This window comes from Lagenorhynchus albirostris, chromosome 1 (assembly GCF_949774975.1).
Source record: "Lagenorhynchus albirostris chromosome 1, mLagAlb1.1, whole genome shotgun sequence".
Lineage (NCBI taxonomy): Eukaryota > Metazoa > Chordata > Mammalia > Artiodactyla > Delphinidae > Lagenorhynchus > Lagenorhynchus albirostris.
In genome coordinates, this window is record NC_083095.1 from 123,572,050 (window position 1) to 123,816,382 (window position 244,333).

At 44.6% G+C, this 244,333-nt stretch overlaps 5 protein-coding genes and 2 non-coding genes across 21 annotated transcripts; 3 read left to right on the forward strand and 4 right to left on the reverse strand.

Moving 5' to 3' along the window:
* Positions 1-233: 233 nt before the first annotated feature.
* IGDCC3 (immunoglobulin superfamily DCC subclass member 3) lies at positions 234-41,241 on the reverse strand. The gene is made up of 14 exons (XM_060132224.1): positions 41,151-41,241; positions 38,603-38,908; positions 7,553-7,697; positions 7,059-7,189; positions 6,475-6,612; positions 5,013-5,171; positions 3,583-3,748; positions 3,069-3,316; positions 2,702-2,866; positions 1,939-2,130; positions 1,681-1,785; positions 1,091-1,229; positions 711-930; positions 234-434 (listed from the first exon to the last, which is right to left on the reverse strand). The coding sequence occupies exons 1-14, from the start codon at positions 41,239-41,241 to the stop codon at positions 234-236; spliced, it is 2,406 nt and encodes an 801-aa protein (XP_059988207.1).
* Positions 41,242-44,009: 2,768 nt separating this feature from the next.
* On the reverse strand, positions 44,010-82,346 carry IGDCC4 (immunoglobulin superfamily DCC subclass member 4). Of its 7 annotated transcripts, none has more exons than XR_009541065.1 (21): positions 82,261-82,346; positions 72,761-73,102; positions 71,920-72,061; positions 65,276-65,412; positions 63,787-63,927; positions 60,391-60,546; positions 59,242-59,655; positions 58,566-58,730; positions 57,881-58,018; positions 56,846-57,019; positions 55,676-55,915; positions 55,443-55,544; positions 53,754-53,937; positions 52,958-53,085; positions 51,000-51,170; positions 50,607-50,744; positions 49,733-49,838; positions 49,008-49,236; positions 48,097-48,258; positions 46,816-47,551; positions 44,010-45,727 (listed from the first exon to the last, which is right to left on the reverse strand). XR_009541065.1 is itself a non-coding variant. In XM_060152090.1 (21 exons), exons 1-21 carry the CDS (start codon positions 82,328-82,330, stop codon positions 45,716-45,718), a joined length of 3,405 nt encoding a protein of 1,134 aa, XP_060008073.1. In that variant the 5' UTR covers positions 82,331-82,346; the 3' UTR covers positions 44,010-45,715. The 7 variants fall into 7 exon arrangements, 6 of the variants coding, with proteins under 6 accessions (XP_060008073.1, XP_060008063.1, XP_060008054.1 ...); XM_060152090.1 differs by having other exon boundaries at positions 47,498-47,551; XM_060152080.1 differs by having other exon boundaries at positions 44,010-47,052; positions 47,498-47,551.
* Positions 82,347-99,158: 16,812 nt separating this feature from the next.
* On the reverse strand, positions 99,159-156,354 carry DPP8 (dipeptidyl peptidase 8). Of its 7 annotated transcripts, none has more exons than XM_060152122.1 (21): positions 156,205-156,354; positions 154,346-154,482; positions 151,822-152,091; positions 147,068-147,180; positions 134,565-134,738; positions 133,577-133,745; positions 129,909-130,019; positions 129,124-129,252; positions 128,507-128,568; positions 126,422-126,522; positions 125,580-125,757; positions 124,531-124,690; positions 120,927-121,006; positions 117,548-117,625; positions 116,846-116,981; positions 115,600-115,745; positions 109,585-109,731; positions 108,223-108,375; positions 106,810-106,952; positions 105,567-105,678; positions 99,159-103,332 (listed from the first exon to the last, which is right to left on the reverse strand). In XM_060152122.1, exons 2-21 carry the CDS (start codon positions 154,380-154,382, stop codon positions 103,210-103,212), a joined length of 2,622 nt encoding a protein of 873 aa, XP_060008105.1. In that variant the 5' UTR covers positions 154,383-154,482; positions 156,205-156,354; the 3' UTR covers positions 99,159-103,209. The 7 variants fall into 7 exon arrangements, with proteins under 7 accessions (XP_060008105.1, XP_060008098.1, XP_060008114.1 ...); XM_060152115.1 differs by having other exon boundaries at positions 117,473-117,625; XM_060152131.1 differs by lacking the exon at positions 99,159-103,332 and having other exon boundaries at positions 108,239-108,375; positions 117,473-117,625.
* Positions 127,829-127,901, forward strand: TRNAV-CAC (transfer RNA valine (anticodon CAC)). Its single transcript has one exon. It is a non-coding gene; the product is annotated as a tRNA-Val (tRNA).
* TRNAR-CCU (transfer RNA arginine (anticodon CCU)) lies at positions 145,623-145,695 on the forward strand. Its single transcript has one exon. It is a non-coding gene; the product is annotated as a tRNA-Arg (tRNA).
* Positions 156,355-163,809: 7,455 nt separating the features above from the next.
* Positions 163,810-196,400, forward strand: HACD3 (3-hydroxyacyl-CoA dehydratase 3). Its single transcript, XM_060152207.1, has 11 exons — positions 163,810-164,041; positions 174,465-174,507; positions 176,381-176,454; positions 177,389-177,553; positions 179,174-179,225; positions 181,817-181,927; positions 187,312-187,439; positions 189,114-189,226; positions 190,430-190,536; positions 191,098-191,229; positions 194,715-196,400. The coding sequence occupies exons 1-11, from the start codon at positions 163,955-163,957 to the stop codon at positions 194,789-194,791; spliced, it is 1,089 nt and encodes a 362-aa protein (XP_060008190.1). The 5' UTR covers positions 163,810-163,954; the 3' UTR covers positions 194,792-196,400.
* Positions 192,036-232,341, reverse strand: INTS14 (integrator complex subunit 14). Of its 3 annotated transcripts, XR_009541074.1 has the most exons (13): positions 231,992-232,327; positions 227,469-227,752; positions 224,562-224,669; positions 221,226-221,381; positions 219,892-220,010; positions 219,315-219,457; positions 215,208-215,300; positions 213,147-213,291; positions 211,681-211,814; positions 202,016-202,134; positions 199,783-199,848; positions 197,640-198,012; positions 192,036-192,304 (listed from the first exon to the last, which is right to left on the reverse strand). XR_009541074.1 is itself a non-coding variant. In XM_060152190.1 (12 exons), exons 2-12 carry the CDS (start codon positions 227,688-227,690, stop codon positions 197,761-197,763), a joined length of 1,557 nt encoding a protein of 518 aa, XP_060008173.1. In that variant the 5' UTR covers positions 227,691-227,752; positions 232,289-232,341; the 3' UTR covers positions 197,191-197,760. The 3 variants fall into 3 exon arrangements, 2 of the variants coding, with proteins under 2 accessions (XP_060008173.1, XP_060008163.1); XM_060152190.1 differs by lacking the exon at positions 192,036-192,304 and having other exon boundaries at positions 197,191-198,012; positions 232,289-232,341; XM_060152180.1 differs by lacking the exon at positions 192,036-192,304 and having other exon boundaries at positions 197,191-198,012.
* Positions 232,342-244,333: the final 11,992 nt, after the last annotated feature.

The window sequence follows — 244,333 nt, forward strand, 5'->3', positions numbered from 1 at the left end:
GGGTACCAGGCAGAGGTTGGGGGGGCCTTGGCCCAAGGGAGGGGCTCCTACAGGAACCCCTCCGGGTCCTTGCAGGGTGTCCCTTGCCAAGGCTACTGTAAGTCTTGACAATCAGAGGAGCAGTCAGGACAGAAATGCTGGGAAGCCCCCATCCGAATCCCACATGACAGGAGAAATCTTGCCTTTGACCTGAGAATGGGGGGTTGCTCCCTCCAGAGCCTCCCGGACACTGGCTACTGTCCCGAGCGAGCTGGCAGGGCGGCTGGTCCTTCACTCAGGAGGCCGGGGCCCGTGTCCTGGGGTGGCAGGGCAGCGAGGGGGCCTACACAGGGGGGCTTGGCCTCAGACGTCATCTCCTCCAGGAGCCCGAACCCCTGAAGCGGCAGCATGGAGAACTGGGTCTCCTCACACAGGGCAGGGGCCTCGGGGTCCTGCTGGGGAAAGGGCCAGTCACACAGGCGTCAACAGGAGGGCCACAGGCTCGTGAGCCCCCAGCCAGGGGGTCAGGCTCTGGAGCCAATCCCACTCGGGGGTTCAGTCTCCAGGCTTCCCTGCCTGACCCGGGGGCACAGAGAGAAGCACCAGCTGCCAGTCTTGTGCCTGGAGAAGCCCTGCAGCTTGGCGGAGGCCGGTGACCAAGGCTTGTGACCAAGGTGAGGAGGGTGGAGCCTGAAGGAGGGGGTTGGCTCGGGGGAAGGCGGGGCACTCACCGTGGGTCTGGGGTTAGGTCTGGGGTCGGGCTGCCCCACGGCCCCCGCTCGGGGAAATAGCTGCTCCAGTTCCTTCATGTCCACATGTTTCCCATCTCGGCCCAGCTGGCCCCGCTCTCCCCGTCCCGCCCCATTCAGTGCCAGGATGCCAGGGTCCCTCTGGCTCCGGGGGCCCTGAGGAGGGGAGAGCTGGTTTTCTACATCCTTACACAAGAGGACCCTAGGGGGTGAGCCAAGAGTTAGGGGGAGGGATGTGGGAGGAGCAAGAACAAAAGGATGGAGACAATGGGCCCCAAACCCTGCCTCCCCTGCGGTTTTCCCGGCTCCAGGCCTGTCTACCCCATGCTGGCCCAGCCCCCTCTCCCTGGCCCAGGACCCACCTGCCCCTTTGGCCGAATAAGAGGAAGAGGACACAGAAGATGATGCAGGTGACCCCGATGTGGATGCCAATGACGATGCCTGTGGTAGACGTCTGGTTGGTGGCCTCCTCCTTCCGGCAGTCACATGGTGGGCTCAGGGCTGGGGGTGGAAGCAGCGGCAGGTTGGGGGCTGTGGCTCCCAGACACCCAGCCCTTGAGGGTTACTTCTCCCTCGGCTGCTCGACCTATGAGTTGTCCTTGTTAATGGGACCCCAGCCCAACCTTTAGGGTTTTTTTACCAGTTACTGAGCACTAACTTTGTGCCAAATACTGGGAATAACACTTTACATGGACCATTTCACCCTCCAGACAGTTCTATAAAGTGGGTATTACTATCCCTGTTTTATGAAGGAGAAAACTGGGGCTCAGAGAGGTTAAGTAACTTGCCCAAGGTCACATAGCCAAACATCAAACTCAGGTCTAAGCCTATGTTCTCCAGGGCTGCATGTACTGTTCTACCCTCCTGCCTTCCCTGGATGCCTGCTCCCCTCCTCCCTCAGCCTCTCTTCCTGAAGGCCAGTCTTTAGCCAGACCCCATCCCCAGCCCTCACCTGTCCTCTCAGATGCTCCCCTCAAAGACACGAAGCGGACTGTGGCATTGCCATCCCCATGCTGGTTGTAAGCGAGCAGCTTCACCTCATACACTGCAGTGGGGTCTGGGGGGAAAGCCAGGATGCTGAGGGACCTCCCCCGGCCCCACCAGGCGGCTGTCCGCAGGGTGAACTGGAGAAGACCTCTGTGAACCACCTCCTGGCACCAGGCACCACACCCCCGCCCAGCTCCCCAAGCCCCAGCCGTGTCCGCCTCACCGAGCTGGCTGAGGTTGTAAGAGGAGACAGTTCCAGGCAGCAGGATGGGGCCGGTGAAGGAGGCCTTGCTTGCTGGGCGGTAAAACAGCTTGAAGCCGCCCTCGTGCTGGGCCAGCCGGGGCCAGGGCTCCCACAGCAGCTGCAGGGTGGAGCTGCCCAGGACTCGCACTGACAGTGGGGGTGGGGCAGGGGCTGTGGGCGGAAAAGGAGGCCGAGATGTGAGGACTTGGTGGTTGAAGCTCTACCCTTCCACCTGCTACCAATGACCCAGACACCGCCCCCCCACCCAGAGCCTGACCGCTCTCTGACCTCTAACCCAGGGCCTCTGCTTGCTTAAATAGCACCTTTACGTGAATTAGAAAACAACACCCCTGGGACTTCCCTGGTGGTCCATTGGCTAAGAATCCGCCTGCCAATGCAGGGGACACGGGTTCGATCCCTGGTCCGGGAAGATCCCACGTGCCGCAGAGCAACTAAGCCCGTGTGCCACAACTACTGAGACTGCATGCCACAACTACTGAAGCCTGCGCACAGCAATGAAGACACAGTACAACCAAAAAGAAAAAATCAGAAATAAAGTGTTGTCAGGTTTTTTAAAAAAAAGAAAAAAGAAAAGGACACCCCTTCCTACAAGTAGACCCAGCCCCGACTCAGCCTCAGGGCGAAGCACTCTGTGCAGTGCACAACCTGAACAACGGTGCACAGGGGTTCTGTCCTAATACCCTGAGTGTCTGTGGTTTTGTGCTCCACACCCAGACCTCACCTTCACCTAGAGTGCTGGCCAGGGTGGGGGCAGAGGCTGAGCTGGCCCCCCGGGGTGTGTAAGCTTTGATGTAGAAGCTGTAGGCAGTGGAGGGCTCCAGGTCGCTCACCAGGTGCTGAAAGGTGCTCTTGCTGACTGCTTCCTGATACTCCAGCTCTGGTGGGTCTGGGGAGGCCAAGGGTAGGGCAGGGGATTAAAGGGGCATGAGGGAATCCTACCCACACTGGTGAAATGAGGGCAGCCAGGGTGCAGCCGGGAGAAAGAGGGAAGGTGTTGCGTCAGCACGTGTGGGATCGAGGGGGATGAGAAACAGTGAGTAAGAGGGAGGGGATGCAGAGGCAGCCTTGCCCTCCTGGGCCCCACCCACCAGCAGCCTTCCTGATATGCAGGACATAGCCGATGATCTCCTTGGTGTTGACCAGGGGCTCGGTCCAGGACACGCGGACCTCAGTGGACGACACAGAGACCGCCTGCACGTTGACGGGGGGCCCGGGCAGGCCCTCGGCCCACAGCACAGTCAGCCTGGCGCTGGCCTGAGAGGAGCCAGCGCTGTTCTCGGCCATACACTGGTAGATGGCCTCATCTTCAGGGCCGATTCCAGAAATGGTCAGGGTGCTGCAGGGGGAGGGAGAGCCTCAGATCCCCTGCTCCTTCCAGAGTATCCCTTGGAGGTTGGCCAAATCTCCCCATTTGAAAGATGGAGAAACTGAGCCCCTCCAGAAGACAATAGGCTTGTCTGAGATCTCTCAGCAAGTTAGGGGCAGACCTGGGACGACTCAAACCCAAGTCTCCAGACCCCCAGTTTAGTGTTCTTCCCTGGTAGGAGGTGCACAGCCTCCTACCATCTGGGCCTCACGCCGGCACACCCACCACACACGTGCCTGTTGTTATTCTTGAGCCTGACGTGGCCTCCTGGCCCCAGCACCTGTCCATTCTTCAACCACGTCACATGAGGGGGCGGCTCACCCTGGGCCTGGCAGGTGAACATGGCTGTGGTCCCAGCCGGCCTGGAGATGGACTGGGGGTGCTGGACAAACTCTGCTGGGGCTGGGGTTGGGGCGGGGGCGGGCACAAAGAAGCATAAGGGTCACGAGGGGTCAGGTGTACAGGGAGGGGACAGCTGTGAGTGAAGGGCTGAGGAAGGGGAAGAGGGTAGGGCCAGAGGTCTGCAGGGAACAAGTGGGTAGGGGACATACACACCCACCCCGCCCCGGGGAGAATCCTCCAGGTGGGGCCCACCCTCCTCCCCCAGCCTAGCCTCTGGGAGATGGTGGCAGCCCTCACGTCCCTCCACCCCAGAGAGGCAGACCCAAGAGAGGACTCCATTTTAATGACTGTTTAAAAGACTGACATTTGTATCCGAAAGCAATCAAGCTGAGCTCCCTGTTCAGGAAATTGTTAAATAAATAAATGTGCTAATAGGTTTGGCTGCACCTCTAAGGCTGAAGGCCGGTAATGACGGGGAGACGGATGAGCCCTCAGGACCGGCCCCCCTCACCCCTACATTCAATTCCACTCTCCTCCAATCCCAAGCCTCAAACTTCCATTAACACCAGAGAAATGAAATGCTCCATCACTTCCATTTGGACAGATTAACAGCACACGGAATGCTAAACAAATGGGCATTTAAGTTCCTAACTCCCCTCTCTCCCACCTCTCTGGGAGGGAACAACCACAGAAAACCCCTGAGAATGGGACTCCAAGCCGGTTCACGGAGACAGTTTAGCCCCAGGGCAGGAGGATGGACAGAATGAGCTGGTCAGCTACAGAGGCCCCACATACCATGGGAGTGGAGGCCGGCTGTGTGTGTGTGTGTGTGTGTGTGTGTGTGTGTGTGTGTGTGTGTGTGTGTGTGTGTGTGTGTGTGTGTGTGTGTGTGTGTGTGTGTGTGTGTGTGTGTGTCAGGAGCTGGGGTGTGATAGTGTGAAATGACAAACACACTGAGAGTGTGCAGGCAGGTGTGAGCGTGGAAGTGCCACACGTGTGAATGAGAACAGCACGTGGAGGGAGGGACACATGGGGGTGACACAGGTGGGGGAGACCAGCTGAGATGACAAAGTGGAAATGACTGGGGGGGGTGGCGATGGCACCTGGAGGGGCAGATGACCAAGAATGTCCTCGCATTCCCAACATACACATTCCTGGGGGAGGGGGAGAGACACAGAGCTGCTGCCTTTGGCCTGGGCTGGGGCCCTGGAGAGGGAGCAGGGGCAAGGTTAGGGCAAGGATAGGAAAGTGGGTGAGTACACGGCACTGGGCTTGGGCCAGGGATGTCGATGAGGCAGGGAATGTGGGGCGGGGAGGTCCGTACCTTGCACCACCAGCCGGCCCTGTGCCGTCCTCCTCACCCGGGTGCCGGGCCTGTTGGCTGCACAGACGTAGACGCCCGAGTGCTGGACGGTCACGTCTGAGATGATGAGGTTCCCCGTGCCCAGCACCTGTATGCCCTCCACCCCAATGGGGCGACCATCTGAAGGGGAAGGGGAGGGTCAGGGAGGTAGGTGTGCAGGAATGTCCAAACTTGGAATCGGCCACCATCAATCTTCCAGGGAGCCCCTGTCTTTGACTCTTCCCTCTGAGCAACATGGCATTGTGGAGGCGGCCAGAGCAGCACAGAAAACTCTCACCCAGCAGGAGAGAACTGGCTCCTGATCCTAACACTGTCACTGCCTCACTGGTGACCTTCAAGTCCCCTCCCCTCAGTTTCTCAAACAGGAAAGTAAGGGGTTTGGGTTACATGGACATTTCCCAGCTTGATTTGTCTCTCCTGAAAAAAGTTCCTTGGTCAGATATCCATTCCTCTCCTTGACTGTCACAATGCGCGTTAATATAAAGGCTCTGAGAAGTCCTGTAGCAAAGGGATCTGGCTTACTGTTTCCCAAACTTGTTAGACCACCAAGCCATTCTTTCCCCTTGCAGATTTCACTTTGGGAAATGTTGCACCAGATGGTCCTTGCAGGGCCTATGGGCTCCTCCTAATGGTGAGGCCACTCTTTCCAGCCTCTCCCAGTCCCCGGGCCCTCCCCCCACCCAGGATCAGATTAGCACAGTCAGAATGCGAGGAGACAGCTCCCCATTCAGTCCCTGAAGTGGTGAAATCTACTCCATTATCCTGCCTGCTGCCCCCTCCTTCCCGGATCACTCAGCTGCTACAATGTGGCACAGTCTCCTTGTGAATGCGACCCCACCCCATCCCCTCCAGACTCTCCTTCCCCCAGTGACCTTTCCACTCAGACAATGTGGGCCCATCTGCACCCTTTCATTTCTCTCCTTCAGCTGCCTAGGGATTTAGGCTGGGGATTTAGGGGGCCAGGTTAGAGACTGGGGGGTCCAGAGAGAGGATGTGACAACTGGCTGAGATTTTGAGGGGTTTGGGATCGCATCACTGGGGAGGATGGCCAGGGTGTAGATGGCAGAGATGAGTCCGACCGGAAAGAGACTAGGGGTGCTGAGAGCTGCAGAGGGGTTCTGGAGGGCCTGATGGAGATGCCTAGAGTGAGGGGAGCATGGGGGAGGGGAGCTGGCGCAGGACTGCCAGGACTGGACGAGGTAACCTGGGGAGCTAAGCCATCTGCACAGAGGGAGGGAGAATGCAGTGGGCAGGCGGACCTCCCTGGTCCTGCCAAGGAGAGGGGAACCCACCCCCTCCCCAGGCCTCGAAGAGAACGGACCCCCACGGAGAACAAACAGGATTCCAAGTTCCCCCTGGAGCTGGATGAAGAGACTGGCCCTCCCAGGGGTGGGAGAGGCAGGGGCTGCAGGATGGGGCTCACCCAGGCGGCTCCAGGACACAATGGGGCGCGGGTTGCCCGTGGCGACACACTCGAGCACGGCGGTCTGGTGCACAGTCAGGGTGAGGTTCTCAGGCCCCACGAGGATCGTAGGCTCCTTGTAGGCCCCAGAGCCCGAGCCTGGGAGGAAGATGCCATATTTCTTCACTTTAGCTGGGACCCTTCCCACCTCCTCACCACACCCACCCACCCCCAATACACGGCCTAGGACATGGTGGGTGGGAGACAAGCTCCAGCCCAGAAGCTGGGTCCCATGCGTAGAGAGGAGAAGCCAGCAGCCCCAGGACGTTGCTCACACTCATCTCTGTGGTCAGGCCCCGCAGGGCCTCCAGCGGTGGGAGAGCCACCCTCACCCAACCACCCATAAGCAGAGAGTGGGCTTCCTCAAGGAGAACTGAGCCAGGGAGGGACCTCGAACGCCTCCTGAACCCTCACCCTGAAGAGCACAGAACTTCGTGCTCACAAGGTGCCCTGTATGCACTTGGCTGTCCAGGCTCTGGGGCTCAGTTGAAGAGAGACTGATTGGAGGGTGGGGAGAAGAACGAGACAGGGCCAAGGACCCTCACCTGACACAGTGAGGCTGGCCCCATGGCTGACCCGGACACTGGCGACATTGGAGGCCACACAGTGGAAGACGCCGCTGTCCTCAGCCTGAAGGCCTGTGATCTGCAGGACCCCCTTGGGCAGCAGTGTGTACCTGTGGCGGGAGGGCACGGTCAGCCGTAAGCAAGCACAAGCACCACTGGCCACAGGGTGACTCAGCATCACGGACACAGCCCAGGACCCGGCCACTACCCCAATGTCACTTTTGTCATCACAGACACACTACGGGACTCTCACAGGTGGATGCACCTGCGATTCCAGCCTCGACAACCATCACACACAGATCTTCGCGTGCATTCAAGTGTTGAATCTGGGCCCACAAACCACACAGATACTCAGCCTCAACAAAGTTGCAGAAACACCACCCTGGAGGCCGCAGGCAGGCCTACTTCAAGGCCCAGACACTGGACTGGCCTGCCTCTTGGTCATCCCTCCACCTTCCCCACCCGGGGCTCACCTCTCATTGTCTGTATCAATGGGGACTCTGTTCTTCTCCCAGGTGATCAGGGGTTTGGGAAGCCCATGGATTTGGCACTGGAAGCGGGCCACACCGCCCTCCTCACCCACGGTGGCCTGAGGGTGCACGTGGAAGTCGGACATGGCTGGAGAAAGAAAAGGAAATGTATATGGGGAAGGCACACTGCTGAGGTGCAGAGGGGATGGGAGAGGGCATGGGGGCCTCGGGTCTGTGTCCTGGAGCCCTGGAGCTCACCCGGCTCAGGGCACAGGGTGTCTTCCCCCAAGCTGAGCTGGCAGGTGCAGGGCACAGCTTGCTGGGGGTACATCGGCACTTACCCTGCCTCCTACCTGTGGGAAACATCTCCCCCTAAGGGATGGTATAGGCCAGGCTGGGACACTTTGAGAAAGGTCTGGACAAATTCTTGGATAAACCTCTAACATGGAAATCTTGGGCTGTGGACCCACGAAGCCTAGTCAGAGAAAAGCCTTGCTCCCACGGCCTGCTCCCCACTTTTACAGCGGCTTTCGGATTTATTTTTATAAACTCCCTGTAAGGTATGCAAGTGCTAAGTATTATGCTGTACGTTTTACAGAATAGGAAACAGAGAGGGGAAGCGATTAGTCCAGTGTCACCCAGCAGGGACACTGGTCGTTAGAGCCTGGTTACCAGCACCCAGTGGCTTTCTTTGCCCTTCATCATCACCCCCTTATCCCCAGTTCTTCTGCAGCTTCTCAATGCACCCCAAGAAGGTGGTGTACCATCCAAGGTGACAAGCCTCTTAGAAGACAGTCAGACCTACCAATCTACATTTCAATGTGTCATAAATATTCAGGGGCTGCCTTCCCACCTTTTGGGGATCTGAACTGCTTGAGCTCTGATCATGGGAGGGGCCGTGGTGCACGCCCCCCACCCCCTTTTAGGCCGGTGAAGTGTTCCTGCCCACCCTCACTCCCATCCATCCTTACTCCCCAACCTGTAAAGCCCAGGGAAGGGGCCCCTCCCACATGGGTTCCCAGCTTCAGCACCAGGGCTGTGATTTCATTAAAATCCACTTTGCTTCAAGTGCGGGAAGGAGGCTCACCATCTGTCCAGGCAGGCAGCCCCTCCCCTCCAACACTCCATCAACTGGGACAGTTGTCCCCTCCCAGAAGAAGCCCTCCCTCTCCCCACAGCAGCAGGGACGCTGGAGCTTGTCCTGGTCCCTGCTCCTGACTCCCTGGTGCGGGTGGGCACACCCCGTCTCAGGCCCCCTCAATCTACCAGTCTGTTCAGGACTCCAGGGCAGCTCAGAAAGGCCGAGCCTTTGTGCCCTTCTTCCCAGAGTCTCTGGGGGCTGACTCTTTTGTGGCACATTCTCCATCTCATTTGCATGTGGTTCATTAAATATAAACATGCATAAAAATCCCCAGCCCAGCCTCCTCCTCCTTCAGGGCCTCCTGGGAGTATGGCTGATGGGTGTGAGCGCGTCCTTGCACGTGTGTGCAGAGCTGTGCTCGCTGGGAGGACATGGTTGCCTCTGTGTATGTGGTGTGAGTGTCCAAGCTGGATGTGAATGGGGGAGGGGTTGTATCCCTCAGCTCCTGTGGCTGGTGTGTGATTCTGGTTCTGTGTAGGTAATCAATCACACATGTCCCTGTGTAGGTATAGTCCTTACAAAGGGCACCTTGGGGCCCTAGGGGCGGGAGATGGGGGCAAGCGCCCCAGCTGGTGTCCCCATCAGGCTCAGTGAGATGATCCCCAGGGAGCACTGTGAGGTCAGCCTGCCCAGGCTCAGGCCAAAGGCTGTGTTTGGCCAAGGGCCTGCAGGTCAGCCCAGAGGTTTGGGGCAGGGGGCTGAGGCACTGGTAGGGCCCCTCTACTGCTTCCAGGCCTCAACCTCTAGGAGCGCAGGGCTGGAGGCAGGGCTAGCGAGCGGAGAGGGCACCCCGGCTCCTGGGTCAGCTGTCTATGCCCCACCCACCCAGCCCTGCCCTTCAGGAGCTGGGGAGCTGCCTGCCCCCTCCTCACTCCAGCTGGAGAGGAGCCTGCAGCCCCCCAGGGACTTGGGGCGGGGACTAATGGCTCTGCTGACTACAGATGCCTCCTCATTAAGGAACCCGAATCCTTTTGTGTTTCTAGCCCCCATTCTGGGCTCCCTGGAGGCGCCTAGAGCTAGGAGCTGGCCTGAGGAGAGATGCACGGGAAAGGGCTGCTTCTCATCAGGGCGCACTGGATGGAGAAAGTTTGGCCTCTAGCTTCTTTCTCCCCCTAAAACTAAACAATGAAGAAGCATGGGTTGAATGTGATGCTGCAGAGGAATGCTCGAGCAGGAAGGGGTGGTAGTTAAGGAGCCAGTCTGATCATCTTCACACTGTACAACAGAGTCCGAGGGGTCCCCAGGGGCCCCTGGGATGCACCTGGGGCCCCTCCCCACCCAGGGCTTCACATCTCCCCTCCATCAGAGCAGCACCTTGCAAAACCTCTCTATCAGCTTTACTTAACTGCAGTTCTGCCAAACATTTCATTTGAAAGGTAGCTTTGCTTTTAAAAGTGCTTGAAAACCACACATGTAAAGCCAACACATTCATTTTATGAAAGGGAAACTGAGACCCAGGCCCAGTTGGTGGCTCTGCTGGCCCCAAATCAGAAGTTCCATGCCCCAAGCCCTCTGCTGGGGTGTCCCCAGCAAATTTTTCACTCTCCAAGGACAGGTGACCCCAGGGCAGACTGCAGGCTGGGCCAGCCTCTTCTCACTGGCTGTGAGTTGGCACTGTTACAAGTTGCAGGGACGACAGTGAGCCCCCGAGAAGGTTTTTCTGTCCCATCCCTCGGAGCCCAGCTGGTTAGGCAGTGTGGTCCGGGGGAGGGGGTGCAATAGGAGGGTGTGGTCCTCTTTATCTGAGGCTCCTTCTTCCCTCCCCTTCTTCCCACCCCTACTCAACCCTTGGGTCAGCCCTGTATATCCCTTCAGTGTCCTGGGGGATTGCAGTGAGACCGTGGGCAGGCAGTGTCAGGGTATAAAAGGGAAGAACAAACCTGACTCCATGTTGGATCTGTTTCTTTTTCTTTAACCTTTGTATTCTATTGCTTTTGCTACAAGTTAGTTGCTAAAGGGATGTTGCCTAGAGCTTAAAGTATACATGATGGCCCATCTCTGGGAACCCTGCCTCCCATAATAGGAGCGCTGGTCCTTTCCTCCACAGATGAAGGGGTGAACAGGTACTCTGCAGGGCCTCCCACGTCAGACTCCTGCCGCCTTCCTGTACAGGCCTTTGTCCACACTCAGTTGAGCTCACTCCGAGTTTGTCCACTCACTCTGAGTTCACTGCTGACTTCTTTAGGAAGTCAGGGGAGAAAATTTCTCAGGGCCACTTAGATCTCCGATCTCTCAGAGGGGAAACACGTTTGGTTTACGTGTCTGTTTTGCACTGGCTTGTACGAGCAGGCCATGGAGCCAGCTGTCCCTCATCGTGTCTCTCTGGGAGAGGGTCCCTGGGCAACCATGAGGACGTGGGGCTGAGGACTGGACCTCAGAAAACGCTGACCTCTGAGCAAGTCATTCTGGAGGCCACTGTGTGGTTGACAGTGGTGGGCACAGTGGCTGGAGGCACTATTTGTCAATAGTTTTTTATTATTATTATTTAAAATTTTTATTTTATTTATTTATTTTTGGCTGCGTTGGGTCTTCGTTGCTGCACACAGGCTTTCTCTAGTTGCGGCGAGCGGGGGCTACTCTTTGTCGCAGTGTGCGGGCTTCTCGTTGCGGTGGCTTCTCTTGTTGCAGAGCACAGGCTCTAGGTGTGCGGGCTTCAGCGGTTGTAGCACGCGGGCTCAGTAGTCGTGGCTCACGGGCTCTAGAGCGCAGGCTCAGTAGTTGTGGTGCACGGGCTTAGTTGCTCTGCAGCATGTGGGATCTTCCCGGACCAGGGTTCGAACCTGTGTCCCCTGCATTGGCAGGCGGGTTCTTAGCCACTGTGGAGGCACTATTTGTGGCCAGTGTGGGTAGCACTGTGTATGGGGCTGGTGGACATGAAGGTGGTGCTGTGGCTTGCGGCTAACGATGCTTTACCTTCCTGCTCACACCTGTTGGTCGGGTAGGAGCTGTTTCGGGTTCCTCACTTCAAGCTGGGTTATGGGAGGGGGTCGTGTTGGGAGGCCCCTCCTGTGTGAGGACCAGAGAGAGTGACAGGGAGGACAGAGGCCTGCTTGGGGGTCATTATGGAGAAAGGAAGAAGAAAGCACCTTTGTCCTCAAACAGTCTGAGAAGGAATCTCCCAGCCGCTCCCTGTCCTTGCCAGGGGTACAGCTAGGCCGTGGGGAAAGAGGGTTCACAGAGACAGCCCAGCAACCCACCGGGCTGGAAGGGAGCAGAAACCAGCAGGAAATGGCTCCTGGACACCCCTATAAATCACCCGAGGGGAGGGGAGTCTCCTGAGAGCCAGATCTAGAGCGGCTCAGGGAGGGGAGGGGAACTTTCCTCCTGGTCCACGACCTCTGGCGAGGTCAGGCCTGGATCTGATTAGACAGGCTCCAAGGGGACGCTGGGGGGGCAGGAAGGGTCGGGGCAGAGTGCTGGGAAGGAAGCCGGCAGCATACCCCAAGCCCAGCCTCCAACCCTTTGGCTACAGCCAGACTCCTATCTGGTGTGTGAGGACAAAGAGATCAGTGGGCTTGCTGGGATGGAGAGTTCAAAACACAGCCTTTGCAGAAGCCAGCGGCACTGGAGGTCTGAGGCACCGACTGCCCCCACTCATACCGCCATTCAAGAGGAATAACCACGACCTGCAGACTCTTCCAAAGGCCATCCAAAGTCCCCTTCCTTGTATCCATCCCTGCCAAGGACCAGGGACACCCCGAACGCCCGGTTCTTCCTCACGCAGCTCAGATGATTGTAATGTTTTTCCTTATACCAGAGGCACAGCTGAATCCCATATGCTTCCACCCAATGCCCCAACTTCCCCCTTGAGAATCTCATTTTTTAATAAAGTAAGTAGCCAGCTATTAAGCACTTGAAATGTGACCAGTCCAGATTGAGTTGGGCTGTAAGTGTAAAATACACACTGGATTTCGACGATTTAGTACAAAATAAAAAGACACTAAGCATTAGGGAAATGCAAATCAAAACCATAATGAGAGGCCACATCACACCCATTGGGATGGCTACTACCAGAGCAATAACAAAAAACAACAGAAAACAGCAAGTGTTGACAAGCATGTGGAGAAATTGGAACCCTTGTGCACTGTCGGTGGGAATGTAAACTGGTGCAGCCACTATGGAGAACAGTATGGAGGTTCCTCAAAAACTTAAAAATAAAACCACCATACAATCCAGCAGTTCCACTTCTGGGTATATACCCACAAGAATGAAGGGTCTCGAAGAGATATTTGTACAGCCACATTCATAGCAGCCTTATTCACAATAGCTAAAAGGTGAAAGCAGTCCAAGTGTCCATCAACAGGTGAATGGAGAAATAAAATGTGTTTATACATACAATGGAATATTACTCAGCCTTAATAAAGGAAGGAAGTTCTGACACATGCTACAATGTGGATGAACTTTATGGACATTATGCTAAGTGAAATAAGTCAGTCACAGAAAGACAAATACTGTATGATTCCACTTATATGAGGCACCTAGAGTAGGCAGATGCATAGAGACAGAAAATAGAATGGTGGTTGCCACAGGCTGGTGGGGAGAGAGGAATAGGGAGTTACCGTTTAACGGGAATAGAGTTTCACTTTTGGGAGATGAAAAGAATTCTGGAGATGGACGGTGGTGACGGTTTGCACAATAATATGAAGGTACTTAATGCCACTGAACTGCGCACTTAAAAATGGTTAAGACAAAAAAAAGTGGTTAAGACAGTAAACTTTATGTTATGTGTATTTTACCACAATTAAAAAGTTGGAGGGACTTCCCGGGTGGTCCAGTGGTTAAGAATCCACCTTCCAATGCAGGGGACACAGGTTCAATCCCTGGTCAGGGAACAAAGATCCCACATGCCGCGGGGCAACTGAGCCGGTGCGCTGCAACTACTGAGCCCATGCACCACAACTAGAGAGCCCGCAGGTTGCAAACTACAGAGCCCATGCACTCTGGAGCCCACATGCCACAACTAGAGAGAAGTCTGCGCACCGCAAGGAAGAGCCTGTGAGCCGCAATGAAAGATCCTGGTGCCGCAACTAAGACCCGATGCAGCCAAAAATAAATGAATGAATGAATAAATATTTTTTAAAAGTTGGAAAAATAATAATTTTGATAATAGTTAATAATTTAAAATATTGCTAACAAGCTGAAATGATAATATTTTGGATTTTAAAGACAGTTCAAAAAATGTAAAAAGTATTAATAATTTTAAAATAATGATTATATGTTGGGATAATATTTTGTATATATTAAGTAAAATAAAGTTTATTATTAAAATTAACTTCACTTGTTTCTTTTTTTTACTTTTTTTGTAAATGTGACTATTAGAAAACTTAAAGTTACCTACGTGGTTTGCGTTATACTCCCGTTGGACAGTCCTGCTCTAGAAGACACAACCAATTGTGTTCTTCACACAACAGATCTTCAAATACTTGAGGTCTGGGTTGTTCCCTGAGAAACATCTTCTGAGGGGAAACACCCTTAATTCCTTCAGCCACTTGTGATGTGAAATGATGTTCAGATGCCTTAAGCCTGAAGACCCTGGGGATGGTATGAACCCAAAGGGCCTTACACCAGCAGGGGACCTGGAGCAGATTTCAGCCATCATCTGTAGTGAGCATCCTTGTGTTGTCCAATATGACAGCCACTAGCTACATGTGGCCACTTAAATTAAAATTAAATTAAAAATTCAGTTCCTCTGGCTCCCTAGCTACCTTTCAAGTGTTCAACAGCCACAAGTGGCTACAGGCTACCTTATGGGACAGCACCAATAAAATACTTCCATCATCACAGAAAATCCTTTTGGACAGCACTGGTCCACACCCAAGGCAAGGCCTCAGACCCACAGCTGCTTTCTGTCTTGCTCCCTCTCTCTTGCCGCCCTGCCAGAAAGCCCCCTTTCTTCTCCATCTTCATCACTAGCCCAGCTTTGCCCCTACCAGATCCCGCCTCTCCTGGCCACATGGACTCAGAGACTGCTGACAAGGCCCGCATTTGATCGCATCCTAAGGCTGTCCCACTGCATGGCAGAGAAGGCCTCACACAGCACGATTTCTACTTCTGGTGGGGAAATAAATACTTGCTGAGAGCATTTTGAAGGAGCAATGCAGTGAAGAGGTTAATGGTACAGGCTCTGGAATCAGACAGAACTGGGTACAAGACTCACCTCCGCCACTCTTAGCTCTGTGACCTTGGACAAGTTAGTCTCTCAGAACCTCTATTTTCTCACTTATGAAATTGGGATGACAATAGCTCATGTTGCTAGAGCCGCTGCACTGGCGGGAATCAATGAGATTTATTTGTAAAGTGCTTGGCACAGTCCTTGAAAAATAGCAAATACTTGCCAGTGATTGTTGAGGGAAAATAGTAGAATCTTGAGTTAAAAGGTGCTGAGAGGTTATGGAAGAGCACGGTAGGATTGGGGTTGGGTGGCCATCTACTCCAAGAGGGTAGCCGTATTCCCATGGAGAGGCAAAAGCTCAGAAAGCTAGTGGCAGAGCCCTCTGGAGAACTGAGTAAAGACAGAATTTGCAAGGCCTGAATGGTGAGAGGGTCAGTGCAGGGGGAAGGGGGCAGCCTGGTATAAACCAGAGCTTGGCTTGTATTTCACTTCTGCCTGGGGGCTTCACAGAGGCCCCAGTAGGTGAGCTGTCACTTGGAAGAAGCCATTGGGTAATTGAGGCCTTGATTTCTCTAGTAAAATGTTTATGAAGCCCATAAACTCATGCCTTTATTGGCCAGGCTCATTCCGGGGGATGGATGTGGCTCTCCAAGGTGTAGTTAAAGCACCTGCTGAACTCAGGCACCCGATGGCTACTCTGGCCTCCACCCAGACCCACCAGGCAGAGTGACTCCTGGAGGGCGAGGAGGCCAGCCAAGTCCACATGCTCTTTAAACTCCGCAGAGCACTTGTAAATGTCCTCTCTAAATGCGCATGGGAAGGAGAGAGGTGACGGCAGAGAACCCTGAGTCCTGGGGAGGCTGGCAACTTGCCACAGTCCCGGTGGGATATTGGTTTTGTCATCAGGGTTCTCTGGGCCAGGCTTAGCCTCTCCAACACTCTGTCCCAGTCTCTCCAATATCTGGGTCCCCACCTTGCCCATGACTTTGGCTCCGTTAGGGAAGATCCCCTACACTGATTGGCGGATGACATTTGGAGTTGAGGAAAGTATGAACTTAGAAGACCTGTATTTACTTCACTGGCTCTCCAAAGGGAAGTCTGAGAGTTGAATTAAGGTTCTGAATCCAAAGAGTAGGTGTTTTTTGCGGGGGGCGGGAGGGAGGCACTGTGTGGGGTTTGGGTGTTGGATGGGTGTGGGTGGACGGTGTCTGGAGCTTACAAACATCCCCAGAAGACTGCGATGGCTCAGAGGCCCTGTTCAGCTTTGCTGGGGGTGATTGATTCATCTGGGCCTTTGCCTGGTGACCCTGCTCTGAGAAGCCTCTGGAACCTTTTGTCTCCCTCTTCAAGCCCCTTACCCCCTGCCTTGGGCCTCTGAACCCCAGCCCCTCCCTCCCACCCTCCCACACCACCACCAGCTCACCACTCCCCGCCCAACCCCAATTCTAACACAAAAGGCAACTTTGTCTTTCAAGTCAGCAGCCATAAATCCACGTCTCTCCCCTCCCTCCTGGCAGCCACCTCTGACAAATGGGGTGGGGGGAGGTGGGGGACAGTGGGGGGCCAGACTCAGCTTGGGAAAGTCCTTGCACCCAGCTGTTGGCCCACTGTAGGCTGGTGAGCATCGAACCTTTATGGTCTGATCTTCGATTCCAACGGATGGTAAGACCCAAGGCACAGCTGCAGGAGGGGCAATCTGGGGCTCTCCGCAGCCTCTGGGCTGGGCTTTTACAACCCAAGGAGAATAAAACCTCTCAAAGCCCTACTTTTAATTATTCAGCCCACAATTCAGAGGCTCCGGTTCTTCCTCCGATCAAGTCTTGTGCTCCCCTTCCCTCCCCTGCCTCCAGCCCACCGTGGAGGGAGTGAAGTGTGCCTGGGGGAGAGTGTGCTGTGGGACACAGGTGGTATGCCTGCCCGATGCGGCATACTGGATGTGCCACTGGGTGGGTGTGCCCCGCTGCTGTCAGTGTGGACCCTACACATTCAGGGGAGGGGAAAGGGGGAGGAGTATCACCCACCCCGTGTGACCACACTACCTCCCCCACTGCTAGGTTTTCAAAAGCAGTCCCAACTTCAAATACTTCGCCCTAATTTTCATCCCACGTATCAGGCAATGAGTCACAGGATGTGTCCTGGTTTGGGAAATACAGTCCTCTGTCCTATTTACACAGCACACCCACTGAATTAACTCTAAGCATTCATTCAACAGATACTTACTGATGTGTCTGAGAGAATGTTCTGGCACTCCTGAAGTAAATTCCCTTCATCCCACAGGCCCTGTCCTTAGGTTTTCTACCCAAGCTCCTAGAAATATCAGAAAGGTGAAAGCACCAGAGCCAGGGTCTTAGGTACTATCATAGTAATGTGGTCCTGAAAAACAGAAACCTGCAGAAGCCATGATGGGCAAAGGTAAGATATTATATCAGTATAACCCTGAGAGGTAGGGATTACTAGCTTTTCTGAGGTGCAGAGAGGTTAAGTAACTTGCCCAAGGTCACACAGCCATTTAATGATGATCACACGTTAACATTTAATGATGTTAAAGCAAGCATTTGAACTTAGAGTGGGTCTAACTCTAAATCCAGTGCTCGTTCCCTGCATCACAGCTGTGAGACACGCACACACATACTCAAATGCTGCTCAAACATGACTAACCATACCTGCAAACACTGGCACAGAAAATCACAGAGGCGCACAACATCCCAGACCCTTAAAAGTACCATGCCTACGCGCATTCAGAGACACCCGTGACACAGCAGGCTTCACTTTAACTGAACTCCCCCAGGGTTTGAGGTAGGTTTCATAGCGTGTGACTAATGCAGATAAGCACCATGATAAGATGGTGTTATTAGCCCACTAGTGGTCACTGAGCCCACACATGTTTCCTAAATTCTATTAACACAGGTAAATAAACAACCCAGATGCTAGTCTCCAGGTAGCTCTTCCATGAGCATTTCCAGATCAGCAAACCGGGAAACCAAGCTGCAAGGATGGGGCCTGCAGGGTTACTCCTGTCACCTGTTGGGCCCTTATAAAATAGAGTAGTTTATTTTCCTGGTTTTGCAGGGGGAGGACAAAGCATTGTGAGATGCTAGCAGCTTCCATGGGGTGAGTGGGGGTAGGGGGCGGGGAGATGGAAGGTGGATGTGCTAAAGGGAAGGGTAGCTGTGACTGACTCAGTCCTTTTAATAACTGGATCTTGATAAAGCCAAAGCCCCTCTCTGGGCCTCTGTTTCCTCCTCTGTAAAATGGGGGAGTTGAGTTGGACAAGTTATAAAGTCTCATCCGGTTGTAGCCTTTGAGACACATGTGCTTCCAGGCACCAGCCAAGGGTGCAGGGTCAGGGAGTCGACTTGGGAATCTCTCTCTGCCTTAGACTTGAAAATGTCCAGGCCCAGCAGAGCCCCTCTCCATAGACTGCATGTCTCCGCCCGTGTCAAGGTCACCAATCTTCCTTATGTAAACCTGCCCGGGCCCACAACATCCTTAACTTCCGTCATTCTGGTCAGGATACCGGATCTCCCTCACCTCCCGGAAGGGCGTCTGGTTAGGGGGCCCAGGCTGGAGCTATTAAGTAAATTGCTTTCACATGACCATGAGGACCACTCAACAAAAACAGATACTTCCCCCAAATTTCCAGAGCCATATATTAGGATTTGTAGGGACTAATATAGCAGGCATTAGGTAATGGAGAGGTGACCTGGGATCATGCCTGGCTCTGTCACAGATTCTCTATGTGACTCTTCAATTCCATCCTTGGATTTCTCATCTGTAAAACAGAGGAGTGGAGGAGGACAGACAAGAGAATCTCGAAGGTCCATACCATTAAGAGTCTAGGATAACACTAGGTAAAATGGTCGCTCTCCACCCATGAAAGGACCCTCTCCTATTCTCAAACCTTGATCTGATGCTGTATTCACCTCTCATGGCTCTACAGGACCTCTGGCAGCTCAGCACTGAACCCCAATAGTTTAAGGCCTGCAGATCCTCCACCCCAACAGCACTCCAGAAGAAGCCTTATCAGTTCGGGGGAAGAGGGAGGCCTACATTCCATGGGAGGATCATGAACCTTCTTGGTTGGTTAGGGCTACCAACTCTTGGAAGTAGACTTATTTGGGAAACTCCACTGCTGTCTTCTAGTTGTCGGAGGTCTCCTAAAGCCCTAGGAATCGCCGTAGAGGGTTTCAAAAGCCTTCCCTGAGATTTTTTGATGATGGCCCTTCTAACCGGTGTGAAGTGATACCTCACTGTAGTTTGGTTTTTTTTTTGCGGTACGTGGGCCTCTCACTGTTGCGGCCTCTCCCGTTGCGGAGCACAGGCTCTGGATGCGCAGGCTCAGCGGCCATGGCTCACGGGCCCAGCCGCTCCGCGGCATGTGGGATCCTCCCGGACCGGGGCACGAACCCGTGTCCCCTGCATCGGCAGGCGGACTCTCAACCACTGCGCCACCAGGGAAGCCCCTCACTGTAGTTTTGATTTGCATTTCTCTGATAATTAGTGATGCTGAACATCTTTTCATGGGCCTCTTGGCCATCTGTATGTCTTCTTTGGTGAAATGTCTATTTGGGTCTTCTACACATTTTTTGATTGGGTTGTTTGTTTTTTTTGATATTGAGCTGTTTGTGTGTTTTGGAGATTAATCTTTTGTCCGTTGCTTCGTTTGCAAATATTTTCTCCCATTCTGAGGGTTCTCTTTTTGTCTTGTTTATGGTTTCCTTCGCTGTGCAAAAGCTTTTAAGTTTAATTACGTCCCATTTGCTTATTTTTGTTTTTATTTTCATTACTCTAGGCGGTGGGTCATAAAAGATCTTGCTGTGATTTATGACTTAGCCATAAAAAGGAACAAAATTGGGTCATTTGTAGAGATGTGGATGGACCTAGATTCTGTCATACAGAGTGAAGTCAGAAAGAGAAAAACAAATATTGCATATTAACACATGTATGTGGAATCTAGAAAAATAGTACAGATGGACTTACTTCCAGGGCAGGAATAGAGATACAGATGTAGAGAACAGACTTGTGGACACACACAGCGGGGGAAGGAGAGGGTGGGATGAATTGGGAGATTAGGTTTGACATAAATACACTATCATGTGTATAATAGACAGCTATTGGGAACCTGCTGTAGAGCTCAGGGAGCTCAGCTCGGTGCTCTGTGATGACCTAGATGGGTGGGATGGAGTTGTGGTGGGGAGGGAGGTCCAAGAGGGAGGGGATATAGGTATACGTATAGCTGATTCACTTCATTGTACAGCAGAAACTCACACAACGTTGTAAAGCCATTATACTCCAATTAAAAAAAGAGCTTTCCCTTAAATTCAAAGGAATCACCACACCCGCCCCTAACCTCTCCCTTTTCCTGTGCCTCTTATTAACAACCTCATCACGCACCAACTACCCAAGCTAAAACAAACCAAGGTGTCACTGCCTTATCCGTCTCCCTCTCCCCCACAGCTAACTGGTCACCAAATCCTGGTCTAACCTCCCTTTTCCCTCCCATTGCCTTGGCTCAGGCTCTCATCACTCTCAACTGTTTCTGTAATAGCTTCCCCTCTCCAGCCTTCCCACTTCCAGTGCTCTCTCCCTCCTCTTCTTCCTCCATCCTGAAGCCATAATTATCTTCCTGAATATCCAATATGATCATTAAACATGTTTGGTGGTTCTCCATTGCCTTGAATCAAGGTACTCTCCTTGGGATGGCATTCAAGGTCTCCATTATTAGGTCCTGATTCATATTTCCAGCTCCAAATGCAGCTAATTCTCTCTTCATGTGATTTGTACTTTGACTGTGTGAGACAAGTTTGCCTTCCCGAGACATATCATAGATGGTCATGCTTATATTCCTTTACTCCTGCTGTGCCCTTTGCCTGGAACTCTTTTGCCAGTTTCTCTACTAGCACCCCACCTTCCACATCCCCCAAAGGAGGCAGAATTAATTCCTGCCTCCAATGTGTTGCCTTGTGCCTCTCTCCTAGCTCTTATCAGACTTTATTAGAATCAGTTGCTCACACATCAATCGCCTACTAGTAGCCTACGATGAGTCCCTTACCGGCGCACAACAATCTAATTTACCTTTCTACCTCCAGCACCTAGAACAAATACTAGGTAGATAATAAGTCCTCATTAACTGTGTCCTGAATGGTGGCTTTAAGGATCATATGGTCTTGGGGATCATTCCCCGTTATCTTCTCTTCCACCCAAGTCCCCACCCTACCGCAATTCATTGCCCTATGGTGGGCAAGTTACTTCCTCTCCTTGAGTCTCAACTTCTTCAATGAAATGAAGGACTTGGACCAAGCACCCGCTACCCACTTCTCAAACTTGACTGTGTATCAGAATAACCTAGGGTGCTGGGTAACAATGCAGATTTCCGGACTCCACTCCCTTGGTCTGGCGTGGTGCCCTGGAACCTATATTTCTGTGAAAGCGCAGGAGGCTGCCTCATAATGCACAGCCAGAATTGGGAACTCCTGGCCTGGCAGGTTCTCGAGAACCCTGATCTCGCCTCGGGCTCCAGCATCCGACGAGGGCAGATTCTCAGCCCAGCACCCGCCTGCACACCCCCCACACCCCCCGCGAGCAACGGGGCCGGCTAGTCCAGGCAGTGTGACTCCGATGCCAGCAGGCGCAGAGCGGGCGGCGGGGCGGGTGGAGGAGCATGTGGGAGCCCGGCCCCCGCGGGGCCCCAGTGCAGGCATTCGGCTGCCGGGCGGGGTCAGGGCCCTGAGAGCCGCTCGCTCGGCGGCAGGAGTAAGTGGGACCATCTGCTCCACTCCGCAAAGGTCATCGCTTTGTGTCAAGCTCCCATCCCCCCCTCGCTCCTCCCCCACCTTCCCCTCTTTGCCCTTTGACTCCCGGGACTCCAAAGAAAAAAGCACTTGAGGTCCTGATGAAAGTGGGAGTGTGATGGGGAGCGACGACGGCCGCCGGAGCTCGGGGCCCGCGCAGAGCCGGGCCTGCTCCGAAGGAGAGCGCGGCGGGCGGCTGCGGGACGAGGAGGACCGGCCGCGTCCCGTCCGCGGGGCCCGGGCCCGAGCCGGCGGCGCGGCTCCCGAGGGAGGCGGCGCCGGTTCCCACAGCCGGCCGGGCCGCCGGGCCCCTTTGAAGTGGCCGCAGCTGCACACCCCGACCCGCGGCTAATCCCCGCCGACGCGGGCGTCCTCGCCCCCCCGCATAGCAATAGTGTCCGCGCTGAATGGCGCTGGCTAATTACCTCGCTCGCACCGCCGCGGGTGAATGAGAGAATCCGGCATTGTGCGCGGCGAATGGAGAAAATAAGACAGCCATTGTCCTCGCAAGCCAAACGAGGGTTTGATGTCGCTGGGGCGAGCGAGGCACCATTTCCCGCCACCCCCTCCCCCCGGCGGGGGCAAATTCCCCGGCTGGGCCCGGGTCCGGGAGGACCGGGCTGGCCCAGGGAAACTGAGGAAGCAGGTCCGGTCTCCCCGGGAAAGAATCCCTCCGCCTCCCGTGGAAGCCCAGCGGGCGGACACATGACAGCCCGGGGCTCCCCTCTCCACCAGCAGATTCTTAGCGGCACCTACTGCGGTCGCCCGGTTCTGTGCCCGACTTAGAAAAAAAAAAAAAAAAAAACAGCAAAAAAACAGGCACGGCCCTGCCTTCGACAGCCTAATTAGATTTCGTTGGGAACACATGGAACAATCGGAGGAGTCGGGGATTTGTATCCCTCAGTGCTCAACTGTGTGCCACCAGCCGAAAGGGCTGGAGAAGTTCAGAGAATGGCTGGGAGAGATGTGAGGAGAGGAACAAGACCCTGAAAAGAAGGGGCAGGAAGATGGGGAGCTGTGGGGAGCCTGGACTGAGGAAAGGACTGGCACCTTGGATAATTTGGACCTCCCCTTTCCAACCATTTCGAGGGAAACGGTTGGAAAGGGGAGGTCCAAATTATCCAAGGTCTGCAGAGCCAGGTTTCAGAATTCGGAGGTAATGCCGGAAGCACGGAGGCCACTGTTTTGATTCAAGAAAGGTCCCGATGAGAATGGTGGATGGAAAGGTAAGATTGGAGTTCCAACCACTTGCCTATGGAAGCCGACTCATTATCAGGAACCAGACTAGCCTCAGGCATTTCCTTTTTTTCCTGTATAAGGATGTGAGGGGCTCAGCTTAGAAATCAGCACTAAAGGAAATCACGATGCACATGGACAAGCTGATGATCACACTGTTTATGCATTCAACAGTTTCTGTGCCTTATCAGGCTGCCTTCTCTTCACGGTCACCACCAAGTAAGGTTGCTTTTTGGTGGGGCGGGAAGAGGAGATTACATCCTTCAAGATCAGGAGATGTCTTATCTTTCTGTCCCTCAGAGTACTCAGCTCAGAGGCAGGTAGGTATAGGACAGATGCTCTTGGAGATGTGCTGATTTGAGAACTGACCTGCTTTAATATCCTTCAGTTCCAGTATCCTTTTCCTGGAAGCACGTACTTCCTAATCCCTTCTGATGGGCTCTTAGACTATTTCTGCCTAAAGGAGGAATGTCATACATAAGATCCAATGTTCTATCAGGCTTCTCAAGTGATAAAAAGGTCTGTTGCTCAGATCAACAGTAGGCTGTTGGGCTGACCCAGTAGCCCTTAGCTAGCACCGCTTACAATGCATATTACAGTAGAGCTCTTTCTGAGGCAGCAATCTTTTCTAACGTTCTAATGTCCATGTTACCACGACTAGATTATAAGCCCTTTGTGGGCAGCCCATAACTAGAGTCTGAAACAGGACCATCCATCCATCCATCCATTTATCAGAGAATAAAATTAAAGAATGGATAACACATAACACTTGTTCAGGGACTAAACAGCAGCCAGAATGGTTCCTTGTTTTGACTGATCAACCACATTTCACATTACCTAGCACTGGTTGTAACAGTGATACATGAAAAGCATGCTTTTTAAAAGGAGAGAAAAATCTAAGTATAGGTCATTGTTTTTCTAACCCAACTCTGAATCAGGGTTTAATTTAACCCTGGTCATAACCTCCAATATGATCATAATGTTTTTCTTTATAATTCTCCTAAATCTGCATCTTAGAGTCATATTTCTTCTGCCTAAGGCTCTAGAATCTTAAGCCCACTTGGCGTCCCAGCACCTGCTGCTGCTGAACTACTCCCCTGCTTAGGCCCTTCTGCCTATTTAGTTGATCTGCCTAGTTAGTTGGTTTAAAGAACTCCAAAACAAAACAAAAAGATAAAGCGGAGCTGCTGTGGATGTGGTAGATGTAGGAAGCCTGGAACCCCACCAATCTGACTTTTTCTCTTTCCCCCATCTCCAGCCCCTGAGCCCCCTCCACAGACCCAAGGACCCTTAGGAATGATGCTTAAAGTCCCCTCATCTAGAGAAAAGAAAGGGCTTATCCAAGGAAGCAACAGCTAGTTGGTAGTAATCAGAGATCATTCTAATGCTACACAGGCAACTAGCTTCATTTTACAAGACTAAAATGACCATTCAAACAGAAACTACAAGTATAATTGTTATTATGTATTACTATACGTGTGTCTTTACGGTTTGTCCAGATTTCAACAAGAGTGCCTGAATGTCTAATCCCCAGAAGATTATACTTTGGAAATGATCCTCTATTCATAAAACATGAGGAGCCTCCAGGCCCAAATTAGAGATTCAATACTTTTAACTAAAAAAGTGCTTTTTTTAAAGGAAGCCTGTTTCTCCTCGCATCTCTTCTTTCCCCAAACCCAAGACCATAAGTAACTTTAAAAATAATGCTCCATGGGTGACTGTTTTGATAAGAAGATAATGAGTATAATAATGAGAGTGTGTTTTTTCTCCTCTTATCCATTCCCACAGCAACATGCATTCACAGGATGCTTTGATTTATCATGGTTATGACTTTTCAAGATAACAGGAAGGTAGGCATGTATATGCAGGTATAGTCCTTCCAGAGAGGATGCACATGAAGCTCGAGGGAAGAGGGACACTTCCCAGCATGGAACTGGCCTGTTAGCTATTCCGGGAGTGAGGCCAATGTTCTGGCATCCTGGGACTCTCTATAGCTTGCCTGGAAGGCTGTTCCACCCTGAGGTGACTGAGTACCAGCAGCCACCTCTCCTGGGGTGGCACACCGGGATCTGAACTCACCAGGCCAACCCCTTCCCATTCAGCACTCAGTCATGGCACCTGCAGCTCAGTCCAGTCCCAATCCTCCCCCAAGTGGTCAGCAGTGCGACCCTGGAAGGGAACAGAATAGGGAGATAGGGGTGCCTTTTTTTTTTTTTTTTTTTTTTGCGGTACGTGGGCCTCTCACTGTTGTGGCCTCTCCCGTTGCGGAGCACAGGCTCCGGACGCGCAGGCTCAGCAGCCATGGCTCATGGGCCCAGCTGCTCCGCGGCATGTGGGATCCTCCCGGACCGGGGCACGAACCCGCGTCCCCTGCATCGGCAGGCGGACTCTCAACCACTGCGCCACCAGGGAAGCCCAGGGGTGCCTTTTAAGACTAGAAGAAGCTGGATTAGGAGACTCAAGATACAGTTAGATGCAGACATGGCTGCTCTCAGCTCCTGACAGTAGGGACTCGGAAACCTTCGGAGACTGGTTTAGGTGAAACCACCCAGTAGGCCCTTGAGTAATATCTGACTCAGTTTTACCTGCCCTCCCCCAAGTCCAGGCTGTTGAGCTCCAGAGGATGGGTGTTCCTACCCTCCTTTTCATATGCCCACAGCTCCCCATTCTCACCCTCCCCAGGCACCAACTCCAGGCCAAGCCATGTGTTTAGCGCTGAGGATGCACAGAGGAGCTATAGCCCCTCCTGCCAAGGACTGTGCAAACCAGTGGAACAAGCTATATACTCACTGTCCCAGAACAGACCAGTGTCTTCTGGTTCTCCCCACCCCAAAAAAGCAAAGCTGGGCATACAGCTCAATGAATCCTTCTTGAATTGATGTAATAAAAGCTATATAGCTTTATTTCAGGAAAGCCTTGATCCCATCAACCTTACGCTTACCAGCCTTGCTTGTAATAATCTTGATTTTGTCACAGATGGGAAAATGATTTGAGAAGCAAAATCAGAAACACAGGAGAGCAGGAATAACAAACAGGCTCAATCCTGAGGCTCATTCTATGTAATATCATTATTGGTCTTCTGATATAGTGGAATCAAGAATATTCTAACCCAGTCTTCAAGTGGGACTAATTTAGACAGGGTTTTCTCTAAGGTACCAGAGGTCTGGAATACAATTTTAAGAGACCTCAAAACAATTAGGGTGGGCTTCCCTGGTGGCGCAGTGGTTGAGAGTCTGCCTGCCAATGCAGGGGACACGGGTTCGAGCCCTGGTCTGGGAAGATCCCACGTGCCACGGAGCAACTAGGCCCGTGAGCCACAACTACTGAGCCTGCGCGTCTGGAGCTTGTGCTCCGCAACAAAAGAGGCCGCGACAGTGAGAGGCCCGCGCACCGCGATGAAAAGTGGCCCCCACTTGCCGCAACTAGAGAAAGCCCTTGCACAGAAACGAAGACCCAACACAGCCAAAAATAAAATAAATAAATAAATAAAAAGATGCCTCTCTTTAAAAAAAAAAAACAATTAGGGTGAGGGGAATTACTGCAGAAAGAAGGTGATATTCCATATAAGCTGGGATATAAAAGGCAAAACAAAGATAACCCACGAGGGGGTGGGGGGCGAGGTGAGGAAGAAACAAGCCAGATGTGAAGATGGCAGAAGAAGATCCAAGAATTGTTTATCACAAGCCAAATACTGGGTTTCAGTTTTCTAAGATCCTGGCTCTGAAGTTAGAGCCCAAATCCCATTTGGCCCATCAGCACATTGGAAAGAGCATCTGACCGCTTTCAGTCCCAGTTCTGTACACCCAGGACTTGGGTCAAGGCCCTCTCTCTGGATCTCAGCTTCCACAGCAGTGATGTAAGAAACATGGGCAAGAGGCTGGGAGAGAGGGGGTGTAGGGTCAGGGTGAATCAGCAAAACCTGGAAAGCTCCCCTCTCCCCATTCCTGCCTGCCCCTCGGTGAGTGCACTCCCAAGCACTGTGAGGGCCACAGGCACCCTTCTCTGTTCAGTCTGCCATTCTATGAAGGCTCTGGGACCTGCTCTGTTTCCTTTCCCTAGTAGAGCTTGCCTGTTCAAAGGTTTGCCCACAAACTTTTGTCCATCTCCCGCCCCATGTCAGAAATCCCTGGCCTATACCCCAAGCCAATTGGGAGGAAGGGGTCTGGGAACCCGAGACCTCCACTCTCCGGTTCCATTTTGCTCCCCAAGACCAGCTGGAGGCCACCGGTTAGTGGGAGCCAGTTCCCGAGTTACCAGGTGAAGCCTAGGGAAATAGGGACCCCGAGGCACCATGCTGGAGCTCCGGCGAGGACACACGCGCATTCGCAGGCCACAGATACTCATACGCACTTGCACACGCATACACGTTCTCACAGCCACAGACACACGGGGCTTGGTGACCTGACAGCTCAGAGACAGCGCAGCGCGGTAAGGTTAATAGAATGCGCATCCATTCTGCCGCGTGTTGGCCAGCAGAGCCAGCCGGGCCTCCTGGAGAAGCAGCCTCGCTTGGTGCTGGAGGTGGGGGGCATCCCTCTTCCCCGACGCAAGAGAGAGGGGTCGTTTTTCGGAGCGCGGCTACCACCCCCCCACCCCCCCACCCCCGGTCCACTCTCTTCCCACCGTGCTCTCCCCAGGGCGGAGAGCCAGTCCCTGCGAAGGATGGGCGAGCACGCCGCCACACCCCGCCTGGGCTGTGAGGACCCTGCCGGCCACTTCGGACACATGCGCTGCGGGGAGCCAGGCAGGCGGCGACCGGGCTGGGGGAGCAACACAGGGTGAGGATGACAAGAGAGCTTTGCTGCAGAACGTTGATCCCGATATTTCAAAAAGGAGGAGGCCAAGCCCAGCGCAGGAGAGAGGGGAGTGGGAGAGGGAGATGGAGGAGAGAGCTAGAGCCAGCCTGGGGACAGGTAGAGAGGAGAGCCGGGGAGGAGGGAACTGGGTTCAAGACAAAACAAGTCAGTGTCTCAGCATTTTAGACGTGGGAAGGGACTTTAGGAACCTTGCAATCTGGTCCTCTCCACACTACCTTCCACCTATGGGGAAACTGAGGTCCAGGAAGGTGAACTTTGGATTTTGTGGGTTCCAAGTCACACAGGGATGAGTTGAATATTTACATATTAAAAGCAGCTTCTTGTTGAAGTGGGAGCCAAGGAGGGCACGGAAGTAATGATGGTGTCCATGTCAAGTCCAGGCTCCTCCCATGACCCTCAGTCAATAATGGTGAGGCCAGAAGAGATGTCCCCTCCAAACCAGTCTAAGTCAGGAACCTCCCGTAAAGTCCGGTCTCCAAGACTCAGCCCTCCCCCTAGCTTCGCTGCCCTGCTGACACCAATGCCCTCTGAAGCCTGAATAAAGGGTGCCTCCACTGGTGGATGGGGGGCATAACCCTACATTCTACAAATGCCCGGACCCTCCTCATCCTCTCGCCTTTGAAAGACGGGCAGGGCAGTGCTCCCTCCCATTTCCCACCAAGACAAACTGAGGCCCAACAGCTTTAAGGGAAGGAGGAAACTTGAACCCAGAGCCGGTCGTCAGTGCAAGTCTATCTGCATCTCACACTGGCTCCAGCTCCCTGAGGGTGTCTGTAGTCCCACCACAGTCCCACAGCAAGAGCAAGCGGGGTTCTATTACAGGCAGGGTTTGGGGATGAATTCTAGGTTGTCCTTGATTTCTCCCCACACAAGTGCCGTCTTTGCAGACACCATTCCAGATGGGAAAGGGCTAGGTGGGGAGGATGACACGGAGGCAGGTCCATGGTAGGCAGGGCCACAGGCCAAGGCGTATGCCCCATGGAATTATCAGCACCCAAACCAAGAGCCTTCAGGTAGGGATGGGGGCAGGAACCAGGACCTAGCCCAGAAGTCAGGCTGCCGAGAGTGAGGGTGAAGAAACGCTGAGCACCCAGGGCTGCTGCTGGATCCCAAGCGGGTCTGGTCTGCTGCTCCCTCCCCCACCCCCATTCCTGGTTCTCACCCAGAGACCCAAAGTCTGCCCTGTTCTAGGGACCCCAGCCGCAACTGCCCATTCCCCTTGCCAGTAAGGCCCTGTGCCCTCCCAGCAGACACAGCCTGCCCTCCCCGCGGTGCTGCTGGGTTTACCATGAAGCCCGCCATCCAATACATTGTTCAGTGGGGCCAGGGGAGCCAGGGCCTCACACAGACCCCTCACCCAGGTCGGGGTTGTGGCAGAATCTCCCAGGCACCACAGCAGGCAGGGACTGTGGTCGGGGCGGGGACCACAGAACTCCACGAGGTCTTAGGCCAGCTTGCCCAGGCAAGGGGACAGCACAAGGACAGTCAGCAGCCTGGCTCCTGCATCCTCCAGGCTGATTAGTATCTTCCCTACTACCCAGCCCCCACCTCCAGAACCCCCGGGGAGAAGGATCCTTCCCCGAGCCACACCAGTTCCTCTCCTGTGATTTGTTCTGAATTTTCAAACAAAGAGTAATTATGACAGATGTGGAGCAATCAGCGTCATTATGTGGGAAACAAGAAAGGGAAAGGGAGCTGAGGGGGGCCTCGGGGGGGTGGTGGGGAACGTGTCTTTCCTGTGTCTTTCCTCCTGGAAAGATGTAACTCCCACCTCTATCTCAAGCTCCCCAGTACCCTCCCAGCTTCCTCTCCTGCTGGGAACCCGTACCCAGCCACTCTGTCCAGCCTCACAGGTAGGACAAGACTTCTCTCCGCAGAGCATTCCAGCCTAACTGCTCTCCAGACTCTCCGCAGGCCTCCCGCAGCAGCTGGGGCTGGGGGCATGTAGCCCCGTCTGGCACAGCTGGAAGTGGCTCCCACTTTGGCCAGGGTTCTGAGCTGTTCTCTGTTCCCAACGCTCTGACACACCCACCCTGCATGTGCCCAGGTACCTGGCTCTATTTCTGAGGCAAAAATACTGATTATGTTCTCAAGGGACTCACCCCCCACTAAGGACACTCAGGCCATTGAATCTGGGGTCAGGTGGACCGGGTTTCAAATGCAGCTTCTCTAACTTACTGTGTACCCTTGGGCAAGTTAACTCACCATTCTGGGCTTCTGTTTACTCATTTGTAAAATGACTAGTAATAGGACTAGTAAAATAGGACTAGTAACACTACCAATGGAAATGCCGTGGGAATTAAGTAAATTAACACACAGAGAGGGCTGAGGACGGTGCAGCCGCATATAACTAGGACCACTCCCACTACTACTGGTTAGTTCATCACCAGCACCAGCACTTAGGTAGCCCTCAAACCACTCAGCTAAGCCTACGGGGTGCTGTGGAAACTCAGGCGCTCTCTGAAATATTCCAGAAGCCCATACCCGAGATCTGCTGGCTAACGCTCACATACAGAACTACAACCACAGACGGAGCCTGGGGTAGGGCAGGACACACACAGAAAATCGAAATATAGGTGCCAGTCTGCCCTGGAGGGGATATAAAGAGATCTCCCCCTTCCCCAGCCAGAGAGCAGTGAGGCACTGGGCAAGGCAAGAGACACAAGGGATTCTCTAACCTGCCCAGGCTGGAGGACCAATCACATCCTTAGGCAGGTTACCCCCTTGGGGCCTCAGTTTTCAAGTCTGTAAAATGAGAAGGTGGGACCAGCTGAGCTCCAACGTGTCCCCCGTAGTCTGGATGCCTGTGATTCTACTTAGAGGCTGGGAGGACCTCCAAGGTCCTAGACGAACCAGGAATTTTAGGATTCTTTTGCTGTAGCCTGCAACTCAGTGAAAGGGCTAGAACTTGGTTCTCTCTCCTCCTCCTCTCCATTTAGGTGGTCTGGTCTCCATCTGCCCACCCCAAGTCCCTGGGGCCTCTTGCTAGTCCCCCTCTCACATTCCAATGGCCTTGGGGGCAGCAGCCAGACCAGAAAGTCCAGTTCCTGCCCATTATCACTGCTCGCATCTGCACTGCAACCCAACACCAGCATTCCAGAGAGCAGCCCGGGGGCTGCCCCCACCCACCCACTGTGGTCAGTGTCCGGGCTCAGAGACAGGCCCCGAGCAGGGGCCAGTGTTCTCAGATTCCTCTCCGGGAAGGTGTGCCCCCAGGGAGACTCCGACTTGCTGGGGAGGCCCCAGACCCCTTCCTTCGGGGTCTTCTTTGAACCTCACCCTCTCAGACTCTCCTCTTCCTATCTCTTTGCTCTATGCTGAAGCCTGAGCTCACCTACGTTTGCTCCTGAAACACAGGTATCTCCCTCCAAGCGCAGCAGAGGATGGTGGACACAGGAATTGGAATTGCTACAACTGGAGAAAGAGGCAGGAGGAAGCACAGAACAATAAAGAGAGCCGGAGAGAGGAAGACGGTAGGGCCGGAGAAACGAGGACTGAGGAGTGATAAAGACAGAGACCCTAAACATGGCCTCACAGGAAGGCAGAGGTGGGGCAGAGTGTGGGAGTGTCAAAGACTGAGGAGCCCCGAGACTAAGATGCAGAGAAGAGATGGAGAGTGTGAGCTGGAGCCCTCTGCCTGAATCAGGTGGCGCTGGCCTGGATTAAGCCCATACTCCCACCCCCTCCATCTCCCTGTGGTCTGGGGTCTGGCCTGCAGTTCCTCCTTGCTCGCCCCTCTTCAGGCCCTTGCTGGGCCCCTGCCTTTCCACTTTCCCTGGGTCACAATGTCATCTGTCCAGTCACCCCTCTTTAGGAAGCCCCCGGGACTGCTCCCATCCATAGAGGTCACTCTCTTTTCTGCTCCTCCCTTGCATTTGAAGGCAGTCACAAAGGGTTAGCCTTTCTTGGAACAGGGTGAACAAAGTTGGGGGCAGGGGAAGCGAGCTCAGAAATCAAAGAACGGTCCTTTGGTGGGGAGGTGGGGGGTTTGGGGCAGGGGAGGGAGGATGGAGGATGGAGCAGCCCTGGCCAGCAGGCTCGGATTGCAGCCAGATTGCTGGCATTCGTCTAATGAGTAAGAAAACTATGGCCTAGACTCCCCAGAGGTACTATGGCCGGGCCCACATGCCCGTCATGTAAGCCCCACGCTCCACCAGTGACCTAAGGCTTTTCCTCCCTCCTCCCTCACTTCAGCTGCAGGACTTAATAGAATTATCTACCACTCCCTCTTGCCCTGCACCAGTTCTGTCCACTCTAGATCTCTAGCCTGGTCACACTGCTCAAGGGAGGAGGGATTCCCGCAGGAGACTCCTTTGAGGAGAGCTGGACCCCAATCGTAAGCCCCGTGCACCTCCTTCAGCACACACCTGTATGCTCAGGTGCCCACAGAGGCCCACGTGGCAATATACACACGCACTACTGGTCTCTACATTTCTTGTTGCAACAAGGCTACGGCCAGAGATCTTAGGGAGGCATAGGTTAGTTACACAGGCTGACATTTTTGGAATCACTTGGTCCAGTTTAAACAAAGACAGCAGTGAGCTGTTTGGTTTTCCATCCTGGGTGCCCTTCTGTTCTACTTTTATTGAAGGCTGTGTTGAACAACCTTCAAGCTGCTGTGAAAAGTCTCTCTTACACACACACACACACACACACACACACACACACACACACACACACACACACACACACACACACACACACACACACACACACACACACACACACACACACACACACACGGCTGCAGGGACTTTGGAGAGGAGAGGGAAAGGCAATACAAGAAGGCCAGAAGTGAAAAAGTCCTTTCTCCCTGGGGGTGGGGAGGGAATAGGGGGCTAAGGGGGGCTGGGGGCCTGTTTCATTTGCAGGCTGCAAATGCCTCTCCTATTCACCGGCCCACATTCCCAGCCAAGGCGCCCGGCCACGGACAATGCCGGAACAGGAACAGAGAAGATTTGCACATTGTGTTCAAGGGGCCAGCTGGCTGCCTGCGACAGTGGAGCCAAGGTGTGGGAACCAGAAGATTTCGACTTCCACACTCAAGTCCTGCTGGTGGGGTGAGGGGCGGCCCTCCCCCCACAGTTGGGGCCAGTGGGCCTGGGGACACAGCCTTCATCCAGCCAGGGAATAAAGTCCAAGGCAGGAGATCCCGAGGCCCAGGCATGAGGGCTACCAAGCAATTTGGTCTCTGATTCGCACCCCATCTGGTGAGGAAGAGAGAGTCTCAGCTCCTCTAGATAAACACACAGCAGCCGCCACCCCACGATTTTGCTCCGAGTGTGTTATATTCCCCTGCCGATCCTCCCCGTTCACAAGCTTCTGTGCCTATGAGCTATGCTATCAATTACGAGGTAGGGAGAAACAAGAGAGAAAGCAAAAGAGAAGCTGAGAGAGACAGAGCTTTGCACCCAGAAGGCCACATGTTCATTTAGTTTTTACCAAGCTCCACAGGCAGGGGATGTGAGAAATACAAAAGGAAGAGAAGCCCCTTAGGAGCTTAAAATCTAGTTGAGGAGACAGATGGACTATCTAGCCACAAAACAGTTGCTTAACAATGCAAGCAGCCCTCACTGAGAGGAGGGCTGAGCCTGAATGCCGCAGCCCACAAGTACTCCCCGCCTTAGGAGCGGGAAGAAGAAATTACTCTAAACTAAGTGGTCTTTGGGGAGGGATCGGGTAAGGGACAGAATAGACTGGGAAAAGGCTCAGGGAAGGCAGGCATGTCCCAAGGACTGACTGGATGGAAAGGAAGCCTTAATACAGTAGAGCAGAGATGAACCTTGGTCCAACTGCTCAATATTACGATGAGAAAAGCAAAGTCCAGAGAGGGTGAGTGGCTTGCCCAGAGCCACAGAGGACTCCTTGTGTCCAGGCAAGGCCCTTTCCATCACACCTCACAGCTTCTCAGGAACACCAAATGGGGTTGGTCTATGGAGTACTGACTGGCAGGGAGAAGGCCCCGACCCTCACCCATTTGCACCTACCTCTGCGCCACAGCATACTTATGGGTGACCCGCCTGGCGTGAGAGAAGGCCTTGTCATGGCCACTCGCTCATCACACCGGCAGCACCTCAGCTGCAGCGCCTGCTTCCTGCTCTAATGGGTAGGCAGACGCGTGCAAGGGGCAGAGGGGAGACTTCCTCAGGGTTACTTTGGCTGAGCTGCCCCTCAAGGGGGAAAGAAAAGCTTGGGTGACAAAGGCCTCCAGGTGACAAAGGCTTCCAGGGTTACCAGCCATTGTGCCAGGAACCGCTTCCCTGCACATCCCACTGTCTACACTGAGGCCCTCCGGGGTCCCCTCACACAAGCTGTACCACCCGGCAGCTCCAGCCCAAAGTTTTCCCAACCCCCCACCCAGACCTGGTTCCACAGACCTATGCCCAGACCCTGCCCCCAGATCCACACAAGCATGGGTCTTGCTGCTGAAAGAGATTCCAGAGTAGTTGGTTCAGCTGTCCTCCCTCAGACAGGCTGAGAATGATTCAGCCTTTAGGAGTGGGTGACTGAGGGCCTGAGACGTAGGTGACTTACTGGGCTGGAGACAGCAGGGGACTAGAATTGGACTTCCACTCCTCTCACCATACTCCGCTGCCACTTTCTAGGAGTCGGGCTCACCAGTGCCTTCCTGGAACCATCACATCTAAAGGAGCTTAGAACTTCACATTTCTCACCTCTGTTACCTCCCCAGAATAATGATAGTATCTAAGGAACACTTTCTACGTACCCTGCACTGTGCTAAGTTCTTTACGCATATTCTCATAGGTCATCCTCATAGCATTCCTCCTTGCTAAGTATTATTTCCTCCAATTTAAGGATGAGGAAACTGAGACTCAGAGAGTCCAGTTACCCAAGTCCCTCCAGCTGCGGGTGTGTTTGCCTCCACAGCCCACCCTCATAACCATTGTTGGGTACCCCAATCAGGATGGCCCCAGGCTGCGGGGAAGGCATTCCTGGCTCTTTGAGAGCCCTGCCTGCACTGGAACAGGCTGGTCCTCATCCTAAATTAGCGCTCAATACCTAGCACTAACAGTAATACTTAATGAGCATTTCCTAGAGGCCAAGTCCCGTGTCAGGTGCTTTCCATCCATCACCTCATTTAATCCTCCGACGGCCCTGATAGGCTGATGGGATTATGCTCATTCTTTTCAGATGAGAGCACAAAGACTCAAGAGAATTAAAAGTAACTCTTGCTAAGGACACATCATCAGTGAGTGGCAGAGCTGGGGCTCAGACCCACCTAGGTGCGGCCCTGAAGCCCACATTCTACGAACTTCACTGTGCTGCCCACAGACCCACCCACCCCCACCAGTGATTCTGACATGGGAGGGGGCTCTCCTCCGCACCTGTGGGCCAGCACCATTGGCATCGCCTGGGATCTCGTTAGACCTGCAGAACCCCAGGCCTTGGCCTAGACCTACTGATTCACAATCTGAATTTTATCAAGATCCCCAGGTAACTCACAGGCATAGTCTGGGACGTCCTGATCTAGATCATCTAGCTCCAGTTTCCCAAGGGGCCTGAGACCAAGAACTGAGGCCAGGAAGTGAGAGGCAGGAAATGCGGGCATCTGCCTGAGGAGAGTTGGGGGTGGGTCTCCCTCCCAATCATCCCCCCTCCTCGTAGCTAGCCCATCCCTCTTTGGAGTCATCCAGGCACACAGACCTCAACAGGTGTGAGTCAATGCATGTTCCCACTGGATCGGGTGACCCACATGCCCTTCCTGGAGCCCCTCCAGAGGGATGGCAGAGGGTCTCACAGGCCAGCCAAGCTTCAGACGATGCTCAGAGGCTTGGGAGAATCCCCAGGCCCTCCCACAAAGGGGTTAAAACAGAACAGGTTGTACTCTGGCTCCAATAATTCTACTCCTTGAGAGATTTCCCTAGAGTACTCCCTAACTGAATCTCAGCGCGGGAGAAAGCTTGGGGGCTGGGAGCGGATTCAGGCAGTCTGCTATTGCTGGCAACACGAGTGGAATCACCTTTAAATGAAGAAAAAGGTATTGCCTCCATTACCGAGTGCCTCCTCTGTGCCAGGCAAAGCATGGGGTGTGTTAGTCCTTACAACCATCCTACAAAGCAGGATTATATGCACATTTCACATAATGGTGAGGAAACTGGGCCACGGAGAGATTAACTTGTCCAGGGTCTCATCCTTAACAAGTGTCTCAATTTTCAGCCCCCAAACTATAAACACATGGAACGGCAAGGCAGAGAAACCAGACGTGCTGGAAGCACGAGTGTTCCTAGGACCCTGAGCCACTCTGTCCTAAAAAGGAGATACTTGGAACTAAAGCCCCCAAGGAATCAGCCTGTAGTCTAGCCCATCCTGGGTAGGCCATCTTTCCATGACAGCATCCGAGCCCACTGGGATGGGAGAGGGGGCATTCCCAGCCATCGGCCTCTGGCCCAGAGCTTGGATGCCCCAGCAGACCTGCCCACACTCACCTGGACCCCTAGCTGCCTCACTGGGGTAGTCCACTGGGTGGACTGTGTGTCTGTGAGAGGTGCTTAGCATACCCCCGCCCTATCAGCCCCTGTAGAGCAGGCAGGAGAATCAGGGGCTCTGGAGGGCACCTCACACCTTTTCAGAAGGCACCCTCCCATGTCACACAACATCTGCCCTGCCTGCGGGCATGCGGGCAGGGAGTTATTACCAAAGGAGAAAACCCAGGCAGCTAATCAGCTTTGGAGGTTCCTAGGGACATCAGCCTATGAAGTAAGAAAAGGGGATCCAGCCACCCGGTTGCTTGGTATCCAAGCATTCCCCATGGGGCCACGAGCCTTGTGGGGGAGAGAGGCCGCATCAGACTGCCCGTGTTTAGAGGCAAACCCCCAGCTGTCCCCAGGACCCCAAAGGATTAACCAAGCTGACCTCGCCCACTGGCCCTTCCCCCAGTCAGAGCCCACAGCTCACTTTTCTTATACTGTTAGGAGTTTAAGGAAGCCAAACATCTTGAAGGTATTACCATTTACAGAAAAGCACATTTACAATTAGCTATATATAAACACCTGGGGATTCATCTCCCAGAATTCTAGGCTGGTGATGCAGGGGCCATCTAACTTTCAGTGTGGACACAAGCCAGGGAGCAGCTCCCTGAGAAGTCTCCTCTCTCCCGCCCGAAAATCTTCCTCGGGTCCCTACACTCCGTCCACGCTTCTCTTCCTCACACCCAGCCATCTGCTCAGAAGCTGCACCAGCCTTCCCCTACACCGCCAGGAGGACCGGGGGATGAGGGGTCGCTGAGCCAGAAGTGATTCAGTCTCAAGGTCCAGGGCTGCCTCCCAGAGAGCTCCATATGGGGGCTTGGATGAGCCTTCCTTAGAACAAAGGGGCATCTTAAACCCAACTAGAGGGCTCCTGCCTCAGAATGATTCATCACTCACCAGCCGTTCAGAGCAACTGTGCAAATGCCCTCAGAGCCAGGAAGAAACTTGTCAGCGATCAGGTGGGGAAGAGGCAGCGTGCCACAGGAGCTAAGTGGGACTGTGCAGGGTTCAGAATACCTAGACTGCAGTCCTGGCTCCTCTGCTCACCAGAATGTCACAGATCCCCCTAAATCTCAGTTTTTCCATCTGTAAAAGAGGGATGATAACTGCCTATCTTCCAGTGTCATCACGATGACTAAATGAGATCATTCATGTAAAGCACTTAGGCAGGGAGCCCAGTATGCAGCACCTGCTTTATAAGTATTAGCTAAAATGATTACCAACCAAAGTTAAAGCAACCCCTTTAAGGGACACCCCCCCCACACACACACACAGAAGCATAGAGATATGGGATGGAGAACATTTTCCACTTGGCAAAACTTTTGCCCTTCCTCAAGAGCGGTGGTTCTCAACCATGACCGCCCACCCTCACAGCCTGCCACCTTCCCAAGATACATAAATAATTTTGGTTTATGTAAAGATTCATTGTTTTGTAACAATGAGTGTATACAGATTAAACAACAACAACAGACTTTTGGCAGGAAAGGGCAGTAAAGCACAGCCATCATTTCATCACCACAATTACTGGTGGCCCAACAGCACAAGCAAAGCACAAGTCTAGAGCTGAAACACCTCTTCTCTCCCAATCTAAAAAGCACACCAAATATCAAGTCACCACAATGTACACTTTAAAAATCTCATAATTTTATTGTCAATTACACCTCAATAAAGCTGAAATTTTTTAAAAAGTACACCAGCATGAAGGTGAGTGGGAGTAATGTCATCATTGTGTTAACCCTGAAATTATTCTATCATATTTTTTGTAAAGCAAATTGTTGACAAGCTTCAAAATGTCATCACCGGTACAGTGAGGTTTTATTCTACCCAAAAGGTTTGAAAGTCAGCACGTAATGAAAAATTGCATGTAACCAAAATTACCCTTCAAAAATCTCTTAAAGGGCTTCCCTGGTGGCACAGTGGTTGAGAGTCCGCCTGCCGGTGCAGGGGACGCGGGTTCGTGCCCGGAAGATCCCACATGCCGCGGAGCGGCTGGGCCCGTGAGCCATGGCCGCTGAGCCTGCGCGTGCGGAGCCTGTACTCCGCAATGGGGAGAGGCCACAGCAGTGAGAGGCCCGCGTGCCGCAAAGGAAAAAAAAAAAAAACATCTCTTAAATTACCTCCAAAGTATGACAACTGTTTATATTTAAACACAAAAATCATACTCAATAGACTGGGATGCTCACAATATACAGGCATATGGAAACTAAGACACACTGACCCAAGAACTGGATAAAGCTTGCTGTCTCTCTCTCCCTCTTCCCACAACAGTGTCTGGCTACATTCTTGTCAAATTGCATTCCAATCAGTTAAATGAATATAAGATATAATTCCACCACTGCAAATTACTGCTATGCCCCTCTCAACTGACCCATGCTGAGAAATTCGGGTTCCAGAAGCTGCATAAGATGGAACTGCTCCCTCTATCCCCCCAGGGCCTGGAAAAAAAAAAGTAAGGGCACCCACTTACTTGCAGCCTGGATTCGAGCCTTCCGGCTGACCACCAGCCCAAAGCGGTTCTGAGCCACACACTCATAGTCCCCCTCGTCTGAAGGGCTGCCTCCTCCATCCAGCAGGAAGTGGCGGATCATCAACGACCCATTGGCCAGCACGGTGGAGTGGGTACTCTCGGGCAGCTCCACCCCATTCTTCCTCCAGGTGATTCGCACTGGAGGGGTCCCCTCCACCTTGCAGCCCAGCACTACAGGCTGCCCAGGGACTGCAACATCATCGCTTGGCTCCACAGCAAACGCCAGTTCGGCGGAGTGGCCGAGACCTGCATCAGGCGGGGGAGATGAGAGGAAAAGGAGAGGTTAGTGTGGAATGAGCAGACACAGGTGTTCCAAGTTCTCTGGATCTGTGTCCCCATCATTCTGTGATGTTAACAGGAATCTCTATTAATATATAGACCTTTGTGCATCTCATGCAGTATAGTTACTTAATCAACAGACCATCTCAGAGAAATGGATATTGTTTCTACCATCTTTTTTTTATTTGTATCTTTTACAGAAAAGGAAACTGAAACCCAGAGATGTTAAGCAACTTGTTGGAGGCCTCAGAGTTAACAGCTGCAAATCTGGGCTCTAAAAGCAACACTGATTCCAATGCAGCCGCTGCCACTTCTGTGGTCACCCTGGTTAAGCACTGAAGCCTCACAGACTTTCAGGGTGTGACCTCAGGTAAAGTATTCAGCCTCTCCGGGCTTCTCGGTCCTCGTCTGTTTAAATCAGGAACAACAATATGGCTTGCGTTGTAGGGTTGTTAAATATGACTACCAGACTCAAAGGCACTGCACTATGAAAAGTTAAAATTTCTAAACAAATATAAAGTGAGATAGTAATAAATCACTGCTTCATTTTGCTGGCAAAACCATCTGAGGCCTGGTCCGATGCCTGGCAGGGAGAAAGGTGTGTGGGCCCAGTACCAGGTACAGGCTAGGCGATGGTCCAGCTCCACTGCCCCACCCCTAGGATGCTCTGGGTTTTGGTTGCTTTTCTTGTTTTGCCTTTGTCATAGGAGGATGAGGGATACCAAACATCTACTCAGATTTCCCAAAATTTAGAAGGAGGGAGGTTCCTAGAACCTTTACTCCCAGCAACCTCTTCCCTCCTGCAGAAGAGGAAAGAACTGGAAGAGGAGGTGAAAGAAGAGAAGGGAGGAGGGTGGTCAGGGAATCAGAAGAAGCCAGAGAGGAAGGACAAGAGCTCCAATCCTAGGCATGATGCCGAGTCTCCGACTTCTCAAGCGAGCAACTTACCAGGCCAGTTACAACTTCACTCCAGGAGGAATGAACCCACCTGGGCTGAAAAGGCATCCACAGACCCCTCCTCACATTTCCAGGGAACTAGCGATCCGGGAGCTGGCCCGTCCCTAACAGACCAGCGCCCTCCCTGGCTGGGGGGAGATGGGGCGGCGGGTGGGGAGAAAGAAGGAGGAAGGCTGGGGTTAGGGGCGTTTCCCCCACCCTCAGGGATAGGTAATTCGTATTTTAAGACATTTGAGGGTCACGCCCCTTCAAATCTCTACCCATCTTTACCAGGAACTGCGTTTCAGCAGCCTCAGTTCCCCACCCCAAGCCCAGTACAGCAACTGGGGGATAAAGTTTCTCCTAGAGGCGGCCGCGATACTCCGCTTCTCCGAGCTAAGAGGGGAGAGGATACTGCCCAGAGGAGTGTCTGTTGAGAACTTGGGGTGGGAGGGGAAGGGACTAGATTTGCGCCCCTCTCCCGTGAGATGGGCCCGTTACAGCCACTGAGGGAACAGGATGGTGGTGACAGAGCTCCGGGCGGCAAAGCCGGCAAACCCCGAGCTCTGCGTGTGCACCCTCCGGGGCAGGGCGGGCACGTGAGCATCCCCACCGTTCGCTAGCCCTGGGTCGGCTTCTCTCCCCTCTTCCTCAGCTCGCGGGGTGTCTCTCGGGTTTCTCCCTCCCCACGCGCGGCCCGCCGGTAATCTTCCTCCTCCTCCTCGTCCTCTCCCTCGCACTCCGCGTCCCAGTCCCGGCTCCAAATCCACGACGTGCTCTCCGCCCAGCGCAGCCCGCTCGGTCCCGGCCTCCGCCCCCGGGGTCTGCCGTCTGCTGCCTCGGCCGCCTCGGGCCACTCTGTGCCCACCCCTGGGCTCCAAGCACCCCAGCGCGCCCCCTCGGACGGGCCTCAGCCCTGTGGTCTCCCATGGCTCGTTTCCCCCTCTCCCCAACTCCAGCCTGCCCGCCGAGCTCCTGCTTTGCCGCGCTCCTTGCTCCTCAGTCCGGGCTCAGGCACTGCCCTGAGTCCTGGAGACGCAGCGGACGGAATGCCGGTCTCTCTTCGGGGGGCTCCATCCTCAGCATTCCCCTGCCGCCCCCGGCAACCCGGCCTCAGCGCCCCGTCCCGTTCGCCTCCCCTTCTCGGGCAAGTCCCTCCGACCCGCAGGTCCGCGCCGCTCTCCCCGGGTCCGCCCCTCGCGCCCGCTTACTCCCTTCTCGCCCTTCCCGGGGCTCGGTCCTCAGCCGCCGGCTCGCGGGCGCCCTAGCTCACCGTCGCTCGGCGCGGGCAGCAGCAGCAACAGCAGCAGAGGCAGCAGGAGCCGGGGCCGGCAGCGCGGGGGCGCGGCGCGCGGAGCAGCCATGGGGCTCGCGGTCCGCTCGGCTCGGCTACGCGCGGCTCTGGGGCCTCTCGCGGCTCACAGCGTCCCGCGGGGCCGGCGCCGGGGCCGAGGCCGGGGCTCCGGCCGGGGCCGAGGCCGGGCGGCTGGGGGCTGGGGCCGCATGCCTGCCTAGGAGCGCCGGGGGCGCAGGGGGAGCGCGGCCGCTTGCGCCATCTTGCACCCACCCCGGCGATCTGTCAGCCTCGCCCGGGGTGCGCGCTCCGCACTCGCACCGCCCGCGCCCGCCCCTCCCTCTTCCCGCCGCCTGCCGCCCCCCCTTCCCTCCCCTCCCGGTCCCCTCCCCCAGCCCCCTCTCCCCGGAGGCCCGGTCTGGGGAACAAAAGAGCCGGCGAGCGCTTTAAGCGGCCGGACATTCCCGGCTGCGCGGCGGACGCGCCCCCTGCGCTTTGAACTGGGGCCGGAGCGGCGGGCGCCGTCCTGAGCTGCAGCCCCGTACCCCTCCCCCGCGGACCAGCCCCAGACTTGGGGGCGACTGGGGAAGTGGAGACCCAGCGGACCGCCGAATGGGTCTGGGCTGCGGAGAAACCCGCAAAGCTGCGGGATTCCCTCTGACCCACTCTTTCTGCTGCGCCCTCCTGCACCGTGTCCAAGTCTATATTGTCGAGATAATTCCCTAAAAGCTGCACAAAGTTGTCAAAGATTCGGTTTTCCTTTGGTTTCCGGTCCTTCCAGCCAAAGGCTAGGACGTTTAGCTGCAAGACTGGCCTCTTCAGACTGAAGAGTTCTGCCGCTTGGGTGGACAGAGGTAGGAGAAGTGGGAAGGCAGCTTCATCCCGGGCCCTGGGAGAGCGGAACCAACAGGACAATGAGAACACTTAAGTGACCCGGTTCCGATGTTCTGCCCGCTGTTTAGACCCGCAAACCCAGGCAGTCACTCTTGGAACTCATCTGAGAGATAATCATATCTCCCCTGCTCACTCATAGGGAAATTTAAAGGACACAGGTCATGACAAATAGCCTGGTAACTGGGAAAGCATATTGAAAGTTAAAATTCCCAGTAACATTTCTATGCCACAAAGAAGACTCAAGGTTTCATGTCAGAGAACATAAAAGGAGACAGCATCAGTCTCGGGTAAGAAGTGTTATGGAAGATAGGCATGCCTCTTAGGAGATACATCCCCATGCGGGCCCTCAGAGATCTTCAGTCTCGGCCACTCACTATTAAATGATCTTCTGTTGAGTCCAGCATGATGTGCTAGTCCATCAAAATTACTGAGCATCTACTAAGTTCAAGGAGAAGGAGGCTTAAAGAGAGTAGTCTCTGCCTCACTCAGCTATTGGCATTGGACTGGTCTGGGAGAGGAGTAATTACATCTCTCTTTCGATACCAACTCCGGAATCTTGGAGCAGGAATGTTAACCATATATAAAACTAACTTTGGTGCAGATGAGTAAAGAAAAGGCCTCCAGAAATCAGATAAGTTTACTAGTGATGGGGTTTGTGCAGCCCAGGGACTCCTTACTCTGTAGTAGCAACTGGAAGGTAAGCTTGAGAGGCAGGACTTGAGACACACGAGCAAGCAGTAGGAGGCAATGGAGAAATTCAGGGTCGGGCACACTCCGAAGCTCCAAACCAATCTCATTATGAGGAAGGGCAGGAATGATGAGCTTCCATTGGCCATAGGAAAGGGAGGGGAGGGGAGGGGAGGGGGGGCCCTCCCGTGGGCCCAAAGTCCTGGAACTCCCTCCTGCAGGGCTTGAATTCTCAACAACCCCTTCTTGGCTTGTCCTAGACTCAGGAGAGGTCAAATTAGTGTCCTGGGATGCTGTCATTTTAAATTCATTTTGACAAGTGTTTAATTCTTCTTTATCACAACGCTTGCTCTGAGAGTGATATGCAAATAATGGCTATTCTCCTGCATGCAAAATGTGCAGTATCTCTCCCTATGATCTGTCAATTAACTTGGGGCTGGCTCACTAGCCACTTTGGGGGTGGTCCTGGGCAGGGCAGCCTCTGGCTCTTGGTTCCCTGCAGTAGAAAAGCAACCACACTCCAGGCACTGTAAAGATCTTAACAGAGCAGCTGCCAGCTGTGATCCTGAGATGTGTGTGGGGTGTAAGTGTGGAGTTTGGTGTGTGACTATTGTGCTTAGGTTTGAGTTAATGGACACAAGGGTGTTTGTGAAGGTGACAGTGCATGTAGGATGGGTCTCTGAGCTTGTAGGCACAGTGCCCACATGTGTGAACATGCAGCCATGGGCAATTCTGGAGACCAGAGTTAACAAAGAAGAGTTGTTGAGCCCAAATCTCCGGAGTTGGTGGTTCACTCCTCCCTTGCACCCAGGAAAGTTAAAAAATGTGTGTCCAGATGGAAAGAGATCCCCGAAGAGCCTAAAAGAGTGTCATCAAAGAAAGCATCTTTCCTAGGTTTAGGTGCTTTTCTGAAGTGCCTGTTGAGGTAGGGAGATGGTTCAGTTCATTTTTGGTTTTGTTTTTTTGGTGGGGAGGGTTCCTATCCTAGGATTCTGAGTAACCCGTTCTCTTTTAAAATTTTATTTTATTGAAGTATACTTGATGTACAATATTATATGTTACAGGTGTACAATACAGGGATTCATAATTTTTAAAGGTTATACTCCATTTATAGTTATAAAATAACTATATTCCCTGTGTTGCACCATATAGCCTTGTAGCTTATTTTATACCTAGCAGTTTGTACCTGTTAACCCCCTACCCCTATCTTGCCCCTTCCGCTTCCTCTCCCCACTGGTAACTTCTAGTTTACTCTCTATGTCTAATGGGTCTGTTTCTGTTTTGTTATATTCATTTGTTTACTTTTTAGATTCCACATATGTGATATCATACGGTATTTGTCTTTCCCTGACTTATTTCACTTAGCATGATATCCTCCAAGTCCATCCATGTTGCTGCAAATGGCAGAATTTCATTCTCTTTTATGGCTGAGCAGTATTCCATTGTATATATTTACCGCATCTTCTTTATCCATTCCTCTGTTGATGAAACACGTTGCTTCCGTATCTTGGCAATTGTAAATAATGCTGCTATGAACAGTAGGGTGCATGTATCTTTTCAACTTAGCGTTTTTGTTTTTGTTTGGATATATACCCAGGAGTGGGATTGCTGGGTCATATGGTAGTTCTATTTTTAGTTTCGTGAGAAACCTCCATACTGATTTCCACAGTGGCTGTACCAATTTACATTCCCATCAGCAATGTACAAGGGTTACCTTTTTTTCAGAGGTAGATCCGTTCTTTCTTATAACCACCTGCTCTTTCCCTCAAAAACCAACATTTCCCATCCTGGTAGGAAATACATTCTCTCGTGCAGAAAGGCTGAGGAAATTCTAGTCATCTGGTTCCAAAAGAGAACATTTTTGGAAAATAGTTTATTAACTCATTATAGGGACAGATACATGATCAATGCCTTGGCTTAACACTAAAGAATATCATACTTGTAAGGAGAGAAAAAAACACTGGAAAAATCATTAAATAATACAGCAAAACTACAGACAAATAAATGAGCAGGTACCGATTACACTTGTCATGCATCAAGAAAAGGTTTTTAAATGAGACTCAAAAACCGTAAGGCATCAATGGTAGATGACAAAGGGATTAATACCCTGTAAAAGGCCAATGGACTCTTTTCTAATAAAAATGCTGTTGCAAAGACACAAGCCTAACACTTCCAAATTACCCAGAGCCCAAATCATATATAATGCTAGTGAGTAATGGCCACTTTCTTATCAACTGTGAGTTATAGGCAGATACCAGATTTATTACTTATTTGCTTTTGAGAAACAATTTTCCACCCAACCTAATGGGTTATAAATTGTCTCATTTGCAGCTATTTAATTTAAACCAGAACCTTACTGCCTGTTAAACAAGAACATGAAAAATGACTATGTGGTGTAATGCTAAGAGCCTACTGTTAAAACAGCCATTTAATTCAGGGCAGTTTTTTTTTTTTTTTCCTTTAGAAAATAAAAAAATCAAACCAGCAAAATAAAATGAGGCTTTTGACCTTCAGAGCAGTGATGAAACATATACAGTAGTGTTAGCCACAGCAACGCTGAATGCTACAGAAATAGTACAAGTGACAATTCTGTCCTAATGAGATACAAAACCAACATTAATAATCTTTAGTGTTATCATAGGCTGCCTGAAGGAGGGGGAGGAGGAGGAAATGTAGGTGCGGATGTCAAACGTGAGTGACACCCGAGTGTAATAAACACAGATGCTGAAAGGGTCTGAGAAAGCTGCAACTCCGCTGAGAGACATTTCGCCATTTAAAAAAAAAAAGGAAAGATAGACTGGTTATTTCTAATTTGGCCCAGAAGCCAGAGTTAACCCTTGATGTGCTGCTCAGTTAGAAAAGATGAATGCAGGGAGAAAAGACCACATACTTGATGCTCCTATGAGAGGCTGAGGTGCAAAATCAAATAAATGACCTTGTTTTCTCTCCACAGGAAACAGAAGTCAAGCTTGTCCCTGTGTGGTAGGTCAACAGAAAATGACTTCAGGATTGAATTTAAAGAAAAGACAAAATGAAAAGAGCCCATCACCCTTGTCCTGTGTGAAGCCCTCCCTTCCAGCACTGCAAGAGGATGAGATTCCTTCCACCTCCATGCCGTCAGCTCATGTTCAAGGTGCACAGAGTGGGAAGCGGTGGGGCCATGGAACTCCATCCCCTTCTACCCTTCTAGTTTCAACTGGGAAGGAAGGTCCCCAAACCCCTCTGTCCAGCAAATCTGCCTGCCTGCCTAGAAGGGAGGGAGTAATTTTACCCCAAGCTTCTGGGTCGTGTTCCCCTTTCCTTGTCTCAAAAACCCCCTTGTATGACTTGCATTTATCCCCTCCAAGGAGAACCCTCCAATCTCAATCACAGGCAGAAAGATGCAAGGGAAGCTGAAAGGTCTTTTCCAAACTGCACTGGGGGTAGGCAGTTTGCCTGGGGAGGGGGCCTATGGAGGCACAGATGGGAAGGGGGTGGGAGGATGATGGCTGAAGTGGATGGCAGACACAGGAGTCACGCTCTGGCCTTGAACAGACATGAGGTAGTCATGTTGTTAGGGGAGGATGCAGAGATTGAACCCAGGCAGGAGAACCACATGACACAGTGTGGGAGAGGTGGGAGAGACAGCAGAGACAGATGGAAAGAGGAGACAGAGAAAGCGCAGAGAGGAAAGGAAAGGGTATCAGGGAGGAAAAGAAGGGCGCTAGGATTGGGAGAGCAGGGCGACTGGGAGACAGGCACTAGAGGAGTGAGCGGGGAGGAAGGAGGGGAGAGCAAGAGAAAGCAGATTTTCAAAACCAGGCACTTCCCCAATTACAACACTAGATGCAGAGCTGCTCTGAGGGGAGCCAGAGTCACCCTCTCAATTTGGGCACCGGGGACATGGCAGAGGTGATGCAGCTAAAGCGTTAGGCATTCAGAGCCTGCTTGCACTCAGCCCAGCCAGACAGGAAGTGGGCTGGGGCTGTCTCTGTCAGACAGGGCACTGGAGACACTCTCAGAGTGTGTAATAAAATGCTGGGTGACAGAGGTGGGGGCCCACAGGGCTGGGCACTGTCCTGACCTGGAGGACGGAGTAGGCCGTAGTGACCACTGCCCGGGCCAAGGTTTCCCAGCTCACCAACCAGCACACGCACACGCGCTTCACACGTGTACAGCACGTATAGCTGTGCTTCACGCGTCTCTCGCCTACCACACGTGTCACAGAGCATGGGTGGGGAAGAGTGAACAACCCACTTCTTCCTCTCCCCTGAGCCAGAGCACCCTAGGAGGCTCCAAAGGGCTTGATGATGGTCAGTACCTGCAGGCAGACACGTGTACATGTGTGGCCACCCGTGTCATGTCCCATGATCCGTACCAGCCTGCCCCCAACTGTGCCCTCGAGGGAGCTACGCAGAGGAGGAGACTGGGGCTCTGGGCAGGCCTGGGCTGGCTGCTGGAGGGCAGGGGGCCTTTGGCTGGCAGCTGTTCCCCGGGGCCTCCTGCAGAGCCTCACTGGGCTGGAGATCCGGGTAGGGGCAAGAAGCACTGGCTGCCTCTGGCAGGCAGGTAAGTCTGTCTGGCCCAGGGCTTGCCTGCTCACACCCTCCCAGCTCCCTGTCCAGCCAGTCTGCCCCTTGCCTGAGATTCATAACACCCAAAGTGAGGTCAGCAGCCTCTGAAGGCAGCGGATCCTCGGGTTCCAGGTCTTGGAGGTGGAGGTCAGGGTTCCCTTTGGATGCACTAAAGTCAGAGTGGACAATGACCTCGGCCTCCACCTGGTTCCTGCAGGCTGGGGGCGGCTTCTTCCTCCCATTGCCCTGGTCAGAGAAGAGAACACAAAACCATCACTGAGAGTGACCATCAGAAGGACGGTCATCATTCTTGGGATGCAGAGAGACTGACCCCCAGCCCAGAGCCCGTTATACATTACATGGGAGCTGGTAAAGGAAGAACGGTGACTGTCCTAAAAGAGATGATGATCAGATCCCTGGGAAGGCAGGGAAATACTACGCATTTGCCCTTGCTGAGGAGTTCCAGAAGTACTAGATTCAGTCAGGGCCTCAGTGAACAGGGGGAAGGGCTGAGTGCACTCAGGCCGGGTGCACCGTCAGATCCATGTAATTCTGCTGTGACCCGCTTATGTCTAGGTAGAGGAAGGCTTGTCCCCAACCCAGAGAAATACAGCTTCTCCCAAACTGGCCTGCCCTCCATCCACTCACCTTTAGAGCTCCAGGGATCTGCTGGCTAGACTTTTAGCCCCAGGGAAGTTACCACCAGGGCTCTCCAGAGGATTCACTACTTGCTCTGCACAAACGCGGGGACCCTCCTCTCCTTCCCTCCCCCCTCCTCCCGGGACGCTGACCTTTATGGCGTCATACACCAGAGCCTGCAGCAACAGCGTCTGCCCGGTTCCAGCAGGGGGCAGCAGGGCCCGGGTCAGAGAGGGCATGGGGCCTGCCTGGGGCAGCTCACAGCCTGCCCAGGAACCTGCCCAGCTCAGCCCACCGTGCTGAGCCCAGGAGATCTGCACAGGAAGAAAAGTGGGAGCACTGAGAGCTTGACTGTGAAGTATGAGAGGGAAGTGTATGGAGCTCCCTTCACAGACTCTCTTGGCCCCCTTGCTACCTCCCTCCCCAAGGCTGTAGGGAGAAGCACAGAATGGGCTGAGAGTCTGGGGGTGAATTTGAGGATAGAAAGATCCTCCTGCAGAAAAGCCCAGAGGTTTCTGAGCCAGGCAGGGTCTCCTTCACCACAGAGGCAGGGAAAAGATGGGGAAAGACTCAGGGGTTTGAGCTGGCTGGTCAGGGAATGCAGGATGAGCCACCACTGCTAGGATGGAGGGGACCTGCCCTGTGTGGGCCCACCTTATCCGGATCCCGGTCCCACTTGACCACCTCCAAACTGACCAGCCTCTTTTTCCCATACTGGGGAGAGCCGGGTCTTAGAGGTCTCCCCAGCTCCCAGGATGAGGAGGGATCTTGGTGTTCTGGCCATCCCGAGTCAACCGCAGACAGCCCATCGGGGGCCCTCCCCTCCTTCCTGAGAACCAGGCTGACCTATTCTGCCGGGGATGGAGGCCCATCTGCTTCCCTGCCCTCCCAACCCTTTCAAGGAGGAGGGAGAGTATGCTTTTTCTTCTGCAGCTGGCCCAGGAAGGGGAGGGGGGAGGAGGGAAGGGGCTCTCTCACGGGGTCACACATTGCGCTCTCGCGCCCCCTGGTGTCCTATTTGGGCATGAGCCACAGTGTGGGGCTCGGACCTACCCAGGCTCACCTTTCTCTTGGAGTGACCCCGGCAGTCAGGACCGCCACCACCCATAAGGCTGTGCACTTCAGCCCTGTCCTCGATGTCTGAGGGCGGTGGGGACCAATCCTGGGGACGGGGGTGCACAAGGGACTCCAGTTCATGGGCAGCCGGGGGGCTGGGGGGGGCAAGGCGGGCTCGGGAGTAGAGCGTGGGGTTCCCAGCAGTGGCCGTGGAGGACAGGCCCGGGAGGGCTTCCCTGGAAGGGAAGATGGGGGACAGCACAGTAGTCAAAGAGAGGGGTGGGGGTGAGACTGGTATCTAGTCCAGCCTGTATCCCTGGGCAGGTTCCTACCCATCTCTGAGACTTAATTTCCTGGTCTGTGCAATGAATAAGAAATTCTGGGATTGTTCAAAACAGCTGGGACACTACACTGGGGTCCCTCCTCCCTTGGCTCCAGGCATCTGGAGATTTGGGGTCCCTCTCTGCAAGATGCTGGCAGCTACCAAGGAAGCGGCAGAGAGGCAGCTCTACCTACGCCTGCCCTTGCTGAGGGGATATGCTGGGGGGCTTCCCTAAACCCACCCCCTACTCTCATGAGGTCATCACCCCCAACCCCTTCATCCCAGAGTCAACTTTAATGGGGCTCCTGGGAGTGCCCAGAGCAAGTCATGGCCACTTTCCCTGCTCCCTCATCTCTGCAGCCCTTCTGGAAACCTCTCCTCTGTGCGGTCAGACTGGGTCCTTCACCCACCGGTGGGGGCCACGGCGCAGGCCAGCGCACATGCAGGCCAGGAGGCAGAGGAGGCCCAGGCAGACACCCACGATGATGCCCGTGACGGAGTGCACGTCCAAAGAGTCTGGCGGGGGAGAGATGGAGACGGAACGGATGGAGGACGGGAGAGAACCCAGGGTTCATAGACCTGGACTTGCGGCTTCCTCCAGAGACCCCTGGCCTGAGCCTCAACCTTTGGACATGTGAAATCTTCTCATGCAAGGACAGGAGGGCCCCATGGACTCACAAAGACCACCACTACTCCCTCTCACTGGACATACGGAAGTTGTGGCTCCTCCCCATCAGCCTGGCCTTTCAGTGAAACACACCTCTTGCCTTCCTAACAGGGCTGGTTTTGCAGGTGTGCAACACCTGCAGGGGCACGTGGCCCATGCTTAGAAGGGCTCTGGGCTTGGTTTAATGCTCTGCTGTCACCATCTGGAAGTTCTTCCCCCTTTTTAAATAAGGGACCCCACATTTTCCTTTCACACCAGGCCCTGCTGATTACGTAGCCAGTCCCATTGCCCAAGACCTCCACCCCATAAATCTCATCACCTTTCTCCAAAGCCAGTTCTCCAAAGCAATCTCCTAAAGAAACCAAGCCAGTCTCTCGCAAATCTGACCTCTCAACTGAATCACCACTGAACCACACCCATCTTCCCTCCAAATTTGTCCTCTCCACACCAGGTGAAGAGGGCACTTGTCCAAAACAATGAAAGTGTAGTCATGCCCAGAGGCAGGACCTTGGAAGAGATGGCTTGAGGGTTAGAAGTCAACTGTGTGTGTGTGGGGGGGGGGGCTCTGGAGAGCTTGGGCTGCCCCAGGATGGACCCCACCCCTTCCTGCCTCTTACCTGAAAGCTTTTCCTGGAGAGTAATCACATCCTGCAGGCCAGAGAAGGGCCCAGGCCCCACCTCCGTGCGCGCCCCCATCTTGAAGAAGTACCTAGTGTCGCTCTCGAGGCCGTGGACCTCAGCACTGAAGATGTTTCCTGGCGGGGAGGGGGGGGGCGTGGGGAAGGCAGGGAGAGCAGGGTTGGTGAATTGGGTCGGGGTGGGCTGCAGGGATGGGCTGGGAAGTGGCCCTGAGAGAATCTGCTTCTCCCGCTCAGGCGGTAGCTTCTGGCTGCTCCTCCTAGAACAAACCTCAGCGGCAAGCTCACTACTAACCAGCCACTGGGGAGGCTGGAAAGTGGGGAGAGGGTGGGGAAACTCTTGCTCGGATGCCGTGGGGCGCGAGCCCTCACCCTCGGTGGTGAGCAGGGTCCACTGGTGCTCAGGCTGGGTACGGTTGCTGCTGTAGAGAATCAGATACTCCACGATCTCGCCGTTGGGCTCCGAGGGGGGGCACCAGTGCAGGCGAACAGTGGATGGCGTCAGGGGCCTCAGGCGCAGGTCAGATGGGGGCGTGGAGGGCCCTGGGGGTCAGGAGGGGAGACGGGGAGAGGCAGGGTCACTGACAGCCCCAGCTCTGGGGGCAGCTGGGAGCCAGGGCACAAGGACATAGCCTCCCTGCTTCCTCCTTCACTGGAACAAACCACAAACCACAAAGCAGAATGAGGTCTGGTCTCTCACTGGGGACTTTCTGGAATACAGTCGAGGAGGGGGCTTCACCACCATTCCTCCCCTCTCAGAAACTCTTTTCTACTCCTTGGAGCAGAGCTCCTCAAACTTCCACACCCAAATACTTCCAAGGGTTGAAGACACTGTCTTCAACCCTTGGTATTCTAGGGACCTGGGGGCAGAGCTCAGAAGTTTTTGGAAGGCTTACCTTTTCTTTTAAATTCATCTATTCCGTGGTAACATTTAATATAAAAATAGTGTTTGAAATACTTTAAAGTTCCTAACTCCCCTAACTCCCCTAACTTCCCTTGCCACCCAAAATCTTCAAGTAAAGTTGGTTGATGCCCTGGGTAGCCTCTATGCCTGCCCCTGGCACAAGTCCTCAGGGTCTGGGGAACCACAGTGGGAGAAGCGGCACCTTGGAAGGCTTTGTGTTTTTTTTTCAGAGAAGAAGTTGATCCTGGGGGGTGGGAGTGAATGAGGAAGGGGGAGAAGGAGGGACACAAGGTGGCTGGTGTGTTGGGAAGGGACAGAGATTTGGGGGCTCAGGTTTTCGAGGCCCAACAGAGGGTGGGATGGGGACCCAGGGCTCTAAGGCATAACAGAGCCACAGCACCACGGGCTGCCAGAACCCTCCTTGATCCTAGGTGACTTTCTGCTTCTCAGGCTCCAGTCTCCCCACCTGCGAAAGGAGAAAACATTCCCCCCTCTATAGCCTGGTCAGTTGTGCTGAGGATCCAGTATCATACAGTCTCCTTGGAGAAAACACCAGTGTCTCCCTAAACTCCACACGCAGTTTAAGACCATAAGAACTGAAGTCATGCATGGGTGAGAAACAACTTGCAAGCAGTTTTTAAAAAAGTGAATCCATTAGGGTAGAGGGCCTCCCCACCCTACCCTACACGTGTCTTCCTATTTCAGGTCAGGGACAGAGGTCTGTCAATAGAAAGGTGAGCAGTCTTAGGACTGGAAGCACCAAAGAGCCTCTGCTGTGAGAACAAAAATCCACTTGTCGGGCTTCCCTGGTGGCACAGTGGTTGAGAGTCCACCTGCCGATGCAGGGGACACGGGTTCGTGCCCCCGTCCGGGAAGATCCCACATGCCGCGGAGCGGCTAGGCCCGTGAGCCATGGCCGCTAGGCCTGCGCGTCCGGAGCCTGTGCTCCGCAACGCGAGAGGCCGCAGCAGTGAGAGGCCCGCGTACCGAAAAAAAAAAAAAAAAAATCCACTTGTCTTCAGATGCATTTCCAGAGGGTTCCAGAGTCACAGACTTGCAAAGCGAATGGTCCCATCCTCTCTTTTGACAGATGAGGACCCACAGGCCCTTCGTGGGGAAGGGGACTGCCTAAGTCTCAGTGTGTGTCAGGGGGATGACGGGGACCCAAAGGCAGAACCCAGGACGCCTGCCTCCAGACCTGGCCCCCCTCACAGCTCGCTGAGGTCTTCCCACAGCCTCTTAAAAGAAACCACTCCTCTAAATCTTACGTTATGATGTCTGTGAGTAAACGGTTAAGACCAGCACAGGACTGCCTACAGAGATGCAGAGCAAATGACGGACACTCATGGGGTTCTGAGGGGCGCTTCACAAGAGGGATGCTGGGGCAAGAAGGAGTTCCCTGAAAGACGGACTGGTGGCCACTCACGGTCAGGCAGGGTGGAGCGCTCCACTACGGAGCCGAAAGGCCCGTCCATGTCCACGCCGTGGGACTGTACCGCAAACTCGTATTTGGTGAATGGCTTCAGCCCGCCAATGAGGATGTCTTCTCCAGAGCTGCCAAGGCAAGAAACGTGACCAGGGCTCTCAGGCACACCCTCCTAGCAGGGCAGGGCCCTCCAAATCTACTCCCCTACCCCAGCCCCACGGGGGCCACTAACACCATGCAGAGGACCTGCAGAGGGGTCTGGATGTATCAGGCTCCATGTCCAATCCCCAAGCCAGGCCCCTCTTCCAGGAAACATTCCTGGATTAATCCACATCATTCTCTACCCAAGGGACCACCTCTGATGCTTCTTTTCCTTGATTTAATTTTACTTCAGCTGCCACTGTATATATCTATTTCTTTTTATGCTTTGTTTCCTCTGCCAAACAAACAGCTCCCCAGGTCAGGGTCTCTGTCTCCCCATTTAACTGGGGACCTCTCAGGACAGCAGCTGGGCTGTCTCTTCCCCGTCACGTGAAGTTGAAGAAATAGGTCTGTCCTGCGTGACATTTCCTAGGGTTGAGTACAAGGCTCTCCTGTGAGGGGATGGGACTGGATGGACGCCCCTTTTCCATCTGGTACCATCTGGTCATCAGACCCTCAATGTGCCCCCAGTTTAACACATGAGTCATGAAATGTCCCTGAACCCCCAGGTCCCCTCTCCTCATCACCACCTGCTGCCTTCTTCCCCACCGTCTGCTCTTCCTCCCCCTTCGCAGCATCAGCCCCCTCTTCCCACCTGGTGTAATAGGTGACCAGGGAGGCATTCCTGAGCCCCCAGGGGCTGAAGCGCACCGTGTAGTTGACAATCTTGACTGTGGTGAAGTCTGGTTTTTTCCACCGAAGCCAAATGGATGTGGAGCTGTTTGATTCCGCATGGACATGGGCGGGGGGCAGGGGTGGCCCTCTCTGGATGGGCAGGTCTGGAGGGTGAAAATTAGAGTGTGGGAATGGAGGGAGGATACTCATCCCTCAATATGTATAGTGGTTTGCAGTTCCCAGGGCACTTTCTTTTACCCAGTCTCTTTTGATCCTGTGAGTTGGGTGGCACCATTCTCACTTCACAGATGAGGAAACTGAGGCTCCCCAGAATTTAAGTGATTTTTGCCAAGAGCATACAGATAGCAGACTGCGGAACACTAATATGTAGGAATGTAATAGAGACAGCAAATCATGGCAATTAAGAGCACAGACTCTGGAGCCAGGCTGCCCTGATTCAAATTCCAACTCTGCCACTTAGTAGCTGTGTGACTATGGAGAAGTTAATTAACCTCTCTGTGTCTCCATTCCCCATTCTGTCAGTGGGGCAGATAATAGTACCAACACCTCATAGGGTTGTTATGAGGATTAAATTAGTTAATGTTTGTAAAGGACGTAGAAAAGTTTCATGGAATGAATGTCTGTGTCCCCCCAAAGTTCATATGTTGAAATTTGAACATATGGTGGGTCCTGTCTTAGGGATTAGTGCCTGTCTTCGTCTGTTCAGGCTACTATAACAAACAACCGTAGACTGGGTGACTTATAAACAACAGAAATTTATTTCTCACAGTTCTGGAGTCTGAGATCAGGGTGCCAGCATGGTCAAGTTCTGGCGAAGGCCCTCTTCTGGGTTATAGACAATTGACTTCTCACTGTATCTTCAGAGCAGAAAAGGGAAGCAAGCTCTCTTGTGACTCTTATAAGGGTGCTAATCCCATTCATGAAGGCTCCACCCTCATGACATCATCTAATCCTAATTACCTCCTGTTATATCACATTGGAGTGGAGGGTTTCAGCATATGAATTCTGGGGTGACACACATTTTCAGTCTATAACAGTGCCCTTATAAAAGAGACCCCAGGGAACTCTCCAACCCTCTTTCTGCCATGTGAGGACACAGCGAGAAGACGGCCTATGGTCTACGAAGCAGGAAGCAGGTCTTCACCAGACACTGGCTCTTCTGGGGTCTCGATCTTGGACTTCCCGGCCTCCAGAACTGGTTGTTCAAGCCACCCAGTCTATAATGTTTTGTTGCAGCGGCCCCAGCTAAGATCCTGAGCCTCAGTTTCCTGGTGGGCCACAAAGGGATACCCTCCCTCCCTAGAGCAGAGGAATAATCTGATAGACGGTGCAATGTAGGTGGATGTATTTTAAAAAGTGTTTAAAGGTCAAACTTGGAGTCAGAAGTCACTGATGAACCATGGGGTTTTTCTCTGTCCAAACCTTCCGTATTAGCACTGTTCATGGATAATGAAAACACGGTGAGCAGACCTACAAGACAGTGCACAAGCTGGAGCTTCTCTCTGTAGCCTAGAAGAGCCTAGTAGAATGGGTGTGTGGGTAGCTGAAGCTTCCAGACAACCTGACCACCAGAGCTGGCCCAGAGGAAAGGGAAAGGAGGCCATCCTGTTGACTGAGACCTCCTCCCCCGCTTCCCCAGCCCCCTCACCTGGGGTGGGAGCCTTTTCCGTCTTGCCCTTCCACACTGCCGCATAGCCATCCTCGTGTTTGTTGAATGCCACGAGCTTCACCTCGTACAGCTGGCCAGGGACTGGGGAAGGTCATGGGGGTCACTCACTGGCTAGAGGAACCTCTGGGGTCATCTCCAGCCACTGACCCCGCTTGTCCAGTCTCCCACTGGAGCTATGTCCATCTCATCCCTCCCCACCGGGCCCTCCTCACCTAGCTGGGTCAGCTCATACTGCTTCACTTTCTTCTTGAGCCGGACAGGACCCACATCCCAAGCCTGGTCTCCACGGCCCCCTGGAGGGCCCTCGCCATCTGCCTCCTCCTCCTCTGTCCCCACCTCTCGCCAGTACAGTTTGTAGCCAGAGATCTGAGCAGGGTGAGGGGGTGGCTGCCATGATACGACCAGGGACTCCATCCTTGCCCGTACCTTCAGCTCTGCAGGGGCAAAAGGGACTGCGGGCAGAGGCGCAGGAAGGGAGGGGGGAAGAGACAGGAGGAAGCAAAAAGCAGGAAGACAGCATTGAGTGACAGCCTTGCCAGCCTTCTCCCAGTGCATCACCGTTCAGCCACCGGCCTAAGGGCCAGGCCCAGGCTCGGTCTAGAGCACACCTCACTCTTCCACAAGTGCTGGGAATGCAAGGATGTCTCCCGGGCATTTGCAAAGAGGTCAGCAAGGAGCACCTCTGGGGCAGGGCTGACAGCACCTCGCTTGGAGCAGGGCTCTAGAATTCTTCTGAAGGAATGAATGCATGAGTACCGGCAGGTAGGGGATCCCAGGGATTGCTAAAGCCGGGAAGGAGGGATGGAGCCATTGGAAGTGGGGAGCCCTACTTGGAAGCCTAAGAGTGGGGCAGCTCACTATGTGTCTGATGCTGTTCTCACAACCCTATAAAATAACGAAAGCACTATTATCCGTGTTTTACAGATAAGAAAACTGAGGCTCGTAAAAGTAACTTGCCCAAGGTCACACGGATAGTATGTGCGCCAGGTCTTGAGTGCATTTAACCACTCTACTGTTGGGCCTCTCAGCCAAACCCGCGATCATCATCATGGAAGCAGCTACTATTTAACAAGTTCTAATTATGTACTAAACATTTTGTTTACATTAATTAATCCTCGTGCCACACCTGGCAGTAAATGAAGTCTTAGAGTTGTGAATGGTCTGTCCAAAGTCACACAGCAGATGGAAAGGAAACAGGAGCTCAGGGGTGTCTGCAAAAGCTAGCCCTTCGCCTCTTCGCCCATCCTCCCTTGCCCATCGAGCAGGGGGAGCCATGGAACGTCTCTGATGGAGGAGGCGGCTGGGTCTGGGTTCCAAGGGCAAACATACACATACATACATAGGCACACGCATCACCCCAACTGTCCCCTCTGACCCCGTACCGTGGCTCTGGTTATGCACACTGGGCGTCCTGTGCTGCATCCACTGGGAGGGGGCCCCGTAGCCGGTCCCTGTGCCGGCCGAAATCCGCACTCGATACACTTTGTTGGGCTGAAGCGAGTTCAGTGTAAACTGTGTCTCATTCCCTGGCACCTCGATGGAGAAAATCTGATCTGCTGGGACAGAAGAGACTGGCTCTGGGTGGCCACCTAAGGACCAGGACTCCTAAACTCCCCTACACTGACTTTTCCACCTCAGGTCCTGGTTCCTCAGGGCCCATCGGAGCCTAAAACCCTCAGTGCCCGGACGGACTCCATGCTCCAGGGCTGACTCCTGGGCCTCCAACTCTGGCTGACACAGCCATCAGCCTCGGCTCAGAGCGGGAAGGATCATGGCACATACTCCCCGCCGCCCCAGGAGCTGTCAGTAACCAATCCCCCCCACACACACACCAGGGTGCTGGCATGAGGCACTGGCTGTGAAGGCCATCAAGCACCACCTACCTTCCGGAGCCCTGCCAACCACCCAAGCCCCCTTCCCCACCCTTCCCTCCCTCCCCACCCTCATCCTGGCCCCCAGCCACTTGCCTTCTCCAATCTCTCCATCCCTTTCACACCTCCTCCCCTAGATTCCTGACATCTGTCCTAACACACACACCCCCATGCCTCATTTCTCTCAATCCCACAAGCACACCCTCCACCTCCCTATCCCTCATCTGATTTTTGAGCTGGAAGGGACCCCAGGGATTACCTAGGTTACCTGCCTCATTTCACAAAGACACTGAGGCCGGGACTCAACAGGATTACACACTGCAGCCGTAGAGGAGGTGGGGCTAGACCCCAGGCCTCCCCCTGTCTTGAGCTAGCCCTCTTCGCCTTCCCTTTCTCTCCTGCCCTCCCAACCCCCAGCCCACCTTCCCCCTTTCCAGGTTCACCTTGCCCTACTCCACAGCTCTGCTCAGGCCCCCAGCCACTCTGATCAACCCCTCACACCAATGATTCCCAGCCAGGTGGAGCCCGTGTCCTGCCCCCACTCACCTTCCTTTCCCAAACCGTACTCTATCTTGTACTTCACCACCTGCCCATTGCTCAGGCTGGGGGGCAGGGGCAGCCATACCACCCTGACGTCCGAGGGGTTGGGGCTGGACAGGGAGAGCTGGGGCGCTGCACTGGGGACTGAGACAGAAGAACATCTACGTGAGCTCTGCTCCACCGACGTGGAAGGTGAGGCCCAGGAGTGGTCAGAGACTTGCCCAGGTCACACAGCAAGTCAGAAGTAGGCCCAGGACCAGGATCTGAGGGAGGAAAGGGAGCCTCTCAGGGGAGCCCCAAGCTGGAGATGAGGGGACATCCTTCCCACCCTGAAGCCAGAATAAGGTTGGGGGCACAATCGTCTACATCCGATGGATCGTCACTGGCTCCTGTCTGACTGGATGGTACGTGGGTGTCGGGGAGAAGGGCCATCTGATACAGGCAATCATGAGACCTGGGCTCAAGTCCCAGCTGTACTACTGACCTTGGGCAAGTCACTAATTTTCTGGGCCTCAGTTTTCCCAACTGTAAATTAAGGAGAAGAACCCTCGCCCACTCCCTTACAGGGCACAAAATACGGCATAACGCAGGTAAAAGTGCCTTGGCGAACACTAGTAAAGTGAAGCTGAGCTACCATCCCCAGGGAATTCTCTGGGCCCCAAGGTGCCCACTGCAGGTGCAGAGGTCCTACCATCATCCAGTGTGTGGACCAGTGCTGGGGTGGAGGTGCGGCTGGCCCCCAGCTGCGAGTAGGCCACCACGTAGAACTCATAGTCTGTGTTGGGTTCCAGGTCCCGAACCTGTAGCTCAGTGGTGTCATTGTTCACTGCAAACTGGTATTCCACATTGTCCATGCCTGAGTGGGTTAGGGTTAGAGGACAGTCTGTCACAGGGCAACCCCTGAGGGCTCGCCAGCTGGAAGCTGTCTAGGGATCCTTTATATTGTCCCAGTCCCTAGAATAGCCTCTTTACAGCTAAATCATTCCAGATAATCTCAGTGGGAGAGTATAAACTCCCCTGACTTCTAGTCCCACTGTATTAATTCCTCCACTGGTCAGGAAGTCCCTTCTAGCCTCTAACTGAAGTGACTCCTGCTGCAATTAACAAGCTGGCTCCAGGAATGCCAAGCCACTTTCCCTGGGAGGAGAAGCATCCTCTCCCTCCTCTCTTATAACAAACTGTGGCTGAGGGAGAAATGTACTAACCCATTTCTACACAGGTCTCTCCTGTGGGTTCCCACCCCATCCCGTTCTATCCTATCCCCAAAGGCAACCCTTCAATCATCCAGCCTGTGCCGCGCCCCTCCCCGCCCCCCAGAGCCCCCGAGTAGGTCTTTGCTGGGGCCTCTTAGCCCCGGGGAGACTTACCCCGTGCCTTCTGGTAGTGGAGGGAGAAGCCGATGATCTGCTCGCTGTGCAGCTCGGGCCGCTCCCAGGCCACCAGAACGGCGGAGCTGCTCAGCGGCGTGGCGGTGACCCGCGTGGGAGCGCTGGGCAGCCCCTCGCGCACCACTACTGCCAGAGGCGCGGCGGCGCACGCCGTGCCCGCGCCATTCTCGGCCACGCACTGGTAGTAGCCGGCGTCCTGCAGGCCGATCTGCGTGATGACCAGGCTGCCGCCGCCGCCCTGCACCTTGACGCGCCCGTTGGGCCGCAGCGGCTCTCCGTCGTGCAGCCAGCGCAGCGTGGGCCGCGGCTCCCCGGACGCGCGGCACACGAAGCGCGCGGTGCTCGCCCGCGTCCGTGACAGCGCCTCCGGCGCCTGCGAGATGACAGGGGCGGCTGGGGGAGGGGAGGGGGACGCTGACCGCGCGCTCCGGCCACCAGGGGCACTGGCTCCCGCCCCCAATACCCGACGGACACCCCGACGGACTCCCGCATCCTCTCCACTCATTCTAACAGCTTCCTGACTCACCCGTCCCCCCAAAATACCCTCGGCAGTGCAGCTCTAGCTCTCTTCCGCCTTTTACCCCAGCCCCACACTGACCATTCTCTTTCTCTCTCCGAGTTGTCCCCAGGCCTCCTCGGCCTCCCCTAAATACCCTGGTTCCTCCTGGATCTAACCCTGCTCCCGCACTTACCATTTCCTTCTCCCCTACCTCCCAGTATCCCTTACCTATCAGATTTACCCCTCAGCCAGCCCTGAGCAACCCTGCCCCTAGTTTTCTCCTCCCAGACCACTCCATCTCCCCCGAGTAACCTCAGTCCCACCCCTCCCCACATTACCTGGGTCCCACCCAGACCACCCCTCCCCTCTGCCCCCACTCCATCCTCCAATCTCTTTCCACCACTTCCTCTCCTCTAATTACCTAGTCTGTCCCCTCCAATGCCCCACCCCCCGCCTTATCCCTTTTTCATCCTCCAGCACCGCCCCTCAGTCCCTCTGACACACCCACTCGCCCCTTTACCCCCCTCCCCTCTCCTCCCGGCCCCGCCCTAGCTAACCCGCCCCAGTCCGGTCTCCCTCACACCTACTCCGCGGTCTTTCGCCCTCCCTCACCCTCCTCCCCTCCTCACCCAGCACGCGGAGCTCTGCGGCTGCGGTTGCGAAGTCGCGCGTGCGGGGCTTGTTAGCTCGGCAGACGTAGACGCCGGAGTGCCGGGGCTGCGCGCTGGTGATTAGTAAGTTGGTGCGGCCCAGGACGATGACATCGGTGGAGATGGGCTTCCCATCTGCGGGAGGAGGGAGAGCGCTGGAGGGGGGAGCTGAGGGCTGCCCCTCCATCCACTCTCCGGATCTCGGGAGACCCTCTACACCCGGGTTAAGAGAACACAACAGTCGCTGGCTGGGATCTCAGTTCCTCCACTTGCTAGACCGATGACTTCCTCTGAGCCCTTAGTGCCTCTGTCTGTAAAATGGGGAGATGGTCCCTCGCTGGAAGGGCTGCTCTGAGAGCGTAACGAATAAAGTCTGTGGGCCTGGCCGGCACAATGCAGGCACATAAGAAGTGCTCAGTACACCGGTCAGTTATTACCATTACCATTATTATTAAATTCATTTCTCTCAAGAAGGACACTCCTCCCATATGGTCTTAGCCCAGTGCTATGATGAACATACGGCTGGAAAGGTCTGGACCAGAACCAAAGATCTGAATCTGTGCAGACTTTTATCTTGATGTGAAGTGAAAACCATTTTAAAAGCCCTTCCCTTATGGACCTGAACAGAAAATCCAGGGAAGAAATGCAAATGGCCAATAAACAAAAAAGTGTTCAACTTCACAAAATCAAAGACATGCACATCAAAACACAGATGTTCATTTTCACCCATCAAATTGGGAAAGTTTTTAAAAATAGTATGAGAAAGGGTAAATGCTGATAGGGCTAACAGGGGCTCCACCTTGACCTTGAAACCAGGATTCCACTTGTGGGCACTCTGTGGTGGGGAGCTGTGAACGGGGCTGATCACTGCAGTGTTAACTGTAATAGTGGACAACTGGGAAGGACTTAAAAATTCAATAGCAGGAACTAGCAACTTAAATTATGGTGACATTCAAATGATGGACTATCATAGTTATTAAAATTATTTTCGAAAAAGTTTTAAAGATGGGGAGATGTTTATGATATACTGTTGAATGAAAATAGGACTTGGAATTGTAAGTAAGCACGCTTTCAATTTTGGGGAAAAATGTACATGTGCATAGAAAAAAATCTGGAAGAAAATATGCTCATATGTTAACAATTTTAATCTCCGAGTGGTGGGATGTTTTCTGTTTCTCCTTTTCCCTAGTTTTCTACAATGAATACGTACAACTTTTGCCATCAGAAGAAAACAAAACAAAACAAAAAAGCAATGCCCCTCTGACTTAGTTGAGTAAGTTCCTAGACTTAGTTGAGTAAGTTCCTAGAAAAGGAACAGTGCCCAGGGGCAGGAATGAAGTCCATTTCCAGCTTCTCTCTTCCCAGTCTCTGTCCAGGAGTGCTATTAGCAGAGTTTCTCCAAGTGAGATCCCAGAGCCACAGGTGTCAGGACCCTCTGGGACAGCAATGCTCAAATCCTTACTGTGTACACAAATCACAGAATCTCAGGAGACCTTGTTAAGATGCAGAGGCCTAGGGCACCCCAGATTCTGCATTTCTAACTATGGCCAGGAGGTAGGTCCAAAGACCACACTTTCTGTAGAAGGACCTCAGACACTTGTTAAGCATTAAAAATCCTGGGTCATGACTCTCCAGGCATACATGGAGGGAGTCCGCAGTTTTAAGATGCTCCCTGGGATTGGGACTGACATATAGTACACACTACTATATATAAAATAGACAACTAATAAGGACCTATTGTATAGCACAGGGAACTCTACCTAATACTCTGTAATGACTTATATGGGAAAAGAACCTAAAAAAGAGTGGCTATATGTCTATGTATAACTGATTTACTTTGCTGTACACTTGAAACTAACACAACATTGCAAATCAACTATACTCCAATAAAAATTTTTTAAAAAATTAAAAACTAAAAAAAAAAAAGAAGCTCCCTGGGTCATCTTGATGCCTGGTCAGGATTTGAGAAACACTGATAATAGAACTTCTGGGTGACACAACAGGCTTACTGCAATAATAGTACGAGGGTCCTGCTGGCCCCAGGATCCCCCTAACTAGGCAAGTGTCACAAGTCCAAGGAGGCCGGACAGGTCAGGGAGGCACAGATACCAGCACTGTTCTTTCTCATCAGCTCGGTGGGGGTATGTAGTCATTTGGGTTATTATTTTTCTTTAAACTCTATGTATTCATCACGACATAGTCTTGAATGTGAGATACAAACTTACAAAAAGAAGGCAGTGTGGAGTCGTATACTGAACCAGGGGAAAAAGGGTAAAAAGAGCTGGGTTTGGGACTTTCTGGTGGTCCAGTGGGTAAGATTCTGAGCTCCCAATGCAGAGGGCCCGGGTTCGATCCCTGATCGGGGAACTAGATCCCACATGCCACAACTAAAAGATTCCGTATGCCGCAACAAAGATGCCGTGTGCCGCAACTAAGACCGGGCGCAGCCAAATAAATAAATTAAAAAAAAAAAAAAAGAGCTGGGTTTAAGACTTACTTCTGCCATCAACTTGGCACAAGTCACTTATCTCAAATGGAAACAAAAATAATCCTTGCTTTTCTTCCATACAGGGCTGTAAGGGGTGGTGTACCAGAAAGAGAACAGGCTCTAAAGTTTGGGTCCTGGCTTTCTACCTTCCTCTCTGAGCCTCAGGTTCCTCATCTGCCCTCTGGGAATAATAGCCCTGGCCCCTACCCTCCTCCAAGGGCTCCAGCAGGAGAGTAGGTTGCATGCTCAGTAGACTGCAAGGTGACGTTTGGCCGGCACCCTCATTACCCTGATAGCATCGATAGCATCTCCTGTAACGCATTCCCACCTGGCACTCATCACTTGCTGCCTGATACTGTCAAGCGTCTTGTCACGGATGTGTGCTTATCTCCCTTAAACAGACTGTGAGTTCAGAGGGCAGGCCCCCCCCTTTTTTATTCACTGTGCCCAGCATGAAGCCAGGCACACGAAGGCGGCAGCACACTGGGTGGACCAGGAGGTGCTGTGTAGTTAAACAGACCAGCAGAGGGTCCAAGTTCCACCTGACTCGCTGGCCCCTTTCCAGCTCTCACACATTCACTGTTGTGAGGACTGGAAACATAGCGTGGAAAACCGAGCCCAGTGCCCCACCCGCCAAGTAAGGTCTCACGAGTGATTTTGTGAGTGGCAGACTTAGTGCGCTTCGTAAAGGAAACTTGCTACACGGATTGATGATTAATTTTGTCCAGGCTCCCTACCCACACTCAGCCCTGGGACAGGAGTTAGTTCCTACCATACCAAAGGTCGGTGACCATTGCATGGTCACCCTTATAGCTCCTTGACTTGGGGATGTGTGAGATGCCACACCCTTCCTCTCCCATGCCCTCAGGTCCCCTCTCTCCACTTACCCTGTCGGACCCAGGACACGAAAGGGGTGGGGTCAGCAGAGGCCACACACTCCATCACCACACTCTGGCCAGACACCACGGTGGTGTTCTCCGGGGCTGCCACAATGACCACGTCCTGCCCCCCGATGGATGCCAGGGACCCTGAAGAGAGGGCAGGCCAGCAGGCAGCTTTACCATCAGGCATCTTCACATGCAGCACCTCACCTGATGCTTACAGTCACCTGGTGAGGCAGGTGGGGCAGGGAGCAGCCAGGGTTCCATCTGACAGATGGGAAAGCAGCTGCATAGTTCAGCAGAGCTGGGACTGGAACTCAGAGCTCTTTCTCTGGGAGCCAGGAGAGGAATAACCCGACCTCCGACACACCACCCCCATTCTCCCCTGTCAGATTGAAGCCACCCTCCGGGCAGAGAACCAGCAGAGTCAAGAGTAGACTTGGAAACAACTATACCCCAGTTTAAAACAAAAGAAAAAAAAAAAAGTAGACTTGGAGTCTGGACTTGGAGTCAACAGTTATAGTTTCTAGTTCTGGCAAGTCCGTTCTCCAGAGGGCCTCGATTCCCACGTGGGAAAGGCAGGGGATGGGTTCGAGTTTCTGCCAGCTTGGCAGCCCCCTGAGCACTAATTCTCTGCCAAGTTCTCAAGTGTGACCCTGGGTCCCTGGGTCAACATGGTGAATACCCGGTTTGTCCAGCAGGTGGAGGCAGAGACCCCGGGCACGGGAGGGAGCGCGAACCAGACTCAGCGCGTCAGCTAAGCCCTAGGAAGCAGGGTAGGAGTGGAGGTGTAGGGGATGAGGAGGGGGATGGGAAGAGAAGAAGGAGGGGCGCGGGTTGAGGGAAGATGCCATGGCAAAGGGAGGCAAGGGAGAGGCCCTTGTGGGAGGCCCGGAGTGAGATCTACTGAGCACCTGCTAGGCAGCAGGCACTTCCCAATCTTATCTCAGCGATTCTCACCACCTCCCTGAACTGGACATTTGATAAGGAACCCAGGGTCACGCAGATGGTGAGCAGAGAAGGCAGGATTCAAACCAGGTCGTTCTGACCCCAAAGCCTGTGTCCTTCCTACTGCATCACCCTGGGACGGGAGATTTTCAGAGAAATGGAGAGAACACGAGCCCCAGACCATCAGGAGCTAGATGCACAGCAAGCAGCAGCAGGGTGAATCCCCTTCAGGGCACACAGAGGGCCGGGGACCAGGGCTTCAGGGCACGGACACTCCTCCACGGACGCCTCACCTCCCCACCCCTGAACGCTCCACCCAACTCAAGAGAACACAGAGCCTCGCAGGAAGAGAGCCCTAAACTGGGAGTCTTGGGTTCCTGCCCCAGTTCTATCTCTGACTTGTTGGGGGGCACTGCCTTCTCTGGGCTTTATCGCCTTGCCAGTTACTTATTTGAAGGCAGGCCTTGGACTACTTGAGGCCCCGCCCAGCTCCAAAATGGCCGACTCCAGAAACCCCCAGCTTTCCGCACCCAGGCAGCCCCCTTACCTCTGTGGGCCACGCGGAGGAGGGCCTCCTGGCTGAAGCGCTGGTTTGCTGAGTTGGTGGCCACGCAACGGTAGGAGCCTGCATCACCTTTCTGAACGTCCAGTATCTGGAGGACCCCATTGGGAAGGGTGATGAGCCTTTGGAAGAGAGAGGGCACCTGTGAGGTGCGCAGGAGCTCCTCAGGGAGGGTAGCACGCCCAGTCCTGGACCCACCTTTCCCTCTGGCCTGAAATACCTAGAGCAGTTCACTTGCAAGGTTCACTCATAATAAAAGAAATGCAAATTAAAACTACAAGATACCATTTTCACCTATCAGATTAGCAAAGGTCAAAAGTGTTTTTTTAAATTAATTAATTTATTGGCTGCGATGGGTCTTCGTTGCTGTGCCTGGGCTTTTTCTAGTTGCGGTGAGCGGGGGCTACTCTTCATTGCGGTGCACAGGCTTCTCATAGCAGTGGCTTCTCTTGTTGCGGAGCACAGGCTCCAGGCATGTGGGCTTCAGTAGTTGTAGCACGCAGGCTCAGTAGTTGTGGTTCGCGGGCTCTAGAGCACAGGTTTAGTAGTTTTGGCGCACGGGTTCAGTTACTCCGCAGCATGTGGGATCTTCCCGGACCAGGGCTCGAACCCGTGTCCCTTGCATTGGCAGGCGGATTCTTAACCACTGCACCACCAGGGAAGTCCCAAAGGTCAAAAGGTTTTGTTTTTGTTTTCTTAATTTTCTTTTTGTTTTTTCTTCTTTTTTGGGGAGGGGGCCACAAAGCTTGTCCAATCAAAAGGTTTAATAACACCCTTTGTGGATGAGGGAATGGGGGAAGGCAGTCCTGCCTTGTTGGTGGTCATGCCAAATCAGTACACCCTCTTTCAAGGGCAAGCTGGTGATATCTTACGATCAAACCTGCATGTGCCTTTTGAACCAGCAATATCACTTCAAGGACTTTATCCTACAGATATTCTCGTACATGTACACAAAAACGTATGTCTAACGATATTCACTCCAGCCCTGTCTGTAATAGCAAAAGACTGGCAACAGTCCAAATGTCCATCTGTAGGGTGGGAACTAGCTAAATCAGTCTGGGTACATTCACACAATGGAATGCTAGGCAGCTGTTAAAAGGAGACAGTTCAATGTGTACTGCTATAAGACCATCTCCAAAATATGTATGGTACAGAACAGTGTGTGTGTGACGCGTACACTTATATGCTTTTGCACTGAATGTCCCTGGTAATAGTGGCTATCTCTGGGGAGGGGACCTGGGATCCTGGGACCTGTCAGTGGGAGATTTAATTTTCATTAAATAACCTTCTGTATAGTTTGATTTGTTTACCCCCTGCCTGTATTACCTCCTGTCTCCCTGATAAAATCCCTTCTATTCACACTATCTCATCTGAAACTCGAAACAAGCCCAAGGGGTAGAGGGGATCACAGCCTTCCTTTTAATGGTGACAAAACTAAGTCTTGGAGGGAGTAGGGTATTTTCCCAGGGTCTCACAGCTCAAGCAGAGTTAAAACTGGAACCTAGGGCTTCTGGTACCAAATCCCACGTTCTTCTCACTTGCTCGTCTCAGCAGCCACTAGATGGCCGAGAATGCCAGTGGAAGGGACGTGGTCTCCAGCAAGTCCCAGTCAACACGTACACTACTGAGGAGGGGCAGGATGGATGAGAGTGGTGTTCTCTGCCCTTTTGGTGAGGGTTGGAAAGCAGTTTGGGCTAGAAGGGCCCAGAGACCTTGCTTGAGAGACAGTGCAATCCCAGGCAGGGAAGTGCCCATGGGAGCCAGGGTGGTGGGAAGCAGAATGGGTTCTGGCCCAAGCAGGGAGGCAGTGGGTCTTCCTGAATCCTCTAGCTGTGATCCCTGCAGGGTCAGCTCGAGGGTGAGAATTCTAATTTCTCACTAGAGCAAGTGGCCTGTGGATGTAGGCTGGGCCAAGGTCAGGGAGGGAATAGGGCAGCTGTGCACTTGGTGAAGACCCCTTGGCTCACGGGGAAAGCAGGGTATGAGAAAAATCTAAACACAGGAGAAAAGAACTAGCTCAAGGGTGTTGGGAGAGAATTCTGACCATGAGCCTAGAAATCTGCTGTGGCCCAAAGACTTAGAGAAAAAACATAAACCTGCATCACTCCTTCCCTCAGCCCACAGGCAAACCCATCTCTGCCCCAGAGTCTTACCCTCAGTTCCAAGAACTGCCCACATCAGTGCTGGGAGAGGGGACCAGAAGGGGCAGGGTGGTTGGAGAGAAAATCCTGGGCCAGGACCCAGCCTGCTGCCATGGAAAATTTGATGGGAAATGACAAGTGGGGAAGGACAAGCAGGACCCATCTCAGAAACAAGGCCCCCATCCCCATCCACGGCTCCTCCACCTAATATTCTCTGCCTCTAAGACCCTTCCTCCTTCCTCAGTCTCCATAGCTGTTGTCAGCAGGATTCACGCCAGGAGCTGCCCACACTTCGTAACCCCAAAGTTTCTCACTCTTTCCAGGGAAATTGTGCTCCAGGTATCCAAGAGCTAATACCTCCTTTGACATTGCCTTAATTACGTGTGTTGAATGAATGAATGCGGGTGTGGTGCTGTTGCTAGAGCCAACACAAGTGAAATGGAACCACTTTCATTTAAAATTTCTTCTGCTTTGTTAAAATGTGTCTCTCCTTGGAAGAATGTCCAAGACATATTGGTTAGTGGGGGGAAAGAATTCACAAATCAGTGTTTATGAAGCAATTCTATTTTTGGAAAATAGATAAATGATATGCTAGGATGTGCGTGGAAAAAGTCAAGGGTGGTAAAGCTCACGTCATTCGTGGAGGTTTTCTCTGGGAGTGGGGTTACTGTGGGGCTCTTTTTTGTTGCGTTTTTAAATTTCTTGGTTACAGTGAACATTTATTAGTTTGGAAATATAAAACTTAAAAAAATTTAAATGGAAAAAAGCATGTGTCCTTGTACACTTTGTTTTGTAACTCCTGGCTCTAATATAAAAGCAGCTGTGGCATAGAGGAGAGAACTGAATCCAACATATGTGATTTTTAGCAAGTGACATCACATGTCCAGGCCTCAGGTTTCTCATCTGAAAAATGGGTTTCATAATTCCTGCCTACTTCACAACCCCGACCCTGTTAATGTGTCATAAGCTCTCATTAGATAATGGTAACAGCTATCTGTGCTCTATTTGTAGGTGACTTTTTTCCCTTTAAGTTAGTATGTTTTATCATTTTAAAATGAATTCAAATAAAACAAAATAGCTACTTATAGAATGAAAAGCAACCTCTAGCTAAAAGGAAGGGACCATTCTCTTTCCAAGCCTGAGCCTCAGCCTGCTGCCCGTACCCGCAAAAGGCCACTTGGACCCAGAGATTCAAGAACAGAGGAGAAATGACAGCTGCTCTGAATTTCCTGAGGGCCAAGGAGCCTCCACCCTGAGCCGTTCAGAGATCCACCCAGGGAAAAGGGACACTAGCCGAGGGTCACATGAGGCTGACAGACACGATGGACCCTAGGAGATGGGTAGGGCAGAGGACTGGACTAGGGAGACTGCAGTAATTAAATCCATTAGTGCCATGGTTTTAAAGTGTGAGTGAATGGTGATAACAAAATGATTTCAAGTGGATCTAGACACAGGTTTTTATTCCAGTGGTTATATATTCATTTTTATGGCTACCTTCTATTTAAGGTCAGTGCTGCTGGTTTTCCATTTTACTGCAGTGAGATACTGTTCCTTTTTAGTATGTGTTAAAGTTACAAAAGAGAGAGCTGATTTGAAGAAATGTATTAAGTAAGTGTTGTATAAATGGTTGAGGGATGGCCAAAAATATGACAGGAGTTTGTGACTGCCTGCGATCTGGGAAACTTTGCTCTCATTGATTACTGGTTCCCGTGGAAGAAAAATTACCCCTATCATTAGAAATTAGAATAAGTACCAGGGAATTGCCTCAGGGTCTAGTGTTTACCATCAGTTCCCAAAATATGAACATAGACCCTGACAGAGTGTGCTTATTAACTGCACATGTGCACAGCCTACACCAAGGCATATGGTCTCCTTCAAATCACTGGGTTGAGTTTATGAATAGCATATTTCTATGTGAACTCTATCTGGGTATGTGTAAAAATACATACCTTGGGCATAATCAAGTTGCTGTTTTAGATATTTCTTTATTCCCCCCCACACACAATGTGCTGGGACATGTGAGCCTGGCTTATTTATAGATGAGGATCACTTTTCAGAGGACTTGGGGGCAAACACTCCCAGAGGCCAGGAACTGGCAGCTCCAGCCTCCTGGGAGAGGCCTGAACTAGATGTTGGGAGATGAGGGAACTCCTCTGTTTGCTGAGAAACTTTGGGGAAGTAACTTCTCTGCTCTGAGCACAGCTGGACCACTCCAACTCTAAGCCAGCCTGCAACAGGAGTTTCTTCAGACCCTGTGGCTTCCCCACTCCAACCACCAAATCATCCACCCCAGGGCTCCGCTGTCAGATACTCTCAGCACTAGCTGTGTGACCTGGGGCAAGTGACTTCTGTCTCTGATCCTCAGTTCCCTCATTTAAGAATTCAGATAACAGTATCTGCCACAGCCATACAGATAGACCTGGAAGGGGGTTCCTTATGTGTTAAGTGAAAAAAACAGAAGTTGCAATATAATCCCATTTTTGTTTTCTAAAAAAAGGTGATTGAACAAAAAACCCAGTATGTACAATATGATCCAAAATTTGAAAGAGAATATTTATAAACATACAGGGGAAAGGTCCAGAGGATAGACATCAAAACTAACAGAGGCTTTCTATGGGTGATAAGAGGACGAGCCATTTTTGTTTCTTCTTTTTTGTTTATATGAATTTGAAAAATGTATCTAATAGGAATATAAACTAAAAGTAAATAGAGGAAAATATGAAAAATAAGGAACACTTACCTTGAAGGATCATGGGAAGGATTAAGTGAGAAAACACAGCTCTAATGAAGTGAAGCCTCTTGTGACTTTTAACGCGGGGAGAGTATTCTGCTCTCTCCCACCCTCTCTGGGGACTGTCCCAGGAGTAGACTCTCAACTGGTTCTCATCCAACAACTCTCTCACAGCGGTGAGAGGCTCCACATTTAAAAGGCATAGCACTTGGGACTTCCCTGGTGGTCCAGTGATTAAGACTCTGTGCTCCCAATGCAGGGGGCACGGGTTCGATCCCTTAGGTCAGGGAACTAAGGTCCCACAAGCCCTGCGGCAGGGCCAGAAAAAAAAAAAAAAAAAAAGAGGCATAGAACTTAAAATGTCAGCGCTAGGAAGGCTGGGTTAGCATTCCCAAGGTCTCCTCCCTGGAATGCTCATTCCTAGGATGTTAACAGTGTTCCTGCAAGAGGGGCTCTGGGCAAATGAGTCTAGGAAGCATTTGGTTAAACAAGTTAAACAGGTTTCTCAGTACAGGGTTTCTCAGGGCCTTGTCAACTCCAAGAGGGAGATTTATAGGCAGTTTCCTCATCTTATTTGACTGTGGAGTACTTTTTTTTTTTCAAGAATAATCTTTAGGGACTAACGTTCTAATAAAGAACACACTTTGGAAACCGTGATCTAATCCAACCCACTGGACCAGTGGGGCTGACTGATCACCAAAGTCAACAGGATCACTTATATCTTGACCTCTCTCACCCTTCTTCCTCACTTACAACTGTTGCAGAGATGTGGCCTGGGGCTTTTCTATCTAGAAGTTTCTCTTACACTCTCACCCCTACCTAGACACGGGCAAAAGTCAGAGGAGATGGGACAACTCAATACACTGAAGACAGGTTAGTTCCAGGGCAGGGAGATCTGGAAACCAGTGTTTCTGAGCCTAAGGAATCCCACCTCTGCTGGGAGAGGAGAGCGTGAGTGGTAACTACAGCTAGAGAGATGCAGGGAGAGGACGGCAGCGTGGCTGGGAAAGGCCTTTGGAGCCACATTTCCAAAGGTGTAAGACTCCATGTGGTGGCAGCCGAGCCATGAGTCCAGTTCCAAGAACACAGATGCAAATGAGCCTCGTGCTTTCTGGACATGCTGTGTGTACATCTGGGCCTTCCCAGGAGGCCGCAGTAGGGATCAGGCCCTGGGTCTAGCCTCTGCTTCTCTTCTGCCCTAGAAACCCTTCCCTAGGATTGCTCCATTGCCTTTATGGGGAGAGAGGAGGGTGAAACAGGAAGGACCTCCACAACCTGGTTATCAGATGCTGTACCCCACTGAGTGGAACTGAGAGAAGAAGAGAAGTTATGTATCCAAGGTAGAAACTCCAGAGGAACCTGCAAAGGGAAACCCTCTGGGCCCGGAACAAACAACAAACGTTCTGCCAATGGCTCACCGTGTGGCCTTGGTTAAAGCACAGCTCTTCTCTGGCCCTTGGTCTCCTTCTCAATAAGGCAAGTGGTTGGACTACATATGCTCTGAAGGACTCGATAACTGCTCTCTACCCAAGCCCCACAGCTTGGTGGGTGGCTTTCCTCCCAGGGAGCAAAAACTTCTGGCACAACTTCTCTTTGGGACCAGAAATGGGCTGAGTGTCAGGTGGTGGTTGGCTCCTAAGTCAGTTTGGACAAACGGAGCCACCCTGACTCTAAGAAGCCCAGTTCCTGAGCACATCCCAGAGCACTCCTTGGCTGCCCCCTGGGACCCACTCTCCTCTTGCCCACAGGACACTCACCGAGGCTCCTCAGGCACCGTCACCTGGTCCTTCTCCCAAGTAATGACAGGTGCTGGCAGCCCTTCGATGTGGCACTGAAACCGAGCGGTCCCGTTCTCCTCCACCGTCTGAGACTGCGGGTGCAGGGAGAAACCTGCAAGTGCTGGGGATGAGGACAGTGAGAAAACGCAGGGACAGGAGAGGAACACAAGAAAGGAGGCCACAGCGAGCAGACAGGAAACACACACACACACACGGACACAGAGAGACACAGGTTGACAGAAACACATGCAAAAAGAATTCAGACCGACGGAGACACAGTTGGAAAGAGGCAGTCGGAGAATAAGAAGTGGTGATGACTGGTCAGATGCTGCAGGCAGAATGAATTCCAAAGTCCCCCTGCCTTACATCACCATATGGCTGGACTACAGTAAGATGTGCATTTCTTCTGGCCCCAAATTGTTTCATGGTGATCTGTGCCTCCTGAGAACCCCCGAAGAGTGAGTGAGCTGGACAACACAGCTCGGCTCTACACACTCCACCTGCTGTGGGGGTGGGGAGCACCTTTGTGCCCCTGACGTGCTTATAAACCTCTCTGGCAGCCTTCCTGGAGGAGAGCACAAGTCTAGACTCTCAAACTCACAGGGAAGGAAAAGGAGGAGGAACAGAAGAGCAGGGAAGAAGTGAGACTATTGAACAGTGAGGCAGACAATACCAGGAAGGGACCCACTGAGCAGCAAAGGAGGCAGGGAAAGGGGGCGTGGCTCAGAGTCAAACCTTTGTGCAAGTATCTAACTGCAGACCCCACTTCCCACACCCCACGTCTTATAGGCCTCAGCTCAGTCCAAGATGTAGCACTTACTGGCAAGCTTGACCACCGCAGCCTGGCTGGCCACCACTCCAACGGGGCTGCGGGCCAGGCAGGAATAGCTGCCCTCAATGACCTCTGAAGCCCCAGGGTCACTGCCGTCGGGAGCTGGCAGCTGGGACAGCCACAGGGAGCCATTGGGTAGCAGGCGAAGGTGGCTGTGCTCGGGCAGGATGCCTCCATCCTTGCTCCACGTGACGCTGAGGGCGTGTCCTGCAGTAGCCGCCCCCAGACCGCAGTCCAGCACCGTGGCTTGCTCCGGGCCCAGGATCACTTGCAGCGGCCCTGCTCCACAGCTCAGCGACACGGTCGTCTTCCAGGGCAACGGCTGCTCCCCTGCGTAGAGGAGGGGTCACCAGGGTCATCAGTGTGTGTCCTCCTACATCCCACAGCCTCCGGAGCCCGAGTCACCCACCCCGGGTCGAGGAGGGCAAAACCTCAGAGAAAGAGGTCTCACGGAGAGACCTGTGTCTGGATCCTGGCTCTGCCTCTGACTAACTGTGATCTTGGGCCAACGGCTGCACTTCGTTCCCAATCCTTACCCCGCTGCTCAGCTTCCTCATCCACAAAATAACACAGTTCTTAGCAAAAAAGTAGAAGCAACCCAAATGCCCGATCACCTGATGAATAGATAAATATATTTACTCAGCCATCAAAAGAAATGAAGTACTGATACTTGCTACAACATGAATAAACCTTGAAAACTTTCCTCAAAGTGAAAGAAGTCAGTTACGAAAGGCCACATATTGTATGATCTCATTTCTGTGAAATGTCCAGAGTAGGCAAATCCATAGAGACAGAACGTAGATTAATGGTTGCCAGGGACTGGGGAGAGGGAAGAGTGAGGAGAGATGGCGAAGGGATCGAAGGTTTCTTTTTTAGGTGATGAAAACGTTCTAGAATTAGATAGTGGTGATGGTTGCACAACCTTGTGAATATACTTCAAACCACTGATTTGTACACTTTAAACGGTGAATTTTGTGGTATGTGAATTGCGTCTCAATTTAAAAAGACATAGTCATTCCTTCCTCAGAGGGCTGTTGTGAGCGCTCAATGAGATGCTGTGTGGTAAAGGAGTACAGCACAGTGGCTGGCCTGGCACAGACCTGGGGCTCAGTAATGTCATTCCCTCTCCTGGAATCCCACAGATCGTCCTGACCACTATTACCCAAACCACTTCTGCCGCAGTGACTGGGAGGGGTAAGCTCTCCTTCCTGCAGCTGATTCCCCCAAAGCCACGCAGCAAGCCAGTGCAGAACCCAGTCCCTGACCTTCTCCAGATGCCCCAGAAGAGCCTGCAGCTCCAACACTGCCCTGGCCGCAAAGAGAAGAGCAGGAGAACAATGGAGGAAGGGAATGCCATCCCAGGGTCAAGGCAAAAACACACAAATGACAAGTTTATCATTTTAACCAACATCTCAGCAAGGCCCAGTAACCGTTATTCATAGAGAAATAGTTGGTTCTCTTCCAGTTTTATCTTCCAGACGGTTGACCTGCTGCCTTCCTGTCCCATAAAAGCTTAATGGCCCGAGGTGCCCTCTTATCCTCTGGCCTGACACCTTGCTTAAAGGCACAGTGGTGTGTCTGAGAGTGAGCTAGGGACAGAGGTGAGGACACTCATTACAAGGCAGGCCAGGGCTGACAGAGCCCTGTCAGGGGCATGCAGAAAGCACAACGGCTAAGGACTCCGGCGACCCTCAGTTCTAGCCCCGGCTCTGTCACAGTCTAGCTGTGTGGCCTTGGGCCAGTCACTTCCACCTCTGGGCTCTAGTTTACTCCAATGTAGTGGGTGATGTCGAAGATTCTATGATGGTAGGATTATTCAGTGAGCTGGACTCACCTACTCCTGAACAGATACAGAACATCATCTAGACACACACAAAACTGTAGACACGACCTGCCATACCTAAACACGTGCTCCCCCCGTCTCTGCCACACTCATCAACACCTGGACACACATATATGCCAACACTTAAACCCCTGAAGAGGATCAAGACTGAGGGGAGAAGAGAGGTCCTAACTGGCTGAGATAAGGAGGCCAGGGCAGAAGCCAGGCCTCTGACACCACAGTGGGAAGGACAGACAGACAGGGTCTGAACAGGCCTCTGCCTTTCTTAAAGGCTCCACTGGCACCTCCAGCTACACAGCTGGGCTCAGCATTACTAGTGGGTGCAGCGAGGAGAAGGCAGCCCTTGCCCTCACTCAGTTTCCAGTCTAACTGGGGAAACCAAACTGGCATTCGCATCACTGAGGGCCATGTGCTGGGGTGGAAAGAGCATCTGACCTTGGGGCAGAAGGTCAAGGTTCCAGTCTTGCTGCTCCACCTACCATCCACTTTACCTCTCTGGGGCCCAGTTTCCACATCTGTAAAAATGAAGGCGATACTATGGAGCCTGTGAGGATTAAACTAGATGATGTGGGTCAGGGCTCCAGCCCAGAGCCTAACGGGGCATCAGTCAAAGAATGGGAGCTCATTCTTTAAAGGCATTTCGTAAACTGGAAAGGGATGTACAAATGCAAATCGCTATTCTTAACATCCAGTCCCTTCTCTATCTGAGGCCCTAGATTCTGATGCAAACACGGTGGGGGGAAGGCCAGCCCGGGCTCTCAGCCCAGTGGCTTCCAGTTGCCCCATTCCAGCCGCTGAGCAGTCGGTTTGAGTTTCAGGGGAGAAAAACCCCACATGACACGAATCCCTGAGCCCTCCGGCAGCCTCCCTACCCCCCAAAGCACGTCCGGGGCTTGGAAAATCCCCCGCTGCGCTGAACAAACAATGTGAACAGTTGGGGCCCGAGCAGCTGCTGGGTCTGTCAGCAGCCTGGGCTCCTGCGGGCAGGACGGCGGCCAGAGGGGCCGGGGCTTGCTGGGGAGCCCAGAGGAGGCTCCGATTCCCTTCCTGAATATTCATGGATCAGCAGATGTCTGGCTGCCCCACCTCGGAGGAGCCCAGCACCCAACAAGGCAATGGGGAATGGGAAACCAACAGGGATGTAGATGTGGGGAGAACCCGGGATCCCTGGGGGGGTGCAGGGCTGTGCCAGGAGCCCAAGCCGGCCCACGTTGATGGAAACGTATGCAGAGCCTGAGATTGCTCATTTTATAGATGGGGAAACCGAGGCCCCAAAGGGGAGGTTCTCACCCCTCTGGGAGACAGTCTGGGGACATCCTGGGCGTGAACCCAGCATTGAGGAGACAGTTGCTCCCAAATAAGAGGGTTCTCTCTGCCCCAGCACCCAACCCAACTTCTGTGCCCAGGACGTGCATCCTTAGGGGCTCACCTCAGGTGCCACATCCCTCCGTGAAGCTGCCCCTGCCTTCCCCAGAGAAGGGTTTTCCTGGGTCTCACATCATGTAGCCACTTGGAGGTCCCTTAGCCATTCTTCCTCTTGCCTTCTTGCCTAAGGCGGACCATGGGATGTGGCGGGACAAGCCTTGGCCTGGGGTCAGAGTTCTGGGTCCATCATGCGTTGTATGACATTGGGTCCGCTTTCCTCCTTTCAGCCTCGGTTTCTCCAGTCTTAAAATGAAGAGTTGCCACATGTCTCATTTTCACCAAAATTCTCCCAGCGGCAGAGGAGAACGTACTCAGGAGGCTTGCTGACTACCTGAAATGTTTTTATTTTGAAACCTCTGGCACATTTTGCATCCTATTCCATTACACAGCAGTGTTTGTTTTAATGTAAATGTGGTTCCCACACCACCAAATCTTTTTGGAAAAGTGATGCTCTGGGGAGTGGCCCTTGTTTGTCCAGTGGTTTCGTGGCTGTCCCTTTCCTGCCACCACCCCCCCCATCCCCTGTCATGGCAGACCACCAAGCCCCTCCCAGGAGCACTTCTCAGTGCTCCCTCTAAGGACTGGGTGGACATAGCGGACACTTGCTGTTGGCCAGCGTTCTGCCTCGAGGGGAACTCCCTCTCCCACAATCCCTTCTCCTCAGTCTCCTCGGTGGGACCCTGCCAGAGACGTGGAGTTTCTATGCTTAGGAGCCCCAGGGCCATCTCTCAATCTCCTCCTTCTGACATTATTTTACCCATTTACAGGATAAATTAGATTTTATGAGGCCAATTAGAACCCAGACAGAGAGGAGGTTCGCTGCTGAGCCCCAGGGCCAGCTCAGTGCTCTTTCGTGGGACTAGTGCGGGCCTGGCATAAGCCAGGGTTCCATTCTTCAGTGAACTCTCAGGAACTGAGAGTTCCTGGGACTGGGGGATGGGGTGGGGAACAAAGCCGAGATGCCTCCTTCATTAAGCCAACAACTTGCCACAAACATCAATGCCTTGTCATTTTTTAATCTCAGGGCCCACCAGATTTACAACTTGTTTTCGGTCCACACGGGCAATTCTCCACGACGCCATCACCACTCTCCTCTCCTAGGAGACACAAGCCAGTTTCTTCCACAAACCTCCTTCCCCGCCCCCCACCTTGGCCACCTCCCATACCACACACTAAGCCCCTCCCACAACAGCTGGAAGGAGAACTTGGGACGGTTGCCTGGGACACAGGGAAGGCAGCATTCCCTTCGTCTGTGATCCTCAGGAGACAGGCTCAGCCTCAGCAGACTTGACAGCAAAGCCACTCAGCTTGACCTGCCTACCTCCTGTTCCTTGTCACCCTGGGTCCCCACCAGACTAAACCACTTCCCGTTCTCTGAAAGCACACTGCTGTTCCATGCGTTGCCTATGCTGCTCCCTCTTCCTTCAGTAGCTGTGCCATCCTGGGGTCTGATTTAGACGCCTCTCCTTTTTTCTGCCCCATAGGACCCTGGGCACCTGGGTCATTGCAATTAGCACTCTAGATTTTTGACTTGCCTTTCTGCCAGCGAGGCAACAAGCCCAAGATTATTGTCCTAGTCAGCACTCTAATTCCCTAGGACCTAAAACACTGTCTGGCACATAGTAGGTGCTCAATAAACAGTTCTTGAAAAGATGAGTGGACATGCGGAGACACACTCAAAAAGATAAGACACAGAGCCCCTCATGCTTTGCGAAGCCTCAATTTCCTTATCTGGAAAAATTATAGGAACTCCCTTCAGGGCTGGGGATGATGTGGATAGTATACGTGGAAACTGCCTAGCACACTATGTGGCACCTATGAGACACGTAACAAAATGCTTAAAAAGCACCAAGACGGGGAATTCCCTGGTGGTCTGGTGGTTAGGACTCCGCGTTTTCACTGCCTTGGGCCCAAGTTCCATCCCTGGTCAGGGAACTAAGGACTAAGATCCCGCAAGCCGCCTGGCGTGGCCAAAAAATAAATTAAAAAAAAAAAAAGAAGCAGCACCGAGACAGAACAGCAAACTCACATTGAAAGAAACTCTTCTACTTAAACATTACCAGGACTGGGGAGCTCACGACCTCACCTCTTCTGCTATACGGATGGTCTGATTAAAAGTACCTTCCTTAAACGCAAGAGGGAGGAGATATGGGGATATATGTGTATGTATAGCTGATTCACTTTGTTATAAAGCAGAAACTAACACACCATTGTAAAGCAATTATACTCCAATAAAGAGGTATAAAAAAAAATACCTTCCTTGTGTGCCCAACCTTGTCTCTCTATGCTCCATTCATTTGCCAGAGCTCCAAACTAAGTGACAAGGTAATGAGCCCCTATGGAACCATCTGGAAGTCTTGGCTCTGCACCAGCTTCCATGCTCAGGTCTGCATCCCAAGGACAAGGACGTCAGGCCTAGGTCATCCTCTCTCTGGTTTTCTTCTCTCCCCTCAGGTGCCGTCACCCACCTCTGACCAGGCTGGGGCTGGGGTCCTCCCCCATCAGAACCACTCTTTCTCTTCCTTCCCCCCAACCCGGGGAGCTGGGAGCCCCCAGGCCTGCTTGGCAATGACATCTGTTCTGCATCTGGAATTCTGTGTCAAGTCTGGTTTCTGTACCTCAGAAACAGCGGAGGCAGAACAGGATGCAGTGGGTGGGGATGGGTGGAGCAAAGTGGATTCCAGAGCCCAGACCCAAACACACCACCTGAGGGGGGCCAAGCCCAAAGTTGTTGATAACTTCTCAGGTGAGGGGGAGGGGGTAAAGAGAGACTGAACTTGCGTTCATGTGTACCAAATCCCGGGAAAGTACAGCTGCTCCAAGAGCCAGGAGACTGGTTCCAGTCCCAGTTCAGTCCCCATCCATGTAACTCTGGGAAGTCACTCAGTTTTCTCATCTGTAAAATGGGTTCATGCTAAAATTATTTCTAAGTTCCCCTCAGTGCTGACATTCAATGACGCTAATTGTGGGATTACTCAACTTGAAACAATGTACCTTTAGGAGAAAAGAAAGGAAATGCTGATTTACACATAATGTATGATTACTTGGGCCATGAAAATACATACACGATCAATGAAGGTTTAGATAACTTCTGGATTACTTAGATTCACTATTAAGAGAAACTATTGGGTTGGCCAAAAAATTTGTTCAGGTTTTCCGTAACATTTTTCTTATGGAAAAACCCGAACGAACTTTTTGGCCAAGACAATATATTTGACCTGGTTCCTAACCTCCAAGATGAGGTCAGAGAGGGCCCCAACACCCCAACTAACTGAAGTTGGTCTCTGAGCTTCTGGGCTGAGAAAGGGATGGAGGGGGGAGTTTCCCTGGTGAGGAGAAAGCAGCTCTATTGTTCTTAGAGCCCTCCTGCTACTGACCTCTGGCATCACCACCCCCCAAATTCTGACTGGGTGGAAGGGAGAACCCCACTTCTTGCATGTGGTGAAAACAGAGCATTTGGCATCCCACCACCACCCCCAGACAGGAGTCCCATTCGCATACATCTCCCCAGTTCCCAAGCCCTGGCCCAAGAGCAGTGTTTGGGGGAGACGGGCAGTCACTATCTTAACTCCAACACCAGCCCTTCATTTTGCCATGTCGAGGCTGCTGAAGTGTCTATTATGTTTTACTTCTCTCTCCCTCACTCCCTACAAACTCAATCTATCCTCACATCCTGCCGATTCTACTTCCTAAATATTCTAGAGTCCACTGTAGCCATCCCAACTGCCACTACTCTAGTTGCCAGCAACATCCTCTCTTCTGGACTACTACCACAGCCTCCCAAGAAGCTGCAGCTTCCTGCCTCCATCCTGTCCAATCATTCTCCACATCGGCTGGAGTGAGCTGATGCAAAGCTGATCTTAAAACCCTCCAAGGGCTCATGCAGGCTCTCAGGCCAGAAACCTTGGTGGGGCTTACAAGCCCCTTCATGAGTTGGGTCCAGCCTCCATCTTCAGCCTTCTCTTTTGACACTCTGTGGCCCCTGTCCCATTCCTCTCTAACCTGCCCCACCCTCCTGCCTTGTGCTCTAAACTCCAGCCAGATTTAGCTTCATTCAGTGGTCTAAACGAAGTCACCCCTGAGCGTTTGCACATGCTGTTCTCTCTGAAAAACTCACCCCATCATCACTCTCCTGCAGGGCCAACTGACCCTCTGCACTGAGCTCTATTATTTACCGCTTCCTGGAGGAAGCCTTTCCTGACCTTTCTAGACTACCTGTCAGTCTCCTCCTTATTTACTATATTTCAGGCACCAGTCACGTGCTAGCCGAAAAGGGTACTCAGTAAATATTTGTTGAATGAATGAATAAATGGCCTCCGTCCAGATCGGGGAGGCTAGTCAGAACTCTGTAGGAGTGTCCCCAAGCCTGACGAGCTTTGCACACTCAAAGGATTTAGGACTGAGGGCGAGCAGAGTAGTTGCTTCAGCCATGCACACTGCTGCCAAGGGAGTCCCAGCTCGGGCCCTGCCCCTGCCTTGTGCACTCGGGAACCCCAGAGAGGAAACTGAGCCCCTCGTAGGGAGGCCCTACCGATACTCCATAATGCCCGAGTGAGTGCAGTTCCCAGTCCTGATTCCGCTTTGCTAGATGACCCCGAGCCCGGTCCGGAGCTCTCAGAAGAGCAGAAGAGGGTGGGCCCAACTATTCGTTAATCCCCTGGCCTCCAGGAGGACAGACGCCTCTCTGGCACTTCCCCTCCCCCTCCACCTGACAACCCCGGGCCCCCCACTTCCCTAGCCTAGCCGCCGGGACCCCGCCCCCGGGCGGCCTCCTGCCGGGTCCGCAGTCAGGTCTGAAAAGGGGCGTGTCTTTGTAGGCAGAGAGGGGGTCCGAGTAGTTCCCGAGACTTTCCCACCCGCTGTTTGGGCTTCCTGGAGATGGGCCGGGGCGGGCCAGGCGGAGGCTCCTTCCCCCCTCCGCCGTCCCTGCCTCCTTCCCACGTGGCCTGGCTGAGTCTCTCTAGAAAGCCACAGCAGCTGGAGAGAAATCCCCCTCCCCACCCCCACCATCAAGTCCCTCCCCGACTGGCTCCGGACACATCCTCAGCTCCCCCCTCGGCTGGGAAGGCGAGAACTAGGCGAACAAAGCGGGCAGCCCATCCCCCTCCCCAGCCCTACCAACCACCTAGCCCACGGGCCGCCCCGAAACGCACACAGGACCGAAAGGGAGAGAACTGGGGGTGGAAGAAGGCTCCCTAGGCAGAGACGCTTGGGACTCCGTCACCCCATCCCCAGCCCTCTCTCCAGCGAGGGCAACTCTGACTCTTACCCACCCTCACCTCGCACTGAGGTGGGGGGTTGGAGGAGGCCTTGCTGACCCTGTCCACGCTTCTCAGATCTGCCCCTGGGGGTGGGGCAGGAGTGACACGCGTCCCATCCTGAGAGCGGGTGTCGGACATGTCCACGAAAGCAACTGGTTTCCTGCGCCCTCCCCCAGCCCACTCCCGGCCTCGGGTTCGGAGGGGGCAACACTCCCGCGCTCCCCACCCCCTCCGCCCAGCCCCACCCAGCTTCAGGGACCACACCCACCGGACAAAGTTGAGTATTTTATCACCACTATTCCCAGTCAATCCGCAATCTCATGCTTCTGTCCCCCCACCAAGGGCATGGACACTCTCCGAAAGCCAAGGCCAAATATTAGCTCAGCCCCATAAACACAATTACACACGCTCTCGACACACAAATGGAGGTGCAGACACCCCCCCACACACAACCCCCTTTACACTCCCAATCCGGAGACACGCGCGGTAAAGGCAGAGCCCGCCCCGCACAAACCACTGGCACTTCAGCTACGGCCCGCGATGCCACGCCGCGACCGGCCACGCGCTGCGGACACGTACGCCCCGCAGAAGCCCCCTCCCCACTCTCTGCACGCGGTCGCGCGCGCTCGCGCGCGCGCGCGCACACACACACACACACACACACACACACACACACACACACACTCACACACTCATTCCGGACTCCGCAGACCAAGGACACACACCCCCTGCGGACAAGTACGCGCCGCAAACGTTCCCGGCCGCGGCTCGCAGACCCCAGAGCGCACGCATCGCGGGCACAAGGACGCGCAGCCCACCCCCCACCTCCCCCGCCTCCCCCGGCCCCAGCGCTCGCTCGGGACTCGGGACGCGCCGGCCCCACAGCCGGCGCAGCCCCGGGTGCCGACGCACAGTCACCCCGGAGCCGCTCCCGCCACTGTCTCAGCGCCTGCCCTTACCGCGCGCGGCCAGCAGGCAGAAGGTCAGCGCGAGGAGCCTGCCGCCGCAGCCAGCGTCCCCCCGCGCCATGGGGCCGGGCCCGGGCTGCTGCTGCTGCTGCCGCTGCCGCTGCCGCCGCCGCCGCCGCCGCCGCCGCCGCCGCCGCCGTCGCCGCCGCCGCCTCCCCGCGCCTCAGCCGCCGCTGCCGGGGGAGGGCGTGCCGGGCTTCAGTGGCCCGGGGAGGCGCGGCGCCGCGGGCGGGGGCGCGGCCTCGGGGGCCCCGGCCCGAGCGGGGGCCGGCGCGGGGGCCCGGGCTGCCGCCGGCTCGCCCGCCCCTCCATCGCCATCTTGGGCGAGCAGCCCGGACGGGGGCGCCCAGCGGGCGCGGCCGGTCGGGCCCCGCAGGGGACTCCGGCCCGCGCGCTGTGACCTGCGCCGCGCAGGGTCTCAGCTCTGCTGGGGTCTGCGCCCCTCTGCCTCGCCCTCTCCGGATCGCCATGGGCCCCCCCATTTGGCAGCTTGTTTCTGGGTCTGTCTCTTCGTCTCTCTGTCTCGTGGTCTCTTTCTGCCTCGGTTTCTCTATTTCTTTTCTCTGCCGCTGCCTCAGGGTCTCCAACATCTCGGTTCCAGGCTCACTGGAGGCAGATTCAAGGCCTGGGTTTCTGTCCGATGACCCCATCTTGCCACTTGAGCCAGTCCATTCCAGCCCAGGTCCTGGCCTGAATCCTCATTAGCTTCTCCACCTGCAGACCCGCTGAGGACATGGAGGTTCCCTCCTCATCCCCATTTACCTCGCCGTTCCAAGCTGATGGCTTCTCTGGACCTGCTTCTTTTGCTCTTGGAATAACCAACCGCAGCAGGGCATTTACTCTACCCCAAGCACTGCCACACTCAGACTTCTCTGCAACCCTGGGAGAGACAAGGAAGGTTTGATTACTCCCATCTTTACATGCAGGGAAACTGAGGCTGGAGGAGGTGAAGTGACTTGTTTAAGGACCCAAGGCTAGGGAGCAGCAGATGCAGGACCTGAACCCTGATTTTCTGACTCCAGAAGGTCATTTCCCACTCATTTTTCAACTGTGCTTTCTCTGTCCTAACCAGACTGGTTGTCTCAGTATCCCACAAACAGTTCTTTTTCTAAAGCCAGGGGTTCAATGATCAGGCAAAGTGTAGGGAGAAGAGTACAGATTGAATAACCTATTTAATGTCCTTTCCAAGACCAAGACGCCATGGTTCTTCATCCCCTCTATCTCCAGTGTTCCCATGGCTTAGAGCCATTTTGTCTCTGTACCCAGAAGGTACTTTACCCATCTGTTGCTAGCTAACCCTCAATAATGACCAGCACTTTGCGGGTCTAAAGGGATCTGGTATTTATTCATTCATTGCCAGGCCCATCAGCAGCATTTGACTTAGCCCATCACTCCTACTTGTTTCTCTTAGTGGTCTCATCTGGTCATCAAGGTTTTAAATTACATCTTTATGCTGAAGATGCCTACGTTTATATCTCAGCCTGGATCATCTCCCCTGAACTCCAGACTTGTGTATCCATCTACCTGCTCAACATTTCCATTGGCTAATAGGCATCTCAAATTTAACCTGTCCAGGGAATTCCCTGGTGGTCCAGAGGTTAGGACTCCGTGCTTTCACTGCCAGGGAACTAAGATCCCTGCAAGCCGCTCAGCTTGGCCAAAAAATTTAAAAAAACAAAAACAAATTTAACAGGTCCCAAACTGAGCTCTGATCCTCCCTATTAAACCTGCTTCTCTACAGTCTCCCCCATCTCAGATCGTAGCAGCTCCATCCTCCCTGATGCTCAGGTCAGAATCATTGGAGCCATTCTTAACTCTTCACTTTCACATCCTTCACACTTCACCTTCCTGTTACCACCTTGATCCAAGCACCATCACCTCTCACCTGGATTGTCATAATAGGCCCCTCACTTGTTTATATCATTCTCCCACTTCAGTCTTTTCTCAATATAGCATCGAGTGATCCTGTTAAAATGGGAATGAGATCATGCCACTTCTCTGCTAAAAACCCACCAGTGCCTCTTAGCTCTGAGCAAAAGCTAACGTCCTTCTTATGACCGGAAAGCCTATGTGATCTGGAGGGCTGTTTTACCTCTCTGACCTCACCTTCTACGCCATCCCCTTTGCTCACTGCCTCTCCAGCCACACCAGCCTCCTTGCTGTAACTTGATAGCAGTCAGTCCCCTCCCTCCAGCCTCTAGACCTTTGCCCAGCTAGTGCAGGTCTGGAGCTCTGTCCTCCACCCCTCATATCCTCACAACTCCCCCCATCCCCCACCGCCATATCTCGACTTTTTTTGGTGGTTTTTTTTGGGTGTTCATTGCTGCGCAGGGGCTTTCACTAGTTGCGGTGAGTGGTGGCTACTCTTCATTGCGGTGCAAGGGCTTCTCATTGCAGAGCACGGGCTCTAGGCATGCGGGCTTCAGTAGTTGTGGCTCGCGGGCTCAGTAGTTGTGACACACGGGCTTAGTTGCTCTGCAGCATGTGGGATCTTCCCGGACCAGGGCTCGAACCCAGGTCCCCTGGGTTCTTAACCACTGCACCACCAGGGAAGTCTCTTAACAGTCTTTAGTCCCGTCTTCCTAACATGCTCTACATTTTACTTATTTTATTTGTAGTCTGCCCTCCCAACCAGAAAGTGGGCTTTGTAAGGACAGGGATTTTTTTTTTTTTTGCGGGCCTCTCACTGCTGTGGCCTCTCCCGTTGTGGAGCACAGGCTTCGGACGTGCAGGCTCAGCGGCCATGGCTCACGGGCCCAGCCGCTCCGCGGCATGTGGGATCTTCCCAGACTGGGGCACGAACCCGTGTCCCCTGCATCGGCAGGCGGACTCTCAACCACTGCGCCACCAGGGAAGCCCAAGGACAGGGATTTTTGTGTGCTGGGTTCACTGCTGAATTCTAAGCATCTTGACCAGTATCTGACACTGTGTAGGTGCCAGGGGGCCAGGATAAAAGATACAAGTCACTGCTCACAGGGACAGTTGTATCCTAAGTGGCATGCGATGGCAGGGAGAATGGGAGCAAGAGAAGGAAGGACTAACCGTGTGTGGTAGGGGACTGTTGAGGGAAAAGTCTTTACAGAATTGTTGATTGTTTTAGATGTTTGACCTAGGTCTTGACAATTTAAGGAGGGAAGGACTGATGGTGGGGGAAGAAACACCCTCTGCAGAGGCTGTGTGTGTGGCATGAGGGCACAGGAAATGGCAGAGCCAATAATTAACTGCATTGATATTCACAGGTCACCTGTTATGGGTCAGGCCCTGGGCACTGGGAGCAGGGCGGTGAACAAGATGGTTCTTTTTATATATATATATATATATATATATATTTTTTTTTTTTTTTTTTTTTTTTTTTTTTTTTTTGCGGTACGCGGGCCTCTCACTGTTGTGGCCTCTCCCGTTGCGGAGCGCAGGCTCAGCGGCCATGGCTTACGGGCCCAGCCGCTCCACGGCATATGGGATCTTCCCAGACCGGGGCATGAACAACAAGATGGCAGACCGGGGCATGAACAACAAGATGGTTCTTGCCTGCATGGTGCTTAGTCTGAGAAGTGAGCCTACTTAGCCTGTAGATAAGTAGACAGGCAACTATAATACTGTGTGATACAGGCTGGGACGGGGTGCAGGGAGGAAGGGCACCCAGGCCAAACTTGGGGAAGGCAGAGAAAGCTTCTGGAGGAAACAAATACCTGAACCAGTATAAGCAGAATGTAGGAGGTGTGAACTGGGCAGGAGGGCAGGGGTGGGAGATGAAGCCAAACAGGGAGACCGGGGCTGGGTGAGCAGTCCTTGCATGTTGCCTAGAAAGCAGTTGATCAATCGAATGGATAAATGAACAAACAATCTGTCACCACATAAAGAGTGTCACTAATTCCATAAGCCACACACACAAATCCAATTAATTTCTTTGCATTCATATCTTAGCACACAGGCTATGGGTGGGGAGCAGGTGTGAGGTATGACAGGCTCAGGCCAGCCAAACCCAGTGTAAGGAATAAGAGCCATGGTTCTCGTCCTTCCTCTGTTACACACTTGCTCTGGGACCTTGGACAACTTCCTTCCTCTCCCTGAGCCTCAGCTGCATCACTGAGAAAAATAAGAGGGCTGGGGGATGATGCACATTTCCAACCAGGAGTTCCAAAGAGTTCACACCATTAAAAGTGGATATGGCACTGGTCTTAATTTCTTTCTTTTTAAATCAATCACTAGGGCTTCCCTGGTGGCACAATGGTTAAGAATCCATCTGCCAATGCAGGGGACATGGGTTCGAACCCTGGTCTGGGAAGATCCCACATGCCGTGAAGCAACTAAGCCCGTGTGCCGCAACTACTGAAGCCCACGCACCTAGAGCCCGTGCTCCACAACAAGAGAAGCCACCACAATGAGAAGCCCAAGCACCGCAATGAAGAGTAGCCCCCACTCTCCACAACTAGAGAAAGCCCACGCGCAGCAACGAAGACCCAACGCAGCCAAAAACAAATAAAATAAACAAATTTATTAAAAATAAATAAATAAAGTATTCTATTATTTTCCCCTTTCAAATGGTACCATGGAACACCTCCAGGTGCATGTGTGGTGCGGGGAGGTTCATGGGTGGAGGGCCGATGGACACTGTCACGGTTTCTACCATTAAACAGCTTAGATTTTTTTCAGTCTTAGTTATTTATAGGTCGTTTAATTAATAGCCACGTTGGACCACAAGATCTATGACAGGAAGCATGAGGAGTACTGATGGCTAAACTACAAAACTCTAATGCTGAGGAAAGAATGATAATTTTGTAAATTTACCTGTGGTTGATCATCATCAGAAAAGAATGTTATAGTCTTCTAATCAAAAGCCATTAGTGAGGGACCTCCCTGGTGGAACAGTGGATAGGGTTCCGCGCTCCCCATGCAGGGGGCCCGGGTTTCGATCCCTGGTCAGGGAACTAGATCCCACATGCCTGCTGCAGCTAAGAGTTCACATGCCGCAACTAAAGAGCCCGCCTGCCGCAACTAAGACCTGGTGCATCCAAATAAATATTAAAAACAACAACAACAACAAAGTCATTAGTGACTTATATGTCAAAAGCCAGTGTTTAAAAAAATAAAGTCTAATGATAATTCAATCTAATCTGGCTTTTTATTTACCAGAAAGTCAGACCGATTGTATCTGTAATATGTGATTTGTTGACAAGTACCTCCCGATAGGTGGTCCCCAACCTTTTTGGCACCACGGACCGGTTTCACAGAAGAAAATTTGTCCATGGACGAATCTGAGCGATGGGAAGCGATGGGGAGCAGCAATTGAAGCTTCTCTGGCTTGCCAGCTGCTCACCTCCCGCTGTGCAGCCCGGTTCCTAACAGTCCACGGCCCGGGGGTTTGGGACCCTGCAATAGATCCTAAAATCTTATATTTCACATTTCAGAAATAAAACTCAAAATTTTTAGGTTTTTTTTTCACCTTAGCACAAAATACAATCATAAAATGAAAGCAATTTTTGTCTATTTTTTATCCTACAACATAGGATGAAATTTCAACTTGCATTTGGTCCCCATTTAGTTTTGTTTGCTGACTAAAATCAGCACCCATCACTTCTTAAATAGGGTAGAGTGTTTTTTAACTCAGTTTAATTAAATGTTAAAATTGTCCTCAATTAACAATATACTGTTATAATTATTTTCTTAAAATAACTTCTTTGAGATAGTCTAATAGAGAGGTAACATCTTGGGAACAGGTCAACATAGGGGTCTAGAAACTGGGAAAAGGCTAGAAGACTGCTGTTTTTATTAGTTTGACGAGGTGGATGGGACGTTATCAAATAAAGAGAACAGAGGGAAGAGCCAGACAGAGCAGAGGGGAGACAATTTGCTCTTTTAACATCTTGAGTGTGACATGTCTGCCTGGCCTGGCAACCAAGTGAAAAATGTCAAAACCCTAGAAATGCCATTTTGATCTGAACAGAGAGATCAGAACTAGAGAAATTATTTAGTGAGTTGGTACTTCTATCAGAGCATCTAACACACTTTATTATAATATACTTCATTAAATTGTCTGGCTCTACTGTCCTACAGTAAGTTCCTTGTGGCAGGAACCATGTGTATCTTGCTTACTCTTGTTTTCCTGGGATCCAGCACAGCGCACAGCATATAGTAAGAGCCCGGTGAATGTTTTTTAAATGAATGTTTTTTTTAAAAAAGTTACTCTTTTATCATATACCATGCAAAAATGGTGAGTGTTTTAAATCACTAAGGGAGTTCTCAAATAGCATATTACTGTGAAAGGGGTTTGAGCATCAAATAGTGTTTGCAAGCGTTTGTCTGAGTAATCTCTAAGACCTCAGTAGACTCTATGACCCTAAATCAAGAATTTATGAACCACTCGCTCTGTAGGATGATCTGTGGGGATCTGTGGCATTCACATCATTCTTGAATAGATATCAGAATCTACCACTGTAGTGATTTTAAAGTACAGCCGCCCCTCATCCCTCGGTATCTGTGGGGTATCAGTTCCAGGACCCCCCGGGATACCAAAATCTGTGGATGCTCAAGTCTCATATAAAATGGCATAGTATTTGCAAATAAAGTACATAAACCTCCCCATACACTTTAAAATATTTCTAGATTACTTATAATACCTAATACAATGTAAATGCTATATAAATTGTTTTGTTTTGGTTTTTTTGGCCGCGCAGCTTGCAGGATCTTAGTTCCCTGACCAGGAATTGAACCTGCACCCTTGGCAGTGAAAGCACAAGAGTCCTAACCACTGGACCACCAGGGATTACCCTAAAAATAGTTTTAAGTAAAATGTAAATGCTATGTAAATAGTTGCTAATGCATGCCAAATTGAAGTTTTGCTTTTTGGAACTTTCTGTATTTTTTTTTTTTTTTTAATTTTCATCCGTGGTTGGTTGAATCTGCAGATATGGAGCCCACAGATACGGAGGGTGCACAGGTTCTTTGACATTCCTCCCTTCAAGTAGAGTCTATTTCCCCTCCCTTTGGACAGAGGCTGGCGTAAGTAACTCATTTCTAAAGGATTGAATGTCATGGAGGTGGGACTGCATGGCTTCTGAGGTATGTCGTAAAAGAAGCCGCACCTCCCACCTGGCTTTCTCTGGGAGACACATGCCTCTGGATCCCTGAGCCACCACGTAAGAAGTCTGGCCACTTTAACGCTGCCATGCTGGAGAGAAGGGACCATGTGGGGAGACCCCGTGGAGAGAGAGGTGGTGGAGGAGCCCCAGCTGTTCCAGCCCAGGAGCCAAATGTGTGAGGAAACCTTCCCAGTGCACAGCCCCAGCCCCTGTCTGACTGCAAGCACGTAGGAGACCCTGACACCAGTTAACCCCCAGCACTGTGAGCAACAGTAATAATAACGCATGGCTTTGTTGTTGTTTTACACCACTAAGTTTGGGGGTGTTTGTTTTTTATTACTAGATAACCAGAACAGCTGCTAGAGTCTTTACTGGGTTGGGTTCACTATTGGAACCACTTGCTGCCTCTTTCATTCACCACCCCTCTTTTTTTTTTTAATGAATGTATTTGTTATGTTTCTCTAGCTTTTATTTATTGCCTTTTCCTGGTCATTCATCCCCCTTTGAGGAAGATACAAAAGGTAGATATGTTTAGAATATTTTCACCCTTCATACTCAAAACCATCTCCCACACTATACCGCTGCTCAAATCCTCTGAGCCAGGGGGATGGGTCTTTTCTCACCCTGAGATGACTTTTCACCCCTTTCTTAACAACAAATGCTAATGGTTTTGTGGAATTATGGGATATTTAAATTTTCTTCTTTGTGCTTTTTTTTTTTTTTCCCAAACTGTCTACATTGAGGGAATTCCCTGGCGGTCCAGTGGTTAGGACTCCATGCTTTCACTGCTAAGGGTGAAGGTTCAATCCCTGGTGAGGGAACAAAGATCCCGCAAGCCATGTAGCATGGCCAAAAAAAAAAAAAAAAGACAAAACAAAACAACAAAAACAAACAAAAAAACCCCCAAAACCCTTCCTCATACCAAAACAGAATGGTAATGGAAGAGAGACTCTGGAAGGGTATATAAAGGAAAGAATATAAAGTACAAAAAAAAATTGTCTACATCGAACATATATTATTATTATTTTTTTTTTTTCGGTACGCGGGCCTCTCACCGTTGTGGCCTCTCCCGTTGCGGAGCACAGGCTCCGGACGCGCAGGCTCAGCGGCCATGGCTCACGGGCCCAGCCGCTCCGCGGCACGTGGGATCTTCCCGGACCGGGGCACGAACCCGTGTCCCCTGCATCGGCAGGCAGACTCTCAACCACTGCGCCACCAGGGAAGCCCGAACACATATTATTTTTGTAAACAGAAATAGTAAATGTAACTTAGGAAAAAAATACATAAAAACTTCAGTTAAGGATGATGAAAAAGTTCTGGAAATAAACAGTGGTGATGGTTGCACAACAATGTGAATGCACTGAACTGTACACCTAAAAATGGCTGAAATGGTAAATTTTATGTTATGTATATTTTACCACAATAGAAAAATATATACAATCGTTCAAACTCTACTTGAGTCTCAGCTCCTTCAAGGTTGCCTTCCAGTCCTCATCAATCCGGTTGTACCACTCAATAGGCACTGGATTATTTCTGCCTTGTACAGTGGTTTCTTCATTTACATGATTCATTTGTCTCAGTCGTGTGTCTCAAATGACACTGGAAGCTCCTTGAGGGCAGAAACTGGAATTACACAGAGAGTCATGCCTACAGTACATTTATAAACCAATTGCCTGGAAATCAGAACATATTTCCCTAAAGAATCAACACTACAGGGACTTTTCTCGTGGTCCAGTGGTTAAGACTCCACACTTCCACTGCAGGGTGGGGTGCGTGTTCGATCCCTGGTTGGGGAACTATTAAACTCATTAAATATCTGGAATGTATATTGGCAATGAAAATGTACTTAATAAAAGCACTGGAAGGGCTTCCCTGGTGGCGCAGTGGTTGAGAGTCCACCTGCCGATGCAGGGGACGCGGGTTCGTGCCCCGGTCCGGGAGGATCCCACGTGCCACGGAGCGGCTGGGCCCGTAAGCCATGGCCGCTGGGCCTGCGCATCTGGAGCCTGTGCTCTGCAACGGAAGAGGCCATATCAGTGAGAGGCCTGCGTACTGCAAAAAAAAAAAAAAGCATTGGAGATACTAATAATTAGACAAAACAGAAAAATCAGTGGAAAGGTTGAGTTTGGGACTGAGGTAAATACATATATTTTTTTAAAAAGATAATTAACTAGATAAAACAGAAAGTTCTGCATGAATGAAAATGATTCAAAACTTATTACATGACTCATCTCTGAATACATTTACGTAGTTATAATGATGTAAACATTATTGTTTACATTGTAACATTGTAACACTGAATTGTAACACTAAATGTAACACATTGTAACACATGTAACACATGTAAATGTAACACATTGTAACACTAAATTGTTACATTGTAACACTGAATATTAATCTAAGTTACAATAGAACTACTCTTGAAAAGATGGGGGGGTGGGGAGTGTGTGTGTTTGGTGGAAATGGGAGGGAAAACAGCTAAATTCTAGTCTTTCACAGTAGGGTACCACTAGATAATGAATAAAAACTGAAAAAAATCATAGAGTAATATTACAAACATGTTATTTAGAGATTTGTTTTAGAACTTGACTCCTTAAGCTATGTGCCTCTGTAACCATGATAAAATTAAAACTTAAAAAAAAAAGGTGATGCAGGTCTCTATATTGTTTAGATGGATGCCCTCCAGCCCTGAACCATCGTTCCTCCACAGCTCTCTACACCACCTTGCTGAGCCGAACAGCTAATTCCTGCCGGAACCACTGCTGTTCGACACCCACTTCTGCTCAAGGCCACCTTGCCCCAGCAAGCCTGAGATTCGGATGGCTCTTTCTGGTCCCCTGTTATGAGGGCCCCTGCACACCCGGCGCAGTGGGCTGAGACCTGCTCTCTCCCGAGGTCTCTAGATGCTCTGCCTGCCGCTGGACACACTGACCACGGCAGGATGGGAGCACTGCCTTCAGGAGAACTGAAGGTAGGTGATGCTGGTCACATTGTCCACCCATCTTTGGCAGCTGCACCCTCCCTACTGGAGACTGTGTCCTCCCCCAGCACTGGGTGCCGGAGTCCTCCCCCTGGGCCTGTCCTACCCTACAGCCTTTTTCCTCCTCACTTTCCACATGAAAGTGTATCTATTCCATGACCCGCCCTCTCCTCTGGTCTCTCAAACTAAGCCTGTCGAGGTGAAGCCAGAAGAGCGGGGGGCAGATGTCGAGTACGCCTCGACTCTCACCGTACAAGGCCCTCACACTCTATGTCAGCACTCCCACCTTTTCCTCTCACATCCCTGCCCAGCCCACACTCAGTTTCCTGCCACCCAGTGTGCCAGCTCCGCACCTTTATCCCCTCATGTCTGTGTGTATTCCTTGCCTTGAATGACTTTCCCCCACCTGGAGAAACTCATTTCTTAACACCTAATCCAAAAGCTGTCTCCTTTGTGCTGCCTTCCCTGACCATCGCTTTTCCTCTACCCAGAGAAAACAATTGCTCGTTTGTTGAGTGCTGTATGTCAGATATTAGGAGTTTTGCATGTGTTTTTCATACTGAAGCTCACAGCAACTCTTTGAAGTAGTACCATTATTAATTCTATGTTCCAGAAGAGGAAACTGAAGCACAGAGAGGTAAGTAACTTGCCCAAGGCCACACAGTAGGAAGTGGTTCAGTGAGAGTCAAGAGGACAGACTCTCTGGGTCAAAGCCCACAGTCCTAACTACTGTCCTGCCCTGCCTCCCGGGGACTCACACAGGACTCAGCACTCAACATCTCTCTCTTTGTACTGACCCTCTTTGGTTTACACATCTATCTCCACTTCTGGATTGAGAACCCTCTGAGAGTAGAGAATGTGTCTGACTTCTCTGAGCATCCCCAGATCCCTGAATCCTTCAGCGTGAGCCAGGCCATGGCAGCTGCTCAACTCATGTTGCTTTTGCTCAAGGATGAGTGAAGCCAGGATTAGCATTCTGCTTCTGCACTGTGACCTTGGGCAGGGCACACAACCTCTCTGAACCCTCATTTCTTTCTCTGGAGAAAATAAAAACCCATAGGGGAATAATAACACTGCCTAACTGATGTCTCATAGCTTACTGTGAAAATCAAATTGAACATGATGCTGTCATGAGGAAATATAAGCAGTGGGGCACTCACCATACAGATGTTAGCAGCTGGTATTCAGAGGGAAATGTGTCACCTGTTCACAGGTAAAACATGTTATCCTAACAAGGGCCTTACAGTTAATTATGCCTTCATCCAAAGTAATGTGTAATTCTGGAAGATCTGCCTTGGGTCAGGCAGATGGGAAGTATCTGAGGTCAAGGCAGAGTCTGGTCACCCCGATGGGAGGCTTCTGTACCCACCCTCCTTACTCATGTCCCGGAACCTGCTATTCTTCCAAGATCCCTGGAGTTGAGTCATGTTCCTCTCCCCGCCCAGCATCCATCTTCTCCCCAGGGCTTGGGCCTAACAGCTCAGGTCTTGGAGAGCAGACTGCTCCCACTGGCAGCCCTGCACTCCTTGGAGGAGATGAGGTCAGATCAATATCAGGACTTCATAAATCACTTCCAACACATTGGCCTCACCGCAACTCTATGAAGAAGGTATTAGAACCCCACTTTAGAGTCCAAGGTCAGAGAAGCAAAGGGCTTGCTCAAGAGCACAACTGCTGGAATTGAACCCAAGTCTATCAGATTTCAAATACTCTAGTCTTTCTCATGCTCCCCCTTCTTTCTCTGGGCAAGTTCAGGGAGATTCATATCCAAGACCCACCCAGTACAGGCTTTCTGAGCTCAGCATGAGCTTGGTCCTTGAAGGAACTCAGATTTCAGGCAAATACCATATTTCCTTGATTTTAAGATGTATTCTTATTCAGTTTTGTATTTCTGATATGAAGATCTTAACAACGGTAATATCTGAGATTTTAGGAAATTTATTTTTGAAGATTTTTTTGAAGTGGACCATTTTTAAAGTCTTTATTGAATCTGCTACAATACTGCTTCTGTTTTATGTTTTGCTTTGTAGCTGCGAGGCATGTGGGATCTTAGCTCCTCAACCAGGGATCAAACCCACATCCCCTGCATTGGAAGGTGAAGTCTTAACCACTGGACCGCCAGGGAAGTCCCAGAGATTTTAGGAAATTTAGTAGGAGTCCTAGAGACTGCATTCAAGTGCCTCTGCTCAGCTACCAACTGGTTCTGTGCCTTTGTGGAAGCCACTTTACCTGCCTGTACCTCCAGGAATTGGCCTGATTTTTGGTACCAACTCTGCCACTTGAGAGTTATGTGGCTTTGCGGTCCTCTCTGGGATTCAGTCTCATCTCTAAAATGATGGGAGGAGTCACTGATTTTTGACCTCTTCTTTTAAACGGCAGAACAAGTTTCCCCAATCACATATAAGTGAAAAGCTAAGTTGCTGCTCTGGATGAAAGAAGGGTGGGGGTGCCTGGGACCCTATAGCCTCCTCTACTCCCTCCACCTCTGCCAGGGCCATCCAGGCAGCACAGCCTCGGCTTCCTCACTTTGGCAAATTTCTCTGTTAAGCTCTGGTTCGGGAGAACATTGCTCTGGGAGGTGAATACAGAGCTAGAAGACCTGGGCTCAAGTGTGGATTCTCTTTAAGCAGCTGGGATGGCTCCAGTATAATCACTTACCAGCTCTGGGCCTCAGCTTTCCATCTGTGAAGTAAAGCAGTAGATGAGATGATTTCTAAGAATCCATTCTGGCCCTTACATTCCATGAATGCAGTCTTTCATTGCTCTACCTCAAAGGTTGTACATTACTCTGGTTGTACATTAGAATCACCTAAGGAGCTTATCAAAAATTAGTAAAATATGGCCCACCTCCTCCCCACGCACCAAGCTGATGTAATTGATCCCAGGAAGGACTCAGACATCAGCATTTTTATTTGTATTTTTAAAAAATATTTACTTATTTATTTTGGTTGCACCGGGTCTTCGTGTGGCATGCGGGATCTTTAGTTGTGGCGTGTGGACTCTTAGTTGCAGCATGCATGCGGGATCTAGTTCCCCAACCAGGGATTCAACCCGGCCCTCCTGCATTGGGAGTGTGGAGTCTTACCCACTGGACCACCAGGAAGTCCCCATTAGTGTTTTAATAAGCTCTCCCAGCAACTGTGACAGCAACCAGGGCTGAGAAGCACCACTCCTCCAGACCTAAAGCCTCAGTGGGGAACGAAGAATAAAAATTCCAATGACATTTCAGAGAAGGAATCCTAAAAGCTTAAATCTGGGGAGAATTTTGTTTCTTTCAGTCTTACAAGTGAATCGGTAGGTGGGTGCTCAGGAACCTAAACCTATCAATCAGATAATCCTAAGTCGGGGAGGTCAAAATATTTTTTTCATTTAAAAGTGTTTTTGGTATTCAAGTACCTAATAAGTGATTCCTACATATCTGACTATAATAGGCATGATGGGGAGAATTAACCAAGTATAATACAGTGCCTACTCTCACAGTCTGTAATCTAATGGCAGAAACAAAATCAGTGGCAAACAGTATGGTATGAAATAAAGTGCTAAATCTAAGATAATCTTTATTAAGCACTTTTATTGCATGCCAGGCACCAAGTGCTTTATAGTATATTAAACAAATTTCATCCTCACAATAACCCACTGAGGAGGGTTCTGTTATTATTCCCATTTCTCACCTAAGGAAACAGAGGATCAGAGTGTTATGTAAACAAACATGCACAAGCCCATAAAGCTATCAAGTAGCAGACATAAGGGTTGAAGCCAGGCTCCAAAGCTGATGCTGGTACCATTTTGCAATATCACCTACATCAGGTGGGGTAGATTCCCATATAAGCTCTGTAGGGTGCCAAGAGGAACCTGGGTCTGGCCTCAAAGCATGCGTTCTGCTAATTGAAAGAGGAAAACTTCAGGATGCTTGTGGGTGAATGAAGAGCCCAGAGGGAAAGTGAGGCTGGGTCAGGTGACACAGGGCCTTGAATGTCCGGTACAACTTGAATTTGATTAGGGACTGGCATAGGAAAGTGCTAATTTATCATGCCTTTAAGAAAGTGAGTGGGTTAGAATGGGCATCAACAGAAAATCTACAAAGAACAAATGCTGGAGAGGGTGTGGAGAAAAGGGAACCCTCTTGCACTGTTGGTGGGAATGTAAACTGATACAGCCACTATGGAGAACAGTATGGAGGTTCCTTAAAAAACTAAAAATAGAACTACCATATGATCCAGCAATCCCATTACTGGGCATATGCCCAGAGAAAACCATAATTCAAAAAGACATATTGCACCCCAATGTTCATTGTAGCACTATTTACAATAGCCAGGTCATGGAAGCAACCTAAATGCCCATCGACAGACAAATGGATAAAGAAGATGTGGTACATATATACAATGGAATATTACTCAGCCATAAAAAGGAACAAAATTGGGTCATTTGTTGAAACGTGGATGGATCTAGAGACTATCATACAGAGTGAAGCAAGTCAGAAAGAGAAAAACAAATATCGTATATTAATGCATATATGGGGAACCTAGAAAAATGGTACAGATGAACCGGTTTGCAGGGCAGAAGTTGAGACACAGATGTACAGAACAAACGTATGGACATCAAGGGGAGAAAGCCGCGGGGTGCTGGGGGTGGGATGAATTGGGTGATTGGGATTGACATGTATACACTGATGTGTATAAAGTTGATGACTAATAAGAACCTGCTGTATAAAAAAATAAATAAAATGAAAGCATTAAAGAAAAAAAAAAAAAAGTCGGTGTCCTACCGGGTGTGCTAGTGAGGTGGGAGGTGAAGTTGGTCCTGAGAACCTCTTGAGGGCAAGGGCTGTGTCCTCTTCATCTTTGTTTCCTCATGGCCTACACAGGCCTAGCACATGATTGTTACTAAATATTTGCTGAATGACAGTTGTGAACTGCTTCTTTGAAGTCACTTGGAATTCTTAATCTTCACCTTCTACTGCAGCCCAGCATGACATTACAGGTCCTAGACTGAGGTAGGAGCAGCGACAGGAATAAGGAGGAATAGACGGTTGAGACAACGAAAAACAATTAACTGGCTAGGCAACACATCATTAAGTACCCAAGAAACTACAGACAGTGGCACTCACACACATGCTGAGGGATATAACTACGACCATACATATGCCCAGAAACCAAGCCAACACGGAGAGTCCATTTCACAGAAGAGCACTGTGTTTTCCAGAACCTACCCAGCCAGAGGACCTTCCTGCAAATAATTGTTACCTGTGAGTAGAATGTTAAACTCTGCCCTTCTGCAGAGTGCCTTTCTAGTGAAGATGGGGGTGGGGTTGGGGGTGGATTCCTGAAACTGGCTAAGGACAACTATCTTAATTGTTTCCGAACTTCTATTTCAAGAACTTAAGTTTGGGAGCCAATTTAGAACGTGTTATCTTTCAGTAAGGAGCACACAAACTCAAAAATCTCATTGCCTACGTCAGAGCTGAATCCCATCTAATCCATTTCAATGGGAGTTCAACCTCTTCCAGGGTGGCAGGGCCAGGGTACCAGATTCGTGGAACTAGGCTGATTAACGTATTTAAATCCTGGTGATTCCCCAAACAACTCCAAGCCCAAAATAAAGTCGTGGTTATGGGATCCTCATACTACAGTTGTTTCGACTCTGCTCCCCTCCAAAGCACCAAGGGATCAATCCCTGTTTCTCATCACCACTGCGTGGGTAAGGTCACGCTAGAGGGACGTCCAGAGGCCTCGAAACCATACACTTGCTCTGACAGGGCTCTGGAGCCCGAGAGCCACTGGGAAGTGTGTACCGCCAGCACAGTCTTTGCAGGATGCTTATGGCCAGGTTGAAAGCTGAAAGCTGATTTTTGATTAGCAATAAATCCTGGCTAAATTAAAGAGACCAAAGTAGTCTATAAAATGTTCCCATCTGGAGTGCCATAAATGAATTATATGTGTGCTGAGGTATTAATCTCTTTACAGTTTGGGCGAGTCTGGCTGGTCACTTCTGGCGACAAGCAACCTCAACAGGTTAACCCAGTGTACCTCAGTTTATCCCAGAGTCACAGAGATGTTTTTTTTTTTTAATGTGTTATGAGGTAAAAAGGATAGGTCTATAGCAGTAACCTGTTTAAAGATAATCTTTATTTCTAAGAATTTTTGTATACAAATTAAAAGTTTAAGACCCTAATACATAACATAGCAGTGTTTTTTTTAAAAATCATTACCCCTTTGAGAATCTGATAATGCCAAAGCCCTTCTCCCCAGAACACACCTCTACTCATTCATGCAATATTCTGCATACCACTTTAGAGGATTACAGAATCCAGATTGAGGGTCTGTTCTGGATTATTAGACAAACCCAAATTTACTAGTTTTAGAGGGGTTCATCTGCTTCTTTCCCCTACCCTTTCTCTAGTACAGCTTCAAAAGACCAGAGAATTGTCAAAGAAATCTCTGAAGAAAGTATTACACTGAACTCCCTTGAAATTTCCTGGGGAGCATGCAGAAACCACTGTCAACTCCAAGAGGCATTCCAGACAAACTCCTAGCTGCTCAGGGAGGTTATGTTAATCATTGGCTCCAAGCACCACCCACCCTTGCAGTACCAACGCTGGCTGTCGGGAACCACTTACAGGTACAAAGCAGGCCTCTGCACACCTCCCTCTGGCTTTGGATGCATTTTTAGTTAGTGTTTATACTAGAAACCCCATGTAACCACCTTGCAGTCTCCGCTGGCCACTGCAAGCACATGACCTTGTTCGTGTGTATTAACCACTCACAGTTGCCACTAATCAAGGCAAAGATTGTACAAATGGGGGAATGGGGAAAAAGGGACATTTACATCAATTATTTTAGCAGCATCTTTATTGCAACAAAGAACCTGTAATAAAATGCAACAAAACTAATGTTTCACTTTACATGATTAAAAGCCATGTAGCTGAAAATAAGAAAACCCATAAACTTACTGGAGTGAGACATGCAGTTCTTTTTATATAAGTCAATGCTTAAAACAGCAGGCACTTTATGTTCTAAAATTAAAGACCTGAACTCCAACTGTGCTGAATACAACATAAATTTGTATTTGGGTTATGTAAAAACAAACATACTTTTTCTCTCTCTGAGGGACTTCTCAAATGATTACCTAGAACTGTCTCTTGATGAAATAAGAAAAGCAAGAGCCAGCACCTTGCACTAACATGTCTCCATATTTCAGGGTGCAAGATGGATTAGGTGAGGCTGGTTGGGGTTCGGAAGGTGGGAGTCAGGAAAGTTTCCTTATTCCTTTATGTCTGCTGGGAATGGACACTCACCTTACATATCTTAGTTTAGATATGGCCATGTCTCATTGCTTACTTTAAACAGCTATAATTTGGGCTCCCAGGCTTAAGCAAGCACTCTATACCCCAATCCCCAAACTCCCCACTACACCAAGGAAGACACATTTAGTGTTAACAATTTTAATTAACTTCAGAATGTCATATACTAATTAGAAGTACTGCTTCATTAATAAGCATGCTTAGCATTTACTTTAGAATGGAAAAATTAACCATTTTATGTTATCTTTAAAATGTTTCATAGGAATATATTAATAAATACTTCTTTAAAAATTTGCCTTTTCTACATATCATTTAACTACCATGAGTTAGGATATCTGGATGGAGTCTAGCACCAACCAAACACTAACTGGCTGTGTGACCATGGGTATATTTTCTCCTCTCTCTATATGGAGGTTTCCTCCTCTAAATAATGAGAACACCAGATTATACCAAAGATGAAACAGCTTGAAAGTTTTACAATTCTGTAATAATGAGAGATCTCATAGGAATCATTCCACCTAAAGAGAGAACACTGTCACAGAGAGGTGGGATACACCTTCTGTAAGAAGTAAAACAAGCAAAGTAAGCATCAATATCTATATCTCATTCTTCTGAAAAATAATGCATGCATTGTGACTTCATCCTCTTGTGAGGCTTTGGAAACAAGCCAGGAATGGCATAGACAGAAAAACCTTCACTCCAAAATTAATCTCCAGACCAAGGGGATATATAGTTAATGATACCTTCTGCTTTTTTCAGAGTGAAAAAAGGGCCAACAGTCATCACAGATGAGCAGCTATCTTGACTATTGTTTTAGGTTCTTGTCAAACAGTCCAGTGTAGAAATCACCTATTATTTTCTTAATCCAACTCATTCTCTGCAGAAGAGTTTCTTAAAGTAGCCCACAAATGACTTGCTTTAGAGTCACCTGGGAAGCTTGTTAGAAATGCAGATTCCTGGTCTCCACTTAAATCAATAAAATCCAAATTTCTAAGAGTGAGGTTCAAGATTGCATTTCTTTTCATAAGCATCCCAGATGAATCTTAGATTTTGAGTCCCACTGCTCAACAACGCAGAAGCAACCATAACTACTGATGGTTGTTCAAGTGCACCCAATTATCAAACCTGCAAAACCCCCCTTTGATGTTTAAGCTAGTGCTTTTTGGTTCTCACTAAAAATGCTGCTATACTCTTGCCTTTTAGTTTGTTACCCAAACACAGGGTACAAATAGTTTTAGTGAGATTTCTACTGATTGCTTGAATTGACTATGATGTTTTCCACATTGATTTTAAAATCAAATTCAGTTGAGCTGTCTTTCTGTAAGCGAATTCAGTCAGGTATTTTTCCCCCTATGGAAGGAGAATGGCATTTAACTGACTGGGAATTATAACAGAAGCATTCCTTGTGATGGGAGGAAAGCAGAAGGCAAGATGCAAAAGGAAAACACCTGTGAATTCAAGAGTCCATGAGGTTCTTTAAGGTTTGTTTTGATAAAATATGAGATGCCATTTTGAAGAAACAGCCTTATTGGGTAAGAGGTTTCAAATGAGTAGCTGTATAAAAGCCACTGTATAGCATTTCTACTTTGCATATTATATAAGGTTAGATGGTCAGATGCCACTAGTCCCTAGACAAAAACCATCTTCAGTAATCAGATACATACTTAAGTCATGGGGGAAAATACTTTCTTGGGGAAGAAAAGTTACCCAAATCAATTTAATTTAACATTGAAAAAAATATAAACAAATATTGGCATGGGAAAATATCATAACAAGAAAATCAATACATATACAGACACAGGGAAAAGTGTGGTACCTATTATACAGTATAAATACAAAAACAGCAAAACCCAATCCCCCTCCACAGACAGCACCACCAGGTCACCCTGCCATCTCTGGACCTCCCCCACCTCCCATGCGGCCCTTAGTGATGAAGTCCACATCTCATGCACAGTCACCATCCTTACTAATGGAGGCTGTGCTCTCTAGGGCAGAAATCTACTCTCTCTGTAGTGGTGAGAAAGAAGAGAGTAATTTTTTTTTTGGAGTGTTGTTTAGAAGTACTTTCCAAACACTGAGGCTTGTCAAACTCATAGGTGCCTTCTCTGCCACTGGCTCCAATGTGACCCATCTAACACCCTAAGATTCTAAGATGGCAGATCCCAATCGGCACTATGAGCTCCCTTAATAGTCAACTGCTAGGGCTAAACCAGAAAAATGTCACGGTCATTCAAGAACTCACTTATAAGCTTTGAACATTGCAAAAGAGAGCCATGCCTTGCTGGGGATCAGTTTATGGTAAAGAGGTTGTCTGGAAACTCTTTAAGCTCACAATATCTAAATAATATTCAAATAATTTAAAAAGGTTAAAGAAAGTTTCAATTTGTAAGGTTTCCAAAATTAAGAAGAAAATTAAAAAAATTAGAATTAGAATTGTAAAAGTAACTCTAAGGAACTTTTCCTCCCCTGAATAATGTTAGTCTGTACCTGTGTTGGCAAGAGTGTGATTTCTTAATCTGGTTTCCTTAACTAATATTCTAGGAGTTTAAATTTCAATTCCTAAACTTTTTCATGAGTATTTTTTGTCAAATTATACTTCTGCTTAGATCTTAAGCAGACCCTTGCCTTCTCCTCTCCCTGCCGTTCTCCACACTCTGGTCTCCCCCACCCCACCAAAATTCCCCTCCACTGCCCTAAAACTCTGGAATATTTCAATGAGGAAATACCCAATGGAAACTGGCACCACTAAATTTTCTGAAAAATACAAGTGAATGTGTACTTTTTTCTTTTCCTAAAGTGAAAGAAATTGCCTGCAAATATTTAAGCTCTAATCATTTGATTAAAACTTTCCTGTCTGTAATTATCAATATTATAAGACTAATTAAATCCATGCTACATATACAGTTACTTGCCTTTATGTGAAAGGAAAAACCCACTCGGTCATATCATCAAAGAGAACTATTTATACTAGATACAGTTTAAATTGGTTAAAAACTGGTCAGAGTCTGAATGAAACAAAATTAAGTGTCTTTAGGAGGCTACTAAGTTATCCTTGAAAAATCATTAATGACCGGTTAAGCCATAGGTTTAATAGTGATTAGTTCATAACATGCTGGATACACCCCAAGCAATGTAGTATAAGCTATTCAATTACATTTAAGTGCTATCAAATCTGTAACTAGTCAGAGATTCTGGAATTGAACCAAACCAATCACTAATATCATATTTTAACAAATTCAGAAGTATACTGTAAAAATACACTAATTAAGTCCATGAGGTTTCATAATGCTATTAAAAATGAAAATAAGGTAGTATGGATACATGGTACTAATGTCTTATTTCTTTCAGTAATTCTCATGGTATTGCTGGGTCCCTTAGAAATATGTATCATTTAATTTTGTGTATGGTTAAGGTATTAGATTACTATCTACAAGCTGTAAACACCTGCATGGCACCAAATATACTTTCAGAAGTAGATGTTATGTGGCAGGTACCAAAATGTGATGATAAATTCTCTACTAATTAAACCTCCTCATCTGGTTAAACAGCCAGTGTATACCAGAGTTCTACACAGGTCAAAGTTATATCACTTTCAGAGCAGCAATACGTGATCCAAGGTTTTCTTGAAGGTAGTGCAAAAGATGCAGTTCATAATGTTCTCCAGATTCAGGAACTCTTATGCTGTGTCTCTCCTGAGGATAGATCTTAAAAACAACAACAACAAAATCAAAATACACAAAATAAGAATTTAGGAATACATCTCCTTCCAAAGCTTTCCAGAGATTTTCAACAGAATTAATAACATGGAGCAGAGCTTCTCCAAGATATTATACACATATATCCTATCTAAAGGGCCTTCTCTTTTTATAATTCCCTATGTACCACTAAGCTTACAGAAGGATCAGTGGTTCTCCAAGTGTGGTTTGCAGACTTCTGGGGTCCTCAGAACTCTTTCCAGGGATACACAAGGTCATATTTACTTTCAGATCAAAAATAAGATATTATTTGCCTTTATTCACTGTGTTGGCATTTGCACTGATAATGAAAGGCAATGGTGGGTAAAAGTGCTGGTGCCTTAGCATGAATCAAGGCAGTGACATACACTTGTAGTAAACAAGAAAAAATGCCAGTTTCCCTTAAGTAGTAGTAAAAATTAGAATTTTGTTAAGTTGCAACCCTTAAGCAGAGGTCTTTTTATATTCTGTGGTGATAAGATGGGAAGAAGGCATAAAGCACTTCTGCTACACGATGTCTCAAGGAAAAGGACTTGTACAACTGAGTTTTGTTTTGTTTTTTCTTTTGGCCCTGCCGCACAGCATGCGGGATCTTAGTTCCCTGACCAGGTATCGAACCCACGCCCCCTGCAGTGGAAGAACGGAGTCTTAACCACTAGATAGCCAGGGAAGTCCCTACAACTGAGTTTTTAAATGGAACTCCATTTTTCACTTGAAAGAATGACAACTATGGTGATTCAGACTTGGCTATCTGGCAAACATTTTCTAAAAATGATGTGAGCCAGTCACTTCAAGGACAACATTGACAGTATTTGTTGCCAATGATAAATTTTGAGCTTTTAAATGAAAATTAGAATTTTGGAAAACTTGCATCTACCACTCCTAGCTCATGAGCTTCTCAATACTTGGAGAATTTTCTGTTGAGATCAGTGGTAATATCAATGTATATGATTTAAAAAATATTGTATGATTAAGTGGATCAACACTTAGAAGTGAACCAATATTTTCCAGATGACCAATGCATGGGTAAAAGATCCATTTGAAGTACGAGATCCAACAGATTGTAATGTAGCAGAGTATGAAAAGTTTACAGATATGGTTTCAGATTCCACACTAAGACTAACCTTTAAGAAACTACCATTTGTTCAGTTTTGGTGTAGCAACAAAGAAGAATATCCATGATTATCTGAAAAAGCTAAAATATTACTCCCATTTCTTAATTACATATTTTGTGAGGCCAAAATTTCTTCATTTACTTTAGCCAAAACAACATTTCACAACAGATTGTATGTGGAAGTAGATACGAGAATCTAGATGTATTTCTTATTAAGCCAGAGATTAAAGGGATTTAGAAAAATGTAAAACAGTGCTAACTTTCTCAGTAAATTGTTTTGTCTTGAAAAATTTTCTCCTCCATTAAAAATGTGATCTGTGTTAACATGTAATAGTTTATTATTGTTAATTTTAAATAAATAAATGAATATTTTAAAATTTTCTTAGTCAATATCTTATATGAGAAATACTGATAGACATAACTCACATAAACAAAAGCTTTTTGGTATATAAAAGGGTCCTGAGACCAAAACGCTTGAAAACTGCTGCTATAGACAAATATCTCATAGTTTACCTACATAAATGTCAACTGAAACACAAAAAAGGGAAAAGTAATATTTTTCATTTCTTATGAGAACAATCTGTGTAAGGAGTAGAAACGAGGAAGAAAGGAGGAAAAATTTCTCTTAAAAGCTTTTTTTTGAGTAATGGAGCAATGGAGGTAAGTAACTTGTTGGTTTCTGCTCCAATGTCAATATAAAACGGAAGAAAATTAAAAGACCTTGTAATCAGGTCCTAAAAATCCTTTATAACAATGAAATCAACTAGCATTTCTTTACCCTTCCAAGAGGAAGAAGAAAAGCAAAGGAGGATAGTGAATGGACTCCTGTCATCTTGTCCATGATTACAAACTGAAAGCAGATACAGATACGCAAGTCATGTAATCTGATAGGACAATTTTCATCCTGACTTCCACAGGATCTTAATTTTTATCTAACTAGAGGCACTACTAACTATGCCTATTATTTTAGTTCTCTTAAGCAGAGAGTGGCCACAGCTGAAAATTCAACCTTACTCCATACTTTATTATATTTCAAAGTAACCAATCACTAATCATGGCTGTTTTAATCAGAAACTGTAAAAGAACTCACCTGTAAATCATATGGCTTTCCAGCCCTCACTAAAAAACTCAGTAATATACTGGTGTGTGCAAAATGGACATTCTCATCCAAGAACCCATGTAAGAGTAGTAAACGATTTGGTCTGGAAAAATGGAAATATCAGAGGATTAGGCAAAATAAGAGTATTTGGGAAAACCACTTAACTCCTTAAAACTAATCACAACTAACTACGTTAACTTCCTTATACTGTAATATTAGAATAAGGATTCAACATTTTGGGACTTCCCTGGTGATGCAGTGGTTAGGAATCCGCCTGCCAATGCAGGGGACATGGGTTTGAGCCCTGGTATGGGAAGATCCCACATGCCATGCAGCAACTAAGCCCGTGTGCCACAACTACTGAGCCTGCGCTCTAGAGCCCGCAAACCGCAACTACTGAGCCCACGTGCCACAACTACTGAAGCCCACATGCCCACGTGCTCCGCAACAAGAGAAGCCACCGCAATGAGAAGCGCGCGCACCGCAACGAAGAGTAGCCCCCGCTCTGCACAACTAGAGAAAGCCTGCGCGCACCAACGAAGACCCAGGGCAGCCAAAATTAAAAAAAATAATAATAAATAAATTTATTTAAAAAAAGGATTCAGCATTTCAATATTAAATTAGTAATATATTAACCAGATGCTACATGTAAAGAAAAAATATATATATATATATTTTTTGCGGTACACGGGCTTCTCACTGCCGTGGCCTCTCCCGTTGCCGAGCACAGGCTCCGGCCCAGCTGCTTCGCGGCACGTGGGATCCCCCCGGACCGGGGCACGAACCCACGTCCCCCGCATCGGCAGGCGGACCCTCAACCACTGCGCCACCAGGGAAGCCCCCCAAGAAAAAATATTTTAATTAAATCGTGTTCTATTTCCTATTAAGATATTAGCACACATCAATAATTATAGCATGTCCCTAGAAAAAGAAAAATCATATATGTTACTTGCAAAATATACGTAAGCAGAAATGGAATTTTTTCCACCTTGAAACAGTTGTGTACTTAATTAAGCTTCTTTTATCACTTAAGCAACTGCTTCAAATATAACTTGTAAAAAAACCCAAATTATATGAACTGGCCTATAATTAAGCTTTGACAAACAGCTATGTCTTCTAGTACTCTATAAAATATTAGCTTTGGTTTTGTCATGCTTATAGTTTTCATTATTAAAGACAATTTTTAAAGATACAATTTTAAATTTATAATTTTAATTTTAAAGCTTAAGCTTACTCAGAGGGGAATTTTTCTGCTTGCATGGCCACAGATCCTAAGTAATAGCCCTGTTCATTCTGGTCAGGGTGACCCATATAACGTTCCGTGTAGCCTGTATCATAGAAGATCCACAGAGTGACTGGGGCCCCAGCAATAGCAACCTGCATAAGATAACAGTGACAGTCAAGTGTGGTCCAGAAAAGAATGGCTAGCACTGAGAGTCTGTAACTGCAAATTTACAGGCTAAAATTATCCTTAGGCTTTAGCCCCATGACTGGAGCATACATGGTCTCAGGCAACTCAGAAAATCAAAGGGGAGTGCGAAGGTCAAGGATTTGATACTTTGTGAGTCAGTTAGCTTCATGTTCCACAGATGTGCCACACACCAAATCCTTAACCTGGGCTAGATGAAATATAAACATGGGCCTCTGTTAAAAGGGGAGGCTGAACTAGAACATATGAATGCCTCAGTGTAAATTTATTCCTGCTCCTGGGGAAAAAAATATGGGACAAGTGTCAGCTTTATATAGGAAAAAGCAGTCTTTTTTCTTTTTTTTTTTTAGCTTCTGTTGGCAGTACAGAATTAAAACAATGAATGAAATATATTTAAGCACTAAATACTTGCCTCATTTTAAGTCTCCCACACACAGTTTTATATTTAAATATTGATTTAAATACTGTAATTACTTTCTTGACAGCTGCAAGCCTGGGAAAATTATGGCAGTATTCAGAGTTCATTTTGTGGTTATTATAAATAAAGATTATCTTAATATACATGTAAGAACAAAAACCCTATAGTTTTTATTCTTAAAAAATAAAAAATTTTCACTGTAAAATAAAATGTTATTGAAATATTAAAAAGAAAAATGCCACTCATAATTCCCATTCCCTTAACAACTGTTAGCATCATTTTATATTTTCTTGTAACATATTTTTCTAAGAAGCTGTTTATAGAATTGGAATCATTGTTTACATATTTCATAGTTTATTCATTCAGTACAGATTTACTTAGGACCGACTATGTGCCAAGCATTGTGCTTGGCAGCTGAGGATACAGCATAGGGCAGACAGATCCCTGCCCTCAGAGGTTGTAGTCCAACAATTACACAAATAAGAACAACCCAATATGAATGTGTGTTTTACTAATCATGACTATCTCCCATAATCTTTGGCATATGTCTATAAATAGCCAGTAACTGATCAAGTTGACAATTATTTTATATAGATAAATGTAGATAAAGATACGTAAACATATCTCACGAGTTGACAAGATATATCTATTATTTCACACGGCTATTAAACACACAAACCCTAACATTTCACAGTACTGTCAACTCTGTAAACCTTCAGAAAATTTGCATTTCCTCATATCTCAATTTATAGAAAATTCTACGCTTATTGCAAAAAGAAGTACCATAGGAAATCACATACCCTGAATATATCTGACCTCTGCATTAATGCCATCAGGGAGAGGTATCCTCCATAGGACCAGCCATGGATGCCCACACGATCTAAGTCAATGAAATCATATTGAGAGGCTAGATATTGGAGTCCTTCCACCTGATCGTCAATTTCTATTTGACCCTGTAAAAAATGGAGAGCATTTCACTGATTCTGATAAATAAAAATCTTATTATAAGAGTGCTTTTAAAGCTGATAGATGTTCTTACTAAAAATACCTGTAGTTTTTTTAGATAAGAACTCATTATCAATGGAAATTCTGTTGCTCGAAAAAAAAATTTTTAACTCTAGAGATAGGAGCCTATAGCTTCTGTTGCTAGCCTGTCCTAGAGTTTAGTTACCCCTTAGTCATAAAGTTCTTTCCTACTGTGACCCAAAATGTCCCTTGCCGTATGGGTATTTCCCATTTCCATTTGTTCTGTTGTCTGCTAAGAGGTCAGCATCTTCCTTGTAACAAGCCTTCCTACACCCAAAGATAAAAAATTAGCCCTCTTAAGTGGTTGACTAATATTACCTCTCCTTTTTAAAACTTAATGTAATAAAGCAGAGGGAATCACTCTTGACGCATTATCCTATTTCCCTATCACCTACCTCTAGGAACTGAACATACAATTTCTTTAAAGTCCTGTATAGTCCTAATTCCTATCGCCACCACCCTGTCTGTATTACTAGGCCTGCCAGTGCACACAATCTCACTTCACTGAGCCAAAAACAAAAATAAAAACAAAAACTTACATGAGAATACAACATAAGGTCAAAGAACTGGCTGTGGGAGAAAATCCCCATGTCTTACTCAGCATGTCCAATACACTGGCAAACACAGTAACTGCCTTACTGTGCAAAAGGAACATCGGATTCTCATCATTTCCCAAAGCAGCAGAAAGGACATGGGGCATCTCTAAAAGGTAGCATTTAAAGCTTCCTGTAGAGAGAAAGAGGCTTGTCACAAGGAAGGCACTAACCAGTTGGTTTCTCTCTTCACAGAGGACAGAACAAATCTCAATTATTCCTAATAGTGTACAGGATGCTGAAAACTAAATGGACTGGCTTGTGGCTAAACTGGACATAAAAAATAGAAAGAGAGGGGGTTTCTATATAAAAGTGGTTCTATCTCAGCTCCCCAAATTTACATATAGGTAGACATGAATAGCCTAGTGAATATCAAGTTGTACCTTCCCTCCCACCCCCAAACCATAACACATGCTCACATGCACACACGTGCACACACACTCACAGTGCCTTCCCCCAACTCCTTCTCTGGGATTTCACACTAAACAATGCACCAAAAATTGTAAATGTCTTTAAAAGAAAAATGTTTGTATGTTCACACACCATTTTATATTTAAAGGCGCCTTCAAATTTAAGCCCTCGGTGACAGGATCCCCTGTTGTCTATCACTACAACCACGTAACCCAGAGAGGCTAGGGTATTCAATCGGAAATACTTGATTCCTTTAAACCGATTATTCACCAACTGCACCTGAGGAAGAAATACAACTTCAGTGAAATTTATTATATGGCAGCATACAAAAGCATAAGAGAGGCAGGATGCTGCAAAAAATAGAAAGCTTCAATTTTTAACATTATTTTGCCTATAAAATGAAATTATTTTCTTGTGGCAAGAACACAACATGAAATGGACCCTCTTAAAATTTTAAGTGTACAATACAGTATTGTTAATCATAGGACAATGTTGGACAGCAGATCTCTAGAATTTATTCATCTTGCATAATTAAGAATTTTTTATGCCCATTGATTAGCAATTCCCCTCCTCCCCCTCTCCCTGATTTATTTATTTATTTATTTATTTATTTATTTATTTTTTTGCGGTACGCGGGCCTCTCCCGTTGTGGCCTCTCCCGTTGCGGAGCACAGGCTCCAGACGTGCAGGCTCAGCGGCTATGGCTCACGGGCCCAGCCTCTCCGCAGCATGTGGGATCTTCCTGGACCGGGGCACGAACCCGTGTCCCCTGCATTGGCAGGGGGACTCTCAACCACTGCGCCACCAGGGAAGCCCTCCCTGATTTATTTTTATTTTTTAAATTAACTTATTTTATTTATTTTTGGCTGTGTTGGGTCTTCGTTGCTGTGCCTGGGCTTTCTCTAGTTGCAGCGAGCGGGGGCTACTCTTAGTTGTGGTGTGCGGGCTTCTCACTGCAGTGGCTTCTCTTGTTGCAGAGCACGGGCTCTAGGTGTGTGGGCTTCACTAGTTGTGGCACGCGGGCTCAGTAGTTGTGGCTCGTGGGCTCTAACGCACAGGCTCAGTAGTTGTGGCACATGGGCTTAGGTGCTCTGCAGCATGTGGGATCTTCCCGGACCAGGACTTGAACCCATGTCCCCTGCACTGGCAGGTGGATTCTTAACCACTGCACCACCAGGGAAGTCCCCTTATTTACTTTTAAATTAAATCTTTTCATGTTCATGTTACTTCTTTTCTTTCTTAACTTCACACTCAAAGTTCTGAGGAATTACTGAGTAACTACAGACTTTAAAATTATAAGCTAGATACTAACTACATACAAGATAAGTGATTTAACCTACCCCATAGAAAAAATTACTAAAATGATTACTTCTACCCTGAGGAAGAATTGTATCATTCAAATGACAGAATAAGATCATTTTTTCTCCCTACCTGTCTCTTCTGGGATTGTCTCTGACCAGTAGAGGGAAAACTGAAGTATTTTAATGAATTACTATGACCAGTCAGCTTCTTTTTTCCTGCTACACAAATCAGTGCAAAAGGTAGAATAATTCTTAAATATCTTTATTGCCCTAGAAACTATACTTCAAAATGACTGAGAAATTAAATGTAGTTTGGGCTTTACCAGAAATATACTCTCTGGTGAAAAGAAGACTTTAATTAATGGGCAGAAAGTTACAGAAGTTCAAGGTTTGGTGGATACTAAGGTAGATAATAAACAAACAAAAAAAGGTTCTGGCAAAATTGAGGAAGTGTTCTCTGGCTGAAACCAATGGGAAAACCAAGCCAGCCAGGAGTTAAAATAAACATCGATGCTGTCTTCACTCAATAAATACCCACTGAGCATTGAATGGGCTAGACTGGCAGTGGCGGTATAAAGAACCTTCTCCTTTTGAACTTTCGGATGTTTAGCGCCACTGCAACAACTGTCAAACTGGTCTTTCTGTTTCTATACTTGTCCTCCGTATAGTCTGTTCTCACAGCAACAGGACGATGTTTAAAAATGTAAATCAGGTATGACTTTATAGCTTTGGTCCTCCTAATGGCAGGGGGTTTAGATCAGAGTAAGATCTAAACTCCTTACCACTGCCTTTGAGACACTACATTATCTAGCTCTTGGCTATTTCTGTGACCTCATCTCATACCATTTCCCCCCTTGAGCACTGCACTCTAACCTTACCACTAACTATATCAAGTTGGTTCTAACCCCAGGACACATTAACATTTACTGTTCCCTCTGTCTACAATGCTCTGCCCTCAGATCTTTAACATGGCTCATCCCTTCTCATCCTCTGCAACCTCAGAGAGCTTCCCTGACCTTCCAGTCAGAACCCTCATTTTAGTCACTTTGCCATCCTCTTTCCCAACAATTATTCATAACACTTCCATTATATGAAGTTATATAATTTATATGTCTGCTTGTTTATTATTTTCCTCATTAATCTCCATGAGGGTGGGACATTAGTCTGACTTGTTCACTGTGGTATCCTCACTGCCTAGAATAGTGCCTGGTACATAATAGGAACTCAGTAACTATTTGCTGAATGAATGAAAAACAGAGACAAGAGAGTGATGTTTTCCCTGTCTACCTCGGGAGGAGGGGTTTGGTGGGCAAAAGTGCTTGTTTTTAAAGGGAGGGAGCTGAAAAAAGAATTATTAGGCAAGGAACACATATATGAACATATAAGAAAAATAACTCACTTCTTTGCCTGCTGTCAATCACAGAAGATGGCCTCAATTGCCTGATACAACATTCTCCCCCAGAGCCAGTGTTTCTGCCTTTGCAGCCTCCAGGCCTGCTTCTTCTTAGAAGGAGGTACTTAAACATAATGCCCTTTAGCACTAAGAATTCAGAAGTTTTCTTCAGTATCAATTCTTCAAAACCTGTGTTCTGCTATTTTAACTTGCTCTCTTGTGCATTTATGTTTGCAGAACAGTGTCTGGCACATAGGAAGTATTATAAATATTTGCTAAATAAACATTTTTTTTTAAATAAACATTTTTAAACACACTACTGTTATCAATGAAAAGTTTAAAGAACTAAGCCTTGATGACTTTAATGGGAAATATTTGTTGCTTTCCTTGGTTTCACTTTTGTCCGACTACAGACGTTGCTGCATTTAGCGATGAAGTAATTCACCTCACGTTATGAATTGTGGCATTGTTGTTATTCAAAAGATTCCCACTTTGGGGGATTCCCTGGTGGCGCAGTGGTTGGGAGTCTGCCTGCCGATGCAGGGGACACGGGTTTGTGCCCCGGTCCAGGAGGATCCCGCATGCCGCGGAGCGGCTGGGCCCGTGGCCGTGTCCGCGTCCGCTGGGCCCGCGCGTCCGGAGTCTGTGCTCTGCGACGGGAGAGGCCACAGCGGTGACAGGCCCGCGTACCGCAAAAAAAAAAAAAAAAAAAAAAGATTCCCACTTTGACCTGAATATACACCAAGAAAAAAAAGGTTTGGACCACTTATGTGATTTAATCAAATTTTGCAAGGTTATTGTGTGCTATTAGAAAGATCTGATCTTACATTATGGAGCCTCTTCGTAACTAATCCACATGGTCATCAAACACAAGGATGAATGACCTCCCAGTGGGTTGAAGTGCCAAATGCATTCTATCATGCAAAGTGTTATGGGGAAATCTCCCTGCAAACTGAATAGCAGATTCTCCTGTGGCCTCACCAAATTTGAATGCTTCCAAAGAACACTTTGAGAAAGAAACTGTTCTATAAGTGCAAAAAAATGCAGTTGTATTCATAAAGTACTCCAAACAATTAAAGAATTTTGTTTTTACTGCATGGCGAGGACTTTATTATGGTAAAACATGCATTTTAACCATTTTAAGTGTATATAATTCAGTGGTATTAAGTACATTCACACTGCTGTGCAACCATCATCACTATCCATTTCCAGAACTTTTTCATCATCCCAAACAGAAACTTCAAACCTATTAAACAATAATTCCCTATCCCTCCCCAGTCCCTGACAACCTCTATTCTACTTTCTGTCTCTATGAATTTACTTCTTCTAGGTACCTCATACAAGTGGAAAAATATAATATTTATCCTTCTGTGCTTGGCTTATTTTACTTAGCACAGTGAGCTCAATGTTCATCCATGCTGTAGTACGAGTCAGAATTTCCTTTTTTTTTTAAAAGGCTGCATAATATTCCTCTACATACCACATTTTGTTTACCCATTCATCTATCAACGGACACTGGGGTTGCTTCCACCTTTTGGCTATTATGAATAATGTTGCAATCAACACTGGTGTACAAGTATCTGTTTGAGTTTTTGCTTTGAATTCTTTTGGGTATACATCCTGAAATGGAATTGCTGGATCAGATTATAATTCTATGTTTAACTTTTTGAAGTACTGTCATATTGTTTTCCATAGCAGCTGCATCATTTTACATTCCCATCAGCAACATATTAGAGTTCCAATTTTTCTACACCCTCACCAATATTTATTATTTTCCTTTTTTTTTTGATAATAGCTATCCTAAGGGGTGTGAGGTGGTATCTCATTGTGGTTTTGATTTGCATTTCCCTAATGCTTAGTGATACTACCTTTTCATATGGCTTAGACTTTTTAAACTTAATTACTAATATAAGGAGTCCTTTAGTATTAAAAATATAAATAACCAGCTAGTTTTTATAGTGTGTTTTCCACATATCTTATATATCATTTCTTCATTGGGAAGGAGAAACACCCTTCTTACTTAGTCATAATATCAAAATAATATAACAAAACATGTAAAGTTTCTGAGCGTGTCCTGTAATTTGTCTCCTGAATTTCTTTGTATTACACCTTTTATTTATTTTTATTTATTTTGCAGTACATGGGCCTCTCACTGTTGTGGCCTCTCCCGTTGCGGAGCACAGGCTCTGGACGCGCAGGCTCAGCAGCCATGGCTCACGGGCCTAGCCGCTCCGCGGCATGTGGGATCCTCCCGGACGGGAGCACAAACCCGTGTCCCCTGCATCGGCAGGCGGACCCTCAACCACTGTGCCACCAGGGAAGCCCTGTATTACACCTTTTTTTTAAATGTACAAAGATTTAGTTCAAAGTTTTTAAGAGAAGTCTAATTTAATTCTTTCATAATTTATGTGTAGATGACAATTATACAAATGTGAATCACGTTTTGTTCGTAAAACACACTAAACAATGGCAAAGTGATTTAACTTGATATATGACGGTTATTGCTGAGATGTTATGGCTTATGTAGTTACTTTTATTTTTTGGATAACTTTACATCTAGATACATTTCCAGATCTGAATAACTGGGTATAATTATAAAGGATATTTACTGAGTCCAAGAGAGTTCTATTAGAAAAACATTGTAATTATATTCTAATTTCTACAGGGTCTCAATGTAAGATATATAACCAAGATTAAACATTAAAAAAATTACCAATTTACCAATTCACCTATCCAAAATACTTTACTCTGACAGTAAAATTTGCTTAATATTCACATGCTAATACTTAAGGTGGAAACAAGAAAATCAAGGTGTAAACTTCTTACAGTGCTGAATAGTAGTATAGCAGTTGCCTTAACTAGCTGATAAAAGTATTATAGCTTTCTTGAGAGATGTGGCCTTAGAATGAAGAGATGGAATTCATTAGGCTACCAAGGCTTTCAAAAATATCTGTTAAAACTCTTTATTTACCAAGACATTTAATTATTTAAAATCATTTCCAAAACAAGTTCTCTACCTACAAAACAACATATTTACCTACTGACATACTACATTCTCCATGACAGTTATAGTCCTCACTGTAAATTAAGAAACTGACATTGAGGGAATTCCCTTGGCGGTCCAGTGGTTAAGACTGTGCTTTCACTGGCGAGGGCCTGGGTTTGATCCCTAGTCGGGGAACTAAGATCCCACAAACCGCATGGTGTGGCCAAAAGAAAAAAGAAGAAATTGACACTGATTTTCGAGTTAGCTATCTAACAAAACCCAGCTTCCTGAACTCCTAAATTGGATAATTAGAGCATAAGCCAGAGTGAATAATAGCAGAGGCTCAGCAATGTTCAAATCTTAACTGAAACAATTGACCAGACATTTAAAAAACAAATCACCTAAAAAAAAGAAAAAGAAAATGAAAAAACACACACACACACATATATGTATGTAAATATGCCCACCTGAGGACCACCATATATAAACAGCACAGTCGGGTATTTCTTTCCAGGTTGTAGATCATGAGGTTTGTATAGCATCCCATACAATGTAAATCCAGTAGTGCTTTCAAAAGAAAAAATTTCTGGAGGGGTATAGTCAGGAAGAGGACCTGAGAGGAGGTAACACAGTCTGTATAAGGAGTTCTTATGGGAGCTCAGCAATCTGAGAGCAAGGAAAAGATACTATAAACCCACCACCCTATACACAAATAACTAACCATTCCCCCCCTTCAGATGATAAGCAAGAAATCAAGCACAAAGTTATCTTTAAAAAAGGAAATCTAATGAACATATCAAATTATCCACTTGAGAAGCAGACACAAAGTATTATGAATAATCCTTGGAGCCCAGGAGGTATTTACATGCAGAACACAAATACTTTGTGCTCGGTTTGTGTAACTTATTGATGGTTAAGCCATATACCTGATGGGAAACTGAAACCACAAATTAACTTAATCAATTGGTTTTCCAAAGCGATACAGACCTATACTAAATCTGTGTATACTGGATGATGTTACAGTTTAAGCAGAGATCATCACCATATTACAAATCCTGATTGTGGACATCAGAACATACTTATACCTTGTGGATTTGCACTAATTTCTTAATCCCTTAGGAGGTATTTATGAGTGAAAATACCTAACAGGAAAAAAGGATTTGGGGACAAAATGAATTAAAAGATATAAAAAATTAGTCCATTCTTCATGTTTAAGAAATCAAGCATTTTAAAAATAGGTAATTCACAGTGCTCTTCACTCCCATACAGAATGAATGTTCTATCTTTTATTAAGATGGCCATTACAAGTGCTGTAGAAGTTTAAGAAAGTGACCAGTTGGGTATTCCTTAAAGCTGCAGCTTCCCTTCCCAAGTGTCTTACTAGTTCAGTATATATTATCTTCAAATTCAGTTGTTTATCTGGGAACTCATCCAAACATGTGAATAAATCACTTCCTAGCTGGTATCTTGACTATTTTAATCTTATTTTCAAAAAGGCCTTCCAGACTTGCTCCTGCCTGGAGTAGGAGGTAACCAGTCTTATTTGATAATTGATAGACTAGGAGGGATGGGATCAATCAGGAACCCAGCAGCTCAGGGACAGGTGGTGGTAAGAGACGGGAAGACTCTGTTCAGGAAATGTGGACATATGACACAGGTTTAGTGCCCTAATGTACTAATCCTACTTAAGATCAGGCTCAGGGAAATGAGTACCTGCTGAATCCAAAATGGTGGCCCAAAATTCCTTTGTTTTGCAGGTTGGGTCATCTTCAGGACTTGAGAGCTTGTAAAGGGACACACAGTGTGGATTCTTCTGGTTACTATACTTACTTATAAAGAAGTCACAATGCTAGAGAAAGGAAAAACAATTACTTTTCCCCAGGGAAAAGTAAAAAAGGTTATCTGTTGCTACATGTGCACTAATGCTACAGCTGGAGTATGGTAAGAGTCTGACCATTTATACACATATACAATTCTAAAGTTAAGTATAAGGTTTTTGCAGGCCAACTTCACCAATTTTCACATTACTGAAAAGGAGTATTACATGAATAGAGGGTTGTTTTTTTTTGGTTTTTTTTTGCGGTATGTGGGCCTCTCACTGTTGTGGCCTCTCCCGTTGCGGAGCACAGGCTCCGGATGTGCAGGCTCCGGACGCGCAGGCTCAGGGGCCATGGCTCACGGGCCCAGCCGCTCCGCGGCATGTGGGATCTTCCCGGACCGGGGCACGAACCCGTGTCCCCTGCATCGGCAGGCGGACTCTCAACCACTGCGCCACCAGGGAAGCCCGAATAGAGGGTTTTTTATATGACAGGAAACCCTTTTCAAACAGGGACTTAATACCCGGCTGATGCAGCAAGAGTGGGAATAGCCACGGTCGGTCAGCCTTGTCACCTCTCCAGGATTTACATAACTGACCACGTACAGGTGATGCTCTAAAGGAGAGTCTTTGGTGCCTTCAAAATATACCAGCTTTCTGACTTCATCAACCTGGATCTGTCAAAATAACAACAAAAAAATCAGTGCTAGTATGACCTTGGCAAGACCAGTAAGTTAACAAACAATATCCAATTTTATTCAAATCATTTGAGCCACCCTTTGCCTTGTGCCTCTTTAAAAAATCTGTCACCAATGTTAATAAGCTTGAGTTGGTTTTGCTCATGTCTTATAGCTAAGAATAGATCCTGTCCAGAAGGTAAAAGGATACCCAAGTTGCATGCTACTGGTAGTTTCCTATATGGTTAGAATGTGTACTTTTCTTAAAATACAAAAATTATTTCATTAAAATGACAATCCTTTACAGAGAAAAAAATACCTATATTACAGCTCAGGTCAACCATTCATGCACACTTAAAAGAGTTTAATTTTAGCATCCTATTTCTCAGTGCAGCATTATCTTAGGCAGTGCTTCTTTAGTTTTTTGTACAAATTTGTAAAAATTTCTTATCTATTGGGTTGGGGAATAACTGAACTCAATCACTCAATCAGTTTCAATACTTATAGTTTATAAGTAAGTATGAAGGATCTTTTAAGCCTTCATTCAGAACTCAAAATAACTGCAAATATACTCATAGCTGAATTCACTTAATATTCTTCCTAAATTACAGTAAGATTCTAAATAAATGGCTTTTATTGTTCCTTTTCAAAATCTTCTAGCAGCCTACTCAAATGATGTTTAATAAAATTCAAACTGTGTGGGCTTCCATGGTGGCGCAGTGGTTAAGAATCGCCTGCCAGGACAGGAATAGAGACGCAGACGTAGAGAATAGACTTGAGGACACAGGGAGGGGGAAGGGTAAGCTGGGATGAAGTGAGAGAGTGGCACTGACATATATACACTACCAAATGCAAAATAGATAGCTAGTGGGAAGCAGCCACATAGCACAGGGAGATCAGCTCGGTGCTTTGTGACCACCTAGAGGGGTGGGATAGGGAGGGTGGGAGGGAGACGCAAGAGGGAAGACATATGTGGATATAGGTACGTGTATAGCTGATTCACTTTGTTATAAAGCAGAAACTAACACACCATTGTAAAGCAATTATACTCCAATAAAGATGTTAAAAAAAATAAACAGTCAAAAAAAAAAAAGAATCTGCTTGCTAATGCAGGGGACACGGGTTCGATCCCTGGTCCAGGAAGATCCCATATGCCATGTAGCAACTAAGCCTGTGCACCACAACTACTGAGCCTGCGTTCTAGAGCCCGCGAGCCACAACTACTGAGCCCGCGCACCTAGAGCCCGTGCTCCACAACAAGAGAAGGCACTGCAGTGAGAAGTCTATGCACCCCAACAAACAGCAGCCCCCGCTCACCGCAACTAGAGAAAGCCTGCGTGCAGCAACGAAAACCCAACACAGCCAAAAATAAATAAATAAAATAAATTTATTTAAAAAATTCAAACTGTTTTATACAGCAAAGAAAACACAAGTACATTTCTAAAAGCAAGTATTTTTAAATGCCACATTTTCTCCAAGAAGTTCCCTCTTAGTCATTATAAACATTTTCTTAGCATGCATGGATAGAGAAATAAACACAGTTGACATTAAGTAGACCTATATGACATAGACAGAAAGAATACAAAGGATAGGAAGTGGCAGAACAAACATTCATGAAGCTTCACAGGTATGTGTTAATCTGTGCAAAACGTCAGGACTGGTTCTGCTCTTGACCTAGCAGTTGGAAATCAGGCCTCTCAAAACTGCATAAATAACTGGTTAATTCCTCACTCCCCTTTTCTTTGTTTCATGTAGCAACTTTACATGAAACACCTGAGGGTTTCAGCATCACATGAATATCAGAATCGCCTGAGGGGCTTGTGAAACAAATTGCTGGGTCCCACCCCCAGACTTTTTGATTCAGGAGGTCTGGGGGGCGAGGGGGACCAAGAATTTGTAGTTCTAAAAAGTTCCCAGGTGATGCTGATCCTCTGTGGTCCAGAGAACACACTTTGAGAACCCTAAGGGGCACATGGGTTTAAAAGCCTCAAAGATTTACTCATCACGGTCATTAGAAATCTTTGGGTGTGAACAGGTCACTGGCAAAAGTAAAGAAGGGAAAGGTAACTTAAAAAAAGTAAAGCAAGAATAGACAGAAAATAGAAGAGTAAGAAAGAGAGACACAACCACATCACATAAATAAGCATGACATAAAGAAGAAAATTGATGTACATTATGGCAAGTAGTAGAAAGACACTTAGGTTGCCCAAATAAGGTTCAGATCTGCATAAATACAATTTTGGGGATTCCCTCAGTATTGTCCAACCATTACACAGCATGAAGTTTACATTAGTGTAAATTTTTATTATCAGAACTTAGAATTACACTGTAAGATTTTTCTCAGGTGACAATAACATCCAAGGTCCCCAAAGAGAAAAAAATATATTGAATATATAACCAAAAGGTCATGTGACACTCTCAAGTGGAAACAAGACTTTAAAGGTCGCCTATTATATTCTAAAGTTTTTACCAACAAAAACAAACCTGGGACCTGGATCTTCATTCTTTCTCCTTAATCACCTTGGGGACTACGAGTGACTTCTATAGTAGCCAGTATATATAATCCTTCAGTAAATCTCCGAATCAATTTGAGGAAATCACAGGCCTTCACTAAATCCTGGTAGCATACATCAACTTAACTGTACGTATCACACATAAAGGATGGCTTTCTTAGAGATCTCATGAAACTGACCACCTAACTGAAAGTTGAAACAAACACAAGGTACTATAAAAGGCAAAAGAAATAAAATTAGAATTCATTGAATTACTACAGAAAGCCATATACCGAGAGTGAAACAGAGGGTGGATTTCCCTCCTCTTCCTTATCAATCTACGCTCTGTATAAATGTTCATCAAATTCTGCAGGTGGTAGATGAAACTTCAAATTTGTGAGATAAGATAAACAGGTGAATGAAACAGCATCACTACTTCAGAAGTAGTAAATGCATTTTCTAATGTAGAAATGACACAAGTAGTCTATAAGAGATTTAGAAATAATTTTCAAACTATATCATAACTCACTTTTGCTAGACTCGAAAAGCATGGACCAGCCCTTTCCTTATTAAGTAGCAACACTGTATTTGAAAATGGTGACCTTTAGTTACATCTAATACTAGGGTTATAAAATGGGTAAGATTTATAATTTAAACTAAGACTCTTCTTTTCCAACAAACTGGGTTCTTTTAGGCCCTAAAAATATTTTCAAAATACTGGGGTCATAGGAAGTTGCACTACTGATTTTTAGTACTGCATACACACAGCTGATGTTAACTAAATATATCAGTAGAATAAAAGAACATACATTAGATCCATGCCGGCCAAGAACTTCCCATTCACCGCTGGTAATTGCTATTTCCTCTTTGACAGGGCACTTGAAATCACCTGAAGATAAACATAATCATAATTCAGCACTCTACACCAGACTACAAGCAAATGAAACAATGAAAAATAGTATTCTAAACTCTTTTTTCCAAAAAGTTAACACTGAAAAATTCAAAGTTATGTCTGGAGTAATGAAAATGTTTTGGAACTAGATAGAGGTGGTAGGTAGTTGCACAACTCTGTAAATGTACTAAATGCCACAGTTCATTTTAAATGTTCACTTTAAAATGGTTAATGTTATGTGAATTTCACCTTATAATAAAGTCTAAAGTTAAAAAAAATTCCAAGTTATGAGTCTTCATAATAATAATGGAATAATCCATGTAAATAAAGTGAAAACAGCAAAATAGATTGTTACGGCAGACAGAAAAGAACTCAAAAGCACTTGCATTCCTAGACCCTTGGTTAGAAAGATAAAAAAATCTAATGGGTCAATAAGGCATTTCTTCCAGAAATGCAACAAACTACCTAAGAAGCCAGAAAGGAAAATTTTAATACAACTGTTTTTCATTTGCCAAAAACAAATTGGGTATTACCATAGTCCATACCAACATGTCTCATTTATCTTAATAAGATTCTGTCTTGGTAGATGAGGCTCTCTCAGTGGCCTAAGGAGAAAGTTAAAAAAATGGAACCACTGCTCTATGCCTAGCTGCTACCAGCTCTGGCTCTGGGGAGTGACAGCTGAGGACAAGCTGAGATGGTGAAATGATACAGGATCTTAAGTAGGGTCCTACTCAAGTTAAAAAAAAAATAGACTCCTTTTCTTTTTCTTAGATACAAAAATTCAACTTAGTACTTTAAATTTTATCACCAGAAAATAAATATTATTTAACATATAATAAATACTAATTGGGACTTCCCTAGTGGCGCAGTGGTTAAGACTCCGTGCTCCCAATGTAGGGGGTCCGGGTTTGATCCCTGCTCAGGGAACCAGATCCCACATGCATGCCACAACTAAGGAGCCCACCTGCCGCAATTAAGACCCAGTGCAACCAAATAAATAAATAAATATTAAAAAAAATACTAATTGTTACACATTATAGACATTCGTGGAAGAAAGGAGGGAAGAAGAAAATAAAATAGACATCAAGAAAAGGAGGAAGATCTGGAGCAAGAAAGACTAAGTATAAAAGAGGGAAACGGAAAGAAGAGGTAGACGAACTGAGGGGCCCAGAAACAGACACTGAGAGGGAAAAGAAGCTAGGTGTTCTGAGAAGAATGTTAGCTAAGGTGACAGTTCTTATTCTTCAACAGGAGTATAAAATTTGAAGTTATCATCTTTTTATCACTGTCCCAAGAATGTTGTTTTAGTTAATTAACTACTATTCAAGCTCTTTGACCAGTCTTCATCACTAAACTTTCCAGAATTCCATAAGTAGATTTAATTTCTGAACAACAGAGGAACTGGTAGGGGCAATTTCATGCTAAGGGCCAAGTTAAACTAAGGCTCTTAGGGAAGAAATCTCCATCTTGGATATATAAGCTCCTGTCTGATTAAAAAAAAATTAGGCTAAGAGAAGAAGCAAAGTCATAGGCAGTATTTACTTTGCTGTCCTACGATGTAGCTCACTGTTTCCCAAGTAAGAATGATATTTAAAAGACCATGTTGAGGGCTTCCCTGATGGTGCAGTGGTTAAGAATCCACCTGCCAATGCAGGGGACATGGGTTCGAGCCCTGGTCCAGGAAGATCCCACGTGCCACGGAGCAACTAAGCCCGTGCGCCACAACTACTAGAGCCAATGAGCCACAATTACTGAGCCCGCATGCCCCAACTACTTTAGCCCGCATGCCTAGAGCCTGTGCTCTGCAACAAGAGAAGCCACTGCAGTAAGAAGCCCGCGCACTGCAACGAAGAGTAGCCCTTGCTCACCGCAACTAGAGAAAGCCTGCACGCAGCAACGAAGACCCAACGCAGCCAAAAATAAATAAATAAATTTATATATATATAAAAAAAAAGGCCATGTTGAAAAAACAAACAACCCACTAAAAAGTCGGCAGAGGATTCAAATAGACAGTTCTCTAAAGAAGATATACAAATGGCTAAGCAACATGATAATGTTACTAATCATTAGGAAAATGCAAATCAAAAGCACAATGACATACCATTTCACACCCACTAGGATGGCTCTTAGCAAAAAAACCCCCACAAAACAAAAACGAAACCAAAACAAACAAAAAAAACTACACCCAGAAAATAACAAGTGTTAGCGAAGATGTGGAGAAATTTGAACTTCTGTGCACTTCTAATGGGAATGTACTAAGGTGCAGCTGCTATGGAAAAGAGTATGGTGGTTCCTTAAAAAATTACAAAAAGAGTTACCATATCCAGCAATTTCGCTTCTGGGTATATACCCAAAAGAATCGAAAGCAGGGTCTGAAACAGATGTCTATCCACCCATGCTCATTACAGTATTATTCACAACAGTCAAAAGGTAGAAGCAACCCATCTGTTCATGGATAGGTGAATGGATAAACAAAATGTGTTTCTGTATACAATGGAATATTATTCAACCTTAAAAAGGAAGGACATTTTGACACATGCTACAACCTGGCTGAACCTTGAAGACACTATGCTAAATGAAATAAGCCAGTCATAAAAGGACAGACCTGTACGATTCCACTTATATGAGGTATCTAGAGTAGTCAAATTCATAGAGACAGAAAGTGGTTGCCAGGGGCTGAGGGGAGGAAGGAATGAGAAGTTACTTATTTTCCACTAAATCGGGTATTATTTATTGGATAGTTTCAGTTGTGGAAGATGAAAAAAGTTCTGGAGATGGATGGTGGTGATGGTTGCAGAACAATATGAATACACTTAATTCCATGAAACCGCACACTTAAAAGTTAAAATGATAAATTTTGGTTTGTATATTTTACTACAGTTTTTTAAAAATGGCTATGTTGAGTCTGTTAAGTTACAAATGGCGGTAAAGCATGTAACATAACATCATTAAATGTCTACTATTCCAAAACAAACTCTATATTATTAAAGTAGAAAACCATAACTCAATTTTTTAAAAACACAGGAGTATTCAATGTACCATTTCATTTTTCCTAGGCTTACACATTCTGTATTACATTTCCCAGAAGGAAAACCATCACTTTTTAAAAAGAAACTAACTTCAGTTGACATAATATTTAATTTCACTTTGGGAAACATAATTATATCAATCTGAAGAGCTATGCCTATAAATCAACTTCAGTGTAGATGCAGACAGTATAAAAAAAATCTAGTATGCACAAATATCTAATAACTTCGTAACATTTTAAAACTAGCTTTTTTAATCTAAAAATTATATGAGCTCACTTTAAACAAAATGTATAGTTAAGGCAAAAACAGAAAGTAAAAGTAAATAATCCCAATACCCAGAGATTACCCACTATTAATAGTTTATTATGTATCCATCAAGAACTTTGTCCTATGCTTATAAAGTACACAAAAAAGACATTACATTACCCTGCCCCTCCCACCTTCTGCCCCCAACGTTTTCCTCTTTTTAAATAAAAAAGGATTTCTTACTTGGGGCAGGCAGCCCACCACTGGATCGTTTGTATTTGCTCTCCTTTAAAATGGATGTGATTTTATATAAATGACGAAAACCTGTTTTGCATTCAGAGGCAAAAATAAATTCAATTTCATCTTCATGACTTTGGGGAAAAACATGAAAGATGTCATGGATCTGTAAAATGAATAGCTTAATTTACTATACACATTAATGAAAATACTACATAAACAATTCAATTAAGCCAGAGAAAGAAGAATTACTTGATAAACATACTCTGAAATATAAATAACTGTCAGGCTAGGGTGTATGGTATATGTACAATTAGAGATTTTGCCTAGGCCTTTCACGTTTCTCTTACTTTAGTCAAAGACTTCATCTATTGAGAAATAAATGTTTCCAAATGGAGAAAAAAGAAAAATATGACCAAAAGCTGTTTCTTACTCACCATCTCTGAAATTCTTTGAAACACGGCATGAAGTTTAATGATATAAATCTTATTACAGAAGTGATGAGGAAAAATGTCTTTTACTTTTCTTTTCCAGAGAGAAATATTCTAACAGTTCAAGGGAAAACAGATGTTCATCTGTTTTAGGTGAATCATATGAAGCCTATATTCAGCCAGGGAGTGAGCTGGCTTTATTTATTTTGTATCTTGTTTAAGTTTTTTCCACTAAACTGGAAAATGAAAAATTCAATCCTAAACTGTTATATTTTGGTATAGTTTGCCAACTTAAAAGAGTTAAAAGAGCAAGTCTTTTCTAGACAGGATTCTTGTGGTCCTCTCAGAGGCACTAATGAGGCTGTGTTTTCATTATCTGATGTGTCCAGAAACAAGGGCAATTCTGCAGCCAGGGAGATGTCATTTCAGTGGCATCTACCTTTTATGTACAAACCATTACCCATTCTGGAACCAACATTCCAATCTGAAAATGTTCAAACTAAGCAAATAACATTCAAGGTTACTTTGAACTCAAAAAATTCATTTGGATAGTTTCCTATCGAGCTTCATTTGCTTTAGCATTCTGAGAAAATATTCAAACCAAGTACAAGAAAACATGCATACATTTATCCAGATGTCTGTTGTTTCTTCATAGATAATCAGTGGCGTCACAGAGTCAGGTACTGACTCGATGAGTCTCTGTCTTTCCATGGCATCATCTTCTACTGGGATAAATAATTCAGGTGAGATCAACACTATCTGTAGGCGAGTTTGGGAGCGATCTAGTAGGATAGCCCACGCACTATTTAAATAAACAAAAGAAAAGCACAAAATAAAGCACACTCTTCAGAAAATGAATATTCCACTAATCTTTCCCCTAGCACCCATCAGTTATTTCTATAATCACAATGAAAGTATTGCTTTAGTATATGTTAAATTATCACTTACAAACGGCTAATTAAAAGTATTAGCTTATTCTACACTTATTTTTAAAAGTTAAGCTTGAGTAGAGTTTTTAAAAGTAGTTTTCTTTAAATTTCCAAAATCACAGATGGCCTTTGAAATTGTTTTCTCCCTTTAATGTCGATAAATGCCTCGTGAAACTCCTGTTGTCCACATTAGACACAGGAACTACATGTAATCATCTTCACATAAGGCTCTACAAATGTTTCTGCTTAATTATTCAATTAAAAAAATACATACTTATATGTGAGCCTAAAAGTCATACAATTTAACCACAAATAACACTGTGAAACTGTGACTGGCTAAGAGACAGAATTAAAATGCAATGCACCTATGATTATAGGATTACAAGTCCACTTAGTTCAGGAAAAATTCTTTGTGCAGAACTATCTACACTTCAAATTTACATGTGAAGGCAGCTCCAACGGAAAGGAAAACCTAACAGCACAGACAGTTCTGGGTCCTAAATTATTTGTAAAGAAGTGGCAATTTAACATACGCACTATTTTCCCTCTGGAGTCCATCCAGCTCTGGCAATATATTCAACTCCTTCAAACAGAATCTCAAAAGGCTGAATTAGTTCCTTATCTATGACATCTATAAGCTATTAAAAAAGAAAAAAGGAATCTAGTTATAGAAAACTGAGATAAGTAACTAGCTTATTGGTCTACTTAAATCACTATCTTTAACAGCATACTTTTTCAGTCTTAGGTACACAGGATTAACAAAACCAGCAGTAAGTCATGGGTTACCTATACTGGTGCTCTTACACCTAAAAAGTTCTAACTACAAGAATCAGCATAGTCTAAACGTCTTTTCCCGTGAGTTTATACTAACAGAACTCTTGATAATAACTGGTTAAATCAGATTTTAATCACTTTATAGACTCTAGTATCTAAGAAAACTAATAGTCTGTAGTTCCTTTTATTTTAGCTTAAAATACTATTTTTGTAATATATTAGTGAAATGGTCCTGAGTAAGCAAACTTTTTTCCCTTAATAGTCTAACACAATTTTAAATATACTTTTAAAAAAATGGACAAAGGATCTGAATAGACAGTTCTCCAAAGAAGATATACAAATGGCCAATAAGCACATGAAAAGATGCTCAACATCATTAGCCATCAGAAAAATGTATAAGAAAAATGTAAATCAAAACCACAGTAAGGGGGCTTCCTTGGTGGCACAGTGGTTAAGAGTCCCCCTGCCAGGGGACACGGGTTCGAGCCCTGGTCCGGGAAGATTCCACATGCCACAGAACAACAAAGCCCGTGAGCCACAACTACTGAGCCCACTGCCGCAACTATTGAAGCCTGTGCGCCTAGAGTCCGTGCTCTGCAACAAGAGAAGCCACTCCGGTGAGAAGCCCACGCACCGCAACGGGGAGTGGCCCCTGCTCGCTGCAACTAGAGAAAAGCCCACACGCAGCAAGGAAGAACCAACACAGCCAATAAATAAATTAATTAATTAAAAAAAAAAAAACCACAGTAAGGTGCAACTTCAAATCCACTAGGATGGCTAGGATAAATAAAATGTGGTATATCCATACAATGGAATATTTTTGGGCGATAAAAAGCAGTGAAATGCTGTTACGTGGTGCCAACATGATTAGTGCTTGAAAACATGATGCTAAGTGAAAGAACTCAGACTAGATACTGTATGATTTCATTTATAAGAAATGTCCAGAATAGGCAAATCCATAGATACAAAGTAGATTAGTGGTTGCCCAGGGTTGTGGGGCATGGAAAGGTTTGGGGGTGATGATTAAGGGATGTGAGTTTCTTTCAGGGGTAATGAAAATGTTCTAAAATTGACTGTGGTGATGGCTGCACAATTCTGTGAATATACTAAAGGCCATTTTAAACTTTAAATGAGTGAATTGTATTGTATGTGAATTATATTTCAGGGACTTCCCTGGCGGTCCAGTGGTTAAGACTCTGCACTCACAGTGTAGGGGGCCCAGGTTCGATCCCTGGTCAGGGAACTAGATCCCACATGCCACAACTAAAAAAGATCCCGCACGCGGCAACGAAGACCCCACGTGCCACAACTAAAAAGAACCTGTGCAGCCAAATAAATAAATAAATATTTAAACTGTGTGTGTGTGTGTGTGTGTGTGTGTGTGTGTATATATATCTATATATAATTATACTTCAATAAAGTTGTTAAAAAAGTCTAACAGAGAAGACTGTTTTTAAATTAATTTTGTGTGCATTTAGCTTATAAGCATCTGTCCAAATGGAAAGTAGCAGTATTAAAGAAATGAGGGATATTTAATCTACTGTAGACATCTATTCAACACAGAAGGTGACTCACCAGTCAGTAACCACTATTTAAGAAATACTGATCTGGAGAATTAACACAGGCAAAGAGGAAAAATACTGGAAAGGATTGGTAAATATGCATATCCCTATATTCCTATCTTGGGAACCAGCAGAAAGTTTTCAAAGTAGAAAATTAGGTCAACCTGAAATCATGATCTGTAGATGTCTCAGCAAGTTCAACAAGTCCAAAAAATAAAAAAGCATATCTAAAATCTCTACTGACAGACTAGTCAAATGATACAAAAAGTTAACATTTTATACTTACCCTTCCTTCAGCATCAATCAGTATTTCCGACATCTTAAAAGTGACTTTTGGATTTGCTGTGCCTTTAGAAAGAGACATAAATGAATAGTAATGCATATCCAAAATTATTCAAACGAATTTTGCCAGATCAATCCTTTTTATACTTTAGTCAAATGAGGAATGTTGCATATAGTCAGGACTTTATTGCATAAGAATCTCAAAACTCCTTTTCAATTCATAATTTTTAATATGGCTATAAAAAAAAGCTGAAAAACATCAAGAGTTAGTTCGTAATGAAGGGGAATTCGTATCATTTCACAATTGAAATGCTGTAAATAGCAATATGGGAAAAAATTACTAATTTATTAAGAACATAATCCCTTAAAAATCTTTATTTCCTAGCAAAAGTACTTCTTTATTCATTTCTTGAAATAATCAGTTTTGTGCACTTCCTCACCTTTGAAATAATTAAAAAGGATCAGCCTGTAATTAAAAAACCTACTTCAGAGACACTTAAACAATCCATCCTTACTGAATCTGTAAAATATCCATGTTGACCATACCTTTGGATGAATGCAGAAAGAATCTTGTCTGAAAAGCAGGAATGAGTGAATATAAATGCCAATGGAACACAGTACCTGTTTTAGGATAACGGAATGAATCTGCCCTCCTTGTTTCCAACATAGGGGATGTAACATGAATAATTTCCACTTCGGATTCATCATTTTCTTCATACAGAATTCTAAGAATTTTACTGCCACTGGGAGCTTAAAAGGAAATTAAATATTGAAAATTTAGGAGAATTATGCCAGAAAGTAATCATAATCGACCATTCCCTCTAGTATTATATCTCCCATAGCGAAAAACAGTTTACACATAAAACATGCTGCCTTTTATGTATAGAGTATATGTACAATGTATTAAGCTAGAATGTAAAACAAATTTCTAACCAGATCACAGTCAAAAAGTTTGAAAGCTACTGCTTTAGAGAGCTGTTTCTCAGCTAGTAAAATCCTTGTGAATACACCAAGAAAAAGGAATTTGTGCTCTTTTTTTCTGATCCATTCATACACTAATTTGGCCATCTGTTCATGCGGACTCTAGTCAATCCTATGTTTTTTATAGCAACTCCCATTAAGGGGTGGTATTTTTTATTTTGCCACCAATGTTGCCACCAACCAGCTTCTAGATGAAAAACTGGCAAGGAGAGTTGAAGGACTTGGGGTACTGAACCACAATACACCTGTTTTTTATGAGAACTCATTATGGTGAGATATAGCCTGAATATTCTAAATAACTACTGGTAGGATCCAATCTTCATCACTTCAGAATCTATTTTAAGAATCTGTGCAGTTAACTAATTGGTAGTTGAATCTCATAATACTTTAATTGACCTGTAATATATTATTTTGAAGCCTCTTACTTGTTTCAGCTTCTGGACACCACCAATAACCAGAATATCTATCAAATTCTTCTTGAAGAACAAAGGTAGCAACTCCAGCTGATCTTGGATCCTCTTCCATGTTGGCTAGCTCTAGACAAACATAAAAGCAAAATTATCACAGAAGTTCTTTATCTTTTCATAGGTACAAAGCAGAATGATTCCATTTATTCTGAAAGGCAGCTATAGTATAGTGGTGAACTGTGGAGCTAAATGGACTGAATTCAAAACTGAGTTCCATCATTTACTAAATGACTGACCCTGGACAAAGCACCTGATCACGTTCCACTGCAGTACCCATTTATAAATGGGAATAAGAACCTACCTTATATGGCTGTTATGAGGATTAAATGAGTTATTTTACATAAAGTACTTAGAAAAAAGCCTGAGCCATAGTATGTGTTCCATAAATGTTAGTTATTATTTTCCAATTTAGCTAGGACCATGGGAAAAAGAATACATGTAAAGGGTCATGGTGACTTTTTACTCTCCTACACAGAGAAGCACATCTTTAGACCGAGAATGGGGTCTAACAGATCATGTAATTCACCATTTCTCCTCCCTCCCCTTCCTCTTATTTAACCAAAGCAGATGAGCTTTTATCTGTTTTACACCTAGGTTTCCAGCAAATAGTCTGAAGGGAACTCTTGCTTTAAAAACAAAATCTAGGGATTTCCCTGGTGGTCCAGTGGGTAGGGCTCCACACTCCTAATGCAGGGAGCCTGGGTTTAAGCCCTGGTCAGGTAACTAGATCCCACATGCATGCACGCCGCAACTAAGCCTGCACGCCGCAACTAAGACCTGGCGCAGCCGAAATCAATCAGTCAATCTAAAAAACTACAAAGCCATAATTATGTAAGATTTCATGACATGGGAAAATGTTTACAATATACTTGAATTTAAAAAAGCATATTACTAAATGACATGTATACTGATTCCATTTATAAAAGTGTAATACAAATACATATTTTTTAAAGTGTCAGGATATAAATCAAAATGTGGTCCTCTCCAAATAGTGAGACTATGAACAACCTTTTTAAAAAGAATTGCTTTATAATTTACAAAATCTTAAGTGTACTGTTTACTCTGAAAAATGCATATACTTGCATAACCACACGCTATCAAGACACAGAATATTTCCAACACCCCAGAATGTTTTCTCATGCCCCTTCCCAGTCAATGTCCATTCCTGCCTCAGAAGCAACCACTGATCTGATTTCTATCACCATAGGTTAGTTTTGAATATTCCAGAATTTCATGTAAGTGAAATCATACAGTATACACTCAGCAACAAACACAGTATGTTTGTTGCTGAGTGGTATTTCATTGTATACCACAGTTCTTTTATCCATTCATCTGTGAATGGACATCTGAGCAGCTTCTAGTTGCTATTATGAATAAAGATGCTATGATTATTCTTGTGTAAGAATCTATGTGGACATGTGTTTTCCTTTCTCTTGAATAAAGACCTAGGACTGGAATGGCTGGGTACTGTAAAAAATTTATCTTTAAATTTATAAGAAACTGCCACACAGTTTTCCAAAGTATCTGTATTATTCTATACTCTTACTAGCAATGCACGAAAATTCCTCTCCCACATTTGGTGTTCTAACGGGTGTGTAGTAATATCTCGCAGTGATTTTAATTTTATAGGCAGGTTTCACTGTATTATGTTCTCTTATCTGTATTTTCTGTATGTTGTCTGAAACAAATGTGCAATATGAACCAATGACCCCTTATCCAAAAATTTTGAGTCCAGAAGTGTTTCGAACTCAGAATTAGGGGGATTTTTTCATATTCATACATCTACGCATAATTATGTCACTCTCCAGCAGGGTAATCAAATACCCTGTAATCAAATATACTAATATTCCTGCAGCAAATTTAGGAATAGGCACACTAAGTAGGATTAAGATTATAAATATCCTCAGGTCAGTTCAGGTCAGGTTTTGCCACCAAATGAGTTTTAGCACCAACCTAATGAAAACTAACCTCAGTTTTCAGAGTTCCTGAATTTTGGAATTAATGATATAGCCAAAACCAGCACTCAGTTTCCTTGGATCTTTCAACTACTCCAAAGTTATACCTTCCATACTGCTTTGTATTTTGTTCTCCTTTAGATGTGAGACTATGTATTGCTCATTTATATCTCCCTATCACTTACTACAGACCTCAATTACTAAGATTAATTAGATGAATAAATGGTATCATCTTGTTCTCCCAATGAGATATGTCCTTTGAGAGTAGAGGTTGGTATTAAGTTACCTTTAAATTCCTCTATTATAGGAGGCAGAGAATAAACAAATGCACATGCCAACCAACTACACCCACCCCAAAGGGGACTTTCACGTGGAAACCTACTGTGAATAAGAGGGGTAAGAGTGATGTTGCTTACCCTCTACCTACCTTTCTATCTAGGGCTTCCCTGGTGGCGCAGTGGTTAAGAATCCGCCTGCCAATGCAGGGGACACGGGTTCGATCCCTGGTCCAGGAAGATCCCACATGCTGCGGAGCAACTAAGCCCGTGCGCCACTACTACTGAGCCTGTGCTCTAGAGCCCATGAGCCAAGACTACTGAAACCTGCACGCCTAGAGCCCGTGCTCTGCAAGTTACCGCAGCGAAGAGTAGACCCTGCTCGCTAAAACTAGAGAAAGCCCGCGCGCAGGAACAAAGATCCAATGCAGCCCTCCAAAAATTAATTAGAAATTTAAAAAAATGGTCTATTTCACATGTTCAAAAAAAAAAAAAGCAGTACACTATTTCCCATCTTTCATTTGTATAAAAGCTTTGGAGAAAAACATACACATCTTTTCTGTGCTTTCAGTACTGCTTAGCATTATTATAGTCACTTGAATAAAAATTAAATATTTCCACAATACAGAAAGTTTTATTTTTCCTATTAGGACAAAATAACTAAGCAGGCTCTGCAAGAAGGGGAGACAAATCTTTAAGTAGTTCTTATAGTGTGTACTAGATTTTTCTGTTTGTTTCCCTAAAAACAAGATTAATTTTTAAAATTAAATTTTATTTTAATCAGAACAGTTTTGGGACTTCCCTGGTGGTCCAGTGGTAAAGAATCTGCCTTTCAGTGCAGGAGACGCAGGTTCGATCTGTGGTCGGGGAACTAAGATCCCACATGCCACAGGGCAACTGAGCCCGTGAGCCGCAAACTACAGACCCCACGCGCTTTGGAGCCTGCTCACCACAACTAGAGAGGGAACCTGCACGCCACAACTAGAGAGAAGCCTGTGCACCGCAACAAAGAGCCCGAGCACCGCAACGAAAGATCCCCATGCTGCAACGAAGATCCCGTGTGCCACAACTAAGACTCTACACAACCAAAGATACAAATTAAAAAAAAAAAAAAAGAACAGTTTTGGGGAAAATTCTGCTGGTCTTATTAGGCTAAAAGAACAACCAGATCAGAGGTGCTACTGTTGTGCTGTCTGAAAATGACCCTTAAAACAAGGGAGCATTATATAGGTGGTACATACCAGTTATCCACTGTACTTTTGTCTTTTTTCATTTTAAAGATTTAAGTTTAAAATATAAAGATCACCCAGCAAGTTTCAATTGGAAAATGTAAGCAAAAGCAAATTAAATTTTAAAAATACTTTTCAGGAAAGTAGATTTGAAGAACTTGAATTACCGTTGTGCACATACGTAAGCCTCCTTTCTTCTCTCGTTACAATGTTGGATATCCATATATCATTGCTATGTATAAAAGCAATCCAGTCCGGATCCGCTGGGCATAATTTTGGATCCATCCGAATGTTGGGACAACTAGTCTCCACTAGATTGGGCCGTAAGGGTTGTTGCTAGAAAAGTAAACAACATTTAAAGGCAAGTATCAGGCTGATACATATTTGTTTACCAGCGCCCTTCCTATAAAACGAATAATAATCCCAAGTACAATATCAACTATAATAACTGCTCTCCAGAAAAATGTACTTTCATATGCCTTAACTTATAAGAGAGGACTCATTTTTTTTCTATGAATTAATAAGCATAACAGGAGCAGAAATAAAGACAAAATAAGAGCACTTCATAAATTCTGTTGTCCAAATCTGTTTAAACAGAGTAATTATCGTTTGTTACATGCTTTTATTAAACACTTATTTGACTATTTCACTTATTAAATATTTCTAATTAATTTTACCAGTATAAAATAATTTGCTCATAAAAATGTAATGAAAGCTAGAATCATCACAATTCTATCAGAAGAATAGTTCTGATATCACATTAAAATTGCCTAGAATAAAATCAAACATTTAAAACCATTTACTGAGATGAATCAAGCTTTTAGGGGAACCACAGAGGGATTGCCCTGTGATATCATTATCTTCAAAAATCCACCTCAGCACTTACTCAAAAAATGGCACTGATGCCCTTTACTAATTCTTCCTACACAGCAAGTGTTTTTAGCATTTTAAAAATTGTATACTAATGTCACTGAAAAAATTATTAATTCTTAAAATTGGAAATTAATACCCATATTTCTTGTTTTCTTTACTACTAAATTAGTAGTACACAATTAGTGAAAAGAATTTTTTAGTTTGTTTAATTACCTGTCTGATTTGGACACAAATAACCTCAGGACCCAAAAACAGATTTATCAAGTAGTAACATCAACTTACAGTAAATCCTTGTGGCCCTCCATCTTTTACGTGATAAATTCCACTACCAGCTTGAAATAGAAATGTTCCACTTCCTTGGTGATAATCATAAGAAGCAATTCCAACTGTTCCGATTCGTTTTCTTTCTCTCAATAGTTCTTCTTCTCGAGAATACATTCCATAGTCCAGTGTTGCCTAATACAGAAAGAAAGTCTCACATTCCAGTCTTCTGAAAGGTGGCTTTTTGCTTTTAGCACTGAAATTCTAGCATCTCCAATATTACTGGGTTTACATTTTGAGTGATCCCAAAATTTGCCAGCAACTTTAAACAGATTAATTTCAGGAAGTCTGCTGAAAAATTTCTTGGTAAAGGGTCCCTAGACGATTACTGTATACATTAGAGAGCAAGAATTAAGTCTCATCACCTTGGCTTGGCATTCAAGATCTTCTACAACTTAAATGTAATATAGCAGTTCTGCATGCACTTAAGAGCAGACTCTGAAGTCAAGCAGTTTGAATCTAGGCTTTCACTCTCATTAGAAGTCTGACTTTGGGCAAGTAGTTTAATTTCTTCAAAAGTAATTTTCTTCACTTTCGAAGTAGTAATAAATCATCTACTTCAGCTTTGTGAAATTTAACTTAGATAAAAATATGTAAAATGTTTAGCACAATGATTGGCACAGAGTAAAGTTCTCAAATATCAGCTGTCATTAGTACCTTTCCACTAATCCACTAATTCTGCTTTAATAAAACCTTAGGTCAGGCTTGTCACACCACTGAGGTAAAACCCAATATGCGGTGTTCTGCTCCTGGCCTTTGTTCCATCACCGCCCCCCCCCACCCGAGGCCATTTTTCTTTCTATCTATCCAAGTTTTACTGATATCCCAAAACCTTAGCCCTAATTCAACATTGGCCAGGAAAGTTTCCTGATGCACTATGGTGTAGTGATCTCTTCTTTGAAATTTATATGAGTTACTATCTCTTTTACTCATTTGGCTATGGTTTTGTTTTTCACTTTTTTTCAGTATTTCTGACTAGAAATAGATTAAAAAAAAACAACTTGAGAGCAGAATCTGATTTTTGCTTTCCTACCTAAAGCATCTGTTAAAATCTCCCTCAAAGAATATTTGTAATCAATGATTGATGATGAAGAAGGACCTTCCCAAACTAAAAATATTATTTGACACATATATAAAATTTAAATATATATATATATAAAAATCTAATAAGTGCTAGTTTTAAAAATTTACATCCACATCTTCCCTCACTAAGAGTTCTTTATGATAAATAAGGGGATAAATAAAGGAATGGTAAATAAGGGAAACAGACATGGTTTCTGCTACCAAGGACTAACACTATTTTATGTTATGTTATGTTATTTTATTTTATTTGGCCATGCCATGGCTTGCGGGATCTTAGTTCCCTGACCAGGGATCAAACACCGGCCCCCCACAGTGGAAGCGCAGAGTCCCAACCACCAGACTGCCAGGCAACTCCCAAAGGACTAATACTTTGAAAGTAGCCAAGTTCAGGGACTTCCCTGGTGGTCCAGGGGTTAAGAATCCACCTTCCAATGCAGGGGACGCAGGTTAGATCCCTGGTCAGGGAGCTAAGATCCACACATGCCGTGGGGCAACTAAGCCCGCATCCGTACGTCGCAACAAAGACCCAGTGCAGCCAAAGTAAAAAATAAATAAATAAATATTTAAAAAATAAAAAAAATAAAAGTAGCCAAGTTTATATATCCAGAAAAAACCATAATTCAAAAAGATACATGCACCCCAGTGCTCACTGCAGCACTATTTACAATAGCCAGGACATGGAAGCAACTTAAATGTCCATCAACAGAGGAATGGATAAAGAAGATGTGGTACATATATACAATGGAATATTACTCAGCCATAAAAAAGAACAAAATAATGCCATTTGCAGCAACATGGATGGACCTAGAGATTGTTATACTGAGTTAAGTAAGTCAAAGGCAAATATCATATGGTATCGCTTATATGTGGAATCTAAAAAAAAAGGGGGTACCAATGAACTTATCTACAAAACAGAAACAGAGTTACAGACATAGAAAACAAACTTACGGTGACCAGGGGGTAAGGGGGGTGGGGAGGGATAAACTGGGAGATTGGGATTGAAATATACACACTACTATATATAAAACAGTTAACTAATAAGGACCTACTGTATAGCACAGGAAACTCTACTCAGTAGTTTGCAATCAATGATTGCATTTAGGGTCCACCCTAAATCCAGAATTATTTCATCTTTAGATACTTAATTACATCTGCAAAGACCCTATTTCTAAACAAGATCACATTCACAGACACTTTTAGGACTTGGACATATCCTTTTGGTGGTCCCTATTCAAACAACAGGACATTATCAAGAAAGTAAACAACAAAAACTGCTAACAACCTGGTTAACAAAGTGGGCAAAAGACTTGATTAGACATTTCTCCAAAGGAGATATACAAATGGCCAATAAGTACATGAAAAGATGTTCAATATCACTAATCATTAGGGAAAAGCAAATCGAACCACAATGAGACACTACCTCATACTCATTAGGATGGCTCCTATTAAAAAGCCAGAAAATAGTAAGTGCTGGCAAGGATGTGGAGAAACTGGAACTCCTGTGCACTGCTAGTGTGAATGTAAAATGGTGCATGGAAAACAGTATGGCAGTTCCTCAAAAATATAAAAATGGAACTATCATATGATCCAGCAATTCCACCTCTGAGTATATACCTAAAAGAATCGAAAGCAGGGACATGAAAAGATATTTGTATACCCATCTTCATAGGAGCATTATTTATAATAGCCAAAAGGTAGAAGCAATTCAAGTGTCTATTAATGGATGAATACACAAACAAGATGAGGTATATACATACAATAGAATAATATTTAGCATTCTGACATATGCTACAACACGGATAAACCTTAAGGACATTATGCTAAGTGAAATAAGCCAGTCACAAAAGGACAAATACTGTATGATTCTACTTCTATGAGGCACCTGGAGTAGTCATAGGAACAGAAAGTAGAATGGTGGTTGCCAGGGGCTTGGCAGAGAGGTAATGGGAAGTTATTGTTTAATGAGTACAGTATTCCAGTTTTGCAAGACAAAAAGAGCTCTGTGGATGGATGGTGGTGATGCTTGCGACAATGTGAATGTACTTAATGCCACTGATGTACTAATGTACACTCAAAAATGGTTAAGATGATACATTTTATATTATGTGTATTATGTCCACAATTTTTTAAAATGAAGGTATAAGAACTTCAGAGTAAGGTAAATGAAGAATAGAAAAAAGGGGAAGTAACAAAAATGTCTTATCTCGATAAAGGAGAGATCAAAATGTGTTTAAATGTATAGATTTAAATTAATGATTATAGTACTAAATACTTGCCAAAGGTAATTATGACTGATTTTCTACTAATAAATTAATGATTACTGCAATTAAAGAAAAAGATAAAAAGACAACCCACAGAATGGGAGAAAAGAAAGTCCAGTATCTAGAATACATAAAGAACTCTTACAATTCAACATTAAAAAGACCCAATTTGAAATGGCAAAGGACTTGCACAGACCTTTTTTAGGCCTCGTCATGCAGCTTGCCGGACCTTAGTTCCCCGAGCAGGGATCGAACCCGGGCTCCCTGCAGTGGAAGTGCATTGTCCTAACCACTGGATAACCAGGGAATTCCCCAGACATTTCTTTTCTTTTTAAAAAATTAATTAATTAATTATATTTATTTTTGGCTGCTTTGGGTCTTTGTTGCTGCATGTGGGCTTCCTTCTAGTTGCAGCAAGCTGGGGCTACCCTTCGTTGCAGTGCTTGGGCTTCTCATTGTTGTGGCTTCTCTTGTTGTGGAGCATGGGCTCTAAGTGTGCGGGCTTCAGTAGTTGTGGCACGTGGGCTCAGTAGTTGTGGCTTGCGGGTTCTACAGCGCAGGCTCAGTAGTTGTGGCGCACGGGCTTAGCTGCTCCACGGCATGTGGGATCTTCCCGGACCAGGGCTTGAACCCGTGTCCCCTGCACTGGCAGGCGGATTCTTAACCACTACGCCACCAGGGAAGCCCTCCCCAGACATTTCTTTAAAGAAGGTATACAAATGGCCCATAAACACATGAAAAAATGGTCAGCATTACTGGTCATTAGGGAAATGCAAATTAAATAACAATGAGATATCACTTCACATCCGTTAGGATGGCTATAATCAAAATGACGGACAACAACAAGTGTTGGTGAGAATGTAGGAAATTAGAACCCTTATACATAGCTGGTGGGAATGTAAAATGATGCAGCTGCTATGGAAAGCAATTTAGTAGTTCCTTAAAAATGTAAACACAGAGTTACCACATAACCCAGTAATTCCACTCCTAGATATATACCCAAGAGAACTGAAAACAAATCTATACAAAATCTTGCATTTGAATGTTAAAAGCAGCATTATTCATATAAGCTCCAAAGCTGAAACAACCCAACTTTATCCATAAACTGATGGATAAATAAGATGTAGTCTAGCCATACAATGGAATATTATTCAGTCATAAAAATAAATGAAGCATTATTACCTGCTATAGTGTGAATGAATCCAGAAAATACTGTGCTAAGAGAAAGAAACCAGTCATTAAGGCCCACATATTATACAATTCCATTTGTATGAAATGTTCAGAATAGGCAAATCTATAGAGACTCAAAGTAGATTAGTGGTTGCCTTGGCCTGGGGGTACAGAGGGTGAAAGGATGGGGAATGACTGCTAATGGGTTTCTTTTGCAGATGACAGGAAGTTCTAAAATCAGATGGTGATGATGGTGACACAACCCTTTGAATACACTTAAAAACTATTGAATTGTATACTTTGAGTGAATTGTATGGTATTTGAATTATATCTCAACAAAGCCAGTAAAAAAATTTTTTTAATGGAAAAGCTTATTCTATGCTAACAGTAATCAAAAGGAAGCTAGAGGGACTATATTAACATCAAAGTAAACTTCAGAGTAAAGAATATTACTTGAAATAAAGAAGGTCATTTCAAACTAAGAAAGCAGTAGATTTACGAATAGGATATAACAATCCTATCCACTTATACCCCTAATAACATAGCTTCAAAATATATACTAAAGGAAAAACTAATAGAACTGCAATGAGAAACAGTCAAATCTACAATTATGGTTGGAGATTTCAACATTCTCTCTCAATAACTGATAGAACAAATAGAAAATCAGTAAAGACATAGAAGACTTTAACAATACAATAAACCAATTTGATCTAATGGTCATTTATAGACCCAACAAAAACAGAACATATATGCTTTTCAAGTGAACACAGAATACATACAAGGATGGACTACATTCAGGGCCATAAAACAAGACTTTAAAAAATTGAAAAGATTTAAGTCATACAAAGTATGTTCTTGGATCACAGTGGAATTAAATTAGAAATCAAATTTCTGAAAAATATGCTAATATTTGGAAACTATATAGTACACTTCTAAATAACTTATGGGTTAAAGGGAAATAGGAAGTATTTTGAACTAAATGAAAATGGAAGCACAACATATCAAAACATATGTGCTACAGCTAATGTGGTACTTAAAGGGAAATTTATAACATTAAGTGCCTATATAAGAAAAGAAGAAAGGTCTCAGACTAGTGACCTCAGCTACCACCTTATGAAACTAGAAAAAGGAAAACAAACAAAATCCAAAGTAAGCATAAGAAAAGAATTAATAAAGTTTAGAGCATAAAATGATGAAAGAGAAAAAAACAAAACGACAGAGAAAAATAAATGAAACCAAACTGATAAACCCTTAGCCAGACTGATCAGGAAAAAAAAAGGCTGGGAGTGGAGAAGACACAAATTACACAAAATATCAGGAATAAGAGAGGGACAACACCAAAAATTTTACAGACATTGAAAAGATTAGGGAATATTATGAAACTTATGCCAATAAATTTGATTACTTACATGAAATGGAAACATTTCTTAATAGACACAAACAACCAAAGTTTTCTCAAAAAGAAATACATAATATGAATAGCACTACATCTAAGGAAGAAATTGAATTTGTAGTTAAAAACCTTTCCACAAAGAAAATTACAGGTCCAGATGGCATCACTGGTGAATTCTACCAAACAATTTCTAGAAAATTAAAAAGGAGGAAATAACTCCCAACTTATTCTGTGGCTAGCATAACACTATTACCAAAATCAGACAAATTTAAAGAAAAGAACACTACAGACCAATACTCCTCATGAACATAGATATAAAAAAATCTAAACAAAATATTAGCAAATTGAATCCAACAATATTTAAAAGGATAATAAGTTAGAACCAAGTGGGCTTTATCCCAGGAATGCAAGATTGGTTTAACACTCAACAATCAAGTGATGTTTTGTTTTACCGTATTAACAAATTAAAAAAGAAAAACCCTGTTCACAGCAGCACTATTTACAATAGCCAAGACATAGAAGCAACCTCAATGTCCATTAACAGATGAATGGATAAAGAAGATGTGATATACATACATCACAGAATGGAATACCACTCAGCCATAAAAAAAAGAATGAAATAATGCCACTTGCAGCAACATGAATGGACTGAGAGATGATCACACTAGTGAAGTACAGAGAAAGACAAATAAATGATATCACTTATACATGGAATATAAAAAAAAATGATACAAATGAGCTTATTTACAAAACAGAAACAGACTCACAGACGTAGAAAATAAACTTATGGTTACCAAAGGGGAAAGGTGGGGGAGGGATAAATTAGGAGTTTGGGATTAGCAGATACAAGCTACTATATATAAAATAGATAAACAACAAGGTCCTGCTGTACAGCACAGGGAACTATATTCAGTATCTTGTAATAAACTCTAAAGGAAAAGAATCTAAAAAGAATATATATATATATATATATATATATATATATCAATCACTGCTGTACACCAGAAACTAACACAACATTGTAAATCAACTACAATTAAAAAAAACAAAAGTGAGAAAGCACTTAGAAAGTTAAAAAAAATACTAGCAATGATCAACCAGAAACTGAAATTAGAAAACAAAGCCATTTACAATAGAATAAAGAAATATGAAATACTTAGGGATAAATCTTATGAAGGACTGTGCAAGACCGGTACATTGGTTGCCTGTATCCCTGAATGGGTGGGTAGGGGAGAATACAAGCCAGCACAAGGAAACTTTTGAGGGTAATGACTGAGGTAAGGGTTTCACAGGTACATCATATGTACATCCAAATCTATCAAATTGTACACTTTAATATCTGCAGCTTTTTATATGCCAATTATACCTCAATAAAGCTTTAAAAAATGAAACCATGTAAGAAACCATATAAAGCACTGGATGAAAACATGGATAAATTCTTTTATAACTTGGGTGTAGAAAAACTGTCCTATGACAGAAGACACAAATTCTTGAAACAATACCAAAAAGATGGATAAATTTTATTACACAAAAATCTTCCACATGGCGTGCGCACACACACACGCACACACCATAAAGTAAAAATAGAAATTACAACTTCAGGAAAATATCTGAAACTATATCACAGACAAAGGGTTATTAATATCTCCAGTATATAAAAGGCTCCTAAAAATGAAGAAAAAGACCAATCACTCCACAGAAAAATGGGTTAGAGATAAAAGATGATTAACTTTGCCTATAAAAGAAAAGCAAATTAAACTACACTGGTATACCATTTCTATCTATCAGATTGGCAAAAAAATCCAAATGTCTGACCACATACTGTGTTGGAGAGTCTCTGGGAAAACAGGCACACTTATACCTTACTGATGGAAATTCAAAATGGCACAGCTCCTATGGAAGAAAATTTGATAATATCTAGCAAAATTACAAAACCATATACATTTTGGTCCAGTGACTTCAGTTCTAAGAATCTAGCTTAAAGTTACACTGGCAAAAATGTAAAAAGCCCAAGCCATTTTACTGCACTACTATCTGTAATACAAAGATTGAAAATAACTAAAATGTCTATCAAGAGGGAACTGGTTGAACATGATTTGTCTGTACAACACAACACAGATGTAAAAAGAAATAAAGATTATGTATACAGTTGTCCCTCAGAATCTGTGAGGGATTGGTTCTAGGACACCCCCCACCCCCATGGATACCAAAATCTGTGGATGCTCAAATCCCTCAGACTATAAAATGGCTTAGTACAGCTGCATCCAAGGATGCAGCTTAGTTCTGCATCCAAGGATGCTGAACCGGTGGATATGGAGGACTCACTATATATTCTTACGGAGTGATTTGAAGGATACATTGTTATTTGAAAATTGCAAGGTGGAGAAAATGTATACTGTATGTTACTATTTATCTAATGGGGGATAGGAATATCTATGTAGTCACTTATATTTTTTAAAAAAGAAGGATAAGCCATTTAAAAACACAAAGATTATCTAGAAGGAGAAGGGGAGAAATAGGGTAGAGGAGATGAGGAGCTTCTCTGAATACTTCTGGTTTTGTAGATCTGACTTTGGAACCATATAACTATTTTCTACAAAAATTAAATTAAAAACAAAGGAATTCCTAACACTTGAAAACAAAATGAAGCAAATGAATCTAATTGTATAGAACTGATAGCATGACCACACAGAGAAGACAAATTCCAAGTTACTGTTAAGTAATCAGCACTGATTCATTTGTTATTTTAAAACTGTTTTGTGTGTAGTATGGAGTAAAGCAAATGAGCAATCATACTGTTGTTTAAAACAGAACCTTTGGCACCAGAGAAAGAAAATTCGTATGTAGGATAAATGAGGTTAAAGAAAAATCCTGTAGTGCAGTATCTTAACTGGATATATCAGTCTGACCTTATATCTTATCTGAATTGATATGACTTCATGGTGATCTGTACATTTCAAACACACACACACACCCACACCCACACACACAATGTATGTATTCCCTAGTTTGCCCAATAAAAAGACCTAGAAATGATTAACAACCCAATAATAATAAGCATCTCTAGTACCCAGATCATGGTCTCTTAACACCACTTTCCCCTAAAGAAACTAGAGAGAAATGGCTGATTCTAAGCATGGGATAAGCAATGTGAAAGATGATCATAACACATCTTCACAGCAGAAAGCAACAGCGCTATCATCTATTACCAGGGTCACGTCAAAAGGATTTGACATGTCAAGTTGAAAGGGATTCCAACAGCCAAAAATAAGACATTTGTACAATAAGAATAATAACTGTCAATGGATCAAAAGATACCAAACAGGCTTACACTGTAAGTTTATAAAGATACAAAAACTCCTCCAAAACCCCTAACTGATCACATATTTAAGACTGTAGAACACAGATTATTTGAAAAATGGGAAATAAAGGACAAGAAACATCCTGCCTTTCTATTGTGAACTAGAACTCAGAATAACTGAATAGTTGTTGAATAGCAGTTTTCTCTTTATAGAAGTTTTTCAGTTAATAAATGAAGAAGGAATGATAAAATTTCACTGTTTTATAATGGATCTAGGTAATGATCAAAGGGTGCTATCATTGCAAGAAGATAAATAAGGCTCTATACGACTTTTGATGGAGGCATACAACGTCTATGAAATATTATTTTGTTAATTGTGGTAAAATATATAACATAAAACTTACTATCTTAACAATTTTTAAGTGTACCATTCACTACTGTTAACTATACTCACATGGCTGTGCAACCCATCTCCAGAACTCTCCCATTTTGCAAAACTGAAACCCTATACCCATTAAACTAATTAAACAGCAACTCCTCATTTTTCCTTCTCCTAGCCTCTGTCAACTACCATTCTAGGAGTCTATTTGACTACTTTAGGCACCCCATGTAAGTGGAATCAGACAGTATTTGTCTTTTGTGACTGGCTTATTTTACTTATCATGGTATCTTCATAGTTCATCGATGTTGCAGCACGTGTCACAATTTCCTTCTTTTTTAAGAAGGAATATTCCATCACATGTATTGGGTTGGCCAAAAAGTTAGTTCAGATTTTTCCATAAGATGTTTTGGAGGGAATTCCCTGGTGGCACAGTGGTTAAGCATCCGCCTGCCACTGCAGGGGACATGGGTTTGAGCCCTGGTCCGGGAAGATCCCACATGCCGCGGAGCAACTAAGCCCATGAGCCACAACTACCAAGCCTGCGCTCTAGAGCCCACAAGCCACAACTACTGAGCCCACGTGCCACAACTCCTGAAGCCCACACGCCTAGAGCCCATGCTCTGCAACAAGAGAAGCCACCGCAATGAGAAGCCCACGCACTGCAACGAAGAGTAGCCCCCACTCACTGCAACTAGAGAAAGCCTGCGTGCAGCAACGAAGACCCAACACAGCCAAAAATAAATTAATAATAAATAAATAAATATATTTAAAAAAAGATGTTCTGGAAAAACCTGAATGAACTTTTTGGCCAACCCAACATATGACACATTTTGTTTATTCATCTGTCCATGGACACTTGGGTTACTTCCGCCTTTTGCCTATTGTGAATAGTGCTGCTATGGATATGGGTATAGAATTATTTGTTCAAGGCCCTGCTTTCAATTCTTTTGATCTGTAAAGTATTATTGGGGGAGAAAAAAAGAGGAAACCTGGGTCTGATGAAGCTTTGAGATCTGACTACCTATTTATATTTACAGAGAATACAGGAGACTGAAGAACATATCAAATAACACCACAGGAATACAATCAGCAAAACAGACCCTCTTTCTTCAATAGATAAACTGCAATGGGGAAAAAATGGATGGAAAGGAAAGCAATATATTAAAAGTAAGAGAAACTTAAGAAACCTATCAATCAATTGTAATATATGAACCTTACTTAGATTCTGATTTAACAAATCAAGTGTAAAAAAAGAGAAATTTAAAAATCAGGGAAATTTGAATATTTTATATGAAGAAATGATCAATGATTTTTTAAGATGTGATGATATCTAAAAAGAATCTATATTCTTTAGAGATACATACTGACTTATTTAGGAGTGAAATGACCTATTTGGGAACTCTTTAAAAATAATCCGAGATGTGGGACTTCCCCGGTGGTGCAGTGGATAAGACTCTGCACTCCTAATGCAGGGGGCCCAGGTTCAATCCCTGGTCAGGGAACTAGATCTCACATGCATGCTGCAACTAAGAGTTCGCATGCCACAACTAAGGAGCCGGCAAGCCGCAACTGAGGAGTCCTGGAGCCACAACTAAGGAGCCCACCTGCTGCAACTAAGGAGTCCATGTGCTGCAACTAAGGAGCTGGCGAGCTGCAACTAAGACCTGGTGCAACCAAATAAATAAATAAATAAGAATGCCAACTCTCTAAAAAATAATAATAATAATCTGAGAAGTGGGGATAGGGATTGTGAGGGAAGACTGGTAAGGCTACAGTGAAACACTGATGGCAAAGATTTGAAAATTGTTAAAACTAGTTTGCATAGGATTCTACTTTTGTATGGTTTGAAATTTTCCATAATAAAGCTTAAAAAAAAAAAAAACTCTGACTCACTAATTTGCAACCTTTTCCATGAGAAAACTACCATTATTTCAGTTCTACACACTGTTCTTAGAATAAGGAATTTTTTTGTTTTAAAGGAAAGTCACAAACCAATGTAAGAAACAACATCCCTGATAAATAGTTGCAGTCAAAATGATTGTCATGGAAGGTTTTGTTTTGTTTTTTTTTACTTCCTAAGAGAAATATCACATTTTAGTTCCTAGTCCAAATATTCTATTCAATACTCAATGTAAAAATAATAAATGAGAACTAAAAAGGCAAACAATCACACCCAAACTATCATCTTGTTTTTGGGATGTTTTGAACCATTTACATATTGTCTAAAGACAAAATATTGAAGAAAAAAAAAAAACCTAACCTTTGATTTTACATAAATTGAATTATGCTATTTAGAAAAAAAAAACTGAACTTAGTACCTTTATTTAACCCTTACATTAGTACTGTTACTAAATATTAGAACTAAAAATTCAATTTAAAGATTTGAATAAAAAGCTTTCTGGAAATATACATTACTTCTTTTATGTGAATAACTTCCACCAAAATGTGAGAATTACATAACTAGCAAGTTTGTAGACGAGAAAGATAGTTAAACAGGGAGAAAGGTAGCCAAAAAACAATCTGGGGACTTCCCTGGCAGTCCAGGGACCATTGGTTAAGACTCCACCCTTCCACTGCAGGGGACACAGGTTGATTCCTGGTCGGGGAACTAAGATCCCACATGCTGCGCCGTACTGGGCGGCCAAAAAAAAAAAAAAAAAAAAATCTGAATTGTAATATCTACTATCCCTAGTTTCAGATATTGAGAATTTAATGAAATTTCATGGTCATACATGCAAAAACATAAAAATGTTTTAATTCCTTTTGATTCATATCTACTTCAAATATAAAACCCCAATTGAATTTCTGTCCCTAAACAAATGTAATATCTAAAAACATACACAAAATCATAGGAATAACAATGTTTAACCCTACCTGAAAAAGATCCAAAAGAGGCTTCCAAGAGAGCATTAAGACTGCTGCTCTGTTGATGGTTTTGGGAATTTCAGAATAAAACAGTGTATTTTCTCTGTTCTCACCAGACATAGCTATAAAAGGAAACAATCATTTTTTGTTATTTTAAAAAATAGCAATCTACCACAATTATAGCAGTAAGTATATAATGCCTCCTATATACTGCAAAATTTTGTACTCTATGGGACCTATAATGAATGTTAACAAGTAGGAGATGCACATGCCATATGCCACAGTAATTTTCTTCAGGCTCCCAGAAAAATCCTCAGGTTTCCTTTTGATATTCAAATTTTAGTCCCTCTCAAAATAAACATAAAAGTGTATAAGATGATGTAAGGATAAGTGTCACTTTTAGTTTTTTTCTTTTTTAATTGTTAGTGTCTTACAAGTTGGCAATAGACTCATTAGATTCCAAATGGGGGTACTTTGTGACAACTTCAGACTATCAAGCTTCTTCTTTTTATGAATCATTTAAAGTATTTACTTAGAAATATACATAGGTCTAACAATTTGAGTTTTTCTTCACTATAAATGTTCTACCACTATAATCACTAATAAGTTTCAAATGAAAGTACATTCATATTAAAACAACACAGAATCTGATATCTGATTTGTTAAAAGTCTCTTTATCCTTTATTCGAGAATTGTGAAAGAAAGAGGTCTACACTAAGTAGAAGATAGGTCTATTCTGTGAAATCATACAATAACTGAATGGGAAGATCACAGCAGTGTACAATAAACTACATACCAAAGAGAAGTAATAGAAATACAACATGGTTATGAAGAGGTGAACCAAAGAAAACTCAAAGTAAAACAAAGTCCTTCTACTCTAAAAGGTGCTAGAAAGGTATCACTTCCAAAAAAGCTAGGGGAGAGTGAAGGAAAGAGAAAATAAATCACACAGGAAGAACAAAAACTCTCTCTAGTGGAACAAATCCTCAGCCTTGTGTTTCTGATAATGGCAGAGAAAGCAGTCTGTGGAAGGGCATGGTAACTTCCATGCTAACCCTTGCAAAGGTGGGGGATGACTCTCCAAATACCCACAGATTCCTTTATCCTTTTATTATCCTAAACTTTTCTTAAACCTTTCTTAGTTTGTTGCCTTTTGGAGTAAAAAGTCAGGTATCAGCTGATATTTACTTCAGCACTTAGTTTTGCCTTAGATCTATTTTGTACATTCCAGAGTTACTTTGTTACATAATTCTTAAGACTGTAGTCACTTATCCATACCATTCATAATCTTACAAAATATGATCATATCCTCCTTAAGCCTTTTCCTTCTAAGAGCTTTCAACCTGCAAATATGAAAAAGCTGGTTCTCATCTACCCTCAAATGAGAGCCATCCACAATCACTTCAAATGCTCCTCTTAAAACTGCTCCTTGTTCCATAATGCCTTCCTTGGCTTCAACCTTGACCAATAAAAATTTCCAACGCATTCTATGTACACACACACACACCAGTTCTGGTTAAACACAAAATGACCTTTTCCCATTGTTTCTTTCCTGTTGACACACTGCTATTTATTGGTGTCCGAAGTATATTAAAATTTCTGAAACAACAGATTTACATGGAAAAATATTAATATGCAGATGGATATAAAAGACTTGAGCAAATGAAATGGCATACAACTTTCTTGAAAAGCTCAATATTTTATAAAGATTGTCAATTTTCCTAACTTCATCTATAAATATAATGTAATCCTAAAACAGTATAAATAGGATTGGGAGAAAGGAGCTCTAATCTAATTTTAAGTTCTCACAGAAAAACAAGCAAACAAAAATAATCAAGAAAAGTATGAAAAAGAGTGATGAAGGGTGACTAGTACTATAAAATAGTAAAACATCTAAAGTTATGATAAAAATAATAATAGTAACAGCAGCATAACATTGGCACTTGATTTGACAGACAGATCGATGGAACAAAACGAAGTCCAAAGTAAATAAAGATTTCAAAAAATATAATTTGGAGCTGAGAAAGCCTTTCTAGATGTGATGCAAAACTACATAAAAAGTAAAAATTTAACTACCAAAAAAAAAAAAAATCACAGATTTCTACAGAAGGGCAAAAGGCACTAAAGGCAAAAGACATTAAATCTCAGGGAAAAATACTACAATGGGTTAATTCCCTTCTTGTACAAAAAAGTGCTTTATGTCAATAAGAAAAGCACCCACAACCCAATAAAAAATAGACAATGATTACAAACAGATCAGTCACAGAAAAAGAAATACAAACGCCTTGTAAATATGGGAAAGGATGCTCAACCTCACTCATAAGAAAATTAAAACTACAATGAAATATGGGGATATAATGTACAGCAATACTATATTGCATATTTGAAAGTTGCTAAGAGAATAAATCTTAAACGTTCTCATCACAAGAAAATTTTTTATTAACTATAACTATGTATGGTGACAGATGTTAACTAGACTTACTGTAGTGATCATTTCACTATGTATATAAATATCGGATCATTATGTTGTACACATGAAACTAATATAATGTTATATGTCAATTAAAAAACAATAATAATTTAAAAAAATTACAGTGAGGAACTGCTGTTCACCAATCAGACTGGGAAAGATAAAAAGAAGTTTTATTACTCACTATTGGTACAGGTGTAGAGAAATACTCTGAGACAATGCTGGCAGGGATGTAAACTCTATAACCTCAATGGAGGGGCAATTTGGCAATATCAATACAAATTCAGAATCTGTACACCTTTTGTCCCAATAATTCCACTCTTTGGAATTAGTCCTATTAAGTAAATTCACATATGTACAAAAATGATCTAATACAGTGATATCTGCTCCCTCATTTTTTGTTAATACCAAAATAGAAAAACCTAAATGCCCATTATTAGAGGCCTGGTTAAGTAAAAGATGGCACAATTATATAATGGAATACTCTGGAGTTGCTTAAAAAAAAATGAATCTACAATTACTAATGTGGACTCATGCAGAGAATATCTCTTTAAAAAAAAAATTGTCAAACAGCTTTGGAGGAGGGGAGAAAACCTATTTTTAAAAACTTAATAAACAAAGGCACATTAGCAGGTCGGCCCTCAAACACATCTCTGGCTATTCAGCCCTTCCTTTCCCACCCAACCCCTAGCTGTGGGACTCAACTCAGGCCTCAGTTCCTCCAGTGTTCCCATCTCTCACATCCTTTCTTCCTTATTCTAACAACCATTCATTGCCTTCAGGCTCTGGGTTAGGAAAATAAAATAGCGTGACTACAGGAAGGAAACTCCAAAATTTATGGGCTTGTGATTCCATTTCAACTATTGTACTGGGAGTGAAATCCCTTTCTTTAAGCAGTTTTAATGGTTAATTCATAAACATTTTTGTGAGACATTTGTTTATAGTTAAGAATTATGGATGGTATGGCTATAATTTTTAACTATTATACTAAATATAAGGGTTCCTCCCCTAATTGTGCCCAAACTCTCTTCCAACCAAGCTGCCTGATTTAGCAAGTATGGATGGGCTTTTCTTATATTGCTTCTCCAATCTGAGGAAAGTCTGACTTTCTGCCTCTGAAAAAAACCATAGCATAAGTTTCTTGAGAAAGATATATATATATATTTCCTACTTAGATGACTTACCTAAATATTTTAGCATCATCTCTCAATAAATGTGTTCAATGAGCGACAATTAATGAATAGGCCTTTGGGACTTAAGCTAATACAAATAATAATTACCAGCTGGTGAATGCTAGGCAGCATACTATAATTTACAACTATTATTTCCAATCCTAAAAAATAATACTGTAAAAAAAAATAATAATACTGTAATGAAGACAGCTGCTTGGGGGATGGGAATGGGGTCTACAAATTTTTTTTCTTTCCCTTTTTAGTTTCCTTCCTCAAACTAGCCATAGTACAATAAAACTTGGTTTGGCTGTACAAGAACAGTATTGTGTTTCTTAATATTGGTTTAAGTTGGAAATGTTTTCATGTAAAATGTTTAATACTTAAGACAATCCCATGAGATAGACATTAACCCTCATTTGATAGATGAGGAAATTGAGACCCACAGGGTAAACGAGTCAGCAAAGAGCGGATACCAGAGCTTAGGCTTCTGATTCCAAGACTAGCTCTTTATCCACTGCCCTGTGTCTATATATGTGCTAGGTTAGTCAATACTAAGCTGTGCCTAAGCATGATAGTTGCTCAGAATTTACTACCTATTCCTTTTACTACAACATCTTAGTAAAGCATTTAAGGTGCATAAACAAAAAAACAAAAATGTCCATCAGTGGTATTGTGCATTTAATGAAGACAGACCTTAAACCTGGAGTGAATGGGCTCAGGAAGAAGAGACCAAAACCAGCCTTGGTTTAAAAAAACGAAAGCAGTAGCTGTTGAGAGTGGGAACTACTGTTTTTATTATTTGTGTTCCTAATCTGACCATTCCTAAGGAAAGGCATTTTGAACTAGCTTTAGGAAGAAGTAATATCTAGCATCTTTACTTTGAAAGTAAGATCATGATCAATTCATGATCTGTTATGTGCAAATAAAAATCAAGTTAATGGGACAAAACAAAATGAAAACAGCACCAAAACTGAAGTTCTTTTAATTATTTTTTTTTTCCTTTGGTGGAACCATCACTGATTCATTCACTTATTTATTCACCAAAATTTGAGTACCAATTGCATCTAGCCTGTTTGAATTAAGAAAGCATTTCCTTTCAGAAACTATGACTTCATACTCACCAAGGTAATAGATCCTGTCCGAATGAGGCCCATCTGGATCATTCCTCTTCACAAACATAAAATCATGTGGTGCCTTAGCCATCATGTAGCCATGATATTTTCTGGTATCAGCAAGCAGCTTTTTAAGCTGACTCCAGGAGTATCGTTCAACATAAAACGGCTCCAATTTAGGCCGATCCTGTGATTCAATATTCTCCTCACACTCTGCAGTTTCAAAGATCTCAACACCAAGCTGTTCTGTTTCCATCGCTGCTGCCATGTTGCATTTTCCTAGAAAAATAAGGCACATGAAGTTCACAGGTCTGCCTTCTCTTATATTAATCAGAATGACAGTCTGATAGGGCCCCCCAACACCCCCAAAAAGGGGGAAAAATGCTTTTCAGTACAGTTGCAATTAAACTTCGTAAGAAAAGCAATAGCTCCCCCTTTTCTTTAAAAATGAGATTAAAAAAAAATTGAGGTCATGTCTATTTCACAGTTGACTATAAATCTCTTGGGGAACTTTTATAAAAGGCTCTCCTTAAGTATCTCTTGCCAAAATTCCTTTTTCTTTCCCACATTGGAAGGAAACGGGCCATATGCCAGTTGGCTGCTATGTTCCTTCAAAGAGCATGTCAATAGTGAAGCTAAATGTGCCAAGGGAGTTAAGTGTTTTTGCACTTAAAAAAAGTAACTCATTTGATAAATGTGGACTTCTTCAGAGAACAGAAATAATCACGACCAATTAGAACAGTTATAAAATTGTGGCAAACAATGTACTTCTAATAACCTTTCTAGGGAGCTTACCCAAGATAATATAAATACTGTTTCCTTTTAAATGAGACTCCAAACAACAAAAGACCTAACTGGCTGGTACATTTTTTCTTTGTCTTTTGCTCTTGCCTAGACATCACTATCTGATGATCCCCTATGTAACTCTATACTATAAGGAATTTATGTGACTATTACTACAGATTATAAAACTTCTATGATTAAATGAGAAAAAAGTGGCTTTAGTTGTAGTTTATGCACACAACATTTAATGTTTGTAATATCAATATTTTGATAAAAGTTCAAACCCAATTTACCACTTCAACCCAAAAACAGTATTAAGATTTTATCTACTAATGATGTTTCTTTCATTTTACAAATCCAGAAGAGGATAATTTTTTCCTTTATCTATTTCAATATTTAAATGTAACAGGTGCAAAGTATCAGAGAAAATAACAAGAAGTGTTATTATAAGCCACTGTATGATATTCTGACATGCATTATTCATAACGCTACCAAAAAGGAGCAACATAAACAAAAATTCTGGGGCAACCTGCTCTTTTTGAACTAATAAATGTCCGAAACATGTGGACTTAGGAGATAAACTAGATTGCATTTGTGTAACCAATTCACGTAATTATTAACTACTTCTACAACAAAAATCAATACATGGCTGTATATTTAACATGATGTCTTTTTTAAACCTTAATTTCACAGGTTAACAGGAGTTCGTGGTAAAAACTACCAACCACAGAGAAAAAGTCATTAGCAGGTATGGGTTGTGAATTAGTCCATCAGGTGTGCTGTACGGCATTCGAAAGGAACAGAACTGTGAGGCCACGGCCACGATATTGTGTTTTTTTTCAGGCTACAGTGAAATACACTACCATTTTCAATATAACAGTAGCAAGAGCAGCCAGAAAATCTACTGGAGAGTTCTATAGTATACAACTTGTAATATTATTACAACTGGGCATTTACCTCCAATGATTAAAATCCAAACAGCTCAACAGAGGAAAAGTCATTTAGCTCACATGGTATTCAGCATATTGATATTAAGTAGCAGTACATGACAGTAATGGTTGTTTGCCCATCTAAAAGCTGGTGGGGGTCTGTTTTCTATCAAATGTGTCAATGGATCTAGTTTGATTCCTAACAGAGTAAGGGACAGGTGAGACAAGGAGATATACAAACTGGGCTCATTCTTCTCAACTCCCCTTGCGTTAAACTTGAAACTTCATCTCCAAACCACTACTTGAAACAATAGAGCTTGGGGATGGAACAGGGAAGCTCAGACAGACTTCCCAAGCTTACTGCCCAGCTTCTTGAGTCATTATTTTGACAAGTCTCTTACATAAAAGTTGCCATTACCTTGCACTTAAGCAAAACCATCTGGTATTCCTAAACTGTACTAGGTCCCTGGACTCACTATTTCTGACTCTCTCTACACACACACACACACACACACACACACACACACACACACTTTACAGTTCAAATGACACTATTCTGTATTTTATGGTCAATGTATATCCTGCATTTCCTAGGCTAGACCTGATATTACATAATTTTAGTAATTTACACAAACGTGTAACTAACTGATTTAATTTCCAGATTTCCGTAACACCTTACATACAAATACATTCTCAAAATATGTGACCCGAGTTTTCTAATTGCAAAAATTAGAAAATAGGTCAGTACATGTTCTTAGCACAGTGCATTTATTTCACTGCCCCACCTACCTCTTCACTTAAGGCCCTTCCCTGGTGCCTACCTGATTGTATTTTCATCTGTTCAGATCTCTTCCACATTCAAAGAGATCTTTTTGAAGTGACTCAACTTCAAGCATAGATCCCTCTGCTCATCCTGCTCTCTTCTCACAGGAGTCTTTCCTTTTCTCACCATCCAATCCTGCTCACCAGGATAATGAAATAAGATATAAAGCTGTTGATCATTATTAAAATGGATCATATGTGCCCAAAAAGATTAAGCCTAAAGTCTCAAATAGTACTTGAAACTGATGCATATTCTTTTTGATATAACATACAATGCCTGAATTACTTTGTATCTGCACTTTAATTATGAAAATTATAAACTGATTTTATTTCAGAAATGTATAGCCCAATTTACTCCAAAGAATATCCAAACGGTAGTGTAAATCCTGACATCCGGATACACATTAAAAGGTAAATTATGGAAGAACATTTAAAAGTATAAAAGGCATACAGATATGAGGTTACTCAGTGGCTGCTGCAAATCTTCAAAAATGACAGATGATTAATAATAAAATTTATTTCTATGTGCCTGGTCCTGTTCTTCTGCCTTTTACATAATAACCAATTTGTATTATTTTACAGAATACATGTTCAGCTGACTGGAGACAGAATAGACTCAACAGAATAACCAGTAAGAACTACAGGGTCATTTTTGCGGAGAGAACTAACTTCCAGTTAACATCAAGATTTTCACAAGATAAAGAATGTACTACCCATTTTCAGTGCATTCCATTTTTGCTTATTTCTTTTCCACATATACTCTGAAAATAACTGAACTAGGTAACTTCTCTAGAAACGGAAGTGTTAAGTTTGTTGAAATTCTGGCTTAGTAAAAGAAGAAAAGCAGGGTCTGTGATTATACCTGTCACTTTGTTATCGGTTTTAATTCTGGGCTCTCAGAGCCCAGATAGGTGATGGAGAGAGATGTGGCTCAGTGGCAAATGGAGGGAAAAAAGTTGTGCTAACACAGCAACAACGGACTACGATGTCAAGACACCTCCCCATTCACTAAGCCCCTCATTCAGAGAAGAGCATGTAAGGTTAGAAAATAGCCTCAGGACTTTTGAATTTGGACCCACTCAAATGTCATTCCTTAATTTTTAATCCAGGCGCCAGTCTGTCCACTTAAACACCCCAAGCCTCGTTGAAACCTAGCTATTTCACTCGTCAGCTAGTTGAGAGGTTCATTATCACAAAGTGGGCAACAATCTTGAAAGCTAGAATGCGGAAGAAGAGGAGAGGTGTAGCAGCGAATATTAAGAAGGGGGACTGGGGGGATGCCAAGGCTTAGAAGAAAAGTGTGTGAGGGGAGAGGTTTGGGGAAAAAAAAAAAAAAGGAAAGAAAAGCACCTATCCTGTGCCAGGTAGGTGAAATAGAATGAGAAGAGGCCAGTAAACAAGGAGGGCATCGACCTAAAGTGGGGCAGTAGAAAACACGAGCTGGGAAACCAGAAAATCTCAGTCCGAATCCGATCTGCCACAGTCGGACTTTAGACAAATCCCTTCGCCTCTGTGGGCTTCCGTTTCTCATCTGTAAGCCCGGACAATACCCGGCTCCCAACCCCAGCAAGGCTCAATTAAGATAACGGACGTGGAAGTCCAGAGGCCAGCACCCAGCGCTCAGGGGGCGCCCAGTGAACGTTGGCTGACTCGGAATCTGAGAGCCTGGGCTTCCTCTTCCGGCAAGTGGGGTCCCGCCACCGGCTGTGGCCCGCGCAGGGCGGCGCGCCGGGTAAACCGCAGAGCGGGCTAACCGGGAGAATGCGCCGGGCGGTTCCTCCGTGAGGCGGAGAGGCCCGAGTGGGCTGAGGCGCAGGCCTCGCGGGCGAAGGGGAAGGAGAGGGGGCGGATACTGCACCTTCCCCCCCCGGCCCCGCCCGGACCGTCCTGACGCGCGCTAAGGACCGGGCCTGCGCCGCTTCATGCCGCGCGGCCTCCACTCCCGACCAGGGGGCACCGGCCTCCTTGGCTACGGCGCCGGCGGTAACCGAAGCGGTGAACGCGGCACTTAAAGACGGCGGCGGCGGCTCCAGCACTTCCGGTTTCTTGCGCGCTGCCCTTCAACGGGGGAAGGCGCAACGGGCCCAAGAAGAGCGCAGCTCTCTGCTCGGCGGGGTTCCCTTACGACAGTGCCGTCTAGTGGCCGGAGGAGCGAACGAGGCGCGGGAAGGAAACTGGGCGGGGGTGGGGGACAGAGAAGAAATCCAGAAAGGGGCAGTAACTTGCTGGAAATCACAGGACGAACTGTGGCATGTCCGTAGTCATCTATTTTTTTCCTTCGACAAATATATATTGAGTGCCTCCTATGTGCCAGGGAGAGCTGTAGACACTGAGATTAGAACACGGAGCAAGCCAGGGAAAAATCCCTGCCCCTTCATGGAGATGACATGGAGAGGGAAGGACCAGGACCTTGGGGATTTTCTGGGTGTCTCATTGTTATGGTGGAAAGAAACCTGAACTTGGAGTCAGAAAGCTTGGCTCTAGTACTAATTAATGACCTTCAGCAGGTCAGTCTCTTTGAGCCATGGTTTCTTTATCTGTGAAAGAGATGTAATAACGTCACTTAATTGCACTTAAGGAAAACCACGTGTGTCATACAAACACCTAAAGATGAAGGAACTGGGGCCCAGGGTAGGGAAGTGAGTGGTTTGCTATTATCAGGACCAGAGGCAGGTCTCTTGACCCGCAATGTATTTCCTATTCTACACCATACATTGGCTGAGAGAAAGAGAAAAGGGGAGACTTGGGAGATGACTGGGAAAGTGGAAGGTGTAGAACAAAACAGTGGACAAGCTGGACCTTCCCTATTTTATATTATTACAAGGACCCATTTATCAGAGGTGTGTGTAATTAGGCTTTATTGTAATAAAAGATCCATCTGGGTGCCATGTTCTACTCCTCAGTATGCAATTATTCACTCTGAGGTTAAATGAGTCTTTGCTCAGGCTTTTTTTTTTGAGTTGAGTTCCTCTAAAAGTACAGTCATGTTTTCACTGGGATTCCTCTATGACTTTTGTGCAAAAATACCAAACAAACCCCCAAACAAAAAATAACACCCGAAAGTAGGTTTTAAGGCTTTGAATGCAGATGCACATGCTAACAAAATACAATGAAACATCTTGCACTTCATTTCATTCATCCAAATGTTTACTGAATCTCTGCCATGTGCCTGTCACTGTTCCAAGCACTGGTGCTACAACAGTGAATAAAGTAGGCAAAATCCCTGACTTTGTGCAGTTTATATTTGAATAAGAGGAAAAAGACCTCCCCAAAAGCAAAGAAAAAATATAATTTTATGGATTTCAAAAAACAAGCTCCAATAGATAATCGACAAGGACCTACTGTATAGCACAGGGAACTCTGCTCAATATTCTGTAATAACCTAAATGGGAAAAGAATTTGAAAAAGAATCGAAACATGTATATGTATAACTGAATCATTTTGCTGTACACCTGAAATGAACACAACATTGTTAATCAACTATACTGCAATAAAAAATAAAAATTAAAAAAAAGAGAGAGGTTAACAGCAAACCTCAGGGGAAAACAAAACAAAACACCAAAAAAAAAGAAAAGAAAAGAAAAAAACAAGCTCCAGAGAGGTAAAGGATGTGCTGAAATCATATGTCTAATGACAGACTGAACTAGATTTGAATTCAGATTTCTTTGTTTTCAGTGTTATTTTCTCTTTCTGTGGCAGGGTTAAAAAGCCTCTAACCCTGAGAAATCTGTGGGGGGAACATCTCCATCACGCACCCTGGCCACCTTGCATGTATCCACATAGGCCTCATAGGCAAAGGCTGGAACCAACGGTTATCTGAGTTGTAGCAGAAGGCTTTGTGATCTTTCCAGAACTGGAAAGGAACAGTCTTATGAAGACCTTGAGGCAATCTCCCCTGGGGTTCTCCCCTGTGACAGCCAGGAGTGTTCTCTCACAACCCTCCTAGGTTCTGATGAGGTGTGGGCTTTCTACCCCACCCCCGTCAGAATAGAGCTGAGAATATAAAAACCTAGAACTGGCTGCAGCCTAGAACTGGCTCCTCAGAAGCCAGTTACCTAGAACGTACATTGCAGTCACCTGGCCCCTTCTTTTGCTTCAGTAGTGTCCTTTTTCATACATGGGACAAGGACCACTGGCACCTTGATGCATTCTTCCCTTTGTTATACATGTAAGTAATAAACTGTCTGAGGCTAAACTGGCTCCTTGGTTTTTTGTTTTTTGTTTTTCGTGGCACGTGGGATCTTAATTCCCCAACCAGGGATTGAACCCTCACCTCTGCATTGGAAGGGCGGAATCTTAACCACTGGACCACCATGGAAGTCCCTAAACTGGCTCCTTGTATCTTTACTGGCTGAATCAGTCAGGCCTGGGCCTTGCCAAACACAAGCAAACTGTGTGCTTGACAAAGCCTACTTAGCTATATTATGCTGCCCTACACTCTAGGAACTCCTCAGGAAAAGGCAAGTTATCTAGCACACGTGGTCTGAATAAATAGCATGGTGGGGTTGATACAAATCCGTCCCTGCTGTAGACTGAAAAAAATCGCAAAGCATCATGAAACAATCATATTTTGACATAAAGGACAGCAGGCAGGTAAGTGTGAGTGAAAGCTAGGGTGGACAAGTGAGAACTCTTCCCAGGGTACCCTGGGCTGCATCTTGAAATCAGTGCCTATTTGAGGTAATCAGGTCCTCATCCAGTTCTGACCTCATGTTTTAGAGAACCTGACATCTTTTCACATGGGGCCTCATCAGAGACCAACCTGTCTCCCAGTCTTTCTGCATCTACCATTCCACGATCTTCAGGCAGTGGTAATTTTGCTCAGGTACTCATGGATCAGAGCACGGATTCCTGGAGTCAGGCAGACCTGGGTTCACATCCTGGCTCCTCTCCTTACTAACAGTTTAATATTGGGCCTCTCTAAGTTTTATTTCTCTCATCTGTAAAATGACTTTTTCTTCCCTCCTATGCTTGGATAATTTTTATTTAGTCTGCATATTATTCCAAATATTTTCTGTCTTGAATGTGCAACTGAGCTTAAAAGAGAGGAATCTGATGTCTGTTTTCTAATCCCAGAGTTATAACTCCCAGAAAGCATGGTTGCCTCATGCTAGCTCCCTATGTAGGGAAGGATCAAGGGTTATAAAGGAAGAAAACAAAAAGACAAGTTACTCCCCAGTATCTTAGCACTATATAAAGTTGTAATCAAAATTTTTGTATTTCTTATCATAAACATTTTCAATATTGCTAGTTTCCTATTCATCATTTTGCACAGCTGTACAGTTTTCCATTGAGTTGTTATACCACAGTACATTTGGTCATTCCTGAGTAAGTCCCAATGTTTCAACATGTAACATCATGAACATCTTCATATATACATCTTCCTTCCTTGAAATTATTTTCTTAGAATAAAATCCCCAAAGGGGAATTACAAGGCCAATCAGCATAAACATCTCCATTTATCTTGTTACATATTGCAAAACTGCATTCCAAAATGATTCCACAAATTCACATTGCCCTTAGTTACATTCAGCATGAATGTGTCAATTTCACTAAAACTTTTCTAGCACTGGGCATTATCATCAACATGCATATTTTAAGCATCTACTTTCTGAGACATTGTACTCGATGCTACAGGATACCAAAAGGAAGCAATCTGTGTTCCAGGGAGATTTATAATCTAGTTGAGGAAACAGATCCCAAGCATGTAATATACACATTAATAGCAGTTGATCAGGGTACGATGAGCTAGTTTGTTTTTCCACTTCCTCCATATTTTATACCTTTTGGAGGCATAGTATAAACCAAGCTGCCATAACAAAAAAGAGCTTTTCAGCTAATTTTCTTTTGCGTATTTAAGTTTTTGAATAAAAGGGTATATAGTAAAAAATATTCTGCTATGCTGGTCTTCCAGTCACCCAGTTTCCTTCCCCACAAGAAACTGATGTTATTGGTTTCTTGCATATACTGTCCAGTAATATTTTATGATACATAAACAAATGCTTATGTACAAATGTATTATTCCTCCCACTACTCCACAATTTTTACATAAGTGGTAGCATGCCAACTGTCTGTACCTGGCAACCATGTATTTGAAAGCCAAGAATTATCAGGTAGGTCAAACTGGATAGGGTGGAAAGGCTACTCCCTGCACTCAAGGAAGGGGCCATCTCTGCATATTATTCTGAACTGTGTATTGACAGGCTGAGGGGAAGATTTTTCTGGCAATGACTGGCTGCAATGCTCACCACTCTCCTGGCATAGTTAGGAGGTTACAGGGATATGAGCTGGCTGCCTGAATTCCCCAGTAGATGCCTGGGCTGATCTGTCAGTCTCTCTCCACTCTCAGCTTTGTGCCATCTAGATAGTAACCTGATTTTGGTTAAGGATATCTGGCTGGGTGATCCTGGGTGAGGCACAAAACAGCCAAATTCTACAGCTCATTTTCCAAAACTTCTTCCAGGAATAAAAGATTCTGTAAAAAGGTGAACAAGGAGAATGTGTATGATCACTTGCCAAAGGCAGGAGTACAGACTTATGCACTGAGCATGTGCTTCATCCAGAGGAAACACTCAGCAAATGCTTCTGATGGCCAGAGAAAGGAGAGGTGACCCGGGGCCACACGAGGCTGGGAAGGCTGCATCTGGAAGGGAGAACACGAAGACAGTGCTTCATTTGCATTTTAATTTGACTAGCATTATCATAAAACCATCAGCCCTACCTGTTTCAGCTTGGCAGGGCTACTTGTGCTCTGCCTTTTTAGCCCCTCTGCCATCTTTTAGTTTTATAGTTTACCTGGATGTTACTCTTTCCCTTCTCCATTTCAATATCTTTTTTTTTTTTTTACTGGATTTCTCATAGAGAGAGAGTTCCACAATAGCTGTCCTTCTCACAGGAAAATTTAGGAATAGCTGATAAGAACATTGGAGGGGAGTGAGTCCAACTCTCTCATTTGATGGATATGGAAACTCAGGCCCAGAGAAGTCATCCAGTAGGTTAGTGGTGGTTGAACCAGGCTGGATAAACCCCCTTCCATTGGACTTTTCTTATGGAGCATCTGAGGCAAAATGTCATTCAGTCTCCTTGCTTACCAATAGACTTGGACTCAATTCGCCTTGGATAGAGATCAGCTGATAAATTTCAGGGCTCAAATATGCTAAACTGAAATTATTTTTCTTTATTACACAGCCACCAGGATGACTAAAATTTAAAAGACTGAAAATACCAAGGAAATGGAGCAACTAGAACTTTTAAATATTGCTTGTGGGAGTGTAAATTGATCAAAACACTTTGTAAGACTGACTAACGGTATCTACAGAAGCTCAACATACATATTCTATGATCTAGCAATTCCATTCCTAGGTATTTACCCAAGAAAATATCCACCAAAAGACAAGTACATAAATGTTCCTAGCTAAAAACTGAAAACAATGCAATGTTCATCATCAGGAGAATGGATAATTTGTGATACATTCATTCTGTGAAATAAAACAAACAAAACCCAAAAAAGAATGAACTGGTGATTCACACAATATAGATAAATCTCAAATACATTATGTTGAATGAAAGAAACCAGACACAAAGTGTACATACTGGTAGATTCCATTTACACGAAATTCAAGAATAGACAAAAACTACTCTATGGTGATTGAAGTCAGGATAGTAATTATTGGGGTGTAGGGGATGGGATGCAAAGGTACACTGACATGAGAGAATCCGTAGGATGCTGGAAATGTTCCGGATCTTGATCTAGATAGTAATTAATTACACAGGTATAAACATGCAAAAATTCAGCTTAAGTGGAATATTTGAAATTTGCCTGGTTCCTATACATAAGTTATACTTCAATTTTTTTAAAGTGCCCTATATAGCATCTATATTGTAGTAAAAGCAATGTAATAAAAATAATTTTATCATTTCAAAAAATTATTATTTTTAAAATTCAAGGCTATCAGGGTTACCGTTTTCATTATCTCATAACAGGCAGATTGCATCACCTCCAACTGGTTTGCCTACTACCAGTTTCTCCTCACTGACAGGTTGTTTTGCCCAGCACATATTTGATTTTCCTGATCTCCTGTAACAAACTTCCTTGACTCTCATGTATCTGTGGAATATAGTACAAACACCTCATTGAAACAAAGACTTTCTTAAGCCACTCCCTATCTGTCTTACCAGACCCAGAGCAAGCTCTCCCCTCCATGCCCTTAACCCCCAGTATGCAGAACATTTCATATCTCTTCATCTTTGGTCTCCTGCCCTGTGCATCCACTGCCCTACCTCCGCTTCTTCCTCTATCAAATTCCTCCTCCATTTCACTGTCCAGCTCTCAAGGATTTGCTCTCAAATGTCTGCCACTGGTTCCTACAACCCTTAGCTCCTACCTGCCTGCCTCTTTCTGAGCTCAGTATATTCCCCATATTAAAACCCTCTATATTTTATATGACCTACCTCCTGAGCTAAATGTTTTCTGAGAACTGGCATCATTTCATCTCTGGATCCCTGGGCTCAGAACTTTGCTAAATAAATGGGTGCTAACAGAACTGAATAATAAGGTTCATTTTTGTCCCAGATTTCTGGTTTTCATAGTAATGTTGCTTCCTATTAAATTCTTCACTGAAAGCAGACTTGGAGATGAAAGTGGATACAGACGAGATAGTTTAAATTAGACATAAATTAGTGTTGTCTATAGTTTGGGTTTCCTTTTCAAAGGAGACAAGTCTCTTGTGCTGTCCCATAGAATAGCTATTAATTTGTGACTAAATTAATTAGAAGTAAGTGAAACAAAAAATTCAGTTTCTCAGTTTCTTTAGCCACATTTCATGTACTCAGAAGCCCCATATGGCTAGTGGCTACCGTCATGGACAGCGCAGAATGGAGTATTTCCATCATCGTATGAAGTTCTATGGAATAGCGCTGGAAATCTCTGGCCTTTACGCTTACTCTCCCCTCTTAGAACACTCTTTCATTCTCTCCCACACCGCTTCCCCTATAACCATCATCATCCTTATTATGTCTGTAATTGCTTGCGTCTTTTAATAGACTACGGGTTCCAGGACGGCAGGTGCTGTGTCTTACTCCTGAAGCTCTGGTGCTTAGCTTTGAAGCCTGGGCACACAGCAGGTGCTCAGTAAATGTTGAATTAATGAATGACAAATGGGAGGAACCTTCCAGATACACCAATCCAAGCCCCTTCTCCATGCTGATCGGTTCCTCATCAGTCTCCAGCGTTTTTTAATTTTTACGCTTATTTTTAACCGTCCTCCAGAAGAAGAGAGGTAACTGCACAGCACCTGTCGACTCCAGAGGCGGCAGCAGCAAGCAGGGGCGTCACACGCTCCTGGGCCCGCCCCCTCCCGCCTCCGCCCCGCCCCGCCCCGCCCCGCCCCGCCCCCACCCGGCTCGCCCTGAAGCCCGGAGCCCGCGCCGCTGCCTCCTTTGCTCGCCACTGCGCAGGCGCGTCCCGCGAGCGTGGGTCGTATAGAGGCTGCGGGCTGCAGGCACTTCGGAGCGAGGTGGTCTTGCGGCCTGTGTTCGGCCAGCTCCAGACGCGCACGACCTGCCTGAGGCAGCGAGCCTAGTTTCCCCGCGCCCTGGGCAGTGTGGTCATGGAGAATCAGGTGCTGACGCCGCACGTCTACTGGGCTCAGCGGCACCGCGAGCTGTATCTGCGCGTGGAGCTGAGTGACGTGCAGGTAAAGGCAGGGCGGCGGGACGTGCGCGGGTCTCGGCTCCTGGGAACCGCTGGGACCCCAGTCCCCTTTGTCCGGGTGCGTACCGGCGAGCCAGTAGAGCGCCAACGGGATCCAGGACTCGGTGCGCCCTCGGCGTCCAGGCCCGAGCAAAAGCTGGCCCACATGGAGGCAGACCCTGGGCGCGACCCCCTGAAGGCTTCAGGTACCTCGGGTGCTGCGTGAGCCCCGCGCGGGCCTCGGAGGCTACTCCGGGCCTCCTCTTTGTTCGCAGTCTGCGGCCTGGTGGAGCCCAAGCCTGGCCCGGAAGGCCTGGCCGTCGGAGTTCGTGTTTGCCGAAGCTCTTCGAGGCGTGGGATGTCTTTGGGTCCGGGGTGCAGTGTGACAGTGGCTTGCCGGGCCGTGGCTGGACGTCTAGCGCTGGCCAGAGAGGTCTAGCGGGTCCCCTCGGACCTTCACGAGGCCCGCCGCTGCCTTGGAGGGGTCACACCCACCTCCCAACCATTAAGTGATGGAAATAGTTCTTGTTAATGTTAGTTCTAAAGTCCATAAGACCCCGAAGAAGTGATTCCCCCCCCCACCCTGTTCTGAAGACTGTGAGCTCAGGTTTGCTGAGTTGCATAGATAACTACAAAATTAAGTTATGTTGAGTATTTATGCTTGATCTCATTGGCCCTCATGAGAACAAGCTGAGGCCTCCTAAATGGTGGAGCTCTCAGGACCTGTGTACCCCTTTGTCTTGGTCCAAACCATCCAGGATTCCCGTTTTTGAGGAACTGGAGTTTTCAGTCTGGAATGTTCTTTCTACATTCTTACTCCCTACTCTCCTTGACATTTATGGCACTTTGTAACCTCCTTCACTCCCCTTAACTCTCTCTGCCTCGGAGTCAGGCGTTTATGTTGGGATCTGTCAGCCCATCTGGTATATACTGTCTTGCAAGGTGTAGGTGCTCTTTGAGTGTGGACTTGAATTTGTTGAACTTAATCTTTTCTTCTGGAATATAAACTTGTTTTCCCATTGAAACTTAAGACAATACTGACCAGAATGCCTTTAAATAACCTGTGTCATTTAATGTGTTAAACCAGGCTGAATTACACTTTTGCGTCAGAGGATGTATAAATGTTCTTTGCTGTGTCCCTCTACTCTGCTCCACGGTGTTTTAATAAAAAAGGAAAAAACAAACAAAATCTTTGTAGATGGGGATCAAAGTGTCCTTCTAGAGAGGACTCTAACATCAGTCAATAAGAAAAGTACAGAACTTGTGTCATGGCAATCTCTCTTAAGTATTCAGTTAAACATTGTGTAGACCAATTTAATAAACTCAGGCCCTCTCTAGTTGTAATAAGGATGTAATATTCTGGGATGCTTTTGAAGCTACAAACAGAAAAGTTGTTTTTAGGGGAAGTGGGGTGGTGTTGGTGGAAAAAAATGGAAATTAGTTGGGCAAATGAAAGAATGCATCATACTTAAATTTTTCCTGAAAGATCTAAACCTTTTAGTTAAGAAACATGAACACATGTGTTAATCATATTTGGTATATTTTAAAACATAAAAGTATGTGATTGGAATATATTATAGTTAAAGAAATGTAACGGTGGAGGGAAAAATGGAATTTTCTTTTGGAGAGAGAAATCCTTTTTTTATTCTTTGGGAAAAAATAAATCTTTTTCCCCAATTGAGTTTTTGGTTTTTCTTGGATTTCCCATCTGTAATTCTGAGGCATCCATTTCAACTACCATTAGTTTTAAAGTAACATGTTAATACCATTCATAAAAGAAACCCCCTACCATGTGTGAAATACTACAGATTTATAAAAATGAGTCAGACAGACTCAGCTTTCCAACGGCATTCTATCTAGGAGGAAGCATATTATATACTAACAAAAAGTTTTGTGCATGAGTATGTTTATTTGTAGAGTCGGAGTTGAATACTGGACCAGGTCCCTGGTGTTAAAGGAATTCGGTACCTCTCTTTTCGTTAGTTAGAGGTGACTTCCAGAAATAAGGTGAAGTATTCTTGTCAAACTGAGACTGGGAGAACTTGCCAGAAAGAGGACGGCATAGACTTTCAGATTGTCCAACTTGTTGTACGTGTCAATGCCCTACAGCCAAAGAGTTCCAGGAACACACCTCTAGTTAAACAAGTTGTGTTTAGTGCTCATATCAGCAAGGGAGAGCATACTCCATGGGTTTGCTCAAAATTGATTATAGAATTTGGACTTTGGTGATTGGGGGACAGACTAAGGAAGCAAGGATTCACTTTAGATTAGATGCTGTCAGAAAGCGGGCAATTCTATGGTTGGGTATCTGAATAAATCTTATATATAGGAAAGAGAGACCAGAACAAGAATAAAACTAATTGGTAGAGAAGTGGCAGTCACTTATTTTGGCCAAGAGAGGAAGGGTGTCTCGTATTTTGTGAGTGGCATTGTGGCTATGTTTTTATCTGTGCTTACACAAAATTATGAAATGGCCTTTGCCTCATTTTATCAGGGTATTCTGTGAGATTGTTTATGTCCAATAAATAACAGAATAACGTGTTCTAGCTGGGAGTGCCAGGCCAGCTTTTGAATGTCAGGAGCTGCTCCTTTTAAAAAATTTTCCAATTAATTGTTCTCAGGGCCTATGAAACTGGTGATTCTGGCTTGGGATGAAGCAATTCGTTTACTTGTTTAATGAAAACCGTTTGTGGAGCACCTACTTTTGTCTCCCCTTAAGCTAGGTACTGGGTTGTTGGACAGCTCTCTATCCTCCCCTGCTCTTTGAAGCATATGTGTAAATGAGTTTTGATGCTGAATTCCAGTTTGGGGGCATCAGCCCTGCTCCTTTCCCTTTCTGAGACACAGAGAACCATCAGGTTTTCACATCTCTACTCTGTCTTTGGAGCTGCAGACAGTGGGGCTAGGGCAGGGTTACTTTCAGAATAGAGTTTGTTTTCAGGATAAGCATGAAGGACAGACTTGTGCCAACAACCATAGTTGTTAAAGCATTTGTTCATTTATCAAGGTTTTTGTTTGTTTCAGTTATATGAGGGCAGTGTGCATAGCTCTGTTTCGGAGCTGTTTGAAAGACACTGTTTTTGACCTTACCTAATAGAGAGTCTGGTGGAAAGAGTGGTAACTGAAGGCATGAGATTGGGTCCTTGCTCTTCCACTTAATATCTGGTGTCCGTGGATTATTCACCTAACCTTTATGAGCCTGTGTCTTTTCATGCAAATAAATGTGAATAATAACACCTAATTCACAGGGTTGTTTTGAGGCTTAAATTGGATAATGGATTTGAAAGTGCTTTGTGAATTCTAGTGTGCTATTCAAGTGTAAGGGATTATTATTGTGATACTAAACCTTAGATGAGAGAGAAGCACAAAGAGCAATAGAACAGAATAGAGGCTGTTAGCAGATTTATCCATATATGAAAACTTATTGAACAACAGTGGTGGCTTTACAAATTAATAGGGGAAAGGATGAACCATTCAGGAGATTGTAGTGGGACAACTGGTAATCTAAATGGCAAAAAGATAAAGTAAGATCTTGCCTTATGCTGTACACGAAAGTCAATTTCAGGTGGGCTAATGAACTAAATGCATAAAGCAAAACTACTAAAAGAAAATATAGGAGACTGTCTTTATGATACTGGAACAGGGAAGAATGTGTTAAGACACAAAAACATAAACCCTAAAAAAAAAAGATGACAGATTTAAGACAAGCTTGAGGCAGATATTTGTGGCACATATTACTGAGCTCTTCCTTATATGCCCAAGGAGACAGTATGTTCATTACGGCCAAAAAAAAATTGAAAACAACCTCAGTACTTATCAACAGGAGAATGGATAAACTGGTATATTTATACAACAGCACACTGTACAACAGCTAAAATAAATGAAACAGAACCAGCTGTATCTATGGATAAAGTTTAGAAATATATCAAATAAAAAGCAAGGGGCTTCCCTGGTGGCGCAGTGGTTGAGAGTCCGCCTGCCGATGCAGGGGACACGGGTTTGTGCCCTGGTCTGGGAAGATCCCACATGCTGCGGAGCGGCTGGGCCTGTGAGCCATGGCCGCTGAGCCTGCGCGTCTGGAGCCTGTGCTCTGCAAAGGGAGAGGCCACAACAGTGAGAGGCCCGCGTACCGCAAAAGAAAAAAAAAAAAAAGCAAGTTGAAGAATTATATATATTCATATTATATATATGAAACCACTTATGTAACATGTAAAATAAAAGTTTATATTGTAATGAATACCCAACATGTTGTACATGAGTAAAGAAATACAGTGGGAATGATAAACTCCAATTCTAGAATAGTGGTTGGGCTTCCCTGGTGGTGCAGTGGTTAAGAATCCGCCTGCCAATGCAGGGGACATGGGCTTAAGTCCTGGGCCGGGAAGATCTCACATGCCGCAGAGTAACTAAGCCTGCGCACCATAACTACTGAAGCCCATGCACCTAGAGCCCGTGCTCCGCAACAAGAGAAGCCACCTCAATGAGAAGCCCGTGCACCGTAATGAAGAGTAGCCCCTGCTTGCTGCTATTAGAGAAAGCCTGTGCGCAGCAACAAAGACCCAGCGCAGCCAAAAATAAATTAATAAATTAGAAAAAATCATAAAATCTATCATTTTATCTGTATAATCTCACTCTTGTACACATAAATATGAAAATATAAGCAGAAAAATTGGTGGAGGTGTTCTAAACCATCATCATATTTCAGAATCCACTCTTTTTTTTAAATGTTTATTTTGGCTGTGCCAGGTCTTAGTTGTGGCATGCAGGATCTTCGTTGCGGCATGTGGGATCTTCAGTTGCGGCATGCGGACTTCTTAGTTGTGGCATGCATGAGGTATCTAGTTCCCCAGCCAGGGATCAACCTGGGCCCCCTGCGTTGGGAGCTCAGAGTCTTACCCACTGGACCACCAGGGAAGTCCCAGTCTTCTGAATCACATTTCTACTCAGAGATGTCACTGTCCATGTTTTTCCATATAGTATCATCCTCTGTGCCATTAAAAGCAGTAAATGCAGCATCTCTGAAAGAACGCTCTACTGTTATCTCATTTTTTGTTCAAGCCGTCCATACCTATTTATAAGTTTTGATGCTGGCACATTCTTGAGACACAAACCAGGAGTCATACTACTTCCTGAAATGGCTTTTAAGTGGTTTGACTGAAATATTGAGTTGCAGCTGTGTAGTCATGCCATCTGGAATAACAGCCAAGCTCCCATATGCTAGACAGTGACAACCATGTCATGGTTGCTACTTTGCCCAAGCAAGTGTAAGGTGCTGCTGTCAATTTTAATAAGTATCCTGATTTTAGAGATATTAAATGTGAGAAAAATGTACATTTTAGAATTAATGAGATATTAATTTCATTTTGGAGTTGTCAGTTAATAAGTTTTAGTATTTAAAACCCCTGAGGCAGGATGAGATCACCAGGAAGAGAGTATGGATCAGAGATTACCAAATCAATGCCCAAAACGTGTCATGGTTAGGAGCCTGGGGCTGTTTGCCTTGGTTTGAATCTTGGTTTTGCCCCTTGCTGATTTTGTAATATAAACTAGGTACATAATCTCTGTAAACCTCCGTTTCTTTGTATGTAAAATTGTTGTGTAAATAGTACCTATTTTATAGGGGTTTTTGTATGTGTGTGTGATAGTAATGTGGAATACTTTGAAAAATAATTGGCATATAGTGAGTGTTCAGTGAATGTTAGTGAAATGAGCTGGGTGAGGAAAGTGGCTAATTGGAGAGGATAGGGCTCATATTAAGGGGGTAGCTATTGTCATTCAAGAATGCAGATCTGAGGTTGGCATCTAATTCTTCTAATTTTTGAAGAAGAAGCTGAAAATCCAGATTTTTTTAAAATGAAAAAACCTCATAGTTTTATACTTATTCAACAAATATATAAATGCTTACTGTGTGCTTGGTAGTCTTCTAGACTCTGGGACTTGGGCATGAGCACGGCAGACAAGGTCCCTGCTCTCATGAAGTTTATATACTGAGTGGTGTTGGCAGTGGAGGAAGACTGGCAATAGAAGCAGATAAATTCATCAGATAGTTTCAGATAACCATGAATGTTATGAAGAAAGTAAAGCAAGAAAAAAAATATGAGAAGGAATCACGACAACTATTTCAGATTGGGTAGTCAGGGAAGGTCTCTTGGAGGAGGTGACATTTGAGCAGATATCTAAATGTTAAGAAGCCGTGCAAAATTATGGGGACTGAATATTATAGGGAGAGGGAACAGCTACTGCAAAATTCCAAGGTGCAAAGTACTTTGTGGTGAATTAAAATTAATAAATAAAAAATATTCTCTGTAGGCCATATAAAATATTGTGGGTTCAGTTTGGCCCAAGATGCCAATTTATATCAGAAAACTTATAGATATTAAAAACTGATAGAGAGGGACTTCCCTGGCGGTCCAGTGGGTTAGACTCTGTGCTCCCAATGCAGGGGGCCTGGGTTCGATCCCTGGTCAGGGAACTAGATACCACATGCATGCTGCAGCTAAGAAGTCTGCATGCTGCAACAAAGAGTCCACATGCCACAGTGAAGATCCTGCATGCCGCAACTAAGACCCAGTGCAGCCTAAATAAAAACAAAAAAAACCCCAAAACTGATAGAGATGAGAAGCAGCCCAGGACTGCGTCCTGAGACACTTGAACATTTAGAAGTTGAGCCGAGCAGAAAGCACCAGCAGAGGAGATTGAGAAGGAGTAGCCTATGAGGCATTAAATCCAATGCAGTGTCCTGTAGTGTCCTCGAAGCCAGGAAAGAGGGATATTTCAGTGGGGTGTGGTCTGCTCTGTCCAGTGCTGCTTAGAGGTTGAATAAGACGAGATTGTGTGTCTATTGGATTTGGCAATGTGGAGGTTATTGATGATCTTGGTAATAATAGTTTCAGTGGAGTGGTGTGGATGGAGGCTAGATCAGAGTAGATTTCAGAGTATTTGTGGTAGGGAAGAACAAATGATTGTAGCTAACTTTTTTTTTTTTTTTTGCGGTACCCAGGCCTCTCACTGTTGTGGCCTCTCCCGTTGCGGAGCACAGGCTCCGGACGCGCAGGCTCAGCGGTCATGGCTCATGGGCCCAGCCGCTCCGCGGCATGTGGGATCTTCCTGGACTGGGGCACGCACCCGTGTCCCTGCATCGGCAGGTAGACTCTCAACCACTGCACCACCACCCAATTATAGATAACTTTTAAAGAAGTTTTTCTTGGTGGAGGGAAGGGATGAGCAAAGAAATCAGTGGTCTTGGAGTTCAGAGAATAGATCACTGTGGCCAAGGATGTGGACCTTGAGCTGTGTTTTTAAGTATAAGTAGAATTTGGATCCAAAAAGGGGATTAAAGAGAATGTGTACTGTCATATACACCCAAAAAGAATGAGTGAAAAAAAAAAAAAGAAGGAGTAAGATCTCTATGAACTGGTAAGGATTGATTTAGGTGAAAAAAGCAAGGTGCCTAAGAATGTATATTCTGTGCTATCTTTTGTGTAGAAAGACGGGGAAATAAGAATGTCTGAATATATTTATTTATTTTCCCAAACATATACACACACAGAGGAAAGATAAACCAGGTGCCCCTGAAGTGGTTACGTACGGGTGGTGAGTGGGAATGTGGTGGAGGGGGATGGGTTTGGAAATAGGACTTCTGAAGATACCTGTCTGTAAAGTTTGACTTTTGAATGATGTAAATGTTTTACATATTAAAAACTAAAATTCAATAAAAAAGGATAAAATGAAAAATCTTGAAACTAAATACAATCAAAAGGACCTAACTATATATCAAATTGATAACATAACCATACAGATAAATAACTTAGTACAAGTAACATTTGAACACAGTACTCTGGTTCTTTAGTAGATATACTCTAAGGACAAAAAAGAACTGCAAATAAATATTGTACTTTATAGGTTTTTTTGTTAGTAAAAATATTGATGTAATTCTGAAACCTTTAGGATCAAAGAAGTAAGTGTGTTAATGTTATTAGGAACCAAGATATTCACCATAAGGAAATACAAATATTAAATAACAAGATAAGGAGAAGCCCTATAATGTAATTTTTTTTTTTTTTTTTTTTGGCTGCACCATGCGGCATGTGGGATCTTAGTTCTCCGACCAGGGATCGAACCTGCGTCCCTGGCGTTGGAAGCACAGAGTCTTAACCGCTGGACCGCCAGGGAAGTCCCATAATTTTGAATTGGGCATTTCGTTATGACAACATGATTTTTTAAAGTCCTAGCTAGACACTGAAGATGAGCACTGAGTATACCTCAGTGTGCCCAGATCATGGCTTCTAAATTATCATTCCGCAGTAGAGGAACTATGAGGCCCCTTGAAGAAACGGCCAATTTTTCCAGGTCTGTGCCAGAGAAAGTACAACATCCTCAAAGCCTACAAGGTCATATCAGAATAATACAGGAGCTGGTTTGAAGGGATTTCAAATTTTTGACAATTTGTGACCAAATTTGTAACAATTTAAACACCAAAAAGAATAAGAATAATATTGGATTTTGGCAGAGTGGATCAAAAAGGAAATCCACAAGTCCATAATGATAGTCAAAAAGAAATAAAGAAGACCAGTTTGGGGGCTGAGAGAGGGGGGCAGGAGGTGGGTGTGGTTATAAAAGGGCACCATAAGGGATCTGGAACTGTTCAGTATCTTGACTGTGATGTTGAGTAGATGAATGTATACGTGTAATAAAATTGTATAGAATTTACACACACAAATGAATACAAGTCAAACTGGGAAAATTCAAACAAGATAGGTTGACTGTGTCAATGTCAATATCCTGATTGTGATATTATACTATAGTTTTGTAAAATGTTACCATTGCGGGAAAGTGGGCAAAGAGGACAAGGAATCTCCTGGTATTCTTTCTTTCTTTTTTTTCACTGAAATGTATTCCTTAACTATTACCACCTTTGGAGAAGCTGGACCTGACATGCCCGGTGTACTGCTGGGTAGGAGTTAGCATCTGAAATCTGGCTCACAGAATGCTTAGTGAAATCCAGGCCCTGTGCTGTGGCTCGATGCTTAAACCTTGGTTTCACACATCTGTGTCTGAGGAGAATAAACTGGGCCCCCCAAACTCCTTTTTTCCTTCCAAGTGATTTAAGATATGGGGAACACAGAGTGGGGCAAGAAGTGACCTAGGTAGGAAGTGTACCACCAAGACTTGCCAGAACTCTAGCTTTCATGATAATATTCATACCAAAACCCTGTTTCCCTTATAGAGGAACCATGCCCCTGAAAGTGTAGCCTGTTTTGATGAGGTTCCGTAATTCCATCTTCCTGGCACAGAGAAGATCATCTAGATTGTTAGCCCCTTTGGGTAAGCTTCTCAGCCTGAAGTCTGTACTGTCACCTGGGAAGTTCTTAACCTAAAGCTTGGCTCAAATGCTCCCCCAACCCAGCCTTCATGCTCCCCCTTTTCCTAATGCTCTTGGCTATGAATAGAGCATCTAGGCTCCCACTGCCTTTTAGTATAAACCACCCCCTTCACCTTCTGTCTGTCTTGTTGGTTTCCTTTGATGCATGATGGAATACAGCCAGTGGAGCCTACCGGAGAAAAATAAATGAACTAGCTATGGCACTGGAAACAGGCTGCTTCTTGCTTATAATTTTGAGCTGGGAGTTAGGAGATAAACTGTTTCTCATCCGCTGAAAAAAGAGTTCAGTTGTTTCACTTTAAATTATGCTGCTAAAAGGCATGTAGCGACTTCTGGGAATAAATGAACAATTTGGAGAATTTCCATCTCTTCTAGTCTTGGTTTGGATAGGGGTTAAGAGTGTGGAGCCTGAGGCTGAGGCACTGCATGTTTCATTTTCATCCAACCGCCTGTAATCCGCAGCCCTTGCCTTAACCTGTAGGAATTAATTTATTTTTCATGTTGCAGCATGGGTCTCACTCCTTGGTGAGGCTCTCCCCAGCCATTCTATTCCCATTGTGCTCTCTTCTTAATGACTGTAACACTTAACTGCTTTTTACTTCTCTTTTGGTCTTGAGCATATGTTACTTGATACTATATCGTTTCTTCTCACAGGAAATGACTCATCTGTTCTACTAGATTCTCTGCCTCCACAGCTGAGGGACTGAGTCTTAGAGATCTGTGTATTCCTCCGTAGCACCTCACACGGCACCATGTACCATTTACCATGAGCACAATGGACTGACTCAGTATCTGATTGTTCTGCACAGCAGAGCAGTTTAGGGTCCTTCTTGCAGGAGCCTGCAATCTCAGATGGGTACAGATAGACATAGAGAAACCCTGCACAGAGGTGTGGATAAATGACCAAATATATTCTCTGGGGGAAGCACAGGGCAGGAGGTTGAGTGCCCAAGAAGGCAGATGGATGGAGGGAAGTAAGCCCCTGGTTTTAATTCCATTTTTCTCATTAAAATGCCCTTCTTGCATCCTTGGTCTCTTTCTACAGAATCCTGCCATCAGCATCACTGAAAATGTGCTGCATTTCAAAGGTCAGTATCCGGGCAAATGTTCTCAGTCCTCTACACAGTTAAAGAGACATAGTGGTGGTTGCTTTTTATTTTTATCTGTTTATTTTATTCACTTTCTGTTGATGCTCACCACTCTGATACTTGTGGGATAAGCTAGAATGTTTTGAGATGTATGATTAGAAAAGTCAATAATTTGTTTAATATCCTGTTTTCCCCTGGGAGAGGCAGTAGATATAGAGAAAAGGTATCATGGGCTAGAAAATAGATTTATATCTTCTAGCTCTAAATCTGTGACCACCTCGGACAACTTATTCACTTCTCTGGACCTATAAAATGAGGGTATTGGGTTATAATCAGTGTCTCTCAAACTTGAGGATCCATGGACACCTGAACACACGTCCACAGGATCCTCCAGGGCCATAGACCCTAGATTAAGATACGTGTTATGGATTAAATATGGTCACTCTAAGTGATATTTAGCTCCATTGCAGCTGTGAACACAGTTGCAAACACTGAACTCCTGTGGTAGTACTTGATTATAAGGTAGCCATCTAGATGACCCAGAATATGCCTCTTTTTAAAAATATTATAACAAAATCCCCCAAATAGAAAATTTCTTAATGAGACTTTGTGGCTCCCTGATATATGTACAGACCAGTTTAATAAGCACTGCACTCTCGATGACATCTAAAAGCTTTCCAGCTCTTGACAGTCTTTGATTCTGTGAATCTGCCTCCATCTCCTTCCTCCTCAGTTCACCAGCAAACTTTCTGCTGCGCCTAAGAGGGTAGGTCTGGATTCATTGTTACCCAGTAGGGTAACAGTGATAATAGGGTGGGATTCTCCCTGCTCTCTCTCTGTTCTGGTTCCTTGGAATGTCATTAGTACGTGACTGCGATTATGGGAGATTGAAGAGTTTCTGCTTTACATGAGACTCCATCTACCTTAATATACTTGCCTGAAAGCATAACCTGGCTTTTGAATCTCCTTTTCCAGGTGAGAGCAATGGTGGTAGCAGCTCAGATTTTGAGGGGGAATAAAAGGATAAAAGTGTATCTTGCCGCACATGAAGCTTACAGACTGTCCTACCTTAAGGAATTTATGGTCTTAGAGAACGATAGCCACCTGTAGCACGTATTAGGCAAGTCATACCACATATGGCCAGATGAAGAAAGATAATCGCAGGAGGGAACCAAGTGAGAGAGTTAGAGGACAGGGATGTCCCGCAGTCACTGGCTCCTAGGCACAGCACCTGCTTGCTTTGGGGAAAGGAGCCATGTCAAGGCACAGGGATGGCATGATGGTCACCCTGAGGACTTCCCTCCGACTTCCGTTTGTCCTCTCAGGAATGAGCTGAGAAAATGTTATTTTTCTTTTTTGTTCCATTTGGGATATGCTAAAGGAACAGTCAGCTGCTCCATCATCTACCCCTGGTTGGAAGGTGTTAAATTTACAGCTTTCTTTGAGACAGTCCAGCATTTCTATGTATCCTGTGGCTTTCCTTAACCGCAGTCAAGATAATACACCTACTTGATTTTTCTCTGCTGTGGATTCAGAGCCAAAGTAAATGTGAAAGTTAAATTTATATCTATGTGTTACCTTGGGCTTTGCTTTCTGTGTTCTTTTTCCTGCCTGTTATTTGTACTGGGCATCACTGAGGCCGCATTCGAAGATTAAGTAAATACTCTGGAACTGCTCACCAGAAAGACATAAGGAGATAAACTTTTGTCCAGGATTTAGCTTATCTAGCTGTTGAGTAGCTCTGCTCACAAGCCCCCACTCATTTGCAGGACCCATTAATATTTGCATACCCCTGAAAGAACTGCACTAAGCTAACATTTGAATGGCCTCGCTCTGCACAAGTTCACAGTAACCCACATTTCTTTCTTTATAGCTCAGGGGCATGGTGCCAAAGGAGACAATGTTTATGAATTTCACCTGGAGTTCTTAGACCTTGTGAAGCCAGAGGTATGTTCTTTCCTTCCTCACTTCCCTGTCCATTTTAAGAAATAAATACTCGTAGTTTTGTGAAATGGGGAGCAAAGATTGTGGGGAAGAAGAAGATAAACCAAAGTAGAATATACTTTTGTTTGGAATAGAGCCCAGGTTTTAGCTTCAGAGGAAGAGGAAAGTTGGAGAACCTGAGTTGGATCTGGGCTCTGCCATTTATTAGTGGCGTGAATAATTCTCCTCACTTCTTTGAGTTTCAGTTTCCTCATGTGTTACGTGAAGGATAGGGTTAAGTGATCTCTATGGTTCTTTCCAGCTCTGAGATTCTTAATAGTCAGCAGTGGTTTAAGGGGTAGAGAATCTGTCTGGGGCTTGCTTTGGAGGCAAAGGGAGAGGCCATATAGAAGAATAATGAGCTGGAACAGCCCCTAAGAATTTGAGTTTAGTTGAGAAGACTCTGTAGTGAAAGACTCCCTGTGAAAGAGTTGTAACTGATACAGTACAGTTCTGGCCTTGAGGCAGGCCTTTCTAAAACAATGCCAGAAACCACTGACCATTTGAATTGAGTCATCTTCATGGGAGGAAAATTTGGAAGGTAATGGTGCACTTGAGAAGGTGATTGGATGTAGTGCCTTGCATGATGTAGATCTGGTAGGACGTTCATGCCAGTTTCTGCTAGGATAACCAAGAACTATCTGCCTTTCTTATCTTGCTTTCCTCCTGTGTCATTCATGGGGGGAACCAGAGAAAGACTTGGCTGTTTTTACCAGTTCTTCCTTGTACCAGCCTTGGTCTAGATGTTCTTTTTGCTTCAGGACTTTTAGGAACAAAGAAGGAAGGGGAGTAAGTATACAGTGCAGCTTCTCTGTATGGCCACAGTGGTTTGTACAGTTACAGGGGAAGGAGCGGGGGATGTGGGAGGGCATTCTCACGTTCTTGCTTTCTCTCCTAGCTGGTTTACAAACTGACCCAGAGGCAGGTGAACATCACGGTACAGAAGAAGGTGAGCCAGTGGTGGGAGAGACTCACCAAGCAGGAGAAGCGCCCACTGTTTTTGGCCCCTGACTTTGATCGTTGGCTGGACGAGTCTGATGCTGAAATGGAGCTCAGAGCCAAGGTCAGTAAGGACCTTAGGATCTAGACAGAAGTCATGAGGAACCCAAGTTATTTGGGCCACCTCAGATATCTATCAGAATCTGATAGACTAAGGAAAAAGTTATAAATTCCCTGAAAGACCTGGAGATGTGGTTTTATAGAAGTACTGGTCATGTATTTTGTAGACTGTCCCTCAATTGGGATTTGTTTGACGTTTTTCTCATGATTAGCCTAGGGCGATGGGTTTTGGGGAGGAAGCCCACAGAGGTAAAGTGCCATTCTTATCATGTCATATCAAGAATAGGTACTATCAATATGACCTATCAGTGTTGATATTAATCTTGATCATCTGGTTGAGGTAATTTTTGGCAGGTTTCTCCACTGTAAGGTTTCTCTACTGTAATGTTACTCCTCTCCTTCCTTTACTGTTCTCCTTGGAAGGAAGTCACTATGCATAGTCCACGCTGAAGGAGTCAGGAGTTATACTTCACATTCTTGGGGTGGAGTGTCTGTATACTTTATTTGGAATTCTTCTGCATAGGAGATTTTTCTGTTCTCTCTCATTTATTTCTGTTCTCTCTCATTTATTTCTTCAGTCATTTATTTATATCAGTATGGACTCATGAATATTTGTTTTATAGTTTGGGTTATAATCCAATACTATGTTGTTTATTTTGTTGCTCAAATTGTTCTAGATTTGGCCACTGGAAGCTCTTGCAGTTGGCTCTTGTGTCCCTTTGACACAGCTCCATCATCATGGGCCTTTTTTTTTTTTTTCCCTAAAGAAATGAATCCTTAATTTCTGGCACTATAAGCTGCGCCAGGTTTATCTCGTATATTCCCTGCTCTGTTCTTTTTTATTGGAGAATGGTAGTGGAAACCAAGATCTGGGTGCTAGGTGCGCTCATTGCCTCTGGGGTGTCATTGCTTTTAGGCCCTCTCAGCTGATAAAACAAGGAAATCTATGTATGTATACTAGCCCATGCATATACACTTATCTATAAATATTTCCATATAAATCTATCTATATCTATATTAACCTAGTGTAAGTTCACACTGATGTTGGAGATGTGATTTTAGCTTCTGGAAAATTATATTATAGAGGTCTTAAAGATAAAATAGCAATCTATTTCCCACCTTAAATTTCTATTTTGTTTCTCCAGCCATAACAAATTTTCTGGATGTCTTTTCCAGCTCCAGGATTTTAAGGCTGCCCACTTTGTAGTTTGGAAGCCAGCTGATTGGTTTAATTCTGTGAGCATTGGAGGGGCATTCTGTGATACCAGTGCTACCCAGTCAGGAGTCAGGCTTTTTGGCACCATGAGCTAGGACATTTTCCCCAAGGAAGCAAGGAGGTGGCTTTGAGGGAGCCAGATCACTTATCCAGCATGTGGACTTCTGCAAGCATCTGGGAATTCTAACTTGTGTTCTTTTTTTTTAAATTTATTTTTTATTGAAGTATAGTTGAAATACAATGTTGTGTTAATTACTGCTATATAGTAAAGTGACTCAGTTATACATATATATATATTCTTTTTCATATTCCTTTCCAGTATGGTTTATCACAGGATATTGAATGTAGTTCCCTGTGCTATACTGTAGTCTAACTTGTGTTCTTGGAAAACTTCTGTCTGAATTCTAGGAAGAAGAACGCCTAAATAAACTCAGAATTGAAAGCCAAGGCTCCCCTGAAAGTAAGTTGCCCCTGCTGTTGTGGTAGTTACCAGTTAACTTGTGACAGAGATGGGGGTATAGATGAGTGTGATATGACAGGAGTGCTCGCATTGTGTAGGGGAGTTTATGAGAAATCCTTAAGGTCCAGTGCTTAAGCTGTGCGCACCCACATCAAAAATCTTACTTTTAAGGTTTTCCTTCTGTTGGGAGCCTAACATCATCTGAGTACACCAAGGTTAGTAAAGCAGAATGGAAGAAAGTCAGTCTCCTGGACTGGCCTAATAGGTGGGTGCTAGGTGGCAGCAATTCCTGCAGAGGTGTGGAGATTATTGCATAGGTCCATGATTGCACTTCTTCCAGCCTGGTGTTCTTGTCCCAACTGAGATCATAATGGCTCTGGTTGTCAACCTTAAAGATGGAAAGTATTCTGTATAGTCCTGCTGTTCATTAACCTTTTAAAAATCCAGTTCTATTTCTGTTTCTGCCCAAGCAAGCAGCTCTGTAAGTGTATTATCGTCTGGGTATCGTAGATTAAATTCAGCAGCCATCTTACATTTGTGGCATATGGAAAGCATTGCACTAGGCCCTTGAGATGTGGAGACAGTGACTCCATCAGAGCACCTGTGCTCAAACAGCTTCTGTTCTAGTAGGAGGACCATGCAGGACTATACAAAACTAATGCTGAAAAGTAGAATAAAATAAGGGTTCGAAGTATGTCCTAAATTGAACTTTTTCAGTTTTAGTGGCACTTATTTGACATGCCATAAGTAGGAAAGGGGAAAGTTTTAGAGCAGTGGTTTTCAAACTATGTTCCATGGTACCCCAGGGGTTTCCAGAGATGCTTTGGAGGGATAGACCAAGCAAGCAGGTCTACTTCAATCAGAGCAGCTTGGCTTTTGTGTTTTATGTATTAGGGTTCTGAATAAAGTTTCTTTTGAAAAAGACATTTTATTGCTTTTTAAAAAAACTGAATAACCACTAATTTAGAGGAATTTTCTGCTTTAGAAAAGCAGAGGAGGGGAGAGGATTAGTGGAGGTGAAGAATAACAATATAAAAAGGCCACCTTGAGATCTGAGTTAATTTTTTGGTGTTTTATAGGGATAAACTTCTGAAATATGTAAAAATTCTTATATATGGATTTTTTAGGATCTTAGAAAAAGCTTTAACAGTTTTATCAAAATTCGTAGTTTCCTGATGAAAGAAGTTCTTTATATGGGGAAGTGTAATAAATTTTTGTAGTTTTGAAGAAAAAAAATTTAATTAGTTAAATGTTTCTACGAGTCTGACTTTTTTGGCTCCTTAGGATAAGGCTATTTTTTTGGCGGTACGCGGGCCTCTCACTGTTGTGGCTTCTCCCATTGCGGAGCACAGGCTCCGGACGCGCAGGCTCAACAGCCATGGCTCACGGGCCCAGCCGCTCCGCGGCATGTGGGATCCTCCCAGACCGGGGCACGAACCCGTGTCCCCTGCATCGGCAGGCGGACTCTCAACCACTGCGCCACCTGGGAAGCCCCCTAGGATAAGGCTATTTTTGATTGACCACACTAATTGTGATTATTTGAGCATCAGCCAAGTGTCTATGCAGAATATCTCTGTAGCAACACTGATATGTAGCTACAAAAATATGTGGGTAGGAATACATACGTAGCAGCAACACCTGAACTCTGTAGTTCTCAAGAATTATCCTTTTCTTTGCCCTACTCCTTTGACTCAACCATGACTCTGTCTAAGCTCCTTACTCCTTCCTTAATTCCATAGTTGGCTCTGTCTTCACAAACCCTTAGGCTGCAGACAAAATTAATGTCCCTTATTCTCCTTCCTGCCTCTTGGTTTGTAATTTTCCTCCTTTGGTTATATCCTCATTCTACCATCTTTCAAAGCCCAGATCAGATACCATCTCATCCATGCAGACTTGCCTGATACATGCTTCTCCAGCCTAAAGTCATTTTTCTCACCTTGAAATTTTCACAAGTCATTACCTGTCACTCTCAATCTTGTAACATGGTTTTTAGATTGTAAATTCTTTGAGGGCAGCATCATGTCTTAACCATCCTTGAATCTCAGTAGTGCTACTCACAGTATCTTGTATATTGTAGGTGTTCAGTTAATGCTTGTTTAGATGGATATATGAGCAAATATCAGAAATTTTTATTACAGTTTCTATCTCTTTGAGCTAGTTTGACCTGCATGACCTAAAAACATTCTAGAAAAGAAGAAACTGTAGATTATATTAAGATGACAAGAGCAAGAGCTGAGTATAGCTTTATTTCCTTTTAATGCCTCCTTAGCTAGTCAGTCATTCTTTGACAGAAGTAATTTTTCTTTTTCCCTCTTGGATTTGTTAAGTCTGTATACTTACTCTTCAATGCTGTGAGGGGAAAGACTGCTGAACACATACCTTGGACTACAATGTTCCTTATAATTTTTCCTTATCTGTTTTTCTATGGGACCAGGAGCCCAGGTTGGTGCAGACCTGGGCCAGGTATTTTTGGGGGAGCTTAGGGCACCCAAGTAGTAAAGAGGGATGAAGTCATTCAAGTATGCCCCACATACCCATCTCCTGCTGTGACTACTGCTTTTAACAGCTTACCACCTTGCTTTGCTTTTCAGCTCTTGCAAGCTTGAAGAAAGGATACCTGTTCATGTATAATCTAGTGCAGTTCTTGGGATTCTCCTGGATATTTGTCAACATGACTGTGCGGTTCCTTATCTTGGGAAAAGGCAAGTGCAAAATTTCAAGGCTAGTTTTCTTTTTTCAGTAGTTTGTCCCCCTGTTCACCAAAAGTAACAGTCTCTGCCTTTGGTATTAACAATACCACCACTCCCACCCCCTAACCCCCCACCATATTTGTGTAGCACTACATGCCTTGCATTGTATGCTCACATCTTTCACTTCCCTTGGCCTTGTGAAACAGGCAGACTGGATGTTCTGTCCATTTAACAGATGAGAAAACAGGCTTGGAGATTGTCAAAGAAATGGTCCACATCCACACAGCTAGCCAGGGGTACATCTTGGGCTGACATCCCTTTCTTATTCACGGCTTGATAGTTCATTTATAACTAAATAAATTGATGTGATACTCACAGTGTCAAAGTTATACAAGTCCTTAAGGGATCTCACCCCTTTGGAGCCTAAATAGACTAAATGGACTATTGTAAAACTGAATGAAAAGACTATCATAAAGATATTAGTTCTTGGGGCTTCCCTGGTGGCGCAGTGGTTAAGAATCTGCCTGCCGAGGCAGGGGACATGGATTCGAGCCCTGGTCCGGGAAGATCCCACATGCGGCAGAGCAACTAAGCCCGTGCGCCACAACTAGTGAGCCTGCTCTCTAGAGCCCGTGAGCTGCAACTACTGAGCCCCTGTGCCACAACTACTGAAGCCTGCGTGCCTAGAACCCATGCTCCGCAACAAGAGAAGCCATTGCAATGAGAAGCCCATGCACTGCAACGAAGAGTAGCCCCCGCTTGCCGCAACTAGAGAAAGCACACACACAGCAACAAAGACTCAACTCAGCAAAAAATAAATAAATAAAAATTTATATTAAAAAAATAGATACTAGTTCTTGCTAAATTAATTTGTATGTTTAACAGAATTCTGGCCAAAGTAAATGACAACAGAACATTTTTGAGAATGTGATCTAAAGTATTCTGAAATTTTATTGTGAACAATAAATAGATAATAAAATTTGAGGGAAGAAAGAGTAATGGGAGAGGACTTTCTCTACCTGGCATGAAAGAATGTAATTAAAATAGTATAGCACTAGCATAAGAATAGAGTAATTAATAGAGCAGATTAGGTGGCTCAGAAATAGGTCTTACATTTATATATATATATATATATATATATATATATATATATATATATATATATATATATATATATATATATATATATATATATATATATATATATATATATATCTCCAGATTATGGATATGATAAAAAAAGGAATCATGAATCAGTGGAAAGGAAAGTATTTTCCAATCATTTTTTTTTTATTAGATGGGAAATGTTTCTAAAAATTGGTTAGGTTTGGGAGGCAGATAATCTGTTTGACTCTTCTCACACTGTATACAAAAATAAATCCCCCCAAAGGATTTAGGAGCCATATATCAAAAAGTTAAGTAATAATAGAAGATAAAGTAAATTTTTATAAAATCACATGTGGAGGGTTAGGACGTTCTAACCTTAAAAGTGATAGAAGAAATCATGAAGAAAAAGGTCAATGTACTTGACTACATAAAATGCCTAAATTTCTATATATGTAAAAATATCCAGCCAAAACATTAAAGATTAAAGATTAAAACATTAAAGATTAAAAGCATATTGAGTTGAGCAAAATGGGGATGGGCAGGGTTGGTGGAAAATTGCAACAAATATCGGCAAGGGTTGTTGCTTGTTTTACGTATAAAGAACTTGTACAAATTGATTTTAGAATGTGAAAACTCCACCCAATAGATAAATAAAGGTCATGTACAGGCAGTTCATAAGAGGAAATAAAACTAATTCAGCACACAGCAAAATGTTTAACTCAGTAATGGTGAAGGAAATGAAAAATATTATTTTTTATGTATCAATTTTGCAAAGTTGTAAAAGACACCTAATTCAAGACAACATATGCTAAAATAAACACAACAGTGGCTACTGGGAGGGTCCATAAGTACAACAGCTCTTTGGGAAAATCATTTTGCAGGGTGCATTGAGAACCTTAACTGTTCATATCCTTGAACTTGGTTATTTCATTTCTGGAAATACGTTCTAAAGAAATAATTGAAACCACAAGAAAAGCTTTTTCAAAAAGATATACATTATGACATTATTTGTATTAGTGACAAATTACAAACTACCTAAATGTCCAGCAATGAAGGATTGGTTTAGATTGTTCACTCAGTGGAATGTTGTAAAGCAAATATAAAGTATTTAAAGAGGTTGTAATAATACGGAAGAATACTTATGATGGGCTAAAAAGGTAACATAAATTTGTTTTTCCAGTTTGATCACACCAGTATAAAAAGGAGAAAAAAAACTGAACCAATAAATGTGAAATGATTGGAAGAAAAGGCACCATTTTCAAATGGTTTGAAAGGATCATTTAAAATTTTTTCCTTATTTTATAAAGTAAATATGAGGAAAAATATGAGCATAATGGAAAATATAAAGTATTTAAAAAGAGAAAAAAATCCTGTAGACTATTTTACTCTTCAGTCCTAAATTTTTCCCATCTGAGTTTTGTAAAGGTGAATTGCAATTAGCTCCAGAATCTTGTGAAAGAAGTTCGTGTTGTTTTTCCAGTCTTCTTAATACCTTGGAATTCTGCAAAGCACAGTAGCAGGCTAGTGAAAAACTTCCCAAATGCCTAGTATCTTACAGTCATGTGTAACCAGAGGTCTACAGATGAGTTATTTAAAGAAACAAAGGAAGTTTCAGACAGTTGTTCTCAGATCTGTAGCTCTTACTAGTATGAATTTATCGCAAGTCCCATGGAATGACTAGGTACATTCAAATTCATAAATTATTTATTTAACCTAACATAGTTGGATCGATTCTGAATGTTCAAGCCTGCTAACTGTTAGGGGATCCACTCCAAAAGCTGCTAAGTTATCTGGGTCATGTGTTTAAGCTGCCTGGATTTGTAATTTCTATTTTGGCTCTGAGCCCCTTCCTAAACCACCTGCTGGAATGGAGCTGCTGGTGTAATTCTTCTCTTATCAGTCCTCAAAGGTGTAATAAGGACCTGGGCCTGGTACCCAGGGTCATAGTTTGCCCTTTGCAATTATCTCTTTTTGAATAAAGGATGTTGGTGAATGGCAGATTCTACACATGTACTTGTTTTTTTCACGTAAACATGTATGTGCTAAACTTCTCATGCTAAGGAAATAGCAAACTCTTAGGCTTATGTAGAAACTGTTGCCTCTCTCTATTAATACTTCTTTATTAAATAAATTAAAAAATTTTTCTAATTATAAAAATGTGTTAATAATTAAAGACTTAAATAAAACAAAAGCCCTACCATAATCCCATCTATCAGAGCAACAGATTCTTGGCACCTTGTTGTATATCTTTCTAAACCCATATAACTTTCATAGGAACAGTTCCTAAAGTGGAATTACGAGATTAAAGGGCAGATTATTTTTATTTTATCTTATTTATTTAAAATGAATTTTTATTGGAGTATAGTTGCTTTACAATGTGTTAGGGGCAGATTGCTTTTAAGGATTTTGATTTATACTGCCCAGAAAGAGTATACTATTTTATAGTACCACTATTTAAATCTATATCCATTAACATATGAATGCCTTTTAGAACTTTTAAAAAGTTTTTTCGAATCATAAAAGTAATTGGGCTGATTTACGAACGTTTGGAAAATGGGAGAAAACCAGAGAGGAGGTGCGGTGGGATGGAAGGGGAGGTGAATAAGCCATTGTCCATCACTGTTAATATTTCCATATGTTTCCTTTTAGTCTTTTTTTTCTCCTGCAGTTAAAAATTATAGTCATACTGTGTGTACAATTTTGCATCTTGTTTTTAAAAAAGTATTATAAGCATGTTAATGTTATTAATATTCTTTATAAGTCATTTTAGAAATCAGATTTCTATTCCTGAATTGAAACAGGATGAATTTCCCGTAAATCAGAGGCAAAGCAACACGATCTTATTTTTATTTACCATATGCTGAATCTTAAGTCACAACTTTCTAGTTCAAAGTAATGGAGAACCTCATTTTTCAAAGATAATTTGTCCAAGAAATTAATAAGTGAATCCCCTGAAAAAGGATACCAGAATTTCATTGTAAATGACAACAAAAAGATTTGATTGGGATTTTGTCTTGACAAGGGACATTTAAAATTATGAATAAATTTTTTATCTTATATATAGAAAAATTTAAATTGTAATTTTGCATTACTTCCTCAAAGAAAAGAATTGGTCAAATTTTGAACTTACTTATTGGTGGAATTTTTCCAGCAAAATTATGCAATAACACTATATACCATTCTTCATTTTTTTGCATTTGACTTTGTAGCAGGATTGTAAAGTGGATCATTTTCGTGAGAATATTAGAGAGTTTTTTAGTTTTTGCAAGAGGCTTGTTTTATTCATTTGATATTTAAACTGTATTCTTTTGAGGTGTCTGCAGTGTCATCTTTGTTGGTAAGGTGCCTAACTCTGCCATTTCTTAGAGGCACTACTTTAACAGGCAGAGAGGCAAGAATCCTAAACCTTCTACAATGTGCAGGACAAAGAATTGTCTTGCCCAAAATGTCAGTGGTGCCCTGGCTGAGAAACACTGCAAAGAGGAATGTACGAATGCAGGATGTCAAGTGAGGATCAGTATGAAAAGTGAAGGATATTAAATTATGGAGCACTCCAAATTGATACCACATTTGTTGTCCTCATATAAGGAATAACTATCATTTAAATTGTTATATATTCCATGAAATAGATATACTATGGTTTACTCAAACTTTCCATACTCTTAGGTTTATACCATTTCTTTTTTGTTTTGTTTTGTTTTTTTTTTGTGGTACGCGGGCCTCTCACTGTTGTGGCCTCTCCCATTGTGGAGCACAGGCTCCAGACGCGCAGGCTCAGCGGCCATGGCTCATGGGCCCAGCTGCTCCCCGGCATGTGGGATCTTCCCAGACCGCGGCACGAACCCATGTCCCCTGCATTGGTAGGTGGACTCTCAACCACTGCGCCACCAGGGAAGACCCCATTTATTTGATTGTACAGTTTTTGAGACTTTAAAAGGCTAGGTTGCAGTTGATATATGTATAAATGAGATAATGGATCTGAAAAGAATTATCATTGTGCTTTGATACATAGATTTTTCAGCATATAATAACTGAGTGAAGTCTAGGTATGTGTCTTTTCTTGCCTTTTAAAACTGAGAAGGGCATACAGGGTTTATGTGTTAACTTTCTGGTAAACAGTAGAATTTACTATTCAGGCCCATGGAGGGGTGAATAGTGAACTTGACTCTGACTGGATGTTTATTATACTTTTCCTAAAATTCCTTTCGTGTAAAGAGTTATCTAGTTCGCAAAATACTTCTGTTGGAGTTTGCCAGTTGATTTACCCTTAATGTGTATTTGTCCCATAGAGTCCTTTTATGACACGTTCCACACCGTGGCTGACATGATGTATTTCTGCCAGATGCTGGCAGTTGTGGAAGCTATCAATGCAGCAATTGGAGTCACTAAGTCACCAGTGATACCTTCTCTTTTCCAGGTATTGAACAGTTGAGCTCGAGGGTGGGGAATGAAAGGTTTCAATGTTTATTTAGTAGGTATCCACACTTTGCTGGGAAGTCTCAGTTAGTAAAAATACCTATTTGCACAGGAATAGCATTGTTTTATCTGAACAGGTTGGAAAATGTGAAACCTGAGGGATATTTTTTAAAATAGACTTTTGCCATTTCAGGCCTATTTTATTGTTTATAATATCTTCGTGATATCACAAAGTTATAAAAAGAGCTTTAAAACTAGGGAAGCTTGATTCTCAGGCAGGAGTGGAAAACCCTAACCTCTTCTTAGATAGGGGTGTGCCTGGTCTCCTACCACCTCAGGTCAATGAAGGTGGTGTAATACCTGGGAACTCTCTTCACTTTGGACTTTCTTCCATGTATGAAAGTGGCTCTTCTGACTCATGTGGGGAGTTCCCCCCCACCCCCAGTACATCTAGGTTGTTTCCTAATATTTGGAAGATTGCTCTCAGGAATGGGACATCAAAGTCTTTTGGCTTCCTTGCCTTGTTCCCTAACTATATGCAGTTACACATTCTTAGATACAACCAACCCAGACTCAGGGGGAATCAGGTGACTTGGCTAGTCTCTTCTGGATGCTGTTTTTATAGTTCAGCCCTTTTCTGGCATATCAGCTCTGGTGTTCTGATAGTATCACTTGCATGGTAAAGGGTGTTAATACAATAGCCTTGTTATTTCTTGGTTTTCTGTCCTTGGAAAGAGGTTGTTTTGTTTAGTTCAAAAAAATAAAAGCGGATAGTGAGTGACCCACTAATATGGAATAATATTTTTTTATATCAAAGACTGATACAAATAAGCATCATGGTAGAATTTCTAGGGCAAGATAGGTTCGGTGTCATCACATCACATGCCTCCAGTGCATGCCATTCGTGTAGAATACAATGTGAGTGAAGCCTTTTGGAGTTGGGCAATACCACATGCGCCAACATGGTTGAATCTTGGGAATGTCACATTGAGTAAGAAGCAAGTCATACATAGAGTATGATTTCAGAAAGTTTAAAATCAAGCAAAATGAAACAATATACTGTTGAGGAATACATACATAAGTAGTAAAACTATAAAGACAAGCAGTGGAATGGTTAACACAAGATAGTAGTTTCTGGGACTTCCCTGGTGGTCCAGTGGTTAAGAATCTGCCTTCCAATACAGGGGACGCAGTTTCGATCCCTGGTCAGGGAACTAAGATCCCACATGCCCTGGGGCAACTAAGCCCGCGCGCCACAACTAGAGAGAAGCCTGCATGCCTCAACGAAAGTTGCATGCTGCAACTAAGACCCAAAGCAGCCAAAAATAAATAAATATTTAAAAAAAAAAAAAGATAGTAGTTACTTACTACGGGGAGGGAGGGGGTATGCCACACTGGTAACATTCTGTTTCTTAACTTGTGTTATGCAGACGCAGATGTTCACTTGGCAGTATTCTTTAAACTGTGTTTGAACGTGTGTAATACACACACACACACACACACACACACACGTCCACAAATACTGGCTTGGGTACTTAAACTTGTTCTAAGTTTTCTCAGTCTTTTTCTATTTACCTTGAATTTAGTGGGGTTACGTTTCAGATAATACATTTATATGTTGTTTTTTGAAAATATATTTTAAAACTTCTTTCTCTCTTTTGGGTCCTTTTAATAGCTTCTTGGAAGAAACTTCATTTTGTTTATCATCTTTGGCACCATGGAAGAAATGCAAAACAAAGCTGTGGTTTTCTTTGTGTTTTATATATGGAGCACAGCTGAAATTTTGAGGTGGGTAGAAATGCCAGGATGGTGTTTGAGTGCTTCTCCCACTCTGGAGCACCTCTCTTCTTGAGGGAGTTGCTGTCTTATCCAGAGTCTCATTTGATTTGAGATAAAGGTTCTATGTGTGGAGAGTTCTACCTGCATCTGTGTGCTCTGTAAAGGTGAGGCAGTTTTTTTTTTTAAAACAATCAATGGATCATAATACCAGCCTGGGCACTGGAGAGCAGAGGGAGAGATCCAGAGAAATGAAAGGATCTTACCCTTCAGGATCTTGCTGTCTTGTTGGAAAGAGAGCACTCATTCACATGGAAAAATTCTTGAAAGGGCTGAAGAAACATGGGGCTGAAGGAGCATCCCAGGTTGGATGGAAGTAGTAAAGACTAGCCTTCGAGAAGGGATGATAGAAATGAATCTTTTACTACAAGATTACTGAAGTTTGAATTGACCTCTTATCTGATTCTTCCATTCTCAGTTGTCAATAGAAGAAATATCTTTAAAAAAAAAAAAAAGATCCAATTAAAGTAGATGTGTTCTTCTTTACCAGACTATACACACTCCATACTTCTTCCCTTTTCAGTCAAGTGGAGGGTTGGTTTTGCAAATTGACTTCTCAGCTCTAGGTTTGGTGGTATTTTGGTAAAGTTGACAGTTAAGAGGGAGAAAAGACATCAGCAGTCCTAGATTGTGTTTAAATGGAGTCTGTATCCCATGGCACCCAGTATACCCTCTAATTTACTTAACACAAAGGCGAAAGAGATTATAGGTACTTAATATTAACTTTTACTGTTTGGGAGGAAGCAACTTTTTTTTATGTTATCTCTTTTTAAATAGAGTATTCCTGATTATAGATTAGAGGTCTTTTGTATACTTTAATTTTGGTAATGTTCATTTATGCAGCGATAAAGTGTCTGTCAAAGTATCTGTCATCTTTACCTACTTGGAATGTAGATCAACTAGGAATAAAGCCAAAATGCTTCTGAGCATCTGTTCTATATACTGAACCTTTTCATAGAGGGTTCCTTTGAGACCTAAACTTAGTCTGCCGTTATTGAGAATTCATATCCTTTGAAGATTGGAGGAGGAGCATGATGGGAGTTTATAATTCTGCTAAGAAGAAGCCATGTGTGGCTAATTGTGAAATTATTGTTGAATGACGTTCTAGGGTTGCATTCAGTGGCTTTTAACATGTTAATTCCTTATTTTCAATAGGTACCCCTTCTACATGCTTTCCTGCATTGACATGGATTGGAAGGTGCTCACATGGCTTCGTTACACTATGTGGATTCCCCTGTATCCTCTGGGATGTTTGGCAGAAGGTACTTTCAGGAACTCTAGGTTTTATACCTTAATTCCAAGGGGTGGCCAGATCTTTCTTCCTCTGCCAGCCTTAGTCTGAAATATGGGTGTTGAACTTTTCAAGAATTTCTTTCTAGTGGCTTCCTTCCACATGACTCCTGGTATCTAGACTGTTCCAAGGAAGTACCTCATTTTGTTAAGGTTTGGAAGCTGGGTGGTCATGCACTGCATGCTTCCTATTTATATGGTACTTTAAATTTTCGAAAGCAAGTTCTTATTGATGACTTCATTTTATTACGACAAACACCTAGTGAGTGAGTCAGGGATTTTTCTCTTCATTTTATGGAATAGGAAGCCCAGTGCTATCAGATGACCGTTCCTCATTTATCCTTGTTGTCAGCTTGGAGGTTTATTTCCTAGGAAGGCTAGGGGGAAAAAAAAGAGACATGAGCCCATTGTACAAAGAGAGGAGGAAGAAGCATTTTCAACAAACCCAGAAACTTTGAGGGGTTAGAAGGTTCTATCAGTAGATGTGACTGTATTTCATTTGCTTCTAAAACGTTCTTGTTTCTGCTTTTCAGCCGTCTCAGTGATCCAGTCCATTCCAGTATTTAATGAAACAGGAAGATTCAGCTTCACATTGCCATATCCAGTGAAAATCAAAGTTAGATTTTCCTTTTTTCTTCAGATTTATCTTATAATATTATTTTTAGGTAAGTATTGGCTCTGTAATAGACCTTTTTTCTGTTACTTCTTAGAAGGTAGAGTTAAATGATTCAGAGTTTTAAAAATCCTTATTAGTATTCTTACTTTCAAAAGAGTAGAAATAAGTTAGAGAACGATTACTTTGCCAAATAGACCCAGTAGGAGAATATGCTATGTGTGGAAGTATTTCTTCCCACATCTCCAGTGAGTGAGTTATCTTCTTGAAATGGTCTAGGTCATTGGGACTTCACCATACTTCATGTTTAAAACAATGTAAGCAGCTCTTTTAAAACTTAATAAAAAATGAATAAAAAGCTCATTTTACTTCTGCTAATTTCAGTAGCAGATCCTTTATCCAGAGGAATTATTACAGAGGTGGTGATACAGTTGGCAGCAAGGAGGGAAGGCAGTAAAGGCCTCTGAGCAGCCAGGACACGTCAGAAGGCTTCTACCTAACAATAGGAAAGCCCCCCACTCCTCATGTAAAGCGTTGCTTATTTATTAATTTTAATATAAAACCATAAAGTTTTGCCTTAACTCATAAAAACTAAGCACTAAAAGAAGGGAAAGAGAAGTAAACCTGTGTTATTGCAAATATGAGAGATTTAAAAGCCTTCCTAATTATGAGGATTGTTTACTTTAGATAAAGTTCTAACACATTTTAATATACTTACATATATTTCTCCCTGTTGTATTTCACAAAAGTCTTGAGGTGGCCTTGAAGTATGGCTCTATGGTCTCCTGGCAACAGAAGGATGTGACAGCAGATAGTATACTGGTTATCTTTTTCTGTGTAACAAATTACCCCAAAACTTAGCAGCTTAAGACAGAAAACATTTATTATCTCGCATGTATCCTGAGAGTCAGGAAGTAGGCTAGCTGGGTGGCCCTGGCTCAGGGACGCTCATGAGGTTTCGTCAAGCTGTCAGCTCAGCTGGGGCTACAGTTTCTGCACACTTGACTGGGGCTGGAGGATCTGCTGCAAGCTCGCTTATGTAGCTGTGGACAGGAGGCTTCAGTTTCCTGCCATAGTACTTTTCCACGTGGATGCTCATGACATGGCTTCTCCCCAAAGCAAGTGATCTAGGAAGAAAGCAGAAGCCACACTGCCTTTTTTTTTTTTTGCCTTTAAAAAATTTATTTATTATTGAAATATATTTGACATAAAACATTATATAACTTTAAGGTATAACATGTTGATTTGATACATTTATCAATTGTAATAAGATTGCCTTATAGTGATAATTAGCACTTCTATCATGTCTACACTGCTTTTTATAACCTAAACTCAGAAGTGACATACTATCACTTTTTTTTAAAAAAGATTTATTTATTTATTTATTTGATGGCTGTGTTGGGTCTTTGTTGCTGCACATGGGCTTTCTCTAGTTGTGGCGAGCAGGGGCTACTCTTTGTTGCGGTGCGCGGGCTTCTCATTGCGGTGGCTTCTCTTGTTGCGGAGCATGGGCTCTAGGCGCGTGGGCTTCAGTAGTTGTGGCTTCCGGGCTCTAGAGCGCAGGCTCAGTAGTTGTCGCGCACGGGGGCTTTGGTGCTCCTCAGCATGTGGGATCTTCCCAAACCAGGGCTCAAACCCACGTCCCCTGCATTGGCAGGTGGATTCTTAACCACTGCGCCACCAGGGAAGCCCTGACATACTATCACTTGCTGTATTCTCTTTCTTACACAGATCAACCTTGTATAATGTGGGAGGGGACTACACAAGGGTATGAAATACCAGGAGGTAGGGATTATTGGGGACCAGCTTGGAGGCTGGCTTCCCCAGACTGAGAGGGAGACCACAAAAAGTAAACCCAAGAAGTTGGAAAGCCCAGTGATCTTGGTTATTTATTTATTTATCCGCACCATGCGCCTTGTGGGATCTTAGTTCCCCAACCAGGGATTGAACCCGGGCCCTTGGCAGTGAAAGCACGGAGTCCTAACCACTGGACCACCAGGGAATTCCCGATCTTGGTCATTTAGAAGTGGGGGAGAAGAGACCTACACCCTTTAGGAGCCCCTCGGAATCAGCACATGGCAGAAGTGCAGTTAAATAATATACATTATGGGGGCAGGTCATCTGCCAAAGGTTAAATTTTATTCCATTTGTTCTTCTTTTCCATTTCAGAAAGATTTCACACCAAAAATGTTAAAACGTTTGGCGCTTTAAGGGAGTAAGCTTCAATTTGGAAAATGCACTCATTAAAAGAGCTCTTTACCTCTATTACTGGATAAATCTAGTACTACTGTAATTAGGCTCCATGAGGTGGGCCTACTGAAAGTGTTAAAAAGGAATAAGTGTTGGAAAGACCCTTAAAATATTTTACTAAAAAAGCTAGAAGGGTAGACGTATTTTATTTATGTATTTTAAAAAATATTTATTTGGCTGCACCAGGTCTTAGTTGCGGCACGCAGGATCTTTGTTGCCGCACGCGGCATCTTTAGTTGCGGCATGTATTAGTTGTGGCATGCAGGCTCTTAGTTGTGGCATGCAGGATCTAATTCCCTGACCAGGGATCGAACCTGGGCCCCCTGCATTGGGAGCGCAGAGTTGTAACCACTGGACCACCAGAGAAGTCCCAGGTAGATGTATTTTAATGTGCACTAACCCTAGTGGCTTTTCCTTGTGGTGTTTAAGCTATTGCATATTCTAACTTACAAGGTTCTGTATTCATAGTTTGCCTACAATGAATATGTAGTTGTTCTTATTCTTCAGAATGAAATAAATCCTAAATCTACGTAATTTAGAAGCAGTATAACAACCTGTTATATTTGTGTATGGATCAAACATACGTTCTCTCACAATGGCTGTAAAATAAGTGTTTTTAACCCTGTTGTACAGTGAGAAAACTGAGGAGAGACTAAGCTGCAGAACTACTCAGTGATCACGTAGGATTGAAATTTTCTTCTGGCTCTTAAATCCTGTGTTTTTCTAGTTCACTGAATTGTGTGCTTCCTAGAAGTGTCTCATACCTTTTAGGCTATTGCTTAATACATATTATTGCATAGCCTTGAATTAAAAATTAGGTTCTCTGTTTCAGATTTGTGTATTTCATTTTATATAAATTCTACCTTAAAAGAAAGGAAAAAAAAGGATACTGAACTCTAATTAATGAAATTTTTAGGGGTGAAGTGTACTGATGTCTGCAGCTTACATTGAAATACATAAAGAATGAGATGGGAATGGGTATGTGATAAATGTAAAAAAGTTAAAGTTTAAATCTAGGTGTACAATGGTTTAATCTTCTGTATATTTGAAATTTTTCATAGTAAAATATGGGAGAAAATTAAATTGTAGAACCCACTGGGGGAAAATTGAATTGTCTCTAGTGCATTATTAATATTTGTTCTAAGTTGTACTTCCTGAGCAACTGCAGTAAGCACAGGGCTGTGGGATATGAAAAACAGACAACTAGGGACTGTCCTGCCCCAAGAGCTTCTGCTTATAAACAGAGACAAAGATTCTCATTTCTAATTGGCCTCTTTTCTTTTTCAGGATTATACATAAATTTCCGTCATCTTTATAAACAGCGCAGGCGGCGCTTTGGACAAAAAAAGAAAAAGATCCACTAAAAAGAGAGATTTAGATGACTTCTTGCCAGTTTGAGCCTAATCTGTAATTCTTAGTTTTACCTTCTTGTACTGATGTAAAAGTTTTTTTAAAGTTAAATGATTAAATTCTCAGTGAGGCTATCTTCCTTTTTCCCCAGTAACATTCCTGAATTTACTGTATTATCTTAGTGTAGTACTTGCATGACATGGATTACTGATACCTGATGACAGGTTCATTCCTGTGTATTCTGTTAATGACAGCAAAAGACTCAGCCCTACCCCCACCCACTCCATGTCCAGTCAGTCTGTTTCACACAGGCCAGAGATACTTCTTCAGTGCCCTGATGCTACCAGCTACTGGCCATTCTTATAGCTGGGAATTGTTCTTTTCAGCTATTGCTTGTGGAAAAAAAAAAAGCAAGACTACGTTGCTGTGTAGGCGGCTGTGAAAGTGACTCAGACAAGGACCTAATATATTCTGTACCCAAGGGGCTACTTGTTAAGTGGGTTGGCATTGATTTTTCTGGAAATCGAGTTTTACTCAGTCATTGATAAAACATTTCTGAGTCCGAGTAGGGCTGGAGGACACATATTACCTCTGAATCTCTCTAACAACATCTTAACCTGCGTGGGCACTGGAGAGGCCCAGGGTGATTTGAGAGAAACCAGTCAGAACCTTGGAACACCATGATCATTTACTTCATTCCTAGCTAAATCAGAACTATTTTCAACACGAAAGATGAAACATTAGTTAGAAAACAATGAGATTATAAGAGTTCCAAATGCAAATGGTGCTACAGGGATCAAAAGGGTCAAACTGGCCATGCAGCCTGTGGCAAACTGGAAACATCAGAGTAGGCCAAGTAAAAATACCTATGAAACTGTCTTAGGCTGTGCACAGACATAAAAAACTCAGTGTTCCTTCCCCTGCATTGACTGAGTCCATTTACTTGTGTCAGAGTGAGTTGGTGGAACTGTTTTTGAATAGGCCTCAAAAACACCTGCTTTTTATTTTGCTGTTGTTTCACCTGTCTGCAGTAGGACAGTGAAAACAAAGTGAGAACTTTGGCTGGAGAACCACCAGCTGAGCCTTTAACAATTCCTGGCAGGAAATCCACCAACAGAGGAACTGAAAAAAATCTAGACACTATGATTTGGCCATTGTCGAAAACATCAGTTTCCCCTAATACATTCCAAGTAAACCAAGTAATGTTTGTATATAAGAATTTGAGGTATGCTGACTCTTTCTGTTCTGCCATTCCCATTGTTCCTGGGGGAAAGGGGACTCAGTGGGTTATGCTATTTCTCTGGGCCCAAGATGGAAACTTGGTTTGACCTAAGTAAAAACATCTGATTAGCATAGGCTGGTTGATATTTTTACAAGTTCATTGCACTGAAGGATATTTTGCATGTCTGCAACTTCTGTCAACATTTGTTTGTATTAATTTCTGGTGTTCTTTCAACTGACTTTCTATGTGTAATTGGGCAGATCAGCTTTACAGCAGATTATGCTGTATCTTTGTGGTAGAATCTTGTATTCTTAGTGACTGATTGTTATAAACCCCTTTATTGCTGTCTGAGAAAGCTAAAGATTGTGTATTTCTATTAAACATTTACAATTAAAATCTTAGTAACTTGTGTTTAAAGATCATTTAGTCTAATGGTTTCCAAATTGTTAGTGATAAATTCCTTTGTTTAGAAAAAATATTTTATAGGCATACCTAGCTTTATTGCACTTCACAGATACTTGCATTTTTTAGAAATTGAAGATCTGTGGCAACCCTGTGTTGTCAGATGATGGATAGCATTTTTTAGCAGTAAATATTTTAAAATCAAGGTATATACCTTTTATTTTAGAATGCTATTGCACACTTAATAGACTACAGTATAGTGTAAACATAACATTTTTATATACTGGGAAACCAAGAAATTCGTGTGACTCACTTTAGTGAAATACATGCTTCACTGCGGTGGCCTGGAGGCAAACCTGCAAAACCTCCGAGGTATGCCTATATAGCAATTCAGCATGTTAAATAAAACATGTTTGCTTGGGTTGAAGCAGCCATTCCTTAGGAGGTTTACAGAACAATCTGAAAAGCACTGATGATGTAAACAAAGCCTGGAGAAGTTAGATGACTTGCCTAAGGTCATGAAGCTAGCTCATGAACTGGAACCATAACTGACTATAGTGATATCAGAATCTACCTGGATGGAACCTGGCTTAGGCAGTGAAGCAGTGAGGCCTAACCAGTGTCAGAAACAAGGAAGTCAGTATGGAACCCAAGGAACCTTCAAGATTGATGAATCTATGCTACTTAGGAGGTTAAAATTATACTTAGGTTATAGGACAGAGCAAAAGGCAAAAAGACCCATTAAAAATTTCCCAGTGCAACCATTTTATAGAAAATCAAATATTTTATTTTCATTAAAAAAAATTTGAAAAAACAAGAATCATTTTATACATTTATGGTTGCTGTCTAAAAGTTTGTATCTCAAGATATGCCAAAAGCACCTAAGGGTTACCACCGACCTTTTGCCCAAGTTCTAAGGAAATTCTGAAACTTAGTGATGTTGGGCTTGTACTTAGCAAGTCTCCTCTCCCAATCTTAGGTACCTGAAAATGTCCCTGTGGTTGGGAGAGGAGAAGAGTAAAGGGCATTTCAGGAACAGAGAACCCAGGTTGTTAGGGTGCCCGAGGAAGGTGGAGTGGGCTCTACGCTTGTCAGTCCTTCAGGCTTCTCAGGAGAGGTGCCCATTGTGGGAGCAACAGTTGTCTTTTGGTTTTAAAGACTGAGCTCCAGAAAGCTAAGGTCAAAGCCCGAGCAGCTGCCCACCCTGCAGAACCCTTCTCAGAGTAGCAGAGTCAAACCTGCAAGTGGTGCTTCTGAGGCAGCCTTGAGAAGGTCTTCGGGTAGCTGCTGCAGAGGTGAACAGACCAGAAAAGTTTTTATCCTAAATTATTTTCACTTGAAAAAAGAATGAAGTCAGCTTCACATTCTTTCAGCGCTGCTCCCAGAGAAGTCTGTCTGCAAAGGTGTGATGTTGTGGTCGTACCCAGCGTACTCAGAGGTGCCAGTACTGGCCAGCTTGAGTTGCTGGGCGGCGTGAGTCAGCTGGAACGCAGCATCGGGGTGAGCTGTGTCAGGCAGCAGCGTGCACTCCCTTTCTAGCATGTCAGCCACCCCTTTGAGCAGGTCCAGGAAACCAAAGGCCAAGGCAGCCTTTCGTAAACGGTTCAGCTCCTAAAACAAAAGACACCAATGTTCCTGAAATGTGTTCTCCTCATCACATACTTTGTAAGTACTCAGCTTAGTATAAGTTCTCCTTGATTCCCAATCTTAAATGAGCATTTTTATATGAGAACAAATGCTTGTACAGAGATGCCAATAACAAGAGTGTGATGACATGACTGGGAAGTGGTTCCTCTGCAGGTGATCAGAAAGCTAAGGAAGACACAGGTGACTGAAACTCAGGTCATCCTCACCACAGTTCATGAGCACTTAGGCCAAACATGGTGAGGTACTTTGTAGATTCTGCATAGAAATGACATCCTCCTGATCTGAGGTATCTCATTTAGCATTGTACCCTCTAGGTCTCTCCACGTTCCTGCATGAGCACTTAGGCCAAACATGGTGAGATGCTTTGCATACATCATTTCATGTATTCATAACTCTATGGAGGATACTTTTCCTCCGTTACTCAGGTACAGAAAAGGCTTGCCCCAAACCTCAGAGGGCTCTTACCCTCCGGTGCCTCTCTGGCTGGAGCCTTAGACTGAATGACGATGAGCATGTCTGGAGGAGGCACTGGAGGAGTCAGTAGGTCTGACCCCAAAGATTACCACAAAAGGTTGAGTAGTGGATGGAAGCACAGAAATATGAAATGCCCCATCTATCACTTAGCAGTGTGATCTGGGCAAGTCGTGTAGCCCCTCTGGGTGTCAGTGGCACAAAATGAGGATAACCTCTTCCACGCCCACTGGAAGAGCTGACACAGCCATCTGGTAGAGGCCCTTTCCTGTAGGTTATATAAAACCAGAAAAGAGAAATGGGCTTTCTGACCACCTCTCTAGTGTTTACAACTGAAAAGTTCAGAAGGCCGAAGTACAAGTGTGCCACCCTGAATAGACAGCTCTGCAGGGAGACAGGGACTACAGCCAAGGAGTGGTCATCAAGGGCCTAGGGCTTCAGTTAGTGGGGGACATGGTGGGCTGGGCAGCTCTCTGGTTGAACTCTGCTTGATTTCACCAGCTCGCTACATAATTAGAAGACATAAAGGTAATAAGATAACACCCAGACAAAGCACATATGTTCTCTGGAAGAGATGCTACCCTGGAGCTGGCTGTGTGTGCCGTATTTTAAGATTCGCAAGCTAGGACACAATTGCCAATACAGCATACCTCACACTGCCACTTAATTTAATCTCAGCCAAACACTAGAAGGACAGGGGAGAAGCAAGGAGTGACCTTAAATGCCCCTCAACTCCACCCCATCCCTTGTAACGTCATTCCACTAATGGTTCTGCATTAGCTAGGTATGATTCTGGAGGGCCATCCTTTTGCAATTCGTAAATGTGCAATTTTAGAAGTCATTCCTGGAAGCAGATCCTCTGGTACAGTAAGAATGTTCTGAGCAATCACCATCCCTGGAAGTCACATACAATGGTTGCCTGGAGTCAGACTGGATACCCATATGGGAGCAGTGAGGAGGTTTAAGGGCTGTGACCCACAGGTCCTTGCAGCTCCTTCCCTCAGCCACTCACAACAGCACCAACGCAGAGAAGACCCGCTGCACAAAACCAGGCCATTTAAACACTTCTGATTCCTGGATTTTAGGGCAGCAACAAACTTATCACTTCTACTGACTTTACTGATGAAAAAACTAAGGCACAAACAAACCATACATTTCTAATCCCTGTCCATGTTCAACGTTACCCTACGCTACTGTGAACTGTTTATTTCTGGCACACATCCCAGGGCCTGCCCTCATTCCCTATAATTCTGATAGTCTTACCTTATAGAATGTCTGTGTTTTTTCAGGTAGTTTCCTTGCATTTCTTAAAATCTTCTGTACATCTGTCTATCGAGGGTAAAAAGAATTCAACATTAGAATTCTGTGGTAAAAAGGGAAAGAATACAAAAGGACGGCTTTAAATTAAAAAAATGAAAATGAGAAAAGAGTTACAATGTCAAGATGAGGATCCCTTCTGAGTTAATGTCATTTTTCAACATTAGTAAAGCATCTCCCTCCTTCAAAAGGCTTGATGATAATAAATCCCTTGGTGATAATAATGAACTTGTCACAAAAACACCCCCAGTAAACCCATACATCTATGGCCGCTGCTTTTTGACAAGGGTACCAAGACCATCCAATGGGGGAAAGAACAGTCTCTTTAACAAATGGTGCTTGGATAACTGGATAGCCACCCGCAAAAAAATGAAGTTGGACTCTTACTTCATACCATATACAAAAAATGGACTCAAAATGGATCAGAGGCCTAAATGTAAGAGCTAAAACTATAAAACTCTCTTCATGACAACAGCAGAGCAACAAAAGAAAAAATAAATTTGGCAAATGTTCATAGCAGCATTATTCATAATAGCCAAAAGGTGGAAATAATTCAAAAGTTCACCAACTGAATGAATGGATAAACAAAACGTGGTTTATTTATACAATGGACTATTACTCAGCCATCAAAAGGAAAGAAGTACTGATACATGCTACAACATGAATGAACGTTGAAAACATTATGCTAACTGAAAAAAGTCAAACACAAAGGCCACGTATAATATGATGCAGTTTATGTGAAATATCCAGAACAGGCAAATCCTTATAGACAGAAAGCAGACTAGTGGCTGACAAGAGCTGGGGGAAGAGTGACTTGTTTAGTGGGCATAGGATTTCCTTTTGGGGTGATGAAAATGTTTTGGAACTAGATAGTGGTGATGGCTGTGTAACACTGTGATTGTACTAAATGCCACTGAAGTGTAACTTTAAAATATTTGAAATGGTAAATTTTGTTATGTGCACCTCACCATAATGAAACAATACACCCAGATCAAAACAGAATTAAAAAAATAATTTTAGAAAAATTCAGCTCTCTTTCTGACAGGGAAGTGTTGGGGTCAGTGATGGCAAGAAAGAGGGAGAACTTGAATTTCCAACAAAGGGAAGAGGCCCCTTAGCCACAGCAGGATGTGTCCAGTCTCCCTGAAAAGGGGGCTGGAAGAGACTATGCCATCAACAGAAGCTACTTCTGTGGTCAGGTGGCCTGACTGCCTCTTCCCATTTGGCTTAGGCTGGACTCGTGGAAGAACAAAGGGAAAAAAAAAAAAGGCACTCAAATGATAAAAAGGTGATTTTTAAAAATAGGTATAACACCGCTATATTTAAAATGGCCAACGAACGAGGACCTACTGTATAGCACAGGGAACTCTCCTCAGTGTTATGTGGCCGCCTGGATGGGAGGGGAGTTTGGGGGAGAACAGATACATGTATATGTACGGCGGAGTCCCTTTGCTGTGCACCTGAAACTAGCACAACATTGTTAATCAGCTATACTCCAATATAAAATAAAGAGTTAAAAAAATAGGTATAAATGACTAATGGGACAAGAAAGTCACTGAGTATGTTGACTAAAAGCAGCACACCTTGATAACAAGATAATCTTAGCCTCCCGTGAAAGCGTCTCTGTGGCATTACAGGGTAATGCTTTGGCTTACCCCGTGGGGATGGAAGAAATAACCACATGAAAATTTTTACAGCTTTCTCAAAATTATTATTAAAGATAACACCCATAATGTTATTCAATGACTCACCATGTCAAAACTTTTACATTAAAATTTAATGCCAGAAAAATGTGTCTCTCTAGAAGAACTGACATGCTTCCTTTTTTCAGACAAGAAGAACCATATAAACAACATGTTTCTTTTTTGACCTTGGTAGCAGGAAGCTCAGAGCCAAATTGCTCAAATACAATTATCATTTTGCCTTGGCTTCCTGAAACAATTGTCTCTCCTCTTCCTCTACGTTTCATATTGCTCTAAATTTTGTATAAAAAAATGATCCTGCTATGTACGTGTTTTACTGTAGGCCACCTCAAATCCTTTTTGGAAATAATGACAAACATTAGAAGTAAATTAATTACTAAGTATCGAAGGAAAAGAAAATCAAATCAAATGTCCGCCTGCCCGCCAGAATCCCTCCTCCTGTCCCCAGTGGAGAGCAACGTGAATGGTAATGTTACCTGCAGGCCACTGGGTTTGATCCACACGGTCACATTCTGGGCATAACTGCGTTTGTTTTTGGGCTGCAGGGGGAATGGGCTCTTATTATCATCCTCACCATAAGGGTTTTCTTTAGCATCTTAAAAGAAAAAGACAGTCTTGAAATGACATCTGGCAAAACACAATCAATTACATTTCCAATTAGGCTAGAAGCTCTTTGAATCATTCAATCTCCTATATCCTGTTACTTCCCTAATTAAGAAAATCCATTAACTTCAGTCAGGTTGGGGAACCTGTTCTCAATACTGATGTCCACACTAAACAATCAACTGAGACACATACAAGTGAAAAACAACTTAATGTTTTTAAAGAAACAAGCTTCACTTATCTGCTTTATAAATTAAGGTCAGAGAGGATAAAATTGTTGTACATATAATAATACTAAAGTATATATAAAAATATATGTATATATACATACTGCAATTCTACATAGCCTAGCCCAGCACTCTCCAACAGAACTTTCTGTGATGAGGAATGGTAGCCACAGCCCATGTGACCACTGAACCCCTGACACATGGCTAGTGTAACAGAGGAACTGAATTTTATTTAAATTTAAAGAGCCTCTGTGGTGAGTGGCTACTGGATTAGACAACATAGGTCTAGGCATTGAGAAAATTTAAAAGTAAAATTATGTATAGCCAAATTATGGAAAAGAGCAAGGGAAAGGACTTCCCTAGTGGTCCAATGGTTAAGAATCCGCCTGCCAATGCAGGGGACACGGGTTCGAGCTCTGGTCTGGGAAGATCCCACATGCTGCGGGGCAACTAAGCCCGTGCGCCACAACTACTGAGCCTGCGCTCTAGAGCCCACGAGCCACAACTACTGAGCCTGCGTGCCACAACTACTGAAGCCCATGCACCTATAGCCTGTGCTCTGCAACAAGAGAAGCCACGGCAAGGAGAAGCCCACACCGCAACGAAGAGTGGCCCCTGCTTGCGCACGGGGTCTATTATATATAAAATAGTTTCTAACAAAATAAGACCAAACAAACGAAAAATGAAAACCAACTTAAAAAAACCAACATTAACAAAAAGCAAGCAGGACAGAGATGGGCTTAAGGCCCAGGGTTGGCCTCTGGTGCTGCCCTGAGTCTGTGGGCGGGTGCAAGCTGGGGCGGCCGAGGTGCTCAGTCGCCCTTCTGCTTGGGGGCCTGCACAGCAATGAAAGCCCGCGCGCAGCAATGAAGACCCTGCACAGCCAAAAAAAAAAAAAAAAGAGCAAGGGAAGAAATACCTTTTTGGTGAAACATACCTCATCTTATGGCTTACTAGTTTATTGCTTCCAAGGATTTAAAGCCATGTTGGTTTTATAGTCATGTGGATAAACAAGGGTTTTTGTTTTTCTACCTATTTCCTAAGTCACTGAAACTCTGTCACAAACTTACAAAGCATACTTGTATCTACTGGCTCATTTTATCCTTATTATCATTTGGGGTAGACAAAGAAGGAATCATTTTCCCAACAAGTCTGGGGAGCTTAAATCCCTTGCTCCAATGTTCATGTTGAAAACTGGAATTAGCCCAGTTTCTCTAACTGACCCATAAGCCCTCTAACCCCAATCTTGTCATTAATTTAGATGACTTATACTGGCCTCATACTATCTCTGTCAGTCCCCTCTCCTCCTACCCACTCCAAAAAGTAGTGGCTCAGCTTTCCAGACATTTCCACAAATACTTGTCAATACATAAACCTTTCTAGTCAGGCCCAGATCCCAACAGTTGTTTCCCATGCCACATGCTTATTTCCAACTTCCCTGCCACTGTTCCTGTTATCCCCCTGTCTGGAATGCTCTCCTTTCCTCATTTATTTATTCCCTCCCTCACGTACTCATTCATCATCTATAGTAAGACCTCACTATGCAGCAAGCACTGTGCTAGGAAGTGTGGCTACAGAAGGTATTGTTCAGGCCTCAAGGAACTTACAGAATTTATTAAATTACAACTATGTGCAAAATACTTTACACATACAACTTCTCTCCTTACAGCAACCCTAGAGCGTAGATATTATTGGTCTCATTAAAGATGAGGAAACTGAGGCTCAGATTTCCCAGGGACTCAGCTGGGCCTGGTTTCGAAGACAACACTTCCCCTACTCAACACTGCTGTTCCTCACCTTTCCAGAGTTACTTAAATTCTAGGTCCAGATCCTATCCTACTTTATCCATGGAGTTGTCCCATATTTTTCTGGTAGACAGTGATTTCTCTAGTCCCTTTTATCCTACAGCACTCAGTGTCAGTACCAAACATTTCAATGTCTAATCATAGCCTATCTTGTACTGTCTCTAATTGTTTGGAGCCTATATGTGGTAACTGGCTTAGCAGACATTTATGAAAAAAGAACAAGAGATCTTAGAAATAATAAATATGATAGCAGAAATTTTTAAAAAATCAGTTGCAAGATAAAGTTGAAGATTATTTTACAGAATGTACAACAAAAAATGAAAAAAATGGGTAGGGGATGATAAGAAAATTACACACACACACACACACAAAAATCATAAACATATGTTCTAGAGAGGGAGAACAGAGAATACAAACAGGGGAGAAATCAAAGACATATTGGTGTTCCCAGGAATGAAGAACATGAATTCCTAGATGGAAGGGCCCACTGAGTCCCCAGCCCAATGAGTGAAGAGACCAAAAACTAGGTACATGATTCTGAAAATCTCGAACGCTAGGGACACTAAAAGAGCCTCAAGGTGTGCAGAGGAAACAGAGATTAGTGTCAAAGCCCTGGCAGTCAGCATGGCACTAGACTCTCAGTAGTGACACTGGAAGCCAGAAGAGACAATAGAGTGATGCTTCGAAACTCTAAAGGAAAATGATTCCCAACCAAGAACTCAATATCCAACCACACTATCAATCAAGTGTAAGGGATGAAATACAGACACTTCCACATATGCAAGATTTCAAATGTTCACTTCCCATGTACCCTTTTCTCAGGAGGATGCATGAAACAGGAGAGCCACGGAAGAGCTATGAAGGGAAGACGCGGGATGACAACTATGCAACCAGCCTAGAGAACTACCAGTCCATTCATGAAACAAGAGGGAGGGAGATGACTCCAAGCAAAAAAAAGAAAGAAACTGACAAAAAAATACGTAAAGGATGTATTTTACTTACAGAGGCATTAGTGATAGGTACATAGAAAACAGCAAAGGAAAACAAGAAAAAAGAAGAGAGAAGTAGAGGAAGGTTGCGAGACAGCCTAGAGTGAGGGCTGCGCTCATCTGCTGCTGGCTCCCCTACAGCCAGGCTGCCCAGCTCTTTCCTGCATCCTCTGAGGGACATCAGTGCCTTTCCAAGAGAGCTTTCCTTTTAATTGAAGTTAGAATACATTTATCTTACCCGCTAGAAAAAAGAAATGTCTAATTAAAAAAAAAAGTAATATCTGGAGTAGGCCACGAAGAGCCGCAAAACAAAGGAAATGTGATGTGGTACACCACACAGCTTAGTAGTAAATAATACTGACTTCACTTAGCAAGGACAGAATACTGATTTACCCAAAAAGAACGCTATAACCACACTGCAAGGATTGAGGAAGGGAAAAATGTGCTTCTTGGGTGGATGGGTGGGGAGGGATGGTAGCGGTAAGAGAGCTAACTAGTTTTCCTTAAAAAGTCAAAAAAAAAAGACCTTTAAAAGAAAAAAAGGGTCAAGAAATAGCTGTATACTTATATTATTTAGAAATGTAAGTAAACATCAAAAGAAACAATTAAAATTTGAAAATGGTTGTCTCTAGGAACAGAATTAGGAGAAGGGATAAGTATAAAGAGTACTATTTTGCAAGCTTTCCTTTGATTAAAAAACATAATTAAAACAGCAGGGTTTCCCTGGTAGTGCAGTGGTTGGGAGTCTGCCTGCCAATGCAGGGGACATGGTTTGGAGCCCTGGTCTGGGAAGATCCCATATGTGGTGGACCAACTAAGCCTGTGCACCACAACTACTAAGCCTGCATTCTAGAGCCCACGAGCCACAACTACTGAGTCTGCATGCCACAACTACTGAAGCCTGTGTGCCTAGAGCCCGTGCTCCGCAACAAGAGAAGCCACCACAATGAGAAGCCCACACACTGCAATGAAGAGTAGCCCCTGCTTGCTACAACTAGAGAAAGCCCACGTGCAGCAACGAAGACCCAATGCAGCCAAAAACAAACAAACAAACAAACAGCAGGATCTACCATTAAAATGTGCCTACTTTGCGTCAGGTAGCCAATACACACTCCCTCAATAAATTCTCCAACAACCCTCTAAGATAGGTTTTATTATCACTTATTACTTGTTACCATAATGACAACCCCAATTTCCTAGGACAGTTGTGAGAATTAAATGAGATGATACATTTCATTTTGTCTAGCACAGTGCCCAGCACAAAGTTAAATTCAAGAGATGTTAGCTCTTATTATCCTCAGGGAAAAGAAGAACAGATAGCGGGAGGGAAAAACAACATGAATACAGGGCTGAGTAAAGAGCAGTTCCATCTGACTTAAGAATACGCGTTAGGACTTCCCTGGTGGCGCAGTGGTTAAGAATCTGCCTGCCAATGCAGGGGACATGGGTTCGATCCCTGGTCTGGGAAGATCCCACATGCCATGGAGCAACTAAGCCTGTACGCCACAACTACTGAGCCTGCGCTCTAGAGCCCGCGAGCCACAACTACTGAGCCCACGTGCCACAACTACTGAAGTCCGTGCGCCTACAGCCTGTGCTCTGCAACAAGAGAAGCCACCGCAATGAGAAGCCCGTGCACCGCAACGAAGAGTGGCCCCCACTCGCCGCAACTGGAGAGAGCCCGCGCAGCAACGAAGACCCAACACAGCCAAAAATAAATGAATAAATTAATTAATTAAAAAAAAAAAGAATACGCATTAACCAGCCAAGCATTGCTAGGTTGGCAGCCAGATCAGAAAGGAATGTGAATGTTACTACCTTAGATTATGGACAGGTAGCTGTGGTGAAAACTCTCACAATAGTCTAGGTTAGGGATGAGCAAGCTTTTTTTGCAAAGGATCAGACAGCAATATTTTAGGCTTTGTGGGTTATACGGTCTCTGTTGTAAGTACTCAATTCTGCCATTGAAGCAGGAAAGCAGCCATAGATCATATATAAATACATGAGTGTGACTGTGTAATAAAACTGCACGATAAAATTATATTTACAAAATAAGCGGTGGGCTAGTTTGACCTGCAGGCCCTAGTTAGCTGACCTCTGATCTAAGTGAAAGGTAAAAGAAGCCAGAACAAGGCAAGAGCCATGAGAATGAAGAGACAGAACGAATGTAGTAATGCTGTAGAGAGAACAGGTAAAAGAGGTGAAGAATCTCTCTTTCAACAGACACACACACACACACACACACACACACACCCAGGTTCTCCTCCAATCACTGTCCTAATTCTGTCCTCTTGTGGTCAAACTTGGCATTTCCATTTCCTCATCTCTAATTCATTCCTCAACCTGTCTCCTGGCTAATCATCTGCTGAAACTCTTACAAAGCCACCAAGAATCTCCTATCTGTTAAGATCAAATGACTGTTTTTTTCTTTAAATGTGATTTTAAAAATATTTATTTATTTTATTTTTGGCTGTGTTGGGTCTTTGTTGCTGCGCGCAGGCTTTCTCTAGTTGCGGCGAGCCGGGGCTACTCTTCATTGCGGTGCGTGGGCTTCTCATTGCAGTGGCTTCTCCTGTTGCAGAGCACGGGCTCTAGGCGTGTGGGCTTAGTTGCTCTGCAGCATGTGGGATCTTCCCGGACCAGGGCTTGAACCCGTGTCCCCTGAATTGGCCGGGGGATTCTTAACCACTGCACCACCAGGGAAGTCCCAAGATCAAATGACTCTTGATTCATAGTGTCTTCTTCTTTCCTCTTGGTTTCTATTCCTTTCTAAAACTCTTTAATCATTTAAAACACTCATTCTACAGGCTCTTTCAGATTAAGTCCTCAAGGTGCTATTCCTCCTACTGGTCTTTCTTAAAAGAAGAGAAAATCCTCACATGATTTTAAAACTTTTTTTCAAATCATGAACTCATTTCCAGTGGGGACTGTTTTTTCTGCAGCACTCTTTTTGCCCTGGTTGCAGAGGAATTCCTACACAGCCATTTATATTAGCTTCTGGAGGATGCACCATGGATTTCATTGCTTCAGGACCAGTTTTTGCACTGTTTGGTTTGGGAATGGGTCATGTCGATCCACATGGTGCAGGACTTGGGCTTCAACTTCTCATAGGAGACTTTTATGTTTCTTTATATGCAGAAAAGTAGGTAGAAACAATGGGTAGAATTTTTCTTATCATCCTCTCACTGAGAGGGTAGACCTTCCATACTCCCAGCTTTACTCAGATATTTCAGCTCTTTGTCTTTTCTCCTGTTCCTGTGTGAACTTCAAAAGCCCAGCCCCTGGATCCTAGCTCAAGAGTTGGCAAACTATGGCTGGCTGCCTGTTTAAGAATTAAGAATTTTTAAAATATTTTTAAAAGGTTTATGATTGTGCTACAATGGCAGTGTAGTGGTTATGACAAAACCCATAATGGCCTGTAAAATGTAAAATATTTATCATACGGCCCTTTACTGAAAAAGTTTGCTGACCCTTGGCCTAGCTTCTACGGCCTATATTCCATCAAAATCTTCTTTAGGCTTCAATGGCAAAAGACATCCTTCAGACCTTAACTGACATGTATGCACATGTGTATAAGACATTGTAGGCTGTGTCTCATATGTGCTCATGAGACACTGTACTTCTTTCTTGAATCCCTTTATTCTCTTGGCGTCTGTGACATCCCTTTCTTCTACTTTTTCTCTTTCATCTGCCTCTTCTCATTTTCCTTTACTGGTGCCAATTCCACTGCTACTAGTAGTTGGTCCTTTTTAGGAGTCTGGTCCTTGGCTCTCTTTTTTCCTTAACGTATATACTCTCCTGAGGCTATGGCTTCTTACAGTGCGGTTATTGACCTAGATTGTAATCACTTGGGTAATATTAAAACTGCAGGGACTTCGCTGGTGGCGCAGTGGTTAAGAATCTGCCTTCCAATGCAGGGGACATGAGTTCGAGCCCTGGTCAGGGAAGGTCCCACATGCCACGGAGCAACTAAGCCCGTGCACCACAACTACTGAGCCTGTGCTCTAGAGCCTGGATGCCATAACTACTGAAGCCCGCGTGCCTAGAGACCGTGCTCCGCAACAAGAGAAGCCACCACAATGAGAAGCCCGTGCACCGCCACGAAGAGTAGCCCCCGCTCGCGACAACTAGAGGAAGCCCACACACAGCAACGAAGACCCAGTGCAGCCAAAAATAAATAAATTTATTAAAAAAAAGAAAAAAACCCTGAAAGTTCCTGGCTTGAATCCAGACCAAATGAGTCAGAATCTCTGTAGGTAGGGCCCAGGAAACAGAATTTCTTTTTTAAATATTTATTTATTTTTATTTATTTTTGGTTGCATGGGGTCTTAGTTGCAGCACGTGGGATCTTCATTGAAGCATGCAGGCTCCCATGTTGCGGCGCGCAGGCTTCTCTCTAGTTGTGGTGTGAGGGTTTCCTCTTCTCTAGTTATGGCGCACAGGCTCCAGGGCGTGAGGGCTCTGGAGTTTGCGGCACGCAGGCTCTCTAGTTGAGGTGCGTGAGCTCAGCAGTTGTGGTGCATGGTCCTAGGTGCCCCGTGGCATGTGGGATCCTAGTTCCCTGACCAGGGATCAAATCTACGTCCCCTGCATTGTACGGCAGATTCTTTACCACTGGACCACCAGGGAAGTCCCAGGAAACAGAATTTTTAAACAAGTTCTCCAGTTTCACTTTTGTATACCAAAACTCAAATTTGTGAACTATTGCCCTAAGCAATCTCCCTCATTATCATCATTTTAACTATCAGCATTATGCTTATAACTAAAAATTATATTTTCAACTCTGCCCTCTCTCCTGAACTCCAGATTCTCACAGGAATTGTTTATAGGCACCTCCACCTAAATCTCACAGGCATAAACTTAACATGCACAAAAGATGTTCTTCCCAAATCTACTCTTCTTCCTCTGTTCTGTTTCAATTGATAGTACCACCTTTCACCCTATAGCTCCGGTCAGAAACCTGGGATCATTCTCAACTCTTCTCTTCCCTCTATTCTCATATCTAAATACTGTTGTTTCTACCTCCTAAATACCTTTTGCATGGATCCCATCGTCTCTATCGCCAGCTACTGCCCCTATTCTGCCTTTCATCTTCACAACTCCAGGACTGTCACAGTAGACTTCTAACTACAAGATGCCCTTACCTTTTCAAATCCACACTCCACAGAGTTCTTTTTCTAAATGCAAAATTTATGATCTTTCACTTGGATTTCAGCCATACTGCACAACTCCAGGGGGTACCAGTACCTAGAATACAAAGTCATCTAACTGGTATCTCCACTGTTCTCATTACAGCCAGAAGGATCTGATCATATTACTCCCTTCAGTGGCTTCCCAGCATCTGCAGAATAAAGTCTCAGCTCTTCACATTTCAGACGAGGCCTGCCCTGCTGTACCACTGCCAATCTCTAACCTACCATCTGGCCTTCCCACCCCTCCCTCACACTTTGTGCTCCATTTGGGCAGGATGCCCTTTCTGCCTTCACTAGCTCAGCAAATTCCTCTTTTTCTTCAAAACTCAGCTAGGGTGTCTCTTCTCTGTGCAGATTTTCCTGAGTCCTCTAGGCAGAGCTGACCATCCCCTCCTTCAGGCCAACTCTGATCTCGTGCCAGCTCATGTTTATTACGCCACTCTCCGCTAGACTTTGAGTAACTCCTGCTAACTCTTTTAGCCCCCACACCTGGCATAGAATAGGTTGCATGGTAGATGTTCCTAAAATTTAAATGGGCCCAAATAAGTCAAGGGTGACACTACAGCTGGAGCCTGAGTACCTAGGAGTACAAAGGCCTCAATCAGAGGGAGTAGGAAAATCAGAAGAAACAGTTCATGGGGGAAGCGGGGAGAGACAACAGTTTCTGCAATAAACATGCTAAGCTTAGGACTGTGACAGAATATCCAGGTGGAGAGGTCCAAGGGGGAACTGGAAATATAATATGCAAGTTTCAGGGAGAGATCAAGCAGCACCAGAGTCAGAGATTTTTGGGACTCTGAAGCTATAACAGCTGATGAAATAACCAAGAGAGAATAATAACCCAAGAGAAGAAGGCAAAGAACAACACCTTGGGAATCATGAGGCAAGAGGAAGAAAAGACAAGATGACAAGAGAGAAAAGTTGCCAAGGAAAAAGATAAGTACTAGGTGAATGCAATGTTAGGAAAACTAAGGGAAAATAGTTTCAAGAAGGAATGGGATTAAATTATCTATGAATGACTAGGGGTACCTGGGTTGAAAATAGTACACTAAAGAAAAAAGTTTATGGAGAATAGCTTTTCACTCCAAACATTTAGAGCATTTATTTTTACTTGAAGCAACCTAAATATTTGTTTCCCCTGAGCTGTAAAATTAGAAGTGCAAACATCAAACTCTCTTGGGGTTCTCCATATACATATCCAGAGTCAGAAACCACAGGGCACTCATAAGGGAAATCACGCAGCTCTCTGACTGCACAGACAGAGTCATTCTGAACAGCAGAGAGAAAACAAAGTCAGAATAAATAAAATCTAATCTGGGTTATACCTGAAATAGGACCCAACTGTGCCATTTTCCCTAGCCATGGGAGAGGTTCTGGGCCAGGCTCAAAGAGAGACATCATGAGGTTTGATTTCTTCTTGCTGTCAGCTTGGGAGTAGAGCATTCCGTGCCATTCAGGACTAGATGGAGAGAAGATGGAAGATCAGAAGAACATCAAGCCTGGGACTGTCATGTTAAATAACTCTAGCCTGTGTTTTTCTCTTGAGAGACATGGTTTTCAGCTTTGAAATTAGGTGCATTACTTTTACTAAAGTCAAATCCTAAACCTAAAAATGCATACTGATGTCCCCTAATATTACCATTCCTTGGGGACAGGTATTATTATTCAATTATGTAGATATGGAAATCAAAAGCAGTCTTAAAAGAGAAAAAAAAAATCACAAGGGCAGCAAGTAGCTGCAGGGGTGGTGACAAGTAAGGGCTGAGACCTATAGGTTTTTTCAGCCGCCTCCGAATCATTCACAGCAGTACCACAGAGAGAAGCCCCTCTAACAAAGGGCACAAAGCCATCACCCAGCTCTGCTCCCACTTCTCAAAGGGCCCCAGGTGATTCTCCTACTCAGAGACAGTGCAAGTAGCCTGAGTACCAAGAAATATAGCAAACTGATACCTAATAAGAATTGCACTTTTCTTTCTGGATCAGCTAATTTTAACTCAAGCAGAAAAGGAGCCATGCTTCCTCTGAGCATTCCTAACCTCTTGATTTTCTCTACCAGTCAATCCCAGGTGATGGCCAGAAGATGACCTCTTCTTCTCTGACAACAGGTATTATAGAAAGGGAAGCAGAGAGTTTTGCAGATTTTGAGACTACAGCGAAAAGTGAAAGCTAGAAGGGCTTTCCTCATAGGGAAGGAATACAGCAGAGCGGTTACGAGCATGGGCTATGGAGTCACAATACGTGGATAAGAGCCTGGCTCTTTCATTTACTAGCTGTGTGACCTTGAGCAAGTACCATGACTTGCTCTCGAAGCCTCAGTTTCTTCATCTAAGGAATGGGGATAATACTGATACCTCCTGTATAGTGAGGTATATAAAGTGCCTAGAGAAGTACCTGGCACATGGTAAAATGTTCAATGTTATCCGTATGTTTTTTCATTTAGTTTTACCTCCTCATTCTATAGCTGAGGAGTCTGTGCATACTGCATAAGATCCTACAACAAGTTAGTAGCATTACTTAAACTGACCCCAGGTTTCCTAGATAGGATGGAAAAGAGGAAAACTGAGAAAAGATATTATATAAAGGCAATATAATTAAAAGACTCACTCTGTACTTATTCTAGAGGATGCTTTAAAGAGTAGTGTAGAAGGTGATAGTACGTGGGAAGGATATGGCAGAAAGAGAAAAAAAGTGACGAGATCCTTTCTATTCTTTCTTTCAGAAAAGTCTGGGGAATACTTCACTATAAATTGATTCTCCCTTTCACTCAACCAAAGGTAAAAAAGTTTCTTACCCTAATTGAACTATCGCCACCATTCCTTCCACTTTTAGGCTGCCATGGAGCAGGACACAAAAGTTGGGTATTTTGCCTGCAATCTGATTGGCTGAATTTTCATCTTCGTTGTCATCCGTTATACCAGTACCCACCTCATCACCTTCTATGAAAAGAAGAGAAAACCAGTCAGACTGAGATTAGCTACAAAAACTCCAAACTCCAGTTGTACTCTTGGCTCTTTCTAGCCTTGGAAGGAAAGTATACAAAATTATAAAGGAATATTATAACAAGTAAGAAAAACTCATATTCTGGTTTTCCTATGTCCAAATAAAAATCAGTTTTCACATGTTATATGAATTCCACTTATATGAAACATCCAGAAGAGGCAAATCTATACAGATAGGATATCAGTAGTTACCTGAGGCTGAGAGAGATGGAAGGTTATGGGTTGATAGCTAAAAGGTTTCTTTCTGAGGTAGTGAAAATTCTAAAATTCTGATTCAAAAATTGTGGTTATGGTTGCATAACTTTGTAAATACACTAAAAACTACTGAATTGTACACTTTAAATGGGTGAAATGTATGGTATATGAATTATATTTCAGTGAAGCTGCTACACAAAAAATCAGCTTTCCATAGTTTCTACTGGAACACTAAGCTAGAGGCTCTCTGGGGGTTTCAGGCACCATCGAAACAGAAACAGATTCAGAGATGTCAAGAGTGTTCTCAACTGACAGCCTTCAGGCAGCACGTGGATGGGATACCCCAAAGAACAGTGACTACTCCATAAGCTTCTTGACTCACTTCTCCAACTCCAGGTTCTCTCATACACTCTGCTGACAAATGAATGAATCTTCCTCCAATTAACTTCCTTCTGGAACTATCTGTGTACTCAAGCTGATTCAAAGACTTTCTAATTCAATAGAAAGATCTTCCTGGTTTAGTTTGACATTCAACAGCCCTTACAACACAGCTCCATTTTGCCTTCCCATACTTTTCTTCCCACTGTTTTCCTATACAAACTCTTTGTTTTGCCCACTTTCTTTCTTGGCAATTTATATGGGCACGCAGAATTCCCAGGACCTTAGGAATAAGGTAAACTCAGTTGTTATCAATATCAATAACAGTAAGGTAAAGTATAAACAAAAGGATCATAATTGGTCATCTGTGAGAACATATCAAAGATTCTGTCTATGAATATGTGATGGAGGGTTATGGAATACCTAACACTCCAACTGAAATAACCATGAGTAAATGGAATGTGGTCATAACTCAGTGAGTGGAAACCTGATTGTATATACTTCTTGGAGAAAGCTGGTGAATATAAAGGAGACGGTCAGCCTAAAACATAGAAAAGAGAAGTTTAAAGTGCTAGAGACTAACATTCTCCAGAGAGATGCTGAACGTAGGAGATGACTTTATAGTTGCTGGAGAAATACATTCTGCAGTAATGAGGCCTCACAAGGACCTGGATTCATTCACTCATTCAACAGTATTTACTGAGTATCTACTATGTGCTAGGCACCAGTAGAGAACAGGTGTGGTTTCTCCCCTTATAAAGCTGTATTCCACATTGATCAGGCAACCTTCTGAGAACTACTTTGGTTTCCCCAGCATGCTCCCACAGGGAAAGGCAGAGCCCAGGATGAGGGACTAAGCACTGTCATCTCTAAAGAGGATTTCCACTGTAAATTAACGAAGCAGCACACAATAAATATGTGTCAAAATACTTTCCAGGGCTTCCTTGGTGGCGCAGTGGTTGAGAGTCTGCCTGCCAATGCAGGGGACACAGGTTCGTGCCCCGGTCTGGGAAGATCCCACATGCCACGGAGCGGTTAGGCCCGTGAGCCATGGCCGCTGAGCCTGCGCGTCCGGAGCCTGTGCTCCGCAACGGGAGAGCCACAACAGTGAGAGGCCCACGTACCGCAAAAAAACACCAAAAAAACCAAAAAAACCAATCTAATAACTACTCCTTTCCCCCAAATTCTGCAAAATGGGCTATTCTACTATCTTACATTTAAGAATAACTTTAGATAATAAGATACTTCATATGTATCACTGGAATAGGAAGAGAACTCACCTTTGTTAAGTGCTATAGGTAGAACCAAATGTCTGGACAGAACAGGGGGACTTGAAATATCAGCTATATCAATAAATCCCACTATTTCCAAATCTGAAAAGAAGGAATCAACATAGAATTAACTCGTAACAAACAATAAATGCTGGAGACGGTGTGGAGAAAAGGGAACCATCCTACACTGTTGGTGGGAATGTACCAATAAACTGGTACAGCCTCTACAGAGAACAGTATGGAGGTTCCTTAAAAAACTAAAAACTGAGCTACCATGTGACCCAGCAATCCCACTCCTGGGCATATATCCGGAGAAATCTGTAAGGATGCATGCACCCCGATGTTCACTGTAGCACTATTTACAATAGCCAGGACATGGAAGCTACCTAAATGTCCATCGACAGAGGAATGGATAAAGAAGATGTGGCACATATATATAATGGAATATTACTCAGTCATAAAAGGAATGAAATAATGCCATTTGCAGTGACATGGATGGACCCAGAGATTGTCATACAGAGTAAAGTAAGTCAGAAAGAGAAAGAAAAATATCGTAAAATATCACTCGTATGTGGAATCTAGAAAAATGGTACAGGATTTCCCTGGTGGTTCAGGGGTTAAGAATCCACCTGCCAATACAGGGGACATGGGTTCGATCCCTGGTCTGGGAAGATCCCACAGGCCCCAGAGCAACTAAGCCCACGCACCACAACTACTGAAGCATGCGCGCCTAGAGCCTGTGCTCTGAAATAAGAGAAGCCACCGCAATAAGAAGCCCGCACACCGCAATGAAGAGTAGCTCCCGTTCGCTGCAAGTAGAGAAAGCACACGCCCAGCAACGAAGACCCAATGCATCCAAAAAAAAAGAAAAGAAAAATGGTACAGATGAACTTACTTGCAAAGCAGAAACAGAGACACAGATGTAGAAAACAAACTTATGGTTATCAAGGGGGGAAGGGGGAATGGGATGAATTGGGAGATTGGGATTCACACATATACACTACTGTATATAAAATAGATAACTGGGCTTCTCTGGTGGCGCAGTGGTTGAGAGTCCGCCTGCCGATGCAGGGGAAACGGGTTCGTGCCCCGGTCTGGGAGGATCCCACATGCCGCGGAGCGGCTGGGCCCGTGAGCCATGGCCGCTGAGCCTGCGTGTCCGGAGCCTGTGCTCCACAACGAGAGAGGCCACAACAGTGAGAGGCCCGCGTATCGCAAAAAAAAAAAAAAAAAAGAAAAAGATAACTAATGAGAACCTACTGTATAGCACAGGGAACTCTACTCAATGCTCTGTGGTGACCTAAATGGGAAGGAAATCTAAAAAAGAGTGGATATATGTGTATGTATAACTGATTCACTTTGCTGTACAGCAGAAACTAACACAACATTGTAAAGCAACTATACTCCAATAAAAATTAATTAAAAACAAAGAATTAATTTGTTATGGGAAAGTACATTATTTTCTATGTACTAGATTTCATAAACACAAGGTTTAGATCGGGAATTCAAATATGATGACTAGGAAGGTTATTAGAAGTTTCTCTGAATGACTCTAATACTTTGCATTTTAAGTAACTAAGAAATTAAGGACAACTGTCTTTTATTTAATGGACTTAAGTTATACGACAAATCAGCTAGACTATTTTTATGAGGCTAGGTCCCCAGCCAAGGCAAAAGCTTAATGGTTAAGTCTCTCTGAATAGTCAGGATGTTCAGGTCACCAGGGGGCGTCATAGTAAAATACTTCCACAACAACTGCAAGCAGCTATGCCTGGAGGGTAAGGCTTTTGCATTAAAACTGTTTCCCTGAGAAAGAAATACATTCTCTACAAAATCAAGGTAGCAGTGTACATATGACAATGGTTTCTTTGCTTTATAGAAGCTGTATTAAAGACCAAAAGTATTTGTTGAAAATCTAAAATAAGTTAAAAAAAAAAAAAGTTGTAACCCAAAGAGTACTTTCTGGAAGTTTTTTCTTTTCTTTTTTTTTTTTTTTTGCTGTTCGCAGGCCTCTCACTGTTGTGGCCTCTCCCGTTGCAGAGCACAGGCTCCGGACGCGCAGCCTCAGCGGCCATGGCTCACGGGCCCAGCCGCTCCACGGCACGTGGTATCTTCCCGGACCGGGGCACGAACCCATCTCCCCTGCATCGGCAGGCGGACTCTCAACCACTGCGCCACCAGGGAAGCCCTGGAAGTTTTTTCTGATTATATAAGTAGTATAAAAACTTAGAAAACACTAAAAACTGTAAAGAAGAAAAATAAAGTCACTCATCATTCCTCATCAAAGGAAACCTCTATTAATATTTTACTGAATTGCTTTTTAGTCTTTCTTCTAGGCATATACACATTCATATTCTCAAAACAATGTTTTAAAAAATCAGGATCATGGTGAGTATACCATACTTCTTATACATCAGGAAATCTGCTTCTCTGGAGTTTTGCTATCATTACCTTCTTTAGCTGAGTAACGAATGAATCAGCATAAGCAGTTATATATTTTTCATCTGAGTAGAAAAAGGCCTATGTTTTAGTGGTTTAAATATAAGCTATAACAAAAATCTTGGACTAGAAGCTTTTATAAGTTAGTCCATTAAATAAAGGACAATTATCCTTATTTTCTTAGTTACTTAAAATGAAAAGCATTAGAGCCATTCAGAGAACTTCCAATAACCTTCTTAGTTATATTTGAATTTCCCACCTAAACACTGCATTTGTGAAATCTAGTACATAGAAAGTAATGTACTTCTGGGAAGAAAAGATCTATTTGAAGTTACGCATCCTAAAAGGGTGGGAGGGAAGTGGAATATAACTGGTTTGAAGGCAACAAAACATTTGGCACACTGCTGTCTAGTCACAATGAAAGAGATGGATGACCTATTTCTAGCAGGAGCAGAAAATAAAGGCACAGAAAACAAAACAGCCTGTGCACAGCCCTTCACTCAAAAACTCCTTAAAGTCTACACACCCAAGAATGAAATGAATTTCCAGCTGTACTTAATTTTAATCATTTAAAAATTTTTTCATTATATCTTTTATTATTAATTAATTAATTAATTAATTTTTGGCTGCTTTGGGTCTTCACTGTTGCGTGCGGGCTTTCTCTAGTCGCAGTGAGCAGGGGCTGCTCTTTGTTGCGGTGTGCGGGCTTCTTCTCACTGCGGTGGCTTCTCTTGTTGTGGAGCACGGGCTCTAGGCACGCGGGCTTCAGTAGTTGTGGCTCACGGGCTCTAGAGCGCAGGCTCAGTAGTTGCGGCGCATGGGCTTGGTTGCTCCACAGCATGTGGGATCTTCCCAGATCAGCGCTCGAACCCGTGTTCCCTGCACTGGCAGGCGGGTTCTTAACCACTGCGCCACCAGGGAAGTCCAATTTTAATCATTTGTTGATTGAACAATTACCTAGTGAACATCTACTAAGCATCAGACACTAAGCCAGGCACTGAGGGTGTGCAGTGGTGACTCGAAACAGTGATGGTTAAACATATACCCACCACTCAAGGAGTCCACCTGCCAATATGAGACAACTCTCTTCTCTACTACCCCTTGTTACTTTTGATTATTGGCTTTGCCAATTTAACCTAAGCATAGCACTGGCAACATGGTAGAAGCCATAACACATTGCTTTCTTTTAGTCATAATACAAGCTGCAGGATTAGAGGGGTACAATATATCACAACTGAGACCTGAGAGACCATCATTTCTCCTAGAGATTCCACTCACCTAGCCAATAAGAACTAGAGGAAGTGACTTGTCCAGGGTCACAGAGAAAAAGTCACACAGCCAAGTCTAAAAGCTAGCTCTTCATATATGACCTTAATAATGACGCTAATCCGTCTTACTATCTCTATTAAGAACTACCTCATGGATTTCAATGCTAGTGAATCTGGCCCTGGTTTCCAACTCTAGTAATTTGTGGTTATAATCATCTAGGATCAGAGATTAACTCATGACCTCACCACGGAAGACTACTAATCTGCCACCCCTTAGGCAATGCAACCTCCCATCCAAAGTATACTGGCATTTCTTTTCAACCCTCCTGGAGAGAGGAGAGTAAAAGTCAGAAGTTAGAAGAAAGTAAGGATAACAGAAGAACTAAGAATGAAGTATAAAAAAAGTTACCTGTGTTAATGACTTTAGGGATAGGATCGATTTCCTCGTCTACAACAAAAGGTTCTGGCCTGGGGAAGACTTGCACATCAGCGGTTAGGTGGCCACACTTGAGAACAGCATGGAAAGGTGTATATGCCAGATCTATCAGTTTTCTAGAATATGATGATTATTTGTTACAGAAAGAGTAATATGATACGTATAATTTTTTTCAAGTAATCTTTTTAAGATGTCAAGTTTGTTTTCCCTTCAAGTTGATTCCAAAGCTATGATCTGACCATTTGTGAAACAGAACAAAATCTGATATTTTTGGTGAGGAAATTTCAATTCTGAAAAGCCCAAAAGCAGTTAAATCTTTGAAATTGCTGTCATTGTAAGGAAGTCAATACCTATAGACATTATAGATTTAGTCATGCTTAATTTAAAAGGGAGTCAACACTTAAAAATCACTACTACCAATCATTTTATCTGAAAAATGTGCAACTTGGGGAAAATGAAATGACACAACTAGAAACAGTAAAATAGATATTATTGTCTGACATCAAATTATAATGCTGGATTGTAAGAAGGCAAAAAAGTATATACTCACCCAAACATAGACTGTACATTTTTCAAGCACAGGGGGCCATCAATAGTAAAAATCTGCCCTTCACCATTGTTTAAATCTATAAGACGTTCAAGGCAATCCAAGGAATCAGTGCTCTGAAGCTACAAAGCAAAACAGATGACTCTTTTAAAGTGGCATAAAATGCCAGATTGTTATCAGTACACTAAGGTCACAAAACGAAGATGATTTTTTTTAACAATGTGAGAAGGAAAATAACTAACAATTTTGACTCAAGGTTACCAAAGAGGAATGTTATATAAAATTATACCAGTAGAGCTATTTCATTCCAAGTAGTTTTGCAAAGATTCAGAGGTGACCACAGTTGGTATTCACATAGCACCTTCCCTTCCAAGTGTTTCTAACATATTTTGGTAAGAACCATCATTATTTATATTTTAAAGATAGAAAAACTGAGGTGAAGAAAAGTTAAATAACTTTCCAAAATAAATGGGAAAACCAGGAGATAAGAGTTTAATAAAACATACATCAGAGTAATGTTACTTAACAACAACAAAAAATCAAAGCACACTTCTGTCAACATTTCTGGTGTGATGGACATAAGAATTCCTAAGTGAGGGAAACACCTAACACCAAAAAGAACATTCTGACTCTGTAGCATCTGAAGAATCTTTGTGGGAAGTAGGACGGATAACAACTCCAGCTATGTTTCCTGAGATGTGGCAACACTCTGCTTTCAGAAAGCATTTGAGACATAGAGTCTTTTCAAATATAATCAGTAATTAGTGTCAGTTGAAACAATGGAGTTCAATGTTATACTATAGGCATGCCTCATTTATTGAGTTTCGCAGATATTGCCTTTTTTTTTAAACAAAGGTCTGTGGCAAACCTGTGTCAAGCAATTTTATTGGCACAATTTTTCCACAGGATTTCCTCACTTTGTCTCTGTGTCACATTTTGGTAATTCTCGCAATATTTCAAACCCTCCACCAGCAAAAAGATTACAACTTGTTGAAGGCTCAGATGATGGTTAGCACTCTTTGGCAATAAAATATTTTTAAAATAAGGTATGTACATTGGTTTTTTTTAGACAGTGCTATTTATTGCACTCTTAATAGACAACAGTATAGTACAAACAAAGCTTTTTTTATATGCACTGGGAAAAAAAGAAATTAATGCGACTTGCTTTATTGTGATCCTCGCTTTATAGTGGTGGTCTGGAATGGAACCTGCAATATCTCCGACACATGCCTGTATATGTAATATAATATTAATGGAATATACTAAAAAATATATTCCATTTCTGAGTCCTAAAATGTATCTAATCAAACTAAAAAGAACTTAGTAAAAAGCATTACCTCCTCCAGATTTGCCATGCACATGATGTATAACTTAGATGGGAAAGGAAAAGGTAGTGGGAACCTGTTGCTCTCACTGCGTTGGCTGTGAGTAGCTAGGGAGTGCCGCAGTGACCCTCTACCAATGCCAAGACAGCCATCTGTCACCAGAACAACCTGTTTGCAAAAAGGGAGAGGAGTTTTGTACATGAAATAACATATTTATTTAAAGCAGTCTCATTTGGCAATGTTTTCATTTCTCCCTAATTGCATTTACACTGAAAAATGTACCTCTGCAGGAATACAAACAAAGATGTGAATAAATCTCAACAACATTTGTCAAGTGAAAGATGACAGACACATTGTATTGATACGATTCTACACATATATATTAAGTTCAGACCACGTAAAACAAAACTAAGATAAATCAAATAGGGGTTGTGGGGTGATACTGAGTAGAAAGGGGCATGAGAAAACTCTGTAGGGTAATGGAAATGTTCTATATCTTAACTGGAGGAGTGGTTACATAGGTATATACATTTGTGAAAACTCAGTAAACTGTATACTTAAGATCTATGCATTTTACTGTATTTTATCTTATTAAACCTTTAAAAAAGCACCTACCTATGAACACTTAAAAAAAAGACAAAACCATTCATAACCAATTCTTACTTAATTGTATTAAAACTAGAACGCTATCTCTTAGAGAAGGAGTTGGCACCTAAGACACTGGTGTCAAAAATGGCATAAAGGGTACTTCCCTGGTGGTCTAGCGGTAAAGAATCTGCCTTCCAATGCAGGGGACACAGGTTCGATCCCTGGTTGGGGAACTAAGATCCCACATGCCCTGGGGCAACTAAGCTCACGTGCCCTGGAGGCTGCGCACCACAAAGAGAGAGAGAAAACTCGCATACCACAACTAGAGAGAGGCCTGCGCACCGCAACAAAAAGATCCCGCATGCTGCAACTAAGACCTGAAGCAGCAGAAAAAGAAAAAAAGAAAAAAAATGGCATAAGGACCTATTTTACGTGTGTCCCTAGGAAATACCAGCACAGAAGTCTGAAGACTGAACCTTGACACTTTATTTTCAAAGATGACAAACTTTACCTACCCCTGCTCAACTAAAATGACAACTGCATTAAATATGTATTTATAAAAGCCATTTAACCAGACATGGACAAGACCTTTAAAATGCATTCTTAATCAACCGATAATTTTTAAAAGCCTTCAAAACATACCAACAATAGACATTAGTTACAAATCATTTTCCTTTTCCTCACTGTTTAATGCAGTCCTTGGGAAGTCCTGGGTGGACTTCCCAAGCAATCCAGGGGAGGATTGTTTTTGCTCTCCCTAGCCTAGCCTAGTAACTTAACAATAACAAACCAGTAAGTCAGTATTAGGTGGTTGCACCATGTGAAGTGCCAAGACTGACACTTACTTCTAAAGCCCAAGAATGCTTAATAGAGGTCCCCTGGAGAGATGTCATCTCTTAGGAAGACAGTCAAGGCAAATCCCTCTTCTAGGTACCAACAATTGCTACATAATGATTTACTTCTGCCACTAGCTTTTTCAGATGCTGTGTGATAATGAAATATTTCTTGTAATGTCAAAATGAGACAGACTTTACTCAGATAATGAAAACACAGTCCAGCTCTTTAAAAACTTGGTTAAAAACATTCCACATTAAAACAAATCTGTTTGATAGTAACTGATTATAAAAACAATCACTAATAACGTCCACCGTGTTTTGGACCTGGTTCACCCCAAAACTCACCAAGCAAGTCTAAGTGGATCCAGGCCCAGCTCCTTCCCCTCAGGGTACAGTATATCTCAAATTCAGATTCCTCCTTTTTGCAAAGGAAGAAAAAAATATTAAAAGGCAGAAGTCTGCATGGTGCACAAGGTCTGGCTCTTATGTGTTTTCTGAGTTTCTTCTCTAAAACCACTGAAGAAGTAGCAAATGAAACTGTGCTACCTGCTAGCTTCCAGTTCAGAAGATATTGACAACAAAACTTCACTTATTCTTTATATTGCTAGGAAATTAGACAGTCTGTATGCATGGTTTTATGAACTAATGTTTATGAAGCAAGGTGACAAAGGTTTTTATTTCTGAAAGGAAACTGATCAAAAGGTATTTACTGGCTTTTTTAGCAAGTGTCCACTAAAGTGATCTGATTTTTAACCTTTTAGTAGTAGCTCAGGGTCTTCACTAACCCATGAGTTCATACTGTATAAAATAACTCAACTACCTGAGTAAGAAAAAACAGTAAGAAAAAACAAAAAAGCTTAAAAAAAAAAGCTGGGTTTATTGAGATATATTTCATAAGCAACAAAATTCACCCTTTTTAGTATATAGTTCTATGAGTTCTGACAAATGCATTCAGTGATGTAACCACTTCTACTATCAAGATACAGACCAGTTCCATCACTTCTCATATTCCCTCATGTTTTATTTGGGTCAGCCCCTAACCTTTCCTCACCACAAGGCAGCCACAATCTTATACTTATTTAAAAAACAAATATCGGTGATGCTACTGACACTACTGAGGAATCCCGTATTTGACCCTATAATAAAAAATCATATACTATGGCCCACTGCCTGTTTCTGTAAATAAAGTTTTACTGGAACAGAGCCATGCCCATTTATTTACTTATTACCTGTGACTGCTTTCATGCTATGACAACAGAGTTGAGGAGTTGCCACTGACACCCGCAAAGCCTAAGATACGGAAAAAGTTTGCTGATTCCTGTTGTAGACTATTATGATTTTCCTTTTAGCAACTTTTCTGTTTTCTCCTTTAAAATATGCTACCACTTCTCAAAGAACCTGTTTATAGCAAACTTCCAATTGCTACAACTCTGCTCTGATTTGATGCTATATGTGGACCTATTGTGGACTCTTAAGGAAAGGGCAACAGATTTTATGACATACACCTCACTTTTTAGACAACCCAGGTAGTTGAGAAGGTTAAAAGTCTGCTGAATAAATGCTACACTGGAATAATGAAGATAGACTATATTGTACTGATGTTTACAATTATATCACTCAAAATTATAATCGCCCCTTCCAGGGGGTGTTCTAAAATTCCACTGTGAGCCCTTTGTGTTTTATACAAACAATGCTAGTTTGAGGTAAGTCAATTTACTAGGAGGATGCTTTCCTTAAGGCATATTTGTGCTGCTTTCTGAATATATTAGTGTTGATTTAGTGCCTTCTTTTAAAAAGATACCAAAAGTGTATAATACAGTTTGTGGAAATTACAATGTATGCTGTGTCAGAGCCTGAACAAAAATGAAGCGCCTCAGTGGTTAATGATTTTAACTTAGGGCAAAGAAAAAGAATTGATCATTACCTGACAAGGAATTGCACCACCCCATTCTTGCTGAACGATATTGCAAACACCAACTAATGCAGACTCCAAGCAGGTTTTATCATAATCATCCATATTACTTAGTGCTTCCTGATTGAATGAAAGATAAAATTGCTCATTATTATTTACCGTTTTAATTTGTTACCAGAAAAAAACATAAACTGTTCAAAGCATGAATGTTACACAGGGGACACTGTGTTTCTGAGAGCCCAAATCATACGTTCTTAAAGAAAAATGGTAAAAAAGATTTCCTCAACTATAAAGGATGATTAAAAGAGCTTCCCTGGGCTTCCCTGGTGGCTCAGTGGTTGAGAGTCTGCCTGCCGATGCAGGGTACATGGGTTCGTGCCCTGGTCCGGGAAGATCCCACATGCCGCGGAGCGGCTGGGCCCGTGAGCCATGGCCACTGAGCCTGCACGTCCGGAGCCTGTGCTCTGCAACGGGAGAGGCCACACAGTGAGAGGCCCGCGTACCACCACAAAAAAAAAAAAAAAAAAGAGCTTCCCTTTATTCTGTTCTCTCATCAGGTGAGAGTGAATTGTCCATCAAGTTCATATCTTTATTAAGTGGACCTTGAAAGAAATAATTAAAATGAAAAACGTTTGAAGACATCACAAAAATAATGACAAAATTTACTGAATACTATCATCATTCTAGGCATTTTACATGCATTTAATCATGACAACATCCTATAACGCAGTGGTCCCCAACCTTTTTGGTCAGGCACCAGTTTCGTGGAAGACAGTTTTTCCAGACGGGGGGTGGGTGGGGCGGGGCAGGGGATGGTTAAGGCGGTAATGTGAGCGATGGGGAGCAGCAGATGAAGCTTTGCTGGCTGCCCACTCCTCACCTCCCGCTGTGTGGCTGGGGGTGGGGGTTGGGGACCCCTGCTATAAGGTATAGATAATGAATCTATTTTTATTTTCTTTATTTAAAAAAAATTTCATTTATTTATTTTTGGCTGCATTGGGTCTTCGTTGCTGTGCACGGACTTTCTCTAGTTGTGGTGAGCAGGGGCTACTCTTTGTTGCGGTGTGCAGGCTTCTCATTGCGGTGGCTTCTCTTGTTGCGGAGCACGGGCTCTAGGTGTGTGGGCTTCAGTAGTTGTGGCAAGCAGGCTTCAGTAGTTGTGGCACGCAGGCTTCAGTAGTTGTGGCTCACGGGCTCTAGAGCACAGGCTCAGTAGTTGTGGTGCACAGGCTTAGTTGCTCTGCGGCATGTGGGATCTTCCCGGACCAGGGCTTGAACCCATGTCCCCTGCATTGGCAGGCAGATTCTTAACCACTGCGTCACCAGGGAAGCCCAGTTAACCTATTTTTAAAATAAGGAAACTGAGGTACAAAACGATTAGGTCACTTTCCCAGGTCTTACACCTAGAAGTGGCAGAATCTAGATTTGAACCCAGTCAGTCAGACTCCAGGACTCAACCATTACTCTTCACTACCTATATAGCAATTCTTTAAATTTCAGAACTGCTGAACATCCAAGATTCTTAGTTTACTCATCTATAAGAAATCCAGTGCAATTAAAAAATGAAAAAAAAAAAAAAGCTTTTAAGTCACTTAAAAAAATGTGAGATAGGGACTTCCTTGGTGGTCCAGTGGGTAAGACTCCATGCTCCCAATGCAGGGGGCCTGGGTTCGACCTCTGGTCAGAGAACTAGATCCCACATTCATGCTGTAACTAAGAGTTCACATGCCGCAACTAAGAGTCCACACGCCAAAACTAAGAAGCCCACATGCTGCAACTGAGACTCTGCATTCCACAACTAAGGGTCTGCATGCTGCAACTGAAAGTTCACATGCTGCAACTAAGACCCGGTGCAGCCAAAATAAATAAATAGATTTTTTAAAAAAATGTGAGATAATAAATGATTTAACAAAATTTTATTATTTATATTTTAAAAAGCAAACTATACTGATCCTGGATTTCTAAACTGCCTAGCAACTATTAAACTGTTCATTTTAATTCCACAAACACTTACTGACTGCTCACTATGGGCAAGGAACTGTGCTAGGTATTGTTGGAAATAGTAATAATTTAGAGATGTTGTCAGAAAGTAATTCTTTGGCATATCACAGACAACACCTTTGGAAGGTAACACCTATCAACCAAGGTTTTAAAATGATTTCTTGGCATCTGTAAATCAAAGGCTATTTGTTGCGGAGGAAATATACTCCTGAATTACTCTAGAATAAGGATTTTATAAGGAAGGACTATTTTTCTTTTTTTAAAATTTATTTATTTTTGGCTGTGTTGGGTCTTCATTGCTGCATGTGGGGTTTCTCTAGTTGCAGCAAGCGGTGGCTACTCTTTGTTGTGGTGCATGGGTTTCTCCTTGCGGTGGCTTTTCTCGTTGCGTAGCACGGGCTCTAGGTGCATGGGCTCAGTAGCTGTGGCTTGCAGGCTCAGTAGTTGTGCCGCATGGGCTTAGTTGCTCCACGGTATGTGGGATCTTCTCGGACCAGGGCTCAAACCCGTGTCCCTTGCATTGGTAGGCGGATTCTTAATCACTGAGCCACCAGGGAAGTCCCTGGAAGGACTGTTTTTCATCTCAAGTTTTATAGAAAAGTAGAAAAGTGTTGAACCTAAAGATCCTGAACTTTAGGGAACAGGGCACTACATCCTGAGATGCTCCCCTCCCACAGAGAATTCCAGAAAACCAAAAGAGGAGGCTACAGCAACAACTCACAGCTCTAACTCATAGCTCTACCAAAGGCAGAAGGCCTACTGATTATGAATCTTTGTTTTACAGTTATACTCAGATATTATACCCATAGACTTATATTTAAATAATTCCAGTTCTAAATATTCAGTGCAATATGATAATACTGTTTTCCTTCCTATAAATTGGGCCCAGTACATACAATAACTCATTCCTTTTTGTACCTGTAGGGTGTTATAATCTCTTGTGAAGGGAACCATCAATTCCCAGAGTGATGAAAAAACCACCAGGGCTGTAAACTCAAGCTTGTAATTTGTGGCCATGTGTTCAAACAGCATTGTCAAACCATGGGCTGCCAGGTGCTTGCGCTGATATTCCTCGGACCCCTCGATAGACACAGGTCGGGTCATGGAAAGGGATACGTCCATTACCACCACCGTAGGCATGATGAAAGTGATCCCAGTGTTCCCAGTCAGAATGTAAACAGATAGCTATAGATAGAGAAATGCTGTAGAAAATAAATATGATTAGGTCTTGCATGTCATGGAGAGAAAAAAGTATTTTTTTAATCATAATTTTAACCTAACTTTCCAGAAATAAGTGAAGGCAAACCCCATCTAAGTGGAGGTGAGGACAAATCTGCAGGGAATTCAGTGGGAGGGAAGCAAGCAGCTTAGTTCACTGTGAGGACCACTCCTAGAATCACCCACTAAATAGCCATAAATCAAGGACCATCTTAAATGTTTCTAGTAAAAACAAAATAAAACAAAATATTAAATTCAGGGAGCTCTTGAGTTGAATACTTTCAAATCTTACACAACTTAATATAACAAACACTCCTACATCACCTCTCCGACACTTAATTTACTAAAGAACATTTCTAGTTGTCTTATGGTGGTACTTTTTGACAATCAACCATTCTTTTTGGGCACCATCACTATCTTACTCAATACAGCAGTATTTGGGCAAGTGTTTGCTGAATTATCTTGTTGCCTAATGTCCTTTTTTAAAAAATTAAAATGAACGCAAAATATAAAAACAAGAAGTCGGGCTTCCCTGGTGGCACAGTAGTTAAGAATCTGCCTGCCAATGGAGGGGACACAGGTTCGATCCCTGGTCCGGGAAGATCCCACATGCCGCAGAGCAACTAAGCCTGTGCACCACAACTACTGAGCCTGTGCTCTAGAGCCCATGAGCCACAGATACTGAGCCCAGGTGCCACAACTACTGAAGCCCATGCGCCTACAGCCCGTGCTCCGCAACGAGAAGCCACCGCAATGAGAAGCCTGCGCACCGCAACGAAGAGTAGCCCCCACGGGCCGAAACGAGAGAAAAGCCTGCACGCAGCAACGAAGACCCAACGCAACCAAAAATAAATAAATAAAATAATAAAATAAAATAAATTATTTTAAAAAAAAGAAAAGGCTGGTAAAGTCATAGTCCAAATTAGACAAAGCTGGAAATCATTAAGCATGACAAAAACAACAAACTGCTAGCCTCAGTAGTACTCACTGCAGATAAACGAGGCAACAGCTCTTTAACTATGAAGGAAAAGAGCAAAATTAAAGAATATGTATGACAGCTGGCAGTATCTCTTAAAACTGTATAAAAGTCAAAATGTAGAAGAAATGGAGAAAACAAAGGGCTTTTAAAATTATGGATTGAGAATTAGCATGAAGAAAACATTTCTGTGCTCAAAAATAAAGAAAAAAGTTCCCAGATATACAGATCTGCTCTTGCTGCTGCTGCTACTCTATTATTAAGCAAACTATAGTCTACTCACACAATTAAATATCATATAGCTATAAATAAATCATACATATACAGATATCAGAAATATTTATATAGTATTAGTAACTGAGAAAAGCAGGTCACAGGCCTGTATGTATACACCGATTACAACTTCATAAAAATCATACTGCATATATTGCATATATACAATTTTGCATATATACAATTAGAGAACACTCAGGATGGACATAAACAAGTTAGAAAATTTAATGTTCACTAATTTCTTTTTTGGAACTTACTTTAAAACACTTAACAGTGGCCAGAGGGCTTGTTTTAGTACAGTGTCCAACTGCAAACGTGTGCTATTCTAAAATTCCATTTGTAAGTAGGCTGTTGGGAACTCTGAGCATATTGCCTCACAGAAACAATGTTATAAATGGGGATCAGGGACTCATGTCAAGTAGGAAAAGCCTTTTTACCACATAATGGCCTTTCAAATCCAAATGCCTCATGTATCCAACATCGATAAAGACTAAAGGAGATATATAAATTACTCTTCCAGACTGCTTTCCAAAATGTTTAACCATTTTGATAGAAAAAAACTAAAATGTGGGATTCCCTGGTGGTGCAGTGGTTTAAGAATCTGCCTGCCAATGCAGGGGACACGGATTCGAGCCCTGGTCTGGGAAGATCCCACATGCCACGGAGTAACTAAGCCCGCGCACAATAACTACTGAGCCTGCGCTCTAGAGCTCGCAAGCCACAACTACTGAGCCCACGTGCCACAACTACTGAAGCCCGCACACCTAGAGTCCGTGCTCCACAACGAGAAGCCACCGCAATGAGAAGCTTGCGCACCGCAACCAGTGGCCCCACTCTTCACAACCAGAGAAAAGCCGATGCACAGCAACGAAGACCCAACGCAGCCAAAAATAAATAAAATAAATTTATTTTTAAAAAAAAACCAAGGGGCTTCCCTGGTGGCGCAGTGGTTGAGAGTCCGCCTGTCGATGCAGGGGACACAGGTTCGTGCCCCGGTCTGGGCAGATCCCACGTGCCGCGGAACAGCTGGGCCCGTGAGCCATGGCCGCTGAGTCTGCGCGTCCGCGTCCGGAGCCCGTGCTCCGCAACGGGAGAGGCCACAACAGTGAGAGGCCCGCGGACCGCAAAAACAAACAAACAAACAAACAAAAAACCCCAAAATGTGCATCCTTATTCTGCGCCTCATTAAGCACAGCATGTTAAACATAATTCACTCTGACTTAGCATCACAACTCTGAACACCAATACTGCCCAGCACGCTGCTGCCCTCATGTTTTAATTTATACCAGCATTCTCCCAAGTGTGTGCTGCACAACGCTGCCCTGGAGGGATGCGCCAAGAAAAATGAGTTCAGGTCTTATTAAAGACACTGAGAAGCTCTATAGCAAAGAATCCAGTTTGTTAACTCTGTGTTTCCCATTTAACCCTTCTCTGATCATTAGTTGATGCCATGGAACAAGTATATAGAACATACCCAGAAACACTGCCTTGTACTCAAGGGATCCAGGCTGTTGTGTTCTGTTTTGGTGCCTCCTCTTTGTAACTAAGTTTTGGACCATCATTTTGCATCCCACTTTTCTCTGTAATCATCCTCCCTCTTTCCGATTTGTTGCTTTTTTGCTACTATGAGCTGGAAAGCCAGGTAATCCAGCTTGCTAAAACTGTGTCCGAAGTCAAAGTTAACAGGCTCTAAGAGCCTGTGAGTTTCTTCTGCTGTCACGTGCATGTGCTTAGGCATTATCAACTTGGTGCTATTTCATCTACTCAGTCTTTCCAGACCCTTTCTGGGTCTCAGCTGTGTTGTTCAAGAAGTGAGGTCCTGTGCAATACTGGTTCAACTACACTACATTAGACGATAAGCTCAACAAGAGCAAGGACAGTGTGAGATTCTGCCCACCAATGTCTCCTCAGAACCTATCACAGCAGTGGGCACACAGTATGTACTTGACAAATACTTGATAATGACAAGTAAACTACCTCTCAGCACTAGATGTAACATTAATTTTTTGGCAAAACACATTACAAATTTTAACTCTGGACACCAGAAACACACTTCCTCCTCTCCTCGTTCAAGCAGAGATATCAGGAACTCCTATGCCTCTACCCACGTATAGAGTTTATCCAGCTCCTATGGTATTCCCATTCAGGCACAGAGGTCTTTACGTTACTGAAAGCTGGGGATGCGGAGTACTGGCCTCATCTCTTAGGAGAATGAGAATCAGGATACACAGATTTAGATCATATATAAGAAAGCATTTCCAGCTCATGAAATCTGCTGTAACACTGGAATGGGTGACCATAGCTGGCAGGCTTGCATTCTGGGAAGACACTTATGGAGCTGGCTCTTTCTTCAGACTGATGCATTTGTGTCCACCCCCAAACACACCTTCCTAACAATGGCAAAGTCATGGGAAACCAATTTAGAACTCAGGTTGTCAGCACAGAAGTAAAAGATGGATGGATGTTCTTGAAGGATGGTTCACTCAAGTAGCCTAGGCCTGATTAAAAAAAAAAAAATCCCTGCCCACACAGTCCAGCAATTTTGTGAAAACACCATGTTACTTCTCTCTTGGGTTGATTCTTACCCTAAGGTCCTCCACCCCACCCCCATAGCCTTCTCGTAAGTACAGTTTACATACAATGCTTAAGACAACTAGTGGTCTTCTTTTCTCAAGTAGCCCTTAGCCCCTTGATTTGGTCATCTCCATTAGCTACACATTTATAATTCTTCCCAGAAGGAGACAATTAGCTCGTTCATAAAGAAGTGATTCTGAGGAGTATCGCTCTTAAAGCGTGATTCCACTCGAATTTCTAGGGATCGGCTAACCTACTCTTAAGTTTGTCTGTTGGCCTCACATCTCTTGCCCGATGAGTCCCCTCCACCGTTCTCGTTACAACTTCACCTCTAAAGTGCCAACCTGTAAACACAGAACTCCTGCATTTGGATCGCGTCTGCCTGGGGATGTATTTTTACCTTAAAATCAGTCAAAAGTCTTTAAGATCTGGAAGTCTCTTATGGGAAGAGGAGGCGAAGGGGGCCTGGGTAAGGGGCCGACATCGTGGTGCTTGTGCGGAGCTCTGGCGCGGCAGAGCGAAGGGAGAACGAAGGCAGTGGCCCGGAACTGGCGCCGCAGAGACGGCGCGGGGCGGCCACCTCGGCGGCGGAAAGGCCGGGCGTCGGCCCCGCGTTGTTCCCCGCCGCCGACCCCTTCTCCTGCAGCTCCAACAAGCAATCCAAGACAGCCTACGGTCTCCAGCGCCCTCTACTCACCCCGCGCCCATCACCGGTACGGTCCGTTACCAAACCCTTTCCGCCAGCGCGCCGCAGCCGGAAGTATATGGCCGCGCGACGAAACGGAACTCGGCGCCGGGTGTGCGCTAGGCGCTTGGGGCGGGGCTTTAAGGACGTCGTGGGCGGGGCGTTGACTCAGCGGAGAAGCTTCCCGATGCGTCCTCCTCAGCGTTTCACTTCGCAGCGTTTTGTTTGCGGCCACCGCCACGACCCCACTCCCCACGTAGTCCCCAGCTGCGCCGGGCCCGGGCTGTCTTCGCCTCTTCTCTCCCTTCTCGTTCTCGGGCTTTTCCTTATTTGTTTCTGGCCTCCTGCCCACCTGCCTCTCGTTGGCCCGTGGGCCTCACCTGTCTGGGTAACCCCGTGACCAATTCACACTGTCTCCTCACTCACCTGGGCTCGTTGGTGCACCAGCCTGACCCTCGCTGATATTTGCCCCTCTTCCCCGTCCCTCTTCAGACCGCTCCTCTGAACTAGTTGCCAGAATCCTCTTCCTACTCTATAAATTGTAATTCCTGCCTGAGGAGTGCTTATACTGAGCACGCTGTGTATTTTTCGTAGCTGACGTGAGCCAGTTTCCACGTCAAGGCTTTCCCTCTTGGTCTCCTCAGCCCGGATGCTCACTTTATCCCCGAACCCTTTGAGGGAAGTAGAGGGAGGGTTCAGTCAGTTCCCCTGCCTTGGCCAAGGTGCGCTGCTGAGGGATTTGCACTTAGGCTTTCCTGTGAGTCATCATGGGCCCTCGCGTACCTCACCTCTCGCCACTTGGTGTCCCCATAGCAGCCTGTGCCTTAGCGAGGTCCTTGAGGGGACAAGGAGTGACTTGCTTTCTAACCTCTTAGAGAGCTAGCAAATGCCAGCTAGAGATAGGCCTGAATGGTTGCCAGCAGGCCCCTGGGTAGTTATGGTTCAAAAAACAATGCTGGACCACATAGGTTACAAGTGGGAACAGAAAGGCCTCTAGAAGGCTTTAGACCTTTGCCTCCTTTTCTTTTGGTTGGTGGGAGGGGGCGAGGTAGGAGGTGGGTCAAGGAGGGAGGATGCTTTGAACCGAACAACTGAGTCTGTCTGACTTGTTCTGTGGGAGAGTGTGGGCTCCAGTTGCTTGTAGTTCTTTCCTGTCCCCTCCTTATATCAGAGGTGGCAGAGGAAGGCACATCACTCCATGGGAATGACCCTGTCAGCATCAGGGCCCAGGGGCAGGCAGACTGCCCTATTTGCTTCAGAACTTCTCTCCCCAACGTGGCTGGTTTCACCATCTCAAGACCCTTTTATACTTGAGCAGGCACTGGAATCTAGGTAAGTAAGGCTGCATTCTGATTACTTCGTTGTAGTTTCTTATTCTTTCCCTAGTGGGAGGAATGTGGCCAAGAACGTGTGGGCAAGGGAATTTTCAAGCTACCCCTAATGTGATGATGACTTAGCCCTGCGGTCACTGTTCTCCTGGTAGTTCCAGCTCAGCTCCATGGACTGATTCATTACCTTACCCAGTCCTAAAGATTAAGTTTATTAGCTTGCTGATGGGTGATCACATCTTCTAGTTCTTCTGAATACAGGCTTTCAGGACACCAGGGAAGCAAAAGGCAATCGATTAAAACTGATAAAAGGTAGGACTACCAAGAGGACCACATCATTTAGGGCAACTGGTAAGTGCTTTTGTTTTTGTTTTTTAATTCTTAGTAGAATCCCATTAAAAATCAAAAGGTTGTTGAGTGAATATAAAATTCAGAGAACATTAGCACAAAGAGTTAGAAGGTCTTAAAGGAGAGGTCTTTCAAGCCATAGCTGGCTAATAAATTTCTTTTTCCCACTCAAGAGACCCTTAGCATTTGCATGTTTCCACACATACATTAAAGGAAATCGGTAAACAACTTCCTTTGCATAATCTGTCATTCCCTTTATTTTTTCCTGCTTTGAAACAGTAGACAGCTGTCACAGAGGCTTTGAAAGGGAGAGTGATTTGGTCTCCAGTCTGGCAGAGTAAAGGTTAGTGACAGAAATAGCAAGCTGCTCACAGAAGCCACGTACTGGGGTTCAAGGGAGGTTCATATACCCATCCAGTTCTCCAACAGCACGTGTTGAAAATGTAGATTCCCAGGCCATGCTGACTGAATTGGAATTTCATGGGTTGGTGCCCGGAATCTTCATTGTTAAGTTCCCAAGATGATTTCCTTCCTCACCTAAAGAGAGGAAGGGTAAGGAGTGAGTGAGTGAGGAAAAGGGGAAGAGAGAGGTTAGGGGAAGGCGGTGAGCCCACATTCCTTTTCTGTTCTTCCCTCCCTTTCCATTTTTGGTGCTGTCCTTTGCCCTATGTCTTCCTTCCTGCCTCCTCTAGTCTGGACCGTGTCCACTTCCAAATCATACTTCCAAGCTGCAGGCTATCTGCTTTCCCTCATCATCCTACCCCATTCCTCTATTTTCACCAAAGTGAAAGTCCAAAGAAATTGTAGATATGACCCTTTTGTCTTCTTAAAAATTTTTATCATTGAAGATTTTCAAACACAGACAAAGATAGGGGAATAGCATAATAAATCCCCATGTACCCTTCACCCTATTTCTACTATCAACTCAATTCTCAGTCTTGTTCCATTTATACCCCTATCCACTTCTCCCCAACATATTGTTTTGATACAGATCACAGATAGCATAACATCTTGTCCATAAGTATTTCATTATGTAGCGTAACATCTTGTCCATAAGTATTTCATTATGTATCTCTAAAAGAGAAGGATTTTTTAAATTAATAAACTTTATTTTTAGAGCACTTTTAGGTTCACAGCAAAGTGGAGTGGAAAGTACAGAGAGTTCCCAAATACTCTGTCCGCACACACACAGCCTCCTCCACTATCAGCATCCCAGCACCAGAGTGATACATTTGTTATACTCTATGAACCTACATTGACACATCAATATCACCCAAAGTCCATAGTTTATTATAGGGTTCACTCTTGGTGTTGTATATTCTATGGGTTTTGACGAATGTATAATGACATGTATCTACCATTGTAGTATCATACAGAGTAGTTTCACTGCTCTAAAAATCCTTTGTGCTCTTTTTATCCCTCCCTCTCCCATGACTCCCAGGAACCACTGATCTTCTACTGTCTTCATGGTTTGCCCTTCCCAGAATGTCGTATAGTTAGAATCATACAGTGAGCGGTCTTTTCAGATTGACTTCTTTTGCTTAGTAATATGCATTTAAGTTTCCTTTATGTCTGTTCATGGCTTGATAGCTCATTTCTTTTTAGTGCTATATAGTATTCCACTGTTTGGAAGTACCACAGTTTCCTGAAGAATATCTTGGTTGCTTCCAAGTTTTGGCAGTTATCACTAAGGCTGCCATAAACATCCTTGTGCATGGCTTTGTATGGGCATAGGTTTTTCAACTCAATTGAATAAATACCATGGAGAGAGATTGCTGGCTTGTATGGTAAGCATATGTTTAGTTTTGTAGGAAACTGCCAAACTGTCTTTCAGAGTAGTTGTACCATTATATATTCCCAGCAGCAGTGAATGAGAGTTCCTGATGCTCTACATTCTCACCAGCATTTGATGTTGTCAGTGTTCTGGATTTTCACTATTGTAATAGCTGTATAGTGGTATCTCATTGTTGTTTTAATTTGCAGTTCCCTAGTGTTACATGATGTTGAACATCTTTTCATATGCTTACATGCCATCTGTATATTGCCTTTGGTAAAAAGACCTGTTCAGGTCTTTTGCCCATTTTTTAATCAGGTTGTTTGTTTTCTTCTTGTTGAGTTTTTTTTTTAAACATCTTTTATTGATTGATTAATTGATTGATTGATTTTTTGGCTGCATGTGGGATCTTAGTTCCCTGACCAGGGATAGAACCCACGCCCCCTGCAGTGGAAGGTGGATTCTTAACCACTGGACCACCAGGGAAGTCCCCCTTGTTGAGTTTTAAGTGTTGTTTGTGTATTTTGGATAACAGTCCCTTATCAGACATGTATTTTGCAAATATTTTCTCCCAGTCCGACTTGTCTTCTCATTCTCTTGACAGAGAGAGACTTAAACCCACAACAATTACACTACCATTGTCACATTTAAAATAATTAACAATAAATCTCTAATATCATCAAATACCCAGTCAGCTTTCAAATATCCAGTTGTCTCATAAATATCACTGCAATCTCTTGATATATCTCTGAAATCTCTTAATCTATAGGTTTATTCCTCCATGTCTTTCTTCATTTGCAACGTATTTGATGAGGAAACTCTGACCTCCCTCTCAATCCTCCTTCAGTCTTTTCCACAGCATTTGAGAAAACCACAGAGCTTCCCCAGTCTAAAATAATGGAAAGACTCATTGAACAAAGAAGCGATTTTGTACAATTCCAGTTTCAATTAACTTCATCTCTGCTCTGTAAATAGGGGTGAATCTTATCCACCACTGGATCCTCAGGGTCTGGCACGTGACACTCGATATGCATTTGTGGAAAGAAGATAGGAGGGAAGGAAGAGAGGTTATTAGAAGAAAGGTCAAAGGGAGAAAACAGAGAAAATTTGGTGGGTACTACATTTGTCTAAGAAAGTAGAACTGAACTTCTTTATTTAGGACCCCCTCTCCTTTGAAAAATGTTGTAAACTCTAAATTTTTAAAGGCCTCTCGTGATCTGGGCCTGCATCTGTCTTGCCAGGCTCACTCTTCACCCTCTTACAACTTTGGTAGTATATTTCAATGAAAAAGCAGATAAAGCAAAACAAAACTAGTTTTAAAAAAGTTATAAAAGTAATTCATTTATATGGGAAAAATTCAAACAGTTTCAAAGTACATGAAGTGAGAAATTAGTAGTTTTTTCCTAGAAGTAACCACATATATCTCCTTGCCTCAAGTATGGTTCCAGCCGCTGGGTTTGAGAGATGAAGTACCAGGTCTTTTTGTTTGGTTGGTTTTATTCATTCTGTATCTACTGGTGACAAAAGTACAGCTATTCTTACATAGTCTTTGCAAAGTTGTTTCTACCTATGTGCGTGTGTGTGTGTGTGTGTGTGAGTGTGTATATTCATTCCTTTTAATTGCTATGTAATTGACTATTGGAAAGATGTGATATCATTTATGTAACCAGTTTTCCATCAATGTTTAGATAGATTTCAGTTTTTGCCCTACAAGCAATGCTGGCAGACCATCGTTGGAGCTTTTCCTCTGAGGTGGGAAGCCACTGGAAAGTTTGGAGTATAGAGACCATGATCTCACTTACAGTTTAACAGCATCACTGTGCTGCTGTATCAGATTTACCCTCTATCCCCAGTGTCTTCACCAGCACTGGATATTAAATTTTTTAGTCCTTTTTAATTGATAAGCCAAAAAAAAACCCCTCACTATTGCTTCAATTGACATTCCTTTGTAAAATCAGATTTGACAGGGTGAGTTTTACTCTGTGGGCTGTTTCACACTCACTTAGAGAGGAGTTGTTAATTGTTCTGGTACTGTGTGGATTCCTGCATGGTCACACTGAAGCCCTCTGATAGAGCCTGTCTTATCTCTCCTCTAGACCCCAGGCCCTTCGGGATGGGTACCTGACTGTGAAGCCAAAACCCTGTCTCTGAACTACTTACCAAAATGAAGTGTCACCCCCTGCAATTCCCTGCTTCAGGTATGGCTCCAGCCACTGGCTTGGAGAGATGAAATGTCATGGGATGTTTGGGGGCTAATTTTGCTCATTTCCACTAGTGACAACTGCACAGTCATTTAAAAGAAATCCTATAAATGATATAATATAAACAATTAAAACAATATAAACAAAAGCTCTCGAACTATGACACAGTTCAGTATCTGACAGATCCAAGTGCTTCCACACAAGTTCTCACTGTACCTCTTAGAGCAACCCCATGAGGAAGTTCGTCATTCTTGGTTTTATAAGTGAGGAACCTGAGAATGAGAGACCTTTGGAGACTTGCTCCTGGTCAGATTTGTTACTTTATTAGAGTTTGCAAAGTACTAGAAGGTCAAATTCAGCCCCTAGCCCCATTTTGTTTGCCTTTAATATTTTTAAACTGTTTTACATTGGAATGCTTATAGATGGGTCATTCATTCTCTGTCCAGACACAGCCCTTATTACTCTCCGCTGACTTTGAATAGAGCTGATTTAGCTTAATTTTATCCACCCAGGCCCTGAAGGCATTGGATTTTGCACCCCCTGCCAAATCTTGTCTAATTCCACCATGCAACTGTAGGGTCGATATCAACTCCTGAGGTAGGCCCAGAAATAAACCAGCCTCAACCACAAACCCTCAGTGTCAGGTGCAAAGCCTAATTCCTTCTCCCTCCTGTTCTAATAGAACCATGGGAAAGGCCTTGAGCTGCAGAGGGTGGGAGAGGAAAGGCCTACCTGCCATCCTGCCCAGCCCCAAAGCCCTGCCTTCCTCAGCCCCCGATATTATTGTGAGAGTCACAGCTAGATTTACCTCACCTGTCCTGCCACCCTGTTCCAGGGAGAGGATAAAATAAGACAACTTTATAGAAAAAGCAGATCAGCTTCCCCTCCTTGGTGGTGCTGGTCTTTCTCCAGCAGTCTGATCTCTGAAAGGCCGTGAGCCTTTATGAGTGGGCATCTCCCCACCCCACACATGTGTAGCTCAGGTGCTCCATCTCTGAGCATCTCCTCACTGGGATGTACATTTTCAGTCCATCAACAAATAATTAATTAATTAATTTTTAAACAGAGGCACAGAGTTATTTATTTATTTATTTATTTATGGCTGCATTGGGTCTTCGTTGCTGCACGGGGGGCTTTCTCTAGTTGTGGCGAGGGGGGCTACTCTTCGTTGCAGTGCACAGGCTTCTCATTGTGGTGGCTTCTCATTGCAGAGCACGGGCTCTAGGCACGTGGGCTTCAGTAGTTGCAGCACACGGGCTCAGTAGTTGTGGCTTGCGGGCTCTAGAGCACAGGCTCAGTAGTTGTGGTGTACGGGTTCAGTTGCTCCACAGCCTGTGGGATCTTCCTGGACCAGGGCTCGAACCCGTGTCCCCTGCATTGGCAGGCGGATTCTTAACCACTGCACCACCAGGGAAGCCCCAACAAATAAATTTTTTGAGTGCCAGACACCGTTCTGGACTCTGGGGTTTCAGCCGTGATTAAGACAGGAGCTCACCTGCTAGTAAGAGATTAATGCTAACATTAATCAGGTTATTACACAGTAAAGCGTTATCACAATGGAATGCATGGAGATCTGCTTCCCACCAACACAGTCTGACTATGATCTCCAAAAGCAGAATAACAACAACGGTACCACCACTGTTAATGTGTTTTACATATTAACATATAACTTAATTCTTACAATAAGCCTACCAAGCAAGTAGTGTCATTATCACCCTCATTTTACAGTCATTGAGAAGTTAAATTCTTGCCTAAACTCACACCACTGGTACAGACAATGCTTCCACTCTTGGTTGAGCAGCAAACTTTTCTATAGCCTGTTGAATTTCAAAGTGTGCCATAACCCCATGAGAACAAGACATAAGGAACCAGGTTTGCCCCCAACAGTTGGGAGTTAGGTTAGACGCTAGAAAGAACTCCTTGGTAACAGTTAGGAGTGTATGAGAGAAAGGAATCCTTTTCTGAGTATTTTTCCTCTCCTGAATTTTCTTTTTATTTGGCCGTGCCACATGGCGGCCTGCAGAATCTTAGTTCCCCGACCAGGGATCAAACCCACACCCCTTGCACTGGAAGTGTGGAGTCTTAACCACTAGACTGCCAGGGAAGTCCTCTCCTGAATTTTCTATATTGCACATATAATGTAAAAATAGAGGAATTATTCTAGAAAAAAAAGATCACTCATAATTTCCCCTCATGAATTGGGTTCCTTTTTCCATCTTTCTGAACCAAACTGTGACTGTGTTAGACAGTTGGTGTAACTAGATCTGGTTTTGCCTGCAGCACTCTTAAGAGGCAACGATGTGGTAACTAGCAGAGGTCAGCCCCTCTACCCAGGCTTACAACACCCAGAGTGACCCCTGGACACCCAGAGATGAAGACAACTCTTCCACAGAGAGTGAGCGCCACTGTGTGCTTCAGCAGAGGGGTCTGGGTACCTTCACTCAGGGTGAAATAGGGCAGGGATGAAGCTGTGAGGGATTACCTGATATTTCAGATGGAAGTAATCAAAGCAGCATGCTATCCCTGTACCTTGGGGGAAACAGAGAAGGGAAAGAGGAGCAATCAGTAAGTATCAGGCAGAGTTAGCTGAATGATTGAAATGGTTTCCAGGTGAGTGGGTAGGATCATGAGACACCCCCCGCCCCCACTGCCTTGCTCCACTCCCATATCAGTCAGCTCCGGCCATGAGCTAGACGCACAATTCCTCAGGTATCTTGGGATTGTGGACAAAGGATGTTGCCTGCCATATCAGTAAACAAAGGATGACGTGACCGTCAAGCCATCAGCCACTACAGCTGCCCCACACTCCCTCCCAGTGGTGCAGCCGGAGGGGAACTCAGGATGGAGATAAACAGGCTCCTGGCCCTAGATACTTAAGGTACATATCAAAGGAATAATTTCATTAAGTCCAGATGCTTGCATCTTCCCATACGTAGAAAAACACTAAACTCATTAACTTGAGATGTCTAATTTTCCTTTAACTAGCAGTAATCTTTTTTTTTTTGCGGTACGCGGGCCTCTCACTGTTGTGGCCTCTCCCGTTGCGGAGCACAGGCTCCGGACGCACAGGCTCAGCTCAGCGGCCATGGCTCACAGGCCCAGCCGCTCCGCGGCGTGTGGGATCTTCCCGGACTGGGGCACGAGCCCGTGTCCCCTGCATCGGCAGGCGGACTCTCAACCACTGCTCCACCAGGGAAGCCCTAGCAGTAATCTTTTGATGTTCAACTACCTGGGTTTTCTGCAAAAACTACTGTGTATCCTGACTCCTCCCTTACCTCTTCAGAGTAGTCCCTCAGAACTATCTGAGAGGCTGTATCCTGGGCTTAAGTCCTTAGTAATTCCCCAAATAAAACATAATTCTCAAGTTTTAGGTTGTGCTTTTTTTTTTCAGTTGACAGTTTGGGTGACCTTAAAGGGACCCAGAGCAGACTTCCCTCCGTCACCTGAACTCTAGGAGGAACCAGAGCCTTGGTACCAGCAGAGGCCTCTTGTGCCCATTCGCCTCCTTGGAGAGTCCAGATGAATTTGGGTGAGTCTCTCCTGGTTCTCAGATCTCCCGATTATTGGTTGATGTTCCTGAGTTTTAATTGGCAGTGTACAATAGGTACCTGGCTACCCAGTTGAAAGATATGGGGTGGGGTGGGGACCTGGTTGAAAGACATTGGGAAAAAGTACCTCCCAGCTGAAAGATACTAGGGGAGCCTGGTTGAAAGACCCTAGGTTGCTCAGTTGAGTGACACTGAGCTGTCTAAACGGGGTGATTAGGTAAGAGACTGGCCTAACATCTTTCCTAAATGAGGGGCATCAGAAAGCCAGCCTCCAACTAATACCCCAGCCAGGTTTATGTATATACAAACTTAGCTACAAGTACTTACTTAATTGGGAATTAAAGGAAATCTCTCCCTGAAAATGGCCAATATGGGGCTTTTTATTGTGTAAGCAGTTAAGTTAGAGAAAGCCAGCTTGATAAAACGTTTTTTCAGAATTCTGACCTTAAAGAAATAAAAGCCCTTCTAGGGAGAACTTGCAGTTCTCTCCTTGTGTCTTTGAGATGTGAAGGTTCTACCTGATATTCTTAGAGGTGTGTGTGTGTGTGTGTGTGTGTGTGTGTGTGTGTGTGTGTGTGTGTGTGTGTGTGTGTGTGTGTGTGTGTGTTTTGTGTGTGTGTGTGTGTGTGTGTGTGTGTGTTTTGAGAGCTTGGTCTCTGCCATCTGGGCGGTACACATATGGTGTACATTTGACAGCCAGTCGAATAGACTGGGATTCTGAGCAGTTTTTTATTGTTGTTTTTGGTCTGGCTGTGCCAGCTCTCAGGGAAATTTGTCATAAGGGGTCCCAGCCAAGAAGGGGCCTTTGTCATCTTAACCTTCATTGCATCCACCTGTACAATGAAGGCCCTTTACTTTCTTAGACTGTTTTTGGGAGTAAACTTTCTAGATTTTGTGGAGGCTACATCTTTTGCACTCTCTTATGGGGATGCCCCTTGCATCTTACTGGTTTGAGTCGCTATTAAAATACTACTCGTCAGTGGCCAAACAATGGATCTTTTAAATTGTAAAACTTTATGTAGAATAATCCTAATAGTGCAACTCTAGGTATGGGAAGAAGCAGAAAATATTTCCTGGATCATAATAGACTAGTAAGACAGGAGATCCAGAGAAATTTTTTTTTTTTTTTTTTAGGCTGTGCCATGCGGCTTGTGGGATCGTAGTCCCTCGACCAGGGATCGAACCCGGTCCCCAGCAGTGAAAGCGTCAAATCCTAACCACTGGACCGCCAGCCTATTCCAGAGAATTTTAGATTATCAATAGGGCCTGATCCAAAAAGTAGCACATTGAGTGGCCTATCAACAGAATCTTTGCCTGATCCAGGAACCACTTCCTAGAGCCATGAGACAAAATTGGTCATAAAATGCCTCCCAAATATTGGTTGAATTTATGACCAAGAGGAAGTGCTGTGGACCAATAATGTCACCTGCCATATCAGTAAGCAAAGCATGTTGTGGCCATCAAGCCATCAGGCACTTAAGCTGCCCCCACCCCCATAAGTAAGGTGCATATCAAAGGAATAATTTCATTAAGCCCAGACTCTTGCATCGTCCCATATATAGAAAATCAGTTAACTCAACTTGAGATGTCTGGTTTTTCTTTAACTAGCAGTAATATTTTGGTGTTTGACTACCTGGGGTTTTTTGGCAAAAGCTCCTATATATCCTGGTTTCTCCCTTACCTCTTTGGAACAGTCCCTCAGAGCTATCTGAGAGGTTGTATTCCAGGCCTAAGTCCTCAGTAATGCCCCAAATAAAACATTTGGTTTTATTTACTTTTAGGTTGTGTATTTTATTTCAGTTGACAGTATGTCCCAGCCTGCACTGGGGAGATCTGTCAGTGCCCTCTCCCTCAAGAATTTCCCTTAGGCCTAATAAAATATTTTTCATGTGTGAAATGCTTTAAAGTTTGTAAAGTATTTCTCTCACATTCCCTCATTTTTAAAAATAGATTTTATTTCTTAGAGCAGTTTTAGGTTTTACAGCAAAATTGAGTAGATATTCCCTTATTTTTAACTTTGATTGTCACATCCACCCTTCAAATAGGTAGGACAGGTGTTATTATCTCTCCATTTACATTTAAATTACATTTAGAATCACACAGTAGCAAACAGAGCCTGGTGCTAACTGAGGTCTTCTGATCTTTTAAGCCTCAGGCACTTTCTCTTGGTTCCCACAGAGTGCCTTCAAAATCTTTCCAAATCTTTCCGGAAACTGTGGATCATCTCTCATTCTCAGAGCTTAGAAATTAGTTTGAGAAGTTCCCCCAGTTTCCCCCTTGAATGGAGGGGCCCACAGAGAATCCATCTGTCTTTGGGGGAAGGTCTACTCTCTCAGGCTCTGGCAGAGACAGTGGGACCCAGAACTTGTACAATGCCCTGATAAGCTTCTTAGAGGCGGGGATTAGCAGGGATTGGATATCCTTCCCCTGAGATGCCCTTCATACCTGACCCTGCCTTGAATTAGGATTCCATAGGGGAGCTGGGAGCAGGAGATGGGGTGTTCCCTGCTGTACAGCTTCAGACTCACTCTTTGAGACCCTGGATTCTGACAAGTTTCCAGAACTGAGAAGATACCCAGATGTCCAGGTTTGAAGGTAAATGATGTGATTAGGTAGGAGGGATCAGCTGGGATGCCAGCTCAGCTCTGTTACATAACAGTGGCACACCAGAAAGAGATACTCTCCGAAGTTTCTTTTGGAGATTCAGAGTGTTGAGTATATGGCGAGGGTTAGATAGACAGGGAGATGGTGGAAAGACGATAGGAATCAAGGACAAAGAAGGAAATTCACTTATTCCGTACTTATTTTGCTTTTTAAGACAATTGTATTTGCATTGCTAATTAGTGTGGTATGCTGGA

Excerpts from the sequence above, each read along its gene's own strand:
- IGDCC4 (XM_060152047.1), bottom strand. The coding sequence starts at position 82,330 with ATGGCGCGGGGGGACGCTGGCTGCGGCGGCAGGCTCCTCGCGCTGACC. Across the intron at positions 65,413-71,919 it reads ACGGTGCCTGAGGAGCCTCG|GCTCATCACCCTTCCCAATG; the intron begins GTGAGTGTCCTG and ends TCTCTTCCAAAG. Across the intron at positions 58,731-59,241 it reads CCACTACCAGAAGGCACGGG|GCATGGACAATGTGGAATAC; the intron begins GTAAGTCTCCCC and ends TAACCCACTCAG.
- DPP8 (XM_060152115.1), bottom strand. The coding sequence starts at position 154,382 with ATGTGGAAGAGATCTGAACAGATGAAAATACAATCAG. Across the intron at positions 134,739-147,067 it reads CTCTTTTGGATCTTTTTCAG|GCAACACTGGACTATGGAAT; the intron begins GTAGGGTTAAAC and ends TTTCTGTATTAG. Across the intron at positions 126,523-128,506 it reads TGATTGATGCTGAAGGAAGG|CTTATAGATGTCATAGATAA; the intron begins GTAAGTATAAAA and ends CTTTTTTAATAG.
- IGDCC3 (XM_060132224.1), bottom strand. The coding sequence starts at position 41,241 with ATGGCTGCTCCGCGCGCCGCGCCCCCGCGCTGCCGGCCCCGGCTCCTG. Across the intron at positions 38,909-41,150 it reads GCTGCCCGCGCCGAGCGACG|GTCTCGGCCACTCCGCCGAA; the intron begins GTGAGCTAGGGC and ends CGCCTGATGCAG. Across the intron at positions 5,172-6,474 it reads TGTGTCCTGGAGCCGCCTGG|ATGGTCGCCCCATTGGGGTG; the intron begins GTGAGCCCCATC and ends CTTCCCCTTCAG.
- HACD3 (XM_060152207.1), top strand. The coding sequence starts at position 163,955 with ATGGAGAATCAGGTGCTGACGCCGCACGTCTACTGGGCTCAGCGGCAC. Across the intron at positions 176,455-177,388 it reads TAGACCTTGTGAAGCCAGAG|CTGGTTTACAAACTGACCCA; the intron begins GTATGTTCTTTC and ends TTTCTCTCCTAG. Across the intron at positions 190,537-191,097 it reads TCTGGGATGTTTGGCAGAAG|CCGTCTCAGTGATCCAGTCC; the intron begins GTACTTTCAGGA and ends TCTGCTTTTCAG.
- INTS14 (XM_060152190.1), bottom strand. The coding sequence starts at position 227,690 with ATGCCTACGGTGGTGGTAATGGACGTATCCCTTTCCATGACCCGACCT. Across the intron at positions 215,301-219,314 it reads CCCTAAAGTCATTAACACAG|ATTTGGAAATAGTGGGATTT; the intron begins GTAACTTTTTTT and ends CCTTCTTTTCAG. Across the intron at positions 213,292-215,207 it reads ACCTATAGCACTTAACAAAG|AAGGTGATGAGGTGGGTACT; the intron begins GTGAGTTCTCTT and ends TTCTTTTCATAG.